Raw genomic sequence first — 260171 nt, forward strand, 5'->3', positions numbered from 1 at the left:
CCAGGTTTGGCTTGGTAACCAGCAGAAGACCAGGAGATGGGGACATGGGGGCTGGGCAGCCATCAGCAATGGCTGGTGTCACTTCTGGCAAAAAAAGAGAAATGACATCAAATATCTCTAGGGATTTGGGTGCTGTGTGGTTTCCAGGCTGTATGGCCGTGTTCTAGCAGCATTAGATTGGGATTGCATCTCTAGGGATTGCTGCAAATTCTATGGTAAAACCATAGCTTTTTTCTAGTTCCCAGAAGGGACTCAAAGTAGCAGTGGACAATGCAAGACAGGCGCAGGAGATTCCACGCAGCTGCTTGGAGGACTGGCAACTATAGAAATTAATAGGTAAGTAATGAGAGAAATTCTACAAACTTAGAAAAAAGCACTTTATAAAAATGTCAGTTTCATTGACTCTTCTCTGCTGCATAACTTGTTTATCTTTTTGAATTACATAACTGGATTTCCTCTTTTTCTATTTACTTCTGAAGTAACATATCAACATTTTTATTTATTATAGTATGCTTGTTGAAAAACCTTTAAATTTTAGGAAATGGGATCAACTTATATTGTATTCAGATAGCCATGTTTTCCAGTGGTTTTTGAAGTGAAGCATCATTGTGAAGTCACCTTGTGCATATATTTTGGACTTTTGGCATATAATCACAAATTTTTTTGAAAGATTAAGACACCAACTTACCTCATAAGAAACTTGTTGACTTCATAAATGTTTGCCAAATGCAACTATAATGATAACTATGAACAATTTTGTAATACTTCATGAATGTTGTTGATGTAGCTCTTCCCTATCTCCTTCTTCCCACAGTGTCTTCTGACCTTAGAAACACAGAAATACATGTGTTTAGTGTATGTGTGAGACCTGTGGTGTTGGTGGGAACAGGGTATTAGTGAAAAGAGACCCTACTCTAACCAAGAAAGGAAATTTACTTCCTGGGAGAGAAGAATCCTCAGCCCAGGTTCTAAGAGAAGAGCTAGTTCCTCTTCTGGACACAGTGGATAGAACTGAAAGAACAGACAGTGAAAGATTTTGTGTCAGAGAAGGACTAGTCTCTAGTCACTAGGGGAATTTACACTGCATGTGGGAGAAGAATTCCTATCCCTAGTTCTTTGGAAGGATTTACTCCAAATGCTGTGAAATGATCCTAAAGTTTAGGAAGTCTGAAGGGAAAGTGAGTTGGGAGAATACTCCTTTCTGTATAATTTAAAGGCAACAGAGTTAATGGAAGAACCTTTGAGTGCTAGTTTAGGATACATCTGTAAAACATCTTGAAAGTGTATTATATATTAAGGTGTTGAGAACTCTATGGCCAAATGAAATCTTAACACTCAGTCAAACACTATCTCTGCTGAACTCGGAAAACAACTTCATACTTGTATATAGAACTGCTTCTTTCCTTATTACCAATATTCCCTTTTATTCCATTCCCCTGAAGTGTTTAATAAAATACTGCTCTTTATTTGTTGAACTTTAAAAAGCTTCTTTCATGGTTACCTGAAGGGGAAATCACCCCAGTTCCCCAAGCTGGATATAAGGGAGGTGGGGGGTTTATTTGTCTATTTCTATTCGCGTTTATTACTTGCCCTTTACCACAGTCTCAGGGCAGGTTATAATAAAACATGCAATATTAAAATCAGGGCAGTAAAAACACAATAAAACCCCATTATAAAAAACCCATTCTAAAAGCACAATAATACCCCATTCTAAATATAGAGATAGATAGATAGATAGATAGATAGATAGATAGATAGATAGATAGATAGATAGATAGATAGATAGATAGATAGATAGATAGATAGATAGATAGATAGATAGATAGATAGATAGATAGATAGATATCTAAAAACATAATAAAACCTCATTCTAAAAACCTGGACACAAGCTAAAATCTCCCAAATCCAGCCCACCCACCCACAACAAGCAGGTGAATGGACATCTTGGAGGAGGGGCTTCCAGTGAGTAGGATCAGTCAAATGCCTAGGCTGCTACCTCTCATGATCCTCTGCCTTTGCAGCAGTCATATCAAATGTTAATTGAGGCCATGTTTTAAGTTTTCCCATGAGTAGCCAGCTATTTAGGACCTCCAGTTTAGGAACTCAACCATGACAGGTATGTATAAGTGAGCTTTTCTGTTGTATGTTATATGTGTGTTTTAATTTGGCTTCTATACACCCATCTATAGGAATAAGCTCATAATGACCATTAGTAACTCAACTAGAAAACACTACAGAAACTCACAGTTCAGAAATAAAAAAAGAATGATGAAAGGGTTTTGTGAAGAAAAAAGTGTCTGTGTCAAATTAGTCATTCATAATTCCAGGCTTTATAGCTCCTCATATTAATAAACCTAATAACCAGAATGTTTTTTTAAATCTAATACTAGTACTTATGCTCTTACTTAATTTGTCAATTGATTTAATGGAACACATTTTCTGCAATAATTACGAATGCTGGTCAATATGTATCTTCCATTTAGGACAATAGGCAGAATGAATATATCAAAGGTCTTAAATCACTTATCATCATGGAAAACTTTAAACAGACTCACAACCCAATCCGGGGGATGGGGGGGTGTATGGTTTGAATCAGCTCCCGGATGTGGTGTGGGTTGCAGATTTGCCTGCCCTGGAGCACTTACCCTAGCAGAGGGCCACACCCTCTGGTATGCCTTAATTTGGTGCTAAGTGCCATGTCAGGACTCCTGCACTGCAGCCAGCTCCATTGGTGCGGTCGGGGCATGCCAAAGGCATTCCCAGGGGTGCAGCCACCTGTAGTTGGTTTCCACTCACCCTTTAGAACCAGAGCCAGAGCCTCGGAGTTATGCCACCTATGGAGGGCTTCAGGTGTCCTGGGTATTTTTTTTCTTTTTGGCTGCACTCCAGCACTACCTGAAAAACCTCTGAACTGAGGCATATGGGGGGGGGTGAGTGGTAACCAGGGACAAAACATCCTCTCGGCACCCCTCCCCCACAGATTGCATAGCCCCATCCCCACGTATTGCATAACCCTGCCCCTTGCCATTGCTGCTGCTGGCTCCTGCTCTCCCCAGGGCCTGGGGAGGGCAGAAGCCTGCCTGCCTGCACAGACCCTGGGAGGGTGGAGCAGAGGCATATCTAGGGAAATTGGAGCCCCAGGGAGTTTTTTGCCCCCCTGCTCCATTTTCCCGAGATACAGTGGAGGGGGCAGAGAAATAAAGCCATCTGCCGATCTCACGGAGAAGCGCCCAGGTCTACCGCTGGGCAGGCAGGAAGGGGCCCAGGTCTACCACTTGGGCAGGCAGTAAGGGGCCCAGGTCTACTGCTTGGCAGGCCAGAAGGGGTTGGCATGCTGGCAGGGGCTCGATGTTGTTTAAACTGGGGACCCCAAATTCTCCCTTTAAGGTGGATTTAAAAGGAGAATCTGGGGTCCCTAGTTTAAACAACATTGAAAGTGATGCTAGAATTCACTCCCAAACAGCATCACTTTCAATGGTGTTTAAATTAGGGAGCCCAGATTCTCCTTTTAAATCCATCTTAAAGGGAGAATCTGGGGTCCCCAGTTTAAACAACATTGAAAGTAATGCTGTTTTAGGGTGGCTTTTCCCCTACCCTGAAACAGTATCACTTTCAATGTTTAAACTGGGGTGGATTTAAAAAAAGAATCTGGGAAAATTGGGGGGATGCCTGCTGTCGGGGTGCAATTGTTAAGCTAGCACCACCAAAATTTCAGAGTATCTTTAGGACACTATCCTGATGATAACACCCCAGGTTTGGTGAAGTTTGGTTCAGTGGGTCCAAAGTTATGGGCCCTCAAATGGGTAGCCCCATCACCTATTAGCTCCCATTGGAAACAATGGAAACAATGGGGGATGGGGCACCCCCTTTGAGAGTCCATAATGTTGGACCCCCTGAACCAAACCTCACCAAACCTGGGTGGTGTCATTAGGAAAGTCTTCCAAGAAATCCCTGAAATTTTGGTGTTGCTTGCCTAAAAGCTGTGCCTCCTGCAGGCCAAAAACTGAAAAAACACAAAAATACAAAAAAACACAAACGAGCCTGAATTTTTTGCAACCCCCCATGTGACCAAATGGGAGGTGCCCAGGGACATTTGACTCCCTATGACCCCATGGCAGATACATCCCTGCCTCTGGAGGTGGCACAGTGGCAGAACCTGTCTGCACCCTCTGGATTGTGCTTCCTGTTGATTGATATAATGCTCAGAAGTGTGCCTCTGGATAGTGCCAAATCGCAGAGTCCTTGTTTAACAGCCTTTTGCTAGTCAATATGTAATGAAGCCATGTGAGAGTTATGCCCATTTGTGGTCTCACATGCTGCTGACATACAGTGGCCTCCAAGAGTGAGAAGAAAAAGAAACAAGTGGGTGTTAAACTACATTTTACTGTGGTGTAGTAGGCAATTTACTGTACCTGAGTTCCCTGGGGAGCTTCATCAGCAGAAACATTTTCTTCTTTTGAAAGGCACTTATTGCTACTTTTTTGGATCCATTTCTCTGTATTTTAGCTTCTTCCTGAAATAACTCCTCTCTTCCAGCAGTCTTATTCATTTATAAATTTCATCCATCTTATTCTTATTATCTCTTCAAACCTAATAGATAAGGTTATTTCCCAAATGTTAGCATGTGGAAGGAACTACCTTTGACATGATGTCAGCAAACCTGTAGAACACTATTTATTTGCAGTTGGTGCAGATGAGAAAATGTCTCAACTTGTGTGATTTTGCATTACAAAGAGTTCTAAACCACTGACAACTTGTGCTATTATGATATACTTCTATTACCCTGCCAAAGCAGACATGGAGAGCAGAGTTCTCTATAAAATGTAAGAAAAGATTTATAGACATGGCAGAGGAACATTTTCACTGCTCCCTTCTTTAAATAATTATGACTTCCCATGAATCTCTTTCTAAATCAAGCACAGAATGTCATTGATCTGTATTAGAAAAGGCCTCCAAAATAGCTTTCACTGTACTTTGCCATGTATTCCTTATTTTTTAGCAGATGGCTCTTCCCAGAAAATTCAGGGTGTATGATCGCTATTACCTAATCTGGTCTATCTGCTTTAAATAATTATTTTAACTGCCACTGTGCTTGTAACACTTAGTTGTTAACTTGCTCTACATGCACTGAAGCACACTGCTGGCATCTGCAATCATGCAAAATCATTCAGAAGTTTAAACTGAAGAGTTACATTCCAAAAATCAGCATTCCTTCCTCATTGCCCAGAATCAGATCTCCTCAACCAGCACATTATGGTCCCAATAGCCATACTTTTTTTTTAATGGAGCAGAAGTGATCTACCACTCACAGGAGCCTTGGCTGTGTTACCAGACAAGTAAAGAAGTGATAAACAAGTGCCACAAAATGTGATACAATTTCCAAACTGCCAAATTTGAATGAAAATCCAACCAAACATCTGTCAATGCTGCAGAGTACAAGTTTTAACATTTAGAAACTTCTAGAAGGGATGTGTTTTACAATTATTTGTTTCAAAATTAATTTTAGGACAGAAATATTTTATTCAGCTTGTAAATTTATTCATTTTATATACTAACAATGGCAATAATTGGAATATAGTTGCTACTGAGGAACCAAGAGGAGATACACATGTGAGGAAAGCAAGAGGGGATGTTTACTAGCCCATAAATTGCCTGATATAAAGCATGACCTTAGTCAAGAGTTCTAGAGGTGGATTGTTCTGGGCTGAGATGGCTGATGATACTGATGATATCAGCAGACCTGATAACCAGAACTTCATTCTCGTCTGAAAACAATTCTTCTGAAATGATGAAAACTGTAAGATACCAATTTAATATAATTTGTCAAGAGATTTAAAAGGCAAGATGTATTTGATTCCTTGTCACATTGGCTCTGTGGTATAGAGTTTTTTCATTGTAGCCAATAATAAAAATTCTTAAATATTAGGATACAACAATTATAGATCAGATATGTTTATCAGTCTGTAGAACAAATATTTTTATTAATTATATTTTATTGTTTTCTATTTGGTACAGAAGAAAGAAAATTAAAACAGATGCAAACATGACCAGTCTTAAATACTACAGTATATAAGCTTTCAGCAGAAAAACTTAATGAAAATAAAGGCACTTTTACTTCCTAATAAAAGGAAATATTTATTCACACAACACATGATTGGTGTTTGAAATATGCTGCCACAGGAGGTGGTGATGGCCACTAGCCTGGATAGCTTTAAAGGGGGCTTGGGCAGATTTATGGAGGAGAAGTTGATCTATGGCTACCAATCTTGATCCTCCTTGATTTGAGATTGCAAATGCCTTAGCAGACCAAGTGCTCAGGAGCAGCAGCAGGCCATTGCTTTCACATCCTGCATGTGAGCTCCCAAAGGCATCTTGTGGGCCACTGCGAGTAGCAGAGTGCTGGACTAGGTGGACTCTGGTCTGATCCAGCAGGCTTTTTCTTATGTTCCAATAATTCCAATCTCCCAAAATTAAGTTGTTCTCAGGAAGTAATCCATATATCTCACCAATATCTATTAAGTTTCCCCGAAGTTTCATATCATCTTATTTCAACATCTGTGCTTCTTATCATCAATAAACAGGCCATGAATTTAAGCAGAAGGGAACAGTGTAGAGGTGAAGAGAGAGAAAAGAAAGAATAAGACTGCAATCAAAGAATCTAGAATGTTGTTAAAAAAGAGAAAAAATCGATATTCCTAATCTGAATATCGTCTATAATGTTACAAAATTCTCTATCAACATTGACTTCTTCCTGGTATCCCACACTGTATTATACAGTTGGGTTGTCCAAAGATCTATTAGGAGTAATATCAGAATCAGTGTTTTCCAGATACTCAGGAATTACACTCCCTATCAGTTTTCAGGCATGGCCAATTGGCCATGCTGGTAGGGGCTGATGGGAATTGTAGTTCCTGAACATCTGGAGAGCCGCAGGTTCCCTACCCCTGTTATATAAGGAAAGTAAAACAAAGAACTAACTGTGTAGAACAGAGATTCATTTCATCATATGTTTCTTCATATTCACAAATAGCTAGACATTCTAAACATTCTTTCTTTGTATTGCTTTCTTTTTTATTTAACCACATAATCATTATCTCTCTTATCCCTTTTCCCCTTTCTTCCTTTGTAAACAAGAAGGAAGGAAGAAGTAGAACACTCTGAACGTTGCTGTGGAAGACAGATTGCAATGTTAAAGCAGTGGTGAAAACCTCAAGCATCAGAGACATCCGAAATCTCAAATCACTACTGAAGTCATATTCACCTAAGTTCTGTTTGCATTTAGCAGCTTGTATTATTCATACACTGCAGTGAAAGAGGCTAAAACAAAGATAAATAAGAAGGGCTTTTTGTCATCCTTGTTTCTAGACTTTGTCATGGCTGCAGTGAAGAATTCCCATGAAGAATATGGCCCCTTCCTATGAAGTATCTCTTTTCAAGCCACCTGTGTTTGTATGGCAAACAAGATTAAAAAGCTCTAGAAAATGTGGTTATAAATATAAGTCTTCATCTTCTATACCATGATGCAAGTATAACCCATGCCATTTTAGAATTTTTTGTTTTGTTTGGATTTTAGGGCCCAGGGGATAACAGCTCACTGAGCATGTGCAGTTGGTAAGCTTGCTTACTTATTACCAACTCCAAGAGCCCCACCCTCTTCAGTTGATCTGGCCTGCAGTAGGAGAAGGAAGGCCTACAGCTCAATTGAGGGAATTACTTTTTTTACCGGCCCAAATTGAGGAAAGATCTGCAGCAGCTACATCCAATGCAGAAGATCAAATGAGAGAAAGAAGCCCTGCTGTGTTAATATTGGACTTTCTGTTCTTTATTTGTTGGGTACTGTTAGTAGTGATAGCTGTTCTGAGTGCTTTTCTTAAAAAAGCACTGAAGATTTTGTACAATTGAGTTATGCTGTATAAATATACGCTCTATATGTTCACTATTATTAATCCTTAAATGATAGAAAGTTGTGTTTAGATTAAAGGTTTGTTAATTTGTTCAAATAATTTCATATTTGTTTGTCAAGCCACAGGGTGCTGTCATATATTGTTTCCTTGATCTCCAATGGAGATTGATGTGGCCAAGGATAAGTAGGTTACACAAGGTCTGGGGTTTGGGGGTAGAGCCAGCCCTGCTGCTTGGCATTCAACTGTGCCACTGCCCCAAACTCCATGGGAAGTTCATGTCTGGGGTGCAGTTGTGGGGAGAGTGGGCACAGCCCTGCAATGCATCCCCCACCTGACAATAGGGAGTGGTGTCCAGGGCTCTAGTCCTCCATTACCCCTAGCTATGCTACTGTGAGGGTCACACCAAGGTACAAATAAATGTTAATAGTTTATTGCCAAACAAACAGAGCTTCCCTGAATGCTAAGTCCTACTGCCTGCAGTTCCTTTCTCCTGTGAAACAGTGTGCCACAGTGTTGTCAATATCATGGTTAATCTGTAGCCTATAAATGACCTCCTGTGCTCTCTTTTTATATTTTTCAATCCCTAAATTGTCTTCATGCACCTTTTGGAGTGTGCTTTGCTGGAGTGTCCTTGGGATCCCTCGTCTTGCTGCCTTTGAATATCAGTCCATCTATCACTGACAGTACATTCCTACAGTTCCAGTATTCCTAAATACTTAGATTACAGCTGCAAAGAAGGTGTGGCCATGGACCAGCATCTGTTGTAAACATGAATTACCAGGTGTGTAGGACACAATTTAATCATATTTTTGTAGCCATTTAACCTTTCTCAAATAAGGCTATCAGAGGTTTAGGATCAGTTTTCCACTTACTTTATCTGACCATAAATAAACTGATGAAATGTAAAACAAGCAAACAAGATGCCCAACAGATTTTTTTTTCCAATTTGGTCATCCCTAATTTCTGCCCCTGCCAATACCTTAAATACCTATGCCTTCAGTTGCTAGTGCTTTTGTTTGTTTGGTTCTGCAGAATTACTGCAGCAAGCCCAGGCTCTGACACATCTGATGAAATCTTGAATCACAGAACATTAACACTGGGGCTGTAATCAATTCTTGCTGTAGGACAAGATAGTCTTGAATAGTTTGATCTCTTCAGATCTCAGAAGCTAAGCAGAGTTGATCCTGTTTAGTATTTGGATGGGAGATCACCAAGGAATTCCAGGGACATTATGTGGAGGCAGGCCATGGCAAACCATTTCTAAATGTTTCTTGCTTCAAAAATGCTACAGAAAAGAAAAAGCCTTCCATTTTTTCTTTTCTACAATGTACCTCAGAGAGCTGCCTGTTCCCAGTTTATTCAGTCAGCATTGCTGAAATTTTAGTCCCACATTTTATATTCCATCTGCAATGCTTGCAATGTTAAAAGCTTTTTTTGAAAAAGTAATATGGGGAAATGAGCATAGGCCTGACAAGAAAATGCATTGTCTTTAAAATATAGCAGTTTGATTGTGTGCTATTGTTGCTTGCCAGCAATGGACTAAATAGGTTAATGGAGCACAGATCTGGCAAACAGCCATGCTTCCTCCCATTCAATAGCAGGTGGGTTGATTTTTATAGCTGATTTTGCTATTGGTAAATACAAGTTGTAATATTTTACATAACACTTTAAAAGAAACCACTCAACTCTCATATGTCATTCAGTGTGGATTTCATCAGATGGTGATGAATAAGGAATAACTAATTGGGTCCTAAATCTAATTTCTCATGAATCCTATCTTGTTTTTTACACTTGTACACAGTAGCTATAAAGTGTTGCCATTTATACTTTAGTAGTATCATACTATTCTACCCATATTGTGATAGTTGGTGTCTCCAGGAGGTGGGAATTATACATGTTCACACAACAACACTGAGTCAGCCATGGAGCCTTGCTGGCCAGGCCAAACAGGTCAAGCTGAGCCTAACAGATTAAGACATGGAGCTGGTGGATCAAAGATCAGCCAATTAGGAGTCAGAGCTTGATGAAGTTGAACAGGAAGCAGAAACATCTTGCCACCATCAACACCATCCATTCATATTAGAACCAAATCAATTTCATACAGTTATCCTTCTTCAAGGTTATTACATACAAATCTATTCACTGGAATGAAGTGTGGACTCTGTTTTATAAAATGGTTGCAATACACCTGCTACCACAACCTTGCTAAAGCTAAGCAGGTCTGTGCCTGAAAAATACCTGGATGAGTCACCTCCTACTGATCCAGTGTAAGCCCTATTGAGCTCTCTCTTGGAAAATAGGTGGCACATAAATAAAAACTTCATAAAAATTGGCTGCTGCTCACATGCACATATTTTGAGGGGTTTCACCCATTTAAAATGGCAGGTGTTGACACAATGTGCAATTTGAATGACAAATTTTATTTATTTATTTATTATGTGATTTATAAGCCGCCTCACCCCCAAAGGGGATGACAACAGATTCAGAATCAGAGAAAGTATTGAAAAAGCCTGTTACTGTTTTTCTCTTGAGAAAAGCATTTTCAAATTAATTTTTTTTCATACAGCAGTCCACAAAAAGTAGGGATTTTTTTGTGTCAGCACTACATCCAGATCTTTTTTTTAAATTTGGCCATTTGATTCTCATCATTCTTTTTTCATGATTCATTAGAGAATTCTCATGTATCTATCCAACTTGGTTATCATACCTTTTTCCCCCTACCAGACTGACAATTGACTTCAAGCTACTTCTACTGTCATTCTCCTTTCATTTTGTTTCTTTCCTGCATCAGCAGTAGCCAGAGCTCATCACTTTCTGTTCAGTTGAAACCTGAACTTTGTCCACTCCAATTTAACATTGTTTTTATTGCCCCCATTTTCCTTTTGATATGCTTTCCTATCTCCTCATTGTGAGTTGTGTTAAGAATCAAATGTGAAATCATTGCTGTTCTACCTGTTCTGCCAGACTTGCAGAACATTCCATACTGGTGTCTCAGCTGCACTGATGATGTAAAAAGCAATAGTGCCAGACAGAAAGCTCCACCAATCAACCTTACTCAGACAGAACCTGTGAGGCTTTAAGTCTTTCCAGCCAACTATTGTACAGCTATCCCTTTAATTGTAATAGCATAGGCAGCCCAATCTTTTCAAATTTTCTGTTCCTGATTTGTCCTGCCTGCTGTAGTTCAGTGATAGCAATCCAGCTGAGAGGAGGAAGGTACCTCTGCAATGAAGATACCAACAGTAACCACGGAGCATTATCTTACCATCTCAATATCTCAGCAGTATCTGTTGTATTCTGTCTTGTAACACTGATTGCTAACTTGGATAAGTACTAGATTACACACTTCCCACACTTCTTTCAAGTGTCCTATACCTCTGACGATATTAGACAGAGGATTATAATAGACTTGGCAGATTTTTTGGATGTTTCAGAGGAAGACATAGAGGTGGAAGTTGATAAGATCTGTAGAATAATTCTAGATTTGTTGAAGCAAGAAAGGTAGATTTTTTGTTTAAATTTAAAAAATGAACTGATGATATGTGGATCAGAGGACCAGGAGAATAAGAATTTTGATATAATAAAGCGTGAATCCCATTAAATAACTAACTTAATTATCATTTCAGAAGTGTAACTAGGAAGCAAGTGGTAAATCTTTAACCATGTTTAAGTTCAGTACAGAGGAAATTGGGAGCCCTCTGTTTCCCTGTTATAACCTTACCTTTCCCTGTTTCTGTCTCTTGGGCAGTCCAATCTGAAGCCTGAGGTGGCTAGAGATGGAGCTGCTGCCATAACTGCAGAACTGCAGAAAAAAACAATTGCTGCTAACCTGCCTTCCATTGAGGACCTGTATACTGCACGGGTCAAAAAAAGGGCTGTGAAAATATTTACTGACCCCTCGCATCCTGGACATAAACTGTTTCAACTCTTACCCTCTAAACGTCGCTACAGAGCACTGCACACCAAGACAACTAGACATAAGAACAGTTTTTTCCCGAATGCCATCACTCTGTTAAACAAATAATTCCCTCGCTAATGTTAAACTATTTATTATATACTTATTATATAATTACTGCACTACTTTTTTCATCATTCCTATTACCCATCTCCTCCCACTTATGACTGTATGACTATAGCCTGTGCTGACATTTTATTTTATTTTATTTTATTTTATGATTTTACATTTTATGTTTTCATTACTACTGATTGTTTCCTGATTGCTTACTAGACCTATATGACAATCATTAAGTGCTGTACCTTAAGATTAAGTGCTGTACCTTATGATTCTTGACAAATGTATTTTTCTTTTATGTACACTGAGAGCATATGCACCGGAGACAAATTCCTTGTGTGTCCAATCACACTTGGCCAATAAAGATTCTATTCTATTCTATTCTATTCTATTCTATTCTATTCTATTCTATTCTATTCTATTCTATTCTAACACCTTGTCCCCTCCAGAGGGCTTTCAGGCAGCATGGGGAAGCAGATTTTTTTAAAAAACACCCTAAAACATGCCCCTGTATTGGCTGTAAAAGTCTTAATAAAACGAACAGAAAAAGGTTTAATGGTCTCCATGACAATCATGGGCTTGTTTCAGTTAATAACAGGCCCCACACACTGTGTCAGTCACATCCTTGATCCATGTTCTGCTCTGGACAGGAAGAAAATTGTCTGGGAGTGACAATATTAAGGAGGGTCTCCATGTCATGGACACATCACTACCTACTGGAGTTTAGACTTATAGGGATGCTAAAACTCTGCATAGATGGGGGATCCATTAAGATGAAATATCCCCAAAGCCTGATATATCTAGAGAGTTTTTAGATGGTATTTGGGGAATTTTCTTCTGGATATTGTCAGTACTCTTGTGGATATGGTCAGTACTCTTGCCCTAGCTGACCTTTGAAATTGAAAAAATGACCTGGGCAACTGACATAATTAATCCTAGCTGCCCTCTCTCAGGCCTGACATTCTGGGCAATTCCTTGGTACCCGAGAGGCTACAGATAATAAAAAATAAGCAACAGTGAACAAGAATTCAAGATGAATTGGCAAAGCATGAGTTAGAACTCATTTTAAAGCTTATGTCATGGCTGTGATAGTGGCAATGAAACAATATTTTTTTACTTTCACTGCATCTCCACAATATAGACTGGTGGAAGTCTTCCAGGTGGGCAGGGCCCTATTGGGCTCTGACCTACAGGCAGAGTTAAACTGCTCTGCAACCCTCTGTGATCATTTTCCTCAACACTGGGTAAATAAAATCTCTTGCATTCATTTTGACTTGGATTCTACATTAGCAATAACAGGATTGGCTGGTCCCAGCAGCTGACCTGTCTAGTTGTGTGAGATACTGTGGCGGAACAGGCTTGCTTTGCCTGGCAGGCCCTATTCCACTCTCTGCACTCTCCCAGGGGGTGCCAACTTTCTCTCTGGGTATACCACTTCCACCACCTGACCATTTGAGGACTGTTCGCTGGAGAAGATCAGGGTTCCCCAGCTTCCTTTCCAACCGAGAGGCCTCTGCCTCAGTTTCTCCCTTGGTTCCCCTCTCCTGGGTTCCACAGGATAGATTGGAGGTCCTGAAGGAAAAAGCTGCTCAGCCTTCCTCTCTATCCTGTTTAGCCAGCACATTCAAGATAGTGGGACGTTCGAGATAGTGGGGCATTCGTGGCACAGAGAACTGTCCTCCATATCTAAGGTTTAAAAGTATTTATTAAAAATAAAAGTCACAAGTATCTTTTAGCACAGAACCAGATTGAGCAAGGGTTTCCAAAGCAAAGGAGATATAAACACCAGTCCACTGCTCTCTCTTTAGACATACCCTAATAGTTGTTGAAAATGGGGTAGGTATGTAAAGCTTAGAAGGATGCAATTCTCAAAGAGTTCGAATTACCTGGCAGGCTGGGTATGCTCCCTGAATGAGCACATGGTTAAAAAATGGCTGCTCTCTTCCCAGCCCTGACCAGAGGTCTTCTCCCTTCTGTGTCCCAACAGAAAAGCCTGAGAAAAGAGACCTCGCCCCGCTCTAGCCAGCAATTTATCAGATCCCAGACTCCACCCGCCTTTGACGTGGTCAGGCTGGGTCAAGATATCTTTTCCCCCTAGGTCAGGTAGCACTTCCTGATGTTTCTCTGGAATTTCTAAGTCCTCCAAGTCTATGATACCTGATGGGAGAAAAGGAGAAGGGGGAGGAAGGAGCCCATTTCTCCACAGATACATTTCAGTTTGTACTGTAGAAGGATGTGAACAGTATAAAGATGTGAAAGTTTGAAAACTACCACCTGGTTATACTATCCTCCCAACTACTAAAATTGCAGGGGGGTGGGGTGGGGTGGGGCAGGGCGGGGGTGGAGCTGACAAACAGTAAATGCTTTCCTGGGAGATAGGGTGGTCATGCATGCCTTAAAGAAGACATTGATTCATTTGCACCTAAATAAACCTATTGTGGACCCAGGAGAGTTGAATAATTACCTTCCAGTCTCAGGTGTACTATTCCTCAGCTGCTGAATAAACAGGTGAGAGCTGTGTCTAGGGGTGTCTTTCATCCCAGTGAGCCAGCTGTGGCCCTCTCTAGATAGCAAAAATCTTGCCACTATGGATATATTACTAGCATGTGCCTTACCCAGGACTACCCTTAAGGAGTGTCTGTTAAATGCAGCTGATCCAGAATGCTGCTGGCAGAATATTGACAGGAATGGATATGTAGGGACCATATCATTCCAGGTTTGTTCCATCTACTTTGGGTCCCAATTTACTCCTGGATTCAACTGAAAGTGCTGATATTGACCATTATGAGTTGAGACCAGTATATCTGAAGGAACACCTACTCCTATGAAATCTAGCTGACCACTCTGGTCATCTTCAGAGGCCCTGCTTTGGCTGACTCTGCCAGCAGTAACTAGAAATGTAGCATCCAAGTAATGGCTTTTTAGGTCATGGTGGTAAAACTTTGAAACTCTCTCCCCAGCAAGATTCATCTGTCTCCCACTGTCATCATTGGCTTTTCTCAGTGGATTAAGACGTCTTGTTTTGTTTGGCATTCTCTCACAAGCTCTTATTAGTCCTCTTTTCTGTGTGTGTTTTTGTGTTTTATTTAATTGTTTACACACACATGCTTTTTAATGTTTGAAATATTTTAGTGTTTTAATGTTCACTACCCTGGACACCCTGAACTAGGCAAAAAATGGCATAGATGTGTTTTAAAATGAATAAATAAATAAACAACCAACCCAGAAACAAACTATTCCAGGGTTAGAAAAACCTGCTGAAGGAAGGGAAACACACAACAGATTGATTTGGTAAAACCTTTTCTAAGACAAATGAATATTTTATGTAAGACAAATATTCCAAGTGCTTAGAAGAGATCGGGTCACATTGGGACACTTTGGGACACAGCTATTTCCCATGAACTATCAGCTTACACTAAAGCCTGAACTTTGTGCTACAAACTTCAGAATACTTTCCTGGATCCTGCTTAATATTGACCGACCTAGAGTTCACAGTAGAATCCACTCTCATCCTCTTAGTGTAAATATAGGAATTAGACTCATTTTATTTAGCATCTAAACCACCAACCACATCAATAATTAGAATATGGAGGGACTGAAACATTGCTAAATAAGGAAGAGCCAAAGCAAAAGGCTCAAATTGAAGTAGATCTTAACATTTAGCTATTATGCTTGTGAGTTGGTCTTTTTTAAAGACCTATCTGTCATTGAAGCTTGTTGATCATGTCTAACATTCAGAATTGTTGCATTTGGTGCTATTACTGCTTTAACAATAATTCAGTATTGTATGCAGAAAACAAAAACGAGATAACTTTCAAATTTATCTCTTTGTCCTCTGAAATAATTAAATAGATCCCAAACCAGAGACATATATTTACTATGAACTCTCATACCATATTCCTCATTTAATGAAAATGTATCATTCTTCTCTGGTTTTGTTCTATCAAAAGCCTAAAACCATGAGAATATGTGACCAAGGTGGCCAAGAAATTCCAGATAATTGAATATTTTATTGTTGTAGCCTTTTATGTCTGTTATCCACTTCTATTGTGATGTATTACTATGGCAGATTACTTGTCAAACTGACAAGTTTACAGTTTTGTTATTTCCAAGATCAATAAAGTTTTAAAATGATTTATTAGGTTACTGCCTTGCTTTGATCAAGGGGAAAATACAGCATTGACCATATTACCTACTTTACTTTTATGAAACATTTCTTATTCTTTACTAAACTTATGTATTCACATAGCTATTTACTCAGCCCGCATTTCTGTTCTATATATTTACCCAAAATCAAGTAATCAGATATGTATTATTTAACTCCTGAGGCCACCTGAACAGCAGGCACCAAGTTAGCACTTTTTTGCAGCAGCAGAATATAAGTGCCTTTGATTGTAAACCGTCGCCATTATTGTATAAGTGCCTTTGATTGTAAACCATCGCCATTATTTAACAGCCACCATCAACCAGTTCTCATGAACAGTCTAACCAAAGCTGGGCTAGAGGACCTATTTTATGGTAATGCTGGTCTTTCTTCTTGGGTGCATATCAGAGGGTGATGCTGAAGGACTGCTGCTCTGCCCTTTGGCTTTTGATTTTCATTGTATTGTGTTTTCTGTCCTGTGCTATCTCTACTGCTATGTGAGCTTATCAAGTGTTTTGGAGTTTAATATCATCAAAATGTTGATGGCACTTAGTTTTGCCTGTGTTTTCCATCAGATTCCAGGATAATTGTGTGTACTGGATGGAGAAGTACTATCCCTGAAAAATACCAGGGTTGTAGCTGTGATGTACCATAGAGCCTGTTTTATTTTTGGAGAAACAGATCGCTGAGGTGACCAGAAGTGTCTTGTGTCATCTTAGGCTAATTTGCCAGAAGTTCTGGAGAAAATGGATCAGATGGTGTGCATGCATTAACAGCATCTATGTTGAACTACTGTAATGAGCTGGGATGTGTGTGTCTGTCCAGAACTGCTTTAAAATGATGTGGAAAGAGTACTGATATGGATCCACCATCAGAATCATATAAAATCAATGTCTTGTTAGCATCTCTGATTGCCAGTTTCTGGACCTTTAAGCTACTGAAGGACCATTTCAGCCTTACTTTAGATTCTCTGCTGGAGCTTTGTTTTATGTACCCATAGTTACAAAACCAAGGAAAATGAACAGGGCTTTTGAGTGGCTGTGCCCTGACTACAAAACACTTTTCCTCAGGGTATTTCCTCAGGGATTCTTATCTTCAGATGACAGGTTAAAACAATATTATTCCACAAGATATTTGGAGGTGACTAAGCACATACACCTTGGAGGTTGCTGTATTTGCTACTGGAAAGAATATATTCTTCGTTTTTCTTTACTGTTCTACTGACGTTTGTTTTCCTGCGCACTTTCTGTTTAGTGAAAAGGAGGGACAGATACATCTGGAATAAATAAAATAGTTGATTATGACAGAGACACCCACACGTGAAAAGAGCTGCTTCTATTGTCTTCGTAGTGATATGTGCTCAGCCTAGAACAGGACAACTCAGGCCAACCCTAAAACAGGGCAAAGTGAAGCAGCTGCTTCAGTGTCTGCTTCCAACCACCATTGACATATGTTTTTTTTTAAAGTACCGTGAGAGGGGAGAGCTTTGTTTCATGGTGAAAGATGCTGGTTTCCATTTCAGTTATAAAGATGTCCAGGGCTGTTTCTGGTGCCTCTAGCACTGATTCCATGGATTTGCTATGTGGGCTGACAAGGAGCACAGATAGCATTCGGCTTGCAGGGATCAGATGTGCTGAGTCAGGACATCCCAGCCCTGCAATAGCTATAGGAGAACCTGTGCACTCCCCCCTTCCAGAATCTGCCAACCAGTCTGTGGCAGGGTTGGCATCTGTTACAATTCGCTTCACTTCCTACTCCCCAGGAGCAAGAGAGGAAGCGCGGCGAACAGCCCGAGGTAGCAAAGCAGACAGGGAAGAGAATATTTACTAAGGGCGAGGAGTTTTCCGAATCCAGCGCATGCTGGTGCGAAAGGCCGGGAGGCAGGCAGGCTGCAGCGCCCCGCCGAAAGCTGCCCCATCCAGCCAGAACCTCCAGCCATCTCGCTCCTCTACGTGCACGTCCTCGGCAAGCACCTGCGGTGCACGGAGCGGCTTCCAGTTTGGCCGCTGACGGTCTTGCGGGCGTGGGTGGCAGCCTCGGTTGGCGGGAGCGGCGAAAAGGCTGGCTCCCGGCCGCCTTGGAGAGCGAAGGAGGAGGCGCCCGGGCTGCTGGGCGCAGGCCGCCGGTGCCTCGGGCGTCGGGAGACGGCGTCCAAACAGCGCCGCGGGGCGAATCGGAGAGGAGACTGCGCGTGAGGGACGACTGGCCATGGTCGTGGCCGCGGGGCGAAGGGAGGGCGACTCCCCCGCCCGGAACTCGGGAGAGTTTGGACGCTGCGTGTGGAGCTGAGGAGAAGAATGTGCTCCGGCCCCACCTCCTCCTCCGCCTGGCGCTGCTGCTGTTGCTGCTCCTCACAAGCAAAGAAGGCTGAAAGGGAAGAGACGAGACTCGGGCTGCTGCTGCCGCCGCCGCCGCCGCCGCCGCTGCTGCTGCCGGGCGCGCTGTGCCTGCGCCGCGGGAGCGAGCTCTGACGGTGCTGTTGCTGCACCTGCCTTCAGCCGCTCTGGGATGTGCAGCAAACGCCTCCTTTTGAACTCCGCTACTTCTCCCGCGCGCTCCACGGATCTGCTTGGGCGCTCAGCGGCTTCCCGCCGCCGCTTCTGCGGAGGAATCTACTAGCCCTTCCTCCTGGCAAAGGATGCCCGGTAGCCGCTCCGCGGAGCCATAATCCCTGAGGTAGGGGGAGAACGTACAAAGCAGGGGAAGGGAAAAGCGCTCGAGGGTGGCTGGAACTGGACGGGCATCTCTCTCTCTCTCTCTCTTCCCCCCACCCCCCACCCGTCCACCCGCCCTCCCTGCGCAGGACTTTTGGTTGTCTGGCTGGAGCTGCCTTGGCAGGGCAAGCCCGCCGTTCTGTATGAGCATCCAGAGCGCAGCGGCGCTTGCGGGGGGCGGGTGTTAAGGCCGGCCGCTGGCACGGCGAGTGCAATCGGGGCACTCCCTCGCCCGCTTGGGGGCGGCGGGGCGCGCGGGCAACCTTGGTGTCGGGAGGCTTACACAGCACTGGCGCTTCAGGGACAGCCGCCGGGGCCGGACGCCGCTGGGAAGACTTGCTCGAGGCTGAGGTCCTCCTGCGCACCTGAGCAGCCGCCCCTTTGTACTCCGTGGGACTTCCTCCCGAAGGAACGTGAAGAGGGCTCGAGCACTGGGAGTGCATCGTGTGTTTTCTGTTGCACCATGTCTGGGCATTGCCGAGGGCACCGTTCGGGCGTCAGCTGGCTAGCTCTTGCTAGTGGCGAGGGGTGAGCTGTGGCAGAGATGCCTGTCATCCGGCGGTTTGACAGTCCTGATCCCATGGTTTGGCTTCTACTATTCCGGGCTGTGGTAGTGTGAGGATCAGCCTTTGCTACCTGTACCTGCCAGCGGGTGATGTTTTCTAGGTAGGGGCTACCAGGGGGGAAGGCAGCAGCACCCTCCGAGTATTTCTCCTTGGCTCACATCTCTCCTGTATGCATTTCTGCACTCGGACCAAGGAAACATCGGGTATGAAAACTCATCAACTCCTTTCCCCTCCTCCTCCTCCCAGCCCCTCTCTTTTCATCACGTCTTTAATAGCGGGCAGTAACTGTGAAATATTTATCCCTTAAGGGTAGCCTTAATATTTGCAAAATGGTTTATATCAAATTAGTGCCCCGTTTCTTTTAACCAGGATTCCCGCCCGCCCCCCTCCCTCCCCTTGCATTCTTTCAGATTTATGGCATCCCTGGCTGACAATTGTCAGAGAGATGCAGGTTTGGGGAGGGGGTCAGGAGGGATTTCTCTCTCTCTTTCTTTCACATTGCTTTGGCATGATTTGTGAGAAACATATAAAGCCGGTAATTGCTGGAGATTTTTTAATGGATTTTGCTAAGCGATTTCAATATTTCTCCTTGATTTTAGAGGCGAGTGCTTTGACAATAATGTCCTTTCAGGTTTCACTTCAGAAGCCTGCTCATTCCAAGCTTGCTGTTGTGGAACTGAAAAAGTGCATAAGCATATGGATCTTAGTGTGTAGAGGCATCATGCCCACCCCCTCCCCAAAACATTTTCTAGGGAGAAAAGCATAAGATTGAAAAGCAATAAAATGCAATGAATTATTGTAAGTTTTAAAAATAAGGTTATATTTTACAGGAAAAGAAAGACTTTGAACTATAATGGTTACAATCTAGAAACCACTTACTGAAGTCAGAAGTCATACCACTGGCCTTTGTAAGGCTATTTGACTAAGCAGTCAGTAGATGACAGATATACCTTTTAATCTTCTGGCAAATTTTGTCTTATTTATCAAAGAACTAAAAAGGGCAATTACTTTCCTTCTGAATGAGAAGGAAAGGAGCTGTTATAACCACAGAATTGTTGGGGTGGGGGTGCACATGCTTGCACAGATATGACTAAATTGCCAGTGTGGTTAAACTCTCAGGGTACACTACAGTGTTCACAACTGGGGCCTGACCCAGTGCAGAAAGTAAAGAAGGTCTATTGCCTACTTAAATTAGCATGTCAGTTGTTAAGATCTTTGCTTTAGAAAAGGTAGAATGTTACATGTACTTTATGTTTAAATGTTTTGGGTACTGACAAAAATATTTTAGTTATCCAAAATGTTTTGAGACCTGAAATTATAAATCCATCATATAGTTTTCATGGTTCTGTTTTTAGTAGCCAGTCATGATAGTAAGTACTTGTACATACAGTTTCAAAGTACTTAATTCAGCAGCAAAGTTTTTCCCGCATTTCTTTCCTCTTGAGATTTAGTTATTTGAGACAATAAATAATAATAATATAGACACAATATTATACTATAATATTGTATGCCTGATTTTGTTGCAAAGTCTTATGCATAACTTGGATTTATGATATTGTCTAAGGTCCTATGCCTAATAAAGATAATGAAATGAAATGAAAAAAATTGTCTAAGGGTGTTGTGTATGCATATCAAAAATATCGTAGTGTGTATATTTTGTCAAATCATTTGCTAAATAGAAATTCAGGAGTTTTCATTTGGGGCTTAGTCAACAGTTTAGTTTGTATTTGTCAAGGTTGTACCTGCTGGAGTGAAAAAGAAACTGTTTAACTGAGAAAGAAACTTAATGCCATTTCTTCACAAGTAGTACTTTCCAAGTTGTACCAGTGTAATGGTTTAGAGCAGACTTCAATTAACCCTTGATGGACATTCATTTGAACCATGCCTTCCTTAGATCATAGAATCATAGAGTCTACAAGGGCCATCAAATGCAACCCTCTGCCATGCAGGAAGACACAGTCAAAGCACTCCTGACAGATGGTCATCCAGCCTCTGTTTAAAAACCTTAAAAAAAAGACTCCACCCCTACCCCGAGGCAGCAGATTCCACTGTCAAACAGCCCTTACCATCAGGAAGTTCTTCCTAAATATTTAGGTGAAATCACTTTTCTAGTACCTTGAACTTATTACTCCTTGTCCTAGTCTCTGGAGCAGTCTCTGGAACAACAAGCTTGCTCCCTCACCAACATGACATCCCTTTAAATATTTCAACATGGCTATCATGTCACCCCTTAACCTTCTTTTTTCCAGATTAAACATACCTACTAAACATACCTGTTTCAAAAATAATTAATATATTGGCACTTAAAGTTCTAGATTACTCTTGAGTCATTTGAAGCACACATTCTTAGGCGTGAGGCGTTGATTTTACCAGAGGGTATCTATTAGAATCCATGGAAGGCATATTTTCAAGTAAGCATGATTAAGATCATGGTGGTAAGATTATTATAATTGGATTCTTAGCAAAACAGACATTCTTTTTATTAAACAAACACTCTAAAAGGCCACTTCTTTATGGATATTATTGTGAAGTCTCATAGTATGGTTCTGAAAAATAAAATACCTTGCCCGAATCAGTAGAGTTGCATGGAAAGCTTCACAAATGCAGTAGGAAACCCTTTCCTGATTTCTGCTTTCTGAACCAAATGAAAAACAGTGGTAAAACTTGTAGGACATTTAAGAGCAGCTTCCGATGCAAGGGGAGATGCAGTTTGGATAATTAAACAATGGAAGTACACTATGCTGCCTATGTGGAAATGTCTATGTGTTTCTCCTCCTGGTCCTTGAAATTATGTTACAACAAGAGCATTGAATGTCACTGAAATAAACTATGGTACTGTAATCCCAGTTTAACGTTTTGCATAGTAATATAGCAGTCAAAAGTGGTGCTGCAAAGTTATACATGATATAATTGAAGATTATTTAAGTAGAAAAACATTTAAGAAAAATGACAAAATGTGATATTAAACAAACGTTGACTACCTAATATTTCTTCAGCAGAATACTACTTTGGTTTTGTATATATGTTTACATTCATCTTTGTGTGCACTCATACAGCAAGTACTTTGCTGATTATTTTAATCAAAACAGCTAAGTTATTTTGGGGAAACAAAGTTCATAAAGTCTGAACATCAGTACTTGCTTGGTATTACAACATTTAACAGTCTTCTTTTGTACTTTTAGATGTTAGGAAGCCAAAAATTTATGCTTCTGCATGAAAAGGTCTTTTAGAGAAGGGGACTTGACAATTTTAAAATATATGTGATGAAAAAAATATGAGTTCAGAAGGAACAAATTCAATAAGGTTGTTGAGATAAAGGGCTCTATGTTTCCTGTCTGTTCATCTGCAAGTTTATTTTGTTTTTAGGATATATCAGATTGCTAAATCTTTATGAGCAGGATTATGGTATCTAACTGAAGGAACTTCCAGGAAAATCCATGGGGGAAATTCTGTTCTGGTGTAGTGCTTGGGTTGCATCCATGGAATTCATATCAAAGCACTCCTGTAGAAGGGGAAAAAACACAGAATAGGTTTACCCTAAAGCTTTATATCCCTAGGGGAGCTCTCTGGTCTGAAAAATACTGATATAATATTATGCAGATTTTAATGGGCCAAATGATTTTATAGAGTTCAATGATTTAAAAATAGTTAATTGAAGAAAAGTTGTCACAGCCAGGGTTTTTTGTAATATAGGATACCAATCATATTTTTATTGACATATGTTTCAAATGAAAAAAAAGTATAATTTATATAGCATACAATCGCTATTTCTGTGGATTTGATATGCAATGGGATGCTTTGAGAGGAAAAAAAATCTAGCCCTCCATCTGGTGGGAATTAGATAAAACATTTTCTTTTTTATTGTATAAAAAGAGCAATGTTCAATCCATTTTTTCCCTGGTAGAGCGGATATATATCCATTCAAATTGCAGCAATAAAATCTTGTAACTTAATGGCTGGAATAATCTTGAATAATTGTATGCATTTGTTGTAGTCTCAAAGGACAGTCATAAATACAGTGGTTATGCTGCCTTATAATAGAGTCTTTGGGAAGACAGATAGCTTGAAATTACAGTTTGGCAAATCTATGAAGAATACAATAAAATGTTTAATCCAAGCTAGACTTAAATGTAATTTCTATCAATAGGAAAATTTTCTGTGTGCTTCTCCAAGGTAGAACTTGTATAGATATAATTTAAAAAAAATAGCAGGAAGAAACCTATTTCCTCAAACAGTTTTTGCTACAGATTTATTGTGAGTCGTACACACTCTTCTAATCTCCCACCCAAATAGGTTCTATCATGAATAATATTTTAAATCACCATTTGCTTAGAGTATATTAGATAAGAATATATTGGATATACTTGAGGTATAAACTAATAGTAATTGTTAGGGCATATTCAGGTAGTTTCAGAGCTCTTTGTTTAATGCTTGTCTTGAATTGGAAAAAGTCAAAGTTCAAGTGAATTAAGGAAATGCAGTTTTTGCATCTTGCTACTTAGAATCCACAGAACATGGTGGTCACACAATTACTACCTTTTGTGTTGGGCACAGGAGAGGAACCAGTGAAGAATGAAGTTACAGAGGTGTGAAGGCAGCAGTGCTTGGATTTGAGTGATAAATAATTTTTTATTTTTTATCACATTTAGTTCATTTATGGTCCAGTTAGAAGCTCTAATTCTTTCCTCCTATAATGTGAGTTTGGTTGTTCAACTGAATTTTAGTTGATTTTTTAGGCCTGTAGAGTGTTCAGTATTTTTCCAACTGATTGAAATGACTCCTCATGTGTAAAATGTGTCATGTGTTATTACATAAATAATTAAACAAGCTGACTGCAAGGTACTTCCTTTGTTTTTCTGAAGTTTTTAACCCCTAATTTTAAATGGGGAAAATCTGTGTATCATTCTGAGTCATCAGCTTTTATTATTTAATTACAATTTTTCTGCTATCTTTCTGCTTTTACCAGAGCAGCTAACAATTTAAACATACATAATAAAACCACATTTTAAAAGCATTAAAATCAACTCCCCAAATGTCACATAAGTAAAACAAATATTAAACAGAGTTAAGATACATACAAAACAAAGAAATAGTAATTAAAACCCTGTTCAAGGAAGAAGAATCACTAAGAGAATGCCAACCTCCCCCAAGAAAAGTCTTCACCTGCTGGCAGAAGATGTCATCAGATGGGGACAGACCAATTTCCCTGAGAGTTCCAGAGTTTTAGTGCAGTGATGAAGAAGGCCCTCTCTGGAGTTGCCACCTGTCTACTCTCAGAAGCTGAGGGCTCCCAATGTGGGCCTCCAGAGCTCTGCTGTGTTGCTCCCAAACCATGTGGGGCTTTGAGGGTCAAGATCAGTGTCTTGATGTGTGCCCAGAAGCAAATTGGAAGGTGGTATAGATGGGTCAAGACTGGAGTGACCTGGTCCAGTAAACATCCTGGGTACAGCTTTCTGTACCAACTGAAGTTTCCAGAAACTTCTTAAGGACAGCACCATGTACTGCACATTGCAGTAATCCAGTCTAGCTGTAATTAGGGCATGTATCTCAATGGCCATATCTTTTCTGCCCAGGAAAGGCCATAATTGACTAACCAGGCAAAACTGTAAAAGGCATTCTTGGCCACAGCTGCCACCTGCTTATTCAGAGGTAGGCCTGGATTAAGAGGACCCCAGACTGTGGACCTGTTTCTTCAAGTGGAGTGCAACCAGATCCAAGTCAGGTAACATCTTAAATCCTAGGTCAGACCTTCGCCTACTAATACCGGTAATATCTCCATTTTGTCAGAATTAAGCTTCAGTTTATTAGCCCATTTCCCCCCAAAAACTGCCTTCAATCACGTGTTCAAGGTTTCTACAGACTCTGTGGGATCAGTTGGAAACATGAGATAGAACTGAGTATCATCCTCATATTGGTGACAGTCTAGCCCAAATATCTGATTTATTACCCAGTGGTTTCATGTAGATGCTAAATAATATAGAGGACAATATGAAATTTTGCAGAACCCCAAAGGCCGAGGGGTAAAATAGCAGCTCCTGCATCACTTTCTGAAACCTATCATTAAGGTAGCACCAGAACCACCACTGAATAGTGCTTTCCAATTCCGGTCCAGATAGGTGGTCCAAAACGATACCATGATCAATGTTATCAAAAGCTACTGAGAAGTTCAGGCAAATCAGTCCCTCTGTACATCTCCTGGTGTAAGTCATCCACCATGGCGCCTAAAGCTGATTCAGCCATATAATTAGGTCTAAACTAATAGTGGAAGGGATCTGAACAATTTGCCTCATTCAGGAAAGCTTGGAGTTATCCAGCAACCACCCATTAAATCAAAAATGAACATTTGAGACTGGTCAATAATTAGTAAGATTGAAGAAACAGTTTGAAGAATGGGTAAAGAAAATTAAATTGTGGGTTTTTAATCAAAAGAAACCAAAGGTGATGAACAGAATAGTTTATATGTCTAAAAAACTTATGGGTTGGGGACTTCAAAAACTGCAGGAATATTATGAGGCATTTTAAATAAAAAGTTTGATGAGAATCCAAATAGATAAAAAAGATAGATGGATTAAATTTGAAAATGAGATAAACCTGAATATTGGTAGCTTTGGAATATACTCAAGTTGTTCAAAAACAGAAAGACAAAAACTAATAGGCCCTCGAAAAGTGATATCGGAGATTTGGGAGAAATGGAAATGGAAATGAATGCCAGGGATTCTGGACACGGCACCATTAGGGTGCATGGTCGGCAAGGAGGGAGGCCAAGTAATAAGATCTCTACATAGGCAAGGACTACAAAAAGTAGCATAATGTAGCAAAGTAGTATAATGAAAGAGGAGATTTTATAACGTTTCCACATCTTATGAAGAAAGGAGGTACAGAGAACTAGTTAGTGCTAAGAGGAATTTGGGAAAAGATAAAAGCCTCTAGGATAGAAGGAGATTGTATAAAGAAAAATTGTGTAAAAATATATGATGAAAGGAAAGGAAAAATGTTATGAGTTTTATATCAATACATGACAGAAGATCAAGAATTTATGGTAAGAGCTGTAATGAAAAAATGGCAACAAGATGGAGTAAAAGACACAGATTCTATAAAATAAATAATAGATAATATAAATAAGATAAAAATCGAGAAATATGCAGAATTGGAGAAGAAATTAATATTAAAATGGTATAGAACACCGAAACAGTTGGCATATATGATAAAGGGACTCAGCCCAAAATGTTGGCACTGTGGGAATAAAAATGCAATTTACACCCATATGTGGTTAGAATGTCCAGAGGTAAAACACCTGTGGGAAAATGTTATAATGTATATGGAAAAATATGTGAATGTAAAAATAAAGATAAATATAGATCAATTATTTATAGACATACTAGATTATACAATAATAGAACAAAGAAAGAGAAATCTATTTAAACTTATGATCAGAGCGGCCCATGCAGTAATAGCATTAGGGTGGAAGGACAAAAGAATCTGGACAATACAGAAATGGTTGGAATATATATGGGAACAAACACAATTGGAAATTTTTGACATAATGTCAAGAAGCCAAATATGACAAGAAAAACAAAAAGATATGAAGTGGATCTGGACTGAATTCAAAGACTGGTTAAACGAAATTGGAATCACAGAAGAAAACTGGAAAAGAAGATTAGAAAGAATGGACCTGCTGCTACACATTTAAAGAAGAAAAGAAGAAGAGGGGAGGGGGGAAGGGGGTAAAAGGATATGGAGGATGAAATATAAAGATGTATAATATAAATCTGTAACAATCCAAAATATTAATAATTTTTTTAAAAAAATAATTAGTAAGATTAGTAAGGGTAGGCTGCTTTAGAAGCAGATGTTCCACAACCTGTTTCAAATCTGGGATGGACACCTCTTATCTTAAGGATGCATTATCTACTCTTCAAGCCCAATGAGCCCTTCCTGGATGATGTAAGTAATCAGGATGGGTCATGCAAGCAGGTGATGGACCTCAAATTTCCAAGGATCCTGTTTGAATCCTCAGACTGAATAAACTGAAAATTATCCCAGACAATTTGACAACTTGGCACCCTGTCACCATTTGATCCTGTCACCAGTAAGAATAGATGCAAGACATTTGATCTGCGAAGTGCTGAACAAAATGGCCACAATGAGCCATTGAAGAGTCCATTTTCTCCTGCAGGCCACATCCCTAAAGGCCTCCGACTACCTTGAATAGTTCAACTGGCCTCCACTGTGCAGCTGCAGTGGTAGTGGATGAATTGTTTCCTTGCCACCATAACTGCCATGAGGTAAACTTTAAAATTAACTTTTGCCAGTATCTCATTGGATTTATCTCAAGTCTTTCTTCACTGTTACTCGAGTCATCTCACTTGTCTTTTCATTGCTTGCAGCCCATCAGTTAATCAACTGATTATCTACCTGAGATGTAACACTTAAGAGAGGACACCTGGAGTGATCATGTCAACTATCCAGGTCATTTGGTTATATCAGAGGTCAACTAATCATATCCAAAGGGAAATTCCTTACAGCCATCGGAAAGTCATTTGAATTGGTTCCAGGGACAGAACCTCTTATTAAATCCCTGTAATTGTAATTAGTATCCCTGTAATTGTAAGCCCAAGCAGGGAGTGATCTGTACATGACAAAGGAACTGTAATCAGTACCTCAGGTTGAATTCCTTCTGCCCAGAACAAAATACCAGACCAATATTACCTAAGACCAGCCCATGGTTGCCAAAATTATTTATTATGATCTGTTGTGATAGCCAACAGAATTACTGGATAGTAAATGATTTTTTTTAAAAAAAATCTACTTACTTGATGAATGTTCAAAGAATTCTAAAAGAATGATAGATAGTGAAAATAAAATTTCCCTCATCAATTCACCCAAGAAAATTTAGTAAATGTACAATAACATTCAAGTGAAATAGCACCTAATTTGCACTTCATTATCCTGAGTCATTAGCATAACAAAAGAAAGATCCATTTGCAGAGGTGTGCATTAAAAAAAATGCTTAAATCTCCACATCTGAATAACAGGCATCGCTATTAAGACAGAGCTGTTCTGCTAGGCTTTTCCATCTGGCCAACTGGAAAATTTCTCTCTGTCAACATTTTCTACCCCATGCATAATTTTATAGACTTCAATCATATCCCCCCTCAGACGTCTCCTCTCCAAACTAAAGAGTCCTAAACACTGCAGCCTCTCTTCATAAGGAAGGTGCTCCAATCCCTCAATCATCCTCATTGCCCTTCTCTGCACTTTTTCTATCTCTTCAATATCCTTTTTGAGATGTGGCGACCAGAACTGAACACAGTACTCTAAGTGCGGTCGCACCACTGCTTTATATAAGGGCATGACAATCTTTGCAGTTTTATTCTCAATTCCTTTCCTAATTATCCCCAGCATAGAGTTTGCCTTTTTCACCACTGTCATGAGTTGACATTCCCATGGAACTATCAACTAGGGCACCCAAATCCCTTTCCTGGTCTGTGACTGATAGCACTGACCCCTGTAGAATGTATGTGAAGTTTGGATTTTTTGCCCCTATGTGCATCACTTTACATTTTGCTACATTTTGTAGATTATGATTACTTGTTTTTAATTGTACCTATTTATTGTTTTATTGATTGTATGCCACACTGAGCCCTTTCTGGGAATGGGCAGCCTAGAAGTCCAAAATAAATAAAAAAAACAAGAACAAAAGCCATCATGGCATAGAGATTAGAATGCTGGACTATGTTAAACTATGATCTAGGAGATCAAGGCTTGAATCCCATTCTTACATGGAAACTTGCTAGGTGATCTTGGGCTAGTCCTACACTGAAGGAGAGAATAGTGGTACAAGCTGAAAGAGTACAAATGAAGTAAAGAAATAATACCTTAATGTCTGTTTTGTCTTGTTCAAAAGTTTTAATTGAACATATTTGGGGGCCAAACTTTCACCTCTCAGTTTAAATACTAGCTGGAATTCTGTCTCACCCCACAAAATCATAAGTTACTAAGTTAATATCAGCAAATGATCAAAATTATTTTGTTGGATTTTCCCTGATGTGTGTCATACTTCATAACTCAGCAAAAGAAGTATGGCCTGGGAGAGTGGTTTGCTCCCCCCCCCCTCCGCAATTCTGTGTATATTTTAATTAGTTTTGTTATTAATTTGGCAACTATTGGAAACACATTTTGGGTTCAGGAGTTTGAAATTTCTAGAGCAGTCATTTGTACATGCAATTTAGAAAGTGTATTTATTTATTATTTAATTCATTTGTATCCCAGAATTTACCTCACTTGGGATCCAAAGCAGATTATGTTCTCCTCTATTCCATTTTATCCTCATCTCACAACAACCCTGTGAACAAGGTTAGGCTAAGAGAATGCAACTGGCCCCAGATCACCCAGAAAGCTTCAATAGCACAAATGGGGATTTGAACCCAGGTCTCCCAGATTCTAGTTTGTTGTGGGTTTTCTGTGCTGTGTTGCCATGGTCTGGCAATTTTTGCTCCTAATGTTTCAACTGCATCTATAACTGGCTTCCTCAGGGACATGTCACTGTAAGATGTGTATGGAGTATTTGGTGTAGCTGGATATTTATTGAATTGAAACTGAAATTTTTAAATGAATTTTTTCTTAAGGTAAATATATTCAAATTAATTTGTAAATTGATAAAATTAGTCCTGGGAAAATTATCTCCAAAGGGAAGCTTTATAATGACAACATGTTTGTGACTTTTTTGTATTTATGGATTGCATATTTGCACATGGACTGCAATATGGAAAAATGACATTAGGCAGCTGTTAGCCAATACTTTCATTTTCACAGAGAAGTAAATTGTTTTGTCATGCAGATATATTGAGACCTTGGCAGGCCTAATTCTATGCACAAAGGTCGCACATAATTAATTTTTGTAGAGTTAAAGTTCCTATTGTAAAGAGAATTTAACTATACAAGAAGGAGTCTATTGTTATACTCATATTATGCATACTTTGCATGGAAATCTCAACTTTTTTTTGGGGGGGGAGTGTGAAACAGAGACAGTCAGACACAATAAAAGCATCTAGTTCCCTTTCAGATCACACAAAGTAGCACCATGTTTTGCAGAGTTTCTTCCTATGCACACCCAATATAGTTTTGTACCCTTTTGCATCTGTATTGATTATATGATTCCATGTGAACAGTATTAATATCTTACAGAATATAGTAGAATTGTCATTCATAATAAAGTCTCCGCTGTATGCGCAAGCAAGAATATATCAGTTACCCACTATCTTATTGCTGCTTGTTGACATCTTCTATTGTACAAATGACTGCCTATGTGGTAGTTATTGGTTGTTATGGTACACACGTGGTACACATACAGAATGGACACCAATATATCCCTTTCAATTAAAAATAATTTAGAGGAAGCTCTAAGAGTTAGTCAGTGTTTTTGTTTGATTTTGTGGAAGACTGAAATGGTATTAATACTGTGTTTATCCAACAGAGGCCAAACAAGAACTTGATGAAAGCCTAAACCTCTTCAAAATGTGGAGATGGCAGCAGGCTCTTGCTCAGTGAGATAAACAGCATAATGAGATTCAGTGTGAGAGAATAAAGGAAGGAGCATTTTTAACACTCACTTGTACACTCTATACTCTTTTTTTACTTTTGAGAGTAGCTAAATATTGGAACATCTTCTCTAGGGAAATAGTTGAATACTCAATTGCTTGAAGTCTTTTCAGTCAAAAGTACATGTCTTTTTTAATGAGGATACTATGACTCAGCTCTAGAGCCAGAGTTTGTTAACAGGAGTTTGGTATGCAGTACTATTATATGAGGTGTTTGGCTAAATTATTGTAACTGGCACTTTTGAAATCTGTTCTTTGAACCATACATTTAGAAATTCAGTTGATGGCTGAGACCTTTTCCATGGCTGGAATCTGGAACAACAGAAACAAAACTGTTGTCTAAAGATAAAGTTTAAGCAATGTTTTCTGTGCAGCACAGTAGCTTGCCTCATAATCAAAAAACTCTGGTGGGCTCATGCACTCATGGACAGTATTAATAAGAACTCATGTTCTTCAACAGCAGTCAACAATCAAGCAAAAAAGGCTACAGTTGTTATTTTATGTTCTGTCTTTGTTTCTCTGTATATACAGTCTAAACAAGCAAGCCAACTGACATAATCTACTGTTCTTATAAGCCTGTCAAGCTCTGAGCAGGGGCAAAAGGAGACTTTAAAAAGAAAGAATGCCTTGTGTACTTAGTGGAGATTCTTACCAGAAGTGACAAAGGGTAGCTCTAGGAATCCTAAATTAAATGTGTGTGTTTTTAAATCTCCTGTGATGGTGCTTTTAACCTCCAATTCTCCCATCAGTTGCCAGGAACTACATGCACTCTTGAGTATGGAGCCTCCCTGGACAGCATTGTAGCCATTTCATCAGTATAGCACAGTTTACCATATCTTGTGTGCTGAACAGCATCACAGCAGTTCACTTTGCTTGGTATGGTGGTTTCCTTGCTCCTGATTGAAAGCAGGTGTGTAAGGGAGTTGAGATAAGACAGAATGCAGCTTCAGGACTTAAAAAAACTGGAACTGTAATGTCATCAACCAGAGCTCCTTCAGCTCTGCCTTCCGAATCAGTCCAGTGACCTTCTGCTAGTTTTAGTGCTGTACTAGGGAACAAGTAACATTTTTGACTGAGCTCAGACTATTAGGTTTATGTGGAAGATTACCACCTTCCTGTATAGTACCACCATCTGAGGAGATCACCCCTCATGATGGAACTGTCTCTTGGCCAGCAAGAATCAGTGGCAAGGCGCTCTGGGAAATATATGCAAATATGTAATCTGGTAGTGGTCATCTAGTTCCTGTCCTTTCTCTTAGGGTGGGCAGGCCTCAATTAGATGATGGCCTCCTCCCCCCATGGTGGGTAGGCCACAATCATATGCTGGGCCCCCTTCACCCCAGGGCAGTATAAATACAACTAAGCTGTACAAGTATAGCTAAGTACAACTGTGATCTTCCCCTCATCTGCAACAGATTTTAACAAGTAGATATTGATTTTTTTCTACTTCTGCCAAAATGAATTGTCTATACATTTTATCTAACACTTTCTGGTAAAAGAGAATGTGAGGTTCAAAACATTAATTTACTTTGTGCTTTGTTGCATATGATTTTTAAACAAAGATTGAGAGGACTTGAGTAAAATAAAGTGTTTTTTCAGATCTTTGCAGTCATCATAGTTAATTGGAGTTACATAACACACACATACCATTTGTGTGTAGAATAAATTAAATAGGTGAATAGTAGGAATGTGGAACCTTCGACCATGAGGATATGAAGAACATAAAAAGAAAGAAAATATAGCAAATATGAATGCTCCATAACTTTGATCAGTTTGATTACTGAGTTGTCCTTTATTATACAGTTAGTTGCTGTATTCACACTTTGTGTTTTATTTATCTGCTGTTCAGTTCACAATTTATTTAAACTTTTATTTATATCCCGCCCTTCCCAAATGTTCCTAAAGAAGAAAGGCAACCCCTTCAAACCCTAAAAGCACAATTTTAAAAATCAACAGTAACAAAGCCATATAACATCAACTGAATCAGCGCTTTTCGTCACCAGAGGGGACATTAAAAACTGTTCAAACATTGGAAACAGTTCAGATATTAAAGATTGAATGCTTGTTTGCACAATTTTTTTAACTCTCTGCCTAAAAAAGCCAGGCTTTTGGATCTGGCTCAACTAAGATAGTATCAATTTCCAGTGACATATGATGTCTAGTGTGACAAATGCTCATATTTGGGAAGTGGTTTCCAGGGAGAGACTGCCCTGAAATAGTTAAGTCCTGCTCAGTCCTGATTGGCTGAAGGAAATTGCCAGGGGGAAAAAAAGGAGGCAGCTGGAGTGCTGAGGGTTCTTTTGTCTGGATTCATTCTTGGACTAGGTTCCAGAAAGCTGAGTGCAGATCAGGGAGAGAGATCTGTCACTGCTTGTGTGTTCTGACAGTAGTCAGACTGCTCTATTCAGGCTGAGGAGGCTTGAAAGAGTGAGGAAAAGCCCTGGGCTTGGTGGAAGGTGAATCCACCGCTCAGGAGCTTGGCTGTCCAGACTAGTGTCTGTCCAACCTCAGTTCAAAACCCAGTCAGGAGAAGACCAGTCCATAAAGGGGGCAGTTAGGCCTTAATAGGGGACTGAAAGGGAAGGTGGCGAGTGTTGAGCCAGAGTCCTTCCAGTCTTAAGACTTGGGTGGTTATGTGACCTGGAGAGGGTGTGGAATAGAGAAAATCTAGGCCGTTTCCGCACGGACAAAAGGAGTGATGCGATGACGTCGTAAATAGCAACGCATCCGCGAAAAAACGTTCGCGCAGACAGGCGGAGCTGCGTGCATCAGGAGCCCCGCAGAAATGTGACGGTTCGCACGGAAGCGCTGCGGAAGCAGCATCTCGCCACGCTCTGTTGCGGTTGGCTGATGTGACTGCCCTGATGTCCTGCCCGTCCCCCATCTGTCATTGCCTCCCCTCCCAGCTACTGTCAGTCCCAGTTCATGTTACCTGTGAGACCAGAGTGTGTATGGGCAGCCACCATCCGCACAGGCGACATGGATCTGGGAAAGGTGCTTGACCATGCAGGGAAATCACCAGGGACAAACGTGTGTGTGTGTGTGGGGGGACGGGACGGTGACCAAGCTTGGCCTTTTGGCAGTCGCCATTGTTGAGAATAGCTCCGTGGCGGCGGTTCGCACGACTGCGGCGTCGGTGCGTCACATGTGGAAAAAGAGCGCTTCAAAGCGGTTTTTGAATACGGCATCTTCGCGCCGATTAAGCGTTTTCGCGACGGCGCAACTGCGCACCTCCGCCGCTATGCATGCGAACGCTCTCGCTCTGACGTTTCTTTTCCCATACAAAACTTGTAACCTGTATGCTATCTTATAATAGTGGTCAGAACTGTTATATCTTATAATAGTGGTCAGAACTGTTAGCAAGCTACATATGTAGTATAGAATATAACACTAGCAATTTATTAGACTTTGCATGGTAAATAAATAACAACTTGTTGGGCAGAGCAGAGATATATCAGGGGGAAATGGCACCTGAGGACAACACCTGCTCCCGGGGAAGGGCTTGGGGTGGGGCTTGGGGGTGAGGGTGGCTTGGATGGGCACCACAGTGGCAGGCCAACTCCTGGACCAGCCTGCTGCCGCAGTACCCATCCGAGCCGCCCCCACCTCCCTGCAAGCCGCCTTTTACCTTCCCTAGACCCTGGGGAGGGCAAAAGCCAGCCTGCAGGGAGGAGGGGGGAGGCACCGCACCAGGCATCCCAGGAGGCAGCCTCCAACTGCAGTGCCCGTCCAAGTTGCCTCCAAGCCCCACCCCTGAGAGCTTGGGGAGGAATGAAGGCAGCTTGGACAGGTACCATGTACTGCCCACGGGAGCAGGGGGTCAGATATCCCCCAAGTTGGTGCAGGAAAGGAGGGGGTGGTAGGTGATTTTGTCCCCCCCTGACGGTGCGCCTGGGGGCATTTGACACCCCTGTCCCTGTGGGCATATGCCTCTGGGGCAGAGCAATCCTGAGGTGCATCTGCACCAGGGCGGTATGCCCTGTAGGTTTTGTGACATGGTGGCCAGAAAAAAAGTATTTTCTTTTGACTGTCAATAGTTACAACTATTCCCAGCAACTGCATCACAGCATTCATTGGAGGAGTTGTGAGGTGCTAATGAGGTTGTGATGGATAGGGCTGCCAGGAGTCACAATCAGCTTTCACATCCTAGGGCAGAAAGGGCCAGGGATATTTAGTTGATGTTGGCCACATGCCCCCGTACTGAATGGGACCAAGTTCCATCACAAGTCCCTGGCCTAAATCTTTGAGAAATGCTGGTGTAAGGATTGGTGTGCTGCCTATGCTGTAGGATTGTACTTATAACCTTTTCAACAAAAAGAACTAAGTAATTTCATCCGCCACATGCTGGACTGTTTTTTATTTTAGAATGCTCCACTTGGGTTCTGGTGCCTACCACAGAACTAGATAGGCACCAGAACCCAAGAGGAGCATTCTAAAACAAAGACAGTCTAGCAGCTTGTGGTGGATGAAGTTACAATTCTACGTAGTTATTTTTGTTGAAAAGGGTATAGTTACAAGACCTACATTTTTATGTTGCTTAATTTAAAAAGGTCTAAAGATTAAATTTCCACAATTAACATTTCATTAGTGTTCAGACACTTCACAGTATATTTTAATTTTAAGACCATTTTAAGTTATCATCATCCATACTCAGATATTAAATTGACATTAGGATAAATATTTTGGGATAATACCCATGTAGTTAGGACAATGTAAGATAATTATTTTGTAGGAGCAAAGAGTTGAAAAAGATGATTGTTCCAAGGGAAACAACAATCTACTAAAATGTTTTCACAGTTTATAATTGTGGAACATCTGGAATCTTTATTATCTCAGTGATGATGAATACAACTATGAAGAAAGGAATAGAAGAAAGGAAAGCAAACTAATTCTGAAAATATACTGTTACACATTGTTATCCTTCAGAATTATCTCTGCAAATCATTTGATACACTAGTTTGATCTTAACAATACTGCTTACTGGGAAGTAACTGACTGAAATCAGTAGACTACAAGAGATATAGAGTGCAAACAAAGAACTGAACAAAACTGATCTATTTAAAATCAAGACAGTTTAGCGAAGAGTCTCCTATAAACACTGATCTTAAATTAACTGAGCTAATATATTTTCAGGAGTTGTGCAAAGAGTTTGTGGTTCATCCTTCTCCGCAGGAAAAAAACTTTCATCCAAATAACACTTTGATTCTTACTGAAGCAAGGATGCATTTCTGGATGAATTTACTATTAAGAAGGCAGGCAGCATTGTTCTGACAGGAGGTATCTTTTTTTTAAATAAAGGGACCTACTTATAAAGCTGAAGATAAGATAACTTGTGGGTACTGTGCCTAGTGGTCACTGGAATCAGGTACCTTGGAGTACTGTGAACAATATAATTATTTACTTTGATATGTCTGTTGTGACTGGATTTCACAATTGATTTGTTTTAGTAAATTCAAGTAATGTGTTTTCGGACAATTAATAATTAAATGTGTATTGTTTAAATAGCTCAGATAAAACAGGTGATTGAAATTCTGTCTTGAAATTAAAATGACAATATATCCTTCAGAAGTTTAAGCATCAAAAACATTTTCACAAAATTTAAATACATATGTTAACAGTAAAATGACAGAATAATTTACAAAATTTTAGGATAAAGTAACAGTGAACTTATTCTGATGTGGAATTTTCATGCTCCTCACCATTGAACAATTACATTTCTGTTCAGCTGGTTTTAGTGATGAAACACATACTTATAGGTGTTCAACTGTTTGTCTTCTTAAAAGCAGCTTTCTAATGTTTCTAGAACTCTCAAAAAAAGAGGGTTGTTCTATTCTTGAATCAGAACACATTTTAAAAGGAGGTTTTTTAAACAAAATGCCATGGGCGCATGTCTATAGTGTGGTCTTCCTATCTTCTTGTCATTCAAAATTGTTAAATACAATAACTTTAGTGAGTTAAATCTCGTTTCTCTTTAGGGTTTTTTTTGTTTTGTTTTTGAGTGAAAGAAGATGGCTTTTCATTACTTTGATGTGTCCTTGGAAGGTTCATGCTTGTCTCATTTGGGTGATCACTGAAAAAGATGTAGTTTCTTAGTGCCTGGAAGGGAAGCCACTGTTAAATTTGACAGCAGCTGGAACGGAAAAAAGAGCCAGTGCATAACAAAGCATGAAGAGAGGATTAATTTTTAAAGTATTCAGATACCTCATTTTAAACTGGACAATGATATTCAGAGTGACACTATCCCTACTTACAACAGAGGCTATGTGGGAAGATAAAAAGCTGGAGATGTCAAAGTTCTTGTTATAGATCAGCCAGGGTGCAGTCTGTCATAATGATTGTAGAGAACAGATGGCTAATGGGTTTCAATCTGTGCCCGAAAACAGTAGGGTATATTCTGTGCATAGTCCTTATTCCATGGCCAGATGTCCAACACAATATGTGGTTTAGAGAAAAGATGTGCAGGTGAAGACAAAGGTCAGGTTACAAAATGAAACAGAGGGCTGAAGTGAGAAGATAGACAAATCAGAAAAGTCAGCATCACACTGAATTTGGAGAACTGGAATGCGAGAAAGCACATAAAGAAGCAAGTAAAGTACAAGAAGCTGTGGCAGCACAAAGAAAAGCTGTGTCAGTTACAGGATAAAGCAGCAGGAGAAGCAGTAGCAACAACAACAAAATCTGTAAGTGAAACAGCTGTGCCAGCAGGCCTTATGCTAAGGGTGAAGTGGGGATGCACAAAGCTTTGGAATGTATGCAGGTGCAAGAATAAATTCTGCATTATTTTTCTAACACTGAGAGTGAGAAAATCTTGTCTGGCAGCAGATATGCAGATGCATAACTTGGATCACTAAATATGAACTTGTTCCCATATAGATCAATGTCTGAGTGGAATACCTTTTTTTTCTGCCTGCAATAATTTGTGTATGCATTATAGAAGGGATGTATAGCCCTATGTACTGTAAGATGTATAGGTTTAAGACTCATAATTTTAGACTGACATCCTGAAGGTAAGCATCCCTATATGTTGGAAGTCAGCTAGGGGTTGTTTGTTTTCTTCAGAACCGCAAAAGCGACAATCCATAAAATATGCTTATGTGGAAGTTCTAAGTCCTGAATGCAAAATAAGAAGCAAACAAAATTGGGCTATGTGCTGTATTCTGTGTACACTTATTTCAGTGTAACGACTCAGTTGAGTTGCAAGTTTGTTTTGAACAGCACAATGATGCTGTTGTTACAGTTGGCATTGAAAAAAACGCAGAAAATTGTTATTTTATGGAACAAAGCATGCTTTTCTGAGTGACATTTTTACTCAGATATGCCTGGTGATTTGTCACAATTTGTCACAATTGCTAATGGCTTGATCTTAATACAAAATTTCTGTTCCTGCTCTAATTAACATGCAGGAAAAGTATACCTGTATTAACCTTCTGTCTCCTCATTGCATAGTTTTTGTTCTTATTTTTGGAGTTTAGATTAATAATTGAGAAGAAATAGTATTTCTGTTGGATTAATCTGTGATGATCCATTAAATACATTTTCTTAAACCATGGCCAAATCATAAAATGTAATTAGATCAATTATTGTTATTGGTACTCTGGATAAAGAAATAATATAAATGGCTACCAAATAGGCAACAAACACAGAATTTATTGAACTAAATTAAGGATAGCTACCTTCAGCACTTTTTTATCTGCTCCTACATAGTGGCGGAGCTCCCATGCGGACATCTGGGGACAAATGACCTGGACGCCCTCCATGGGAGCCATGTGGAGGGTGCAAAATCATGCAAACACGCCCCAGCCCCTCTTCTGCCCAATTGTCGTCGTCATCCTCCCTTCCCTTCTCCCTGCCTGGCATGCTCTCACTCTTGGTCTCTTTGGAGCTCTCTGTTTCTTTCTCCATATAAAAAACTCACTCAGCTAGGTATTTATGTCTCCACAATCAGCAAACCTTTCAAGTTACGGTGAGTCTCAATTTCATTGTACACAGTTTCCCAGCATCCTCAGGGCATCTGCAAATCACTATTTTGTAATTTTCCCTCATCCTTTTCTGCCTCTCCAAAAAGATATTTACCCAAACTGTCCCCCAGTTTAGAGAGGCTTCTGCAAAAGGGGGCTAATTATAGCAAAAGACATTTTATCTTCCAGCATAAGCACAGTATGATATCTGTGAATTGAACCTGCAAAGTTTTAATTTGTAGTATTTTTATATTATGGTATTAAATGGAATTGCATAAGCCATTTAGTTTTAAAAATATGCTGATATATACATATGTGATGTAAGTGTTGCATACTTGATTCCACTTGGAAAACATCTAGCTTTAAGCCTTCTAGTCTTCCTCCTTGCTATTTTAGTTGCCTGTGGCTATTTTGTTTTTGGTGTAGCTTTTGGCATATAATTTTACAATACTGTGTCTCTCAAAGTAAGTGCATAATGTGGTTTTTCACTATAGTTAGTGGAATGAATTTCAGATACATAATAGTTAGCTAAGGAGTGCAAGTCATATATTGTTCCAACCTCCAGGTGGTGGCTGGAGTTCTCCTGGAATTACAAATGATTTCCAAGTACAGAGATCAGTTCACCAGGAGAAAATGGCAACTTTGTATGGTAGATTCTGCATTGCACTCCACTGAAGTCTGTCCTCTCTCTGAACCCCGCCTTCCTTGGGTATCTCCAGGTATCTCTCAGTCTGGAGCAGGCAACCCTAGTCCTGCACAATGTCGGATGTTTTAATAATAGCTATATTTTCAATGTTTTAATGTCACTACTGCTTGTTTGTGATTAATAAATTGTAAACAAAGGAGTCTAGAAGAAAGAGCAAAGGACATGAGCACATAGCTGTTCATAATTTCTCTACATCTGGGAATGTAGAGAGTGATGTGTTGGAATGCTTAGAGTAAACTCCTCACAGTAAACTCCCTGAGGTTCAATTTGTAATTTGATCATCAGTTATGATGAGCAGCCTCTGAGAACGTTTTAAAATAATTGCATTTTATCATGAATTCTAAACTGGCTTTTTTCTAAGAATGCACACGCATTCTTGAATTGCCAGTTAGGAACAGTAGTATAGGTGTGGGGGAAGATATGCTCTGGAGAAATGCAAAGGAATGAGTGGAGGGTAAAAAAATGGACTTAACTAAGTGATTGAGCCCTCTTTTTCAAATTGCAATGCATTTATAAAAAGGCTGCAAATAATGTCATTATATAAAGTGAGAATGAGCAAGAGGGACAGTTATGAGCTTTCTGCACAAATGCTTTGACAAAGCAATGTACCTGCTTCTATTTCCCTTAATTGTTAGGTTAATGGGAGATCCTTGAAGGTTGAACAATAGATCCTTCTGTCTCCCAAAATTAGGCAGAAAAGAATTGCCAGAATTGGGCTGCTGGATATAACACCATAAAACATTTTCACAGCAGTAATAAAACATTTTGAAAACATTTTAGGTCATATGACACTTAAGAAATGATCCTGGCTGTTGAAAATAGTGGATGAGGTGAAAAAGGCAAACTCTATGCTGGGGATAATTAGGAAAGGAATTGAGAATAAAACTGCAAAGATTGTCATGCCCTTATAAAAAGCAGTGGTGCGACCGCACTTGGAGTACTGTGTTCAGTTCTGGTCGCCACATCTCAAAAAGGATATTGAAGAGTTAGAAAAAGTACAAAGAAGGGCAACGAGAATGATTGAGGGACTGGAGCACCTTCCTTATGAGGAGAGGCTGCAGCGTTTGGGACTCTTTAGTTTGGAGAGGAGACGTCTGAGGGGGGATATGATTGAGGCCTTTAAAATTATGCATGGGGTAGAAAATGTTGACAGAGAGAAATTTTTCTCTCTTTCTCACAGTACTAGAACCAGGGGGCATTCATTGAAAATGCTGGGGGGAAGAATTAGAACTAATAAAAGGAAACACTTCTTCACGCAACGTGTGATTGGTGTTTGGAATATGCTGCCACAGGAGGTGGTGATGGCCACTAACCTGGATAGCTTTAAAAGGGGCTTGGACAGATTTATGGAGGAGAAGTCGATTTATGGCTACCAATCTTGATCCTCTTTGATCTGAGATTGCAAATGCCTTAACAGTCCAAGTGCTCGGGAGCAACAGCCGCAGAAGGCCATTGCTTTCACATCCTGCATGTGAGCTCCCAATGGCACCTGGTGGGCCACTGCGAGTAGCAGAGAGCTGGACTAGATGGACTCTGGTCTGATCCAGCTGGCTTGTTCTTATGTTCTTATGATACTGTCTCAAGTCTGCAGGTTTAGCAACAAGTACAGTCCTATATCATGGGAACTACCCATGCTACTTAAATCACAGATGCCAACGAATCATTATATGCAAAATGAGGCCTACTACTGAACACCATTTTATGCATTCTTGGTAGGATGCTGATTCTAAAGCTATTTTATTCTACCACTGTAGTGAACAGATGAATTAATAGCAGCTAGAATACAATAAGGGATTTTGCATGCAGTAGCAATACCATAACAATTTGTATTATGCTGAGCTTAAAGCTGAAAGAAATATTAATGCATTCTACCAATACATTATGAAAGCACTTAATGTGAACTAAGCATAACTGCAGATGATCTCATAATGTATTTGAGTTCTGGATGATAGATTATCCCATAGAACAGTGATGGCGAACCTTTTTGAGACCAAACTGCCCAAACTGCAACCCAAAACCCACGTATTTATTGCAAAGTGCCAACTCGGCAATTTAACCTGAATACTGAGGCTTTAGTTTAGAAAAAAATGATTGGCTCTGAGGCGTGCGTTACTCAGGAGTAAGCTTGGTGGGAGTTGTTGGCTTTGCTTTGAAGCAACCATGCAACTTTTCAACCGGTTGAATCACGACCCTAGAAGGGTTTACTCAGAAGCAAGCCCCATTGCCAGCAACCGAGCTTACTCCCAGGTAAAGGATGGCACTTAGTTCTTTGCATGAAAATCAGTGGGGTTTAACAGTGCTTTACAGGGTTACCTATATTGCTTCCCCAAAACTAGGTCTTAGGTTTAATGCTAATAATCGAGCCTAGCGGCCCAGGCCAGCATAGATGTGTGGGGGGCGATTTCCCCCCCCCCCCACATGATGAAGTGCCACCTCTGGCACCTGTGCCACAGGTTCGCCAGCACTGCCATAGAATATCTCTACACAATTAAATAAATAGGAGAACATTTTTCCTATGAAACAAAGTTTTACATGCATGTGTTCATATTAAAGCGTAAAAATAAATGACAAATAAAATAAAGTTTTGGAATGTGAATATGAATATTAAATGAAGGTCAGCAAGCAATCTTAGTATGGAGAAAGGAGATACCTGAACCAGGAAAGAAGTACCACTTCCCTGGAATAGTCTTGATAGCAGTAATGAATACTGTACGCAGTGAATGCTTTAATATCTGTTTACTTTCAAAATGTCATGTTGTTGTCAGTCCACCTGATGGGAGATCTAGAAAATAGAACCATTTTCAAAATCACAGCATTATGTACAAAGTTAAAATGCTTTTATGCCACTTTCTACACAACATAGACTTTCCAGGGGTGAACAATGAAAAACTGTAAAGTAAACTTTTAGTACACCCACACCCACCTAAAAGCAAAGAAACAAAACACATAAATGGATGGGAGGATCAGTAAGGGTCACTAGGAGCTTTTCCACTGCCTTCTTTAATTTAATTATAAATTTTCACAGAATGCAGAAAAGTTTAACCATTACAAGAAAACATTACAGAAAATGTACTATAGAAATGAAAGCCCGCATGTTCTTTATTTATTTAAAATGTTTCTGTGTCACTTTCTACCCAGTACAGGATCTCCACTACAGTGAACATTAGTACATTAAAAATATTTCTGACATATAAAATGTTTCAAATATTAAAAATAGTAAAAAATATTTTAATTAAAAATATTAAAAATAAATGATGTAAAACGATGGGCTGCCCAATCCAGAGTACGCGGCAGCCAGGGGCAGTGATGCTGCTGTGCTGCTCCCAAAGGGCTCTCAGCTGGTGCAGAAAGGAGAGAAAAACAAGAAACTCCTGACCACATGAAAATTGCTTATTTCAAAAAAGGACTTGTGCCACACTTTCAGATGGCATCAGTCTGTGCCTGGGGAAGTGGGGGGGGGGGCATTTCCAGTTTGAAATTATTTATTTCATTTTGGTTGATTTACAATTTCTTCTCCAGATTCTTGCTCCCTTCTGTTAACTTCATGGGGGCAGACCTTCCACTTACTCAAATAAGTCTTTTTATGACTTCCTTGACTTGAATCCTGAACCGTGAAGGTATTCTTTTAGAACTGTCAATGCCTTTCCTAACTTGGGAAATGTATCTTACCAGGCTTCAACTAGTGTGTTTTAAATAGCTTCCAAGCTATTGACCCTTCTAGTTCCTTTTAACCGTTTCCCTCATTTTTGTAAAGTTCTTTTTTTTTAAATCTAATGTTACTGTTTTGTATTTTAAGGGTAACTTTTCATTGATAAGAGTGCTGAATTTAATAGCATTGTGATCACTATTTCCTTTGGTGCAACAGCATATACATCTTGCATACAGTCTTGAGTCCCACTCAGAACAAAGTCCAAGATCACTACCTTGCTGGTTGGCTCTGTGACCAGCTGTTCCAGGGCACATCATGACTTGACCAATTGTCTACCTGTCAATGTGAGGGTCTCGCAACATTATCTTATTTGGTCACCTCCCTAGTTTGCTTCTCTATCTCAAGATCAGTACACTCTCACTTTTAAGTACACCCCTTCGTGCCCAAAATTTTCATCCATATCACCTCTGTTGGGGAGTTTGTTCCCATAATGCTTGGTACATTGTATGATTCTATGCCCATTGATAAACAATTCAACTCCTTCTCCAACATGTCTCTGTCCTGCCTGTACAGCTTATATTCATAGAGGGCCATTTCCTTCATGGAATCATGACAAATAAGTCTAGAGTGCAATTCTATCAAAAGTTACTTAAGTCTAAGACCTGTTGAAATCAATGAATTTAGACAGCAGATTCCTAAGAAAAGCTATACCTTTTAAGGCACATTGACTTTAGCATACTTTAAAAGTCTGATTTGGCATTCTCTTCAAGAAAACATAACTACTTTGAACAGCCATATTTTGCTAACATACCTGGATATTGTTTCCAGTGCCCTTAACAGGAACAACTAAGTTTAGTTCTCCCTATCTCTTTTGTCTGTGCCAAGAAGTTTAATCTATGAGAGGCACAATTTTGTGCACACATAGCTAGGAGTAAGTTCCATTGAACATAGTGTGATTTATTTTTATGTAAACATGTAGAGAGGAATGTGCTTTAAGTTTCTGTTGTAATGCATAACAGCAAGGGTAGTAAAATATTGGCAGTATTTATAGATGTAGATTTAGAGTATTTAGACTTGATAGATACTGAAATGGATTGTTGGTGTCTTTTTTATGCTTTTTATTTTTACCTATTGATACAATCTAATTGAATTATTTAATTCCAGTATTGACTACTTCTGTTAAACACTCAAAGGTATGTCTGGTTTAATTAAACATTGAATAGTGGTTGCCTTGAAGCTATTTTTGTTTGTTTGTTTTGACAGGTTAATGGGGGGGGGGTGTTTCAGGAACCACATTATGCTATTTGAAAGTATGTTTGGTGATCCAGATTCCAGAACCAGTGGTTTTAATTGTTTCCTATAGACAGTGAAACAAGTTCAGTTAGCCTCTGATTGTAGTTATTCTACTCTTTAAATGTATATCAGTCTCTGAAAGGAGCGGAGAGGCTGAGGCGTATTTGCCTAGGGATATGGGGTACCCCATGTCCCCGGGCACAACCATTATGATCCCATGGGGGGTGCCAAAACGTCCCCCCACACAGATTGAACCAGCAAGCCCCAGCAAGCCCAGCACTGAGGCAGATGACTGCTGCCAGTGCCTGTCATACCCCGCCCACTCTGGACGGTGGCCCAGAAAGTCTGGGGTCAGGGGTGAAATCAGCACCCTCCCAGCATTCCCCTGACCTCTGCAGCTGTGCAGCACCTCCCACTGGGCTCCCAGCAAGTCACCAGGAGGACAGGGGAGCTCTGCCTCCCTCCGACTCAGCGTGCCTTCTCCCTGCCGCTACAAGCCTTCTCCCTGTCTGACAGGCCATCACAAGAGAAGGGAAGCTGAGGTGGGAGCCCAGCAGCAGCAACAAAACCTGGTAAGTGAGAGGGTGGGGGTTGAATCCTGCCTTCCCTTTGCCACGCTCACCGGGGAATCAGATGCAGGATCCGTCGGGGCAAAGCCGGGAGGAGGAGGTCCTTTTTGCCCTGTGCAGAGAGTCAGTCTAATAGTTAAAAGGAAGGAGTCTGGATTCCTAGACAGGCATCAACCAAGATGCCCACCTGACTTACCCCAGTAGCTTCCTGATCCACCACCAAGTTTGGGTGCCTGAAGATAATGCTGTTGGGTGAAAAAGAGGTGGAGCAGCCCTGGCAGATTTAAAAACTAGGTGAGGGATAAAAACATTCCCTTTGCAAAGTATGTCTGTTTGGAAAGAGGAAAAATCCCCGGAGGGGGGGCATTTTGGGTGTTGCAAAGAGTCCCGCTGGATTCACAAGCACAGGCAACTCACTCCACAAGTCAGCAAGATTTGCTGTCTGGCAGTTCCACTTCCCCAGAGGTAGAGCTGAGCTCTCCCTCTCTTCATGTTGCTGTTTTTTCTTTGCATTTCGCTGCAATCAACAAACTAGCAAAACCATCCCTTTTGGCATCTCACTGTCATCTTTCCCACCTTCCTGCCTTTGTTGGAAGATTGACATGGTCCCAAAAAACCTGCAGAGTTTTTCCCAGATGTTCTGGAAGAGCAGCAAATCTTCTTTGTTGAGTGACTTTAATGCATTTTTAATTCATTCATTTCCCTTGGCCTACAGTTGTTGTTTCTAGCAGTGTGCCTCTTCTCTTGAACTGTGGGCTGCTTGGGACAATCTGATCATAAGAATATAAGAACATAAGAAAGAGCCTGCTGGATCAGACCAGAGTCCATCTAGTCTAGCACTCTGCTACTCACACCAGATGCCCACCAAATGCCTTTGGGAGCTCACATGCAGGATGTGAATGCTGCTGCTGCTCCCGAGCACCTGGTCTGCTAAGGCATTTACAATCTCAGATCAAGGAGGATCAAGAGAGTTGGAATCAAAATGTGTTCAAGCTGTATTTTAAGTATTGCACCATCTTAATTTCTGAAGTGAAACCACTTGCATGAGTGTGGGTTTGGTTTAGTAAATTATAAATATGCCTTACAATGCAAATGCAAGCCATAACATGTGATCTACATTGCCTCTTCACTGCCCCATTCCAGTGGAAAGCATGCCTTTCCTTCTAAATATCAATGTTGATTAGAATGTATATGCTATAACACTATTTGTAACCACTGCATCCATTATTCCTCTTGCATTACTAGCCATGGCTACTGCTGTTCACAAACAACTTTCTCTAGATTTGGGAAAAGTTTTACCATTACCAATTAACAAACAGTTAAAAAACTGAACATAGATATCCTGGGAACTTTCTTGAACTGGAGAATGATTTTTTTAGAATGACTATCAGTCCATTTAATGATACCTAGTGCATAATGGCTACACTTTGTAAAATAGGATTTCTATTGCCAGCCTTTTAGTGATGTTCTCCCTGAGCAATTTGCTCATCAAAGTGACCACTCAAAAATCTGTATGTGGTTCCAGTACAATTTAAGTTGACCTTTTAGTTAAAAACAGATATTTCTATGCAACCACTGTTTAACCAGACTATGGGTGTTAACATAATAAAATGTAAATGCATCCAGTGACTATGTACTGTGTGTCTAAACCTGAGTCAAATGTTAAAAGGTTTCCTCACCACCTTGATGTATTGTCAAAAAAGTGATTAATTTCTGGCATGTTAGGTTTTGTCACATTTTATATTACCTGAATACATTTGAATATCAGTCTCTACCCACCTCCTGCCTTCCCATGCATGTATAAAAAGCTTCCGGCACATTTTTTGTGAAGGTTAGTTGTAAATTGATTATCTATCATATTTAGTTCCTGTGGGTATTTAATGTCAAAATAGTTTAAGACTTGCTTTTCTGTAGCATCTGTTCGGTTGGATCCAAGTATACTAGAAGTGAATATAATTGTGGAATGACAATAGGAGCAGATAGCCTCCCATAGTGAGGTTCACTCATTGTCCTTTTTGTCTTTCAGTGGAAGTTGATTGAGACAGGCAAATCTTTCCTTCAGTGGCAGTAGAAGGGGCAAATGACCCAGACACCACTTGCCTGAGTCACATGAGGATGCATTTGGCCACCTTCCCCCTCCCCCCTACAGGCCAGGGAGGCATCCAGTACACTTCTCTTTTTTGCAAACCAATCCTGCCTACATCCAGAGCTAGAAGCCAACAGGTGGCCATTTGTTACTCTTGAAGATCCCTGCTCGTGAAAGCAGCAAACCACCTGCCACTTTTTATTTATTTATTTTATTTATATATCGGGTTTATAGACCACCCTCCCCCAAAGGGCTCAGGGCAGTGAACAAGATACAGATAGAGCATGGTCAAATTAAAACAATAAATATAAGTTAATATGGCTCTAGTAAAAAATAAACCCTACCCCATTAAAATGTAGCTTATAAATTAATATTAAATTAATGTTAACTCAGGATGGCGCCTGCTATCAATTCCCACTAAAAAGCCCCAGGAGGGGAAGGGCGGTAGGAACCACATGATATTATAACAAAGAAGGAAGGAGGGGCCCCTATCAACGGCTAGTCTCCCCAAAGGCCCGGTGGAACAATTCTGTCTTGCAGGCCCTGCGGAACTCGACAAGATCCTTCAGGGCCTGGACAGCTGGTGGAAGAGCATTCCACCAGGCAGGGGCCAGAGCTGTAAAGGCTCTGGCCCGGGTGGAGGCCAGCCGTATCATTGAGGGGCCAGGGATCACCAGCAAGTTGGCCTCTGCCGAGCGCAGAGACCGATTTGGGACATATGGGGTAAGACGGTCCCGCAGGTTCGGAGGTTCCAGACCGCGCAAGGCCTTGAAGGTTAATACCAACACCTTGAAAATGATTCAGTATTCAATGGGTAGCCAGTGCAAGCAGCGCAGCACAGGTGTAATATGTTCTCTCACGGCACCCCCTGTCAGCATGCGAGCCACCGCGTTCTGGACCATTTTCAATCTCCGAATCAGGCGCAAGGGAAGGCCCGCGTAGAGCGAGTTGCAATAGTCTAACCTGGAGGTGACTGTTGCATGGACCACTGTGGCCAAGTCGGCTTGGGAGAGGAAGGGGGCCAGCCGCCGGGCCTGGCGGAGATGATAGAACGCAACCCGGGTAATATGGGCCACCTGGGTCTCCATTGAAAGAGACGAATCCAGGTGGACCCCCAGGTCACGGACAGAGAGGGCTGGTGCCAATATAGCCCCCTCCCACTCCGGCGGCTGGATATCCCCCACCTCCCCCTCGCGTCTCAGCCAGAGGATCTCCGTCTTCGATGGATTCAGCTTCAACCTGCTCTGTTTCAACCACCTAGCCATGGCCTCCAAACAATGCTGGAGAGCCGCAGGGGCGGTGGCCGTCCCCCCCTCCATCAACAGAATGAGCTGGGTGTCATTGGCATATTGATGGCACGTCAGCCCAAAGCTCCGCACCAACTGAGCAAGGGGTCGCATATAGATGTTAAATAATAGCGGGGACAACAGCGCTCCCTGAGGCACGCCACAATGAAGTGAGCACCTCCGGGATGCTTGGTCCCCACACCACACTTGCTGTGTCCGGTCCCGGAGAAACGAGACAATCCATTCAAGGACAGTGCCTCGCACCCCGGAAGCGGCCAGGCGGTGGGCCAAAAGGTCATGATCGACCACATCAAACGCTGCGGTTAGGTCTAACAAAACCAGCAGCGCCGATCCGCCTCGGTCTAGTTGTAAGCGGAGCAAATCTGTGACGGCGACAAGGACAGTCTCCATCCCATGCCCAGCACGGAAGCCGGTCTGGAAGGGATCGAAAGCCGATGTGTCCTCCAGGAAGCCCCGAAGCTGCTCCAACACCACTCTCTCAATTACCTTTCCCAGAAACGAAAGATTCGAGACGGGGCGGTAATTGGCCAGATCTCCAGGATCTAACGATGGTCTTTTCAAGAGTGGGCGGACCACTGCCTCCTTCAACCCACCAGGAAAAACTCCTTGCTCAAGGGAGCTATTGATGATACTCAACAGGTGGGGTCGTAACTCCGCCTGGCACGCTTTAATAAGCCAGGAGGGGCACGGATCCAGAGGACAGGTAGTAGGTCTAACAGCAGCCAGGGCCCTGTCAACAGCGGCTTCCGAGAGCAGGGAGAACTGGGCCAAACAAGGGCCAGAAGATGGCAAGGGAGCCTCCAGTTCACTTATTGTCTCTAAGGTGGCAGGAAGATCTTGGCGGAGCGACATGATTTTCCCAATGTCATGCCACCACTCAAGCCCAACCCTATCTTGGTGGGAAGGGGGTCTGGTATGTCCCTTCCCCTTCTGTAGTCACTGACTTCCAGGGGATGCCTGCCTGCCTGCCTGCCTACCTGAGTGCAACTGTGCAGCAGTGCCAACAAGGGGGATGCCAGGCTGGGAGGCAAGCATTGAACCACACTGCACTAGGGTGAGTGCTTGCACTCAGTGGCATCACTGTCTGACTATGGCAGGCATGCAGTGGAGGGGACAACATGCAGCCATGAATGTTCCAATTTTTGTGAATGTTCCAATTTTTGTGAATGTTCCAATTTTTGTGTCATCTAAATTTTTTAAAAATGAAACAGTATTAAAAGAAAAAGTTACATGCTGCCCAGGGCTGGAGCATGGCTGCAGCCTGGCCCATGAAGCAGCCCCAACCCCAGACGATCTCCTGGCCCAGAAGCCATCCAAGCCAGGCAACTCTAAGTAGCCACCCGCTGACTCCTCTGACTCACCAGCTGAGGTCACTGGCCCAGTCGAGGTGCAGGGATGGGGTCCAGAGGACATGGGTGGGAGGAGAAGCACCACCACCACACTGGCAAGTCTGGGCTATGCCACACCCTGGAAGTCTCCACTGTGACTATCCAGTTGCTGGAGATCCTGGCTGGGCCCAGACTGCCTGACAACATCCCAGCCTGAGCCAGCAGGGTGTGGCAAGGGCTAAGAAGGAGGGGTGTGGCCCAGAAGGATCTGGGAAGTGGCCTGCAGCAGCAGAACCAATTGGATCCAGGGGCTGGGGAGGGATAAAAGGGATGAAAAGGAGGGCAGGTGGGGGTGGTGAGAGTGAGAGGAGAGAGGAGGTGGAGGTGGAGGTGGAGGTGAAGGGGATGGAATGAGGTAAAGGAAATAAAGAGCAGAGGAGACAAATGATGGACCAGAGCAGTAGAGAAGGTTGGAGGGGCCCACCCCTTGGAGGAAGGGAGAGGGTAGGCCCATCACTCAGTGGAAGAGGGGCGAGGAGAGACCCAGCAGTAAGGAGTGTCAGGGACCTCACCTCCCTGTAGTTGCAACGCTTAACCAACTTAGGTCCACCCCGGTTACCAGGGGCAAGGACGGGCCTGATACTGCCCAGAAAGGGACAGGAGGGATGGATCCAAGACCTCTGCCAGTGACAGGGAAGGCAGGGTGCCACACATGCTTTGGAAGCAATAAGCTCTTTTACTTACCTATATATGACTTTGTTAGTCATGCTTTAAATCCGAAACGGCTGGATGAATGGCCCCCAAATTTTCACATGACGTTCCTCCCTGTTGCGGGAAGGTAATCGGACCTTCAAATCGCTGAAAGTCCATACCTGAGCCAAGTAAAATGTCTTTTTCCTGGCGCACCAGGCCATGAAGCTGGCTCTGTTTAACTGTCACCCTTAGAATGTTCGTGCAGCCTGTCTGTGGCCTGAGGGGTTGGGATGCCCTTAGAATGTTCGCATAGATGGGCAGAGATGAGCAGTGAAAACAGTAAATAGGTAATACTGTTAGGTAATACGAGTGGAAGTGAATCACATATACACTTTGCCGTGTGAGACGTCGGGTGGGGTTCCCCCCCCCACACACGCAGGTAACTTTCACTCTCTGTGCCTCACCCACTGCTATCACACAACACACATACTCTGATACACATCCAGCTCATCCTCACACACCTCACTCTGCCCTCCCTCACATCCAACCACCTCTTACCCACTTCCTCCCCCATATTCGCCACAGCTCTCTTTTACTAAAAGCAAGCTGGAGTTTGCCTTTTTCTTCCAAGAAAATTCATGGGGTGGGGGCGAACCAACACTACTGGCTCCGCTTCTTTTGCACATGGCCCTTTAAGAACCAGGGAGCTGGCCTCTATCTGAGCGCCTCACCACCCTGCCTCTGCTGCCTGACTGGAATAGCCTCCTAGCCCCAGTTCCACCTTACCCAAGCCAGGACTGTGCGTGTCAACCAGCCTCATGGACAGCGGGATTCGCACTCTGGACAGTTTCGTTGTGGAATGGAAAGGGTTACCTTATACTAAAAAAAAACCAGCACCATATAACAATGTGAATTGAAAAGGGAAAGAGGGATTCCATTTGACCACCCCAAAAGGCTACGCTGCGGATCATAGGACCTGCATGGACATCTGTGTGGGCTGCGGACCGTGATGAGAAGGATAATTGCCACAGCAACGTATGACCGGGCCCTGTTAGTAGATTAATAAATCAGATTCAATCATTGTTTTAGATTCGAATCTCTTACAAAAAAAACCCTCCTTATTTGGATGAATTGTTAAATATTATTTTGAGTAAATGAATTTTTAAAATCTAAATTAAGTTTGGTGGAAGAAAATACATGCTTTCCTATTGAAGAAGCTTACCCCATGTGTTAGAATAGGGGTCTACAAATTATGGCTACTTTTTCAGCACATTTTTTTGCTGAAAAAAGCCCCCCTCAACTTATACGCGAGTGAACGGGTAGCGAGCGGGTGGGGGAACAGGTGGTGAGCAAAAAAAGGTTGGGAGCAGAGGGTGTTTTTCTGCACCTGCTCCCTGCTATGTGGACACAAAGGCAGCTCCCAGGTAAGCCTTGGGCTGTTGCTTCACTTCACTACAGTGGCCAGTAGCTTCATTCACAGTGAATATTCAGTGAATAAGTGTAAATATTAAATTTATATGTTACAGAATTTTTGTTCGGGCCAAGAAGCTCCATGATGCTAGGGAGCCATACTCATTGGGAAATCCGCACCATTGGAGCCCATGGTGGCAGGAATCCCACACACACACACACACAGGGTGCCCTGGGGTGTAGCCACTGCCAGCATATTTCTCACCCCACCCGGTGTTTTTGGAAAGCAGGTGGGACTTCTGTCCAGCTGAGCTTGCAGACCTGCAAAAAATACTTGCTTTGGGGCAGTGGCTGCTATCACCACACAAGCATCTTCACTGTGTAATGATAAGCTATCTGTGATGAAGGAGAATCTGTATGGACTTTTTAAAAGGGGGATCTTGTTGAGCATCTTCCCTATGAAACATGTGAAGAGATACTGTCTGTGAGAGTTATATATTCCACTTCAGAACTTTTAAAGTTATTGTTGATACCATACTGTTTTTCTTTGAAATAACTATTTAAAAACATTTTTATTGGTATCTATTTTTATCAGGGGCGTAACAAGGCAGCCCTGGGCAAACTGTAGCCCTGGGCAAAACCTGAGTTGGATGCCCCTCCCATGGGCAGCCACTCCAAAATTTTAGGGCATCATCTGAAAACTGTCCTTATGATACCCCCAAAGTTTGGTGCAGTTTGGTTTAGGGGGTCCAAAGTTATGGATCCTCAAAGGGGGTGCCCCATCCCCCATTCTTTGCTAAGGAGATGGGGGCTACCCTTTGAGGGTCCATAACTTTGGACCCCCTGAACCAAACTGCACCAAACATGGGGGGTGCCATCATCTCCAGATGATACCCTGAAATTTTGGTGCCAATACATCCAAAAATGCACCCCCTGCAGGAACATCCTAGAAATTTGCCCAAGAATCTTTGTTCTGCATTGAGTTTTCTGCATTGTTGTCAATGGGGGTTGCAGGCTGTGGGGGGCACATTTCTGAAGGCACAGTCTCAAAACTTTCAGAATCTCATCAGGAGACTGCCCTAATGATACCCCCCGAGTTTGGTGCAGTTTGGTTCAGGGGGTCCAAAGTTATGGACCCTCAAAACTGTAGCCCCCATCTCCTATTAGCTCCCATTGGAAACAATGGGAGATAGGAGCACCCCTTTGGGAGTCCATAACTTTGGACTCCCTGAACCAAACCTCACCAAACGTGGGGGGTAGCATAAGGACAGTCTCCTGATGATACGCTGAAATTTTGGTGCCGCCAGCCTAAAAACTGCGCCCCCTGCAGTCCAAAGATGGAAAACCACTAAAAAACCCCAAAATGAACTCAGCATTTTGATGCCCCCCACAAGGTGATGCCCTGGGCAGCTGCCCACCTTGCCCAATGGGCATTACACCAGTGATTTTTATTTTTGAAATTTATCAGTAGCTGCTGCATTTCCCACCTTCGACTTATACACGAGTCAATAAGTTTTCCAAGTTTTTTGTGGTAAAATTAAATGCCTTGACTTATATGCGGGTCGACTTATACACGAATAATACATTACTAATTTGGGTTACCATCTCCTCCCCCTGAGATATGAACAGAAATATGGAGGAGGGTGCTTTATTTAGGTTTATGTTATGAAAGGAGCAAACTATTATTTTTTTAAGGCAGGAAACCACTATTTCTGTCTTTTTAAAAGTTATGGAGAAAGGGAGATAAAATATCATTTATCTCCCTTAAGATCTTCATCATCAACAAAGAACTCTAGGGGGTTTCTTTGTCATCTGAGTGAAGCATCGAAAGATGCCTCACTGTAAAATACTTGCAGAAGATACAGAAACTACTCCTGCATTTTCTCAAGTTCTGCATGTACTGCTGAGAGATCAGAGGAATGTTTTGTCTTTTATGGTACCCCCCTTCCCCCAGGATAGAACACTCATTTGCTTTTCTTGAGTTTTCTGCAGTTCATGAAGAACTGGGAAAGGAGACCTTTGTGTTAGGTCACCACAGGAATACTTGCCATTTGTGCTCGCCTTGCAAATAATTGTACACATTTCTACTACTATTCCATTTCTTTTACTTTACTACGACATCCAACACACCACATTCACTCTCTCTACATTTATTCACACCTTTCAGGCCCCATCTCCATAAGCCACTGTAACACAGTGCTGCATTTTTTTACTTTACATATTCTAATGCTAAGATACAGAATAAATACAGCTACCGGACCTGGTTTCCACTATGGGGCAATATAATTCTATTGCCAAATAGGGAGACAGTGGAGAGAGAAGTTCAATAGAGAAAACATAAAGAAAAGTATCTTACCTATTCAGTTGGAAGCAATTCTTAACCACCATAGTTAAGCAGACTTTTAATTGCCTGTTTAAATTAAAGGACAGCAGGTAGGATAGAATGCCACAATTACTTTGCAAATTTAAAAAAGAAACTACATACATTTAATTTACTACTGTTAAAATGTATGTTTTAGCACGGCTGACACCATTTGGTCAGACCAGTGAACTCTAGTAATTTCTAACTCATGATACCATAGTGTTTTTTCCAGCCTAATGCTACTCCATTCCCGGATTGGGAGATATCACCAGCCAGCCCCCCCCCCCCCACACACACACACACATACATTACAGTCTCAGCTGCAAAATCTCATCAAGATTTAAGCCCTATCTCCAGATCTGTAGTTGTTCAATGCAAATTATAGTAAAAATCCAAGCAGAAGTTAAAAGTGTTCCAAAACTTGTTCAAAATTCTATCAAGAGGCAACAAAATGGCATAAGTGATTCAATGAAAGTAACTGTAAAATGATTCATATAATAGTAACACTTTGTAATTTCATATGTAGGCAAACGTAGTCTGAATTGGCTGTAGTTGTCCAGGAAAGAGAATTTAGTATTGTTGCATCTGTAAACATGTAAACTCAATTTGTGATGGCAGTATAAAGTCCATGTTAAGAAATTGACTGAAAATAAAATGGCTAATATTGTACACGTGTGTGTGTGTGTGTGTGTGTGTGTGTTTGTGTATGTGTGTGTGTGTGTGTGTGTAAAGTGCTGTCAAGTTGCTGCAGATGTAATGGCCACACCATAGGGTTTTCAGGGCAAGTGATTAAGAAGAAGTTGTCTACCATTAAGCAAAGGAAGGTTTGCCTTCCTCTGCAAGGTGGTATCTCATCCAAGTACTGACTTTTCTCAGCTTCTGAGAGCTGGTGAAATTTGACTGTACTATAGCATTCCACATCCCCAGTATCATAATGCCTTAATATAAATCTATGGTATCATTCTGCTTGGCATACTGTATGCAATTGAAGTTACCCTGTCTCAAAAACAATATCATAAAGCTGAAGAAGTACAAGCAAATACCAGTACCACAAATACCATGTCTTCCCATTCCAATAGCACTAAATATCTGTAATATACACTGAAGTTGATGGGCAGTAGATTAAGTTCAGTCAAAATGAAGTATTTTTTCACACAACACATAATTAATTCATGTAATCCACTGATACAGATATTAAATTCTTGAAGTATAGGTCCATCAACGCTGTTGGCCATTATACAATTTCTAGCTAGTGAGTTTCCCAGGAGCATCTGACTGACTACATATGTTAAACTAGACTGATCTTTTATCTGATTCAATGGTGTTCTCTTATGAACTTATTAGCCATCAAAGAACAAACAACAGAAGGAGTCTTGTGGCACCTTCCTAGCAGATTTATTGATAGTCCATTTTTTCAAATGAATGAAATTGATTTTTAGTCTGATGAACTGAACTCTAGTCCACAAAAACATCAATAAATGTGTTAATCTTTAAGGCTCAGTGCGACTTCTTTTTGTTTTTTTGGTTGCAACAGACTAATAGGGCAACTAAACAGGTTCTTGAATATCATTCTTCTGTTGAAAGGTCAACAGATCCTTCAGGAGGATCCCAGAGGTGGATTATTTTAGCTACATCCTGCCAGAATGGTGCAGTGGGTAAGAGCAGGTGCACTCTAATCTGGAGAACCGAGTTTTATTCCCTGCTCTGCCACTTGAGCTGTGGAGGCTTACATGGTGAACCTAGCTTGTGTACTCCAACACACGCCAGCTGGGTGACCTTGGGCTAGTCACAGTTCTTCAGAGCTCTCTCAGCCCCACCCACCTCACAGGGTGTTTGTTGTGGTGGGGGGAGGGAAAGGAGATTGTAAGCCCCTTTGAGTCTCCTTACAAGAGAAAAAGGACAGATATAAATCCAAACTCTTCCTCTTCCGCCTCTTCTTCTTCCTTCCCAAACCTTAGAGCAACAGTAAAACTGCTTTTCCTTCTCATGCCCTTAAAAATTCCAGAGCAGGAAGGCTGGGTTTAAAAGATTCAGTCTTGCTTCCATAATGCTAGTCTGTGATGTAATGTTGCTAGCTAAGTTTCAGGAAGGGGTAGCAACGTTGCCACAGTATAAGGAACTTTTATTGTTAGTTTACAGCAAAGCAGAATTTACTTGAATTTTCTTATATTTATCTTTTTAATACTTCCATTGGACATTCCGTGTGTGTGTGAGAGACAGAGGCAAAATAGACAATATTGAATTGAATCCATCCCTCCTTACTGTTAATGGCATCCCTCAACAAATAGATGGCCATTGTGTTGTGCTTTTGATGGGAGTCTTCATCTATGTGTAGCTAACTGTATCTCCTGCTTATTTCAATTTCATAATGCTGTGATTGCCTAATGATATTATGCATCAATTTATACAAGTTCTTGTCAACACACAGCCTATATAGCAAAATATATTTTTTAACAAAAATCCTGCAATGCCAAGAAAAATACAAAAAATGTGCATGAGAGAATGTTTGCTATTTCCAGTTTCTCCTTCACTGCTGGCCTTATTTACTGTGTATTATAATAAATTATGTAACTGGAAAGGAAAAGTCACATACACAGATGCCCCTTCTATTCTAATGGTACTACAATGTTAAATCGTAGCATGAATGAAAACATTACAGTGCTTTCAAAGCCTTGGCAGTCTGCAGTGACCTTCAGGAAAAAATGAAATGCTCTACTGGCTAGGGAAACAATTGACTGAAACCAGTGAGGCGCAGTCAACTCAGAGATAGACTTCCCAAATTAAAAGCTGTTAGCAATAGCTCCAAACAAGATTGGAAAGTGAGACCCGAACATCTTTCTTCAAGGTGATTTATGCAATGAATAAGACACAATCAAGAGTACAAACTTCTAATAAAGAAAAATACCCATTAAAATGAAGGACTTTAACTTGAACATCAGTGTCTTCTAAAGTCTGAACAAAAACTGGTGTCAAAACCAATATGTTGAAAATATCAGAGACAAATTTAAACTGATGACCTTTTAACACATTAGGTCATGAAGTAGTTGCAAGCAATTAATTTGCTTCAATCACATATTGTTAGCTTTGTGTCCAAATGCCTCTTTTGAAAGAATTTCCACTCAAGAGCATTAGGTTTTTTTTAAAAAAAATCTCTCTCTCTTTACTGTTTTATACAGTGGAATCACTGTTGTGCTCGTATTAATGTCAGTTGATGCCATGTAGCTAAGAAGAGAAGATCAAGGTTTAAATCATTACCCATTTCCTGAGTGTTATCTTATTTAGATCTCTATGTGCTTACTGATCCCCCCCCCCCCCCAGTTTACAAACCGGTCTCAGAAAAATTATATCTATAACAGCTGTGAAAATTTGGAATTTTCTCTCCTATTTTCTGTTATGAGAGTTCATCTAGAGGTTTATTTACATACATATATAATTGCTGTCAAGTTACAATGGATTTATGACAGTCTCAACAGGGGCTTTTCAATGCAAGTTAAGAAGCACAGTTGGTTTGCTATTGCCTTCATCTTCAGAGTCTTCTTTGATGGTTGGTCTGCCCCATCCAAGTACCAACCTGCTTACCTCCCAAAATTTGACAAGATTGAACTCTACCATGATATTCCACATCCCAAAGTGGGATTACCATTACAATATGCGAAGGATATTGTTGGAAGATATAAATCACAATAATCAATAGGCAATCTCAGCTAGTGTATGTTGCTGGTCATGGTGAGAGATGGGGAGGAAGGCACACCAGCAATAAACACACAAACATGACTTTTTTGTTGGTAAAATTATCTGGCCGCAGCTTGTTTTAATAGTTACAGAACAAAACACCATAACTGAACACCATAGGAGCAAAGGTGCAGCTGAGGAATGAATCCATCCCGAGTGGAAAACCTTACCCCCAGTGTGCCTGCCTGGGCAGGGAATCTAGTGCGATGGCAATGTGACTGGGAGACCACGGGGGCAGCGGTCTCCATCTGGAGCTCCCCTTGCCACCAGGGGTTGTAAGCCATGTGACTTGGTGGCCTGCCACAACCCCAAGCCCCCTATAGAGGCCCTGGTTTATTTATTTATTTTATTTATTTATTTTTGGGTTTTTTATACCGCCCTACCCCCGAAGGGCTCTGGGCGGTGAACAACAGTTTAAAACATACAATCAAGTCGATTTAAAATAGATACAGCGTTTAAACATATAAAACATATAAAACAGCGTCAGCAACAAAATCCAATTTTAAAAACCTACGCAAGAAAGGAGGGGAGGGGTCCCATAGGATGGTGGGAGGGGAGGACTCCTAGAACAAGAACTAGAGTAGAGGGGGGAGGGAGGGGGGTGCACATCAGCGGCCGGACACTCCAAAAGCCCAGCGGAACAACTCCGTCTTACAGGCCCTGCGGAACTCACCAAGATCCCGCAGGGCCCGGACAGCTGGAGGGAGAGTGTTCCACCAAGGCAGGGGAGCCAGGGCCGTAAAAGCCCTGGCCCGTGTGGAAGAGCCAACTTACGCAGCATCATAAGAGGGGGCCGGGACTAGCAGCTTAGAATTGGCCTCTGCCCGAACGCAGAGGAGCGCCTGGAAGGAACATATAGGGGTAATGCTTGGTCCCAGAAGGTGCGAGGGTCCCAGACCGCGTAAGACCTTAAAGGTCAACACCCATACAGCTTGAAGATGATCCGGAGACTCAACTGGGAGCCAATGGCAGGCGGCGCGCCCAGCACAGGTTGGATATGATCATGAAAGGCAGCCCACTGTGAGTAGGCGGGCCGCCGCGATGTTGGACCAGCTGTAACTTCCGGATCAAAGCGCGAAGGGTAGGCCAGCGTGAAGCGAAGTTACAATAGTCCAACCTGGAGGTGACCGCTTGCATGGATCACTGTGGCCAGGCTCAGTCTCCGCTTGAGGAGAGGAAGGGAGCCAGGCACGTCGGGCCTGGGGCTGAGAAGATGGGAAGAATGCAGCCCGGGTTGTAGCATGGAGCCACCTGGGTCTCCATTGAAAGAGACGAATCCAGGTGGGACCCCCCCGAAGGCTGCGGTAACGGAGGAGGTCGGGCAGCCAATGAGACCCCCCCTCCCACACCGGGCGGCTGGAAATTCCCAACCCTACGCCCCCCACGGCCAAGCCTTTTCAAAGGATCTCCGTCTTCGATGGATTAAGTTTTAACCTGCTCTGCTGCAACCAACCAGCGACCGCCTCCAAACAATGCTGTGAGAAGCTGCAGGGGCAGCGAGCCGTTCCCCCCTCCATCCAACAGGAATGAGCTGAGTGTCATCCCAGCATATTGATGGCAGATCAGCCCAAAGCTCACGTGCACCAGCTGAGCAAGGGGTCACATGTAGATGTTAAACAATAAGCGGGGCCAGGAGCGCCCCCTGCGGCACACCGCTACAAAGTGGGTACCCCCGAGGGGCCTGGCCCCTGCACCACACTTGCTGACCTCCGGTCCCGGAGAAGCGAGGAGCAATCCATTGAAGGACAGTGCCCCACACCCCGGAAGGCAGGCCAGGCGGTGGAGTCACAAAGGTGAAGTGGTGCGCACCCACGTCAAACGCCTGCCGGTCAGATCTGCTAACAATACCAACAGCGCCGATCCGCCTCGGTCAAGCTGCATAATGGAGCGCGGTTCTGTGACGGGCTGACCAAGAACTGTCTCTGTCCCATGCCCATGCGGAAGCCCGGACTGGAAGGGATCCGAAGGCCGCATGTGTCATCCAGGAAACCCTGAAGCTGCTGCAACACCACTCTCTCCATTACCTTCCCCAGGAGCAGAAAGATTGAGACGGGGCGGTAATTGGCCAGAATCTCTATCCAGGATCTAATGATGGTCTTTTTTTCAAGAGTGGGGCGGACCACTGCCTCCTTCAACCCACCCGGAAAGACTCCTTGCTCAAGGGAGCCATTGATGATATTCAACAGGTGGGGTCGTAACTCCTCCCAGCAGGTTTTTATAAGCCAGGAGGGGCACGGATCCAGAGGACAGGTAGTAGGTCTAACAGCAGCCAAGGCCCTGTCAACAGCAGCTTCGGAGAGCAGGGAAAACTGGGCCAAACAAGGGCCTGAAGACGGCAAGGGAGCCTCCAGTTCACTAATTGTAGACAAAGTGGAGGGAAGGTCCTGGCGGAGCGACGTGACTTTGTCTGCAAAAAAGCTCATAAATGCCTCAGGACTAATCGCCAATTGGGAATTTGCTGAACCCTCTGATAAGGAGGTTAAAGATCGAATTACTCGGAACAATTGTGCTGGGCGAGAGCTAGCAGATGCGAGAGAGGAGGAGAAGATGGGGAGGCATGCACACAGGCACTGTTTCCCCCCAAAAGGATCCATCCCCACACCCTCCTGCTCCTGCCTGAGCTAGCCCACTCTAATGGTTACCCTGCAGGGCAAGATGTGGCTGGCTCAGTAGCAGCCCTGCCTTCCCTTCTCTCCCAAGCCACAACCTCCGACTGCAGGTGTATCTGTGCCACAATTTATAGGACTGAGCATTTGGCAACTTACTAATCAATTTCTAATCTGAACAATCTCTGTTTGTAAATAACAGAAATTCTTTGAACACAAAATATGTCCAACATCTTGGAGTATGCAGAGGTGTAGCAAGGGGGGGAAAGTGCCTGGTGCACTGGTGCATCTTCTGCCCCTGTCCTGCCCCAGAATGACCCCACCACACTCCCAGAATGCCCTCACCACACCCTCACGGAGGTGTGTGCCCGGTGTGTCATGCCCACCCTGCCCCCTTGGAGCTACGCCTCTGGGAATATGAAACCTTCTAACTTATTCTGATGTTTTGTTTTGCCAGGCAGTGGGAGACAGATGTTACAGCAAGAGGAAAGAATGACTCATTAGAATTTCACCTGTCAAGGGACACCATAGAATCAGAACAGGCCATTTTGTGCCAAAATGGATCAGGAGAATTAGCATTTCTAAACATAGACTTTCCACAGTCTGATAATCACTGGGCATTGGGATTACTTCTCATTTTAATATAAATTTTGATATTGTTTGTGTGACCTGTTCTGCTATCAATGTGTCAACCATCTACCATTCTAGGACAAAGACTTTGCTGCACACAATGTACATGTAAGAACAGAGAGAAAGAGACAGATAGATTGGCAAGTTACATTCTGTACCACAGTAGTAACAAGAAAAATAATGTTCTTTGGAGCAGCCATATTTGATCCTCTGCCAGTTCAAACTGTCATCTTCTTAAAGGTCAGAAGAAGGGTGCTGATCATTCCATGAGATATTTGGATGTGTCCAATTTGCATGATTGTATTGCTTTGTTAATCAATTAAGCTGCATGCCACCAATATCTCTTGCCAGTGATTTTCCTCCACATCCAATTTTAGTCACATAGTAAAATGAAAAAAAGTTAAAATAAAATTGAAAGTTTTGAGTTGAGTCTTAAATGTTTTTTATGTGTGTCCATGAACCCAACTAATCGTGTAGTCCTTTTAAGATAGACATCACTGACTATGCAGATGCAAAAAGCAGGCAGCCAGGCAATTTGTCCAAAGTCACATTTAAAGAATGTGCAAAGACGAAGAGATGAACAGCAAGCAATTTGATCCTTTATAATATGAGTCAGTCAGTTTAATGATCCAACCATGACCATGAGAGTTACTTCCTCTTTTTTGGTAAAAGAGATTATTCAGTTTTCAGACTGAGCAAACAGAATCACAAGTTGCAACAACCCGGAGGAGAAAGAAGAAGAAGAGTTTGGTTATATCCTGTTTTTCTCTCCTGTAAGGAGACTCAAAGGGGCTCACAAATGCCTTCCTTTCCCCTTCTTGTAAAAGGCACCAAGTGAGGTAGGTGGGGCAGAGAGAGTTCTGAGAAAACTGTGACTAGCCCAAGATTACCCAGCAGGCTTCAGTGTAAGAGCATGGAAACAAATCCAGTTCACCAGATAAGAGTCCTCCTCTCATGTGAAGGAATGGAAAATAAAACCCAGTTCACCAGATTAGAATCCTCAGCTTTTAACCACTATACTACACTGGCTATCCAGCATGCTCAAGCAGTTATTGCCAAGAGTCAATGTGGTGTAATCATTAAGATTTGGAGGTAGTTTAACATTGTCTTCCTCTGCATCACAACCTTGGTATTCCTTGGAAGTCTCCCATCCAAATATTTGCCAGGGTCCAGGCTAAGAGTGTATGATTGGCCTGAGGTCATCCAGCAAGCTTCCATGGCAGAGTGAGGATTCAAATGTGGGTTTACCGGGTCTTAGCCCAACACTAACCACTACATGTCATTTGTTCATTTTCTTCTTAAGCAGAAATGCATAATTTCTCAGGCTCCCAAGTGATGCACTAAGGGCATTTAAGGCTCTAGATGTGATTTTAACCAGATTTTTTAATCTGTTTATCCCATTCCTATATAAACAAGAAATGAGAAAAATCAGCACAGAATAAACCTCCTGTCTGGTTGGCAAAAGGACAGCCTAATTGTAGAACTGAAACTAAAATACCATCAGAAGAGTTGTTTAAGAAATATTTTGTGCCCCTGCTTAACAGCAGTGGGAAACTAGAACTCAGGGCCTGTGTGGGAAAAGCCAAAAGAACAGGTAACATTGCATAAAATATTGCAAGAAAGGGTTGCTTTTCAACATGATTAAGAGCTATCATCATCATCATTATCATCATCTTCATCATCAATATATCTAATAGCTACATGTAATCCCTATCTGCAAATCCCTAAATCTGTGAATTGGAACCAGACCAATGCTACACAAATTTTCTGCAAACTTTGGGTATTCAGTTGGGATTTTGCAAGTGTCTGTCACAACTCAGTCATAAAAGTGTTAACTGTATGTAAACAAGTTGATGAAGTCATTGGTTATGACCTGGTCTACTGATTAGTTATTGGTCAGTCAGATAGCCATGTTAGTGAGCAAGTACATCTGAAGTTACAAAGTTAACTCTGTTTCTTTGACCAGACACAACACCAGAACCAGCACCAGCACCACAACAAGCACGAGACAGCAGATAGGTACCAAGATGTAACCAAACGTACAATAATGCACAGTCAGTTTAACTTTTAATGGCATAAAAGAGTGCAGATTATTTACCTTTAGACATTTAAATATTGGTATTTAAAATGTTTTCCAAAAACTTAGCCACTGCCAAGGTAATTGATGGACTACAGTCACTCAGCAAAAAATGAGTGGTCTGGAATTTAGAATAATGAAGCCTTGGAAGCAGCAAAGGATAAATTAAAATCATACGCGGGCTGCTATGAAGATGACATTCCAGGAGAATATGAGATATGGTTTCAGGAGATCCACAACCACAACGGCATAGTCTCTGTTGTTTGGGGATCTGAAGGTATCTCCCAGAGGTTACCACTGATGGGAAGCTGTTAAGACATGCTAACATAAATAAACGACGTTGCTTAATGGATGACAGAGATGTGAGATATTTGGCTCTTACTCTGTAGCATGGCTGTTTTCCAAGGTAGCGGGAAGAGCATACAGCTGCCTTTGTCGAGTAAAGAAAGTGATGCTCGATATCCCTCAATCTTTTCCGGATTTGGTTAAAAATGTATAATTCACTGCCAATCCCAACACTATCCAAATCAATCCCTATAGTCTTGATTTTATCCTCAATGACTTTGAACCAGCAAAATTGAAACTTGTCTTTAAAGAGGTTTATGTTTATGTCACCAGCAGATGATCTAAAGGGTAGTCTAAGCCAGTACTTTATGGTGGCAATCCAAGCTTCTGTTTTGACAAGTGAGAGACCAAGCTCAAGACATAAGGTTAAAAAGGTGATGCTATTCGGAACTCCCAAGATCCTCCTCAGAAATTGTGCTTGAATTTGTTCAACGTCAGATTGAAAATCACTAACCCAAATTAAGATGCCATAGAGAATTTTAGGCAGTATCTTTGCCTGGAAGATTTTTAGAGCGGCTGTCACTGATTGGTTTCCCTTTCCATAATAGAATTGAATTATACCAGACACAATACGTCTGGTTGATGAAATTAAGCAGGATCTGTGGAGGAACCATTTCAGATTATATTGGAAAATGATCCCAAGATATTTAAAGGATTGTACCTGTTCAATCTCAAATGTTGTTGATTTTCCAGGAAAGAGGGCACCAGTTTTTGGAGAATACAACTATTTTTGACTTCTCGTGATTTAGTTTAAGTTTATTGAGTTCACAGTAATCAAGAAAAGCTCCCAAGTACCTTTTAAGTCCAATAGGTGTTTGGGATAAAATAACAGCATCATCGGCATAGAGCAGTCTCCAACTTTAGGAGGATGGCCATTAACTTTACTAAGGTGATTTTGCAGATCATTTATGTAAACGTTAAACAGATGAGCTGCCAGTACACAGCCCTGTCGAACCTTTCTGGTAATTAGAATTTTTTTGGATAGTGTATCAGTTTGGTCTAATTTTACTTGACAAATAGTATTGCTGTATAATTTACAGATGAGCATAAGTAATCGTGGCTCCATTTGAAGATGGGTTAGTTTTGACCATAGGATACTTCTGGAAATTGTATCAAATGCACTACTCAAGTCTAGGAAGGCAGCATACAATTTCCCTTCGCCCTTGGATTGGTATTTGTTTGCCAGGGTATAGAGAGTTAGGCAATGATCCGTGGTAGATTTTCTTCTTTAAACCCAGTTTGGGACCTATGATGTTGTTTTCAGACATCCATGTTTTTAGCATACTTTCAAGGTATTTAGTGTAAATCTTCCCAATTATGGACAGAAGGCTAATTGGCCGAAAGTTTCCAGGAGTGTTGGTGGATCCTTTTTTATGAATTGGTATTATTACTGATGATAACCATGTCTCCAGAACTGTGCCATATTGGTCTATGTAAGTAAACAATTTAACCAAAAATTGGGGTCCACCAGTCAATGTGTTCAGACAGGACTTCGCCAGGGATCCCATCCAATCCAGGTGCCTTGTTTTTCTTAAGACTTCTTATAATGGTCGATATTACGAACCAAACGTACAATAATGTAGATGCGTAACAGAAAAGAAAGGATTCCCCAATATTCTATCACTAGTATATTCATGAAAAGGAATTCAAGATAGGACTTTGAAAATTAAAAGGCAGAACTGCACAGGTTTGATTTTTAAAGGTTGGCACAACCATGAATGGAAAGAAAAACTTGCCGCACATTAATACTGTACCAAAATCCACCCATTACTTTGGGATTATGATTCACTTTTATGAAGAACACTAAAATGCAGCACTTACCATCTGCACATAATAATTTTCATTTTCTCTACACTTGATGCTGGTCTTCACAGGTGGGGGTCCTATTGGGAGGCGAGAAGTACAGCTTGCAAAATGCAAATACTGCACATACTGCTAGGTCTTATGCTGGTTGCTACTAATTTGCTAAGTAAATACTTTTTTCACCTGTTCTTTAAAGAGCTCAGGGTACCTTGCATGTTTCCCCCTTGCCCATTTTATGCTCGCAACAATCTTATGAGATACATTAAGCTGACAGTGGTAATTGGCCAAAGCTCACCAAATGAATTACATGGCAGGTAGAGATTTGACCCAGAATCTTTCTCATCTTTTCTAACCACTTTTCTTACATTTATATTGTTAATTTAAAACAAAAGAAAAACAATTGCCTTTCACTCTCAGTAATATAGTGACTATATTAGCTTTCCTCCTTTCCCCATTCTAAAGCTGTTCAATACATATAATAGGAACATGGAGCATGAAAAATATGAATCATGGTAAGCTTGATAAAAAAAACAAGAAATGGAACATTTAATGTAACAATCCTGGGAGTAAGTGAACTAAAGTGGACTGGCTTAAGACATTTTTCAGTCAGAAAATTACAAATTGCTAAATATAGATGAGATGTAAAAGTAAAAGGTGACAGAAATAGAATAGGAAGTATAAATGCAGCATTCCAGTGAATAGTACGTAGAGACAAAGAAAACCATGGTAATAACCAGTATAAAGAATTAGAAGGGAACAACAAAAAGGAAGAACAAAAGATCTGTTCCACAAAATCCAAGAAATTAAAGGGTAATTTAAAGCACAGGCATGCTGAAAAACCAACAAAAATCACATTAACTGAACTAGACAAAATAAAGAAAAGCTGGGAACAATACAGTAAATATGGGAACATTACACTAAAGAAATATAGAAAAAAAGGACAGATTCCTTTAAATAAGAAACTTTTGAAGTTTTAGAAAGTGAAGTGAAAGCTAAACTTAGAACAATAAGAAGAAACAAATCACCAGGGGTAGATGGTATATTAATAAAGCTATTCCCAGTCACAGAAACAGTCCATCAAAAACTTGACAAGAAAATGCTTACAAATACAGAAAAAAAAGTCCACAGACTGGGAGTGTTCAATTTATAGTTCAGTTCCAAAAAATGAGATGTCAAAGACTGCAGCAACTATCAGACCATTGCATTAATTTCTCATGCAAGCAAAGTGATGCTCAAAATCTCACAACGAGGACAGTTACCATATAGGAATGAGGAATGCCCGATAAGCTGGATTCAGAAAAGGAAGAGGCACTGGAGAGATCATATTGCAAATTTACATTGGTTGCTAGAATTCAAAAGATAAGTTCTGAAGAAAATCAGTCTGTGTTTCATAGATTGCAGTAAAGCATTTTTACCATGAGGATCAAGAAAAGCTATGGTTTATATTAAAAGAAATGGGTATGCCACAACATTTGATTGTTTTGATGAGAAATCTGTACTCTGGACAAGAGGCTACTGTTAGGGCAGAGTATGGAGAAATAAAACGAATTTCAATTGGCAAAGTTGTCAGACGTTGATGTATTTTATCTCTTTGTTTCTTCAACCTGTATCATAAGGAAAGCTGCATTAGGTTTAGAGGAAGGTGAAGTGAAAATTGGTAGAAGGAACATTAAGATAGGCCAGTAATATCACATTGCTGGCAGAAAATAGTGATGAAATGACTGCTCATGAAAGTTAAAGTAGAAAGAGCCAAAACAGGCCTACAGCTGATCATCAAAAAGATAAAAGTATTGACTACTGGGGAATTACCCAAGAAATCAAAAGGAGATTGAGACTAGAAAGGTCAACCATGAAGGAGCTAGAAAAGATTTTTAAGTGTAAGGATGTGTCCCTGGTGACCAAGATCAACATAATTCATACCATACTATTCCCAATAAGAAAAAAAAAATATTGGTATTGTGGGGACGGACCAGAATGTCTATAATTTGTATTTGATTAAGAAATATGGAAATTCATATGAACCAAAGATATGAAGAATCAAAATGGGATCTCTGTATAAGACATCAGCAGGCCTGCATGTTTAAAAGGTCAAAAGGCATTTTAGAAGCTTGTCAGTGAGTATGCAGGCAAGCAAAGATTAACATCTGTAAGATCTTGTCACTAAAGGCCAACGTGACAGAAGACATATGCATTTATAACTTGATCAGAGGTTAGAACTAGCTATAGAATGTGATTAAAGGAAAAAGTGTTTTTCTATATATTGTTAAATGAACACAGAAATGATGATGAGAGATTCACATGTATTAGTATTTCACTACAATTCTATAATTGTGTTAGAATCAATATTTGTATTAATCTTTTAAAGGTAACATCATTTTAGGAAGGGAAGTTTTATGATCCCAAAGAATGTAGATTCAAACCTGCATGCCTAAGGAAATATCTCTCTGAAGGAGCAAACTAAGAAAACAAGTTTTTCTTGGAGGCAGAAGCTAGTTTTATTGCTGCCCTTTGCATATGGGTAGAGGGCCAACTGAGCTAACAGCATGCCAAGGCGCTTTGAAGCCAACAGTAAAGGAAATGCTTAACACGTAGAATAGAGGCTGTCTTCGGATGGCGTGACGAGACAGATCTATCCAATGTGGATTTTTAGCAGGTTCATGCTTATAGCACGTGAAAGGGGTATGGATCATGTACGTGGAACTTAAGGGGATGAACTGTATGACGTCTGTATTTTTGTATCTATAAAGACTAGGGTCTTTCGTATGGTGGGCGTGCCTCTCTGTTGAGAGCACCCAGAAGGGGGCGTGTCTCTCAGTTGAGAGCACCAACGGCGTGCCTCTTCCTCGGGACAGTTCACCTTCTGTAATCTTCTATATTCTGCTAAGTGAAAACTGCTTGTTTGTCTGATGTCAGATGTCTTTTGCTTTTTATTTCTAACCTATCTTTTCTCAAAACAGCTGAGCAGGCCGGACTTGAGTTCTGGCCTCACAGTATGTAGAAGGCAGGTCAACCCTGTGACAGACCCACCTTCCAAGGGGCTAAGATTCTCTTAAGTGTATTTGCATAGCTACAAAGATAGCACCTCAATGTTTTTTAAAAAATTGTTAACAATATATTTCTGGAATTAGCAGGACCAGCTGAGTACAACTGTACCTTTTTGACTGAAAAGGCACCCAGAATCAGAACCTGCAGAGCAAATGTCTTGAAGCATTTCAGCAAATGGTGGCAGGGAGAATCCCTTCAGCTTCACACCAAAAGTTGGGTGCAAGTTGAGGGTGAAACTGACTAAAAAACAAAATGGTCATGTGGGAAACATAAGAAGCCTCCTGAGCTCTTCATTCCACGCAGCCAGGCAGAAGATGTCTTGCAGGCAGCTTAGGGGGGAAAGGTGTACTTTGAAGCATTTTTTTAAAAAAGACAACTTAAGCAGAAATAAGGCATCCTAAGGATGTTTGGGGTGGGGGGAAGGCAGTGTGGAGTGCCTTCCGAGAATGTCTTATTTCAGCTGTGCAGTTTATTTTGTTAAATTTATTTATAATTTGATTTATAGGCTCCTCTTTCTTTGAGCTCAGGGTGGCTTACAACAATATCAACAAAAAATCAATGTAGTTTCTTATACAATACATACAATGATGCATTAACCAGTTTCTAAATTAAGAGGAGGAAGAGGGAACAGAGAGGAGGCCAGATCTGTTGGACTGCCATTGCTTCCATCAATCATAGGCCTAGCGGGGGGGATCACTCTGCCTTGCACACCCTGTGGAACCGTGACAGGTCCCACAGGTCCCATTCTGGATCTTGTGGCAGACTGTGTGCTTGGGGTTGGAATCACTGGTTCTGCTGTCTGCAAGGGTGCCAGTTCAAAATGATGTCCCCAAACCCAATGCGTCACAGTGTGAAGTGACCCTGCTTTCTGGGGTGCTCTGCCACACTCTGTTCTTTGGCCTGTTCCCTTCCCAGGACTCTAGCATGCCCGCTAGCTTCCCTGATCCAGGCCCATGCCTGGGGGCCCTGGGAGCCAGGTGCCCAACCTTGAGCTCTTTTCCTCGCCACTTCCTGGTGCAGCAATTTCCTCCCCTGCTACAAACAGCTCCTTGGCCACCCCAGTGCAGCTCCAGCCTGGCTGTAAGCATGGGCCAGGTGGGGCTTGGCTGCTCCCTTCCCCTCCCCATCTGCCAGCAGCCCCGGGCCTTCTGAGCCTGGGGAGAGAAGAGGTCACAGGCTCCACTTGTTGGGCACCTTGCCCCCTGCATGCTCAGCCACTGGAGACCAGCAAGTTGGCTTTTCCCACATTCTTCTGTCTGGAAGGGTTGGGGTGGGAAGTACTTCCCACTCCACCCCACCAATCCGACCCTGGCCGCCCCTCCAGTCCAGCTGCAAAAAGCACCCAGCCCCTACTCAAGAGGAGCCCCACCCAGACTCTTTAAAAAGGACACTGTTGAGCAGTTGTGTCTGGGCTTGGCAGTTCAGAGCAGTGCTTGGCTAGGGGACCAGATTGGCCAAAGTCTGCAAGGTGTCCATACCAGAGAGGAGCTGGAAAAGCCAGGAGCTGCGGGCATGCAGTCCCCTCCTCTGAGCCAGTCCCAGCCTGGCTTTTGGACCAGCTATGGTCTTGGCAAGGGAGGATGTCGCTCCCTTGATCCCAGGGCCGCACAATTAAATGCCGATGAGAGCGATTAATACTGAAGCTGGCACAAGGCGTTGGGAATCACATGGCCCAGCATGCCGGCTGAATGGGCATGCCAGCACAAAAGAGCCGCGGGGCCATTGGTGGCACTTTCAAGGGCCACTCTTTTCTTTTGGCTCTTGGCCTCTTGTCCCACCAACAAAGTCCACTTGCCTGGGCACCTTTGTGGCAGCCGTAATGGCCCTGTGGGGCAGTGGCCACAGAAAAAAGCTGTTGTGCTGGCCCCCAGGGTGTTGGTGCTACACAGCCGCAATGGGGTGTGGCATCCAAGGAGAAGTGGACCAGTGGACCTGGCCAGTTGTAGGTTAGGCTCACAGCATGTCATTAGCTTAAGGTTCACCCAGTGAGCTCCTATGGCAGCGTGGGAAGTGGCCTGAAACCACTTTCACACATACAGAATAATGCACTTTTAATCCATTTTCAGTGCACTTTGAAGTTGTGCAAATTAGCAAAATCCACTTGCAAACAATTGTGAAAGTGGATTGAATATGCATTATTCTGCATGTGTGGAAGTTGCCTGAGTCTCTCAGATCCTAGTCCAACACTCTAACCACTATAAACTTATAAGTTAAAGTGATAAAATACCAGCACCTAATGCATCCCATATCTGACAAGCACTAGGACTGATCTGCTTATATGTTTGGGGAAAGCTTACTGTTTTCTTGTATGCTGCCTGTAGTTTTCTCCCCGCAAGGTAAATAGCAGTTGCAGGACTGACCAATGTAAGGAAGACAGATTTGGGGAAATGAGGGGTTAAGCCTTTTTCCTGTCTGTTGATCTTCTAGCACAGGGATCTGCAACCTGCGGCTCTCCAGATGTGTGTGGACAACAATTCCCATCAGCCCCTGCCAGTATGGCCAATTGGCCATGCTGGCAGGGACTGATGGGAATTGTAGTCCATGAACATCTTGGAGAGCCGCAGATTGCAGACCCCTGTTCTAGCATCAAAACTACTTTGACTCTTAGAAATCCTATCCTAATTGCTTTAACAATTATCATATAAATTCCCACAGGGTTACCATAAATCAGGTTTAAATTAATGGCAAAATATAGTGTGCCCACATACAAATTCAATACTAAGTCCAGATAAATTAGGAGAGGAGATGCTGATGTATTTTGGCTGGAAATTGCCATACTCAGTCAACTCATGGCTCATTACTAATACCAAATGGCCTGTCCTTAAGGTAACATTCTTAAAGGCTTAAATACATTACAGTGCATTAAGTATATCCAGCCATCTACTTTTAAAGCCCCTTTACAAACCTATTTTCAAATAGCATTAAATTATCAAATCTGTTTCACCTGCAAAATAAATATTCTTTTAAAAAACAGTAATTCAATCACATAAAGATTTGTTACCAAAAGAAGTGGCCAAGTTAGAAATAGATTAGCTATTTAAGACTAATTTGGCAATATGTCTAATGGATATGGTTCATAAACCTACACATAAAAGCTTTGAAATGGAAAGTGGATGATAAAATTACTCAAGGTTTTATATTCTTTACTTTGGCTATTTAAACTGGTGACTCTTTTGAAAATGAGCTACTGGTGTTTCAATGAAAGAACTGCAGTTTTGCTTCCTGAGATGTTTGATATGGAACTTCAGAGACTTCATAGAAATCCAGAAAGTTACATTTATCTGCTGTTCGTTTAAATGAGGAACTTATGGTTGGTATGTTCAAATCACTAGGTAAACACATTCAGGAGTTCCTTTCGTAGAGGACTGTGTTGGAATCCTTCAGTCCCAAATTTATTTTATGCAGAAAAGACTGTACTCACGTTCTATATTGGCCAAACATGTCAGTTTGAACATGAGAGAATCATTGAACATAGATCTGGCATAAGAAACATTTCAGTGTTTCTGTACATAGTGTTACAGATCTGAAAGTTTTGATTTTACTAAAAAACCCTCAAAGGACTATACAACACAAAGTTGCTGAATTAGAACTCATCAAAAACACTGTCTTTTATCTGGGCTTAAACAGAAACATCAGTTTATTATTAACATTTCTGAGTCAACTTTTATTTTAAGTAATTAATTATTTTTCAGCAAATGTATTATTAACATTTCTGTGTTAACTTTTATTTCAGGTAATTCATTCTTTCTCAACAAGCCACACACGTGTTAAAATTTTCTGAAACAAAATTTAAGCGAAATGGTATCATCTAGAGAACCTCAATTCATTCTGCAATCCATGCTACAACTTAAAATTTAGAGAATATAGTCAAAGTATGCACCATCAGTTTTAGAATAAAGACTAAGGCTTTTTTAACAGTCAAGAATTACAATGCAACCTGAGAAGCAAGGGAAAAAATACACCTGCCTTTGTAAAATATAATTTTTTCAAGTCTGAAATAGATACAGTAAATACAGCATTAAGAGGCAAACAAGTAAATTACAAAGCTCTATATCCTTCTGAAAAACTCAGATTTCAGCAACCTTGCTATTTTTGTCACACCTTGTGACAAGAACAAGATGTCCTTTCACAATTAGTAGCAAAAACCTTGCAGTGCTTAAAATAAAATAAGATAAATTTATAAATAATTTAGGACGGATATTAAGATTATGTGAATTCAATGCTTCGGAAAGCATCTGCTATCTGTCATAAAACTCTGTTAACTGATTAGAAAGAAAAAATAGTGTTTAGTCAAATACAAGACTAGGTTATTTTCCCAAGGTATGCCATTAAATCACAGTTATATCAAATATATATATAAAAGTTTTAATGTATATATCTGGGAGGTGGGGTCATCTTGCAATCAAGGTATCTTTCTTTTGAGTAAATATTGTATCTTCACATGTAACTTTTAATGGAGCTTTTTGTCTTTAAGTTTTGGGGGAAATTGAGACAATATTAGGCATATTCTGAATAAAATAATGTTTGTATATGCTCAGTTGAAATTCACTATTGCACAAAATATTGATAGATCCACTTTAATGTATATACAAGCAGTTGTGTTTTTAAAAAGCATTCAATACTACATGATTTGGCTTCCTAAAGTATTTTTCTTATCAAACACAATATTCAGCGCAAACAGCATTGTTAGTGCTAAAAGACAAATTGTTCAATCTATTGTTCTTTTGCAGTTTCAGAATAATTAGCAGCTCACTGTACTTGTAAAGGATTCAAAACCTTTTCCAGAGATAATTATAAAAATCATTGAGTGAATGCAAACTTAGTCAAATTGCCACCAATTAATTATACTTTTCACCTCATCAGCCCTGAACTTGATGAAGATGATTCTTTTAAACCCAGTATATCAGATCTGAGAAATCAGTGGTGAATATTGTGTGTGTGTGTGTGTGTGTTGGCAGAAATGTACCTCCTCAATTTTCAAAGTTTAACACCAACCATTTTTATAAAATCTACTGAAATACAAATTAACTTCCTAAAAGTATAAAGAGCAATATATGGCATATATTCATCAAAGACAAATACTCATGTATAAACTTTCTTTAGTTGCACAGTTCATTTTTACTAGCATTCCCTATTACAGTGATTGGTCATTGTTTAAAAAAAGTTCAGGGATTTTTTCCAACATTAATTTGCTGTATGACTACAGAGGATTACTCTGTAGAGGACTATGCAAGTGGGGATGTATTCCAGGACAAATGTTGAGATGTCTTATGTACTAGCTGTTATTGTTGGTCCTTTTATTATCCCCACATGAGCAAAGGATGCACCTTGGAATATATCCAACACATAAATTTATAAATAATTTAGCATGGATATTAAGGTTATGTGAATTAACCTGATATAGCATAAAATTAGTGACATAGTGAGGGGAAAATTTGACATAGTGAAGGGAAAAAAGTTGTTAGATGCTTAGCAAGCAGTGTGATCACCATTATTTACCAGTTACGTTTTTAAAATATAGAAACAGTATAGGGAAATATGGAAATAGTATGGGGAAATGTTTGGAATTTTTGTTCTCACACAAAACAGATTTTATAAGAATAGCTGTCCAAGACTGACAGTGCAATCCTGGAGGGAGGTAGTTGCACTGCAACCTTGGACAGCATAGTCCAGTGATGGTGAACCTTTTCGAGACCGAGTGCCCAAATTGCAACTTAAAACCCACTTATTTATCCCAAAGTGCCAACACGGCAATTTAATTTGAATACTGATGTTTTAGTTCAGAAAAAATGGTTGGCTCAGAGGCGTGTGTTACTCAGGGGTAAGTTTGGTGGTAGTTAGTGGCTTTGTTTTGAAGCAACCATGCAACTCTTCCAATGGGTGAATCACGACCCTAGGAGGGTTTACTCAGAAGCAAGCCCCAATGCCAGCAACTGAGCTTTCTCCCAGGTAAAGGATCACGCTTTAGTTCTTCGCATGAAAATCAGTGGGGTTTAACATGGTTATCTTCACTGCTTCTCCAAAACGAGGTCTTAGATTTAATGCTAATAATTGAGCCCAGTGGTTCCAGGCCAGCCTAGATGTGGGGGGGGGGCACTCTGTTTGCGCGTGCCCACAGAGAGGGCTCTCACTGCCACCTCTGGCACCCGTGCCATAGATTCGCCACCACTGGCATAGTCACAGCACAGCTATGTCACCTCCAAAGAGGCAAAAGGAATGTTGCCCTTTCTGCTATGAAGGTGGCCTATGCAGATCCAGGAATATCCCCAGTATAGGCTCTTGCACCAGTGGAGCACTGCCATGGAGGCTGGACTGGTGTCTGGATGTTGTGCTGTCACATGGCTCCTGAGTGCCAGTGTAAGTGCCATTGCACCTGTGTAAATGCCCCTTATGCTGGCAGAAGTGCCATTTATGCTGGCACTGGCATCACACCACCTCCCTAGAGCTTTTGCGCCCCATCTCCATGATTGTACTATGAGCTAGAAAAATTGATACATGACTGATCAGATGGCAGAAAATGTTAAGACCTATGAAAGGAAACTTCAAACAGAAGAAGGGGTGTTAGCCTAAAGATACCTTTTTTGGAAAGAAAAAGAAATTCTTAAAGTAACTGAGAATTAAATAATTATAGATGACCCTAGAAGCTATTAGAATGTTAAAGAGGACTAAAGGCCACAGCCCAGATGGATTTGCTAAGGAATTCTGTTATCTAGTGGTGGAGGAGCTGGTTCCTCATTTGATGAAGATATATGAGTACCTCACAAAAGTAGTAATTAACAAATGCACCTGAGCAGAGTTAAACACCACCTCGATCCCTAAAGAAGGAAAAGTTTTGAGTAACACTACATCTTTTAGTCCTATTTCACTTTTACACAGTGATTATAAAATCTTCACAGCAATTCTTGGAATATAATAGTATTCTGGGCCAAACAGGTTTCTTAAAATGGAAACAACTATCCTGGAATACAATAAGATTAATCAACCTATTAGATCTATTAGATGCTGGAAAAGCATCTGATAGAATAAGCTGTCTTTTTCTAGAACAGGTATTGATGACATTCAAGTCTGAATGGAACTTTCAGAAGGATAAAATGTGATACATGGCCACTAAAACCAGAATTGTGGTTAATAGATTTCAATCATCTCAATTTAACTTGGATCAAGGGCTCTTTTAAAACTGAGCAAGTGATTTGAACTTTCACCCCTCCTTTTTGACTTTTGTATTGAGGTTCTGAACAGGATGGTTCAGCAAGGCCTCTTCCACACAGCAGATGTATAACAGGTTGCAGTCGGGAAAAAGGAACCCATTTTCCTGTTTTCACATTCACATTCAACTGTCCAGGCAGTGATTGGAGCCCATGGAAACAATCTAGGTTGCTGTTGTGCCTTCGCATGGAGACACATCTATTTTTTAAATTACTTTCCACATGTTGTAAACCGCCTAGAGCCCTCCGGGAATGAGGCGGTCTACGAAATTTAAATAAATAATAATAATAATATGGATATACTCAGTCTTGCACAAATGAACCCCCACACTATTCTGATGTCCCATGATGCAACCATCTGCACCTGTGTAGCTACACAGATGCAAGCCACAAAATTTTAAAAAATGGAGGCAAATAAAGTGCATTTTGTCTGGCTCATGAGAAACTGCAACCTGGGATTTTTGAAAAGACTCACTTGTTTAGCAATTTTCAAAAAACCCAGGTTGGGTAAAATAACACTAGGTAGACTTGTTTTGGGGGCAGGATCTGTTCGAAGTCCCCCCAATGGTTTTTTTTAGCATCCTACACCCATATTTATTGGCTCATGCGAAAGGGCCCCAAGAGGCACAAACCACAGTAGTTATGCACCAGTAGGAACAAAGATTACAAAGAATTCTGTATAGCATTGGTTAGGACTCTACAAAGAATCGAACAATTATCTGCATATAAAGTGAATACAGATAAATGTATAACCTTTAGGAATTAATGTCTATGAGAAGATCATGGGTACAGAATGTAAGATTCAAGACACATTATCAGGGAATGAGACTTACACAAAAGCATTTTTTAAAAGCCAGAATCCGCAATAATGCAAACAACAATGTTGGATTGTTATCATTTTTGACATCAAGTCACAGTTGACTTACAGTAAGCTAATGGGGTTTCTAAGGCAAGAGATGTTCAGAGGTGGTTTGCCATAGTCTGTCTCCATGCCGCAACGCTTAGAGAACTCCCATCCAAATGCTAGCCAGGGCTGACTCTGCTTAGCTTCTGAGATCAAACAAAATCAGGCTAGCCTGGAGCTATCCATATCAGGATGGTACTGGTATACCAACCTAACCACCTAGTCACAGCAATCCATGTAATGCTATTTCCAGACTAGACTATTGTAATTTGCTCTATACAAGATTATTGAAACTGCTCTGGAAACTTCATCTGGTCCAGAATGTGGCTGCAAATATCCTCACTGGGACACCAAGGATATATATCCAGCTTCACTGGCTCCAGGTGGAATACCTGATCAGGTTCAAGTTTATGGTATTAATCTTTAAAGTTCTAAATAGACTGGGGCCTTCATATTTGTGGGACTATCTCTCCAATACACCCCACAAAAGCATTATGCTTAGTGGATAACAACTTACTGGTGGTTCCAGGTCCCCCAAAATGTCCTCATAACCTCAACAAAGAGCCAGAGCCTATTTAGTTCTGGCCTCAGCCTGGTGGGGTGCTCTTTCAAGTTAAACCCAGGACCTGTGGGGCTTCCATAGAGATGGTGAGATGGAGATCTTCCATAAGGCATATGACTGAGGGCAGTGATGGTGTCTATCTTAGCTGGCCTCCCTTTCCTCCCCATCACTTTTCCCCTTCCTTGTTTGTTTTTTTCTTTCACTCTTTCGCTCTCCTTATTTTCATTTATAAATTCCCTAGAATCATTTCTTTGATTTGTACTTCTGATTTGTTTTTTTAAATGGTTTAGGGTGTTGGAATAATCAAAAATTTTAGTTAGAAAAATTGTATGAATACATTTTTATTATTTTAAGAATCTGATTGTTCAAGCTGCTTTAATGGGAAAAGGCAGATTATAAATAAATAAATAAATAATAACTGACTGACTGACTGACTGATTTATAATAGATGCTAAGGCTTTATTGATATTTTTTAAAATGATTTGAGCATGGCCAAGCATCCATGGTACAAGTAGTAGTTTTCACAAATCCCAGAATCTGTGGAAATACCAGGGGGTGTATTAGCTCTTTATTCTGTTGTACCAGTGTTATAGCTGACATCCAAACCAGAGCATATCCTTGATATTTATCAGCAAAAACATTTGCAAAAGTATCACAGCTGATTGTTCATGGGACCATAAATGCTTAGATTTAGACATCAGTAGATGCAGCTGTCTTGAACAGTTGAGGATAGATGTGAACTAGCTAATTCTATAACATTACTTTGTAGCATTACTTTGCCACTATCACTGCTGCTTCATAGGTTTTACAATGAATTCTATATCATGATCTGTCCAATTCAATATGATTTCTCTGCCAGCACCTTTCTTGACATCTCCCGACCCTTTTTGGATTACATGACTCTGTGGTAAACCAGGGCAGGGGATTATCCCAAGGTTAGGAGAGGTCAACAAGGGACAACCTTGTAAATAGCTTCAATGATCTTCCCATTCCACACTTCAACTACAACCTCAACAGAATACATGTTTTCAATCCTAAACCCCCCCCAGAGTGTTTGAAATCCAGTAGCATTCATGAGCCTTTATAGGTAAACCATTTTAATCTGTGTTAAAGCTTTAAATAAGCGGTCATCAGATCATGGCTCAGGGCAAATCTCCAGCCCTGAAACCAGACCTTCTCTCAGAGGTTCACTGCAAAAGATTGTCCAAGGTCTGACCCCTTTCATGTGTTAAGACAGTCTCGATTTGGGACAGGCCAAAGGCTGTCAGTGAATCCTGGGCTGATCTTGGTGTGGTAATGGCATGAATGTTAAGCCTCCCAAAATGATCACCCTAAGATTTCCCATCATCACACCCAACAGTATCTCTGCCAACACAAAGAAGGTGACCAACTACTGGGGAATGAGGTGGCGAGAAGTAGGCCAGAAGAATTCCTAATCTATCCTTAGTCCCTAATGTAAATAGCATATAGTTATTGCCAGTGATATCAGCAATCTGTGGAAGTTGAAGGACTCACAGAGGATAATAGCTATGCCTCCTCCCCAGTCAGTTGTATGGACGTGATGAAGGACTACATAATCAGACAGCATTAAGTTGGAACAGAAACTCAACATCATTTGCTTCCATTCATATTTCTGTTAATCAAGTCAGGTCAATTTTTTCTTTCTGCAACAACTCGTAGTTTTGTGCTTTATTGATTCGGAATTGCACAATATTAGTGTGGACATGAAAAAAATAGAAGTCCTTCTATCATCAACTATCGGGATGCTTAAGAGATTAGTCAGGGAGCAAGTGCCCTGAATGAAGAGTGGCCATCCATGATAAATCCCCATACTCCCAACAAGTTGCTTCTGCCAGTCATGGCTTGGTGACAAGTGAATTTGTCACATTTACATTTTTTTTGTTTACACTTTTTACCCTTGAATTTTGTAATGTATGATGGCTCTTCAGTGTTTATCATGGTGTTAGATCACTATGGTAATTTACATTGGTAATGAAAATACATCCTTGTTGTGTTCTCTGGTGCTATCAGTATACATGTTGTTTCCTGTTTCTGTTCTACTGAAATGTATAAACGTTATAGCACATCACATCTCTTTTTCTGTATATCTCAGCAGTACACTATTTAACTATATATTGATTGAACACTTGATAGCAGAGATGAGTTTTAAAATCACTAGTAGGCTCTCACTTTTCAATCAAAACATTGATTAAAGTTGTTTTCATTGCAGTAGGTGCTAATTAAATTACTGATTTCATCATTATAATTCAGCACATTAGAATTGATAATGAATGTTGTCACACATGCTAAATTATTACTGTATAGGAGCTTGGATCTTCTGCTGATGTGCTAATCCATGAGTTTGCAAACATGCATCATTTAATTTAATTTAATTTTCCATGAGTTTAGAAACATACATCATTCATTCATGCAATGTTTCTTCATGAAAAAGATTTTTATATTTTACTCTGATAAGCATTCTATTTGATATATTAGTTGGTGGCTCAAAATTTGTGTAAAGTGATGGCCTCTACTAAAATTTCCTTACCCTTTTTGAGCCTACAGGCATATTTGAAATTCTGACAAACTGTAGTGGGCACAGCAACAAAATGACTGCTCGAAGGGGCTGCCAAGGAAGGTGGGGGCCCCACAAACTGATTGCCACAGCTTAACTCCAGTAACACAGTGTAGACCCTTGTGCTGTGGTCACAGTTGCTGCCAAAGCAACATTTTGAAAAATCTGTATAACCAATCAACTCTCCAATAGTTGATCAGAAGCCATGCTGGGCAAAATACTGACCTGGTCTCACCCACTTCCTAAAAACACTTGGTGTGTGCCAAAAAAGATATCAGGAGGTTCCAAGGCACTCAAGGGTACCATGTTGTGGACCCTAAGCAGTAGCCAGAGGTTTATTTGCTAGGGACATGGGGTACCCCATGTCCCCAGGCGCAACCATTCCAGTCACGTGGGGGCACAGAATCAGCTCTCCACATGACCAGAGAGTTGGGCAAGGGAGGCATAAGTCTGATGAGCATGGAGACCCCTTCAGACTTCGTTCTCCCTCAGCTCCACCCACATTGTCCCAGGGCCAAGGCAGGGAGGACGAAGTACCTCAGCCACACCCCTGTGCATCCCTGCTGCCAGGCTGAGGGAGAGGGGAAGGGGCAGGAGCAGCTTGCACCGGACTCGGAACCTGGCAGGCTCCAATCCCAGCACAGGATGCAACCAGGCTTGCCCTCCCCACCTTTATTGGAGGCCCTGCGGGGTCAGAGGTGGGGAGATTGGGGGGTTGCTGTAGCCTGTGCCCAGCTTGAATCCAGACGGAATCTGAGCTGGGCGCAGGCTGCTGGGCTGGGAAGAGGGGCTGCTTTCAGCTCCCTTTCTCGCCCAGCAGCCCAGCAGCTAGGACGCCAGAGAAACTGGCACCCTGGCTGCTGAGCTGGGAAAAGGGGGTGTAGCCTGACTTGAATGTAAGCAGTCCTTGCTCACGAGTAAGCAGTTCTCCAAGTGGGGAGGCGCCCAAAGGGGTTTTTGCCTCTGGGTGCCATTTGGCTCCTGTACACCTCTAGCAGAAAGAATCCTAATGTCTCAGAGTGCACGCCATCCATCCCTATCTATCATGAGCAACCTGCCGTATCCGTGCCTAAACTAATCATGGTCTAAACTGTCTATCACCAGCCCTTCTGTGAAGTGGGAATAGGGCAAATTAGTCCTGGCTTTACAGCCAAGAATGCCTCTTTTGAATGTATTTGTATCATGCAGTTGTCAGCATTCCTCATCACATGGGTACTGATTTTGCCTATAGACATCGTTGGCACACATTCACAATTTACTGATTATTTGGCTTGATGGGAGTTTCTGACAGTTTTGCAGCCTTTTCATTCAATACAGAAGGCTACAAATTCCTATTAACAGTAGCAGAGAAAACTGGGAAGCATAATTTACTGAAAAGATAGATAGTTTGGAACTCATCCTCTGGTTTCAAAGCCATTCCCATGGCAGATAATACATAAGATATAGTGCCTTTTCCCTTTTTTGAAGGATTAGAATTTTGGTACAAGGTAGGAGGGAAGCTGACCTGGTTTTGGCACTTGTGTGTGTGGAAGTGAGCATGTTTGTATTTTCTGAGTGTCCTACCTAATATTCACAAATGTGTGTCAAGCATTTTTTTTCAGAGTTCAGCAGGATTCCTTGCAAAAATGTAGATGGTTTTAGGTCAAAAATGAGAGTGTTTACCCACCACTAAACAACAAATTAAGCTGAAAAAAATGTATCCAAGAAACAAGCCAAAGTTCATGCCAGATGCCTTCAATTTTTAATTGTGCACTGTTGAGATTACCAGGCTTTAGCTATCCTAAATCAAGTCTAAATAAAGCTGTACATTTTACAGCTGGGTAACGGTTCCTAATACTTTCAATGTATGTTTCACATCAGTGAGTAATTCTAATTCCCTCAGAGTAGTAGAACCCAGGGCAGATGGACAAAGGTCTAGTGGTTTCCCTACCTCAGAATCACTAACAATTGATAGAGTTTTTCAGATCAAGGCAGGCACTGTCTGAAATGCTTTGAATATCTACTTAAATATAGTCTTATTTGTTTGTATAACTGAGTAAAAATATCCTCAGAAGAAAAGTGGGAGTTCTTGTTTTACATTCATTCTGCTTTCCAGTTATCAGCTTAACTTGCCTCTTAAATACAAATTGAGGATTTCACTTGGGGGAAAGACATTAAAGGAAACTTCTTTTCTAAAGCATAGATAATCTTTTAAACATAATGACAATTATTCAGAATAAAGGATAAATGCATGCAAAAGATATTGTGCATTTTCTTTTTCCATTTTAACTTGTACTACAGCAGCAACACTTTTTTCATAATTGCCAACCATTTTTTAATCTAAGTGGAAGACCAGATACAATACACATTTGCTTATAAGGAAACCCCAACAGTTTTAAGTGGAAGACCTATTAAAGAAGGGATTGGGGAAGGGGGGGATGTTGGCAATCTAGCTGCTCCACTCACAGTTTTCCACACACGTGTGTATTGGCTAAATATCAGCTTTAGAAAGTTCCAAATCAAAAGGCTTGCAGAATTCTTTCTGCATTTTCAGTGACTTGGTATAAACTAGTAAAATTGTTCAGGGGGATTTCACATATCTCTGTCTCCACATCAATTTATTGTTTAAGTAATTTGCTTAGAAAGGGGGAATGAATTCAAGAGTCTAGCACATAATAGTGGTTCAAGTGGTGAGCTCAGATATGGGAAACCCACCTTCAAATCCCCCAGTCTACCATGAAGCACACTAGATGAACTTGGCCCAATTACTCTGTCTAACTTCTTCACAAAGTTTCTATAAGGATAAAATGGAGGTGGGAGTGGGAGGTAGAGAGTATAATATAAGGCACTCTGAGCTCCTTAAAGGAAGGAAGGAAGGAAGGAAGGAAGGAAGGAAGGAAGGAAGGAAGGAAGGAAGGAAGGAATTGTGCTAAATTCCCTTTTTGCAGTTATGTCTGTAATAGCTGTTCATAGATTCTACATTCTGCTAATAGAAACTTTAAGGCAGGGTATAGTAGAGTCCACCATCTAGGATTTCAGTTACCTATACTTTAGTAAAATTAAGCCATTCCTGCTGCAGTTCAGATTTGGTGAAATTCAAAATAAATGCTGCTGGCTATAAAGATAACTTTTCCCTCCAAAAAACTTTTTTTATGTTATCTCAACAAAGTATATTATTGACACTTATTTCTTTGTATGAGAAACAATTTCTGCATGCATAAAAATACACACTGGAGTTTTATATGAAGCATGAACGAATTTTTCAATTGTTATACCCACAGTCAGGAAAACTGTCATAGCAGCCTTCCTCACATCCACATCTAGAATATGTTCTTATTTACTCAGTTTTATAACAATTAAAATAAAATAGCATATACTTCAAATCAAGGTATTGGAAAAATCAGCTATCCCTGTCCTTACAGGGCCAGCATAATAACTACAACTGTGCAATTCAAGATGAAGTGGTAGATGTGAACTGAGATCATTTATAACAAATGTAATACAGTATGCCTGACATGCATGGTAATATGAAAATAAGACAAATGAACTGAGTTTAAACAGTGCAAGGCATGCAAAGGAATTGTATCATTTGAAAAAAGTCTTTATGTATTAAATATGGCACAAGTAATAAATGGATGATAAAATTTTGCAAATATAAAGCTACTGGGCTGGTTACAGAGTAGGAATATTCGTGATACTAGATATCCTCTCCCCTAAATATCCATATATCTTGTTCTGTTTAGGCTAAATCTACATTTCATGCAGAAAACATAATAACTTCATGTTTTTGTGTAAGGTATAAGTTAGATGCTGGCTTTCACCCAGTGCCTGTATTGGGTGTGGAATCTCTTCAGGAGTATCTGAAACTGAAAAGTTTTATTTATTTCTTAGCCCAAGCACTTCAATACAGCCCATGCAAAAGAAGCCCATTGTCATTTTACTGAAAGTTTTGTTCTAGATAATTATACAAATAAACAATAACAAACCCCCCCATCAGGAACCATGTTGCCCAACCTCCAGGTAGGGCCCAGAGATCTCCCAGAAAAAAATGGCTGGTTTGAATGGGTGATGCTATGGCACCCCAAATCACCCCTCTTCCCCACATTATCACCTTTCCAAGTCTTCATCTCTAAATTTCCAGGAATTTCTCAATCTATGTTGGCAACCTTAAACATTGACCTTAGCTGAACTGACAAAGACCACAAGGAAGCTATAGCCATGCTGTTACTTCCTCAGATGAAATTAAATCTGTTCATTCTGGAAAATTTTTAAAGTCATTCAGAAAGTACACTAAATATAATTAAGGTTGGCAAGATTTAGGCTGAAATGAGATTATGACGTAATGTAAATTGGGGATAGAGAAAATTGTGCTGACTTGCAGATGACTGTTGCAAGAGAGGGCAGATTATAAAGGAAAATGATAGAATGGCAAGATAATTTCATTAGTATGGTTGTAGTGTCAAGTGCTAAGAAACATTGTTAGTTCACTTTGTATGCTACAGTTTAGGAACAATTTTTGAAGATATTGATAGAGAACATTATTACACTGGAAATGTTTTTAAGTGGTCCATATATCTATAGTTGTCTTCATTTCATGTTATTCCCACGGTCTCCAGGAGCGAGGGACAGGCCACTGCTGTGACACCACACCACCTCCAGAGGGCTTCCAGGCAATAAGGAAAATAGCAAGCTGCAGAAACTTTCTGACTGCCTAAAAGCCCCCATAGGGTTAAGCGGACTTGCACCATCCTTTTGGGAGATATAAGTCCAAAACCTGCATCAGTGACATTCTCAGCTCAAAAGCTCAGTAGTAGCCAACTAAAATTAGCTCCACACCCAGGAACACCTCTAGTCCACCCCCAACTACACTGGTGTACAACTTTAGGCAGGAGCAGTTCTGCAGGGCATGGGGCCTTCTGGGTCAGGCTTTGCCTGCATCCTTGTTTCCCTTCTCCTCCAAGAGAAAATTCTCATCTCCCTCTAGTTAGACTGTTATTTTATTTGACCTGGGTGAGAATACAAAGAGACTGCTTATGAGTTCATTGAATTCTTTTTAATAAAATTTTAAAAATCATTGATTGAATTTTGGCATAAATGTGTTTTTTTTCTTTTTTTTAAAAAAAAAGATCATAAAAACCATGCCTCAAATGAAACAAATTCATTGTGATACTTGAGTTTGTGTTAATATAATCATTATAAACATGACCATATTTCCTTTAGATTGTGTGTCAAAGTGCTTAATATAAAACCATATGCAATACATAGTATATTTTCTGGAAGTAGTAATCTTTCAAAACCAGCTATATAGTACATTTGCATAAATAAACTAAATGAAGAATTTTAAAGAAAAGTTCAAAGTTTGATACATATTCATCCATAGTTTTCTGACTCTGACATCTATTTTCATACATCACGTTGTAAGATTTCTGCGTTAAATGTAGAACATGTAGCATTATGGCTGGTAGATTATACAAGTTCCTCTGGTAGGAGCACTTATTAGATGCTTTTAATGAGATTCTGGTACTGTGATGATTATAGGAAGCTGGGAAGACATATTAGTGTTTCCATGAAGACAAGTTAATCATATGCATACATTAAGATTACTTTAAAAGATGGGCAGTGCAGTCCTGGAGGGGCAGTTGTGCCACAGCTGAGGACAGCACAGCTTCAGGACAACTGTGCTGCCTCCTAAGAGGCTTACTGCACTGTGGCTAGCAAACAGAGAACAATTATGCCTCTTCTCTGGTGAAAGTGGCCCATGCAGAACCATGGACAGTGCCACTGATTTTTCTGGCATAATTCTACACTGGCACATGGGAGCGTTCCTGGGGCAAAAGGGCTCACAAAGCCAACTGAAAATGGCCCCTTAGGGAATGCCTCCTGCAGGGGCATTTAAATCAACACTGGAGTCACACCACCTCCTATGTGGTTCCTCCCCCCCCCCCCAGCCAAGGATTGCCGTGTAACTTTGAACTTGGAAAATTAGTAATAGTGTAGAACTCTGACTTACTTTAAAAAAGAACACAGTCATTTAAAAAGAACACTTTCCCTTACATTTAATACTGAAACTTTTGGCTGCAGCCTTCTTTGGTTCTTAAGCATCTGAACCTTCTCAGTCACATCTCACTAGCTGAGTCAATGATTGTCAGAGGTGTTGCTATGACAAGCATTATACAATATAGAAGACCTACCGTAATGATTTTTCTGCTAACATTGAGCTGTGTGAAATTGTTCTCAGACATGAGGCCTTTCCCCATGAACAGAGGATGAACACTTGTTGGGGGAAAGTTATGTTATTGTTAGGAATCTCTGGCTGAATGCTATAGAGATCCAGAACTTGCACAGAGTACCTTTTATATCCCAGGAATACATGCTTTCTGCTGTAGCTGGATGAGGGCATAGGGATATGATCTTTCTTCTGTTCAGTAGGATTTGGGTAAATTTCTGAACATTAGACTGAAACTTTCCAGCCTCTCATTTTGCGTGGCCCATTGTTTTGTACAAAATGCTGCTCCTTTGAGACAGGAGACCATGATAAATGACAAGCGGGAAGTCTTCAGAAGAAAAAGTGTATTGGTAGAAATTACCAATTTAGTATGGTTATAATCCATTGTTGCTTTTGGGTTTTTTTAAAATGTGTAATAAGATTATGCATGGATTACTTAGAAGTTAATTACACATTTAAAAACACAGAAAGTCACACAGATATAGCCATGCTACATTATTGTTTCAGATGTATATAATAAATGTTATTTTCAGAATAATAACTATTTTCTTTTTTGTCCACAGCCTTAAGAAGTGGAATCACATTTGAGAACTCATGGCTACTCATCTGTTTTGGATCTGGAGCCTTTTTATCATGTTCCTGATCTCTTCCATAAACCCTGAAAGTACCTGATCATTGAAGACTGAAATACATATTTTTTTTCATTGAAAGCACCTGTTTTAAAGTAGATGTACCAGATCTTCTGGATGACCATAAGGATAAAAAGGTTGGTGGAGTTTTGAAAGCCTAAGGTTTTGGCAGCATTTGTTTCTGTTGTTAAATTACTATTGGGGGAAGGTGTTTGTCCCCATTTATGTTTAGACATTAGTACTACATAACATTATTTGAGCTTTAGGAAAGAAAAATCAGCAACCTCTATTTCTGGTGCAAATGGCATGGATAACTTTGCTGCTGGAAAAAAGTTCTCTGTGATTTCAACAAATTAGTTTTTCTGTATCCAGAAATAAATGTGACTTGAATGCAAGATATGATATGCTGTATCACCAAATACAAATTAGCTGTACTGTACTAAATTCAGAACTTGGTAACAAAATATAATCAAACAGTAAAACATGAGGTTAAAAAAACTGTGTTCATTGGAAGATTGATTATTGATTTCTATTTATGCTAATACTGAAGAATAAGTATATCAAAAATTAGTTTAATGAGGCCACAAGGTAAATTCAGACAGAGTAAAGTACACAGAAGATCTAGCACATGATCTCCCTCTAGTCCACTTATCTCAATTAAGAATTTTGGACTTAGGGTTTTTTTCTGGTCTCTCTAATCAGAAGCAAGTATTGTGTTTAATCACTTTTATCCTTATTCTCAGGTCTTACCTCAAACTGCCCATACTTATCAACTAAAATAAGTATGTTGGTTTTATTTTATGTGTGGGAGAATTTCTTATAGTGGGTTATTGGGCACCCCCCCCCCCATTTGTACACACAATATAGTATCGATATGTACCATTATATTGTATTCTTTAGTTTTAGATTGAATGTATGATTCATTTATGTTTGTTACATCACTGTATTTTACTGGAATTTTACTATTAGAAAACATGTAGTCCTTCATCAGAAGAGGCATGTATCCCAATGGCGCCAATTAGCTATTTGAAACTCAAGAATAAAAATTGCATAATAAATATAACAGAGCAGCATCAAGAACAGTCTGTTGAAGCTAGTAAGAATATTTCAGTGATTTCTTTGAGTTGGAACCAGTAGTAAATATTGAAACTTTATAAATAAAATATATATACAGTTGTTAGTTATTTTATTTATTTATTTATTTATTTATTTATTTATTTATTTATTTATTTATTTATTTATTTATTTATGGGTTTTTTATACCGCTCTACCCCCGAAGGGCTCTGAGCGGTGTACAACATAGTTTGAAGTTACCAAAAAGTGGTACAACATAGATTGTACAACATAGGTGTACAACATAGATTGAAGTTACCAAAAAGTGAACAGTACAACGCATGGTTTCAACAAGATTGAAGCACCTTTTTGAATTAAGCTTCTTTTTAACAAATGTGCTATCAATAGTGTAATTTAACACTATCAATACACCACACATATACTTAAACATAGGCAGGGCAAAATGCTTGTTACCCAGTAAATCTTTGATTGGTCTCCTGCACTTTATTTTAAGTGTAATGCAATCTCAGGAGGTCGCAAATCTGATTGCAGTAGCAGCATTAGGAGAACAGGTGATTCACACTTTTCCCCTAGGCCATTTTGTTCTTAAAATAACACCCCACAGCTGCTTTTCCATGTCTGTGGGGAGAGGGGGGAAAGTGAAGACCTGTAGCTGTTCCCTGCCCCCCTCCTTGCAGTTCTGCAAGCAACCAGAGTATGACTTCAGGGAAACAATTAATCACTTGCTGCTGCTCCCCAGCCCTGCTAAGATCTCTTTTCTCTGGACATTTCTTGTTTTAAAAAAAGTACTTAGATCAAATCATCCTTGTAATATGTTGTTTGAAAGAACGATAACGATACAAATAAACTGTTGAAGAGAACTCATAGAAATGGAAAACAGCAAGCTTCTCATTGAATGCCAACTTCCCTAACCTATAACTGTTTCATCTTATCACAACAGTAAAAACACTGTCTTCATTTTTTCAGTCCCACGGTACAAAACACCTTTGTTTCATTTGATACCCATTACTTCTACATGTGTACATTGTTTTCTTTGGATTTCTGTGTTACCATTTAGCAATTTCTTGGCTTATTTGCCACTTGCAAACTAGTATATTTTTAACAGAATAGTGCTGAAGCTCTTGGGTCTGTTTGACTAGGGCCCCTTCTGCCTGGTCCAATAAACACGGGTCTAAGACAGTAGAAAAACTATTTTTTTGGGGGGGGGGACTTCACACAGAGTCCACCCTTAAAACGAGTCTGCCCCCATGTTATTTTCCTCAAACTGGGTTTTTTTAGAATCGCGCTATTAGCGAGTCTTTTCAAAATTCCCAGGTTGCAGCTGCTCATGAGCGAAAAGCCAGGCAGGAGGTGCTTTATTCGCCTCCATTTCCTTTTAAAAAAATTTGCGGCTTACAACTGCATAGTTATACAGGTGCAGATGGTTGTTTCGTGAGACATCAGCATGTCTGTGAGGGTTCATTTGTGAAGCCTGCGTAGTTACACTTTGGTGGGAAGTAAATTTGAAAAAGAGATGTGACTCCATTCAAAGGTGCGACAGTAACCTGGATTGTTTCTGTGGGCTCCAATCACTGCCTGCATGGATGCATGTGAATGCAAAAACAGTAAAATGGGTTACTTTATCCTGACTGCAACCCGTTATACATTTGCTGTGCAGAAGGGGCCTAAAGTTTTTGAGCTTGAAGACCAAAGCAGTTTGCAACTTGACCTTCAGAATTAAATATAGAAAGACTAAGATCAGGGGAAAGTCTAGAGAGACAGGGAAACTAAGAGGTAGTTACAGCTGTGTGGTCTATACATTTTAATGTGGATCATGCTAGTTTCCCATATAATGGGGGGGGGGGGTGAGGACTGAACAATTTTTCTCTTTTTTTACAGTGGGATTTTCTGAAAAACAGATGTAGTTTTGATGGGGAGATAATTTACACATTTTCCATCTATGCATTCTATGTTTTAAATTAGTTTCACTCTATATTTCTATTTTATAGCAAATAGACTTGATTCTGGCACGTTTGCCACCATTCATTGTCTCCTCAGGGACAAGGAACTCAAGAGCAGGGAAGTTGAAGTAAGAATGGAGGCAACTGACTTAGCTATAATAATCTGAAAGAAGATCAGACAATGGGTGGAAAAATGACTTATGAAAATGAGAATTTCAGATAAACTTTATAGGTCATCAGAAAATCCTCTTTGCAAGAAGGAAGAGGCATGCTAGGATAACTGAGCAACAGACAGGCCTGTCTAAAGTAAGTGGCAGAAAAGAAGCCATGGGTTGAAAAAACAACATGGACCTGGGAAGCAAGGGGTGGTAAATATACAAGGGGGGGGGGGTCAAAGAAAAAATAGAATTGGCACTGGGAACTTTGACCAGCCAGCAGGCAAGGATGCAGTGGCATATCTGCCCGGGGACATGGGGTAGCCCATGTCAACAGGCACACACTATCTGGTCACGTGGGGCGCGCAAAATCACCCCCCCCACCAGACCAGAGAGTCAGCCTCCCTGAGGGAGGCAACTCTGACAAAGCATGCAGCCGAAACAGCCTAGTGGAGAAGGCTGCTTTTCAACCGGCTGCCAGAAGAATTAAAGTAAGTGGGGTGGGTTATGGTGATCATTCAAGTTATGGGTTCATTTCAAGGCACTGACTTTGGAGACCAGGAACATGGCCCCATCCCACAGCTTTTAGCAGGCCCAGTCCTGCCTTGGACTATCTTTTCAAATTGTAGAAATGCTCACCCTAACTTGAAAAGATAGTTCAAGGCAGGACTGGGCCTGCTAAAAATGGGGACAGTGCTACATCCCTGATCTCCAAACAGACCACGGGGCAGGGCTGAGGGAGGTCCAACTCCGCACTAAAAAACTCTAAAAAATTGTAGGTGGGCAGGTGCAGGGCGTTCTGCTTTCCTGGGCTACCTGCAGCAGGGACGTGTGGGGGCAGGGCTCCTGGGGGTCACCCAGAGAAGACTGTCTCTGGCCACCATTTGGACACTGAACACCTCTGCAAGGATGCTTTAGGACTTGGTAGTGTGGTCTGTGGTAATGTAGGTCTACAGCTGCCCTGACGGTACAGTACTGCAACGTGATGCTTCTGCTGTCACTGCCATTACGACCTGACAACTAAGGGCCAAAAATGACAGGAAACAATGATAGAGATGCATAATGTGTGGTCAAACAGCACCATTAACCTTCAGGCTCTGTTTTGTCTTCTTAGGCCTCTGATCACCAGCACTCATTGAAGTCTCTGTATGGCAAAAAGCCTGTTTACTGACTGACCCAATTCTCAGAGGGTTTTTCTCTTTTGGTACACTCACTGCCATCACTTGGCATTACCCACTGAGAGTCTTTGCTTTCCAGCATTGCTGTTCAAAAGCCCTGTCTCATGGCTGTATCTCCTGCTACCCAGCATCTGGTTGGCATGAGGTCAGTTTACTGCAGTTGTGCACCCCTGGGAGATTAGCCATTTGTCAATTGTCTGCCCCCCTTCTCTTAATTCTCATTTTAAGTAGTGTCTTTGAATGGTGGAGATCTGTGTGGTACAGAGAACAATTACTAGCATCGAAAACATTTATTAAAAAGAATATGTTCACACACACAGTCTCAGTACAGCAACAGATTGAGCAAGGTGTCTCAAAAGAAAGGTATAAAAGTGAAGTTGCTATGTCCCTCATGCTCCAGTTGATCTTATCTTAAGGCAGGCTCATAAATATAGAAAGTGTAGTGTTCCTTGTTACTTCAGAGTCTTTGTTCAGGCTTGCAGCCCTTCATGGGAATGGTGGGAATGGTGACCACTAGAAGTCCAGGTGTAAGAGTTCCTTCCTTCTAGATGGAATCAACCAAAGAGATACCTTCCCTGTGTGCCAAGGGATTTTATTATCTCTGTATGCCAAACCCCAACAGCTTTTCCTGAAGCCACCAGGAAGTCTAGCACTGTAATTCTTCCAGATACCTGTTCTGTACTAGGTATCATCCTCAAGCCTGAGGTGTGAGCTGACCAGAAGGCATAAGCATTTCTAAAGTAGTGGGTAAAGTTTGGCTAACAGAGAGAAAAACTTTTTAAAACTTCAGGGGAAAGTATCATGCATTAATTTGAACCAATTATTTAGCTCTCATTTCTGTCTTTTGCCATAAACTTATCTTTTAATAGCAGTCACAAAGTTCTTCATTTTGTGCAGATACATGCACACACAAACAACTTTCTACAATAATCACTGCTATCAGAATTTCCCCAAACCCTAATAAATGTTTTTCATAGAGGAGTATAAATAGTTGCATCAACCTACAGTCAATGCTGTTTAGCCATTTAACACAGAACCATTTGAATGTGATATATGAAAACAGATATTAGATGCAAGGAATATGAAATAATGTACACCATAATCTATACAACAAAGAATAGTAATATTTTGTTCAGGCACACCACTTAAACATGGATCTATAATAGTTTTAGATCTGACTGCCATAATGTATCCTACTTGATGCAAAACTTGCTCCTTCCTGAAGCAAAATTAATTATGTATTACATAAGTGGTTTTAGATTGAATGCTTTTGAAATACAATCAAAAGGACACAATGTCACGATCATATTATTAATACAAAGTCATGGACCAAAGTGAACCGGTAGCCTTTGAAGAGCACTTTTTAAAATCTCCAAGTTTTTCATTTTGTAACTTATAAATACACATCTAACTAAATTTTTATAAAAAATTACTTTTAGTGGGTGGGTGGAGAGATACTAAAATATCTCCTTGTAGAGCTCTCTGAAATTCGGGTAGGCATTTGGATTGACAGCCTTCCATACTGTTTTTTAAATTATCCTTGCACTATATCCCACTGTAAAGGGATAAGGAGACTGTCATAGCCTTTATGTTCCTTTGGCTACAGATATAAAGGTTTGTATTGTGAGTAGTACAAATCACAGCATTCTCCTGCTGTGTTCCATGACCACAGCTCTGCTCATTAGAGCAGAAGCTTCTGAAGAAGGCATCTTGCTAACAAGTAAAACAAGCCACTGTTGTTTCACTCACATTATCTATGATGGCAACAGCATTGTGGAAGAATCTTCCAGAGGATATTAGGAAGGCCCCACAGTTATATCTTTTTTGCAAATTAGAATTGTTCAGGAGGGCATTCTAGTAGAGGAAACAAAGCTGTAGTGTAATGGATCAGCTCAGGAGATGACTTTTATTAGAATTATTTCTACACTGGCAGAACAGTTGAAGGTGGGGGGGGGGACACACAGGGAGCCAACAAGCATCAGCATATCTCCCAGATCTGCCTTGGGAGAGCCAGCATTTTGTAGTGGTGTAATGGTTAAGAGCAGTGGACTCTAATCTGGAGAACTGGGTTTTGATTCCCCGCTCATCCACATGAACAGTGGATTCTAATCTGGTGAATCAGTTTTTTCCCACACACATGAAGCCTGCTGGGTAACCTTGGGCTAGTCACAGTTCTCTCATAACTCTCTCACCCCCACCTATCTGACAGGATGTATGTTGTATGGAGAGAAAGTGCCACCGCCGCTTTCCCAGGGGCTTGCTCAGACTGTTTAGGTCAGCGCTGTTGCTCTACCCTTTCCACCCCGCTTTATGGAATAATGGATTTAATAATGGCTGATACATTTTTGTTTTGTTTTGTTCATGATTCAGAACACCCCCTCCCCATTGTTCATTCATTGGTATTCAGTGTTACCCCTGGATTAAACCCACCTCCTAAGATCATAGCAGCATACAACCAACTTTTTAAAGGGGTTGAATAAATATTCAAATATGAAACAATTTATAGATCGAGAGAATTGCTATCAATTGAAAGCTTTAAATGCTAAAAATGAGTATGCCTAAAATTCAGAAGAACAACTGGATGAAGGCAGGACATCATGGAAGAGACTTTGGTGGTGATTGTGGTGTGGCTATTCTAGCTATTCTGGAATTGATTTCTAATGGATTTTCATAACAGTCTATTCTATTTTTGTTCTTCTCCACAATGTCCCTTCTTATCTGGACAATTTTGAGAGCTTCCTTGTTAGAGAGTGGCTCATCACAACATAAAATAGTGATTGCTTCCAAAATTATATGTCCATTCCAAGCACAGGTTCCAATTTTTGAGAGGTTTGTAGGTTTCCAAAGTTCTTTTATTTAAAGAAAGGAATGTTGACATTTTAGCCCAGTTAAAAAAGTGTGCACACACACATACACAAGTAACTTAAAACAGCATGATATAATTTCATACTATTTTCAGTCAAGAGATTTCTGCTGAGCAAAATGCTCATTCAATTTAGAAATGCAGATTATAATAATTTCCCTATCTTACTCACAGCAGGATCCTGCTAACATCATGCAGATTTATATGTTATGTGATATATATAGCAAATCTCATTCTGGTAACACATGCCTTCAACATACAACTCCTTAACTCATCCACAATGCAATGTTTCTTAGCTGCACAAGATAAAATATGATACATTTAAATCATACCATATAATTATTTCAATATACACAAAGTAGTTGGTGATGACACTATTTGCAAAGTGTTTTACTTTACCAAAATGATTAGTTTTTCTGTCAAAATAGCCACATGGGGTCAATAGTTTAAAGACATGTGCAAAGTGGAAAACTTAATAAAATAAAGACTTCCAAAGTGGAATAATTTGGCATTTTAGGGGAAAGCTAAACAGGATGTTGGGTTTCTGTTAATAGAATTCCAGATGTATTATTTGGCCCTTAAAGTAGCCACATGAGGGACCAATGAAAGTTGAGTCTGTGGGTTAACTCTTCCCCTTCCCTGCACAATTTTCCCAATTGAAATTGTATTCCCCCCCCCCCCCCGGTTGTATAAAGACTAGGTATGGAGAAAAGGAAGACAGTGTGGTTATCTGCTTTTTTTTAATACTGAGGCTCATGTAATCCAGGAAGCCATTTTTATAGGGGGCCATAGGGGAAAAGATAAGTCTCATTTGCTCCAGCAATATAGTCCCACTCCATAATGCCTTCTTGTGACTGCTTTTTAGGGAGTGTCAGACAATAATAATATATCAGGAGTTCAAATGATGGAAATTCCAGTGTGAGTTTGGCTCTTAGACTTGGAAGGAAGGAGGACCATGTTTCTATTTGCATCTCTCCCCCGCCCCCCCCCCTTGCAAAGGAGCAAGCAATAGGCCAACTGGCACACATACACCTCATTCCATGAATAGCTTCAGTTTTGAGAAAAGGCAAGTAATTAAGTTTTGGCTGTTTACTACGGCCCCTTCCGCAAACCAAAATAATGCGTTTTCAAACCACTTTCACAACTGTTTGCAAGTGGATTTTGCTACTCCGCACAGCTTCAAAGAGCACTGAAAGCAGTTTGAAAGTGCATTTTTCTGCACGTGCGGAATGAGCCTAAGTTTAAAAAAAGAAATCCTTGAACAGGGACAACTTTTTATCTATGTACATAATAACAGCTCTCTTTTTTGCAAATTATAATTTGTAAATGGGTCCAGAGCCAAAAGACATTATCTCATGTGCTCCAAATATATTTTTAACACTTCAGATCCATTCCATTTATCTCACTTTTTCTTAAAGGAACTTAATTTCAAATGTCTTTTAAATTAGTAATATCTTTGAATAAAATATTAAAATAGTTCACTCATTTTTTAAGAAAAACTTTTATGTTTGTGTTAGTTCTTGATAGTCTAATTCCAGTTAAAATATTTTATTATTATTATTCACAAAATGAATATGAATAAGAAAACAATGATGTCTTTGGTATATAATACTTTTTCTATGCTGAGCTGACTGCATAATTCAGTCACATTTAATTATTAATAGTTTAATTCATTTAGTTGATTTATATGCTTCTTACCAAGAAATAATAACTATTCAAGGCAGCTAACAAATAAAACATCATAAACTATTATGAAACCATCATGAAAATCATAAATATAAAAATAATGAACAATTAAAACCAGTAAAAGATTAAAAGCTAACAATGTATAAAACCAGCACAGGTAAAACTCAGGCACAGCATTTCCATTTCCCCACCCAAATGACTTCCAGAAGAAATGAGGTACAAGTGCTAGCACAGGGTCATTACTGACTCATTAGTGATGTCACATCACAGCATTTACTACGCAGGCTATCTGTATGGGGTGGTTTGCCATTGCCTTTCCTAGTCGTCTATAATTTACCTCCAGCAAGCAAAATGGATCTCATTTATTGACTTCAGAAGGAGGGAAGGCTGAGTCAACCCTGAGCTGAAACCAACCTCCTTTGGAAACAAATTCAGGTCATGAGGAAAACTTTGACTGCAGTACTGCTGCTTGGGGTTTTTTAATTCTTATTTAAGATGCATTTTAATTTCACAGAATTCTTCTAAATACTGAAAGGCTATACTTGAATTTGAAGATGCATGAATTTCTAATGTGGGAATTAAAAAAAAGAAATCCTTGAACAGGGACCACTGTGTTGAATTACACTAAACACTTCAGCAAAAGAGTCATTGCATTTTTTTAACAACTCACTTTGCTGCATGTTTGATGCAGTTTACTCTTGGGTCCAACAAATGCATTCAGCCTTACTTGATAACCTCCAGTACATCATTTATTAATGAGTTCTTCATGCTTTATTAAACCTAATGTCAAAACACCTCTTTGGGACTGTAGGCATGTTCCTGTCTTTCTGTTAAAAGCCTTGTGAAGAAAATGAAAAATTATGTAGCAGAGCTGCAGGTAAAACCCAATAGATATCACTTCAATTACTCTTGATCCTGGCAGATGATATTTCTGAATAATTTTGAAAGAGCTGGATCAGATAATATAAGCTGTCTCAAATGAAAGAATTCTGCACTCTCAAATGTACATAATTAGGAAAGCTTAGAATTTTAACAAAGCCACTCTGTTACCAAAAGCAGAGTGGTATGTTCAGCAGGTGAAAGCTGACAAGTTCAGTAGTGAAGCACAATGCTTGTCTGACTTGTCTGGTTTCAGTTATTCATTTTCTCCCTGAGCCTTTATGCAGTGGAAAAAAGCCACTGTTTGTGAACACCAAAGATATGGGGAATTACAATACAAAGAATTAAATGCAGTTTTTGTAATTCATTAGAATTAATATTGTGAAGGAAGCCAAATACTGAAGTTCAATAATGTTTGACCTCTAGGCTTGGTAAATACCCTAAAAATTTGGTAAAATTCAGATTCAGATTTATTTGGACATAAAATTATCTGTATGCCCAAATAAGACAAATAACAAATTTGGATATACCCCAAAATTCTGGTATATCTGAAAAATTCAGGTCCATTTGAATTTTTGGAGTGTTTTTTCACATTCTGGCCTACAGGGGGCGTGTTTTTAAAGCTAGTGACACCAAAATTTCAGAGTATCACCCAGAGACTGTTCTGATGATAACACCAAGTTTGGTGAAGTTTGATTCAGTGGGGGCAAAGTTATGGACACCTCAAAAGGGGTGTCCCCATCCCCCATTGTTTCCAGTGGGATCTAACAGGAGATGGGGGCTACTCCCCTGAACCTAACTTCACCAAACTTGGGGTGAATCCACCCCCAAACATCATCACTTTCAATGTTGTTTTAACTGGGAACCCCAGATTCTCTCTTTAAGGTGTATTTAAAAGGAGAATCTGGGCTCCCTGGTTTAAACATTGAAAATGATGCTGTTTGGGGGTGGATTCTAGCATCACAGTGGCCGCCCAAAACCCACAAAACTCAGATTTTGCACTGGGCTCCATTTTCCCTAGCCTTACCTCTGCCCAGAGGGGAGATCAGAAAGAACTGCCGGCTGCTGGGAGTCCAGCTGGTGAGGGGGGGGGCAGGACAGGGAATTCTGCTGTCCATGGCCTTGGAGAGCTGCTTTTATAAGCACTGAGGATGGGGACAGGGCTTGGGGATGCGTGGCCGTACCTCCAGGAGTGGGTGGGGGCATGGCCCCTCCCCTAAACCCACTCCATAACAAATCTATACCTACATCCCTGCCAAGAACATCTTTAATAAGAGGACTAGTATTCTAATAAGAGGACTAGTATTCCAGTATTGTGTGTGTATGGGCACCTGTGAAGACTCATAGAGGCAGAAAATTATTCCCTCCCCTTGCCGACTCCAGTTTGAAGTCCTCTTCCACTTCACCAAATCTGGCTGCAGCTTCCCTTTCCTTCTCTGTCTCTCTCCCCCACTTCCCCAGCTTTGCTTTCCACCTTCTATTTTTATGACCTTCTCTTACTGGATTGCAGATTGGTTGTTACACTAAACTATTGTAATCTGAGTATTGTCGAAGGCTTTCACGGCCGGAATCACTTGGGTGCTGTGTGGTTTCCGGGCTGTATGGCCATGTTCTAGCAGCATTCTCTCCTGACATTTCGCATCTGTGGCTGGCATCTTCAGAAGATCTGATGTTGGGAAAGCAAATGGAGTATATATCTGTTGGAGTGTCCAGGGTGGGTGGAGAAACCTTGTCTGTGAGTAACAAAAAAGGCAACCAGGTCAATAGTTGAGGGCATCTGAATAGAAGTATGAGTAACAATGAAGACTATAGCATGGGCGTAACACTGGAGATAGCAAAGTCACTGGTGGGAGCATCTGAATAGAAGTATCCTGGCCTTTGTTTCTTTTGTCTATGGTCATCCTGTGTTTATTATTGGAGCTGGTTAGACACTTATCTTGACTCTAGTATTTTTCTCAACACTGGCAGCCAAGTTCTGTTCCTATTTTCATAGTTTCTTCCTTCCTGTTAAAATTGTCCATGTGCTTATGGATTTCCTAATTGCTTCTCTGTGTAGTCCCCTGACGTTAAGTGGCTTTCAGAGTGGTCCAGAATTTCTGTTTTTTCAAATAATATTCCTATGTCCAGGGTTGGTTTTATCATGTGTGTTCTGCTATTGCTGATTTTTCTGGCTGGGAAATAGTCTGCAGTGCCTTTTCTATGTTCTTTTGATATCGCATGTCTGTTAAGCGCTTGGCGTTTGGTGGTTCCCTTTTATGTAGACTTGTCCCACAGCTGCATGGTATATGACGAGTAGACTCCTGCAGTAGCTAAAGTGATCCCTCTCTCTTATTCTTTGCTGAGCAGCGTAGCATCTGTTTGAATTTTCTTAGTGGGTCTGTGGATTGTTTGTAGGTTGTGCTTCTTCATCAGCTTTCTCCTATCACGCATCAGTGGTTCCCTTGATGTATGGTAAGAACACTTTCCCTCTAGATGGCTCTTTATCTTTGTTCATGTGGCTTGTTCGTGGTCTTGCAGCCCTTCTGATTTCTGTATTAGAGTAACCATTAGCCTGTAGAGCCCTGTTTAGGTGATTCAATTCATCTTGTAGGAGGTGAGGTTCACAGATTCTGTTTGCGCAATGTACCAAAGTTTTTATGGTGCTCCTTTTTTGCCCTGGATGGTGATTGGAGTTTTTGTGTAGAAAACCTACGCACACAGACAGATATCTATCTGAGAAGAAGAAGAGTTTGAATTCATATCCCCCTTCAAACCCAGCTCCCCAGATTAGAGTTCACCTGCTCTTAACCACTACAGCATGTTGGCTCTTGCTGGCCTGCAATGCATGAAAGTTACTCCTGCTAATAGCAAGTTTTATTTTTTATTCTTGATTTGTAATTAGTGTCAGTAATGTATATTTTATATCTTTTTATCCTCTCATTTTCTTTTATCTCAGTCCTTTTATATCACACATTTCAGTACTCATGAGCAAAGACACAGCTTTAGATCTAGATTGTAAGTCATTATGTCACAGCGAGCATAAGTATGAGGACTGTATTGTCTGCGACCCAAATCAGTGTCAAATCATTAACTAAATAAATGTGGAAACAGCTGCAGTACTAGTTAATTATTAGTATGACACCTGTGTAGTTGGAATAGACATCTTCAAATTAATCTACTTTTAACAACTAGACAGAGTGTGGTTAGTTGGAAACCCTTGGCTTTCTAGAAAATATTCTAGAAAAAGTGTCATTAAAAATGACCAAATTGAGATTTCTGCGGAACCTTAATATGAGATGTGGGTCAGGATTCTAGATATCAGATAAATGCAAGCTTTCACTTTTCTTAATTATTATTTAATTTTTATCTATTCTTTTAACATTTTTAGTATTCCAGAAGTTTATCAAACATTTGTACTATCATTTTTCTTAAAGTTTAAAATGTGTGTCTGACTACACCTGGTTTCATCTTTCTGTTGTATAACAAACTCCAGGAGAACATGGTCACTCCCACCTAATGATCCCTCCCCTTCTACCCATTCACCAGGTCATCACTATTGGTTAGGATCAGATCTAAATTCGCTTATCCCCTTGTTGCCTCTTCTAGCTTCTGGACAATGAAATTGTCTATACAGGAAGTGAGAAATTTGTTGGACCTTATAGTCTTGCCACAGTTTGACTTCCAACAAGTATCAGGATAACTGAAATTTTCCATTATTACTACATCTCTCCTTTCTGAAAGTTTGGTCCAGGTAGGCATCCTTCAAGTCTTCAGTCTGGCTTGTGATCTGTAACAGACCCTCTTAATTATATCACTGTTGTTTCACCCAGATGCTTGCTTGCTTGCTTTCTATTAAATGTGTTAATTGCCCCTCCCATGTTTGGCTTGGGATGATGTACAATCAACAGTGTAATACATAAAAGCTGTTTCAACTAGAACTCATGATTTAAAAACGAGCTACTGGGTGTGATCCCATGGTTAAGAATACTGAAAGAAGGGAGACAAAGGTCTGGTTTGAAAATGCACAAAAATATTTTTACAATGATTATCTTTTTATAGCAATATATTACTATTATGATATAATTTTAAAAATTAAACAATAAATCTGAAAAGATTTCTTGCCCACTGCCTGCCCACAGTTTCTATTCTTTGGCAGGAATGAAATGAAGTAGTAATGGTGGGGTGCAGATCACCTGGAACAACATGAGCCACCTTTTGGACTGCTTTCCCAATTGCCAATAATCACTTTCCCATGCTCTGTTATACACAAGTTGTTTTGTGCCCCGTTTGTCCCAGAACATAGAAATAAGTGGTGGGGGGGGGGGGTGTCAGGGGCAGTAAACAGGAAGCCAAAATGGACTGGCAGAATGAAGAGGAAGTAGGGAAAAGTCAGTCACAACAGGGAGGGAGAAGGAGGGAAGCATGTGCGGCAGCGTGAGGGAATGGGCGGGGTGAAACTAGGTAGGGTGGTGGTGGATAGAAGGAAAATGTCCAGGGCAAAGCTGTGCTCACTGGCAAATTTCCCCTGCTCTGGCAGTGAAGCAAAGTAAAGTCATACTTAAAGTACTGTTGTTTGGCACGAGGCTACTAGAAATTGAAAGCAGGGCTCACCGAAATACATCTGTACAAGAAATCTTGCCCTAATGGACATTTGCTCCTGCTGTGCAGCAGACACCCGGCACATAATGGGTCATTGAGGCAGAGGCATGCACCCTGAACTCTGGGAGGAAGCAGAAAAGAAGCAGGCAGAAAGAAAAATGTGTGCTATGATTCTTGGGGGGTATTTTTGAGGTCAAAGTTTTAACTGTGTAAATTTTTTGAGGGCTTGTGTGTTTGCTTTTCGAAAGCTTGGGCAGGATTTTGTGTGTAAGTGAGGGTTTTTCTTTGTCCTGGCTGTGTGCTTGCCTCAGACTTCTCAGAAGTGGGGCTTCTGGTAAGTCACCACTTCTATTTAACTGCCATTCAGCTGTCTTCAGCACTCTCATTGAGGTAGTGGCATGCACCACACATTTTCCTCCATCGTTCCTCAAAGAGAACAGACTTTCACATGTGATTTTCCCTTTTACATTTTCCTCACAACAATCCTGTGAAATGTAAGTTAAACAGTGAATGCCCTAGGTCACTATCAGTGCTATCATAAGTAGAACTACTTAGACTCCTTTTCAGGTCTATTCAATGGTGCTTAGTCCTGTATGCTAGTACTGTATGCTAGTTTCATGATTTAATAGAGCTGGTCTTTGCATTCCCATGGTTTTCGCACAACACTATTGATATAGCAGAGACAGCCTTTTGAGAAAATATATTAAGTGCCTGATTCTAACTTTGTTATAAGAGGCCATGGCCTTGGTTCTTCCCTAGCAGAAGATCCCTGGAACTCCTGCTGGGGCAAAATAAGCCAATTAGCTATTTCTGCTGTCTTTGATATAAAGTTTGTCAGGAAAAGTCTGTTTGAAACCATCTGTTAGGTAAAGTCTATTTGTTCTATTTTATTTCTTTTTCTCTAAGAAAAATTGTAATATTGAAATCTGATTGTTTTTATCTATTTCTTTTAAAGAATGCCCTAAATATATATTTATACTTGTAAGTCTCTGGAGTCATTGATTAAGTTTATGGGTCACAGGCATTTACAATGCTGGATCATTAGGATGTGACAGCATTTGGATTTGAATGTGAAAAGCAGATGTGTTAACACTATAACCACTTCATCATACTGGTTTTCAGTGTGCCTGAATCCTTATTTATGAATTTAAAATCTTTAGCCATATTTATTAACTTCACACAGTTTTTCCATTGGAGGCTTTACAAATGTAGAGCAAAGCAGCACTTCTATCTTCTTCGTCTTTCTGCATTTCTCAGGCAAGATTCCAAAGAGTTCAGATTTTTTTTCTCAAAAAATTGCTTTGCCACCCAAGGGTGTCATTTTTCAGGGCCTGCTGAACAGCATTAGTTTAATGTGGCCAAATGTTCTCTCATGAGCTCTTTTTTTCCCCTGACCTTTACCGAAAAATTACTGTGAAAGTGCCTGGAGACCTAAAAGTAGGATTCAGGATTTATTGCAGTTGGGGTTTGAAATCCACCAAAAGTTCAAGTTCCCCTTCCAGCTTTTTACCAAAATGAGATTTAGAACACTTTATAGCTAGCTGTGGCATTAAGGGCATATTTTGTAACACATAAGGCTAAGGGGTTTCATTGCCAGGACTACAGTTCACAGTTTGTTTGCTTGTTGGTTGGTTTATGTTTCATCTTTCCTTCAACTAATGGCAGCATTAAAAGGGAGGGGGCAGGCAAGGGACTGAATTCTGCAGCCTAGCAATTCCAATGGTTAGTTTTTAAGGCCTTATGGGACTCTTTAAGCAAAACCAGGCACAATACCAAGAACAGAGCTCCTACCCTACAGTTGCCAGCTCTGAATTAGGAAATACTTGGAGATTTGGGAGGTGGACCCTGGGGAGGGCCAAATTTGGGGAGGGGAGAGACCTCATCAAGGTACAATGCCATGGAGTTCACCCTCCAAAGAAGTCATTTTCTTTAGGGGAACTGACCTCTGTAGTCTGAAGAAAGTTGTACTACTGGGCCCATCTGGAGATTGGCAACTGTAACATCTAAGTATTCTCTGCCTAACAATAAAAATGTGTCAAAAATTTTCTTATTGTTAGGCAGAGAATACTTAGATGTTACATTCTCAGCAATCCATCACAGCAACCCTATCCCACCCAGAATTGTCTATAAATGGGGGGTGGGGGAGCATTTGAATCGGGACCAAACTGTGAGGATAAAGTAGACTGAAGTTTCCTTGGTTCTCTTTTCTCATCCTGAAATTGCTGGTTATTGGCTCCAGGTACCTGAATTTTGCCAATAGTAACTCTGTGAGGAAACCCTCATATTTCAGCTTCACTTCCTCCACTATGCATTCCCAAATCAATTCAGATTTTTGGCACATACATGCCATTTAAGGAAAATAAAATACTGGGATCTTCACTCACAGCACTTACCACATCACATCTATTTTGTGCCTTCATTGTTTTATTTTTGTAGATGTATATCAATAACCCAGTCACATACTGTGCAGTTCTTTTGGTAGGCTACAGAAAAACCACAAGACTGGAGTAAGCACAACTTTTTCTAGGAAACAGAATCTGCAGTTTAGTCTGTCATCTTTTTTCAAATAGTTAAAAATTATTATTCCCTTATGCAACTACACTTGGCTTTAAGATTTGTCTTATGAATTATGCATTTGTTGTTATAACTTTTCCAGAATTTTGTTATTCTCTGTGGCCTTCATGCTTGCAGAATCTGATTATGAATCCTGTGGTGTATTTGCTGTCAACTGAATGGCATATTGAATATTTTGGCATGCCCTGTGATATGTTTCTCAGTGTGCTGTGATACATTATCTTGTTACTGCTTTGTCAGTAAGGTTTGAGAGGACAAAGGAAATCATGAAATGGTTCCAAAGGAAAAGTGCGGATTGCATTTGTAGTCAATATGAAGGTACGCATTATGCAACCTGCAGATATGCAGTCATAACAGTGCACACTGTGGAGCAATCCTACCCTCCATTAAATGACCTGGTTTAATTGTTAGCTTTATACCCATTCAACTTGTAGCTAAATTGTGTTATCAGACTATGTTTTCCAGACTATTCATTCCTGGTGCATTCTGTTATAAACAGCATTCATTTTTACCTGTTTTCACTACCCATACACCACTGTATTTTCAGGGATCCTGTTGCTAAATCCTTTTCTGGTTTTCTAAGAAAATAAACATTCCACAGGAAGACTGTACAGGAAAGATGATTATGGATTAACTGATGTAAAAATACACCTGCTGAAAATGTACCTATATTTAGCCCTATTATACTTAATAATTATTAAGTGCCATCAAGATATGACCAATTAATGTTGATTCCATGAAGTTCCACTTCATGAGGTTTTCAAAACAAGAGGTTAACAGAAGTGGTTGGACAATGCCAAGAAAGTGCTAGATATTGCACAATATATGGTACAGGAAGAAACGTTTCAGGTCTGCTTGCATTTCTCCTTATGCTTCTCTGGATTCCAGTCATGACATTTTATTATATAAGCCGTGTTGAATAGGTTCTGTAAAGGATCAGTCATCAAATCTGTATTACAGTCTTTGAACAGCAAAAGATAAATGAAATAAAGGATAATACACAAAGGATGCAACATATTAAAACAGTAAGAACAAGTACTGAAAGGGGTACAAACTTAAAAGAAGGTTGGGTATAAAAAGACATTAAAATTGTTAAGTTTAAGTTTTGGGTTGGTAGGTCACTAAACTACTATGTAGCACAGACCATCCTAAAATGTATTTCAAGTGCTGTTACACAGAATTTGGCCACACTATAAGTTATATGAGGATTGGTGTCTGTAGACAAGATGGACAGATAAAATTGTTCTGTATAACATGGAAATCTATACAACAGTAGTGAAATATAACTAATATGTGATCCAGGGAATTGCTTTGCCTCTTTCATCTGGGGGTGGAGGGGAGGATTACTTTGGAATAGTAATATCAACATAAGTACATCTTTAAGAGCTAAGTCAGCAGTCTTGACTACCTGCGATAATGAGATCTGTGCCTTTAAGAATTACTTGATGTAAAGAGTTAAGATGACCAAACCTTGAGAGCTCACTGCAGAAAAACTCTGGGAAAAGGAGAGACTGCCTCCTCTTGTGTAAACAGAGAAATGCAAGGAGAGCCCTCTGCAAGCCCACTGTGCAGAGAAGAGTCCCAAGGTAAACATTCTATGTGTAATGGGCCACACACAGAAAGAGCACGCTGTAGCAGTTTTCAGTACTGGGTGTGAGGAGCAGAGGACTCCCTTTCTATCATTTGGAGCTTTGTAAAGGTTTATAAAATCAACAAAATGTTTAACAGTGATAAAAATCCATTTTTATAGGTAATCAGACATAGTGTTTGTGTTATTTATGCTTTAGATTTGACCCAAGTATTTTCAGTGAATGAAGCTTAAAAGTGCAAGTTATTAGAGTAATTGTTTGCTTGAAAATATTAAAAATCCTTTGCCGGGTGTGAAAGAGAGATTAATGGGATTTATTTTCTTTTGTTCTGTACTAGCAGTAAAGCCCACTATAGGGTAAGAAAAACAGTGGGCCTAGATAGGGTGGAGGGGAAGGGCAGATAGGGTCCAGGAGGGGGTGAGGGAAGAGGGTGAGGGGGATTTTGGTGCCCTCGAGCAGTGGCGGCAAGATGTCACTGGCCTGAGGTGGGGGCAGGAGGGCTATCTGGTGGAGGGTTCATTGTTGGACCTTCCATCCCTTAGTGCTTTATTATTGGTAAGATGTGTGTGTGTGTGTGTGTGTGTGTGTGTGTGTGTGTGTGTGTGTGTGTGTGTCTGTATAACCAAAAATGCCATATAGAAGTTTAATTGTGCAGTTCATATCTACAAGTAGCATGTGTACAGGTAGCATCAGTGCTAGTTAGCTTTCTAAAGAAGGAACCTTTATGCTCTTTCCTCTAAAACTGCCACATCCGATATCCCTAATTCCTTGACTGAGGAAAGTGCTAGTAAATACAAGCAGTTTCTAGAAGCCCATTATTGCATGCTTAAATCACTGGATCAGGACCATGCTGTACATGCAGTCTTTGATTTCATCTGGACAGAATATTAGAAAGATTTCAATTTCCACAGAAAAAGTCACTTTTTTTGCCAACAGTTGCAATACATTAGATCTTCCACACATTAATGTCCTGCATGCTAATTTGCAGCATCAGCATTAACATATGGTACAGCAACAAAGGGCAGGAGTAAATTAGTCCAGCAGGAAGCAATAGTTTGGCTAGACATGTGGCTACAGTCAATAGAATGGATTTGCACCGCACAGAATTATTATTATTATTATTATTATTATTATTTATTGGGTTTATAGACCGCCCTCCCCCGAAGGGCTCAGGGCAGTGAACAACATATAACAGAGCACAATAATAAATTAAAATCCAATAAATATAAGTTAATATGGCTCTAATAATAAACCCTATCTTATTAAAAATACAACATTATTAAACTTAGGAAGATGAAATAAGAAGCAAAATGAAAAACAAAAACCCTCTCACAGAACATGGCACTAGTCACTGTGACTTCAAGAAAAATTACTTTCTGACAACTCTACAGAGTTAGACTTTGAGTGCAGATCAATGGTTGGTACTGCACAGAGCAAATATAATGAATGTAGGGTGCAATACAAATAGTTTGGGGGGGAGGAACTTCGCATAGGTCCCCTCCCCAAAACAAGTTTGCCCTGTTTTATTACCCTCAACCTGGGTTTTTCAAAAATTGCGAAACTGTCGATCCTCTTGCAAAATGTTGAGTTATTTTTCCAGTTCCCCTTTTGAGTCCTTTTTAAATAATGGTGTAATGTTTGCTACTCTCTAGAACTTTGGTACTAGTGACTGATTTTAGTGACCTTACATATATTGATTAATAGATCAAGGATTTCACACCTGAATTTCAAAAAAAAAATTGGGTATAGCAATCAGGATCATCTCTCATCACCATAATCTGACTCAGTTCTTCAGATTCCATTACTAAAATAGGGGCTGTGACATAGTTATATGCCCCAGACTGAACACAGATGCAAAGAATTCATTGAGCTTCTCTGCCATCTCACAATACTTTAGTCATGTAGTTATTCTTTAGACAGCAATAGGCCCAACTGCCTCTCAGGACAGTTTCTTTCTCAAAATATATTTAAAGAAATACTTATTGTTTGTCTTGATGTTTTTAGCAATTTGCTGCTCAAATTCTTTTTGCTTGCTTAATTATTCACTTACACTTCTTTTGCCAGACACTGGTCCATTCTACACAACACCAAAAAGATGTCTGTGACATCATAAAAAGAGGCAACTGCCTGTTTTCACTCTGTATATCCAAAACAAGACGTTGGAGGACATCTTAAAAAGAGGTGGCTTCTGGTGTGCTCTCCAGACAGGGTCACAGGGAAAAGAAAACAGCCAGTCCCTCCTGACTGTTTTGCTCTTTGGTCAGTTTCACTATCAGCTTGCACCCAACATTTTGCATGCAACTGAAGGGATTCTCCCTTCCACTATTTGCTGAAGGTTGTCCCAGGACGTTTGCTCCTCAGGCTCTGATCCTGGGTGCCTTTTCAAAAGTACCAAGTTGTATTACCATGGAGAACAGGTCTACCACCCATTGACAAGCATTGCAGTAAACCTGTCTTCTGTGGTCCCAGTGCTTTTCAATGGGAGTCCTCTGAGCAGCAGAGGCCCTTTCCGCACGGGCCAATAATGACGCCCTGGGGACAGCAAAAACACCGTCCCCAGGGAGCCGTTCGCACAGGCGGCGCTGCCAAATCGCAGCAGCGCCAACCTGGCTCCTTTCCCCCACCCCCCCCAGGGCGGCCTCAGGCCGCCTCCCAAATCCTCCCTCCTGGTGGGAGGTTTTTGGAATACAGCGCATTCCCGGTGGCGCGGTGCAAACGGCACCGCCGGGAATGCACTGTTGTTCCCGTCCTTCCCCACTCACCTCGTCGCCGTTGTCGCCCTGCTGGCCTCCGAAGGCCCTCCCTCGCTGTCCTCCGACCCCTGGAGGTCGGAGGGCAGCATGGGCGGGTCTACGGAGGCCAGTAGGGCGACGACGGCAACGAGGTGAGTGGGGAAGAACGGGGAAGAGGTGGGTCGGCCAGGTCGGCGTTCATTACGCCGAACATGCGGACAGTCCCAGCGTTGTCGGGTCGGCGTTCATTACACTGACCCAAGCCCTTCCGCCTCCTTGTGGAAAGGGCCTAACATTCTCTTTTGCTTGTCAGCATATCTTCAAAGATAACTCCTCCAAAATATTTTTTTCAAAAATAGAAAAATTGTATATTGCTAGAATCAGCAGGACCAGCTGAGTACAACTCAGTGTATTCAACAAATGAATTACAGCAGCATCCATTGTAGAATTAGAAGGCATTGTCAGCATCTAGGTTTATGGTTCCATTTTCCCTTCAGATTTCCTTCTTTTTATTTGCCTTTTCCTCTTCTCTTTCTCCCTTCCTCCCCCTGGGCTTTCTTTTGTTTATTGTTTGTTTTTCCCTTCTGAGATTCTTTTTGCAAAGTGAGAAGACCCTAGGACTAAAAATAGTCTTAGGTCATACCATCCCCTTTTAAAATCCGAAAGGTACCCACAGGCTCAAAAACATTGGAGATCCTTACTTTAAACTTTAGCTGACAATGTTACACCACAGATTGCAACTATTTGAAAACCAGTGTTTCAGATCCCAGTTTGTTGGTTCAGATCATAATAGAATGTTACTTTTTATGCCTATGTATCACTATTAGATTGTAGCTGAGTGGCAATGGCTATAGGTGCTTATAGTTGATCAACACAGGACACCTTAAGGAATGGAAGGAGTAAATAACTTTTTGACTAAATTGACTTTTTACGTAAACACAGATAATATGGTTATAAGGGTGACATGATAGCCATATTTAAATATTTGAAGGGATGTCATGTTGAAGATGGAGAAAGCTTGTTTTCTGCTGTTCCAAAGACCAGGTATCATGGACCAGGTCAGCCAGCCAGGAGTCCTCTAGTGAGGAACACTGGCAGGATGACCCCACTGTGCTGAAACCCCAGTCAACTGGGTCTCAAGCACAGTCAGAAGCTGCACAGAATGCAGACAGAGCTGCAAGAGTCAAGTTAAGAGTTGGAAGCCAGAGTGTTTGCAGAAGCACCTCCAGCCACTGAGGCCCAACCTAGTAGTCCACTTAGCTCACCTGAGTCATGAGGCAGCTGATAATTCATAGCTGGCAGGTACTGCACTCCTAATGATGCTTGAAAGTCCTAAGGCAACATGGAGAGTGTTGTGAGTCAGCTCAGGATCAAGACTGAGTCATAGCCAGACATATAAGAGGCAGCTCTGGGAAGTGGAAAGTTGCTGGAGCAACCTTGTTGAAAGCCTAACAGCTTTCTGCTACACCTGCTTTCAGACTGATTCCTTGGAACTCTGACCTGAACCAGATTTCCTGACCTGACCTCTCTTGGACCCTTGACTGCCTCTTACCAAACCTGCTTAGACACTGTTTCTCTGGACTCAGAGCAAGACTGTTCACTCCTTCTCTTGCATCTGTGCTTGCTATTAGCTGGGTTCAGACTCTCTGGGAGCCTGGCAGGCCAGGTCACTTGGGCAAGGAATAATGTGTTCAGGGAACAGGAAAAGATTTCAAGTAAAAATTAGGAAGAGCTTCTGAATGGTAAGGGCTGTTTGATAGTGGAATGTGCTGTCTCATTGGGTGGTGAAGTCTACTTCTTTGGAAGTTTGTAAACAGAGGATGGACGGCCATCAGTTAAAAGTGCTTTAATTGTGTCTTCCTACATGGTAAGGGGTTGAACTTCATGAAGGAAGAGGAGAAGTTTGAATTTATACCCCCTGAGTAAGGAGACTCAAAGAGGCTTACAATCTCCTTTCCCTTCCCTTCCCTTCCCACAACAAACATCCTATGAGGTGGTGGGGCTGAGAGAGCTCCAAAGAGCTGTGACTAGCCCAAAGTCACTCAGCTGTGTGTTGGAGCGCACAGGCTAATCTCGTTCCCCAGAAACGCCTCCACAGCTCAAGTGGCAGAGCGGGGAATCAAACCCAGTTCTCCAGATCAGAGTACTCCTGTTCTTAATCACTATGCCACTACTGCTCACTTACCTTGATGGCCTTTGTGGTCTCTTCCAACTTTATGATTCTACACATACATAGCTATTTTTTTTTGTAAAATTCTATAAAATATAATGGATAAAAACCATTTGGTTATTACTTTATTTTAAAATAAAGACTGGTAGAGATCTAGTCAAGAAACAGACTCTTAATAACTCCCTTTAAGTACAGTACTGCTACTGTGATATTATCTCTCTCTATCCTTTTGCAGTATATTTGCCAGTTAACTTTGCTAACTTTGTAGGAGGCTTTTTGCAAGAATATATTCTTGGTTCATTCCTCAAAATAAAAAGAGTTTGGGAGCCTGAATAGTACACTGTTCAAATTGCTTTATATTATATATTTCTCATATGCTGTTAAAATGACAGTGAATTCCCACAGCAACTTTCACAATTACATATATATGAAAATGTTATTGATTCACAGCAATATATAGCTGGTTTTTGTGCATCTGTACCACATATAAATGACTTTCCAAGGAGAAGCCCATTTCAAATTTTAATCAACTGTCAGAATCCTAGTGATTAGAAATAACCAAATAAAATTCAAAGCACAAAATTGGCTGAAGACTGGAACTATATGAAAAGACAGTTCGCCATATGCTCTTTGTCTTTATTCTGTGTTTGTTGAAAAATCGAACATTTCAATTTTTATAATCTTCTATGATATAATTTGAATATATATCTTTGCAGCTCTTCTAATATCAATTAGTAAGGAGTGCTTAATTATCTACTGGATCGTAACGTATGTAAGTGGACAGTATGAGCAATCATACTGTCTACTACCTTGAAGGTAGAGCACATTTACTCTCAATAAAGTTCTATTTATTTCAATGTGGATTATTTCCATTTAAGACTGCAGGTCAAAATTCAAATCCTGATATCAACTATTATAGAATTTGAAGTATATCTCACAATACAATTATTAATGAGAAAGCCTCTAATATTAAAAAATAAAACAATGAATTTAGAACAATAAAATAACACAGAGACTTCATAATATAACAGCAATAGCCCATTCCACCAAAAAACACTTCTCCCAGAAACTACCATAAACTAATAAAGAAAGACTGTGAGGGGGAGATCAAAAACATTACAATTTTCTTTAATTAACAGAAAGCTGGAGCAACAATGTTTTCAGAGAGGGTGTTTCACAATCAGTGCACAACAGCTTTTTATAAAGTCCAGTTTTGTGGTAATCATCCATTTAATCTTAGAATGGTCCTTTCCATTTATCAGAAATAAAACTTCCTATGGACATTTTAAAAAGATCCATTTTGGCTTTTTGTGTTTTCTCTGTGCAGAGAACACAAGTGTTGCCCGCTAAAACAGTTCTTTTTTTTCCACCGGCTGACCAATGAATCTCTTGTCAGTTTCATAGTTGTGCCCACCATATTGTATGCTGCTGCAGAGATTTACTGCCTCTGCCATTTGATAAAGGTTTTCCATGGTGGTTTCCTCTGCTTACAGCTCATCTACATGTAATTTCACTGTGAAAAGTACATGAATAAAGTTTGTTTTGCCAGCCGATTTTGCACACGTGTCATTTTTCCTTTTTTTTTGTTTTGAAGGGGTGCCAATGAAGCTGCGACACAAATATGTGCATATTGAAGATTCTCATGTGTCATCATACTTTTGCAGACATCCCCTTCAAAATAAAAAAGAAAAAGAAAAATGACGTGTATGGGATCACCAGGCAAAACAAATTTTATTCATGTACTTTCTACAGTGAAAATGAACTGTAAGCAGAGGAAACTTCCATAGGAAACCTTTACCAAATGGTGGAGGCAGGAGCATCTCTGTAGCAAGTAAGAGCTGGGGAGAAAGAAAACTAAAGCTTCTCCTACCTGTTCACAAAGGCAAGCAGGAGACATCTTCAACCTGTATTCAGTAAAAAAAAGATCACTAGTTTACTGATTTTTTAAAAAACCCAGGTAAGGAGAAATGAAACATTTTGAAGATATTTTGGGGAAGAGCGCTGTGTGAACCTCCCCCCCACCCAATGCTTTTTATAATGTCCTGAAGACATTATATTTCTGCTGTGTGGAAAAGAGCAACATGGAACACACAGATTTCAGAATAATTGTATTGCGTTAATGATCTCTTGATGGTTAACTCATGTTCACTAGAAGATCTATGCATAGATGGATGATTAATGGGAATACTACTAAGCAGATGACATGTTTCTTCAAAATCTCGGGCCGCTCTTTACATTGCCTTTGTAGATTTTAAAACTGCTTTTGATTCAATTTCAAGAGAAATTCTGTGGAAAAAGTTGCATAGTACCAACATAGACAAACGGTTACTAATGTTAATTAAAGCTCTTTACAAGAACACCAGAATTAAAGTTAAATATAATCCACAAGGATACTTAACAAATGAAATAAAAAGTAGTAGAGGTGTCAAGCAGGGCTGTATTTTGGCCCCCTCTTTATTCAATTTCTACATTAATGATATGGTACCCTTATTTAATAACCCGGACTTCCATCCGCCTAAAATTGCTGACAAAAGTATTTCCTTACTCCTTTATGCGGATGATTTGGCTCTTATTTCTATAACGCCTGTTGGCCTGAGAAGAGCCTTAAGGACTCTTGCTGATTTCTCCCAGAAAAATCATCTAGAAATTAACCATGATAAAACCAAAGTATTGGTATGCGCAATAAGACCTAAAAGCCATATCTGGAAATTAAATGGAAAAAAACTGGAGCAGGTTTCACTTTACAAATATCTGGGTGTAGTTTTTCAGTTATCAGGATCCAGAACAGCCCACACAAAATATGTTATTGCTAATGCTCTGAAAAGTTCTGGAGCCATCAGAAACTATTATTGGAATAGAGGTGGCCATCACATCACGGCTGCCATTAAATTATTTAAGGCCAAATCATTGGCACAACTATCCTATGGCACACCACTCACCATAACCGGCTCGCTCTGCAACCTTGAACGTCCTCAATCAAAATTTCTGAGATCTATTCTCCAGCTCCCAAATAACATCTCGAATCGGCCCCTCATTATAGAGACTGGACTAATCTCAGTACAGGCAAAAGTTTGGACACTCTCTATACTATATTGGCTCAAATTATGCTATTGCCAGAGAGGCCTTGTAAGACTACTCTTGTTTGATACATTTATTCCCCCATGGCTTAGAACAGTTCTTCAGAAATTATCATACTATGGACTTTCTCCACAACTACTCACAAGTATGAACTATGACAGAGCCAGGGACTTAGTCAAACTCAGAATCACAGACGTGGAGAGGCAACATGATCTCAATAAGCTTAAAAACCCAATTTTTAATAAAACAAGGTTAAATAGACTTTCAATAATGCCTTATTTTAATTTGCTGCCCAATGTTAACCTTCGTAGAGCTTTTAGCCTACTTCGTTATAATGCCCTTTCGCCTTGTTATACCAGTGGGATTTACAACAAAGTTCCAATTGAGGGCAGAATTTGCAGCTGTCAAATGGGAGGCATTGAAAATACAGAACCTATTTTATTTGATTGTCCTTATTATGATAAAATACGTTGGATGCTCATTCCCTACGACCAGGCTAATTCTTCTTTGACTAAGAAAGAAAAGTGTCAAATATTGCTATCAGGCACAAATAAACATCTAACACACACTGTTGCAAAGTTTGCCTGGATTTCTAGTAAAATTAGGAAGGACCGACAGAGTTCCACTGGAGCAATCAGCTAATTTTTGTTTGTTAACAGCTAGGATACTCGATATAGGATCTGTATGCACGTTATGAATATTTCTGCTCCCTATTAACTGTATGCTGCTATTTCTTTTAATCTGTATTAATAACTGTGCTTTTTATATAATTTTTAATTTTTTGTACTTTGCTGGTCAATGACTGTAAATAAACTGACTAGACTAGATGACATGTTTCAAATACATTTGTCTGGGTCTTGATACATTCCCATTCAGAATACAGTTGGAAGTGCTCAGAGAAGTGTGTCTGCTTTGGGAAAATGTTTCTATACCAGAGGAGGCCAATATGTCCCTTTTGCTATCTGTGACTTTGTGGCCAAGGTTATTATGGCTCCCAGTTACATAAATTGAGGTGAAATGGGTGGGGTAGTAACATCCTCATATCAGGTGAATGCAACTTCACCTTGCAATGGACCTATTCCCTACTCCATGCTTGATGTCTTTAATGTAGACAGCTGCCACCATCAGGATGCTTTTTTTCCTTCAGAAGGGGACCTGACTGCTTCTGGACAAGCAAGAGGGAATGGCTGCTTTATGGCTGAGAATACACTTCCACACAAGTAAATAAAAAACCCTCCAGTCTCTTTTTTACTTTTGCATGACCAAGATTGTGGATGGCTTGAGAAAGGCCTGCTCTCCATACCAATGTTGACATTTTAAAAAACAAAACCAAAGTAGGAAGGTTGTATTCAGACACTCAGTTTGGAAACTTTGTAACATATTCATTCCTCAGGTAGAACCTGTATAAATGTAACCAAAACACAACAGAAACAACTGACACAGCATGTTCTTCATTAACTCTGCTATACTAAAACCCTGATCTTTTCCCCACTTGCCAGAGTTTTCTCTCAACCACAACAACTGCCAGCAACTGCCAGTGGTCTTCACTAACTTCCTGATTGGTGAAGAGCTGCCAATGGAAGAATTTGGAGTTTCACCTTCCTCCAGTACCAGAGTGGTTGCTGTCTATACATATCCATATCAGCAGCTGGGTCATCAAAGACAACAGAGGAAAGGGATTTAGGTGTTGTAAATCTATTGCATCTATTTGCCAACTTTAATCCCTCTGAAATAATTCAGACTGAATTCTTGAGAGCCATACTTGCAGACCCCCACTATGTGCCTGATGCAGTTTTGCATCTAGAAGCAGGTATAATTTCTCTGAAAGCTTGTGCATGGATATACACAACCTATTGCTATCTAAGCTCGATTCCTCTCTTGTGAGTCATGCTCCTTTAACACTAACAGACACATTTTAGTCAAAATGGAAAAGGTCTCTTTCAGATAAATTATCCATTGGATATCTGTTGAATATTCTTCTAGTCTAAAGCGGATTTCGCATGGTGTAAAATGGTTTAAAATGTTGTAAGGGGGTTTACACCATTTTCACACTGCTGTTTTTGGCCCATGCGGAATCCGCCTAAGTTTAGTAGCTTGGGTGATTCCAAAGCTAAATCTGAAATTAAGCGAAGGATTTGGGACATTGACTTTCAACACCATTTAAGTTCTGCTGCAAAATACCATAATTTAAAGAACAAGAAATTGGTATTGTCAAACGTTCTAGCTAATCTATTGATTTCCAAACACCCGGTAGCTTTCACTCTTTACCATCTCAGTTTTCTTTCATCCACTTTATTAGAAGGGAGATACTGTGGTGTGCCCCTGCGCAACTGAGGAATTGAAATGGTTGGACATGTAGGACTGCACTGTCTTCTGTATACATATTTAGATACATATTTATTACTGCTTACATATTACCTTAGATACATATTTATTACTCCTTACCTCCAAAAATTCCTGGGAAGATTGGAGGAATGGTATATCTCCTTTCTTCTGTCCAACACTGAATCTGAAATCTTGGATAAAGTTGCCGGATTCTATGCAGCTTCTAGTGTTATAGAGGTTCAGTGTAGATTCAATAATACATCCTGGCATTTCATGTATATTTTAAGGGAACTGTATATATGTTCCTGTTGCTACTCAGTTCATATATGTTTTACTCTTCTGTTCAATACCATGAATGAATGATTGATCTCTGAAGTAGTTTTTAATTGACAGGCTGGCTTGTATGGGATCAGGTAATCCTTTAAATTCTTCAGATCTAAGTCATTTAGATCTTTAATAAACTAATACTTTTTTTCTCAGAAGACAATTGATAGCCAATACAAAGCTGTCAAGATTGACAAGATGTGTTCTTGCCAGCTTCTTTGTAACCTACATCAGCAAGCAGTCTTGTAGCATTATAACACTCTTGAGTGGCACACTTGCTTTTTAGGAGTACAACTCTACTAAGAACAGATTGAATCTGTAACTATATTGTTGAGCATCATTAACTCTGAATTTAGCTTCAATTTTATTGACCTTTACCCAGCCCATTGCAACCTCCAGATACTCATTCCAGACTTCCACTACCTTATGTGAAAAGGAGAAATGGAGTGGTGGTGGCTTCTGTCCAAATCTCCCAATTGTATTTCAGAAGCATTCGGGGGGGGGGGGGGGAACTAGGTAAAACATCTGAATATCTGAAGCATCTGAATAGGTAAAACTCCAAAGCAGTAAAACTGAACACTGGGGAAATCTGTCTCCCATTTCTCATCACAAATGTTGCAGTCATGTTTGCTTGCTTCTTTCTGATCTTTTTATCTGTTTAATGTATTGTCGAAGGCTTTCACGGCCAGAATCACTTGGGTGCTGTGTGGTTTCCGGGCTGTATGGCCGTGTTCTAGTTTGTATCTGTTTGCTTATTTTTGATCTGCATCTGCTGAGCATTGTTATGAACAGAAAAGTTTATTTATTTTTATTTATGTATTTATTCGATTTGGTAAACTGCCCTACCCCCAAAGGGCTCAGGGCGGTGCACAACAAACAACAATACAATAAAACAAATCGAATAACCCCAGTTAAAATACAAAGCCTTAAAACTATAAAACTACAGCAGCAGTAGTAGCCTTCAATAAATAATTTGATTAATAATAGAAGACGTCTGGCACCCAATCCCAGTGATCAAACCCTGGGAAGGGAGGGGATCATGTTCATGAAGTTCATATAGTATTTGAAATACATATATATTTTATTCTTGAAAAAAACTTAAGCCACAAACATAGCATTTCTGTAATAGTGTGAAAATTGCTTCTTATTACAGAGTAGCCTCTCTAATAATGTAACAATATGGCAAGTTCAGTTGCCAAATTCTACTATGGAAAGACCAGCATAATTATATGAGCAGCAACAACTCCCTTATCTATCATTAACATGTGCTGCTGTTAACTACATTTTGGCAGACTGAAGATGAAGCACGAAATTAAAATTTAAACTTAGTTCCTCCAGATGTAGCTTCCACACATTTACTCATCTGGCATAATAGCCTGGCAACAGATGATGCATATAGACCTTTTACCTGTTATCACAAAAGTCATGTCATATGCTCTTGTATTAAATGTTATTCATTATAATATAATGAATGGTTATCTTGTTCCTACTTTTTTCTTCTATTTCTTTTTGGATTTTATTCTGAGCTCATCACCATTGAGCAAAACTTTAAAAATGATTATGTTATAAAGTAATTTTCTTAGCTCCGTGTGCTTCCGTTATATTCATCATCATTATTACCAGACAGATTTTGAAACATTAAATAAAATTTTGTCTCTACTGAATACAAAGATTGGTGGTCTCCCGAGCTGGCAGGAGTCTGCCTAGTCTGCTTAGTAAATAAGGACATTAGGACTCAATAGAAGTTTTCAAGTTCATTAGCAGATTAATCAATTCAAAAGTGACCTACTAAAGAAAATTGAATTTAAAATGTTGCTATTAACATATCTTGGGAAGTGCATACTGAGGGCCACACAATTCTATTTCAGATTAATTAACGTGAAATAACTATTGTTTGCCCCCAGATATATCTACAGGAAAGTGAATCACAACTACACTGGAAATATTAGGAGAATCATTTCTACAGAAGTGGATCTAATAGTATCAAATCAGATAGTAGACAGCAGTAACAGTAGTAAGAAATAGAAACCTGAAAATGAAAACAAGAAGTGTGCATAAAGTGTAGCTAACTCCTGATTAAAACAAAATAATATTTAATCTGATGGAATGGATGAAACAGAATTGGCTGAAGCTGAAAATAGTGAAGCAGAAGTCACATGACTGGATCAGAACAGGTTGATTGGGGAGTGCTGGCTGCTAACCCTACACAGTGTGCAGCTAACAGCTGCATTGACTGTCAAGAGTTTGAGTGTGTTCCTGGATGCCTCTTTGGCTCATTCCGCACATGCAGAATATTGCACTTTCAAACTGCTTTCAATGCTCTTTGAAGCTGTGCGGAATAGCAAAATCCACTTGCAAACAGTTGTGAAAGTGGTTTGAAAACGCATTATTTTGCGTGTGCGGAAGGGGCCCTTGACTACAGAGGCCCAGGTAGCACACACCACTGGGTGGTGTTTTTCCATCTGCAGCAGGCAAGGCAACTAGTGTCTTATCTCTCCAGTCTGATCTAGCCAGTGTAATCCATGCAACAATCACCTCTTGGCTAGACTATTGCAATTCATTTTATGCAGGGCTACCCCATGGCCTGCTCTGGAGGCTCCAACCCATTCAGAATGTGACAACAAGTATCCTTGCTGGAGTGTGGTGAATGCATATTCAGCCTGTGCCCTGCCAGCTGCACTGGCTTCGGGTGAAGCACCGAATCAAGTTCAAGGTTCTTGTACTAATGTAAAAGCCCTAAACAGTCTGGAACCAGAGTACCTGTCAGATCATCTCTCCTGATATGTTCCCAAAAGATCATTGCTTGCCTCAACCAGGCCCAGGACTTTTTTGGCTCTGGCCCCAGTCTTGTGGAATGCTGTGACCAGGGCCCTATGTAAACTGCAAGACAGAGCTATTCCGCCAAGTTTAAGGTTGAGACAACTATAGTTAACCATCTTGGCCTCCCCGCCTCCAGTCTCTGATTTCTAACATTGTTATCTCATTACCAGGGCTCCTCAGAGTTATGGTTGTTGTTGTTTGTTAAATTTTATGGATTGGATGTTAACTGTTTGAATCTAGGAATATGTTTTATTGATGTTTAATGGTTTTTAATGTGTTAGACTTATATGTTATTAGCTGCCCCAAATCCAGGAGGGGTGGCATATTTAATCAAATTATTGGTATTATTATATAATTATGTTTAATATCATAGCTGCCAGTTCTTTAGCTGGTTGTTGGCCTTTCATTACAATTCGAGCCTCACCCAGAGGCCTAGGATGTTGTAATGTATCAGCATAGTATTCCTGCAGATCCAAGAAGGGCTACCTTCTGAAACTGACAGATACTGATTTTGTTCATTTGAAGATGTTTCAAGTGCTGCCCAAGTGTTTTCGGGATGACATCCATGGTGCCGATTAGCACTGCAACGACCTCAGCTGATTTGTGCCATATTTTGATTTTCAAATCATGGTATTTAGTGACCTTGTCATGTTCTTTTTCAATGATCCTGCTGTCACCAGGTACTGCTTTGTCAATGATAGTCACTTTCTTGTTTTCGATCACTGTGATGTCCAGTGTATTATGTACCAACACTTTGTCCATCTGGATTCAAAAGTCCCACAAGATCTTTACCTTCTCATTTTCTATGACTTTCTCTGGATAATGTTCCCACCATTTTTTAGCTGACTTAATGTTGTAATTCTTGCATAAATTCCAGTGAATCATCTTGGCATTATTATTATTTTGTTTTTTAACGAACAAAAGCTTTGTGGCATAGATTGATCATACAATAGATCAATTGATCATGCAATAGACCTGTAACAAAAACTGAGCAATATTCTCCAGAGTGAAAGAATCATCACTGTTCAGAAGTCACATGATAGTATGGCTTAAAAGACCATTAGTCTTGGGTAAGAGAGAACAGCCATCTCTAAGCAGAGAATATTTTTTGCAAATGAACAGAATGTGTTCAATAGTTTCAACAGAAGTCGAGCAGTTAGTACAGACTCTGTTTGACTGGGGTATATTACAAAAATGTCCCTGTTGTAAAGCTGATGGGAAAACATTACATCTGGCCCTCGTCAGAACACACCTTTGTATGGGCTCAGTAAAATGGTACAAATATTTGGTAATCTGTCCCGCTTTAGGCATAATACCAAAATTAAGTGGGGAGCATGATGATGTGCCACAGCTTAGGAGATATTGTTGCTCCTGGTCAAGAAGTAGTGTTTTAATTTCCCTCATAATTTCTTTGTGGGTAAGCCTCCAAAGAAAAGCCAAGCTGGACTAACTTTGCAGTTATCCGTCCCCACCACTCTGTTACCAGAACTAAGATATTATTAATAACAACAACAACAACAACAACAACAACAACAACTCTGGCCTTCTCATGTTCTTTTTCAATGACCCTGCTGTCACCAGCTATGCTAAGTCAACAATGGTCACTTTCTTGTTTTCAATTACTGTGATGGCTGGTGTATTATGTGCCAATACTTTGTCCATTTGGATTCGAAAGTCCCACAAGATCTTGAACTTCTCATTTTCCATGACTTTATCTGGACAAGGTTTCCACCAGTTTTTAGTTGTTCTCATGTTGAAATTTTTGCATAAATTCCAGTGAATCATCTTGGCCACTGAATTGTGCCTCTGTTTGTACTCAGTCTGGGCTATCTTTTTCAGCAGCTGAGGACATGATCTACAGTTTCATCAGCTTCTTTGCACAATCTACACTTTGCATCATTGGAAGATTCAGTTTCCTTTTTCAGAGTTCCAGTAGATAACCACATCCAGGTCTTTTCATTGTCTACCTTGTCTTTGATCTTCTCCAAAAATCAGCCGTGCAGTGCTCTGTTGTGCCAGCTTTCTGTCCTCATTTTAATCACATTTTTATGTACTCCTGCTTGGTTCTCTGGGCTTTCACTTCAACCAATGCCTGTTTTTGACTTTCATTCACATAATTAGCCAGCACATGTTTCTCTTCCTCCACTGTTTGTTTTACTTGCAGTAAGCCTCTGCCACCAGATCTCCAGGGAAAGTATAATCTATCAGTGTCACTGCAAGGGTGTAACTCATGGTGCATTGTCATCAGCTCCCAAGTTTTTCTATACAATGCATCCAAATCAGTCTATGTCCACTTGATTATTCCAGCAGTGTACCTAATGACGAGTAAGGCCTTGATAGTATTTGCACCATTTAATTTGGATTTCAATATTTTTCTGATCCTCTGGGTGTATTCTCTGCTGACCACAGTCTTCACTGCCCCCTGCTTGATGTTATCCAGCTGCAAAATGCCCAGGTATTTATAGGCTTCCTGTTGGTCTCACTTGATTAGTTGGTCATCAGGCATTTCTATGTCATCACTCTTAGTGATCTTGCTCCTCTTTATTGCCACAGTAGCACATTTTTCCAGGCCAAACTCCATGGAAATGTCTGTGCTAAATTAGTGTAATTATTATTTAATATATCAGCTGCCAGTTATCTGGTTGTTGGCCTTTCGTTACAATTCAAGCCTCATCCAGAGACCTAGGAAGTTGTAATGTATCTGTGTGGTATTCATGCAGATCCCAGCAGGACTGCCTTCTGAATCTGGTTATTATGATGAAAAACAAGACAAAGATGAAAAAGATAGTATAACAAATACATACCCATCAAGTATGTACACCACATTTGTATCTATAATGTTCCATACAATACTGATGGGTCCCACTGTTAAACACTGAATGCATTCATTCATAATTTTTTAAAAAAGTATTCATCAATTTGTTCTTGAAGTACATCTGCATCTTTATGATGGTCTGGAGACATGAACCTCTGTGGCCATAATCAACAAACATATTTTAAGTTGCTATGGAGGTATTTAGTTACATATGCTTATGCTTCTATTTCAGTTTTCCGAAGGATCTTTTTCTGAATCCTTTTAACTCCTTAGATCTTTGCTTATGCATTCTCTTATCCTTTCTATTTATTCTACTCAGGTAAGACTATTTGTGTTTATTTGTACTAAGTTGCTGCAAGTGTTACTCTGAAAATCCCTCTGCTCCTCACCTTCCTTCAAAGCACTCTTTAATTGGTGACAATTCCCCCCCCCCACCCACACACACACAGACACTTTTGGGATTCCTAATACTTTCCCCTCCACAAATCCAAGAGGCAGACTATGAATAAAATAATAAAAAGTTATTTCACTTAGCACATTTAGAGTAAAACCGACAAATCAATAGTATAGATCCAATGTATTCCTTTCACTAAGTGAGAAGACTTGCTCCAGTGAAAAGAGTGTTGGTCAATTAGGAGAAGGCTTCCTCACAAGAAAGCATTCTCTGGTAGATCAATGTTACTTATTGGAAGACTTATGAGACCCAACTCATTGTGTACCAGAGCACAGATATTCTAATGTTAAAAGTAGTAGAATAATGTGAGACAGACATTCTATAACAGATTAGCTGAAGTGACAAAGAAGCCAGATTTATTTCCAAGGCTTTTGAAGATCAAAGGTTTAATATAATTTTGATGCTCTTTCAAAAATAATGTTCAAATGTTGTGACAGTAATCATAAACCATATGTGGTGATTATATTAAAATTTAATACAAGCAAGCACTTTAAAGTAATTGTTTTCAACAAGTATATGATCTAACTTGCAATCAACCACAAAAGTGGAAACAACTTGAATTATATTAATCATGCATAGGTCACCTATGTATCAGATTTGTAATGAGTCTTTTTAAAGGATGAAATAAAAAGCTAGAACTGTCATACTTTTAAATACAGCCATTTTCTAAGATGATTTCCATTTCTCTTTAATAGTAAACCTACACACTCAAGGTTTTTAAATTATTTTTTGTGTTAAAGGTAGTAGATTTAGTCCACAATTTTGTTTGCACCCATGCTGGTAAACTTGATGAAAATAAAGTTTATCCCTGTACTTCTAGGCCACTTCTGAAAAATCATGAGCAACTTACTTGAAACGGAGTGCCTCACCTAGAATGATCAAACATCCCATTGTTCCAAATTGCTTCTTGTAGTTGTGCAAACTCTAGAGTGAGCTATGGAAGGGATTCTGCTTGATCTTAACTGCTCAGTTATGAGAGAATATCTGACTTAGGCCATATAGAGGTAACAAGACTGTGGGTTTTTCTGCTGGAGGAAATTATTGCTTCCAGTATTTAGGTCACCAGTGATCTCTGGTACATCTTTAAATTGAATGCTGGTTGCCTGTTCTTTGGCTTTCATAAGATGGTGGACCTGCTGGCCAGACCAATAGTCTATCTAGTCCAGCACCCAATTTTATACAGCAGCCAACCAGTTATTCTGAGGGGCAACAACATGGCATAGAGACTGAGACCTCACCTGATGTTGCCTCATGGTGCAAGTATTCAGATGCTTACTGCCTTTGAACATGGAAGTTACCTTTAGTTATCATAACTAATAATTGTGGCTAGACCTGTGCTCCATGGATCTGTCTATTCCCTTTTGTAAGCTCTCTATGCCTGTGGCCATCACTACATCATCTGGCAGCAAATTTCATATTTTAATAACTAATTGAGTAAATAAGTATTTCATTTTGTTTTTTCTACTGACAGTCAATTTCATCGGATGTCCTTGGGTTCTCATATTTTGGGAGAGGAAGAAAAAGTTCTCTGCTGACTCTCTCCATCCCATGCATAATTTTATAAACCCATCAGATCCCTTTTGCTTGTCTCTTTTCTAAACTTAAAAATCCCAGACTTTTCAGCCTTTCATATCCTGAAGTTGGGACTTTTTTTGTTCCAATGTGCATCACTTTACACTTACCAACATTGAACTTCATGTGCCATGTTGTCACCCAATTGACCAATTTGTGGTCATTCTTCTATAGCTCTTAATTGTTGGCTTTGATTTTTACCATCCTTAATAAGTTTGTGTCATATTCAAAACAGGTGACTGTGCTGCTCACCACCAATTCTAAATCATTTGGGAACAAATTAAATAGCACTAGCCCCATTACCAGGAGGAGTGGGGAGCGACCAAAATGCACATGGGTAAAATAATCCCCTGCTCCCTCCATAGATATGCCACTGTACTTAGTATAGTCAGTCAGTCATCACCTCAACATTGAAATGGTTTCTTGGAGTTACAAATGCAAAGTACAGCAAACTCAGAGTTTGATCCTCCTCATGCAAAGCAGTTTTACTCAGAGGTGGGATTCAGCTCGTTCGCACCAGGTCTGCAGAACCGCTAGCTAGTGTTTCATTTAGATTGCTGAACCGGTGGTCCCATAGCTGAGCTAGGAGAGCCCTGCCTATTAAGGTGGCTTCACTGACGGACTCAGCATTGCCAAAACTTTGTTAACATAAATAGAACTGAACTTGGTATTTATGTCTCCACAATCAGCAAACCTTTTAAGTTGCGGTGAGTCTCAATTTTATTCTACACAGTTTCCCAGCAGTTTCCTCAGGTCATCTGTGCAAATCACTATTTTGTAATTTGCCCCTTTCTGCATCCTTTTCTACTCCTCCCAAAAGACATCCCCTCCAAACTATCCTCCAGCATCCTCAGAGCCTGTATGCAAATGAACCTTCTTCTCATTTGTCCATCATCTGCTCCCAGGGAAGCATAATTAACAGGCAAGGAAGGGCTAAGAAAGCAAGGAATGAGCACCACCGACAGGGGCATAACGAGGCAGACCTGGGCAAACTGTAGCCCTGGGCAAAACCTGAGTTGGATGCCCCCCCCATGGGCAGCCACTCCACCACGACCAATTTTTTTTGGCACGAGGACATTGGTGCCTGCAGGGGATGCATTTTTAGACATATCAGCACCAAACTTTCAGTATATCATCAGGAGACTGTCCTTATGCTACTCCCCAAGTTTGGTGAGGTTTGGTTCAAGGAGTCCAAAGTTATGGACTCCCAAAGAGGGTGCCCCATCCCCCATTGTTTCCAATGGGAGCTAATAGGAGATGGGGGCTACAGTTTTGAGGGTCCATAACTTTGGCCCCGCTGCACCAAACTGCACCAAACCTAGGAGGTATCATCAGGGCAGTCTCCTGATGAGACCCTGAAAGTTTTGAGACTGTGCCTTCAGAAATGCCCCCCCCCAGCCTGCAACCCCCATCGACAGGAATACAGAAAACTCAATGCAGAACAAAGATTCTTGGGCAAATTTCTGGGATGTTCCTGCAGGGGGCGTATTTTTGGATGTATCTGCACCAAAGTTTCAGGGTATCATCTGGAAACTGTCCTTATGGTACCCCCAAAGTTTGGTGCAGTTTGGTTTAGGGGGTCCAAAGTTATGGACCCTCAAAGGGGTGCCCCATCCCCCATTCTTTGCTAAGGAGATGGGGGTTACCCTTTTGAGGGTCAATAACTTTGGACCCCCTGAACCAAACTGCACAAAACCTTGGGGGTGCCATCATGACAGTCTCCAGATGATACCCTGAAATTTTGGTGCTGATACGTCCAAGAATGCCCTCCCTGCAAGAACATCCCGTAATTTGCCCAAGAATCTTTGTTCTGCATTGAGTTTTCTGCATTGCTGTCAATGGGGGTTGCAGGCTGGGGGGGTACATGTCTGAAGGCACAGTCTCACATAACTTTCAGGATCTCATAAAGGAGACTGGCCCTAATGATACCCTCCCAGGTTTTGAATACCCAGTTTGCTTCAGGGGGCCAAAGTTATGGGACCCTCGAACTGTAGCCCCCATCTCCTATTAGCTCCCATTGGAAACAATTGGGGATAGCACCCCCTTTGGGAGTCCATAACTTTGGACTCCCTGAACCAAACCTCACCAAACTTGGGGGGTATCATAAGGACAGTCTCCTGATGATACGCTGAAATTTTGGTGCCACTAGCCTAAAAACTGCGCCCCTCAGGCCAAAAATGGAAAACCACTAAAAATACCCAAAAACGAACCCAGCATTTTGATGCCCCCCACAAGGTGATGCCCTGGGCAGCTGCCCACCTTGCCCAATGGGCATTATGCCAGTGACCACCGAGCATGTGCAGAGCATTTCCACAGGGCTGGTGTTTGTTTCTGCATTGTTGGGGGCTGGGAAGTAGCAAAGTCTCTGGCACACTGGAGCAACAGTGAGTTCTGTTTTTTTATTTTCATTTCTTCAGTCAGTGCTGAGCAGAGTTCCCATTAAAATAAGCATCCCCATGAGTCTTTGTGTTTTGGGGAAAGCATGCTCAAGCTGAAACATGTGGGAGTTGCTGTGATTATTTGACCAGTCTGATATATTTTGATTTAGTTCATATTTGTCTGGTCTTCTGGGTGGGTGGCATGGTGGGCGAGGGGCAAAATTTGAGAGCTTGTCCCAGTCACGATTTCCTATAGATGTGGGCGGGGGGGGGGGGGGGGTTCTTTCTGACTTTGCTAATTCACTGCCTTTTGCCTTGGAGTGTGGCGTGCATGATTGTTGTGTTCAGACATGTGGCCAGGGGCATGAGCTGTGATGTGCTGGTGATTTTGGGGTGACCAAGTGGAAAAATCACGAGGATCCATGTTTTTCAAGCAGGTTTTCAAGTGGTTTTTGCGCCAATGTGGCACCACAAAACATGGAATATGTCATTGTTGTGTTCAGACATGTAGCTTATGGCTGGAGTTGTGATGTGCTGGTGATTTTGGGATGAGGATCCGTGTTTTTCAAGGTTTTTTCATTAATATTTTAAAACTCTTTCTTACATCATAATCTAGTTTTATGTACCTCTTTTACTGTTCTTATTTAAGTATTAAGTATTATTTAAGTAATAAACTGCCTTTTGGTATATCTTTTTTATACTTAAAATGGTCATTAGAGCTGCAAACCGTTCGTTAATTTAATTGAATCCCACCACTGGAAGTTCGGAACTGGCTGTTAAGCAGTGGCGTAGGAGGTTAAGAGCTCGTGTATCTAATCTGGAAGAACAGGGTTTGATTCCCAGCTCTGCCGCCTGAGCTGTGGAAGCTTATCTGGGGAATTCAGATTAGCCTGTACACTCCCACACACGCCAGCTGGGTGACCTTGGGCTAGTCACAGCTTCTCAGAGCTCTCTCAGCCCCACCTACCTCACAGGGTGTTTATTGTGAGGGGGGAAGGGCAAAGAGATTGTCAGCCCCTTTGAGTCTCCTGCAGGAGAGAAAGGGGGGATATAAATCAAAACTCTTCTTCTTCTTCTTCTTCTTCTTAAATTATTTGAATCCCTCCACTGGTTTTACTTGCAGAAAAGAGTGATTTTCTCCAGCTTGCATGAGATCGTAACCTAAACCACTCTATCACTATTCTACTGTCTTGGTTAGGATAGCTTTCCAGCTAATAATCCAGTTCTTATGTAGACTGTATAACAATTGCTAATTATCTAATGGGATTGCACATAGATTTTCACTGAGGATTTCCTATTGCAACAGATACAAGGAATGAGCTCTACTGTGCTTTCAGTATGCAACCATTCCGTTATCCTTTTAGCAACCACTTTAATCAAACATTTTAAAAGATACATGCCATGAACTTTCTTCTTTTCCTAATGTATCTATCAAGCCTTATGGCTCACTGTTTTACCTCCCCTCAGAGGGACAGATAGCAGCATAGGGGTTTTTTTCCTCCCTGCATTTCAAACAACCTTGTAAAATGATCTCTGCATGCCCAATTCCCCAATTTCATGCTTTCCCAGATCATCATGAACAACAAAGGATCAGAAATGTATTGTCGAAGGCTTTCACGGCCGGAATCACTTGGGTGCTGTGTGGTTTCCGGGCTGTATGGCCGTGTTCTAGCAGCATTCTCTCCTGACGTTTCGCCTGCATCTGTGGCTGGCATCTTCAGAGGATGCCAGCCACAGATGCAGGCGAAACGTCAGGAGAGAATGCTGCTAGAACACGGCCATACAGCCCGGAAACCACACAGCACCCAAAGGATCAGAAAATTATATAATCTTATGCCATTGTTCTTGCAGCTATCGAATTCCATCAGCCCAAAAGATGATGGAGGAACTATAAAAGCTGTCATTAATACAATAGTGAGGGGGTCAGGAAAATGATGTTAGGTATGGAGCAGCCTTATATTGTGTTTTTGTTCATGTATAAGTAACTTACATCCAGTTCTGATAATCCACATTTCCTCTGCCTCTTCCATCTGTTGAATACCTGAAACACTATATGTGATAATACACCATCATATTAGCGTTTTCCTTTTCCATCCCACTCTTACACTGGTTGCATGTGGAAGATGAGGGGGGGGGGGACTATGATAATGTCGTATCAGTTGTTTTTAAATTGCATTTTACTGATATAATGTAGGGAAGATATGATTTGATGATGCATGTGTTCCCCGATTACTCATTGTTTGGAAAGTGTGACTTAAAATGGGAAGTCTTTTTCTTTCTACATACAGTTTGCTAATAGAGATAACATTTGAAGTATCTTTTTTTCCTTCTCCTTGAGTTTCATGTTCTCTCTATAGCAAAGCATGATAGATTTTGAAATGGATCATAATTTCTTGCCAGTGGAGTGAAACTTCAGGACTTCCCTGACTCCCCCTCCTGCTGTAGTCTACATAGATATTCATGCTTCTGCACTTTAGTCAAAAGGCCTTCATGAGTAGTGTGGGTCAAAGTGGAGATCTGCTGCGGAAGGGGGATAATGGGCAGAAAAAACCTTCTCCTCTCCACCAATGGAAGTGCCTTCAGCAAGCATAACTACTGTAATGTCACTGGAATGGCAATTTAGACTGTGGTCCACTGTCTTTTGTATTTTTTTTCTTTCTGATCCATCCCTTTCCATGTATTAGCAGCTAAATTGTTTGGATTTTACTAGTGAGGTTAATATTGGCCTTCTGAGCTAGTGTCACACTGTTGGATTCAGTTATTACTATGGTTTGGAACTTGAAAGTTACAACTTTGCAGGGTTCTTTTCTTCATTTTTAAAGAAAGGGGTCTAAGTTCAAGCAGTCATTACACATATGCTCCAGTGATTGCCAGAATGACAACCCTGTTATACAAGAAAGTGAGTGACAATAGTTGCTATGGGTTTTCTAGCTCACCTAATCGGATTTCTTCAGAGCCTGTATAATTATTGTCATTAGGCTGAGCTTCAAATGACATGACAGATTTATTTAAAAGCAGATCATTCTCCCATTATTTCTTCTCCTTTTTTTCACAATATCTGTGCAGAGACACTTGGAGAACATGACTAGAAAATTGTTCTGAAATCAGTGTGATATTTTGGCAACAGAGTGGTTGACCTACTTCTGAATTATAGCACATATAAGAGCTCTCACTAAGGGAAGATGTGAGAACTCACAACCTTTTTCAGTTGTGATTTCTGCATCCCTTCAGAAAAGGATGAATAAGTGTGGGGAAAAGCAATCACATAAAAGTGGAGACCTGCAGCCAATGATTTGGTTGGCAGATTACAATCAACTTGTGAAACCAAGTGCCATCCAACTGCATACTGTTGCTTTGAAACTCACTGGCCCTGAAATCCCCTGGAATCAAATATTTCCTTCACGCTTCCAAATGTTTCCAAGTGATACTATTAAAATTTTAAAAAATTATTTATTGGTTTAAGGAAAAAAACCCACTATGGTGAAGTAAGAGACTCTCTGGGGAAAAGAAGGCAGCAACTGAAGATCTCCAGGTAATAAAAGTAATTAAGACTAGAATTCTGTGCATGCTTACATGAAAGCAACACTCGTTGCACTCAGAGGCACTTAATTAGTAAAACCATAAAGCATCAGTCTGCAGGTGGAGGAATTTCTGACTCATTTTTTCACTTCTTCTCCCATACACACAGAGACATTTCATTGCCTTCTCTTCCTTGATGGCTACACCTTCATAAATCCAAAGAAACCACAGTGAGAAGAGGCAACCATTGCAACCATTGCAGTCTAAGTGTGGAAGCACGGTGATGATATCACAGCCAACTTATGAGTGCTCTTTGCATCCAGGCATATACCCTCCTGTGTCAGTTTTCCTCCTCGTCTATGTACTTAACTACCTATTGCCCTTCTTTCTCTTTCATCTGGCAGTTAAATCAAAGAAAGCACTCCAGAACTGACTCCCTTTTCCTTTGTTATCTGTTGCAAAAGAACAGGATGAAGGAGGAATTTTTCCACACATGCACAGGTGTCTGGTAAGAAAGTTAGCCTGTGCAAAACTATGAGATTATCTTCTCACCTTCTTCTTCTGCTGTGACATAAAAGGTCAGGAATGACTTCAATTATAATTTTTTCAGTTCCTGTGGAGCAGTCCTTGAAAAGGTGGAACTGAACATCTCCTCGGTCATCGGACATCTGTGTAAAATCAAAGGACATATTTCAGGGCATTTGCTTCATCATAGCAGAGGTTTACAACTCCCCCCTCCCCCCCACACACACACTCTAAATGGTTCTCAAACATACCACCCTCACTGCCAAGTACGTTCATATCCAGACCTATTTTTCTTCCCTCATCCATGGATTTTGTGAGGTTTCATTGCTACAAGAACAACTCAAGACAGGATAGCTGTTCATGAATACAGATTGTTATGCATTCAAATAACAATCCGTATTCAAGGATTATTATTATGTAGGAAAGGTTATGTCATGATAGTGGGAGAGTAAAGAAGAAAGTGGGCACCTGGAGACTAAAGAAAGGTGCATAAACAGCATGAAACTGTACAATCTGTTTTCTCATGACTGAAGCCACAGGCTTTTGGAGTAGCTCTTTGATCTCTCCTCTTATTGTTTTCTGGTAAAAGTAAAGCCCCTTTATTCTGCTTTAGAAATTTTCAAGTATTATGGAACTGAAAAGAAGTTGCCTTTGGGGGAAAAAAGTTCTCTTAACATTGTTGCAGTCAGAACAGCAGTTAGTTCTGACACTATATTTAACATGACCTGAGCTAACAGAAGGGCAAAATTTAAAAAACACGTGCAGGAAAGTTTTATAGTAAGGAATGAGTGTTCAATTTTTAAACGCATACTGTTCATTTGCATTATTTACTGTGATGTTGGACAATCAAAATTTGGAGTATTTGTCCCATGAAAGGATGTCATATATGCCATTTTAAAAGTTTTTTTAACTCACTCCTGCTGATAATGAGTATCCTGCAAGACAAAACTGCTGTTTTTAATGCAGTTTTTAATGTATCACAGTTTAAAATGCATTGGACCCCTTCCAGTCCAGTTTCCATGCTGGCCATGGAACCAAGACGGTTCTGGCTTCTGTCATGGACAAACTCCTGCTTCACTTGGATAGAGGTGGTTTGGTGCTGCTGGTGTTGTTAGATCTCACCACAGGGTTTGACATAGTAGGTCATGACCTTCTGGTCCACCGCCTTGCTGATATTGGGGTACAGGGGTCGGCCTTATGTTGGCTGGCCTTATTTCTCTGAGACCAGGGACAGCAGGTAGCACTGGGGGAAGAGAACTACCAACGTCACCTCATAGTATGTCTACATACACCCCCAGCAAGTTTGGTTTGGAGTTTTGGGCTGTGGTACCACCAATATGCGGATGACACTCAGCTCGTGTTCACAATGGAGAGCAGCCCATCTTCAGCCCCTGGAGCTCTCCAGCATTGTTTGGAGGCCATTGATGGATGGTTGAAAGCGAGCCAGCTGAAGTTAAATCCTATGAAGATGGAGGTGCTGTGGCTGGGTTGCAGGGAGTGACTGGTGGACTTTTGCCTGCCTATGCTAGATGGCGAGTCATCCTGGACCCAGCATTATTGCTTGAGGCCCAGGTTGTATTCCATCATCTGCGGCAGGCATGGCAACTGGCCCCGTACCTTTACCGTATGGACTTAGCCACAGTTATCCATGCAACGGTCACCTCCAGGCTTGACTATTATAACTCGCTGTATGCTGGCCTGCCTTTGACTGTGACCTGGTCTTAAACTCATTCAACAAGCAGCAGCCAGATTCCTTACAGGCATGTCTAGTCGGGACCGGATCACTCTGGTCCTGTACCATCTCCATTGGCTGTTCATTGAGTTCGGGTCATGTTCAAAGTGCTGGTTTTAACCTTTAAGGCTATAAGCGGTCTTGGGCCTGTATACTTGAGGGACTGCATCTCCCCCATATTGCCCCGCTAGGACCCTCTGATCCTTGGAGGGGTACCTATTTAGAGGTCCCTGGCCCAAAACACGTCCAGCTGGCCTTTACTAGGGCCAGGCCTTTACGGTCCTGGCCCCCCTCTGGTGGAACAGTCTCCAGTGGGCCGCGGGGGGGGGAGTGAGGAAAAGGAGGGCTTTTATTGCCATCTGCGTTTTATTTCTGATTTTATTAGAATGATGTATTATTATTGGTTTTAATATTATATTATTAACTGTTATATTGTGTTGTACACTGCCCTGAGCCCTGATTGATGTCCACACACACAAAAAAACAGATTGATGTCCACACAAAAAGGTTGATTCACTATTGTATTTTGTGGCCCATGGAGGATCTGAATCTTAGATCTGAATCGAGTCCTACTGTGGCATGGTTGAAATATTAGAAAATTGTGCTGCCATGTTTTCACCTCACTTGCAATGGATACTGCAAAGTCAAGCAAAGAAAAAGGTGTAGATCTGACACACACACACACACATCCTATGAATGGCCAAAGGACTGATATTTATACCCTTAAATGAGTCTTGATGTGATATGAGGTGAATCGGCAGGTTAGCCAAAGTATTGATTGTCCAAATAAAAGAAGAGAAGAAATATGGTGGCCCTTTGGGGTGTCAAAGAATGCTTTGAATTGTTTCCTGCACCACAGATTACTATTTGTGATGGTCCGGTATGCTGTTCAAACCGGTAATGTATTTCCTTTATTTCAGCCTTTTGCTAACCTGGGTCTTTTTCAGGGGGGTGTCCAGTTTCTGAAACTGATGCATGAAATGTTGTGGTTGCCTAGCAACAGTCACTTTAGGAATCCATTACTTAAAACTACAGGAGCTCCTTTCACACACACACACACACACACACACACACACACACACACACACAGACACACACACACACACACAATTGTTTTTTAAGATTTCAAACTTTTATGCAAACTGGGTCCTTTTCAGGTTTGTGGAAAATCTGTCTTGCCTATTCACAGCTCATTGCTGGATTTAAGTATCCTCAGATTTTGCCAACTTCACTATTAGTATATAAACAAGTGGGAGGTCTGTGAGACTTTCATGTGGGGGTTCTATCTATCCCTCTCCTATTGCTGCTCCAGGCCCACTAGTAAACTCTGCTCCTGGCTGCTGCAGTGCAAGCGCTGGGAGCTGTACTGGACTCAGAGCTGCTCCCAAGCTCCGTTGCTGTTGCTGTTAGGCCCAGAGCTGCTCTTGGCATTTGTCACTGCACAGATGGGTCCAGAACTGGTCCTGGCATCTGCTACAGCGGCCAAACCCAGAATGAACCCATAGCAACCAGTGTAAAAAGTAAGAGTGTTGTCTGTGCATGTGCAGTTAATACTATATGTAAATGGGAAGAATTTAAATTCTGAATGTATTTTTCAAAGTTTTCAGACTTTTCTGCAAACCTGGGGAGTACCCCAAGTTTTTAGAAGTGTCTGTGTAGCATTGGTGCGGTCTCAGTGTGTGCATTTAGATATCCACATATGGGAGGGTGGAAGGCACACGTTGCTATTAGATGTATAGAAATGATAAAAGCAAATGAGGAACTCTTTCTCATCCATGCCTGTACTCATTCATAGGAAACTTACTTCTTTGCAGTCTGTTTCCTTTTTCGTCCTGTCCTACTCTAGTCTTTAAGCACTTTCAAGGTTTATATTTGTTAAAGAGGTCACTTGTGCACACCCCTGGAGCAAATTGTGCTCTTTTGTATTTTGAAAAGGAAAGTTGACAAGGCAATTGAGGGATGAAATTAACAAGAATGCTTGTCTTCTACATCAGGCAATTCCCTTGAAGAACTGGAGGTATAGGAGCAGGCGAATAAGGTGGAAAGGCACAGTTACATAATGTTACATCTTAGTCTAGTTGGAGGCCAGTATGGGACAATATCTAAAACAGGCAAGTGAGGGCATGCCTTCTCTTTGCATTAGCTGACAAGGGTGTATGGTGGCATTTAAAATGGGAAACTGTAATGTGTGAATGGTGGTAATTAACTGAAATGATTCCCAAGTAATAATTAAATCATTCTTAAACGCAAATGTAATTTCAGCTGTAATTGTCACTTTTTGGTGTTAAACTGACATAGCAAAAAAGATATTGACTCCAGTGGTTGCTGTTTTCATTCTGTTCTTATTATATTTATATATATTCAGATTGTACATAGAGATGCAACAGAATTATTCCTTTTTTGGTCCCAATGAGTGCCACCTTTTTCTCTGTACTCATGTGTGCCCAAAGAACAGCTGAGTTTAACCTTGTGTTGACGTAGGTGCATCTGCCAAAGAGGCTCTAGTTCTTAAAAAGATTATGGTGTATTTAAGGAGATAAGGTGAAACATAAATATTTTTAAACAGATGTAACAAAAATATTCATCTTGAAAATGTCACATGATTCTTGGTTCTTTTAAAAATGTGAATAGCTGAACTATTTTCAATATTCTGCTGTATGCCTACCAACCAGAGGGCTCCAGCAGCCAGGAACGGCATTGCTGCCACACAATCTCTAGAGAGTTTCCAATCTGGGGAGGCAGAAAAAAAAACCTTCTAGCTGCCTGATTACCCTCCATAGCCCAAAACATACTTATTCCACCCTTTCCTGTGACATAACTTTGAGGGCTACACCAGGAACATTCACAGGCAGAAAACCAACTGTGCTCATCTTCACCCCTAGAAACACCCCTCGCCCTCCCCTAGTTAGTCTGATGGCCAAGTTTAGGGTGGCACAACTCTGAGAGCCACTTCTGAGATGGATGCCACTGAGTTGTGTGGTGCCCACCCGCCACCATCTTTGCCCCCTCTGCCAGTGTATTTGCCACTTGCACCAGCAAGTTGAGCACCTAGGTTAACACAAGTCCTGCTGATTTCCCAAGTCCCTTCAATCTCCCTTCAGATTGTGCTATAAATGTTTAAGAACAGCTAAACTGCTTTCATAACTGAGCAGATGTACAGTTCATCCATTTGAAGTGAGTTCTGGCTTACGAAAGCTACTGCTGAAACAAAATTTTGTACAGTGCCACCGAATTCCTTTTCTATTTTACAGCACTATTGGAGCCCAACTTGAATAAAAAGTGCAATGTTCAGATAACCAAATTTGAAGAGGACAGCGTAGAGTGGATTTGCAATTTTAAACAGAGTCAGGCCACAATAAGGCTTTTCCAGAAATAGTGTTTTGCAGTTGACTGGGTATCTGTTGCTTCTACTAGTGTTCATATACAGATTCTTAGATTAACCAGTGCTGCTTTAAGCAGATTAGAAAAATAGGAACAACCTTAGATGAATATAACCTCAAGAAATCACATTTGTTCAGGTACAACTAAATAAGCAAAATGTCATGTATCTGAAGGGAAATGGAATATGCTGACAATAATATTGTTGTATATTAGTACATTAGTAAAGTAGTAAAATATAGTACATGATGTTAAATCTGTGTAAGAGAAGACTTATCTAGAACTAGCGGGGCCCGGCCACGCGTTGCCGTGGCTTATTGTGGTGAAATGGGAAAGGAACAGTAGCAGCAAATCAATTGCAGAGGCCAGCAGTACGTGCTCTTGCAAACACGCAGCCTGATACTGTGCAATGTCATTGATGTGTGTGCCCGCATTCCTTGGGGGGGCGGAATGGAAAGGCACCCCTTCCACACATCTAGGCTGGCTGGTCATGATCCTTTACCTGGGAGTAAGTTTGGTTGGTGGCAATGGGTGTCGCTTCTAAGGAAACCCTCTGAGGGGCGTGACGCAGCCATTCAAAGTATGTCACGGTTGCTGTACCGAGCTTACTCCTGAGTAATGTGTGCCTGGTTTTCTTAACTGTAACCGCAGTATTCAGGGAATCTAGGGTGCCTGGCCTCTCCCTCCCGTCCCTTGCATGTCGCCCCTCACTCTCTTCCCTCCCTCACTTCTCTTCCCTTGCATGTCACCCCTCCCCTTCCCTCCCTTCCCTTTTCCTCCACTAGGGTGGGTGGGTCATATCAAGATGCTGGGCCCCCTGCCTCCCTTCCCTTGCATGCCACCCCTCACTCTCTCCCCTCTCTCACTTCTCTTCCCTCGCATGCCTCCCCCTCCATCCCTTTCCTCTCCCTCCCTCTCTTCCCTTGCATGCCACCCCTCCCTCTCCCTCCCTTCCCTCTCCCTCGTGTGTATGTGTGTGTATGTGTTTCACTTCCACTCGAGTTACTGCCTATGTACTGTTTCCACTGCTCATATCTGGCCATCTGAGTGAACATTCTAAGCAGCACGAACATTCTAAGGGTGACAGTTACACAGAGGCAGCTGGATGTCCTTCACCATGGAGCGCCAGAAAAATGGCATTTTACCTGGGCCAGGTGTGAAATTTCAGGTATGTGAGCATCTAAAAACACTCTCACCTGGCTGACTTTAGTGGCTGGGAATTTTCAGAGGAATTGGCCCGGCAGTTACTGAGTTATACTATCATCAACAAAAACAATGTTAGCTTTTTATATATACAGATATACAACCTGACTTACAGTGATCATGGTTAGTTCACTATGTATGTTTCCATTGTGATCAATATTTGTGTGATAGGTCAAGGGATAATATCACCGATCTAGCCATGGAAAGGACAAGAACAACTACTACTTTTAAAAAGAAACTTTTCTGATCTATCTTGAAAAATTTGAATTTCTTAGAACCGTTAGAAAATTCCTTTTGCTGTTTATAGTCTTTGTGCTTTAAAAAGTTCATATGTACAGCCCAATTTTTCCCTCTTGTTCTTGGCATCTTCATGATCCTCCTCTTCTCGATGGTTTCACATTAACACATATTTACTCAGTGTGATAGGTAGACATAAAAGCAAGGAGATAAAGCAACATTGCCTTAAACAAGTATGCTGTTGATATTTCTGCAGGTATAAAATTAAGAGAAGTTAGAAGTAAAAAGTGGAAATTAACAATCTTTTCATTTAGTATAATCATTATGATCTGCCTTTCATGCTATCTCCTGAGTTTCACCAAAGCGTGTGTGCTTTCAGTGTGAAATGCATTGCTCGGTTCAAGATTGTCAGCCCTTTATAATTTAGTGAAATTGTTTACTGTAAGCGAATGCAGAAACCACAGCTCCTTCTGTTTTAAAAATGATGCTTACTGCATTCTGTAGTTCTGTAAGGGAATATAATTAAAAGTTTGATGATCATTTATGTTGTCAGCCCATTAAGTTGATTTTATGGCAGGAACACAACTGGTGTCCATTTGCGTGAAGCCTGAGGACTACTTCAGATTTCTCTATAAAGGACATTTGATACCTGCCCTCTTTTACAGCTGACCTTGAAGGGAGTTCAGTTTGGTAATTTATGGCAATACCATCTAGGAAGACCCATTTGCAAGATTCACTGTCATTTAACCTAAAACGATTGTTCCTGACTCCAAAGACAATCTGAGTTCCTGACAGGGCAATCCCCATGAAAAATATTGCCTGACCGCCCAGGTGTCCTTTCCAATTATCTAGAGTAGAAATTAATACTTTTAAAAGCTGCTAGTTTTTGAAAGGTTATTACAATTTATTCCAGTGCTTTCTTTTGCCTATTATGATGAATTGGTTTATTACATTGCTATTTTCTGTGTCAGCTTTTTAGAAGATTGAGCGGTAATGCTGAAACATTAGAGTGAATGGCAAAAATATTATTTTACAGTTGGGTAATATATTTCTTCTCCAAAAGTGTGTTCTGTTATTAATAACAGGTGATTTTATGTTTATGTTTTCATAACTTTGTTGTCAAACATTATTTATTTCCATATACTAAGTATCAGAGAAGTATCTTTCAAGTGACTTGGACAAATTTTACTGCTATACACTACAAATAGCTTAGTTAGAAGTAGTATAATTTAAATTGATCCTTGGGAAACTCTGAATTGCTTTTTCAACATTAATTTAGTAGTTCCATAGTGAGTATAATAGTACCCTCTTATTTTTAAATTTAAGTTCAAGAGAGAAAAATTTGTTCTAGTAAGACGTATATTTTTCTATGCCTTTGTTTTTTCAAACTTTTTACAAAGAACCTTTTTGAGTCATATATGCAATAATCATCATTTTAGTGTAAAAGTTATTCATTGATAGCTAAATGGAACACAAAATAGAGGGGGATTTTTAAGCGTGAGTTTAGAAGAGGACCTTACTAGGAAATGAACAGAAATACAGTTCACATAAAGCTTCCTTATACTGAATCAGAACATTGTTCCATCAAAGTCAGTACTGTCTACTCAGACTAGCAGTAGCTTTCCAACATCTTTAGAACAGTTCCTTCATACCTGATCCTTTTAACTGAAGATGTTTGGGATTATCCTGGGCCTTTCTGCATGTCCTGTAGATGCTCTACCACTGAGCCTCCAAACCTCCAAAAGCTGCATTATCCAAACAGCTCTATTGGTGAGCATCTGTCACAGATGACAATACAAATTCTTCTTCCATTTGTTAGAAAATTCATACAGTATTGGTGATTATGCCATTCTGTGGAATATTGTTGCAGCAAACTAAACATTATTCAGATATGTAATTTGCCTGTTACAGATACATAGCTGGAGTTTCAGCTGCCCAGCAGTGTCCTGTATTAGTTTTTAATGGGAGCAATTACTGCAAAATTTAGTGTCTAGTACTATTTCAAGAAGGCAGTTTCCTTTGGGTAAATGGTATCTTTTACAAAAAGTTACTGGTTAATACTAATGAGAGCTTGCTGTTATTTTTAAACAAGCATAAAGAGAAGTAAGATGTTGGAATGAAGCCCAGATAATGTAAAGTTAGCTTTACATATATCTTTTGACTATTTTTTTTTAAATTTAAAGTCAAGATCATATATTTGTTTCTGGCCGTTTCCGCACGGCGGCGGAAGGGGTCGGGTCAGCGTAGATGACACCTCCTGGGATGACCTAGCTGTCCTGCGGCCCTCCGGCATGTCGCCGAGGCCAGGGGACACACCCCCCTGCCCTGCACGACGCTCCGGAGTCGCAGGGCAGAGGGGGCATGTCCCCAGGCCTCAGCGACGCACCGGAGGGCCGTAGGACAGGTAGGTTGCCCGAACATGGGCGGAGGGAAGGAGCCTTGGAGCCGCTGCCGTTCACACGGCAGCGGCTCCAAGCTGCCGTTTTCCAAAAACCTCGCTGGGGAAGCGTTTTTGCCATCCCCAGGGCGCCTTATTCCGTCAGTGCGGAAAGGTCCTCTGACACAAGTCTGAGCCATAGGCCAGTTCACAAAGCCAAATGTGGGCATTCTCACTCAAGCACTTTGACATAGTTAGGGCCTGTCAGCATAAGCCTTTAGTGTACCTTTTCCATTCCATGAAGCTGAGCTTCATAGTACACTACTACAAACTCTCAAAGAGCTCTTTTTTCTGGAGCTACCACATTTCAAATAGTCATATAAGAATAGAAGGCAACTTCATTCAGAGGTTACAAATAAGTTTTTCAAGTGTTACAATAGTGTTTATGGGTCACATAAGGTATGGCAACTAAACTCAATATATGGCAACCCCCTGCAGAATCCCTGTGACAGCATATGCAAATGAAATAACTAACTCAAAATTCTTGAATACAAGAATTCTAAATTCCTACCAAGTCCCTGGTTTTCAACTACTAAGGTTGTTTTCACAGAAATAATTTAACAGGCTGGTATCTGGCATTGCAGTCTGACTGACAAGAGACTTAGTTCACAAGGGAGGTATTTGCTATGTCTTGTTTAATTATTTCTGTTCACTATTTATGGACCTTTCATTAAAAGGAGTCATACTTGTCTATACAAAGAGTCACTGTCTCAATAGCTGTCAACTAGATACTGAAGCATCTACTAATCACCTTCTGTTGAAAGCAACTGGAAAAGTCTCAGTAGCAGTCAGGAGTAGTGGGCAGGCCTAAGACTGTTTTCCCATTGACTAGTAGGTATGTATGTGCTTTCAACTAACAACCAATTTTTGTGACCTCCAGCAATAGACTATCAGAGATGGTTTGTCACTGTCTCAGTTCTACAGGGTCTTCCTTAGTGGTCCCCCATCCAAGGACCTGCTTAGCTTTCGAAATCTTATGAGATCATGCTATACCAGACTTTCCCATATTCTCCATTGAATACTACTTGAAGGATAAGCAACTGTATCATTGAACAAATAGTTTACAAGTGGAAAACGTGGCATATGTTGCAGAATCCTTCTGTAAACTATCATATAGACCATCTTTCAGATTAATGTTCATGCATTGCTGAACAATGCACAAAATAAATTATTGCACTGCAAAGAAAATCACTGTAAGGTTTATTAACTACTTATTTAAAGACTTAGCAACAGAGTATAACAATAAATAATTCAAGTAGCACCTCTAATCTTGTTTTCTTTCTTCTTAATTGGTTTTACAACATTGTTTTGACCCTTGAATTAAAAAAAAAACACTTGCCAAGAAAGAAAATGCATGCTTTGCATTACTCTACTTGCCAAGCAAGTACTTGTATATAGATGCTTCAAAGCACAGGAATTACAGTCCACCTTCACAGCTGTCATTGGTGAAGAATGAAATATTATTATGTGTCTTTATGGCTTTGCGTAATTTGTTTCTGGGTTAAGGAAGTCTGCAGGAATATATTAAACAGCTTCTTTAACAACTATGTAAATATTTAACCATCTTGTTAATAATAATAATAATAATAATCAGCAGCAGCAGCTGCACTTGAAACATCTTCGAATTGACAAAATTAACATTGGTCAAATTCAGAAGGCAGCCCTGCTGAGATCCGCACAATTACTACGCCGATACATTACAACTTTCTAGGCCTCTGAGTGAGGCTTGAATTGTAATGAAGGCAAACAACCAGCTAAAGATCTGGCAGCTGTGAAAGCTACCATAATAATAATAATAATAATAATAATAATAATAATAATAATAATAATAATAATAATAATAATAATAATAATAATAATAATAATAATAATAATAATAATAATAATAGACAAACAGGAAAAGATGTGGAAAAGATCACAAAATACAAGGACCTACAAATTGAAGTCGAATGATTGTGGTGAAAAAACAACAACAGTATTCCCAATAGTAGTCAGTTCTCTAGGAGGAATCCCAAGAAACCTTGAAAAGCATCTGAAAAGCCTAAACTTGGACATAAGTCCACATGCTGCAGAAAGCATCACTTCTAGCAACTGCACATATTCCATGCAAATACCTCTAACATCCTAGGTCCTTGGGAAGGACTCGATATTCAGGGATGAATTCTAGACACTTGTGTTATGTGCATATAATAATAATAATAATAATAATAATAATAATAATAATAATAATAATAATAATAATAATAATAATAATAATAATAATAATAATAATAATATAGATCATCCCAGTGGTAATCGGCACACTGGGCGCCATTCCGAAAACACCAGAGCAGCACTTGAAACATCTTTGAATTGACAAAATTAACATCTGTCAAATTCAGAAGGCAGCCTTGCTGGGATCCGCACGGATATTACACCGATACATTACAACTTCCTAGGCCTCTGGATGAAGCTCGAATTGTAATGAAAGGCCAACAATCAGCTAAATATCTGGCAGCTGTGAAATCTACACCACCACCACCACCACCACCACCAACAACAACAACAACAACAACAACAACAACAACAACAACAACAACACACCCAGAGGGTCAGAAAAATTTTGAAATCTAAATTAAATGGCAGGAATACCATCAAGTCCATCAACATCTGTGCCATACCCGTCATCAGGTACACTGTGGGAATCATCAACTGGACACAGGCTGAATTGGAAGCATTGGATAGAAAAACTTGGAAGCTTATGACAATGCACCATGTCTTGCACCCACGCAGTGATACTGATAGATTATACCTTCCCCGGAGATCTGGAGGCAGAAACTTACTGCAAGTACAGCAAACAGTGGAAGAGGAGAAGCATGCACTGGCTGATTATGTGAAGGAAAGTCAAGAACAGGCATTGATTGACGTGAAGAACAGACATTTGCTGCAAACCCAGAAAACCAAACAAGAATACAGAAAAAAATGTGATTAAAAAAAGCTGGCACAACAAAGCTCTGCACAGCCACTTTCTGGAGAAAATCAAAGACAAGGTGGATAATGAAAAGACCTGGCTGTGGTTAACACCTGGAACTCTGAAAAGGAAACTGAATCCCTGATTTTAGCCACCCAAGAGCAAGCCATTAGAACAAATTTGATCAAGGCCAAAATCGAAAAATCCTCAGATGATGCAAAATGAAGATTGTGCAAAGAAGCTGATGAAACTGTAGATCATGTCCTCAGCTGCTGCAAAAAGATTGCTCAGACTGAGTACAGAGACAGGACATGTCTTGGTTATTCACCAGATGGAACTTCTGCACATCTGTGCACAACTAATACCATGGACTACAAAAGATACCAATAAATATTGTAAGTAAATCTTAAGAATCTTGCATGTAGCAATCATGGCATGTTTTGAGTTATCTTTTCTTCATGGATTTGTAAGATCATTTCTTCTGAAGATCTAATTTGTCCTTTTTCTGATCTTACAGTGCAATCTGCCTGTGTAAGAAACTGTTCTGTTTATCCTGTCTTCTATTAAACCTAAATCCAGAGTCACAAAATTTATTTTGTTTATATGCTAAATGATTCTTCCCATTTAATTTCACTGATAAAAACAGAAGCTCTTGCAAGTGGGAAATGTCCATGAATACATGAGCTTGCTCTCCTGAGTGGGTTGCTAAAACAGATCAGGAATGTGTATGAGAACACATCAGTGTTAAATGAATTCTGTAAAGTTTGGATGATTTTATTTCATATGTCTTTGGCTTATGCATGTGAGAAACAGGCCTTTCCATTCAGTGTAGCAAAGAGGTAAGTATTCCAAAAGTATTTAAGTGGTAGCAGATTTACATGCTTTGGTCAAGAAACTGAAACAGATGCTCCTTCCAACATATCTCAAACTATGGTTTGTGCAAACCTGTAGGGATGAGCCGCTGACCCAGCAGAACCGTAGGCAGAGCGCTTGGCATGCCGGCCCAACTACGGCCTTCTGGTCGCACCCGCTCCCCCGTCCCCCACCCCCCCGGTGAGTCACAGGTCATGAACTACCTGGCTCACAGCCACCAGGTGTCCCAGACAAAGGGATAATGGGCCCTTGCCCCCAGGCGTGGATTAGGCCCAGACATGGACGCTTCCTCCTGCACATACCAGCCCGATGAGATCATGCATCACCTGACGATCTCCCAGTCTCCCGTTCTCCCGCTCTCCCGGCCTCCCGCCGATCCACCCCTTCGCCCGCCCCCAGAGAAACCCTAATAAAAGGTGTCAGGAACTAGCACGCGGCAGAGTTGCCAGGATCACGGACCCCCGCGCTCCCGCTGCTGGCTCTCTCCACCAGATGATATCTCCGCGTCTCGTCTCGTTCTTACGGTGACTCCGCGTGCACGACTACATCTGGTGCCGAAACCCGGGAATCCTCGAACCTCCACCCTGCTTACCGTCGCCTGGGAAAGGGCCGCGGTACCGACGTCCGCTGGATCGGCGCATCCAGGGACCCATTTCTCGGTACCGCCCGTCCGCTGGATCGGCACATCCAGGGACCCAAGTTCTCTACAGGACCACTCGTCCGTCCCGGACGAAACAGCTGGTAAGTATGGGGAGCTTGCAAAAGCAGTGGCTTATGGACAAGCACGTTAAGCGAATTGAAAGCGCTTAGCGAGCGGCAGGGTGCTCCGTAAAGGGCTGCAAGGGAGCTGGCGCAAATTGGTTGAGGAGATTGGAAGCTCAATGTCCATGGGTACCCCAGAAAGGGGGGACATTGAATCTTAAGGATTGGGAAAACATCGGGCAGCACTCTGCATGTAGGAAGAGCCTCACGTGACGCCCGATGTCACTGCTACTGGGCGTGGAGGCAATGTTATGTCGCCATCAGCCTGCAGGTCTATGGCCCACTCTTGCCGTGGAATCGCCCTCCTTTTTTTGACCCTCTTCAGCTTCAGTTTCACCCGGAACTTTCTCTATCCACCTTCAAATTGGACGCCTGTCCTCCTTCTACCCTCCCTTTGCTCCCTTGCTCTCTTTTCAAAATCCTCCCGTGAAAACTCGGCGTGCCTCACTCCCTTAAGCCTCCGCCTTTCATTTCTGAAGCCACCGCGCCTCCGTCAGCGCCCACGTAATGGGCGCTGAAGTTTCAAAACCCTAGCCAGAAACGTATTAGCCACGATCTGCAAAAAAGGAAACCCTGGATTGGGAAGACGATGCCAAACATTCTTACCGCCATGTGCCCCGTCCATTACGCACTGACCAGGAAGGGGAGGATAGGTCGTCATTCAACGACTTCCTGTTGAGTACCGGTCCCTTAAGCTACAACATCCTCACTGAGCTCCGCAAGGCAATGCGGGACGTAGGAATCACCAGCCCCTATGTAAGAGGCATGCTGGAGGCAGTCGCCAGGAACCACTCTAATGGTTCCGGAGGATTGGAAAAACCACCTTTTCAAGCATGCTTTTAAACCCGCTGCGACAGTACGTGGTTTGGGAAAGCGAGTACCGCCAGCAGTGCATAAGCAGAGGAGCAGCCTCTGGCGGCGCATACACCGCCACACAGCTTTACGGCGGTGAGGCTTTTGCCAACCCCAATGCTCAGATTGTCCTACCGGAGGCCACCCTTACGATCTCCTCTGAGTGCGCATATAAGGCGTACATGAAAGTCCCCAACGCCGGACAACCGACCCAAAGTTTCTCTAGCATCCGGCAAAAGCCTCAAGAGCCCTATGCTGAATTTGTGAGCAGGCTCCAGGAGGCCCTCAGGAGGCAGGTAGACAATGAGGAGGCTCAGGGCGAACTCCTTAAGCGCCTTGCCAAGGAAAACGCCTCCGCCGAATGCCGAAAGGCAATCACCGGCCTAGGTAAGAACCCCGAACTGGCCGACATGCTCAAAGCTTGTCAGGATATCGGCTCCTTCGCCCACCAAATCAGTCTCTTAGCCTCGTCCCTCTCCGCTGCCCTGAGACGACCCCAAGACAAGTGTTTCAACTGCGGCAAATCAGGTTACACCCTACGCCCAGGGGCTGTAAGGCTGCCGCCGGCAGAAGGGCCACACTTCCCCAGCCCAAAAGCGGACCTAGGGGGAGTCTCCCGAAGCGGAGGACCCCCAGGGAAACCTGGGGTTGGGGGCCCCCAGTGCCCGCTGGGGAGGCCCACATCCGGACACCTCCCCTGCCCAGAGCCAGGATCCGCCCCCCAAACCCTTTCCACGGGGCTCCCCCACGAGGTTTTCACCGCCCCAGTCCAGTGTCACGGCCCCACTTCCTCAGGGGCCGTCGTGTCCGCTTTCCCCGAGCCCTCCGCAACTAAGCCAGAACTGTTCATCGTTGCAGGGATCGTTGGCCCCGCGTGCCCGGGAACCATCCATGCCCAGGCGGGAGCGAAAGCCCTAGGGGAGTCCGGGATGAAAAAGTCCACCCCCACCGCTCTCCCCCTCACATGGACCACCGAGACCCCGGTTTGGGTAGAGCAATGGCCGATGCCTAAGGAAAAGCTGACTGCCATGCACCAGCTCGTGGAAGAACAGCTAGCCGCAAACCACATTGAGGTCTCCACCTCGCCTTGGAACACACCCGTCTTTGTGATCAAAAAGAAGAGCGGTCGGTGGCGACTGCTCCAGGATCTCAGAGCAGTAAATGCCTGCATTCAGCCTATGGGCCCTCTTCAGTGCAGTCTGCCCAATCCCAATCTTACCCCCTCTGACTATCAGGTCCTGGTTTTTCATTTGAAAGATTGTTTCTTCTGTATCCCTCTCTCTCCCGGTGACAGGACGCGCTTCGCCTTCACTGTGCCAGTCCTTAACCATCAGCAACCCACGGCCAGGTACCAATGGAAGGTCCTGCCTCAGGGAATGCTCAACAGCCCCACCTTGTGCCAATATTTTGTTCATCACGCCCTGGCTCCATTTCGCACCAGGGCGCCCGAGGCCCTAGTCATCCATTACATGGATGATATCTTAATTGCCGCGCCAACTATCCCCCCCAATGGGTGGCGCTGCTGGCCGACATATTGAAACAGTCAGGCCTGCACATTGCTCCCGAAAAGGTGCAAAAGAGCGAGCCATTTCTGTATCTGGGGCATAGGCTCCTTCATTCTTACTCTGCCCCCATTATACCAGAGATGCAAATCCCGGACGCACCCACGCTCCTTCAGCTACAGCAGCTTCTTGGGACCCTCAACTGGGTCCGCCCCTTTTTTGCCCTCACTACCCCACTGCTCAGCCCCCTATTTTCGCTACTCCCCCTCGCAAAAAATCCGGGGGACAGAATCCAACTCACTCAGAAGCACAAGGACGCCTTTCAAGCAATAAAGGAAGTCCTGGCTCGTCGATGGGTGGATCGAGTCCCCCTCCGGGATCAGCCTCTCTCTGTGTTCCTTTTGAATACGCCCCCCCTCCCAACCAGAGTCTTGGGGTATACCAAACCCCCACAAACCTTCTTAGTTGAGTGGCTCTACCCACCGCATGTACCTGCAAAAAACCTTTCCACCCCAGGCCAGCTTTACGCTGACCTTATCAACCAGGGGCGTCAACGCACCCTGGTAATGGTTGGGTGGGACCCCCAAAAGATCGTCATACCCCTGAACAGGTCAGAGTTCCAACATCTTTGGAATGCCTCCTCGCCCCTCCAACTGGCTCTGGAGGGCTTCGTAGGGGAGATTCTTTTTCACCTTCCCCCAGATCCTCGCTTCACCCTCCTTCATTCCACCTCTTGTCCCATCCGACCCTTAGCAGCCTCTACGCCGCTTCGAAACGCCCCCACCATCTTCGCTGATGGCGGTAAACGCATCGGCGCCATCACCTTCCAACAGAATGGGCAATGGCAAACCGCCTACACGCCGCCCCAAGCCTCGGCTCAGCGGAGCGAGCTCGCTGCAGCCATCCTCGCCTTTCGAACCTTCCCCCAACCCTTCAATCTCTTGGTCGATTCGCAGTATGTAGCGCACGTGATTACTCATCTGCCCGGAGCTTACGTCGCCCCCCGAATCGACTCAAACCTCATGAGTCTCTTCCTAACACTACAGAATCTACTAGCATCCAGGATCTCCCGATACTTTGTCGGCCATATGCGCAGCCACACGCCCCTCCCAGGCCCCCTCAGCGAGGGAAACCAACGCGCGGACAACGCCACCCACGTCTCTACCCTCTTTTCTGACCCCTTCCAATCCCATGACTTCTTCCACCAGGGGGCAAAAGCCCTCCCCCGATCCTGCCACATCCCCCTCAATCAAGCTCAATCCATCGTGAAATCTTGCGCCCAATGTTCACGCCTCGGCTCCTCCACAGATCCCGGAGTAAATCCGAGAGGAGCCCTGGCGAATGACTTATGGCAAATGGACGTAACCTTGGTCCCTGCCTTAGCCCCCTGGAAACACCTACATGTAACTGTGGATACATACTCAGGATACGTTTGGGCCACACCACTCCGTGGCGAAACTACCAATCATGTCATCCAACACCTTTTCGCATGTATCACCGTCATGGGCCGCCCCCTCCACCTCAAGACGGATAACGCACCCGCATATTCTTCCGCAGCCATGCTCCAGTTCTGCAACAACTGGGGAATTGTGCTCACACACGGGATCCCTTACAATAGCACAGGTCAAGCGATCGTTGAAAGAACCAATCGCAACTTTAAGGAAATCCTAGCCAAGCAAATTAAAGAAAGGGGGGCAGGTGCCCCCCCCATTTAGGTCACATCCAGCAGGCTGTATCAAAAGTGCTCTTCACTATCAATCATTTAAACCTGCTCGCCCTACCCTCTGGACAGCAAGTCACCCCCCTAGAAAGACACTTCAGGCAGTCAGAACCTCTCCCCCACGCCAAAGTCTACTACCGCCAGCTCCCAGACCGAGCCTGGCGGGGCCCGGCCCCCCTCATAACCTGGGGAAGGGGGTATGCTTCAGTCCTTCTCCCTACAGGTCCCCTATGGATCCCAGCCCGCCATGTCCGGCCAGCCCAAGGAGCAATACCAGATGAAAGCAGACCCCACCCCGGGGACGGGACGGATCTACCCGGAGAACCCCATCACGCAGCCTCCGCAGAGCCAGCACCAGAACAGCCCGAGGACCCGAATGACCTGGGGAGGCGTCAGAGCAACAACCAGCCTGACTCGGAAACTACCGCAACCGCAAAGCTGTCCCGAGCCACTCGAGAATCTCCAAGTTGCCACATTTGCGGTTATTGCTGCGAATTTCGCAGCCACCAACATCTACTTGCACGAATTCCCCCCACCGGTGACGATTGGTCGCCCCCTGCAGGATCTAACCCCTAGGACCCGCTAACATCCTACCCCCTCAAGGTTAGTTTTGGACTTGCGGGGAGAGAACTCTCAATTACATCCCTGCCCGACTCTCTACCGGAACTCTTTGTTGTCTCAGCCGTATTACTATCGTTCTACCTCAGGCTCCACTTCGGGAGCTCAAGCGCCACCGTCGCTCTGCCCCTCCTCTCGACCCCTCCTGCTGGAGCGACACGGTTGCCCTCTCCAAGGCAGAACTCGTCTCTCTCACGGTTTCCCTAGTGAGAGTCCCCGGACTCGCCTCCTACAACGCTAAGACTATTGGCCGGCTGGCCTGCGCCCTTGCGAAGTCCATCAATTCTACCTCCATTGCTCTGGACGCTTTAGCTTCCAAGAAACAAGAACTTCGTCAAGCGACCCTAGATAATCGTGCCGCTATTGACTATTTGTTGTTACTACACCATCAAGGTTGTGAAAATGTAAAGAATATGTGTTGTTTTAATCTCTCTGATAATTCCCATTTAATTCATATGAACGTGCATGAGTTGCAAGACATTGTGTCTAATCTGAAATATGATGTATTGCCCCACAGGTGGTCAGCCCTCTGGAGTTGGCTGCCAGGGGATGGTTAAGTATTATCGTACAGTTCTGCATTGGTTTGATTGTGTGCCTTATCGTCGGATCTTGCCTTATTCAGTGTATTTCTAGTATTGCCTGTAATGTGTGTGAGAAACCCTTTGATTTCCCCTTACGTCGCAACCAAGTTCTCATGTTGCGTAAGCAGCTCGACCAGCTTGGGCAGAATGCTGGGGAGGTGAGCGTCCCCTTGTCTCATCCCAACCAATTCGGCTTCCTTCCAAAAACGTAAAAAAGGAGGAGATGTAGGGATGAGCCGCTGACTCAAGCAGAAACCCGTGGGCAGAACGCTTGGCATGCCGGTAGCTTCGACCTTCTGGTGGCACCGGCTCCCCCGTCCCCTACCACCCCGGTGAGTCACAGATTAGCGACTACCTGGCTCTCACAGCCACCCGTGTCCCAGACAAAGGGATAATGGGCCCTTGCCCCCTGGCGTGGATTAGGCCCAGACGCGGACGCTTCCTCCTGCACATACCAGCCCGATGAGATCATGCATCACCTGACGATCTCCCGGTCTCCCGTTCTCCCGCTCTCCCGGCCTCCCGCCGATCCACCCCTTCACCCGCCCCCAGAGAAACCCTAATAAAAGATGTCAGGAACTAGCACGCGGCAGAGTTGCCAGGATCACGGACCCCCGCGCTCCCGCTGCTGGCTCTCTCCACCAGATGATATCTCCGCGTCTCGTCTCGTTCTTACGGTGACTCCGCGTGCACGACTACAAAACCTAAGTTTGCTTGCAAACAAAAATTTGAAACCATGGAAAAGGTATTATTTTGAATTATTTGAATTATTACTTGGAAAATTGTATGCTAAAATACTTATGTCTACCTTTAAAATGCTGCATAGTTCTTTGTGTTTTACCAAAAATATCAGTATCAAGCATTAGAAAATCCATATGGGAAAAGTTAAAAAGCTTAAGAGGAGCTTTTAATCATCCTGATGTAACATATATTTCCACTAACTGAACAAATAACATATTATATGATTTCATAAAACACCTGGGGTTTCCTTTCTCCATTATTGTGCGCAGAGTTATATTACAAAATCTTTTAAGATGTACCTAAGCAGCAGTCCCCCAACTGTGAAACCTGCAACCTTCATTATAGTGGATATTAGTGGTTGCCTTGACAGCTTTTAGTATCAGTTCCACTGAAACACAACAGTCACAACTGGCAAGATAATCTCATTAAATTAATTACCTTACTGGCATGTTTGTTTTTGCTGCTTAGACAGGCTGTTTTGAACACTCGGATGTATTTGTATCCTAAAGGGAGAAAACAATCAAATAGTATTGATCTCCTTTTGCACTTGCTGGCCAGCTGCCTTCTCTAAGTAACCAAATAATGCAAGAGGAAAAAGTACATGTCATATCGTATACCAGAAGCATATCACTGTTGATTTCTTTATTATATAAAATACAGATTGACCTCCAGTAGACTTTGAAACTTGCAAACTTATGTAATGAGAGCAACTATGCTTCCCTGTGCAGATTTCAGTCTTTCATACATTCTGATATCAACAAATCCTAAATGCTGCATAATTCAGTTCAGTTTGGAAATCATTTTAAATACCAGATTTGCATCATAAATTAATAATGTAATTTAAAAATAAAAGCATTATCTCTAACGTGTTTATAATAAACTTTGCTTAAAACGTACTGTGTGTTTGCTACGGCATTCTTAGAATAAAAATAAGGATTTATTTGGCTCACAGATTCTTTGTAGTTAGCAACAGTATCATAACATTTGCTTAAAGCAAAGTATAAGGCTTTGAGAAATTCCAAATTAAACCATAATAATTAATGTTGTTAAGAACTGTGTGGGAGAAGAAACACTAATTTCCGCTCTTCCTTCCATTCAGTGCTGCCAGCTTCAACCTCTCCTTTCTTTCCTAGTCTTCTTCCTTCCTTCTCCTGGCTACATGCTCTCTACACTCAAAATACAGTTTGGGCCACCTCAAATCATATACTCCTGCATTCAAGGGACTCTGCTAGACCCTAGTGTCTATATATTTGTCCTGGGAACACTCCACTTTGCAGCAGCTGGCACAAGAAATGGACTTTGAATCAGGAACCAGCAAACATCTCCTTGGAAGGCAGAGTCCCCTGAATGTGGGGGTGTATGATGTGTGGTGTTCCAAATCTTATCTTGGAGTGCAGAGGGTATGTAGCTGTTCTAGTTCTTTATTCAAAATTTCCTTGCAATACAGGCTTCTTGAGGGTGACTCAAATAGAGGCTCGTGGTGCCAGAACCCTTTTCTGCACCAGGCACCACTGCATGTCTTCTTGCAAGGGACAATCTCTAAAGTGTGGGAATGTGTTTTGTGAGGAGGTCCAAAGATTATTTTTGGGTGGAGCTAGGCAGCAGGGTCTGTATGTGCATTTGTCCTAGTGGCACCCTCCCCCTTTTGTCACAAAAAAATGAGCTTTGGATCAGGAACCAGCATATGTCTCCTTGAAGAGTTGAGTCCCTTGAATGTGGTGACCTAAACCTTATTTTGGTTTACAGAGCTTTTAAATTATCTAAATTAGTTCTTTGAAACTTTTGTTCCCAAATAGTGGCTTGAAGAGATGTAGGGTAGAAGAAACAAGAATGCTTCAGTCACTGTTCTGTTGGCTCAAACAGGATCGAGCTCTTGCAGCATTTGAAATTCCTTTAAAATGGCATCCTTGGCTTAGGCATAAGGTCTAGTTTGACTCATAAGTCCATTACTAATAGAACACTTACTTCTGGCTTTTTAGCTTCTTACCTGGAGCTGAAGTGTGGTGCCTCACATTTCTCTGTTTATATGCAAAGAGGAAACCCAGTCCTCCCTCACAGCTAGTCTCAATAGGCCTCTTTCCTGGTTCTCTTTCCACTGTCCCTGTTAAAGGCCACATCTGATAACACTCAGTAGTCCCAATACTATAAAACAAATATCCCCTCCACTCTATCCCCCCCCCGCCCCGCAGCCACTCTCTTGCTGTTTCCATGGGAGAGAGGCTTGTTTTTAAAAAGAGATGGATCTGAAACATTTTTAAAGCCCTCTCAGTCATCCAGGAGGGCAGAAGCAAAATGGGTAAGTGGGCTGGAGCCAGAAACAAACCATGCTTGCAGTGTTCCTTGTTATATTGATACATTGATATATCAACATAAGTATTCAAAAAAGAAGGAAGGAGCCAACAACATGGAAGGGGGGCAAGGGGGAAGGCATGGAGGGCAATGGGAAGGGTGGAGCTAGGCAGGCTGGCTGTGGGTGGAGGGAAGAGGTTTAAGGTAAAGCTGTGTTCAGTGGAAAATCTCCCTACTCTGGCAGTGAAAAAAAAATATTACATTCATGCTAGAAGTGGTCTCACTTGCTGCAGGGAGTCTAGAAAATGAACCTGAGGCTGGAGGAAAAATGTCCATACAAGAAATCTTGCTGCGACAGACATTTGCCCAACATTATGCAGAAGAGGCCTTCTGTGTAATCAGCCTTAATCGTAATAGGTCTCTTTGCATTCCATCAATTTTACTTTTGTTCTTAGTTAATAAAAAATCACTTTTTCACACTGTGGTTAAGACTGGTAACACTCATCACTTGTTTGGACTTTCAATTCTTTCTTTTTTGCTTTTGCTTTCTCTATTTTATGGACAATCAAATGACCAGTGTGATTCCAGTATTTTCTGTTACTTTTTTTTCAGTATCTGATTTGTGGCAATTTTTGTTTACTTCAGTGCAGTTACAGTGTCAGACTGTCACAGTCAAAAGCTCTTGTCAGCTTGTAAGTGTACAAACCCTTTAAAATGTCATCACTCTTCACCTTCTAAGATAATTAGGCACTTCCTATTGTCTGCTGCCTGGCTGTTTCTGTCCAAAAATTGATGAACAAATGGTTGTCAGCTATAGTTTGAAGTTTAAGAACTTTTAAAAAAGCTTTGTAGCAAGCCAAATTATTGATCTGAGTAGTCATACAATAGGAACTTGCCCTTGAGAGAGAGAATTGCTAAATTTTTTATGGAAAATATAATTGTGTATAGACTAGTCTTCATGTCAATTTCATTTATCCTTTACTTTTTAAAAAGATTATTTAGCATTGCAAAAAGTTTATTGTGTAAAATAAATGCTAAAACTTGCATACATTTATTAATTTTAAGGGTGTGGTTGAACTTCACTGATAATGAGTAAAATCAATATTTCCATAATGGATAAAAATATGAAAATTAATAAATGTCTTATTTAAATACATTCTGATTAGTTGATAACTATGAACACTTTATCTGTATTTGTTTTCATTTGTGACAGGAAGGTTGTATGAATATTATCAATAACCGTAAATGGTTTCAGAAATGTTTTCCCTTCATTTTTCTTCCATTATTTCCCTAAGTACTTTTACCACTATGTTTTTTATCCATTTCCGAGTCAGTTTCCTTGAGGATGAGATCATGTTGAAATGGTCTTTATTTCTTCATCCCTCCAAAAACTTCACTCTTATCCACACTCATGGTTAATTGCTCAATTTTCCTTTAAGTCATTTTCTCTTCTCCCTCATCTTCCAATTTAGAGAAGGAATTGTAATTTTTTCTCTCTATTGCATTAGAGATGTAATGTAAGGGCACAAATACAATCCAGGTCAATTGTATCAGCTTGTCAATTTCATCCTGAATGAGTGATGTCACGTTAAAGTGAAGAGACAATATGTCCACAGTTAGGAGCCAGTGAAATTGACAATAAAATTTGCTTTCACAGGAGGAAATTGACAAGGGACTGCTGAAGTAATCCCTTGTCAATTTCCTCCTGATACAATGGTTGAAAGGGGGGGGGGATAGTCTTCTGTGTCACAGATGACATCCCACTATCATCAGAAATAGTACATTTTCAGCAGTAGAAATAAATGTGGAATAAATGCAATTGAAGGGACAAGGGGGAAAACAGCAGTAGGAATAGAAGTGTGTAATGATTTCACCAAAAATGTTTCCAATACATTGGAAAAATCTGTAATAAGCAGCACATGTGGAAAGTGCCATACACATCACTGCTTTAAACTAAGGTAAGTTTGGGAGGGAAGAGGGCGGTGTGAGAGCAAGAAGGAGGGGGGCCTGGGGTGGGGTGGGCGCCATTTTGCCCCAGGCTCCATTTCCCCCCCTATGCCTATGGTTATATGCAATTAGTGCATTACTAAACAAAGATACACTTTTCTAAGCCTGTTGGCTTCAATAAGAAAGGTTCTAATTCAGGTTAGAATAGCACTTCGTGAATTAAAAGACACATGCAATTTTAAAAAAAATCAATTCTGATTCTTTACCTCTTTTTCCACCTTAAACATTCAAACCATATAAATCAGAAACAGTTTGTTGACTGATCCTGTTTACTTCAGACACTAATTGAAAATTTCCTATTTATGCAATAAACAGGAATCCCTTCTGAGATACAAATGTGGTATTGTACTGTTAATGGTAACTGCAGAATTCACTTTCTAGATAGCACATAAGAACATAAGAAAGAGCTTGCTGGATCAGACCAGAGTCCATCTAGTCCAGCACTCTGCTACTCGCAGTGGCCCACAAGATGCCTTGGGGAACTCACATGCAGGATGTGAAAGCAATGGCCTTCTGCTGCTGCTGCTCCCGAGCACCTGGTCTGCTAAGGCATTTGCAATCTCAGATCAAGGAGGATCAAGATTGGTAGCCATAGATCGACTTCTCCTCCATAAATCTATCCAAGCCCCTTTTAAAGCTATCCAGGTTTGTGGCCATCACCACTTCCTGTGGCAGCATATTCCAAACACCAATTACACATTGCATGAAGAAATATTTCCTTTTATTAGTCCTAAGTCCCCCCCCCCCGCCCAGCATTTTCAATGTATGTCCCCTGGCTCCAGTATTGTGAGAGAGAAAAATTTCCCTCTGTCGACATTTTCTACCCCATGTATAACTTGATAAACTTCAACCATATCCCTCCTCAGACATCTCCTCTTCAAACTAAAGAGTTCCAAATGATGCAGCCTCTCCTCATAAGGAAGGTGCTCCAATCCCTCAATCATCCTTGTTGCCCTTCTCTGCACTTTTTCTATCTGTTCGATATTCTTTTTGAGATGTGGCGACCAGAACTGAACACAGTACTCCAAGTGCGGTCGCACCACTCCTTAATATAAGGGCCTGACAATATTTGCAGTTTTATTATCAATTCCTTTCCTAATTATCCCCAGCATAGAGTTTGCCTCTTTCACAGCTGTCATGCATTGAATTGACATTCCCATGGAACTATCAACTAAGATGCCCAGATCCCTTTCCTGGTCTGTGACAGATAGCACTGACCCTGTAGCATGTATGTGAGGTTTTGTTTTTTTGCCCCCATGTACATAATCCATTCTTTCAAAAATTCACAAACTTTAGTTTCAATTGCCTATAAAAATGGGACCCTTTCTCCCAGCTCTGTAAAACATGGTAGGGATCATTCCATAGGGGAAAAAAAGTTAAATTCTATAATTTTTTCCACATTGAATGGAAAACAAATAAATTAAAGCAAAAATATGTTACCATTTTAAAGCAATAAAAACAAAAACAAATAGTTTTAATTATGATTGTTATTCTACTTTGTTCAACAGTTGTGAAACTGATAGAACTTTTTTGTTTCATTTTTTAACTAATTGAGCTCCCCCCTTGTATGATGTTTACACATTACATAGAAGAAATGGCTTGGGAACACAGCAAGAGTTTTAGATGATGGAACATGTGAAGGTGCTTCCTAGAAATGTGTGTGTGTGGGGGGGTTGTGTCATTTTATACTGATATCTTCAGAGATACATATCACATTCCACGTTGCAATCTATCAATATTTATTGTTCAGGTCATTAAAGACATACAAACCGGCCCACATCTGATCTATACAGAAGCCTGTGTACCTTCATCACAACCTTTGTCTCTCCCTTCTACAACATTGGGGACATTGTATTTCTTTGTTTAAACATTCTTTGTGTGTGCTACTGAAAGCACTCTCCATAGATTCCCCTGACTTCTTAGGAAAGACTGACTCAGCAGCATTACAATTCTGGAATCTGGTTAGTTTATAATGCCATTTGAAGTTTCCCACCTCTCTAGAGGACAGCATAACAGCATCTAATGACTTTGCACCGTGGGGGTAATTGCACATATTCAGCATTATTCTAGTGAGATGAGTTCCCAGTTATAACTAGAATGTTTTCCTAGAAAATGCAATAAGATTCCAAGACAATGAAGGACAAAGCTGAAAATGGAAAATACTTAGGTTTTTCAGCTTTCAAACATGATAATTCTTTTTACTTTTAAATACAAGACTTCCATTTTTCATCAGAACAAAGACAGGTAGTAGCACATAGTGAAAGGGAAATACCCAGGTCATCGGAGCTTACTTTTCTATCTACAAATGCTTAACAAACAAAGCAGTGGTTTGACTTTCCCTGGATAATGGGTGGTGGATCTGTGCACCTGTACAATCTTGTGCCAGAAGGTGGAGAGTGGACACAACAGTCAATTACTGTGCACACAATAGTCAGTTACTCACAGTCAGCCACTTATTGCTGGATAAGATTATCTATAGGTATGTGTGTGATTTAAAAGAAAATCTCATGGAGGTAGATTGTTGCATTGTGAATGGTCTGACATCTCCGAAATACAATTTGACACTGGAACTTACATACATTACTTAATGTCTGGTCTATCCGTTTGTGATGAGATGAAAAGCAAGGGGGCAAGAGATGCTATGACAATTATGGTAATGAAAATAAAGTGGTATTTCTGTGGCTTTCCACCAGATCAAAACCATCTTTTCCCAACTGAGAGGGAAAACACACTAGGCCTTTGATGTGTTATCAACTGTTGATCAGAAGGTCCCAAGACTTGACTTCCAGATTGGCTGAAGTCCAGGGAGCAGACATGAAGAAGAATCTGTAAAGGAGAACCGTTCCTTTATCTGAGAAGCCATTGTTGGGTGCATTTGTACATTTGTGGGTGTTTGCTGTGTTTTGTCATTAAAGATGACAGAGAAAGGTACTAAAGAGAGTGCAGATGCACCAAGAATGGAGGCATCTTGCAACTAACAAAAGATCAGTTATGCCAGGAACTCTAAATGTCTTAGTCAATGTCCCTTGGTATATTTTGCTTAGTTCACCTAAATCTGTCCTTGTAGTACTCTAAGAGCCTTGTAGAAATAAAGTTGTTGAATTAGAAAGAGTCTGCACATATCCTTATTTATCTGCTCTGACCCTTTGGCAGTCTGTGGAGTAGGCCTCACATAACCCACAAGAGAGAGAGTGACTGGATTTTACCTGATGTGGTAGCAGTGACAAAGAAAGTAGAGGGGGTAATAGGGCTATTCTAGCCATGATGGAAATCACAACATTGTTATTTCCCAAGACTATTTAAATACAAAATAATCCATGTTAGATTGGCTGCAGGGATTTTGGGTTAGAAGGACTGAAGTTTAAAATATTAAATATATTGAATTAGCTTTAAAAACAAAAGGGATTTGTATGAAAATTCAAAGACAAATATACTTTGTTACTTTTTAAAAAAGAAGTTGTCAGAATACAGTTTCTACATGTTTTAGAAATAGCCCTTGATTTCTTCTATTGTTCTTTTTGGAATTCTAAAGGGAATCTAGCAGACACAATTTTTAGCTAATCTTCTAATATCCTGTAATAAATTTGGCTTCTAATATATGCTTTGAGGGCAATGGATTCATATTTCTAAATATGAATGAGGCACCAGCAGCATGAGTATTTAAGTTTTAATGCTGTGCAATTTTCTCTTAGCCATATATTTAATTTTGAAATACTAATAGAAACCATTTTATAATACTTACATCCCACACTGGTTATGTACTTAAATGTTGTCAAATCACAGTGAACTTATAACAACTCCAGCAAGGGACTTTCAAGAGAAGTGAGAACCAGAAGTAGTTTACCATTGCCTTCCTCTGCACAACGTTCCTTGGTGACCTCCCATCCACATACCAACCTTGCTATTCTTCTGAGATCTGCTGAGAATGAACTTCATCATATTGCCTTCCCTCAGTCCAACTCTAGTTACATGACTTTTTTTAAGCTGTTGATTAATTTCCTGTAAGTTCTACTAAGGCCAAGGCCTCAAAATACTAAAAGGTAAGAAAATATAACAAGTGTGCTGGCAGAAGACCCACTGTCCTTAACTCTGTCTGGAGCACTCACTTTCACTCCACTAGCATAGAATGCTCTGTATGCACACAATTCCATTGCACCAACAATAGATCAGCACCTTACAGAATATGTAAGAATATCCATTTGGCAATGAGTTCACTGGAAATATGTTGTAGGCCTTGGTTTTAAATAGACAAAAGATATATAAGGGAAAAATGGAAGACAGTTTAATTTCAATTATATCCTCTCTATCTTTTACGGAACTCAACATCAGGGTTTCCAAGAGGTCTTTCACTGAGCACTGTGGAACTAAACCACATAGTAAGCAGGTAGCTTATGGTCACAGTGATTTCAAACCCATATTAAACCAAATGCAAGAGCAACGAGTTCACAGATTTCTCACTCTTGTCCCTCCTGTTCCTGGTACATACGACCTCTCAGGAGCAAAATCAGATAGGGTTCAATGCAAGGATTACAGCCAGAAAGGGAAAATCAACAGAAATTTCCCCATAGTCACACTCTTATCCAAATCTTTGCTTAATTTGCAGAACAGCTCAGTTTTTTTTCTAATTTCCTCCCCAGTTGCTTCTTCCTTGAGAGTATCCCTTGACTATGAAGCTGGACGTAATGGAAACAAATAAAAATCAGAGCATTTTAGATGAATACATGTGACTAGGAACAATACTATTGGCAGGATGTTTCGATAATTTGCCTGTTTATTTTTATAATGCTGAGATATGAGCTGAATTAAGATATTCAGTTTCTTCTCATGTTTATATAGCTGTATAATGAGGCTCAGAGCCATTCTGTTTATACATTCTTTACTTTTAGATAGCTGAAAGTTTCTGTCTCACATGTAAGACTGCCTGACAATAAAGTTTAGTTTTTGCGTGCAGATGGTGAGACCCTTCCCCGGCAAATAAACACACCAAACCAGAGTTTGGAAATGGATTGGGCTGCAGCCCAATTTATTTAACTGGTAAACAAGATTGAATCTAACTATATGTAGAAGTTAGGCCATTTCCCCACTGAGAAATTAAAGCTGGATACAACCACATTTCAAAACCAGGAAAAAGACCAGGTGATCAGGAGCAACAGCCACAGAAGGCCATTGCTTTCACCTCCTGCATGTGAGCTCCCAAAGGCACCTGGTGGGCCACTGCGAGTAGCAGAGAGCTGGACTAGATGGACTTTGGTCTGATCCAGCTGGCTTGTTCTTATGTTCTTATGTTCTTAAAAGTGAAGACCTCAATGTCTATCACGGTTTCAAGCAATGCAGCACTTACCACGAACGTGTGATCTGCTCAGTGGTTCTGTTCTTCCTCGTCCTGATCGGTTGTTGTTTTGTGTTGGGGCAGGAATTTTTTTAACAACTTTTTTTTTGCACAACTACGTCACCACGTAGATGCGTAGATGGAATTTCTCCGCCTATGCAGGGAACAGCTTTCTTCTGATTGGCTATTGTGTTGGAGCAGGAATGATAGCTGTTTTTCGCGCACAGCTATGTTTATACGCGGCTTCAACATTTTCTAAGCTCTTTACCCATGCAGTTTCATTGGCACAAAAGTCTAATTTCTGTTTACAATTTACAGTTGGCACTCAAGTCAAAAACACATTTCCGCATAGCCACGTTTCAACATAGCCACCACGGCGTGAAACAAAAAAATGGCTGTGCACGCTTCATGCACAGCACACTGCACTCTTGATTGGCTGGCAGGCTCCACATCACTCCCTACAGCGGGAAAATAAATCTAGATTCTGTCCCCAACCATCCAGCTTCGGTGTGTGTTTTTTAAAAAGGTGCACTTCTATGCAGGTTTCTAAAAAACACATGATAAGGGGTGGGGAGTGCACACCAGAATCAGGATGAATCTGTGTTTGGCAGTTAAGCAGTGGGGAGTTCTTGCTGAAACCTTGATATTTCGCATGAATATCATACAATTAATTTACCATGGGGAATCGACCTTAGTCATGACATTCTGTGGAGCTGTGGAGTAAAGTAGTTGGAGACTCCAGAAAGATTACTCACAGCAGTGATCAGCTTCTTGGTTTCTTTTTGTTTGCCACAGCCTATGAAATATGCTTAAAGCCAGACAGATGAAGCCAAAATGAGATTGGAATGCACTACCTGTTAACTTGCAGTCTGACAGTTTTGCAGTTTTCAAAAGGACAGCCATCCTGCTGGAACACAAAGTTGGCAATTCTAATACCCTGTTTCCTAATATCAGAACTTCCTATATTGCTGAACAAAGTTGGGTGATGCAAGTCCCTGCAATTAGAATCCTTTAATTCCTTTCTTTGTCTTTGTGTTTTTCCAGTAACAAACTGGCTAGGCACTGCTTGAGGGATTCAAGCCCCTGCTTGTGAGCCTTGACTGCTCACTCTGTTCCCGGATATGCCACTCACCTTGGGGTGTACATGAGGGACCACATAGTGAAATTGTTCTCGGAGAGATTTCTGTTGGATGACTGAAATAGCATTACTGTTATCCCTTTATTTCTCTGGTATCTGAAGATGTGGCCATCATCACTGTTATTATATGAGTCATCTTTCCAACTGCTATATGTTTTCATTTGATGTCACTTCTGTGAGCGTACAGGATTCCAAGAAATTGTATTACTGAAAGAACATACCTAACAGAGATCATTTTACACCATGTTAAGAATATGGATTCACATGGCTGCATCTGCAAGAACAATGTCATGGCTCTAATAATTTTAATAAATGAACAAACACCAAATGCAACAATCCTGTTTTAGTGGGATTAATCCAAAATCAGTAGTTTGGTAAGTTCAGTACATCTGTTTTGTGAACTATAAGAGAGGGCTGCTTACTGTTAATAAAAATCACAGGATAAACTCGACCTCAGTTTGGAACATCATGTATCATTGTAACCTACACAACCTTTCCTGTACTAGATGACAAACTGCTGCAAAGAGCCTTCAGGTCAGGTCGCACACTCATTCAAATACTTGTCCTTCATAATAGAACACTGTTGAACCTATACATAATTCAGCATCTTAAATCAAGGAGACAAATGCACTAATTAAGATGCAAAATTGAGAAAAGATAAAGTCCAGGAAACTGGGTATTTCAAAGAAGAATTAGCTTTAACATTCTGTTTTAAAATGACTTTAGACCAACAGCAATGCAATTATACAATATCATGCAGTGACACAAAACTGTATTTTAGTACTATGACTACAGATATATGGAACCTACAAAAATACAGAGATAACTCTCTTTTTTTTCTCCCAAGCTGTGATCATTTCACTTTCTGTTGGAAATATTATTGGGTGGTGTTTTGAGCTCCATAAGTTCTATGGCCTTTTGTGCGGGCCTCCATTTTTATTGGCTGAGACGAGAAGTTGGTTTTGGCAGGCTGGAGGCATTGTTTTGAGACATCGGCACATGCTGACGTCAGTATTAAATCGCTGGTCGCGCTTGCTTCACGCTTGCTTCAGTCGGAGCTCGAGTAAAAAAAGAGCAATGTTGGCACATCTCGTTGTGCACACGTCACAATTTCCCCGAACGTGCCACGAAACGAGGATGTCGACTCGTGTCTACGTCATCACTTCGTGCACTTTCTGACGGGGACACCCTCCCTTAACAAAATGGCAGTTCCTGTTTCCTGATTGGCCGGAAAGCTGTGCGTCACAGCGAATCAGCCGCACAAACCAGCTGAGGTTTCCCACCATCCCTCGGCACCCGCGGGGGTTTTGAAAATGTTGCTGTTTGTAGAGGACCTAATTTGACGCGCACCAAGGAGGTGGGAGAGCGGCAAATTCTTGGCAACTGCGCAGTGGCTGCTGGCGATGTGGAGAGCGTCCAGGATTTGGGAAAGACTGTTTTTTTCTTTCCATACAATCCAGTGTCTACTGGGTAAAGAATTTGTTTTATTTTACAAGCCATTTAGGATTACAGTTTTTAAAGTTGGCCAGGTGTGTAGTGAGTCGAGGCATGGAGGACTCTTGTTCCCCAGGTGTCTGGGGGCTTTCTGACTGGTACTCCACACTGCAGCCCCTGCTGTCCCACAAAAGAACCCTGAGGTTTCTTTAATATTCAGTTTCCTTTTGTTCTAGTTGAGCAGCACCAAAGTCAGCAAAAGACTAAGGGCAGGGACAAAGCCAAGGAGGGAGTACTTCTTCCCTGTCCCCTAGCTTGCCAGCTAGAAGGACAGTAAACTACATTTTAAAGAATCTGTCTCTTTAAAAATCAGTTTCCTTTCCTTCTAGCTAACAAGAGACTGGGGCAGGGACAAAGCCAGGGAGGTCATGTTCCTTCCTGCCTCCAGTCTTTTAACAGCTAGAAGTAAACTGAATTTTAAAGGGACTGTCTTTAACTTGAACTCTGTTTTACCCATATGTGAAGAAATACCAGCTCTGAGAGCTAAAGTAATGTTGGACCTTTATTTGCTGCAACTTTCAGAAATACTCTGTCTGTGTGTGGGTGTGGGTGTGTTAATTAAACATTGTTTAAGTTAGTCATTTCAAAATTGAGATCTTTTTCTGAAATTTATAGTCTCATGATCCAATTAACTGCAGTTCCACAACAAGTATAATCATAAACATGTCAGTGAATTTCTAATGGAACAGAATGCATGAGGAAAAGGAAGCTTCTGCCATTGCAGTGAATGCTGAAACTTGCTTTTGAAAGCCTTGTAAAATTTAGTTAAAAGCATGTGGCTTAACAGGGCTGTCTAAAATGTATTGCCCTGGGGTAGTTCCCTGGATTTCCCACCCTTTGACTGTATTGAGAATGGGGTTGTTTGTAAGCAACGTGATGTTTAAAGGTGCCTAAAATAGTACCAGTCACGTTAACAATAAGGTACTTCCAAGACCAATGGGACTTTAATTTTTCCGCTAATCAGAGAAATATTTTATATACATTTCTTTTTAATGTACAGCCATTATACACAGTTACAGTATTCAGCATTATTGTGTAGGTAAAATAAAGGGGACAACACTGTATACTATCCTCAGTACCTTTGATGAAAGGGTGGATTTAAAAGATTATAAAGAATGATAGAAACTTATTTTACAGAGAAAAAATAGCGTTTTAAATTAGGGTCATTAATTTCCCTTTTATAACAAACATAAGAATTTTCTTCTGTTTTCATTCATTGTCACTGAAACTCTTGGCTTTTGGAAAGTTTTTTAAAAAAGAATAGGTAAATAGCAGCAATTCTGATCTCAGTTTCAGGTCTTCTGCATAGATTTAGCAAAAGCAGTGATAAGCTGTCTGTGCTAGTTGAAAATTATTGTTCTCATGAGGAGCTGTCTGGGATCCTCTTACATCTATCTGTCTCTATCTTGCACTAGATAGAGGACACCCACTAGTTACAACAGTATGTTTGCTAAGTATAAATAAGATGGTTGTCCAGGAAAACTTGCAACTATTGTGCTTGCAGAGAATTTGCAGTGTACTGATGTGCATAGTTTTGTTTTGTTGCTGTCAAATCACAAATGACTCACAGTGATCCAATAGTGGTTTCAAGGCAAGAAATGTTCAGGGGTGGTTTATGCGTGGCACAACTACATCAGCTGCCTGAGTATTGCAGTGGTATCCCATTAAATACTTGCCAAGGTCAATGCTGAGAGTGTGTGATTGGCCTAAGGTCACTCAAATTTCCATAGCAGAGTGGGAGTCCAATTTGAGTTTTTAAGGTCCTAGTCTGACAACTTAGCCACTAAACCACACTGGCTCTTTCCCATGTCTTTGGGTTAACCTTAATGTTCTGTTAAGTGGTATAACATTTAGAATGAAGCTTTCTGCCATGTAGCTTATTATGATCTCACAATTGTTTCCATGTAACCTGTACAATGTCTTGTAAATATCTATGTCTGGCATAATATGACTCAGTTGCTGGTATTACCCCCTCTCCAAATTGTGGTGTCAAGATGAAGTTCTAGACCAACTGGGGAAATAGAACCAGCAATTCTGTATGTTCTGATGGTGTACACCAGCAACTTTTTAGGGGACTCAAATGTGAGATAACTGATCTACTAACCCATATATGTAATTTGTCATTAAAATCAGGCACTGGACCAGAAGACTAGGGAGAAGCAATTATGATGCTGATTTTTTTTAAAAAAAAGGATCCAAAAGGGAACTTTTAATAGGTCTTTTGGGGGGGGGGTTAATTATTGCTTTTCTATGCTTTACATTATTGTAATTTCAGAGCTGTACAATTGTGTCACATGTTTGGAGGTGCTCGAATTGACTTCTTGCCCCAGGCACTGTTTTCTGTAGTTATGTCCCTGAAGTTGGCTTCTATAAGGTCATGTAGTTCAGTTCACTGACCACTGTGGTCTTCATCATTGTCATCCGTCTGCATTCATCCTGTACCCTAAAAGTACAAAACTAAAGCAGCAGCAATGTTCACTGTAAGGGTGAAATGAATCTTTGATGTTTTCCCATTGTCCACTACAGTACTGTGCTGCTGAACTCTCCCCCTAGTCACTCATACATAGGAGTGCCACTGTTTTCGTACGAGAAATATTGTAACTGCTGCTAAAGAACCTCAAACTGTCAGGAAGATAATGGACTGAGCAGAAAGAACAGCAAGAAATCATTTTTTTTACCCAATCCTCACAGCTCACAGCTCAAGGAGCAAGATGACAGAAGTGTGTATATGGGTGAAGTGGGTGGCTTTAGAAAAAGGAGACTGTGTGGTTCCTTGAGGATTAGTTCACAGAGCTTGTTGCATAGGAGGCCACATGGAAAAAATGCCGAGATGGTAAGACAATGATAAATGGGCTTCTTCCCTAGGAATGGATTCGCACCGTGATTTACAATACTGAATAATAGAAGGCAGAGGAGAGTATATGATATAAATTATGGAAAGAGAAGAAAAAATATTCTAGTAAAAAAAAGTAAATAAAACATGTACCCTGTAAGGAGGAAAGATAAATAATTTAAGCAGAACAGGGAAGAGAGAAAACACTTATTTCTGAAATCGTGTTTGCATTGGGGCAAAAGAATTCTGTGAAGACTCACACCAGATACAGATAAGGACTCTGAAAAGAGGAATAATTAAAAGTGGAGGAGAGGATGAATGTAAAATACATCAGACTGAAGCAAGTCAAAGGAGTGTTAGATAAATTATTTTGAACTGTTTTGAGGCATGTAAATGAAAAATTCAGGAGAATGTTTTAAAATAACAATAAAAATGTATTTTCCCTTCTCCCCAGTTACTAAAGCTCAAATATGCAATGAAGATAGAATCCAATTAGGAATTCTTAGGAAATTCCAACTAGGAAAGCAGAGAAAGATCTCTCCTTTGAGTTTAAGGTAACTGTGCCCTGTTTCCCATCATTTCCTTCTCTTTACTGTTTGCAACTAGAGCACAGAGAATTCTGTTAACCACCTGCTGCCCCTTGGGAAGCTATTCCCAGTGGGTGATATCTTAACAGCCTCAAATGACTCTGTAGTTTGCCAGACATCCTCCTGTGAAGAAATCTCAAGAAATTTATTGAACTCTGGCTGAAATGTACTCTGAAAAGCTAGTAGAACAGAGAATCTGGGCTAAGTAATCAGCTAGATAACTTATTTCTTGGTTAATTACTGAAATATATTTGTGATTTTTACATAGCAGCAATGCAAAAAAATTGCTCAGTGTTTAGCAAAATACTATGTGCACCCCACCCCCAATAGTCATTTGAGCTAGAGAGAATAGCTTTCTTGTGTCAGCAAAATCATCTAATTATGTGTAGTATTTTTTTCCAAAAAACCTCTACTGTTTAATTGGTTCTTCCACATTCCCTGAAGCAACAAACAGCAGCTTAAAACACTGTATGTCCATCAAGGACTCTCAATAACAGAATCTGGAATCAGCTAATCAGCTTTATCCTGATGGGCAGATAACTTTCAGATGGGCATTTACAGTGGTTGCTTCCAACTCCTTGTGATTTCTTGACACCCTGTCTTACAGATTTAAAAATGGGCACCTCTTCCCACTTCAAGAGGCAGTCAAGTTACATCACAGCCAGTCATGGAGGACAAACATCATTAGCAGCATCTCCAGAGCATTCGTGCAGTGTGTTTAGAGATATGCATCGCTTCATCATACTTTTCAAGGATGCTGAGAACATAACAAAAACTGACATGGACAGTCAAACTTGCATGTTCAAATGCTCATTTTGTTATTGAATCAAGCCTTTCTTTTCATTGTTTTGAAAATTTTGCTTGCAGCTAGCATTACAAGTAGATTGGCGTTGACACTATGACAATATGCAGCATAGTGAACAGGTATCTTGTGATCATTCATGCTTGGTTTCTATGCCACATGTCATCATGGGATCTTTCTTTTAAAAGCAGCTAAGTGAGATTGTATACATTGCTTTCACACCTGCACCCTTGGCATTATTCTTTCCTCTTGCTTTTCACAGGACCCATTTCTTCTTTTCTTAATTGTATGTATCCTGAAGTATGCACCTCTGTGGCCAAGAAAGCCATGATTCATTTCATTTCAAGTTTTCGATCTTAGAGTTGTGTTCCTCCAAACAATACATCATGACTCCTCAACGAGGGCATGGAATGGCAAAAAAGCTGCAGTTAATTTCAACACATTGAGACGTTCACCTCTGCAGCTAGAAGCGGGGGACTTGAAACTGACTAGCGCTTTCAGCCCCTAAAAGCCTTGATGAGTTGCATCTTGGATTTCTTGGAGGGGTACAGCTCAAACCAAAGAATGAGATATTCAATGGATCAAAGTTTTCTTACCATGGAGCTGTGCTCTTTCAGTAGATACAACAAAAGAAGAATGTGTCCTGGTTGTGGAAAGCTTATCCTAGTAGAAAACTTGTTTATTTTCATAGTTCATTGTTTTGTCTTTAGGCAGGAAATTGTTTTGCATAGCCAACTATGGCAAAGCATTGCACTTGCCCAAATTATTCTTAGTCTGATTATACACTGCTGCTCTGCCATGCAGCGAGGGGACATTTCCTTTCCTGGGAGATTTCTGTACAGATGCACTTATGCTTATGGTGCCGCTGATCCCAGAAGCCCTGCGGTTAACAAGAGCAGGGAAACCACAATATTTTCTCTCACTTAGGGGTTTTGCTCCTTCCATGTCACTCCCCCATCAAAGTCAACAATGAAGATTGCCATTGGGGAGTGGGGAGTTGCCCTTTCAATGTGACATCAGGCTGCTATTACATTTTAGGGAAATGCCTAAAAGGGGGAACACTCTCCACCCCACCCCACCCCACCCCACCCCCCCACTCCTTATAGGGATTAATGGCCATCATTTCCCTTAAAAAAACAAAAAGAATGGTAACTGACTACACAAAATAAGAATGCTAAGGCTGGGGAAGACAGAACAATAAGACATGATTTTTTATATTTCTCCCAGGGCTTATCCTCAAACAACTATGAAGTTGTGAGAGTGATTTTTTTTTATTTGAATGAGGGGAACAGAACTAGGTAGGCACTAGGATCACTGTGGAGCATTCCACAACAAAGAAGGTCAAGGAAGAAGAAGCGGATGAATTTACAGTTTTACTTAGATCTTTGGATGGAAAACTAAATAGCAATCAGTAACAGAAACAGTGGTAAAGCAAGTATCTTCTTAACTGCTATTACCTCTAGATGAAGCAAGATGAGCTATTCTCCAATGGCTGAGGAATTGTAGGAGGACCAGTTTACAGAATAAAGGTAAAGGTGCAGTGGAACAGAGGGCCACTCCCCACTCACCATAAGCCGCGGGGTCACCTCTTTAAAAGACACGAGGAGGATGGACGTTCCCCACGTCACCAGCGCCCACTGCGCAGCTGCCCTTAATGGTACATCTCCCACCTCCTTGTTCTGCGTGGAAATGAGTTACTCTGAAGAAAAGAGCAACATTTTCAAAAACCCCGCAGGTGCACTTGAGAGGTGGGAACCCTCGGCTGTTTACGCGCTGCTGACTGCGTTCGGCTGCGCAGCTTCCAAACAGTGAGGAAACAGGAACCGCCATTTTGTTTAGGGAGGGTATTTCCAAGTGCTTTGGAAATTGAGACGGCGGTGCCAATAAACTAAGACGTGCCAACATTGCTCTTTTTTTTGCTCGAGCTCCACTCGTTTTGCAGCTTGGTGAAGTGCTGCTGAGCACAGGGTTGGTCGGCGGTGTAAACTGGAAACCCGATATTTACTTTCATTTTTTCTGCCCAAGCAATTTTGGCAACAGGTAAGTGACGTCAGCATGTGCAGACGTCTTAAAACAATGCGTTCAAGCTTATCCCGAAAAGCCGAACTTCCTTTCGGGTCCAGCTACAATCAGGCCGGAGCCCCGCCTTCGGCTGGCTGCAACTCCCATGTGTAAATGATGCACACGCGTGCCAGCCAATCAGAACGCTCGATTGCCTCTTTGACTCTTGATGTGGAACCCCGCGCTATTTCCTGAATGGAAAATGAGTGGGGAACAAATGTCTCCGTTGTCAAAAGCCACGGAGGCTTTTCTACGAGGGGTCGCTGCGGGGTTGCACTCAGACGAGGTAAGTGGGGAGTGGCCCAGAGTCAGTCAGTGAAATGAAACTTACTACACCACTGCTACTGGCCAGTAGCAGTGGTGTAGTAGGTTTTGTTTTGCTGACTGAGACCAGCTATATACTGCGCTCTTGTAAGAAGGGTGCTACTGGTAGAAGCAGTTGCTGTTCAGCTCTGGGAGAGATGGCAGCTGAAAGGTTGGAGGCTAGGGGCATATTCTCCACACACTGAGGGAAACATTCTCAACCCTCACAATGCTAAGTGAAAGCCTCTTGTTTTAAATTCATTTGTACACATGTGCACAAAGTAATTAATGTACAATAAAACAGCCATTCTGATCTTTGTCTGAAGAAGCTGCTGAAGCTGCAAGAAGTCAAACACAGAGATACACACTCACCTGGATGGTTTGGAATAGCTAAGGCTCATTCCACACACGCAAAATAATGCACTTTCAAGCTGCTTTCACAACTATTTTTGCCATTCCGCACAGCTTCAAAGAGCCCTGAAAGCAGCTTGAAAGTGCATTATTCTGTGTGTGCGGAATGAGCCTAAGAGAAGGAGAGGGGAAATGAAGAGGAGCAGACTGTTCAGCAGTCTAGTCCAGATGGTGGCTTGAACAAAGATGACTGATTTCCCTACTCAGACTGCACAGTTTCCTTTTTTCCCTATATATTTCCCAGCCTCTCCTAATAGCAATGGTGAGCTTGAGTCAGATTCTTATGATAAGATTCAATCTATAGCCTGATCTAAAAGAGGAGAAGACTGATCAGGAGTTGTGAATCAATCCAAGGGCTGACAGTGTACTGTGTACAGATAATAAATGAATGTCCTTCAGCTTGCTGCAGAAGGTACTTAGAACACAAAGAAAAATACCGCCATGGGATTTTCATACTCATGCATTGTTACCCTTAAGGCATTCTGGTAAGGATGGTCGCTTCCACAATAAGCTTCAGGGTGCTGCACTATGTCAAGAGAAGATGCCACTCACTGATTGAAAGAGCTTTGTAGGTCCAGTTCTCTCTCTCAAGAGCAAGAATGCTGCAAATCCAGATTTTTGTTTTATGCGCTGTGCAACACAAGTGAATGCCCTACAAGGTTCCAATGTTTTATTTCTTTTAAGTATAACCATGTCTCCTCTTGCTTGTGTAGACAGCCTCACTTCAGCACAATTACTGGCACATGACATCTTTGAAAGCTTGAGATGGGAAATGGAAATGGAGTGCAGCAGTGGTGTAGTGGTTAAGAGCAGGTGCACTCTAATCTGGAGAACCGGGTTTGATTCCCTGCTCTGCCACTTGAGCTGTGGAGGCTTATCTGAGGAACTAGAGTGAATACCAGTACTCTAGCCGCTATAATTTACTATTTTTTTCTAAAACAGAAATTTGGCAACAGGTAGGGCTAACAAGTGATCCAACTATCCACCCTATGGTGCTGGTAAAAAATGTGTACATATGAAAGTTTACAAATAATCTCTGAGATATTATCTGGAACATATGAGTCCCTTGCCAAAATTGCCCCATTATGTGATTGCGGAAACTATGTAGCCAGAGATGGATCTACCTTTTTTTATGCCTTGATATATACATTTTTTCTTCATATACACATTTATAATCACACACATATATATACAATCAACAACTCTTTTAAACAATAGAATACATTGTGTTGGCTTCAATGAATTGTTAATGAATACACTTTTACACTACAGTACCTTATATGCCTATCTATTACCTGAATAATTACAGTTTTTGACCCTTTTCAGCTGATGGATCTCCTAGAGATCCTTTGGAGGCAGAGAAAATTTCAAGTCTATGTGGGCAACTGCAGATTAAATTTAAGAGGGAATTAATTTTGAGACGGCTGGGTCAAGATCAGCCCTATTTTGCTCCTTCCCTTCCACAGATCTGAGACTATTAACCAAGATGGAGACACAGTCTCCCAAAAATGTGGGGAAAATTAGCTCAGAGCAGACTGACTGATTTTTAATATTGTAAAAGGCTGGGTAGGGAATCTTTAATACCAATCTATACAAAGGTCAGCTCTTGGAAAAAATCCACAGAGAGGAATATAATGCAAATTTGACAATCTTTATTACAGGGATAAGAAGTTCACAAGCACTTGATTACATGCAATAAACATACACACACAGAATTCCAAATATATAAATAGGTTGCCAAACAGCCAGTGTCTGGTTCTAGGGGACAACGCATTGGGCACAGTGACAAAGATGGAAAGGTGTCAATAGCACAGGGCAAGTGGCCCTTTGGAGGATAGAATATTTATAGGGTGAAGAACAGTGGTGGGATTCAGCCGGTTCGCACCACTTCGGCAGAACCGGTTGTTAAAATGGTGCTGGTAAACAAACAGTTGTTAAATGATTTAAATCTCACCACCGGAACCAGTTGTTAAATTATTTGAATCCCACCACTGGTGAAGAACCACCTTTTGGGAGGATGTCAGGAAGACCTTTGGGAGGTGCTAGGATAACCTCTGGGAGGTGTCCGAATGGACTGTTTGAGAAACAATAGAATGTCTTGTAAGGTGGTCAGGAGAAGTTAGTTACAGAAGGGAGTATCTGGGTTAAGATATCAGGGGAGGCAATGTCATCAGGGGTCCTCTTGTGGCTGGAAATGAGTATCTATTCAGTATTGAGGATGAGGACACATTTTTCTATGGGTGTGGAGCTGAAAATGGGCTGCTATGGCAAGCAAGCTGAGAGCATGAAAACAGAAAGAAAAAAATCATGGAGGTTCCTTCTGATAGACCTGGCTATTGCCAGAGAATGGGCTCGTGATCTTTTCAATGCCAGCATCACCCTTTAGGCTGGCACATAGGCAGGGATACCTGGGAATAGTATTGAAAGTTTAGGACTCTGACTCCACCCATGAAGTCTAACTAATAAAGAATACTTGTGATGCTGGAAACAATTGGACATCATTTGAGGAGCTTGCAGGCACCAGTTCTTCCTTAACTACTTCTAAGACAGTCTAATCTGCTTGCGCTTCTTATGAGTTCTCCTGGTGTCCTCTATCTGGACTCTGTTTCTCCTGCAATTCTGTTGAAACTTGATTACTCAAAATACTATGGATCTCTAACACCTTATATGTCTGGGATATTGCTACCTTCAGCCTTCCACAGACACCTGAGACTAAACAAACTGTAAAACAGACAGACTACAAGCTAATAAAGATACTGTAGTGCTCTTGCCTCTAAGGGCTGTTTAAAGGGACAGGGTCTAACTAAAATTCCCTCCCACAGAATACTGTACAAAAACAATTAAGCCCATTCTATCAAAGTGTATAACTGAGACCTAAACAAAGAAAATAGCAAGAACGTCTCTTGGGGCATGACACTTCCTATGTAATTTTTAAGCCTTGTTAATGCAGAGACATTTTTTTAGTTATCCCGTGTTTAAACATTTAATAATGCAGATATTAAAGCAGTATTTCAACAAAATGACAGAAAAATAAAGTGAACAAATAGTTTTGAAAACCTTGCTTAGTTTAGCATCACAATGGCATGTGTCCTGCCACCCTACTCAAAGCTTGTGTATTGGCTTTTCCTTCACAATCTCTGAGCAGAGGAATGAGACACTGCCAAATATCCCTGTGTGGCAACTTGTTAATATACTCTCTTTTATTTGCATGGAAATTTAAGTCAAGGGAGTATGTCTCATTAAGAGCAGCTAAGTTGAGAGAATCCACTTCCCCTTGTTCCAGATTCGCTACTTTACACTGGATCTCACTGATTGCACACACCTTTATGAGAATCTAGAAATGACAAACAGTACAAACATGTCCTTGGTCAAGATTCAGGTTAATAACTACAGCTTCTTTTTCTAGTATTAGCCACTGTCTATTCAGTCTGAGTGGTGTAGACAACATGAAGAAAAATTGCTACTACTTCTGGCAACATTAACAACTGTATGGATTTCCAATTGAAACCAATCCTTAGGGAAGCATGTATCATTTGGCAGTTTCCTTGGCATTAATTCACACTCTTTGCCAGAGCCTGTTTGCAAGAGAGTTTTTACACACTCTTAGGAATGTTTTTAATAAGACTGTTGTCTGATAACTCCACTAAACATTTTAAATCCTCCATCTGTATAGATTATTACATATATAGCACATCTCATCCCAAATCTCATCCCAAATTCAGATACTTTTGAATGTGATGGCAAAAGAAAGCAATGCACAGGTTACAGGAGAGAAAGGGGGATATAAATCCAAACTCTTCTTCTCTTCAATCCCAGGGAAACTCATTAACGGGAATGACTTACACCACCCTTTTTGCGCGTGTTAAGTCTGTGCTCCAAAAAGGGGGCATTCCTGAGCTAAAACTGCACTCGGAATACCCCTGGATTACCCTGTACCGCACAGAAGGAGGGGGAGGGGTACCATGCAGGGGAAGAAGAGGAAGGGATGGCATGTAAGGGAGTGGGAGGGGGCCTGGCATCTGGACTTGGCCCACTCACCCGAGTGGAGGGGGAGGGAAGGGAAGGGTGCCATGTAAAGGAAGGGGAGGGAGGGGTGGCATGCAAAGGAGGGAGGGGGAAGGGGCCTGGCATCTGGACATGGCCCACCCACCCTAGTGGAGGGGAAGGAATGGAGGATGGGTGCCATGCAAGGGAGGGGGAGGGGTCAATCCCACTACTCCTCCCCGGCAGGCCCATGGATTGCCGCCAGCAGCTTCCACCCACAGCTCAAATTCCATCAACGGTGGCCCTGCTGCTAGAGGTCGATGGATTTTGAGCCAAGGGCTGCAGCCGGCAGCAGCAATCTGTGGGCCTGCCGGCTGCTGCATTCCTGCCTCCCCCATCAGGGCCACCACCAATGGAGATTGATGGGTGAGGGTGGTGGCTGGGCAGCAGCAGCTTGTGGCAAGCCACAGTACCACCGGCTGCTGCTGCCTAATCACCTCCAAATGGTGGTGGCCCTGGCCACTGCTCATGGAGATTGTCAGGGAAGTCGTGCCGCTGGCCCAGAGGTGCAAAGCCTGCCAGGGTGATCTGCCCTGCTGGTGCTCAAGCAGGCTGGCCCTTCGAAGCTAGATGAGTTGGCAGTGAGGGGCGCAGCAGGGAAACCGGTGGTTGATTCAGTTGGATCCCACCACTGATTATATGTCAATAAAAGTCTTGAAGTTGAATGAAGTTATATAATATTAAAAGCGCTTCACTCTGTGGGGTTGGTTCAGAGGCTAAGAACATGGAGAACTACCATATAAGTAAAACAAAAAAGATGTGAGGAGACCTAGCATGGACACAGCAGTCTGTCAACTCAATTTTTCAAAATATTCTTTCAGTTCAAAATAACTACTTAGGACCCGCTCGATGGAGTGTTCTGTTGTAGTGGTATTTCTCAAATTACATGTTTTGGAGTGGGCTTGGCCATTTTTTGCCATCTCCAACACTGTTACTGTGTGCATGTTATAATAACTGGATGAAAATTTCAGAAAATCATTTTCAGATAGGGTCCTAACCTCAAGGTGGTGGTCCCATGTCACCAGCTCCCTCCTCCTTCACGGACTCTTGAACCTCTTCCTGGATACCTGGCTTTCATAGGGTAGCTGCTGTTGAACAGTAGCAAATAGCAAGCCTTAGTTGAATCATAAGAGTTAGGTGGCATCAAGTCAAGATACACCACAAGATACAACATTTCTGTAAGATGCAAGCAAAAAAAGTAGCTTTATTTATTTATTACTATTAAACCCTCAGTAATTTGGAGAATGACCTAGTACCAGTTGTCTCACTTGTTTAAATATGTTTTATTAATTTTCTTATATGTATACATACACACACACATACACAGAATAGAAAAGCGAAAGACCAAAGGAGTAACTAACCATAAAACTATGGACACAGCAGTAGAATGGATCTTAATATTCCATAACTGTGCTCTACTTATGTATCCGTGCTCTACTTAACTGTGCTCTACTTATATACTTGTATTGTGCACTGCCCTGAGCCCTCCGGGGAAGGGCGGTATAGAAGCTTAATAATAATAATAATAATAATAATAATAATAATAATAATAACAACAACAACAACAACAACAACAACAACAATAATAATAATAATAATAATAACAATAACAACAACAACAACAACAACAACAAAACATATAGACAATTTTATGAGATAACCTTCTATACCTTTTTCCCCATCCAACGTTCTTCTCTTCGATGATTTAATTAGCAGCTCCTGGTATATTTCAATTTAACAATTACTTATTAACTATTAACATGTTTAAGTAATTGATTCAGCCACATACTTGAAATATTCTATCAAAGCCCATTGCTATTTTTACTCATTTTCATGTCTTTAAGAGCCATATACAATCTGTAAAACATTTTATACCAGTTCTTTTTAAACTTTTGATATGTGGTAAATTTAATATTTTTGTTCCTTAATGCCTCCCATTGTTGGAAAGTTATTTCTCCTTGGAAGTTTTGTATCCATTTCACCATGCAGACTTTCACTTGCTCCATTTCTGCTTCATATTTAAGCAGAATTTTATATATACTGTCCAAAAGATATTTTTTCTGTGATGTAATCTTTTCCCATTTTGTCATGTATCTTAATCCTCCTCCTTCTGGTTTTAATTTTCTTCTAAATCTTGACATTAATTGGAAGTAAATCAGCCATTGTATTGTCTTTCCTTCATCCTTCATCGCTTGCCATGACTTAATATTCCCTTCCTTATTGATCAGTTCTTTATAGAGTATGCTATCATTCTTCTTTCTTGTTGCTCAGTCATAGTATGCTCCCATAAAAGATTTTAAAGGTGAAATTGAAGTACTAAATCTTGTACTTTTTTTTCCAGATTATTACAAAAAGTCTATTCTTTATTACATGGGAGTCTTTTCCAGTCAGGTTTTTCTTCTGGTCAGATTTTTCCCTCCATAAATAACTGTATTCCTGCTTTCAAATCTGCTATTTCTAGTTTTATAATTCTTTGATCTGGGTTTTGGATCCAGTCATAAATCCATATAAGTCCTGTAGCCTGGTAGTATAATTTAATATTAGGCACAGCTAGACTTATTCTTTTTCTCTTGTAACATTTTAAATCTTGTCCTTGGCCTCTTGTTACGGGTTTGCTATTCTTTCAAAGTTTTTTCTTGTATATATATTGGGAGCATGTGAAACAGAAAATTCAGCTTTGGCAAAATATTCATTTTAATAACAGAATTTTTCCTAGCCAGGATAGTCTCAATTTTGACCATCTTTGCAAGATATCTCTCTGAAAAATCACTTCTGAAGGCAGGAGCTGTTGGGAAAAATGTGAGACATGCAAGAGCACTAGAATCAGAACAGAGAATAATCAGAAATAGTGTCCTTACTTCTTGTGTAAGCTCTTTGCCGTTTTTGCTGAATCTCCATTCTAGAATCATCTTTGTATGCCACATTCTTCTTGAAAATCTTCTGGTCTTCAAAAGCAACATTTCCAAGAATTTGAGGAACTGAAGTGAGACAGAAAAGCAACAATAATATGCAGTGGTTAGAGTGTTAGACTCGGAACAGAGATATCAGGTTTAAATCTTCATTGTGGCTTGGAAACTTACTGGGTGACTTTGGTCAGTCATTCCCTGTCAACATAACCTACTCCACAGGCTGTTGTTGTGAGGGTGAAATTGAGGAGAAGAGAATGACATAAACCATTTTGGGTTATTGTTGGGGAGAAAGTCAGGGTATAGATGAAGTAAATAAATTATTGATTGATTAGTTTTTCATTTATTGGTTTAAGATATACATATCTTATATATACATATATACGTATACATATACATATATATATATACATATACATATGTACATATATATCTTCTGTGAACACTCTCTTTTCACTGTTGAGTGAAAAGCAGTTAAGGGGACAATGCGATTTTGAACAGGGAAGTAAAAAGACTTAAGTGCAAAGGGTTCCTGCTATTCCTCCTTGCTGCCTCCAGAGACAGCTTTCAGTGAAAAGTACCGGTATGTGTAGGTTCAGTTTTCAGCATTTAGTAAATGCATAATACTCTAAATAAAATAAGGCATTTATATATTTAAGTTTCATAAGCATACCAAACAGTACCATTTGTGAGCTAAGTTTTGCATAATCCATGATTTTAAAGCAGCAGAACCAGCTCATCTTTGATAAGAATGAAATTTGTTTTCCTGATTCTTTTCAAAAATGGGTGTAATATCTTACACACCTATAACTTTAAAGTTTTCATATGTTTTACTGAAAAGGCTAACCTGCACATGTTCTATGCACACATAAAAAGCACAGAAACTCTTTTTAAAAAAATTCCCCATGTCCAAAAGGTGATTTGAAGATCTTGTATGCAAGCAGTTGAAATGTTATCGCATGCCGGTTGGCAGCTTTTCTTTGAAACTGTTCTCACACCAAATCTCTAAACCAATCTAAACTGATAGAAGCTTGGGGAAGTTGTACGTACCCAACCTCTTGAACTGTCACCTGAATTTTCACTTCCCCATTGTTGTTTTCTTGATCTCTAGACAGTGCACAGACAGAATCCAGCAGCTTTCACTGAAGGCTGATTCACACAACCATCAGGTAATTCCTTGGAAATCTTGCCAGAATTACCAGTCGGCTGAATACACCTGCCATAACACACAGCTTTTTGTGACTCTGCATTTGTAATGCTTTGGGGAAAAAAGCATTATCCTTGATAGGGTAACTCCTAAACGTCTGGGTGTAGGCACTGATCCAGCACTGTCTTGATTTCCAAGTTGTTTTACAGTGCTGGCCATGTGCTTAGTAATAGTGTGAATTGGCTCAGTCTAAGTACAAAGTCAATTGATCGTAAGAGGGAGCCAAGTGAATGCCATGTGATTAATGCAATAGTTCATGTCCTTCTGAACATTCACAGAATGCAGTAAACTTCCTTCCGAGGCCTCAGTGTGTGTTAATGGTAGACAGCCTGCCTGTATCTTGGTGGAAAAAACAAGCCACTCAAGCCAAATCAGTCTTATTTTACATAGAACAAACTAGTTGAGCAGCGTTAAAAGCTGGGTATTGATCTGTGCCCAGACTGAAAGTCATGCGCTGATATAAATGAAAATGTGTCAAGAGTCAATATTGATTTTTTTTTAAGCAAGGCCGTCCCTTGGGAAATACTGCCAGAGGTACTGCTATGCTTGTCAGTGAGTGAAATAAGACCCTTTCCCACAAGGCTACACATATCCAGGCATGAAATTTCCTTCTTTTGCTGAAGTAAAATGGACATGATACCAGGTACAGCTGATGTTGCTAGCCTCTTTGAGGAAACGGTTTGATGAAAAGGAAAAGAAACCAGATTCTGTAGGAAAGGAAGTGAACAGTGTTCATTTCAAAGTTCAATCCCCTCCCCCTCCAAAAGCAGGTTGCTACATTTCAAGAAATGCCAGGATCTTACATTTGGATTCAAGTTTTAACACAATGAAAGTGTAGACTCTAATTCAAAAGGCATTTAACAGAGTGAGGCTAGAAGGTCTAGAGTCTTTTCTAATACCATAGAGATATTTCTAATCTATCTATATATAAAGCTAACAGTGTTTTTGTTAGTGGTAGTATAACTCAGTAACTGCTGGGCCAATTCCCCTGAAAATTCCTAGCCACTATAGTCAGCCAGGTGAGAGTGTTTTTAGATGTTCACATACATGAAATTTCACACCTAGCCCAGGTAAAACAACTTTTTCCTGGTGCTCCATGGTGAAGGACATGCAGCTGCCTGTGTGTAACTGTCACCCTTAGAATGTTCGTGCAGCTTAGAATGTACACTCAGATGGCCAGATATGAGCAGTGAAAACAGTACATAGGCAGTAACTCAAGTGGAAGTGAAACACATACATATACATGAAGGAGAGGGAAGGGAGGGAGAGGGAGGGAGGGGTGGCATGCAAGGGAAGAGAAGTGAGAGAGGGGAGAGAGTGATGGGGTGGCATGCAAGGGAGGGGAGGCAGGGGGCCCAGCATCTTGATATGACCCACCCACCCTAGTGGAGGGAAACGGAAGGGAGGGAGGGGGTGGCATGCAAGGGAAGGCCGTTTCCGCACGGCCCATTTATGACGGCCTGGGGGCGCCAAAAAAGGCGCCCCCAGGCCGCCGTTCGCACAGGGTTGTTGTTGGGAAGGGTTGTTGTTGGGAAGGGAGCGTCTTCCCTGCGGCGCGGTGCGAACCGCGCCGCCGGGAAGACGCTGTCTCCCGTCTCCACCCCACTCACGGTGTCCTCCCTGCGTCGATCTGCGGAGCGTCGCCAGCCCGCACTGTCCTCCGACCTCCAGGGTCGGAGGGCAGCATGGCTGTAACGCCAGCAAACAGGACACCGATGAATATGAAGCGAGGAAGACGCAGAGATAGATAGATATTTATTATTACGGCCTTTTGGCCAGCCAAACCTGCCGTCTGGCGGCCTCCGCTTCGCCCGTTCGCATGCTTGGCGGCGTGGGGGCGGAAGGAGGCCGTGCGGAAACAGCCGAAGAGAAGTGAGGGAGGGAAGAGAGTGAGGGGCCAGGCACCCTAGATTCCCTGAATATTGCGGTTACAGTTAAGAACATAAGAACATAAGAACAAGCCAGCTGGATCAGACCAAAGTCCATCTAGTCCAGCTCTCTGCTACTCGCAGTGGCCCACCAGGTGCCTTTGGGAGCTCACATGTAGGATGTGAACGCAATGGCCTTCTGCGGCTGTTGCTCCCGATCACCTGGTCTGTTAAGGCATTTGCAATCTCAGATCAAAGGGATCAAGATTGGTAGCCATAAATCGACTTCTCCTCCATAAATCTGTCCAAGCCCCTTTTAAAGCTATCCAGGTTAGTGGCCATCACCACCTCCTGTGGCAGCATATTCCAAACACCAATCACACGTTGCATGAAAAAGTGTTTCCTTTTATTAGTCCTAATTCTTCCCCCCAGCATTTTCAATGAATGCCCCCTGGTTCTAGTATTGTGAGAAAGAGAGAAAAATTTCTCTCTGTCAACATTTTCTACCCCATGCATAATTTTGTAAACTTCAATCATATCCCCCCTCAGCCTCCTCTCCAAGCTAAAGAGTCCTAAACGCTGCAGCCTCTCCTCATAGGAAGGTGCTCCAGTCCCTCAATCATCCTTGTTGCCCTTCTCTGCACTTTTCTATCTCCTCAATATCCTTTTTGAGATGCGGCGACCAGAACTGGACACAGTACTCCAAGTGCGGTCGCACCACTGCTTTATATAAGGGCATGACAATCTTTGCAGTTTATTATCAATTCCTTTTCTAATGATCCCCAGCATAGAGTTTGCCTTTTTCACAGCTGCCATGCATTGAGTTGACATTCCCATGGAACTATCAACTAAGACGCCTAAATCCCTTTCCTGGTCTGTGACTGATAGCACTGACCCCTGTAGCGTGTATGTGAAGTTTGGATTTTTTGCCCCTATGTGCATCACTTTACATTTTGCTACATTGAACTGCATTTGCCATTTCTGAGCCCACTCACCTAATTTATCAAGGTCCGCTTGGAGCTCTTCGCAATCCTTTGTGGTTCTCACCACCCTACATAATTTGGTATCATCTGCAAACTTGGCCACCACGCTACCCACCCCTACTTCCAGGTCATTTATGAAAACCAGGCATGCATTACTCAGGAGTAAGCTTGGTACAGCAACCGTGACATACTTTGAATGGCTGCGTCGCGCCCCTCAGAGGGTTTCCTCAGAAGCGACACCCATTGCCACCAACCAAACTTACTCCCAGGTAAAGGATCATGACCAGCCAGCCTAGATGTGTGGGAGATGTGCCTTTCCATTCCCCCCCCCCCAAGGAATGCGGGCACACACATCAATGACATTGCACAGTATCAGGCTGGCGTGCCAAAAAAACAGTGGCATCCACCTGGTGCCATTTGTGGGGAGAAAGAGTGGCACTTCCTTGATTTGGAAGCAGCAGCTATGGGTAGTTTCCCCCACAAACTGGGTTTTTACCGGGTCAACACTGGTGAATTCAGCCCATGCAGAATCTGCCAAAGTTTCAACATCTCTTCCACACAGTAGTTTTGCTTCAGTTTTATGTCGAGTCAAGACAATCTTTATTGACATATCAGCATAAAGACAGATAAGGGGAGGAAAGTCATACATAATATAACAGTTTGAGAATTGGCTACAGTGCTATAGGACTCCTACTCCAAGTGTGAAATGCATCACGATGGCAAGATGTAGAAATTTGGCTGTTGTCTCATTCAACAGAAATAGGATTTTTTGTTGGTCTGACAAACTATTTTCCTTTGCCAGAAACTGTTGCAAAAGATTTAATCTGACTGTCCCTTAGGCCCTTTCCACACAGGACAATTATCCTGAGGTGTGGGTGGAATCAAACTCAGTTTGGGCAGGAACTTTGCAAGTTCCCAAGCCTAAACAGGGTCAATCAAGCTTTAACCCCCCCCCCGCCCCCCCCAGGTCAGGATATTGGAGAATCGCACTATGCAATTATTTTCAAATATTCTACCTTGGCACTGGAGCTGAGAGAAGGGCCCTGGGTGGCAGCTGCTGCTTTTGCCCACTGTTTTTTAAAAACTTACCTTCTCTCCTGCGCAGCTCTGCAGGAGAGAGTGACCAACCCTCCAGCCCCCACGGCATCAGCCATGGCTACAGGGGTCTGCCCCCCATCCCTGCAGGGCTGCACAGGGAAGAAGGTATGTTTTAAGCAAGCCATGGCAGCAGTGGGGTTGCTCACATGGGAGCATGTGAATGGCCCCAGGGCTGCAATGGGATCAATTATCTCAGCTGCACCCCACGTCCCCCAGTCAGTGCAGAAAAGGCCATAGAGGGAGCAATACAAAAGCACCTGTTCGAGCTACTCTACATAATTCATGGTGCATATGCAAACTCTCTCGTGATGGGGAATTTTCAACTGTCTGCCTTGCAACAAAGATGATGGGAGTATGTTACATCTTGCATGAACTTAGCGCTGATTGGGCTCTGTTGTATTACCGTATATACTAGAGTATAAGCTGACTTTTTCAGCACATTTTTAATGCTGAATAAGCCCCCCTCGGTTTATACTCGAGTATATACGGTTATTCCAAGATGGCGGCCGGAGCTGGGGCTGCTGTGGGGATCCAGTAAGCATGTTGCTGCTTTTTTTCTAACTCCTCAGAGAGCTGTAAAAACAAACTGTAAGGACAGCCTGCATAGCATCACAACTAGGTTTTGTGTGTGTGTGTGTGTGTTAAAAGAAACCGAGGCATTTATCTCCTAAGGGTTATTGGTGCGTTGCATTCTAGATGAATACCATTCTTCATACAGTAGTTTACTGCCAAATACTGATGTTGCTGAAGACAAAGACTTTCTTTGGAACAAAGTTTAGGCTGACATGGCTGTGAATCCCAGAATTATTCTACATTTGGAGGAAAACAGTCATTCATTTGTGTTCCTAGAGTGCTGGAAAGCTGCTCATCCCTAATGCTCATCTGATAAGCAACTCTATCTCATCTTGCTCCCAAATCTTTTGTTTTTAGCTGCCACTGAGTCAAGTTTGAAGGTATATACTCGAGTCAATAAGTTTCCCAGTTTTTTGTGGTAAAATTAGATGCCTCGGCTTATATTCAGGGCCACTTATACTCGAGTATAAGTCGAGTATATACTGGGATACTGGGTATATACTGGGATTCATAAGATGGACTTCGGTCTGATCCAGCTGGCTTGTTCTTATGTTCTTATGAGTATATACGGTAAATACTTTGCCATACAAGCTACCTTTGGGGTACATTTCAAAGTACAGTGGGGAACAGAACTTACTGGCTTTGGAGGATTTCATTGGCTGGTAACATTGCCAAAGCCTTGAGTGACCAACCTGGAGTAAATATGTTGGCCTCTATTCAAGGCCACCACTCAGATCTTTGGAGGATGGGCAAAGTTTCATATATTAATCTCGGGACCTCCAGGTTGAAGCATAAATGTACTCAGAACTTGAATGTCAATAACCATGCCCTGGTTTCACAGTTTTATATCTAAACTTGAGTGAAGTTTTTTTAAAAAATAGATCTGTGCAGCATCATCTCCTGACCTATCTTCTGTTTGCTATGATCTTTCCCACCCTAGTTTGGTATGATATTTTGGGACAGATGGCAGTCAAAGAACCTTTGATGATGTATGGGCAGGAAGGGTTCCTTTTTACAGGTCCCATTCACATCAATGCTACTTTTCTTGTCTTTATCACATTTCCCCCAGCCACACCCTGTAACAGTGCTCCAAGGGCTTTGGGGAGATTTAAAAATAAGTTAATTGACCTATTGTTATGTAGTATTAAACTGTACAGATAAGTCAATTGCTGGCTTTAAGCTGTAGCAATATGTCAGTTGTCAATATTTAATGCTCTCCCTTCCCATACCTGCCTTTGATGACATGGAGGGTGGCTGCAGTGGATTAGGGCTAGAAAATTAAACCTATGAATCTTTCTGCTTTGAATACTTGGCCATTCATATCAGCAATGAAAAGAGTACAGAACACTATATGTGAGGATGTAGATTTAGGATCTTGCCAACTCAACCCAGAGGGCACAGTGACGAGGGATGCTCTTTCATGCTGCTGTGCCACCTTTAACGGGGTCGTTTCCCCACTCACAAGGATCCCCCCTATGCCGCACGCGCCCGGGCGTCCCCACAACCCCGCGCTCTGTGCAGGGTCATCAAAGGTGTTGTTTTCTCCAGCACCAGGGATTCTGTGCGCTGAGGGGGCATGGCAGCGGCAGCGTTGGGGCGGCTGTGCTGTCGCCACCCCTTTCGTGGGGAGTGCAGGGGGCCCCCGTACTACTTGAGGAGAGTAGCGCGGGGCTTATGGTAAGTGGGGAAAGGCCCAGGGTTTAAGGCTGAAGGTGCAAAAAATACCCAGCCAGGGAATAGGATGTTCCTGGGTCAAAAGTGCAGCTCTGAGGGAAGCAGACTTTTCCAGGTTGGGCACCATGGAGTTGTGTGGTACCCACACACCATCCTGTTTGCCCTCCCTACTGGTATAGGTGCTACATATGCTAGTGGAGTGAGCAAACACATCGATGTGGGCCCACCCTGCTTCCACCCCCTGCCCTCGGATTAAGCTTCCTGAGGTATTTTGGTACCACAATGGCATGTATACTTTCAAAGTAAAGGAAAGTAAATGTAATAGTACTTTTGATTTTTTTTCTCAAAAAAAGCTATTTAAAATGCTTTGAATATTTAGGATTATTTCAATGAAAGTTTAATAACACAGGGTAGCTCTGCTTTCCTTAAACAATATTTGGTATTGGGATATGCACCTTTTTTATCAGTATTCTTCAGGTTCAGGTTTAACAGTCTGGGAAATTTGTGAAAAACCTGGGAAAAAACGAATCCTTGCATTGGCTTTTTTGGGTTCAAAATTTTGGGGTCTATTAGACTTGAAATTGAAAAATTCCGGCAGCGGGTCTAAAGCAGCCTGAATCATGCCAGGTTTTTTTCCAGCATGTTTTGGTATCTGCTTTTTGGATCCCTTTGAACAGCTACTTTTTTTAAGTTGGGAAAATCCCCCAAAATACTGATAAAGTATTTTTCAGGAGAAGGGCAGTTGTGTTCAGCTTTTTGTTATAAATTGTTCCAGTCTAAAAACTGTTGCATCAGAGACAATGTGGCTACATTAAATTAATATTAAAAATTAACTTAAAATTCTCATTACTGCATAACCTATCTTCAACATGTGCAAGTTTCCAATAATGATAATGTACCAGTCTCTTTTTTCCTCTGTTTAAAATTAGTAAGACAAAAGAGAATATAAGCATGTATGAAATAGGGAAAGCTCAGTCTCTTAACCTGGTTTTTGCTCCTGTTAGGAGACTTAAGTAGCTGTAAGTATTGATACAATGCCATAAACAACAGCAACACGGATTTTTGCTCCTTCTGCTGATGTATGCAACACAGTTTAGGGAACATAGCAGTCTATTTTTGAACATGAGGCTGAAGTCTTTCTCACTCTAATGGAGCAATTAACTCTACCACTCTGCAATTCTTGATCCACAGAATTTTGTTTTGAGATTAGAATGATGAGGTGAAGATTAACACTTCTGGGTATTATGGGACTGATGAAACATGATTTATTAATCCTCCCAGAAAAGCTTAATTGGACACTGGAGTAACCTGACTTCATTGTGACATAACACCAAATCCCTGAGAGATCGAAGTAGTTGGAGTATCTGATAGCAAATTTTACTATAATTAGGCCCGTGAAAACTATTGATTCCCTTTTTTAGGTAAAGCATGTGTCATGGTCCCTGGTGTTACCAAAAAATTTTTAACTAAAAAACAACCACTTTGAGTAGCTGTCAGACACAGAATGTCATATAAAACAGAAGGACACTTCACCAGAAATACCCCTTAGTTTAGGAAAATTATTTCACATTATCACTTACATGAGAAATTTAGACTTCTAGAAAACTAATTAACAGTCTTGCTTGTTTATTATTTAAAGAGTGTTGCTGCTTCTTTCATAAGACTCTCTTGGGCCTGGGAAGCTTGCATTTAAAATCAAAAGACTTTGCTGCACAGCTTGAAATATTTCAAAATTCTTATAAAGGGAATAATTTTGCCACAATTCAGAGTTCCTTTTGCGAGGAATGACTGGTATGGGGAACTTGGCTTTTGACATGAAAAATCTGGGCCATACACTTGCAACTATAAAAGCTTACCAAGTATTTTTTTCCCATTCTCATTCTAGAAAATATGCAAATATTTTAAAAGAATATTTATTTATCTTTGAGTAGCACTATGGACTATGTTGGGCTGAAAGACAAGAAAACAGTCAGCATTGAGGCTAAGAAGAATTTCAGCTCAAGATAATCTATCCCCTACATTTTAATCCAGTTGAATCTAAACCATAGTCAGATCCAAAGTGGTCATTTACTAATGGAAGGACATTTTAGTAATGGCAAAATATATTTGGATCAAACCCCAATGATTTGAAATCAATCTTGCACCTACTGTTGTTAACAGTGAATAATATTTGTAATAAGAAAATAACTATAGCACTGGGAAAAGTTTTGAATTTATCAGTGTTTACTACAGTGGAAGGGAGAAATTATAATAATGGGAGAGAATAGTGAAGAGCTTCTGAAATGACTTTAGCATGCTCATTAGGGACTTGGAGCAATCATTTGGAAAGAAAAAAATCTTCCTACTACATTTATTTACTCTGCCATGCAAAAGATGTTTTCAGTCAGTTGGGATAATAATTGTTAGCATTTTATGTGATTACAAAGCAAACTAATAAGCCATGTTTGTCAAATTACGTCAATCATATCTAAATATCAATGAGCAAGCTACTTCCCTATGCAGCTGGAAAGTCTCAGTGTACTTTTAACAGCATGCATTAAGATTTATTGTTTTTAGTACTGCTAGTACCTGATAGCCCCCATTATGATGAAGTGAATTTAAATCCCATTGAAACCAAGGTGATAAATTGCTCACAAATCCAGCTATCTGCCATAATTAGTACTATTTATTGTGCCTGGATGGAGGTAGCAGAAGGTCTTTGGGTGATTACACTTCATGGTGGCTGTTGCCTGAGGCTCCCAACCTTCTGTCTATCATCTTGCTTTCCTTCTGTTGGCTGTGGGACATGGGGGCAGGCTGGGACTGGAACCAGCAGGCATCTTTTCACTCTGTGCTGGACCTTTAAAAAGAAATTTTTAAACTCAACTCAGCCTTTTGGCTTCAATCCCATTGAAATCAAGGGGACAAATTACAACAAATTTATTTTCCATTTATTTCTGTGATATTTAAATATAACTAACTTGTTTTGAATGGGGGCCAAAGTGACTTGTAATCTCCTCTAGGCCTGTAGAAACCTTGGGTATATATAGAATTAAAGAAAAGTAAAAAGATACATTGGCACACTTAAACATGTTCTGTTTTGTGATTTACAAGTAAATGTTGACTTATGTCACCATACCAAAAAGTTAGGAAATATTGGTCAAGAATATGATCACTGTATTGAGCCCCAATAACAACAGACAGTTCTAAGTCCCAAGATATTTTTAATTATTTTTGTGTAATTTTTCAGCATCATAGAAGTCTTGGGGACAAGGTCAACAAAAGGAAGAGAAGTGTCTATGAACCTATATAAAAAACAAACATAGGCCTTTTCCACACAAGTTGTTTACAACAAGTCTTGCTGCCAGGCATGTTTTTTTTTCCTTTTCCATTTGGTTCTGGAAATGTTTTACCTTCAATTTTCTTCTACTGTTTTCACAAACACTTTTAGCGCAATTGTTTTCTAGCTGTTTCTGAGCCAGCTTTCCTTGAGTGTGCAATCATGTTGAAGCGGTCATATTTCACCCAACACTTGGCCCTTATTTGTTGCCCAAGCTGTTCTTCAATCATTTTCTCCTCTCCCCGATCCTCCATTTTCAAACAGATTTTAAAAACTCTTTGTTATACCAAACTGATGAAGCAATACTGAGACAGAGATAAGAAGCAAGGGTGATCAGATCAGCATTGTCAATTGCACATAAAGCTTGTAATATTAACATTCAAGGACAGGAAAAAAACAAGGGCAATTAGATCAGCTTTGACAATCTTAAATAGAGTTTACAATGTTAACATTCAGGCACAGAAAAAAGAAGCAAGGGTGATTGGATCAGCTCTGTCAATTTCATATCAAACTAATTTCATATCACACTAAGGCAAAGGTAGGAGTGAGTGAAATTGACAAAGGACTGCCACAGTAATGAGTGTGTGTTACTGCAGCTCTAATTTGGCTGAAAAATGGGGGGTTGGGGGAGGAGGCTACATGTTTCTGTTCCTTTAGGTAATGGTGCTTACTCCAGGAGGTTTTTGGGGCTTCCATTTTGTGTGGGTATTTCTCAATAGTAGAAATGAAGGCAGGGAATTTTTTCTGAATTGCCACTTCAATGTATTTGTGCAGTAACACTAGAGTGCCTGTGCAAAACAAAAAATGGGAGAGGGTTGTTCTTCTGCATCACAGATGACATCCCACCACCATTAGGAATAGTGGGTTTTCAGCAGTAGCATGTAAAATAGATGCAACTGAAGAGACAAAGGGAAAAACAATGGGGGAAATGGAGATGTGCAGAATGATTTCCCGGAAAATGATTCTGAGAAACAAGATTTGACCACTGGAAAAATCTGTGGTAAGCTGTACATGCATAAAAGGTCAGCATTATATCAGAGAATTAAACTGGTAGTTTTAATATTTTTTAAAAATTCAGTACTTGATAAATATAATTGTATTATAGATTCTGTCAAGTTCTCTGTTCAATCAATTCAGAGCAATCCATGATTTGTACAGCCACTGTGCTTACAAATGGTGCTCTCCAAACATTCAAGAATCCAGTAGCAGTTTCAGAGCTCAGGTTGGAAGAATCAATATGGCAAATCAAAATATAGGCCATACTATATAGAACATGCACTAAATAACAATATAAATGATGAATGTTAACAGAATACTATGGAAAAATAGACCCAAAAAAACCTTCTTAAAATTTGTAATACAAAAGTCTTAGTCAATCAAGAACCAGAAGTTCAGGAAGGAAACCATCATGTAAAGTATGGCTAAAAATGACCTTTTAAAAGTGCTAGATAAAAATAAAGAAATCAATGTCTCCATCTCAGTTACAAGCCTCGTTTCTTCTACTGCAGTTTGTAGAGGTTATTCTAGTCTCAAAGCCTGTGAGATTACACAAGATACAGGAGAAGAGGCTATGATTTGAAAGAAGTATTCCACCATCTTCAGTAGTGGTCTGTTTTCAGTGGAAAGTGTCTTCCCCACCTAACTTATGAACAAGCATGTTTTTCACGAACTAGTCCTGCCTTTTAGTCGTAATCGCTTGCACCTTCCTCATCTCCCAGTGGCTGAAAAACTAAGAAGCAAAGCATATCAGGGGGAAAGTTGCTGTTGATTTGGATTTGTTGTTTCACAAGGCAGTTGAATGAAAATTGATGATTACATTCTCCTTGTAAATTTCAATAAGCTTTCACATCATATGCTGAAAACATCTATCCAGGTTGGGCTCAGATGAGTACATTTTAATTCTGAGCTGAGGATTCACCTGAACCCATTGTACTCAGTGGTAGGGAGATACTGTAATTATCAATTCATCTTAGCAGGACACCTTATCTCTGAAAAAGTCAGGAACTTGTAAGGAGAAACTTATAGATCTCAGTCTGTTCAACTGATTTGCAGTTTAAACGGGGAGTTGTGGGTAGGTGAGTCATGTAGGTTCTTAATCTTGCTAACATCAACAGTGAGAAAGCTGAAAATAACTAGGAAACTACATGAAGTTTTAAAGAAGCAGATTGTGTGTACACTGGAATTCAAATATTGGACAAGTACACTGATCCATATTTTAATCTAAAGTGTTAGACATCACTGTGGAGTGACCTCTCTCTTCTAAGAGCAGACTCAATTGCATTATCTTCTGTTTGTTCAAAAGATAAGCTTTACAGCTTTTCTCATTGTATAACTTTTATATCCAGCCCCTTGCCAAAAAAACAACAAAAAATACCCAGAAGAATAGCAATCACGCTGTGGTAGCATCTGCCTTCTAGCTTTGTAGTAATGGTATTCTAACAGATGTACAGTTAAAGATGAACTGTTTCAACAAGCATGTTATGCAGAAATTTAGTGGGGAAAATGAATTTGGGTTGAAAGCATGAATGAGTAATTGGTCCCATTATTAAATTACAATGCAACAAACTGATTGCTTTTTAATCAGATGTTAGTTGGCACTGTGCTTGGAAGGACTGGTAAATCAATAATGCAGTAGTTCTGATAATATTACTGTAGAACATCCTATGTCTTGGCACATACAAGGAAGTGAAGTTGTTTGTTTCGGGCAAATTGTGTAACTGAGTTAAAGGTAACAATGAAATATCATCTGTTTTTAACACTTATATTTATTTTAATTAGTTAGAAGCAAGACAGTGAACTTCTTCAAACTGTAAACAGTTGACATTTTTATTTCTTATATCCTTATCACAAGACTATAAATTTAGATGGTAATTGAAAGGGATTGCACACGTAGCATCTGTGCATTTTACCTTGAATTTTACTGGGCGTTTTTCTCAGGATGTGCTGCTGGAGATTCCCAGATGCTACCTGAGTTCCCCTGAATGTAAAAAAAAATGACTTAGAGACTGGATATGAAAGAGAAGTGTGCACAAGCAGTATTCTCTCCACCCCACACACACACACACAAATGACAAATGTCCTTTTAAAAAATGTTCACACCAAAATTGTATCCATATTCAGCCCCAACTTTAAAAAAATTCCTAGGGATTTAGGTAGCTGTTGTGGGGGGGGGGGAGAGCTCTGGGGCAGCTGCTAAGAGTATTATTTGATTTTTGATCTATAGTGATTACTATATCAGGGTACACAAGTAGTTTCAAAATGGAGTCTATATCTTCTCTCCCTTAATCATCATTGGAGTCATTGTATTATCAGCTATATAGAGTGTAAGCTATTCAGGAATGCATAAAACTATACCACCATTATGTGATAGCATGTTTTTATGGTCTCCAGTATAACAGACCATGTATCTACTCATCATACACTGCTGCTGAGCCATGTCCTTTTCAAATGATTTTTCCCCTAAGGTAGAAATGCTAGATGGATTTTCCCATTAACACCCAATCTAATATTCATCCCTTCTGATCATATTAAATTTGAAGCCACTATTTCTATCCATTTATAAGCAAGACAGTGACAATGACCCACTTTAATAACAGTTCTGTCTCTTTCCTGAAGAGACAGTGAGCCACCTGACTAAAATCCAGGATTTGGTCCTCTTCTCTGGTGTTTGGTTTGTGAAGGAGGAGTTACTCATAAGTTACTCAAAGATACTGGAAAGGTGCTTTCCAGAAGTCCAGATGGACTATTCCTTCTTTATTACTTCTTCACAGGTTTAAGGGTAGACCCTGATACTGAAAAAAAAATGTGGTTCAAATTAAGGACTCCTCATCAATTATTATTTTAGGTGGCTGAGGTACACTGGGAAACATTTTTTCTGTGATGCAGCAGATCAGTGTGCTGTGCCTATGTTTAATAATCCTGGTGTTGTATGTAATAAGCATAGCAGTTCCTAACAATTTCAGTATTGATCTAAGTTTGCTTTTTGCTCATCAAGAATTCCAAATGTATTCCATTTAAGACAAAAACAGAAAGGTCCATCTGAAATAGTACCGGGGAAAGGGTGTCCATCAATTCATTCTTTGACTTGAATATTAATGGACAGTGTTTAAACTAGTCACCTGAAGCTGAAAAGCTTTGCACATCATTAGCAACTCTCCAGGGGTCAGGTTTCACAATGTGAATATAATTCAGTCACCACATAGTCCCATCCAACTTAGTGCCATTACTCATATGGGTAAATGCTATTCATCATGTCTACAAGTTGGAAGACATGGCCAAAAGGGGGGGGGTCATTTCCAGGGAGAAAATAACAGTGTCGAAGGAGCAGCAATGCATGGCAACAGATATAAAGTAAGGAAATGTATTCCAAACTAAAATAACGGCAAGGAATCAATGTACAAAGGCAGCACTTCTCCGAAGCCATTACATAAATAATTTGCTCAGGATTCTCACATTTATGGAATATTCTGCAGAAGATTTAAGTAGCGTCACCTTGTGTGTGTGTGCGTATGCACGCACGCATGCATGCTTGTGTGTATATAAAGTCTCCTTAAGTAGCAGCCAACTTAGGGTGACGCCATAGGGTTTTCAAAACAAGAGACATTCAATGGTGGATTGCCATTGTCTGCCTCTACATAGTAACGCTGGATTTATTTATTTATTCATTAAATTATTTACAATATTTATAGTCTGCCTTTCTCACTTGGACTCTTGATAGATTACACAGAATGAGTCAAAACAGGTCCATTCTGCACAGTACAAAAAAGGGCATCTTTGAGACATCTTAATAACATCTTCACTCCGGTCACCCAAAATAAAATGTCCAGTGGATGTCTTTGAAAGGGGTGACTTTGGGGTACTTTCTAGACAGCAAAGGTGTCAGAGGGGAAAGAGGCCATTTCCCACCTGACCATTTTGCTCTCTGGTCAGTTTCACCCTCAGCTGGCGACCGTCCATTGAAAAGCATTGGGTTGACCCAGTGACATAGGTATAGATTTTTATAGGGTGGGTTCGGGGGGCAGGTCACACACCCCCACACCCCAGGAGGCACGGCCACACCTCCCCAAGCCCCACCCCCAGCCTTACTGCTTATAAAATCAGCTCTCTGAGGCCAGGAATAGAAGACTCCCCTGCCCCCCCCCACTGGCTGGGCTCCCAGCCAGCAGTCCCTTCTGCCCTTTCCTCTGGGCAGAGGCGTGGCTAGGGAAAATGGAGCCTGGTTTTGCCCCCCTCCCCATGGGCAGCCGCTGTGGTGCTGGAATCCACCTCCAAACAGCATCACTTTCAATGGTGTTTAAACTAGGGAGCCCAGATTCTCCTTTTAAATCCTTTTAAAATCATCTTAAAGGGAGAATCTGGGGGCCCCAGTTAAAACAATATTGAAAGTGATGCTGTTTTGGGGTGGATTCTCCCCCACCCTGAAACAGCATCACTTTCAATGTTTAAACTGGGGACCTCAGATTCTCCCTTTAAATCCATGCGGAAGGGAGTGGATTTAAAAGGGGAATCTGGGGAAATTTGGGGGGTGTCTGCTGTCAGGGGTGCAATTGTTAAGCTAGCAGCACCAAACTTTCAGGGTATCTTTAGGAGACTCTCCTGATGATACCACTCAGGTTTGGTGAAGTTTGGTTCAGGAGGTTCAAAGTAGCCCCCATCTTCTATTAGCTCCCATTGGAAACAATGGGGGCACCCCCTGTTGGAGTCCATAACTTTGGACCCCCTGAACTAAATCTAACAATGCCTGGGTGGTATCATCACAAGAGTCTCCCAAAAACTCGCTGAAATTTTGATGCTGCTAGCCTAAAAACATTACATACATACATAAGCCTTTATTGGCATAATCAGAAAGCAAAATGAATACAATGATAATAAAAACAAAAGGCCCCAAAAGGACCATAACAGATACATACTATTGGGTACTTTCAGCTATCTCCATAATAAAATTGGCAACCTCTTTACAAAGACTAGGGTCCGAATTATTCAGCAATAAGGATAACCTAATCAGATCTGGCAGCCCAGATTGGAAAAGAGAATATAAATTGATATATTTAGATCTGATTTTAACAAATCTGGTGCAGTGCAAAAGTTGGTGGGCCAGGGTTTCAACCACATGGATTTGCAGCTGCATAACCTTGCAGATTTTTCTAGTTTAGTAAACCTACCCTTTAATAGGGCAGAGGGCCTAAAAACTGCACCCCCTGCAGGCCAAAAACTGAAAAAAAACTAAAAAATACAAAACAACCACAAACGGGGGGTGGAGCTTCAGACATGTAATGTGGGGGTTGAGCCCGGGAAACCCCCCCCCCCTTTACCTACATCCTTGGGTTGACCTGCCTTCCACAGACCAACTTGGTTTAGTTATTCTGTGCAGTAAGAAAAAGCTATTAGTCCACAAAGGCAGGTCAACCCAATGCTTTTCAGTAGGTGGCAGACCCATCTTCTGAGCACCTAGAATTCTCTTATGTGTATCTGCAGATCTACAAAGATAGCTCATTGAATTAAAAAAAAGCAGGGAAACTATATATCGCTGAACTATATACAAAATTGCCTTCAAAAAGATTGCATTGACACATATGACGACAGTAGAGACTATTCTGGATTCAAGTGAACATTTGGAAAGACTCTAACGACAGTCTAATAATGTAGGCAGAAAAAAATCCATTTATCCCTTCTTTGAAATGCAGAAAGCAATATTTCTTATATAAACTGATGCTTGCATATTTCAGTAAAATGGAAGGATTAAAAGAATAATTAGGACTCTAGGTCGCAGTGGTATTCAGTTCACATCTCAGCCCTTAACAATCTGTTAAATGAGAGAGCTTAACATAGACAGAATTAACTGACTTTCTTTTAAGTTTGGTAATTGCAAATGCAAAATGAACATCATTCTGCTGACATGGTGCCAGAGGACATCTTGAGCTAACGAAAGAGTTGTGAGCTATAATAAATAATGTATGCACGATATCAAAAGCTGAATGAGGTACAGAAATGGAGAATCCATTTCAAAAGTTGGAATTTGCTCAGAGCATTTCCCACAGTGAATCTCAAGAGAAGGAGCACCGATCAGTAATAAGCTCTAAAACTGTGTATAATTCATAAACTTCCACTCTTTTTATTCCTAGGTATTCTTATTTTATGGTTAAAGAAGGAAACAAAGAGACAACAGTACAATTAGGAGCCACTGGATAAACTGAATTAGTTCTATGGACTATTTTCTCTCTATAGCATGACTATTTTCTGTTTGGATTCAATACCTTTTTTCCAGTGAAACCAAACTACTGGGTAGGCCTATACACTACTATGTTTGTTTGGGAACAATTTTTCTTTCTTAAATTATTTTTGTTAGAGCTACTGTACTGTACATTTACTACAATACTTAGGTGATGTTTGTATTCAAAAACACCAGTCTGCTACTGAAGTCAATTGTGTGTATATCATTGGATAGCTAATCAATGTAACAAATGGCAAAAAGGCAACATAAGTAGACAGTCAGTAATGTAGTTCAAGATTATGTTTCACTGAAACTAATTTAAAAGTGAACCTCCATTCATAGATTTTTGCTTATAATCTTCAGTGTATTTATTCCCTGCCATGCTACCCCATCTGTTTGCTCATAGTAATCATTGTCCCATTTTAAGTAGCTGGTTGTTAGGCAGTGTTGAAACAAAGCTGTGATGTTGTTGGAAAAAATCCGGTTGGTGTGTGTCCTTCACCGGAACCTTGGTGAACAGTGAGACAACATCGAAGCTGATAAGTCTGTCACCAGGACTGAGATGGAGATCTCAACCCTAGTGACAGACTTATCAGCTTCGATGTTGTCTCATTGTTCACCAAAGTTCCAGTGAAAGACACAGTCACACTCATGGGCTGGATTTTTCCAGACGACATCACAGCTTTGTTTCAACACTGCCTAACAACCAGCTACTTTCAATGGGACAATGATTACTATGAGCAGACAGATGGAGTAGCCATGGGAAGCCCCCTCAGCCTGGTGATAGCCCCCACCTAGTGGAACAGGTTTCCAAGGGAAATCAGGGCCCTGCGAGACCTGCAGATTTTCCGCAGGGCCTGTAAGATGGACCTGTTCCGCCAGGCATTTGGCCAGCCTGGTTAAATACATCACTGCCATTTCATATGGCCTCCCATGGGCATAAAGGTGGTGAGGGGGGAAGGATGAAATGCCATCTGACGATGTATGGTTCTTGGTTTTATTATTGATAATTAATAATTTTATGTTATGTTTTTAAGCTGTTTTTATTACTGTTGATCTCCGTCCTGAGCCCCTAGGGGGAAGGCGGTCTACAAATGTAATAAATAAATAAATAAATAAATAAATAAATAAATAAATTTATTTTTACATGGAACATTTTGAGAAACAAGCCCTCAAAACAGCACCCAAGAAACCCGCAACTTGGTTTTGATTTGTGGATGACACTTTTACAATCTGGAGCCACGACGAGGAAGAACTACTGTATTTTCTGGACCACCTTAACAGCATCCACCCAAACATCCAATTTACCATGGAAACTGAAAAAGAAAGAAAACTGCCTTTTTTAGATGTCTTGGTCTTTTGCAGAACCAACCATCAATTGGGCCACACGATATACAGAAAACCAACACACACAAAAAAGTTTCTATATAAAAACTCCAACCACCACCCACAACAAAAAGGGGTATAATCAAAACTCTGACATCTCGTGCAAAATGAATTTGTGAACCTCACCTCCTCTCTGATGAAATCAATCATCTAGACTGGGCTCTGCAGGCTAATAGCTACTCCACAACAGAAATCAGAAGAGTTTTAAGACCAAGAGAAACCCAGAGGACTGAGGAGAAACATCCCACCACAGGAAAAATATTTCTACCATACAACAAGGGAATCACAGATCAAATAGGGAAACTGATGAAAAAAACATAACCTACAAACCATCTTCAAACCTACCAGAAAAATCAGCAGATGCTATGCTCAGCAAAGGACAAGGGAGATCCCCTCACTTCTGCAGGAGTCTATCGCATACCCTGCAGCTGTGGAAAGGTCTACATAGGAACCACAAAATGCAGCATTCAGACTCATATTAAAAGACTGTCGACTTAACCATCCCGAAAAATCTGCAGTAGCAGAACATGCTCTAAACAAAACTGGACATAACATTTTATTTGAAAAAACTGAAATTCTGGACAACTCAGATGGTTACTATGTCAGACTACACAGGGAGGCTATTGAAATCCACAAACACCAAAACAACTTCAACAAGGAAGAGACTCTGAGAATTAACAAAACTTGGCTACCAGTACTTAAAAACACCAATACCAAAGGCCAAGGGCATGCTAGGTTCATGGACAATAAACTCCACCCAGACACGGGATCTGCATTCACTAATACAGCTGCTACTGCAGGGAATGCAAATGCAACTACAAATGTAAATGGACTGATAACCCCACCTGCAATACAATGCACTCAGCCACACCTTTGCATAGCAAGTTCCACTCAAACACTGACTGATTGGTTCCCCACCCTGGGATATAGACAATATATACCCCATTAAACATCCCCTTCTCATTAGACATAATGTGTAACAGACTTCTCTCTGTGATACACCTCTGAAGATGCCAGTCACAGATGCAGGCGAAATGTTACTAAAAAGATCTACCAGACCACGACCACACAGCCCGGAAAACCCACAACAACCAAACTTGGGTGAGTCCCAAAACCTTACTTTTGTTGTATCAAGATTTGTTCATCATCAGTGTGCACATGTGTTTGCATCTTGCCAGCCACAGATGCAGGCGAAACGTCAGGAGAGAATGCTGCTAGAACACGGCCATACAGCCCGGAAACCACACAGCACCCAAGTGATTCCGGCCGTGAAAGCCTTCGACAATACTTCTCCTGTACTGTTTATTTTCTCTGCATACCTACATTATTGCAAGATGGTTCTTCTTTTGTTATGCACCTGCACATTGTGATACACCTGCATTACTCTCCAACACAATCTTGATTCTGTAAAAAGGCAGTTTGTTTATATTACTGATGTAGTGTTGACAATCCCAACTTGTTTTTCTGGTAAACATTATCGACATGTTTGTGCACGTGGCAAATTTGTGTATTTTTGTTTTATCCCCTCTCATAGATTGTGCAATTTCTAGACTGACAAAGATAGTCTTAAGAATTAGTGCAATTGTAACCATAATGTAGATATAAAATACATTTCTGGCATGAGAGATTTTGCTGTCAGTTTCCTCCTCAGTGCTTTCATAATACATTAACATTTTCAAGTTTTATTGAACTTTGCTGTTTTCAGGGAATATATAATTTCAGCACAACTATTTATTTATCTATTTTATAATAGGAGGCCAGTGGGATTGAAACAGATTCTGTGACATGCCTGATTTTATGACATGCCCATATGTTCTATTATTCTTTCTATAGTCAATTCTACTTATTTGACAGTGTCTGTCAAAGTTCAGTACCAGATAAGTAAGTAAAACTGAATCATACAGGTGTGTGCAATGGGTATTACCGCTCTTCTGAGTTAGTTATACTCACCTGTGAGTTTAAGATATCAACTGTTCACTATAGCCCAGCAAAGTCATCACTTGAAGTGTAGACAATTATCTTTATTTGTATCTATGCACCTATGTGCATAGATTTGTGTCAATGCACATTTTCAGAAGGAAAATGTTATGTTGTACAACTGCTTTCAGGGTAATGAGCTGTGTATTCAAAGAAAAAGTGCTAGACCGGCAAAGCAAATTTAGCATTAGGTTTATAATCCCCTGCTGGTGGAGAGGGGGGCCAAAGTGGTCTAACCCAGAGCCTAAACCGGTGTCATTGTATCCAGGTTGTTGGTTAAGATCCTCCTCAAAGCCTTGCTCTCTGTGCTCCTGCCTATAGAGGTGAGGCTGGTGGCCATAACAGACAGGGCTTCTTCAGTTGGTGGCACCTCACCAGTAGAATGCCATTTTCTTTTCTTTTAACACAGGATTCTGACTAAAGCATTCGGTATTTTAACATTGTTTTCATGAACAGTTTCTAGCTTGAGGACTGTTTTAGGAGGATTATTTTAAACTGCTAAATTATTTGTGCTTTTCTTTGGTGCTCTGGCAGGGTTTTGAAGGGCTTGTAAATATTAATTATTTATACTGTTTACAGTTGTATCTTTTTTTAACTTTGGGAGCTGCCTCCAGCAAATATATGAAAAGCCAGCACATGCATTTTGTAAATAAATAAATATTATATACTGAACTCTTCCAAATCTTTTAGCTTTTATTTCATTCGAATCAGAATACTGCTCTTCTCAGCTGATTTTCCAAAGAAACACTTGCAAGGTCCTAAGGCGGGAAACCTTTTCAGAAAATTTGTTCTGTGTTTAGTAACATAAACTGAACATAGTGCACAAACCAAGTTGTGCAAATTTATTCATGTATGATTTTGAATTGAAATATATTTGTAATTCCAATATTAACCCATTTTTCATCATTTATTATATTACAAGAGATATATTGATGATTTATTTTTTATTTTTAAAGCTGGATTTGTGCTACAGGAATTTTTGTTATGGATTAATTCTCTGCATCCCACCATACAATTTACAGGAGAAGAACATAAGGATCATATCAATTTTCTGGACATGACAATTATTATAAATGAACAACAGAGATTGGAATTTAAAAGATTCCATAAGCCCACTGAAAAAAACCGGGCTCTTCATTTCACATCATTTCATCCACAGCGGTTAAGAGAAAATCTTCTGTTAAGCCAGCTGATCAGAGCAAAAAGAAATTCGACCAGAGAGAAGGACTTCTTACAAGAAGCACAGCAGATTATGTGTAATTATTCGGCCAGAGGTTACCCCAAAAAAGTTTTGGAAGTCGCATGGGAGAAAGTTGGAAATTTAAAGCGACAGGAATTGTTACAACCAAAAACAAAAATACGGAAAAATGAACTGGTGTGGGCACTGGATTTTACCACGGAATCCTCATTTATTAAAACAACTATCCATAAATTTTGGCCGCTCATTTCTCATATTCCTGGATGTGCAACCCCTCCCAAAATTGGATATAGATGGACTAAATCATTAAAACAGATACTTGTCAAAGCTGACATAAAGAAAAAACAAGAACTTAAACCAATATTAACTGGGCATCAAAAGTGTGGAAATTGCAAACAATGTGCACTTGCACTTAATACTAAAGTGATTGATTTACCTTCAATTAGACAGAAATGGACTTTGAGACAATTTTCAAACTGTAATACCACGCATTGCATATATATTATTATATGCCCATGCAATAAGATTTATGTGGAGAAAACTTTGCACTGTCTCGAAATTAGAATTGCTGAACATCGCAGCAACATCCGCAATAGAAATATGGAAGCTCCGTTGGTGTCCCATTTTATTCAGATGGGACACAGAGACTCTGAATTAAAATTTGCAGTGTTACAACACTTTCAGCAATTAAAAACAAGACGTGACATTAATATTGATAAATTTATTTTAAGAATTGAAAACAGATTAATTCACAAATTTAGGAGCAATATCACTGGTTTGAATCGTGAAATTGACTTTTCTTGCCACTTGTAATGGAAATCACAGCTGCAGCATGCTTGTGTATTCACAGCTGATTGCAGTTACAGTTCATATGTATATATCCCCATTATCCTCCTTTGTGTATTTGGAACAATAGCTGCATTTGGGTTTAGATCAGCTCTGAGGAGAGACAAGTAAGATATATGGTTATCAATAGAACATGTTAATTCACAAATGCTTAAAAAGTTAAAAATGTTTAAAAAGTTTAAAATGTTTAAAAATGTTAAAAATATTTGAAAAATGTTTAAAAACATTTAAAAACATTTCAATAATTTGTTGTATATAACTTTATATAGTATAACATAGTACATAATTTAGTACATTCTATTCATTTAATTTTGTTTTATAGAAAACCTGTATGGCACTTAAGAAATGTGTGAAAGAGACTGTGTGAAATTGTTCTTCTCCTGAGGAAGACATCTACGAAAACGCTTTGAAACGCGTGAGGCGTTTGAGAGAGACTCAAGCATTACTTATGAATTTATGGTTTCCAGAGAGAAACATATTGGGCGTTAATAAGACCCTTTTCTTTGGTTGAAGAAAAATTGATACCTTATTTTCCTGGACGTTACTTGGATTTAATATCTGTTGATTTAATTATACTACTAGTTTGTTTTTGTACTGTTATATACTGAATGAATTATATTACACAAAATGTATATATTTCTCTCCGTCTGAGTGTGTGACGCGATTTTTGGTTCCCTGCTACTAACGTTACACACATTGTCTTTATATTACGATAGTAACATAAACTGAACATAGTGCACAAACCAGGTAGGACTTGAGCTTGCCTGCATGGGACTACCAAGCTTGATCAGTGAGGATTGCTAAAAGCCTGGTCAGCCACCATACTTTGCTGATAGGATGTGTTTGAGTTGCAAATTATTGAATTTGCTAGACAGATATGAGAAGCTCTCTGCAGTTTCAGTTTCTTATAATTCTAAGTCAAAACCCAGATCCATCCAGTTTACACAAGCCCTGTTATGCAAAGGAACTTAACTCATTTTGTACTTCATAGTATTACAAATGTACTGAAGTCGCTTTCTGTAGTATAGATGTATTGCCAATATATATTGGTCATCATATGACCCCTACTGGTTGCAAGAGTTCTGCACTAATAATGCTTTGTAAAGATATGTTTTCTGCAATATTAATCATGATTTCATTTCTAAAAATCATTACACTTTCAATTTCATATTGTAAAATCTTTATAATGATATTTTATCCACATCATAGTCCTGTCATGAAATCAGTGACTGTTCAGACTTACTTCAGTGTGATGTTTGTACTTTGTACTTTTCAGCCTATGCCAATATGAATCTTAATGTGATAGTTGGTCAGCTATGTGTAGGAACATGGTAATGTAAGATTTGAGTATTGGAACTGTAGAAAATGCACTTTGAGCATCCCTATATTTTAAACAAGCATCTTCAACATGTTAAATATGTAAGTCCAAATTTAGCCAAAACCTGCTGAGATAGTTAGCAAACTGTGCTGTGTAACTCTTTCCAGAGGCTTAATTTAAGCACACAGTGCAGCATTAGACTATTACAATTTTCTGATGTGCTATATTATTATTATTTTGATAATAATAATTAATAATTATGCTACAGAGTATTCAACAATTTTCAGATTGCTGGATATTCATAAATAGCCATCTAGCTTTCCACAGTTTTATCTTGTGCTAATCGCATGAGTTAATTGTCTTAAAAAGTTTGGGTGCTCCATGGTTATCCTGCAGCAGTCTCCCAATATAAGATATTAAAACCTAGAGGCTGTGAAGCAATCCATTGTTAAGATGTCCATTCTCTATATGTAGTGTTACCACAGAAGGCAACAGGCAGGCTTACCCAACTTCCAACGGGAAGGGCCAGGAATATCAGGAGGCAAGAGGCTGGAATTACTTAATTATTTTTATTGAAACCAACAGCATTTATAGCGGCAATAGCCTGTATATGTAGGCTAATCTAAATCAAAACTGTCCCCGCAATTACAGTAGGACTATAGATTTGTTGTTTAATATTGTCATTTGTGTTGCTACAACCATTTTGAATTTTACAATGATACCACTTGCATAAAAAAATCTATATCATTTGCAGATATAATAAGTCTCAGATATCCAAGTTATGTTACCTATAAATATATTAAAAGAGTCTCCTCATAGAATCATAGAGTTGGAAGAAACCCCAAGGGCCATCAAGTCCAACCCCCTGCAATGCAGGAACACATATTCAAAGCACTCCTGATGGATGGCCATCCAGCCTCTCTTTAAAAACCTCCAAAGAAGGAGACTCCACCACACTGAGGTAGTGCATTCCACTGTCTAACAGCTCTTACTGTCAGGAAGTTTTTCCTGATATTTAGGTGGAATCTCTTTTCCTTCACTTTGAACCCATTACCAGAAGCATAGCAAGGGGGGGAAGCGCCCAATATACCAGTCTGTCCTCTGCCTCCACCCTCGAACACCCCCGCCTGCCCCGGAATGCCCCTGGAATGCCCCCGGAACACCCTCAGCCTGGTGCGTTGTACTCCCGCTCCGGTCCCCTTGGAGCTATGCCTCTGCCCATTATCCTGGCCCTAGTCTCTGGAGCAGCAGAAAACAAGCTTGCTCCCTCACCAACATGAATTCCTTCAAACATCTAAACATGGCTATCATATAATCTTTTAACCTTCTCTTCACCAAACTAAACATACCCAACCTCCTGAGTCTCTGCTTGTTGGGCTTGGATTCCACATCTTTTACCATTTTGGTTGCCCTCCTCTGGACCTGTTCCAGCTTGTCAATATCTTTCTTGAATTGTGGTGTTCAGAACTATACACAATATTTCAGGTGAGGTCTAACCAATGCAGAATAGAGAAGTACAATTACATCCCTTGATCTAGACACTATACTCCTATTGATACAGCCCAGAATTACATTGGCTTTTTTGGCCACCATATCACACTGCTGACTCATGTTCAATTTGTGGTCTACTAAGACTCCCAGATCCCTTTCGCATGTAGTGTTGTCAAACCAAGTGTCACCCATCCTATATCTGTGCATTTCATTTTTTCTGCCTAAGTGTAGTATCTTGCATTTATCTCTGTTGAAATTCATTTTGTTCGTTTTGGCCCAGCTCTCTAATCTGTCCAGGTCATTTTGAATTCTGAATTCAACTGATACTCAAATGATGGATGTGTGTTTGCCTGGAGAAAATGGCTGCTTGGAGGGTGGACTCTATGAACCCCAATGGGGGAGGAAGTTTCTTGTTTGTTTTGGCCCAACTCTCTAATCTGACCAGGTCATTTTGAATTCTGACTTTGTCCTCTGGGGTATGAGCTACCCCTCCTAATTTAGTGTCATCTGCACATTTAATTAGTATGCCCTCTATTCCATCATCCAAGTCGTTGAGAAAAATATTGAATACACTGGGCCCAGGACAGAACCCTGTGGCACCCCACTAGTCAGTTCTCTCCAGGATGAAGATGAGCCATTAATGAGCACCCTTTGAGTTTGGCCAGTCAACTAATTACAAATCCATCTAATAGTAGCATTGTCTAGTCCACATTTCACTAGCTTACTTGTGAAAATGTTATGAGGAACCTTGTCAAAAGCTTTACTAAAATCAAGGTGTGCTATGTCCACAGCATTCCTTTCATCTACCAAGCTTGTCACTCTATCAAAAAAGAGATAAGATTAGTCTGGCATGACTCATTTTTCAGAAACCTATGGTGACTTTTTGTGCTCACAGTATTCCCTTTTAAGAGCTGTTAGACTGTTTAATTATCTGCTCCAGAATCTTCCCTGGTATTGAAGTCAAGGTGACTGGATGATAATTATTAGGGTCCTCCTTTTCCCCCTTTTTGAAGATGGGGATAATAGCCCTCCTCCAGTCCACTGGGACTTCTCCTGTTCTCCCAGAGCTCTCAAAGATTACAGCAAGTGGTTCTGAGATTACTTCTGCCAGTTCTTTTAATACTTTGGGATGTAGCTCATGAGGGCATGGAGATTTGAATTTGTTCAAAGTAGCCAGATGTTTCTTTATTTATTCTGAATTTCTCCTATTGTATCTTCTGTTTCATTTTCCCCTGGATGAGCACTGTTTCCTTTGGGGGAAAAGACTGAAGCAAAGAAGGTGTTAAGTAGTTCTTCCTTTTCTTCCTGTTAGCATTTTGCCATCTTCTCCATGCAGTGACTCTATCTTATCTTTTTTCCCCTTTTGCTATGGACATAACAAAAAAGCCTCTTTTTTGTTGTTTTTAATCTCTCTGGCAGGGCTCAGGGCAGGGCTTGATCTTGTCCCACCTCTCTACAGGCCAGCTCTTGCTGTCCCCAGGGCCTGGGATGGGCAAAAGCCAGCTGCATGGAGGCCAGGGGGATGGGTCTCAGCTGTGGCTGGTGGCTCAGGTGGGTGTCATGGCCACCCACTGCTGAGCCCCACGCCTGCCTCCTTGAAGGGGAGCAGGACTCAGTGGTGTGAAGCTCAGGCTCACACTGTTTTGTCATGTGGGGGAACCCGACACCCCCCATGTGACCGAAAGGTGTGCATCTGGGGACATGGGTGACCCCATGTTCCTATACGCCATACGCCTTTGGATCCTACCCCTTCCACTCCTCAATTTGCTTCTATGTTCTCATTATCAAAATATCCAATGTATTGTTACCATTAGTTATTCTTTCTTCAAGAGACCAGAAGGGGTGATGTAGTAGTGGTTAGAGAATTGAGCGAGGTTATGGAAGATCCAGGCCAGTATCCCTGCTTTGTCTTGAAATATCACTGACTGGTCTGGGGCAAGACTCTCTCCTGCTCTTAACCTATCTCACTTGGTGATGGCTGTGAAAATAAAACAGAAAAGGGAAGATCAATAAGTAAACATCTTCAGATCCCCACCAGGGAGAAAAGTGGGGTATAAGTATCTTGTAAAGAAACTTGTGACTTTGACTGTTCACACCTGCCATTTTGTGTGCTGCAACAGATTTTCCGTGAAGATTCCCCACAGAGGTTTCCTCTGCTGGCAGCTCATCCATTTGCTATTTCACTGTAAAAAGTAGGTGAATAAAGTTTGTTTTGCCTAGTGATCTCGTGTATGTTTTTTTTTCCTTTTTTATTTTCATGTCTGTGGGATGTCTGTGAAGCTGCAGTGACAATTAGAGAAGCTGAAATATGTGCACATTTTGTCACTGCAGCTTTGCGGACATCCCCCTCAAAACAAAAAAAAAGGAAAAACGACATGTGCACAGGATTGCTAGGCTTAAACTTTATTCATCTACTTTTTACAGTGAAATTGCAAACAGATGAGCTGCAAGCAGAGGAAGCCTCCGTGGGGAATCTTCACAGAGAATCTGCTGCAGCTCACAAAATGGGGGTTGCCGCTGTGAAAGTGACAAGAGCTCTGTGCAGCAGGCGGGACAAGATCTGCTTTGGCTGACAATACTTGTGTTCTCCTGCACTGTGATAACACAAAATGCCAAAATGGATCTTTTCATAACGTCCTAAAGATGTTATATTTATGTTGTGCAGAATCCACCAACTTATTTTATCAGAGCCAACATAATGACTTTAGTGGTTAAAGTGCTGGATTAAGAACTGGGAAGCTCAGGTTCAAATTCCATTTTGCCATAGAATACTGGTTGAGTGACTTCGGGTATTCACATATTCTCTGTGTAACCTACCTCACAATGTTGTTGTGAAGATAAAAAGGAGGAGTGCAAAACTATGTAAAGTGCTTTGGGTTCACTCGGGGGGGGGGGGAAGGCAGCATATAAATAAAGTAAATAAATAAAACACTCACAGTTTCCATGTGGGGATTCTTGCTTTAACACATCACATCTTTCCATAATCTTTCCAATTTGTTTTGATATTAACTAGTGTGCAGGGCTTTTTTACCCATATGAAATCTCTGAGTGTGAAGAAAAATTCCTTTGGTGTTGTGGGTATTTGCTAATCTTCTGATCTAATTTGAAATCTTGAATAAGTATGCCAGTAGTTCTGTAATTTCATATTAGACAGATTTTAGGAGAATACCATCTGGGACTGATAAATTATTATTTCATACTTCATCGTGCCTTTCCTCAGTGCCTTCTTCTTACACAGCAGTTTATGACAGTTCTTCAGATTTATTGCCTTAATAATAAAAGAGGAGCTCAGGTGTGGGAATTTTCCCAACTTCTGTGCTGCCAAGATAGTTACAGATTATTCATGAAGTGTCTCAGGAATGTGCCCTGGGTACTCCTTTTCTTTTTTTTATGCATGTATAGTTTCTTGCTTCTGATGTATAATGAACTTCTCTTATATTAGATCTTACCAGAAAGTCTGGTGTAAAAGGGGGGGAGGAATCTTTGAGTAAGGACACTGATAATACCCACCACACACTAGTCAATAACAAGGATGTGTCTATAGTATTAATCAGGGGTTTGTGCATTATTGTTCTTTTTCTTGAATACCATTTCCTGTTTTTAGAAGATTTTAAATCACTTACTGTCCTCTCTAGAATACTAACACAAAAAAAGAATTGTAGTATACAATTTTAGTCAAAGTTTGTACAGGTGATTAGCTATTGCAAAACTACACAGGAGATCATGCCCCATGAATCTTCCTTTTGTCTTTTTGTTAATATCGGTATTTGCAATAATTGTTCTTGTTCACTTACAACCCAATCCAGATGCAGGGGACGAACTGACACATGGAGTGGTACAGGGCTACATTGGCACATTTCCTACCCCTGTCACTTAAGGGGCATCTCTGTTGGCGCACAGAGAAAATGTGCTGGCAGCCAGCTGTTCCTCAGCTCTTCAGCAGGTAGACCCAGAAGTCTGGGATGTCACAGAGTTGTGCTGGCATTCGGAATGGTTGCCAGTGGCACTAGCGAATCTAGGGGAGTAGAGGGATCGGATGACACAGTGTCAGGGGGATGCTATCTAGGTGATTGAGATACATTCCAGAACCGTTCAACTGCTTAAAATAACAAATTACTGTTGCTAGAAAGATATATATAACCGGCCTGCTGTATGTATCCACTGCCATCTATGCATTCTTCCCTTGATCTTTACTTTATGACTTCACATGCTTTCTGGACAACTTGGCTTCCTCTGGTACCTCAGTCCAGTAAGAACTGTATTACATCCGTTATCTCATAGGGCAGAAAGCTAGGTGGCTTTTTCTTGCTATCTGCCACCGACCTTGTGGTGCCAAAGCTCCAAAGACTGTTTTTCACAACCTCTTGGGAAAATGAGAGAAGGGTTCTCTTTGGGGATTAAAGGGGACTGTGAACGCCAGCTTCGTCAGAACTGGCTTTGCCAAGCATGGTTCTTTGATGCCTATTCAATAAACGCTACTGATCAATACTTCATAGTCCATTTAATGGCTTAAGGTTGTGAGACCGAAATTACTATAGTAGATTAGTGAACGCCATCTATTTTACAGTAGTTTATCATATTATTAGGAATGTTTTATGGTTGTCGCTGCTTTTAAATGTTTTAATTTAATTATTTACATTGTTTTCCCTCTGCTGTACACCGCCCAGAGCCCTCCGGGGATGGGGCGGTATAAAAGCTTAAAAAATAAATAAATAAATAAAAAATAACACCCAGGCACCACTCTAATGTGTCACATGGGGAGTGCAATGGGCTGTCCGACTCTCCTCTCCACCCAGAAGCAAGTGTAGCAGCTCACCTGCCTGCTGCACATCTGCTTATGCCCTCCCTGTTGCATGCTGCTCACCCCCTCCCCCAGAAGCAAGCAGGGCCCAGTGGCAGGGACAGGGCAGCAGTAAGCCACCCTCCTGGTCGCCTGCTGGGCCCTGCTTCCTCCTGGGGGCAGGGGAGGGCTGGCTCAGTTGCTGCTGGGCATGTGGGAGGGAGTCTTGCTGCTTCTGTAGCAGCCATTTTGTGGTTGCCCTCAACTTCTTGCAAAAATCATTTTGTGGTTGCTCCCATTGCCTTGTGTCAGAATTTCAAAGGTCCCTGTTTTAAAACCATGCTTGTTATTGTTGTATAAATAATTATGTTGTGATTGTATGGGGATTATTTGTTACAAAACTGAAAACATTTCAGACTGGTTTGATGAAACTATAAAAGAATGGAGTAATGAGAATATTGCTCTTTTTAAGTGAGTTTATTTGCAAATACTTGAAGCAAATTATTAAGTTTGTGTTTTATTTTTAAACTTGAAAGTGGCTATTGGTATGGTACTGTTTGATTTTATATTCTTACATTTGTTTGTACATTCACTTTAAAAACGAACATTTCTCAAAGATTCTACAATCCACATTTTTAAGCTGTGAAGTGTCGCAGACAGTAAATAAAGAATCCTCGTGGAATCTAAATTGCCTCAGCCTATGTTTATTTCAAATTCTGCAGACATGACTGAACATTTACTCTCTCTCACACATACACACACACACACATAAATGGGGAAGACAATTTGTTTGAACTTACTAGCAGATCAAATTCAGCAGTGACACCTCCAATAGTGGAATGTTTTTTTTAACTTGATGCTCAACATGTAGTGATATTTACTTCAGACTGTAACCCTTACAAACACCACTGTAATTTCCCCAATCTTTTCTTAAATTAAAGAGTTTGATTGGAATAAGAATTAGCATTACAATATCTACACATATTTTATATCAGTATTTTTTAGTGTCAATGCAGTGAAAATTCTGATTCTCAGTTTCAGAAATGTGGGCAGAATTACGTGTTACATGTAGCTGTATGATCCCCTTAGAGACTGACAAGATTTTCAGGGTATAAGCTGTCAAGAGTCAAAATTTCCTCCATCAGATTTATTCTACACAGAGAGTTCTTATTCCTGTAAGCTTATTCCCCAATATTGTGTTGGTCTCTACAGTGTTCCTGGACACGAATCTGCCTCTTCTATGCCAGACCAGCATGGCTACCTAATCACCACAACAATCCCTGAACTGCAGCCTAATCAGGAACCCTATGCAAGAACCTTCGTGGATCTGGTTGTACCAGTATTTGGCACTACTCAGAATTTTACACCATGTGGAAATGCTTCTTTGCTGGTCTTATGAGCAAGGGTGCAAGAAAATATTGGGGGAGGCTTTGCTTCATTAGACACCAGTTTGGGTTAGTCACATATAGAAATTGAGTGATGCTTGTATATTGCCATTTGCTCATGAGTGGTTTTTATATTCTGGTCTCTGCAGACTGAAGAAGTCCTGAAGATTGATGGAGGGCCATGCTATTCAAACAGCAGGTGTTGCTGAGACAGAAGCTCCTTGTGCTAGGCAGCCTTGCTATTGGAAGTCTCCTATATCTAGTTGCCAGAGTTGGGAGCTTGGATAGGTAAGTCATTAAAGTAGCACATACGAGTGAAAATTACAAGCTGCTTTAGATAGGGCTCCCCCTTCCCATGGCTTCCTCCTGACTGCTGGAAATAATTGAAAAGGTTCCAGCACTTTATCTTACTATTGAAGTTCAAAAAGACGAACTGCTGTAGTATTGATCTTCATTGTTATTTCCATTCTGTTAAAGAGTGGGGGAGAACATGGATAAACTGAAAGAACTGCAGCTTGCCCAAGTGAATGCATTCCTGCCTGTCTATTTGTATTCCGGGTGCATTGCCAGCTGTTTTTCAGATGGAACCTAAAGCAGAATACAGTAGCAATGTCATTATGGTAGCTCATTTTTGCCTGTGTGCATCTGCTAACTGACCTCTAGTCTCAACAGTTATGATGTATTTGTGTTTCTTCCTTTCCAAAATTTATGGGTGGACAATTAATGTTCTACGGTGGTCGTTAAAATTATGCATGAGCATGCAGAGTTAGCTTGTCAAGTCTGGAATCCTATTGCACATGAAAGATTGCTGCAGGGCTGGAGAATTTTAACTACATTAATTAGTCATGGGGAGTGAAAGTGGTATGGCATGGCCCAATTTCATCAGATCTCAGAAGCTAAGCAGAGTCAGTACTTGGAAGGGAGACTGCCAAGGAAGACACTGCAGAGAAAGGCACTGGCAAACCATGGGCACTTACACACACATGCTGAATAATACACTTTCAATGCCCTTTGCAACTGGATTTTACTGTGTGAAATGCAAACTATCATTAAAGTGACATTAAAGTCAAAGGCTTTCATAGCCAGTTTCAACTGGTTGTGGTGGGTTTTCCAGGCTGTGTGGCCGTGGTCTGGTAGATCTTGTTCCTAACATTTCACCTGCATCTGTGATAGGCATCTTCAGAGGTGTATCGCAGAGGGAAGTCTGTTATTGTTGTATAAATAATTATGATGTGATTGTACGGGGATTATTTTTACACACACACTGTTATACACGGGACACAGTGTGTAACAGACTTCCCTCTGTGATACACCTCAGAAGATGCCAGCCACAGATGCAGGTGAAACGTTAGGAACAAAACCCACCAGACCATGGCCACACAGCCCGGAAAACCAACCACAACCAGTATCATTAAAGTGGATTGAATGTGGATTGAAAGTGCATTATTGAGCACGTGTGAAAGCTCCACAGCTCTGCATCTCACTTGCCTTGAAAACCCCTTTGTGTGTGTAAAGTACCTTCAAGTCTCAATCAGTTCCTGGTGACCCTGTAGAGTTTTCACAGCAAGAAACTGATAGAAGTGGTTTGCCAGTCCCTTCCTCTGCATAGCGACCCTGAAATTTCCTGACGGCACTTTAGATATACACAATTAATCATGAATTTCTAGAATTGGATATTCTGGACAGAGAGGATCTCTCTGGGAATGGGAGCTTTAAGCAACAGGGCAGCTGTGAATGCACTTTTGACCAACAGTGCAAACATACACAATGTAATGTTTGTCACATATATGTGCACACACAGAGGCAAACAAATATTGGGAACATAGCAGTTACTGTCATGGGGAGGGATTAAGACACAATTGCACAATATCCCGAAATGTATTTTTTTTCTCAAGACAATTCCTTGTGCTGCAAAAAAAGGACAACAACTAAAAATGTGGAAGGAGGTAGGGAGGAGTTAAGAGGACTATATTTATGCATCTTTCTAACATTTATGATAGAGCAATAAATGAACTCCACTATGTATAATTCAAAAGATAATTGATTGCTCTTCCAGATTTTTTTTAAGTAGAGGGACCACATTTGTCTGGGCCTGTACATAGAATGCCTGGCTTATGCCAGATGACCCAATTGCTAAAGGGTGATAGGGATGGTAGGGAGATTGCAGAGAAGCTGAATGAATTCTTTGCATCTGTCTTCACTCAAGAGGAGGTGAGGAAAATTCCTGCACCTGAACCAAGCTTCTTAGGAGGCGAATCCGAGGAATTAGCAAAGATAGTGGTAGACAAGGAAGAAGTTCTGGCAGCCATTGATAAACTAAATGCTACCAAATCCGCTGGCCCAGATTGCATTCACCCAAGAGTCTTAAAGAGCTCAAGAATGAAATTGCTGATCTTCTCACTTTAATATGCAACTTATCCCTGAAATCAGCCTCCATCCCTGAAGACTGGAAGATGGCCAATGTCACACCAATCTTCAAGAAAGGATCTAGGGGGGGACCCAGGAAATTACAGGCCAGTCAGTTTGACATCTGTTTCTGGTAAATTAGTAGAATCTATCATTAAAGATAAAATTATAAAACATGTAGAAAAGCAAGACCTGCAGAGGAAGAGTCAGCATGGCTTTTGAAGAGGCAGGTCTTGTCTTACAAACTTACTAGGGTTCTTTGAGGGTGTTAATAGGCATGTGGATAAGGGGGAACCAGTGGACATTGTCTACTTGGATTTCCAAAAGGCTTTTGACAAAGTTCCTCACCAGAGACTGTTGAGAAAACTCAGCAATGAAGGAATAAGAGGGGAAGTTCTCCTAGGGATTAAAAACTGGTTGAGAAACAGGAAGCAAAGGGTGGGTGTAAATGGGAAGTTCTCACAATGGAGAGATGTAGGGAGTGGTGTCTCCCAAGGATCCATTTTGGGACCAGTGCTCTTTAACCAGTGCTCTTTGGGACCAGTGCTCTTTAAATGACCTGGAAGTAGGGGTGGGTAGCGTGGTGGCCAAGTTTGCGGACGATACCAAATTATGTAGGGTGGTGAGAACCACAAAGGATTGCGAAAAGCTCCAAGGGGACCTTTATAAACTAGGTGAGTGGGCTAAGAAATGGCAAATGCAGTTCAATGTAGCAAAATGTAAAGTGATGCACATGGGGCAAAAAATCCAAACTTTACATACATTCTACAAGGGTCAGTTCTATCAGTCACAGACAAGGAAAGGGATTTTGGAGTCTTAGTTGATAGTTCCATAGGAATGTCAAGTCAATGCATGGCAGCTGTGAAAAAGGCAAACTCTATGCTGGGGATTATTAGGAAAGGAATTGATAATAAAACTGCAAAGATTGCCATGCCCTTATATGAAGCAGTGGGGCGACCGGACTTGGAGTACTGTGTTGGTCGCCACATCTCAAAAAGAATATTGAAGAGATAGAAAAAGTGCAGAGAAGGGCAACGAGGATGATTGAGGGATTGGAGCACCTTCCTTATGAGGAGAGGCTGCAGCATTTGGGACTCTTTAATTTGCAGAGGAGACGTCTGAGGGGGGATATGATTGAAGTCCATAAAATTATGCATGGCGTAGAAAATTATGCATGGGCTAGAAAATTTTTTCTCTTTCTCACAATACTAAAACCAGGGGGCATACATTGAAAATGCTGGGGGGAAGAATTAGGAGTAATAAAAGGAAAACATGGTGTTTGGAATATGCTGTCACAGGAGGTGGTGATGGCCACTAACCTGGATAGCTTTAAAAGGGGCTTGGACAGATTTATGGAGAAGTCGATCTATGGCTACCAATCTTGAGCCTCCTTCATTTGTAATTGCAGATGCCTTAGCAGACCAGGTGCTCAGGAGCAGCAGCAGCAGAAGGCCATTGCTTTCACCTCCTGCATGTGAGCTCCCAAAGGCACCTGGTGGGCCACTGCGAGTAGCAGAGTGCTGGACTAGAAGGACTCTGGTATGATCCAGCAGGCTCTTTCTTACGTTCTTATGCTCCTTTACTAGGGAAATGATGTCAGTGGCTCATTTACTATGGAAATGATGTCAGTGGCAGTGAATGTATATGAATTTTTTTATGTAAATGGGGCAATTAAACTGATGTTGACTTATCTTTTGATCATGAATGTTGACTTGTCGAAGGCTTTCACGGCCGGAATCACTTGGGTGCTGGTTGGTTTCCGGGCTGTATGGCCGTGTTCTAGCAGCATTCTCTCCTGACGTTTCGCCTGCATCTGTGGCTGGCATCTTCAGAGGATCTCTGAAGATGCCAGCCACAGATGCAGGTGAAACGTCAGGAGAGAATGCTGCTAGAACACGGCCATACAGCCCGGAAACCACACAGCACCCAAATGAATGTTGACTGATTGTATAAAAACCAATCATACTCCATTCTGCCTCAAAAATATTAAATGGGAGTCTTAAGGCATTATGTTTAAAAGGGAGTTAGGTGTGATGATGGAACCTACTCCTAATCCAACCCAGTATGAGTAGCTGAGCCCAAGAAAATATGTGAGATCAGTGGGATTTAGCAGACTTCCCAACCCAGCTGCTGCACCACAGGCTGATTACACACAGTGAGGTTCCTACGACTTCAAAGAGAATTGGCTAGGGAATCTTTGTTTCAGGGCATGTTCAGTATTATTACCCACTAGCCTGTTTGCAGCGGGACAGACATTACCCATCAGCTGGATTTTTGCTTGCATCCGGGAAGGGTGATGTTTTGAGGGTTCTCTATCACCCATGTGTGCTTTAATTTTTAACATTTTACTGGTCAATGATCAGCTGCAGCGATTCAGGAAGGGGGGGGCTCTCCCATGAAAGGTCTAAGGTGGGACATTTGTTGTTTTATTTGACTTGTACACCCCTCTGAGCCCTTTGGGGGAGAGCGGTCTAGTAAATCGAATGAATGAATGAGTAAAAAAATCTGAATCTAATTTTTAACATAATCTTTAATTTTTATCTTTAATGTTACAATAGATTGATATATCAGTCTCTTGATAAATTGATATATCGACATACAAAAGTTGAACTATTAAAGCCCTGAAAAATCTTGAATATGGCATCTGTACACTGATTGTCTTTTATGGTTGGAAGTGGGGAGACCTGCAAAACCACAAAACGACAATGCAAACTGCCACTTGCTAGGCTCCCCAAGTCCACAATTGTCCATTTCTAATGAACTGCAAACCCAGGTGTCAAGACCAACAGGCTTTTCCCGGTGTGGTCTGGAATCACTGATTGCTTGTGTATAAAAGTACGAGGCTAGAGATGTTCCAGTTTGCTGATCAAATGCAGGAGCAAATTGGGTGTTTGGACTGATTGACTAGTACTTTTAGTAACTCTTAGTAACACTTTTAGTACTCATTACTTTTAGTAACATTATTTTTGTTAGTATTATTATTGTTAGCATCAATTTATTGATCTATCAATATGAATATTTAATTTTTTGAAATCTAAAAATCTAAAGTTATGCAGGAGTAGGGAGGCCATGGGCAATAGAAGTGATACAGCAAGACAAGAAGTGGGAAATAGTTGGAAACAGGGAGGAGGGTGAGGGGGAAGCATTCAAAGCAGTGGAAGGGAGTGGGAGGGGGTAAGACTAGGAGGGCTGATTGCAGGCAGAGGGAAGAGGTTGGGGGCAAAGTTGCACCCACTGGCAAATCTATCCTGCTCTTGCTGTAAGTGGATTTGCCTGCTGCAGAGAAAGTGGAAAGTGAAAGCAGGGCTAGAGGAAATACATCAATACAAGAAATCTTGCTGCGATGGATATTCACCTTCACAACGCAGCAAATACCTTGTGCACAGATCCTGTTCTGTTTTTTTTTTGGGGGGGGGGGTTTGCCTCTTTACCAGGGACTGCTTTTTCTTCCCTTCAGGCACAACACCCTTTGTGATTACTGCATGTCATCTGACCTAGAAAAGACTATCACAGCATTCCATTGTTCTGCATGGAGTGGTTAAGTTGCAGCTTGGGCTCTTAAAAATCTTGAATAGCATTCCTCTTTTGGTTTCAGAGAAGTAGAAACAACTGCATACAACAATTCCTTTTATTACACATTTAGTTTGTAAAATGCAAAGGGAGGCAAGTTTTTGAATTATACAGATCTGTTCTTCATACACAGATACACAGATTTAAGACCAAAATACATCAAAAGATCCTATACAAAAAAGACTTCAGTTTAAAATATATCAATCCAAAACATATTTAAAATTAAACATTTTCAGATATTTATAATTTAAAAGAAGTAAAATAATTGTTGAACCCATTTCTTCAGTTCAGGTCTAAACCTTTCCCAATATTATATAACTATAAACTTCTGCACAGAACTTAGCAACTTTACTCTCAGAACACAATAAATAAAGTGATGCTTCAAACCTAGTATAATGTTTGTTTGTTTGTTTATTTATTTATTATATTTGTATACCGCCCTCCCCAAAGGCTCAGGGCGGTGTCCATCAATAGTAAAAACAGCTCAAAACATCGTATATAATTTATATAAATACATAAAATAACAAGACTTCCGATTGCTTCAGCCCCTCCCTCCCCCCTTTATATACCCACGGGTAGCCAGCTGTTCTTATGGCGGAGTTGACATCATCCCGGCTGGCCAAATGCCTGGCGGAACAGGTCCGTTTTACAGGCCCTGCGGAAACTTTGTAAGTCCCGCAGGGCCCTGATCTCACTTGGAAGCCTGTTCCACCAGGTAGGGGCCAGAGCCATAAAGGCCCTAGCCCTTGTAGAGGCCAGCCGGATCGCCTTGGGGTCAGGGATCACCAGTAGGTTCGCCTCCAATGAGCGGAGGGGCCTAGAAGGGAGATATAGGGAGAGACAGTCCCTCAAGTAAGCAGGGCCAAGGCCGCGAATGGCTTTGAAGGTCAATACCAAAACTTTAAACATGACCCGGTACTCGATAGGCAGCCAGTGCAGTTGGTATAGGACCGGCGTAATCCGGTCCCTAGCTGTTGCCCCAGAGAGGAACCTGGCTGCCGCATTCTGCACGAGTTTCAATTTCCGGATCATGGCTAAAGGTAAGCCCGCGTAGAGCGAATTATAGTAGTCCAATCTAGAGGTGACCGTGGCACAGATCACTTAATGTTGACCACATTAAGCATATTCTATTACCAAACAAAAAATAGAGGCAGCAAACACTGTTAAATTTATTAGAGATGCATAAACCAAATTAAAAGACTCATACTGAAAACACTTTACAAAAATAACTATCAGAAGTAAGGCATTTATGTCTCTTCAGTACCCTTTGAATCTTACAGCCTTCCCTGGGTACATGAAAGTTGTAACAAATGAAGGAGTTAGTCACAGATACAGCCAACAGAAATTGTACTGAATGTCAATTGTCCCACTGCAATCATGGGATGTGCTGCAAAATATATCAGTTAACTCAAATAACATCTTATATTTGTGAATGTGAGCAAGTATCTGGAGATAGGCAGATCTGTATGCAGGACAAAAATATATTTTGTAAATCTGTCATTATCTACTATGTTATCCAGATTAACTGCCAGCTACAGGGAGTCATAGGACATAGAAGCAGTTTAAAAGTTCCACCCTGCCCCTTGGAAACCCTTTCAGGATTTTTCTCTTGATTTGTTTCAGATTTCTCCTGATTTCTTTCTGTACCCAACATTCAGCTGCTCTCAATACTTGGTCCTTTCTGAACAGAGGTGTAGCTTACTAAAATAGCTCTTGGGGTTCACTGTTGGCACTGCACTCCCCCAGCTGTGTCCAGTGGGGGTCAGCTGGTCTTGCCCCCAAAATCCAAGTGGAGTCTGAGTGCGGTGCCACCAACCCCGCCCCAATCTCCATGTGGAATTCGGAGTGGCACAGCCCATTTGATGCTGACCTCAGCTGGCCGGGTCGGGCTTTAAACTGTAGGCTGAGAGATGAGGCCAGCAGCAAACTGAGCATTGGGGGCTGACCAGCTTTAGTTTTATGCTGTAGGCACCAACCCCGAAGTTCCACTTCTGGTCATGTGGTTAAAAACTGGACCTGGGTGAGCTGAGGCCAGCAGCAAATGGGCTGTGCCACTACCAAACTCAACAACAACAACAACCTTTATTAAGCATTAAAAATAGGCTCTAGAACGTTACCAGACATTTATGAAGTACAAGTCAAGAGTACATTCAAAACACAGACAGAAAGATTGTATATAGCAGTATACATTACTTAGAAAATTTTGTCACTTGCAAAAGAAATTTTGCTACTTTGTTTAACAGAAGCTCCACAACAGAACTGTCAGAATCTCTTTCAGATTTGTCTAGGGCCAGCCTTGGGGAGAAATTCCTAATGCCCACATATCTTGGACAGTCAAGAATAATGTGAGCAAGAGTCTCCACTTGGTTTTTACAGTGTGGACAAGCCCGATCCTGGAGAGAGATGGATAAGTAACAGACCTTTGTAATGGCCGATGGGAAAGTATTGGATCTGGCCCTTGTGATAATCCATCTCTGTTGGGGTTCAGTTAATAATTCAAGATATTTGGCTATGTGCCCCTGTTCCGGTATTATTCCGACAGAGAGGGGTGAGCATGATTGATTTGCCTGCCCCAACAGGATATAGTATTCCTGTTCTAAAAGTCGGCTTTTTAAGGTTTGGAAAATCTCTCTGGGTGACAGCATACAGAGATCTTCAAGTAATAAATCTATTGAGTAAATTTTTGATTTGAGAAGTTGATACCATTTGGAGGCAAATAGGTCTCCCAAACTCCATGTGGAAAGCAAAATGGGACAAACCAGCTAGCTACTTGAACTCTATGTGGAGTTTGGGGGCAGAGACAGCCAGGCTGGCATCCCACCTGAGCTCCACATGGAGATTGGGAATGGGGCCAGCTGGCCAAAGCTTAACTGGGCCCCTGCCACAAATTCCTTGGGGATTGGGCATAGTTTTGAAGAGGGGGTTGAAATACACCCCCAGGAGGTGGCTCATGGGGCTCTAGCCCCCTCATTCCCCCTCACTATGCCAGTGTTTCTGAGACAATTTCCATTCTCATAAAGTTGTTTTTTCAGGGGGGTTTTCCCCACTCCCTTTTCCTTTCAGTTGATTTGATAAGCAGTGTTTCTGGGGAATCTCCCAAGTACATACAAGTATGGGTGAACTTGCAGTGCCTTATGTGGCTTTCATTATGCGCATCAGGGCAACCAGTTTAGCTATAGTGAAGCTCTTCTATATCTGCCCTTTAATCTTACAAAGGAAAGATCAACCTGCTGATTAATCTTACACCAGATTCTAAAAACTTGGTAGATATTGCCTTCTTTTTTTCATTCATAGACATTTCTTTATAGATTGCAATAAATAAATCCCTACGTGTGCTGAGATCATACCTTTAGACTAACACTGTACTGTCAACTATTTGCAAAGCTTCAAACATTAAACATGTGCAGAATAGTCATTGCCAATTATACAGTATGCAGTGCAAATTCCTTCTTAACTCCTGCAGGAATTTTTTCTTGTCCAGAGGCATGAAGTTTAATTAACCTTATCACCAATTTACATTTACCAGCTACAATGTTATTAATGGTCATAAAATTATCCAGATACAGTACTTAACTCCTTGAACTTCCAAAGTAGTGAATTCCCATAGGATCTATTATTTAATATTGCTAATGGTGAAAAGGATTCATTTTTGTTGTTATTGACAACAAGCTGTAACAGTTTTATTTACTAGTGAATTTCATTTTGATAGTACAAAAAGTAATTCAAAAAGTAATATCTAATAAGCATCAGTGATGACTTCCTCCAACCTTCCTCAGGTTATTATCCCAAAGATGCTCCAAAGATCCATCAAGTTTGTTTTTCAGAAACAAAAGAAGGTATTGATTACTATCCCTTATCTACATCTTCTTAAATCTGAAAAACCACTCAAGAGGCTCCTCCAACACCTACTACCAATTTTAGCAGCATTTAGGGTATAGCACTGCCCTCCCTGTACACACACAGAAGTACTTGTCACCAGTGGCATAATGCCAGCGGGACACAGTGTGTGTGACACCCTGGGCGGAGCAGCGGCAGGGGCATGGCCGGGGCTTTCCAGGAGCATTCCAGGGTGGGGCAAGCAGTGCCGCAGCAGGGGTGCAGGCGGGCGCATGCCCTGGGTGCAGTTTCTTCTTGCTTCTCCCTTGCTTGCCATGCATGTAGCAGGATCTTTACATCTTAGCTGCCATATTGTTAAGTTGTGTCCATTAAAGTTTTATATGTGCCCTTCAAAATGTAACGTGTATGTAACAGGTATATTTCCAGTTATATCATATACATGCACATTATAGAGATCAGGATTGGCTGTGGCTCCTTTTTGCTGATACAAAGAATGCCAAATCTATTCTTGCTTTAGGTAATAACATATTGTGTTAAAAGGCGTATGCCATTAGTAAAGTATTAGTGGAGACAGAGCTTGGAATTGTCCTTAATGATAAAGAGTAGCTTCTATTTCTGTTCTCTTTCATTCATATTTTAATTTAATGTACTCGTCAAATGTGTATCATATGCACATGAAATATAAGCCTTTGAATTGGCAATGGTTTCCTGTTGAATGTACTGGTGCAGTGAGGCACCTGTTTGCTAATTGTGCTTAATATGAAGAAATCCTAATAGTATTGTGCATATCACACCTTTGGTACAACAAAGTCAGTGATTTCATTGTGTATTTGATTTCAAATTCTTAGCTTACAAGAGGCAACAGATTTATTTTTGTCTGTTCTGGGATATAAGCTTGTGCAGCCTTTTCTAAATTATTTTTATCTTTTTTTAATGATTAGGCAACACAGGGCTTCCTTTAAGTTCAACTGCATCTTAAGTAGCAAAAAGAAAAATAGCAACAGCAGCAAATTCAAATAAATTGCCATATAAGATTCCAGCAGTAGATATATGAAAATTATCAAATGTTCAGAAACAGCTTGGATTTACAGACTTTGCCAGAAAGTTTATTTTGTTAAGCTGTTAAGCATTCCTTGTCATCATTATTGATCTTGTACACCACCTGATTATGAAACAGATCTATAAGAATAAACAGAAACAACAAAGAAGCCATTTACATTTTCTGCATCAAGAATGTTTATAGCAGTTTACCCTATAAATTATGAAGTGAAGATGCAGATTTGTCAATATTAAATAGGCTTGGGAAAATGTACACCTGGAAACCCTGACTGGTCAGTTATTTTGAGCATGTTACCTGTTTGATTATAAACAGACTTCATATTAATGTTTTCACACTGCATGTTAATGATTTACACATTATACTGTGTTCTAATTAATGCCTGAAATATAGTAACATCCATGAATGAATGCAGAAATCCCAGCTGAATTTTGTGAGAGCCTGACATTAGATGTAAATGCCCCCATTTTTCAGGCATACCCATAAATGTTAATAATCGTTAACATTTGCTGACTGTTAACATTCACTGATGAATCTCTAACTTTTTGGACACTGACAACATCTATCAACAGCCACATGATGTTGAGATTCACTATATTTCACTTATGTAAGCAGCAGATAGGAGTTGTTGGGAAAAATGTGACTTGATTCCAAATGGCCCAGATCTCTGAGCAGAGAAGAATTTAACTTAATAGGCAGATAGGATCATAGAGTTGGAAGAGACCACAAGGGCTATCAAGTCCAACTCCCTGCCATGCAGAAATACATAGTCATAGCATTCCTGACAGATGGCCATCCAGCCTCTGTTTAAAAACCTTCGAAGTGTTGAATCCATATTAGAACAGGCATTTCCCCACATTCTCATTTTCCTTATGTTCTTGTTTCCTGGGTGAATGGGGGATGCAAGTTCTGCATGTGTTTTCCTCCCTTTAGTGGTTCATTCATCAACACACAGGTTTGTGTGCAGCATATCTCCTTGACGATTTAAGCTGCAGGTTTATATGGTGAACATAAATATGTGTGATATTGAATCAACCACTTAAGAGAGCCAAACATGCAAAACAGGAACCCCGCCAATGGGAATTTACTAGGGAGGAAAATGGGAATGCAGAAAAGCCCTGGTTGTCTGATTGTTTTATTGGAAGTACAAATGTGGATTAGTATAAGATTTGGGGGAGTTGATAATGGAGTGTTTTCAGTACTCACATATGGGCACACAACCATTTTACTGTTGATTCACTTCTTACCAGAAAAAGCCCATATCCTACTAGGGTTGTATGAATTATCTCTTATGCATCTGTACTAGTATTATTCCTCATTTTTTCAATATCTGTTTTTATCATTACAGACTGCAGCCCATTTGCCCTATTGATGGTCGGTTTGGACTCCATGGCCAAGACGAAATTCCACTTCGAGCTCTACAGTTTAAACGTGGCTTGCTACATGAGTTTCGGAAGGGCAATGCCAGCAAGGAACAAATTCGACTTCACAGTTTGGTTCAACAGATCCCAAAGGCCATAATAATTGGGGTGAGGAAAGGAGGCACACGAGCTCTATTGGAAATGCTGAATCTCCACCCAGCAGTGGTCAAAGCTTCTCAAGAAATCCACTTCTTTGATAATGATGAGAATTATGCCAAGGGCATTGAATGGTACAGGAAAAAAATGCCATTTTCTTACCCTCATCAAATAACAATTGAGAAAAGTCCTGCATACTTTATCACGGAGGAGGTACCTGAAAGGATATATAAAATGAACTCATCCATCAAATTACTGATCATTGTCAGGGAACCCACAACAAGAGCTATTTCTGATTACACTCAGGTGCTGGAGGGGAAGGAACGAAAGAATAAAACCTATTACAAATTTGAGAAGCTGGCAATTGATTCTAATACCTGTGAAGTCAACACTAAATACAAGGCTGTAAGAACCAGCATCTACACAAAACATCTGGAGAGATGGTTAAAATATTTTCCCATTGAGCAGTTTCATATTGTTGATGGTGATCGTCTCATTACAGAACCATTGCCAGAACTCCAGCTGGTAGAGAAGTTCTTAAATCTTCCTCCAAGGATAAGTCAATATAATTTATATTTCAATGCCACCAGAGGATTTTACTGCTTGCGATTTAACATTGTCTTTAACAAGTGCCTGGCAGGAAGCAAGGGACGCATCCATCCAGAGGTGGATTCCTCTGTAATTACCAAATTGCGCAAGTTCTTTCACCCTTTTAATCAGAAATTTTACCAGATCACAGGGAGGACCTTTAACTGGCCCTAAAGTAAATTTCATACAACACTGTGTGTTGCACCCAGATATGCAACCGTGTCTCTACTAGAGTAAAAATATGCACTTTTCATACACACAGCTTTCAAAGTACCCCTTTTCATGCAATCTTGTACATATGCAGTATGTGACCAAATATATGATGGGATCAATTTTTCTGCAGAGCAGTAAATAACATGACATTTACTCTGTGCATAATTGCATCATTTTTGCTATACAATTAAATAAAATATGTCATTTAAAAAAACCAACTCAGCTATCCAGTTCAAAGGGTCAGTACTCTGCTCTGTAAAATGTTGCTACCAAACATATTTAGAGAGAAGTCAGACTATCAGTTTATAATTAACTGCAAAAATTGTATTAGGCTATTATGGATGCACATTGCTAGAAGAATATTGACCCTTTACTCTATTAAATCTACACTTCAGACTTGTATTGGTTGTTCCTTCTTTCCAGGAAATGTTTGGAACTGGATTCGGAATTTTGAGCACTGTCATCATCCTAGGATTCTTTGGGGGAACATGATGACCACTAAAATGTGATAAAGCCAGTGTAAGTTGGCAATGTAGATTCATCCTAAGTGTGATGCTGAGTTGTTCTACTGGAATTCTTTTCCTATTTTTTGAAAAGAAATTCTCTCATGCAATCGACGTTGTTTCAAATTTCCTGTGGTGAGTTTGCACTATTGTTTTTATTGTATGGATCATCTTGGCACTTGTAGCATGTCAATCATATGTCAAAAATAAAGCTTTTTTTTCTTTCTATGCTTGTATGTTGACAAAGAGAAACCTACTGTATATAATGTACATTGTTTGTAAATACTGGTTTCACACTAAGTAATTCTATTTTGTAAGCTGAATATGACTATTTAATTTATTGTGAAAATTAAATTTATTGTGGTATTTAAAAATGGAATGGATTAAAATTGCTATATGCACTGTTGGTTTGTTCTTTTTCTTTGCTAAATGTTCTTGTAGTCATCAACAGGGTGGAATTTGGGTTTTCCTAGAAATTGACTTTTTTCAGACCCATATGTAATACCAGCAAATTCAGACAGAAGATCAGCAGCCCAATCCAGATGGGGGAGGGGGGGAACCTACTGACCTCAGGAAGCAATGAAGAGCCACACTAATACATTTGCCCCCTCTGCCAACATAAGGTGCATCCCTACTGGCAAAGATAACAAACTGATTGGCATCCGGCCACCTCCCAGCTCTGTGGCAGGCAAATTTGGAAATTGGAGCCACTGGGGAGCTTTGCTGCTATCTGAATTAATGCCAACATGGCATTAGTTGGTTTTCACCAGTATTCCAGCCCAGGAACACCATCCTCCAGGTCCACAGATTTACAAAAGTACAGCGTAATCCTGTTTCACATATAGGACAATTCAGGTGGCAGGAATGTTTTCAAAAACCCTCCTTTCCACACCACCCGAAGCCTCTGTGGAGGCGGCATGGTGCCGCCTTTGTGGTGCCATCCCGGGCCACCTTTGTGCCCCTCTCCAGTTTGGATTGCAGTATTAGTGAATGGTTATTGTAGTAAGAGTTGTACACATGATGTACTGCACGGTACGTAAGTACATTGCAACGACCATATAGTTATCCCAGTCTGGGAGAGAAGGCACTCTTGAAAATACAGAAGATTATTGCCAGCCACTTAAAGAAGGAACAAATCAGACCCATTTAGATAACTGATTTCAGTGGGAAATGGTCTGCATCTTGAACCACATTTTTCTGGATATAAGCTTTACTGAAATTATTGGAGCTTGCTTCTGCATAATGTCTGTCATCCTGCAGAAGCCAATAATGTGCACATCTAAGTGTAATATTTTTTCTGTGGGACAGGTAAGGTCTTATGCACTTCTAGAGTAATCCTTTCCATAGCCAGAAGAAGTTTTGGGGGGTTTTTTGGCACAATGTATGCAAACAATCCACTTATGACTAAGGTTCTTTTCTGACTTCTGTGACTTCAATCAGCTGCTTTCTGACATTTAGAGAAGTAAAAAAACTGTCTTGCTGTGTAAGACATACAGTAAGGAAAACACTCAGAAGTGTTTGAAGCTTCTCTGGATTGTGGTCAATAAGATTCTGATGTTAAAAGGCTTAAATATAAGTTACAGGCAATGTAATTGGCTTGTGAATCACATCTTATTATGTATGTTTGTATAAGACAGATATATACATATATACACACACACATATACATACATACATACATACATACATACATACATACATACATACATACATATACATATACATATACATATACATATACATATACATATATATATATATATATATATATACATATATACATATATACATATATATACACACACACACACACACACACACACACACACACACACACACGTGTGTGTGTGTGTGAGTGTGTGTGTGTGTGTGTATACACACACACACACACACATGTATAGATATAGATATAGAATACTTGTATGATGGACAGAGAGATGAGTGATAAAAATGGTAATACAAGACCCTATCTCTAAACAATCTGCAACAGATAAAAAGGTAAAGGTAGATGAGTTAATTAAAAGAAGCTCAACATCTAGAAAGCTGGTATAAAACACATCTCAAAGAACATTGTTGGTTTTCAAGTTATGGTTCTAGACAGTAATTCTGTTACTGCTGCCCATGAGGGGAAGAAATCAGCCTGAAAGATGACTACAAGCATGAACTATGCAGAAATGTCCTATGCAGAAATGCCCACCAAAATGCACATCATCAGATAGCTAGTCAGAATTTTACAATTGAAGATGACAGTGTTTGAAAAACAAAACAATACAATTCAGTCCTTTTTTGAATTTCACTCATTACTGCTTTCAAACCTGTTAATCACAAAGTAGTTACTACAACTATATAAAAGGGTTCATCCCAGACTTGTGTTTCACTCATATGTAAAAAACAATTACAGTGTATTCAAGATATTACAAATGGGAGTAATAAATAGAAATGTGTATAAACTGATGGCATTTTGAAAGACACCCTAATCACTGATACTAGTTTCTTTAATATTGGAATCCAAGCTGGAAAAATCAATATGATCTTGGTTTCATTGGGAAATAACTCTAGATATAATTCCTCTCCCACACTAAGAAAAGATGCAGGCCTGGGCCTGGGAGGGAGTTGTTTTTCTTTTTCTTTCTTATAAAAGTGGAGCTCATAGACAATGTGTTCCCTTTGTTTTCTTGAACTTTACTTTGCTGCACTACATTTCTTTCATCATTTTTCTCCTACCACAGGTGAATTCTCATTATTGGAGCTAGGCCAAGAAACAATATGATTCAAACAGAGGAACATGGGTAGAGGGGTGATACTGCACAATTTTGGCTGGCAGAACAGTGATATAGGGGCTAACTCCAGAGGCAAGGGCTGGAAATGGTGCCTGGGGCAAAATGGTGGGTGGACCCTGCCCCCCTGCAGCACCCCACTCCCCACCCACTTACCTCAGTTCAGCCAGCTGCAAAGAGCAGCTGGCTGAAAAAGAGCAGCCGGCTTTTCTTTGCAGCCAGCTGAAAAACTTCTGCCAGGCCTGGCTAGGGAGGGGTGTGGGGATGTGGGCATGTCCCACCCCCCACAGCACCCTGTTTTTCCCCACCCCCTGCCCACATACCTTAGTTCTATCAGTCTCCAACCAAGGTTTTGGCTACTCATCAGCAAAGCCCAAGAAAAACTTTGACCTCAACTATTTTGAAGTAAGGCATTGCTAGCTCTAGTCTAAAGCAAATTTGACCAAGATGGAGTTGGGGCAGATAGATACGTCGAGGAAGGGGGTGCCTATTAACATGTATAGCTGAATTTCTTTGACATATAATAGAACCTAAGTCAGATCCTAATTCGATACAGAGTTGATCTTTCATGACTGCTCTCTCATGCATTTCTGCAATATTTGTGTTTGTTTCAGTACTATAAAGGGAGTCTTATAGCTCAGCCTTTATGTACCCAATCAGGTTGCAGGATATAAGCAGTGGTTATCATCAAAAAAAGTACAAAACCTTAGCCTCTGATTCTATTTCCCCAGTTTCTGAAGTTCTGCTTGCCAGCCAGCATATACAAGCATAGCCATTGACTCTTACAGCTGCGGAGAAATAGGGCTTGTTTATAGAGCATCAGGGGGAAAAAATAGGAATTGTTTATAGAGAATCAGGGGGGGAAATCTAAAAATAACTGAGAATGTGAAATAGCTGGCAGAATGATGTAACAAAGTGCATAAATATTTGTAATGGATTGGGTTTTTTATATATACTGTAAGTTTTAACTGTAAGCTGCCTCAAGCAGCACACTTGGTGACACAGAAGTATCCTACATAAATAAGCTGACTGGGGTCAGTGATCTTGTTTGTCAGGAAGGTTGTCTAACTATTCTATTTGGTTAACTTCCCAATCAGACAACTGTCCGCTGAGTCATTCTTCCCTCTTGCTTCACGTCTTGTCTCTCATACTGGAAGTGCCAACTTGGCATAAGACACCACTTGGGGGACAGGCTGGGCTTATGCTTATTTTACCTCTCGGGTTGGGTGCAAGGAGGACTACAGAGTCCATCTGCAGCCTACCTTGGAGCAGCATAGGAAGAGCCATGGGCTCCCTTCTCACTAGTTCACCTGCCACCTAGGTCCAACAGGTTCCAGAGACTATACGCATCATCTTGTAGCTGGGACAATACAGAGAGGGAACATGCAGTTCCTCCTCACTTGTCATTACTGCCCAGCTCTAATGGGCTGCAGAAAGGCAGTCAATTACCCACCTTGGAGCAGGTGAAGGTGTAAGGGAAGAGGCATTCTCTTCAATTTCTTCATTGCCACCTGACATGAGTGGTGGAGACTCCACCCCCTGCTGTGTTACCTTCCCACCACTTGGGATGGAAAAAGGTATGAGTCATCCATGTCAAGGTGGTTCTAAAACATGAACAGACTCTGTGCCTCTGCCTGCAGTGGTGAAGTGGTTGGCAACCAGGCTTCTTTTTCAAACCAGAGATCTCACCTTAGATCTGACTACCCCCTTGAGGCTTTCCTAATTTATTGTCCTTTAGCAGTCAGAACGTAACTTTTTAACACAGGTTTTTAACTGTACAGTACCATGTTTTGTAGCATATCTGTGTATTTCTTGATGACTGTTTTATTGATATCATGTTAGGCTTCTTAATGCTGTTTCAAGCAGTCTTAGCTTCTTTAAATATTGACAATTCTTATGCTGAATATTGATCATTCTTATTGTATTGTTTTAACTTTCTGAGCCACCTCATACAGGCCATTTTCTAAACTAATAAAAACAAAATACCAGATTAAGTACTGGATTTAAAATTATGACCATTCACCAATATCTGAAATAATTCTATTTATATTTGGAACATTCACTAGAGTTATGAATTGGGTATTATTCCAGCTGGATTTTGATGAGTAAAGTTCTGGCTGCACATTCGTAGAAATACCTTGACACCTTGCCAGAGTAAAACAACTCTGGGATTGGCACTCAATTATAGCTGAACAGATACTGAAATGGCTACTGGTTGTGATGATGTATTCTGGACTGCCCTTTCACACACATCTTCAGAGACTGAAGGAAAGATTTTGACTCCCCCTCACTTCAATCCTGCATGTGCCATTTCTGTTACATGTGACAGGAGAAATACAGGCATGAAGACTAAAGCTGTTTCTCAGTGTAAAGACCCCACCTTTCTATTGTTCAAACTGAGTTTACACTTCTAGCTGATGCCACACAAACATTGTGGTAAGTGGAACAGAGGAATTCCTACAAGAATAGGAATGACAAGTATGTCCCCCAAAAAGCCCTAAATTCAGCTGGAAAAGTAGCCTGGTGGGAACTACACTTCCCAGGAGACCTTGTGAGTAAGTTGGGGCTTGCAGGTTGTCCTGGAAAGTGTAGTTCCCACCAGGCTGCTTTTCCCACCAGGTTGCAAAAAGCAGCCAGCTGAACTCAGGAAAGTGGGGGGGGCACAGGGTAGGGGGATGGGGGTGGAAGCACAGGGTGCCATGTGGGTGTGGGTGTGCCATTTTGCCTTGGGCACCATTTTGCTCCCCTACACCACTGCCTAGGGACACTCTATCGAGTGAGATCGGGCCCTGTGGGACCCCACTATGGCTGAGGACAGCAATAGATTCTGTCCTCCTCTTCCCTCCATCTTCCCTCCAACAATCTGGCCTCCTCTTCCCTCCACCTTGTCCTCCCCCTTTCCCATTTTCCTTCCCCCTTCCCTGTTGTTCCTCCTTTTCCTTCCCCTTTCTGAATGCATGAATAATAGTTCTGGGGGATGGCAATGGTATTTTATTAGATATGCTTTCACCTAGAGGGAATATGTGGTGCCAAGAGATTATATTATACTATATTGTATTACTGTTTTAACATGAGCTCATTGGGGAAGGACACCCTAAAAATCAAATCAAATCAATCAAATCAATAAGATCAGGTGGGGAAGGGAATGCCATCTCCTTTTCACAAAACTTGTTGGAGGGAAATGCCCTCTCCCCTTCAGCAAAAACGCTACCCCCACAGTCCAATTGGGTGAGCCCAAAGTAGCTGCACCCCACAGCCCTGACTGGACAAGTCTAGAGTTGCTTCAGGCTCGCTAACCAAGGCTGCCACTCCCACAGACCCAACTGAGCAAATCCAGAGTTATTCTGGAGTCATCCACCAAGGTTGCCATCTGTTCTGGTCTCTTCGGATAGTATGAAAGCTGTTCTGATCACCTGTCTTGCTGTATCTGAGATTGCACAGATCTGCTGCTGTGGTGGTTGCTGGTTCTTCAAAAGGGAGCTTCCCCTTATTTGGTTACCTTCTTCTCTGACTTAAAGAAGCCAGCAGTTACCCAGACACTCACTCCCTAAATACTGAAATGTTACAGTCCAGCAACAGATATATATTCCATGATCATTTGCATCACATACTTTATTATTATATGGTGATTGCGGGAAGAAAAACATCCATACATGTTGCCTCTTCCTGATATTCTTACCAATATTATTCCTTATACATATGTCTCCTTGCGCTCAGATTTTGTATTTACCCATGACATGAGCAATTATTTAAAAACTAACTTCATTCAGATTACTGAAGACACATTTAGACAGAACGATTAAGAATGCTGTGGCACTTTAAAGACCAAAGAAATGAGGGCAGGGGCATACACTCCATTTCATCACATGGAATTCAATAAATAGGAGATCTGATCACAAACTTCTGCCTCCCGCTGAATGGTAATTGAAGTCGGTTCAAGCACTCCTTGGGGTCGCGAAGGAAAGAGGCGAGGAACTTGGCGGTGATATCATCCGGTGGAGAGAGCCAGTGGTAGGAAGCGTGCGATCCGTGGATCTGGCAACTCTGCCGTGTACTAGTCCCTGGCACCTTTTATTAGGGTTTATGATAGGGGCGTATATGGGAGGTGGGAGAGTGGGAGAGCGGGAGAATATCATATGATACATGACATCATGGGGTTGCCTACGTGCGGGAGAAAACGTTCGCGTCTGGGTCTAATCCATACCTGGGGGCAAGAGCCCCTTTGTCCCTTTGTCTGGGACACCTGGTGACCGTGAGTCAGGTAGTTCATGACCTGTGACTCAAGGGGGGTCTGGGGGATGGGTGAACGTGTGCGCCCAGAAGGACACAGATGGCACAGGCATTCCATGCGCTCTTTCTGAGGTTCTGCTGGGTTCGCGGGGCTCATCCCTACATCAATCACTAAACAGGCTGGCTTTGAAAGTGACTAGCTTTATTCCTTTACCCCTCTTCTCAGGTTCTGTAAGGTTGCTTCTTTTAGCTTGTCCTCCTCCTTTCTTTCTTTCTTTCTTTCTTTCTTTCTTAATTCATTTATTCATTCATTCATTCATTTTATAAACTGCCCACCCCTGGAGGGTTCTTTCCCTGTCTGCCAAGGATGGTTTCGTTTCTGCTTAAATGTTGTGAAAGCATGTTGTATTATAACAATAGCCCTGTTGAGACATCAGACACCAGTGACATGTAACAGGAGTGTGAGCACCTCTGATCCTCCCAATATATAAAATCACAAGGATTAACTAGGACAGCGTGCATATTTTTCCACGAATGTACAACTCTGGTACATGTGAACAGGCCCCAGATTTTTGAAGGCATGCATTGATGTACCCTTAAGAACATAAGAACATAAGAACATAAGAACAAGCCAGCTGGATCAGACCAGAGTCCATCTAGTCCAGCTCTCTGCTACTCGCAGTGGCCCACCAGGTGCCTTTGGGAGCTCACATGCAGGAGGTGAAAGCAATGGCCTTCTGCGGCTGTTGCTCCCGAGCACCTGGTCTGTTATGTTATTTGCAATCTCAGATCAAAGAGGATCAAGATTGGTAGCCATAAATCGACTTCTCCTCCATAAATCTGTCCAAGCCCCTTTTAAAGCTATCCAGGTTAGTGGCCATCACCACCTCCTGTGGCAGCATAATTCCAAACACCAACTCCACACGCTATGTAGAAGAAGTGTTTCCTATTTAGGGGTCCTAATTCTTCCCCCAGCATTTTCAATGAATGCCCCCTGGTTCTAGTATTGTGAGAAAGAGGAGAAAAATTTCTCTCTGTCAACATTTTCTACCCCATGCATAATTTTGTAGACTTCAATCATATCCCCCCTCAGCCGCCTCCTCTCCAAACTAAAGAGTCCCAAACGCTGCAGCCTCTCCTCATAGGGAAGGTGCTCCAGTCCCTCAATCATCCTTGTTGCCCTTCTCTGCACTTTTTCCTCGTTCCTCGGATTCGCCTCCCAAGAAGCATGGTTCAGGTGCAGGAATTTTCCTCACCTCCTCTTGGGTGAAGACAGATGCAAAGAATTCATTCAGCTTCTCTGCAATCTCCCTGTCATCTTTTAGCACACCCTTTGTTCCTTTGTCATCTAATGGGCCTACCGCTTCCCTAGCTGGCTTTCTACTTTTGATGTACTTGAAGAACTGTTTGTTGCTGGTCATGATGTTCGCAGCCATGCGTTCCTCATAATCCTTTTTTGCCTCCTTTACACCTAACTTGCTTCTCTTTTGCCACCATTTGTGTTCCCTCTCATATTCTTCATCAGAATGTACAACCCTTGTTGTACATTCATGGAAAACATACACATTTATTTATTTGTTTACTTTGGAAATGTTTAGGCTGCCTCTCCAGATGTCCTCAAGGCAACTCACAACAATGAAGCAAAACCAAACAATGCAATTAAACAACTCAATAAAACAAACCACTCAAATTAGTGAATAAACCTGCCAACCCAGGAGAATAAATCAGATCAACGGAAACTATGCCAAACTCTCTCTCTCTCTCTCTCTCTCTCTCTCTCTCTCTCTCTCTCTCTCTCTCTCTCTCTCTCTCTCTCTCTCTCTCCCCCCAAGTCAGTTAAAAGAGCCACGGCATAAGAGCAGATAAAACAAATAAAGCAGTCTAAAATTATATTGACAAATCATTATATTGACAGCCAAATAAGTTGACCACAAAACACCCCAAGTGAACCTCTTAGTTAAAAGCCTGGGTAAAAAGAAATTAAGAGGGATGGCATTCCAAAAGTGAGGCACTACCAGCCAAAAACCCTGATTACTATATGCCAACTTTGCAGGTGGGATCACAGAGAGCAACACTCGAGACATGGACTTGACAATATGGGGGAAGGGGAAGCAGCCTTTCAGGGAACCCAGTGCCAAGCTGGTTAAGGTGTTATAGTGAAGTACTAGCACATTTAACGGTGTCTAGAAACAGTTTGACTGAGCAGCCAATGTAGAGTTCTTAGCACAAAGGTAATATAATTCTTGAATCCCTCCCTTGATAATAACTTGACTGCTGCTGTCAACAGAAAATCCATTTTGGTTGCTAGAAAACCTATCATAAAAATCCTTCTCTCTCTCTTTGTCAAGAATTTTCTGATCAAGGTGTAACTTCAATGGTCATTGGTGATAATTGGATATAGCCAGCTTAGATAATAAATTAGTTATTTTTGTGTTAGCAATTATCTTTCCTTTTCCTCTTAGTCTAGTTAGACTTTGTGTTTTCCAGATAAATAGAATCACTCTTATCAGTCTTCCTACTCAGCATGGCCACCATGCTGACAGCCAGGCTGGGAGTCTCGTGGCTCTCCAGATGTTCAGGAACTACAATTCCCATCAGCCCCTACCAGCATGGGAATTGTAGTTCCTGAACATCTGGAGAGCCGCAGGTTCCCTACCCCTGGTCTAAGCCTTGCTTCTATCCTGCCTAAAGACTGTATTGAAACTTTGCATATGTACTGAAGATATCTAGTACCTTTTTGTCTGCAAGTGTTTCTTTCTAGTTTGTAGGCTTTAGTTTTGTTGTTGTGTTATGTAGCTGAATTGCAGCTTCAATTTTGTATACTCTGTCCAAGAGTCATTGATGTTTTTTCTGACTTGAAGAAATCAGTCATTAAGGGATCTATTGCAGTTCTGCTGGTGATAGGGAGAAAACGCCTGGCTGTATTTCTGGCCTCACTCCATATTAGCTCTCCCTTTTTCCTGTTTGTACCCTTGTGTTTGTCTTGTGTTAATAAACAAATATCTGCTAACAGTCGAGAATGCTTTATGCATCTGCTAATGTGGATGCTAGCTCTCAAAAATGTATGCCATGATAAATGAGTTAGTCTTTAATACACCACAAGAGTCTTTCTTCTTTTGATTGCAACAAACTAAAACAGCTACCTTTCTGGAATTCATGAGAAAGCTTATAATGGTTGGTACAAAGTGTCTCTTATGAAAATCAGTTAGAAGATTCTATGTTCAGATGTTTTATGGAGTCCAGAGTCATAATCACAGTCCTCAAGCTGCTTACACTGGAATCATGCCATTGAAATCAATAGAAGCAATTCATGGTTTCTGATTTGAAAACTACTGTCAGGATTAAAATGCTGGAAGAAAACACAGTAACAGCTGGAGTGCTAATTCTGTCAGTCCCCTTAAAAATCCCAACTGATAATAGTAACAGAATGCACTGCTGATATTTCCTGTCTAACATTCAAAATGTGGTATTAATGGCAAAAACAATCATAATGTAATACAGAATTGTGTTGCAGTACCAAATGTGGCACGAGCAACTTTTGACCTCACAGTATTTATTACCTTGAATTAATTTGTCAGTAATAAATTTCATCTACTTCAATCATCTTCCAAAGTTTGGCAAGAACCATGTCTTTTGTCCGCTATGAACAGAATGGAAATATTATTCATGGTTTCAGTTTCCAGTCACATTTGTGATGGGTGTATAACACTGCATCCATTACATTTTAACTTTTGTGTTTTGCCTAGAGATACCTGTCATGGAGATTGTATATTCAAGCACTGGCATCTCTAGGTAAAGGACCTCAAGAAGAGATCTGGTAATACCACTTCTAGTAAAGGTAAGACATTAATGAATAGATAGACCAATGGATTGTGTTAGCAGATACATTTGTGAAACCACTGATTAAAAGTCAGTGTGGTATGGTGAGTAAATGGAACCATAGAAACATTACTACAAACTGTAACTGTAGATAATTTGGGACAGTTGTCATCTTTCAGCCTAAGCTTTCTCCTAGGGCTAATGTAAAGACAATCTGGAGTTACCTCTGCACACAACTCTGAATTCCTTGGGTTAATATTGGGTCCAAATGTAATTTTTAGTAGTATTATTTTGTGCATATGGATTCTGGCTAAACATATGGATTCAAATGCTGAGGTCCATATAAATTTCATATGCTGAAGTCCATGTAAAAAGTGAGCAAAAAATTAGCCTCCACCCAATATTTTTAAGCAAGGAATTTCTACAAACTGCTTCAATATTTTACAAAACAAGAAAATCTAGTAACCTATGCTGAAATAAACCATTTATTCATAGAAACAGAATCCTGCAATTCTGTGGTTGCCTAGCAACAGCCACTGAGGGAATCTGTTAGTTCAAATAACAGGCAGTTCTTTTATCATTTTCGGCTTTAAAAAACCCCTCAATGTATTTTTTTTAATACGTGAGATTGATTGTTTCACAATCTGCACCATCAAACTCCTTTGGAAAGGGTAGTTTATGTAGCCTCGCTTGTAAAGGCAACCTTGATCCCATTCAAACATATGGCTCTTGGACTGAACAGATAGCTTGGTATGGCCGTATGGGATGCCAGCAGCTTTGCCAAAATACTGATAAACTTGAGGGTCTTTCTGGATCCAGAAAGCAACACAGCTTCTTGGCTCTTTGGAGCAGGCAAGGCTAATTGATCAAAAGTCATGATCTGTCCATAGCTTTCAGGATATGTGTTTGAGCTCCCTGGGATACTCTGAGAGCATAAATCTTCAGACTGGGGTTCTCCTGGATGCAAATGTCATCTGTCACCGTGCACATCTCCACAGTAGTTTTGTTGTCCTGGCCTGGGACAAGTGAGATCTTATGGATCAAGTGAGATATGGACAGTGGAAACCAGTTTGCATTGCTCATGAAGAGATGCTTGAGTATCACATTGTTGAACTTTCCATTGGTCTGTCAAGCAAGAAGTTTATAGAGCTTGACCAGCAGGTGAAAATAAATATCTTGACTCTTGGGCTCCTTGCACTGAACCTTTTGGTCCTTGTTGTTTTGAATGTCATCTCCCACGGCAGTGTCAACGATGCCTGGAAGGAAGAGAAAGGAAAAGACTGCAAATGCATGGAGTTCCAGTGAATATTTTAAAATATTTTTTCTGCAAACCTGGGGCCCTTTCTTGCCCACTGACAGCTCCAGTCACTAAATTTAAGTATCCTAAGATTTGGTGAACTTCACTACTACAATCTAAAATGATGATAATTTCAGTGAAGGGTGCCAAGGAGAGGGGGTTTGTTCCCCTATTCCTGTTATATTATTATTGTATTATGGAAAAAATAACCATGATCACCAGCAATAATAGAGAACTAGAAAACAGAGTTTTATGAAAAGGTTAGAAAGATCACATTAGCCACCTTTACACCATTAATTCTAGGATGGCTTTGAATATTCTCTTATTTCAATTTTTACATTGAAAGAGATGTTTTTATGGAGACAGAAATATTTTCTGAATCCTACACTTTTTAAAAAATCTTGTTTCCTGCCATTGACACAAGCGCCACAATCCACATATTTCACAGAGTGGACCTTCCCCCTTCTGCTGCAGCCTTCTGATCCTACCCCTGCCCCCCAGCTGTTTGAAAGGGCAGGAGTAATCATGTTTTAGGAGTAACGTAATAGGTCCAAGTGAAGTTCTCCAGTGGGAGAGAAGATTAGTGGAAAAAGCTCCTCCCTCTTCTGCCAGTGGAAATGCCATTCTGTTAGGGAAAACTGTGGTTGGAGGCTACTGAGTCCTGAATATGTTGTTGCTTTGGGGTCTGTTTTCTTTGGGGAAATCTTTTCATGAGAGAACAAGATGAAGAGACAGGAGCATGTCGTGAGGGCAATTCATAGTAAGACAATACTTCTGGAACTGGCAAGTATTTTCAACCACTTTTGCAGCTGTCGTTGAACATTCATTAAAAACACTGCCAAAACATGCTTGTGAAAAGCAGACTTGTTTGGCTTAGCTCTACTTAATTCTGTCTGAATTTCCAATTCAGTAGTGGTCTCATTAAGTAGAATGCTTCCAAATGAAATATTTAAAAGTTGCTTTAAAGAAAAAATCTTTGGAGCAAAAATAAATTATATCTTGGAATTAGATGTCAGATAAACTTGAATTAATCACTCCTCTTATTCTTTCTGAACTACCACTCCATGGGAAGCTAGCTTTACCCGAGTAATACCATTTAAATATACTTAATCTAAAGACTGATAAGATTATACAAATGGAAAGATCTATTTTCTGAACATGGCAAAAATTGGAACCCTTTCAATTGTGAAGGAGAATTGTAGGAAAGTAGCCTTGTCAAAATGTATTATGTTTTAAACACGTTATTCTACACAAGATAAGATTGGGCATGCCAATTTATTGCCTATTTGAGAAACAAACAAACAAACATTAGCTGAATAGACTTCTGGGGTATTAGGAACCACTGTAGTGGTTCCTAATGCATCCTATTACTGGCCTTTTCAGGGGAAATTTATAGAATCAAATTTGTATAAAGGGAAGACTTGCACAGAAATACAGTATGAGCTTCTACTAGTTACATTTCCCATGAATGTAGCTCAGGTTCACCCCACTTGGGAATCAAGGGATATTTGTAGGGTTGGAGATTCGGACAGTCTAAATCCGAATTTTTACCAAATCTACACTGATTCGGACGGATTCGGACGAGGAGGGGCCGAATCTGAGCTGTCCGATCCGCACAGATCCTGGATCCATGGGATTCGGATCCTGCCAAATAATCATGCGTTTTTTATATTTTTAGGGGTTTTTTCACATTTTGGCCTGCAGGGGAGCATTTTTAAACATATCCAGCACCAAGATTTCAGAGGGTATCATCAGGAGACTGTCTGATGATACCCTCAGAAGACTAGTGCAGTTTAAAGTTTTAGAGGGGGCCAAAGTTATGGACCCCCCCTGCAGTCCCTATCTCCCATTCTTTCCAATGGGAACTAAGGAGATGAGGGAATCTTTGAGGGTCCCATAACTTTGGCCCTGAACCAAACTGCACCAACTTGAGGGGTATCATCAGGACACCCCTGATGATAAGTTACACTGAAGCTGAGCCACAGAGTACTGGATATACATCTATTAATGTATTTAGCCTGCAGGCACCCAGAGAATTGCACAAGATTCTTAGTTTTGCAGGGGTGACTTATTGCATTGTTGTCACACAATAGAATTTCTGATAGGGGCTGTGGAGTGCACATTTTTTCATAGAGTAAACTCCATTAAAATTTCAGGGTATCTTCAGGAGAGTCTGGATGACACTATCCAGGTTTGGGGAACTTTACTTCCAGGGGGGCAGTGGGAGATGGACCCCACCCTTTTGGGTCCCATAGAATTAAACCCCTGAAGCAAAAAAAAAATCTCCCAAACCTGAATGGTGTCATCTAGAGACTTTCTCCTGAAGATACCCTGAAAGTTTTGTGACCACTACCTTTCAGAAATAAAAACCCTACAGCCCTCTACCAGAAATTCCCCATTGACAGCAATACAGCTAAGGTCACCTGCAGAACAAAGAATCTCTAAGCAAATTTCTTGGGGAATGCCTGCAGGGACGAGATTTTGAGATGTATCGCACCAAATTATCAGGGGTATCATCAGGTGGGGACTGTCCTGATGTTGCTCCACCAAGTTTGGTGCAGTTTGATTCAGGTATGGACCCTCAAAAGGTGCAACTATCCCCCCATTGTTTCCCAGTGGTAGCTTAAATGAGGGATGGGGGGCTACACATTTGAGAGAGTCCATAACTCTTTGGCTCCTGAACCAAACTGCACTAACCTTTGGGGTATCATCAGGACAGTCTCCTGGGATGATACCCTGAGGTGAAGTCACTAGCTTTAAAAAATGCCTGGCTTCCATGGTTTCACCGGCTCACTCACTCCAGCAGGGCTTCATGTGCAGGAAGCGTGGAAATAAGGAAACCACCCTTTTAAAGTTAGTGGCACTACTTCTCAGGGTATCATCAGGGAGACTGTCCCGATGACACCCCCCCCCAAAGTCAGTGAGGTTTGGTCTAGGGGGGGCAAAGTTATGGACCCTCGGGGGGCCTCTATCCCCCCATTGTTTTCCAATGAGAGCTAAGGAGATGGTGGCTACCATTTTGAGGGTCCATAACTTTGCCCCCCAAAACCAAACTGCACCAAGATTTGGGGGTGCCATCAGGACAGTCTCCTGATGATACCCTGATATTTGGTGCTGATATGTCCTAAAAATCGCTACCTGCATACCCCTTGAGAAATTGCCTAAGATTCTTTTTTTTTTTCTGCAGTGATTCTGCATTGTCAATGTGGAATTTCTGGCGGAGGGCTGTGGGTGCACATTTGCATTTCATAAGTACAGTCATTAATTGTCTGTATCTTCTAGGAGAGTTCTTTTGATGACACCCAACTGTGCTCTGAGGAACTTTGCTTATGGGGCAGGGATGGACCTACCCATAACATTGAACCCCTCAGCAATGGTCACCAAATGGATGAACACAAGAGACTCTCCTGAAGACAATCACTCCTGAAAGTTTTGTGGGTTTATCATGAGAAATGTGCACTCCACAGTCTCCCACAGAATTTCCCATTACAAGTAAAATGGTTTCAGCCAGCCACAGAGCACAGAATCTTGGGGAAATTCTTTTGGGTGACTATGAGGGGTGCAGTTTTAGAGCTCATTGTCACTAGAATTTCAGGGTATCATACAAGTACTGTCCTATACCTTAAAGTTTATGCTTGTCTGGGGGTCCAAAGTTATGGACCTTCAAAAAAGTGTAGCCCCCATTTCCCAAGTTAGAATTCCATTGAAACAATGGGGGATGGCACCCCTTTGAGGGTTGGTCAATATAGTCTCTGAACTACTAAACTGCACCAAACTTGGGGAGAATAACTGTGACAGTCCTGATGATATCCCGAAAGTTTAGTGCTGCTTAGCTTAAAACTGCACCCCATGCAGGCCAAAACGTAAAACACCAAAAAATTCCAAAAAAATAATAACCGGATCTGAATTTTCGGATTTTACCTGAATTTCTACATCCGACTGGCTACAGATCTGGATCTGCAAGTATATACAACCATCTAAGCCCCAAAATACCCAAATCCGAATTTTACCGAATTTTTTTAGTATTGACCAACCCTAGATATTTGTAAGATTAAATAGCCATGGGAGGAGCTAGAGGGAAATACCAGATCAGACCAGTATCCGTGTGATTTAATACTGCCACACCCAGAAGAATCTGGTCTGATCAGATGTACTAGAACAGTAGTGGCGAACCTATGGCACGGGTGCCAGAGCCCTCAGAGCCCTTTCTGTGGGCATGCATGCACAGAGTCTGTCATGTGAAGGGATGGAAAATCACACACACACCCCACACACACACATATATCTAGGCTGGCCTGGGTGCAATCGCTTACCTGGGAGAAAGCTCGGTTGCTGGCAATGGGGCTTGCTTCTGAGTAAACCCTCCTAGGGTCGTGATTCACCCATTTGAAGTGTTGCATAGTTGCTTCACCAAGCTTACTCCCAAATAATGCATTTCTAGACTGAAACCTCAGTATTCAGATTAAATTGCTGTGTTGGCACTTTGCGATAAATAAGTGGGTTTTGGGTTGCGATTTGGGCAATCGGTCTGGAAAAGGTTCGCCATCACTGTACTAGAACATGTGGACTTTTCTCTGTGATACACCTCTGACAATGCCAGCCACAGATGCAGGCGAAACATTAGGAACAAGATCTACCAGACCATAGCCACACAGCACGGAAAACCCACCACAACCATGTGGATAATTGTTTGTAACTAACAACTTATCTATAAAGACGAAGCTCCACATTAATTTGAAAGATGAAGAGTAATATCACAAATGTTTTCCAGACGATAAACAAGCACCTAAAATGTATTAAAGCCCTTCTCCTTGATGTGCTAGTTCACTACATGCAAGCAGCTTTTAACATGGGGAGTATTTTAAAATATGACTGTCTGCCTGTAGTCTGAAGTTGTACAGTTAGGGATTTTAGCACTTCCATCTGTATAATGTGTGGATCTCAATCCATAAGTGTCCCAGGTGTAAATTTCTCTTTTCATTTGAAAATCGCTTGTCATTATTTACTCTATTTTTCAGTGAATTTCAGGTAGTTGAAAATGGATTCCTGGCACAAAGGCCAAATTGTTAAGCATTGTTGTTCATATATGGTCACTTCCCTGCTGCATATCTATTTCACAGCATATGTATGATCTACGACATCATTACTGGACACAGTTCCACAACAAAACAATAAATCATCATTTATAGACACACAGATATAGATATAGTCATGCATACATATCCTTTTACATGCATTTTCTTAGAGTACCATGTGAGTAACAAACTCATTACATATGAAGCAGTCGTTTTTTAAAAAAAACTATTCAATTGACATTTGCCTTAATACCTGAAAGCATAAGGTGATAACTCGTAGGCCTCGGAAGCAGCCTTCCATTCAGGCATCAGCCAGACCCAACTCCACTTTGCTTCAGTAAGTCTGTAATATCAGATTCATTTGCTTAAACTGGTAAGCACAAGATCTCCAACAGATACCCATAAAATGGTTCTCAAGCATGGAGATTTCAGGGAGAGTCACATGATCACAAAGGGAAGTGAAGTCTCTGAAATAGCATGTTGCACAATGGAAGTGAACTGTACACAGAAATGTGAGTGTAGATATGTCTAATTTACTAATGGCAATGTTGTGAAAATATGTGGCTTATTGTGAGGGTCTGGTACTCCAGTCAACAAGCAAAGACTCATAAACGTTTCAAGAGCTTTATTGGAACTATGTCAGCCCGAGGTTCAGATAGCTGAAACTGAAGTTTGGCTCTCTGATCCCTGGTATATACCTGTGAGTTACAACATAGCTCACCCATAGTCCCCTCACCCTCGTGTTCCCATAATATCAGCATAATAAAGACTGGTGTGAACAGGAGCATTGTTTTGGGACAGGCGGTTCCCTCCTTTGGAGGAAGGCAGATAAGAGAGAACAGATAAGCTCTATTGACTAGTTGCATTGCAAGCGAGGGAGATCTCCTTGGCCTCGAGTGATGATAACGGCCTGGCTAGTTGTGGCCTTGACGCAGACGTGTGATGTGGACTGGCATCTCATCTGGTGTGAGATGCCAGGCCAAGAATGGTGGGGCCTGACATGAATTAACAAGGTATCCAGGAGAATTTTGCAATCATGCCACATGTGCAGGTGATCCACTCCTGACTTAAAAAAGAAGATGCTAGAAATTAAGCTTGATCCAAACCATATTAGAAAAACAATGACTTTCTGCAGCCAGATATTTGGGGAAAAAATGTGAAGTCTGGTGAAGACGAGCTTGGAATCTTTTTTTTCTTTCTATGTAATCTGTAATCCCTTTCTCCAGGCACAAGAATGGCAGAACTGTGAATCTCTCTCTCTCTCTCCTTCTGTCCGTGTAAAGTGCCAAGAACTCAGCTGACTTATGGTGATCCCACAGGGTTTTCAAGGCAAGAGATGTATAGAGATATTTTGCCATTGCCTGTATCTGTGTTAGTAACCTTGGTGGTCACTCATTTAAATATTAACCAGGGCTGAACCTTCTTAGCTTTCAAGATCTGATGAGGTAAGTCTTGCCTGGGCCATTCATGTCCAGAGTTGCAGAACTAGATCCAGTGAATTACTAGTTACTTTTCTTACACCAAAGAGAAATTCTGATTAGGCTTATGTTAAACCCAAACACATACATAGAGGCTATATATATCCAAGTATCATATCTTTAAATTTCCTAATTGTGGAACAACAATGTGAATGACATTTTCTGAATGAATTCTCATGCAGACAGGAGACAAAGTGAGGACTTGGGTACTGTAAAATAACATCCCTACTGTAGGGATCCTCTGCCATTACAAAAAAAAAAGTAATGGAGCAGGAGAAAACAACCCAGGAGTTTCATTCATTCTGGATATTGAAGGAGATCTTCCCTATCCCTTCCTTACAGATGGCCTAAGACAGAGCAGCATAGATTGCTACTTCTTCAAATCTGTTCATTATTATACTTAAATGTGCAGTGGATCTAAATGGTGAATTCCAGCTACTTTCTGTGGATCATAACTGTCACTCTAAAAAACACCAACTGACCAAGCTCCCATCATTTTTGGAGTATGCTAGTTGGTAAATTCTGAAAAGCAGAGATTCTGTTCAATCTACTTAAGATGTTGGTCTGTTGATATAGCAAGAAATAGGCCCAAAGGAAGTAATGTGCCAATGAAGGTCCAGGCCTGTGCAGATGGATGGATCAGCTTAGTTCTCACCAGGTATGACTAAGTTTTGTGAAACAAAGTACAACTGTGATCTGCAACTCACTTGAGATAAGCTAACCCTCATGGCAGACATTAGCTTGGCAACATTAGTCCCTCACATGGTGGTAGAGGTGCAGTCTTTTACTTTCTCCTCCATGAAGGGCTCCTATTCACTAATTTGGGAATAAAGCAGAAGTAAGTATGAGCTCTGTCATCAACTGACAAAGAATTGCCTTGTCTTCCCTGGCAGGCACTCATAGGGAAGTGGGGTCTCCCTAAATACAGCATAACACAAAATGATGGGTGTTTCACATGTACAGAATAAAGAATAATACAGACTAAGAACTCAGTAGACAACATTTAGCCGATCTTTCTCCTTTTTAAGGGGCCTGGAATGCAGAATTGCAGCTCTGTGACGATAGGGGCAGGGTGATGTTTTGACCTCTGAGGCTCTTGCTTTCTTTCTACTATTAATGTGCCTCCCTTTCCACAGGGAGAACAGAATTCTCTACGGTTTAAAACAAGAAAGACATAACACGTAAATAACATAACACTGTAATGATAAACAAGTTCAGGTACATTGAGAGTGAAGGATAGCAGCAAGGAGTTAAAGGCAATTTAGAGAATGTCTTTTAACACTTAGTTAATGGAATTTTGAGAGGGAACCCAGAAGGCTGGAAATTGGTCAGTTTAATGCCATAATTAAAGGATGTCCAGAAGGGGTCTCTAGAAGATTATGGACTAGTTAGTTTAACTTCAATTTCAGAAAAAGGCTTGGGCACTATTTTTAGATATCAGCTGGGAACAGTAAAGCAAGAAGCATTGCTTGATTAAGAATGGGCAGCCCAGTTGTGAGGAGGGTATGGCCATGTTTCACTAACAGACCTAATAAAAGATGTCATTTAGAGATATTAAAGCAGAGGGGTACAAAGGGATGCAGCCAGCATTCTAATTAAATTTTCAGGAAGCCTATGAGGAAGTTTCATTATAGTGTGAAGGTCTAAAGGGGCTTTCGGAGAAATGGAAGAAATGTGTCTTCTGCTGTATGCTATATATTAACATTCTGCTACAGTGATAAAATGCCTCAGCATTGGAAGATTTGTTTTAAGCCTGGGAAATCAGAGTCAAGTTAAAGACATACAGTCATTTCTAAGATAGCAGAGGAATTGTTCTCTGTAGTGTACAAACTCATTTCTTTAGTCCAACCATTATTACCAGTCAACCAGGTTTTGCTGGTCTTAAAACATGAAAAAAAAATGCCAGACTTGTGAACAGACTTGACAGTAGGATAAATGTGCATGCCATAGGCAACAAACTTCTATTTTGTACCACCTTCAGCTCTCTGAAAAACTACAATCTCTCTCCAGTTGATTTGAATGTAAGGTATGTAGACTCCAGTAAAAGTCATCATAGAGGACAAAAGATGTGCTATAAATCAAAATAAATTCTTTCTGTTTGTGTTTTCTCATTTGTGACTCTTTAGAATAATCTCTGCCAAGGATTGTGAGAAGCTGATATTTTCAGGAGCTTAAAACTTGTCCAGGCAAGGTATGTTTTTGAAGGGAAGATTTTTTTAATTTTGGCAAATGATTCCAAGAGAATGCGTGGCATTGTGACTGGGTCATTAATAAAAATAACTGGAATATTTGTGTTGTCAGATCTATCACACATACATTTGTGGGCAAATGTCTGACATCTCTGAGGTGCCTCAGAGATGGAATTAAAATTTGTGGGGCAGTATCAGTTATACACTCTTCACAGATCAGATTAGATTTGGGTGTACATTGTATCGTCTTCTTTGTTGAGGATAGTCATCATGCAACCTATGAAGATTCCAGAAACTATTGTGGGCTAAACTACAGTTTTATTAACCATGGCTTGGGTGTCTCACTCCCTACCATCCTTGCAAGGTAGGCTGGCACCCTGGTGAACTACTCACAGAGCAAAGAAGCACATTGAAGTTAGTGGTTTCCTGCAGGCAGTCTTTAATGGCAAGCCATTTACAGCACTCTTGCACACTTTTCATTCCTTTCTTTTCTTCCCCCATTCCCTGGCTTACTCCCCTGTGTCCCTTGTATTCCTCCTAAAATGGTTCCTCCCACCTTGGGGCTCCCTGTTCCAAACTGTTAGTGGCTGGTGGGCTGTCAGTCAAGTCCTGGTGGCTTGGGATTGGCCCACCAATGTTGATGGATCACAGGACAACCCAAGTGGGTTTAAAACAAGTTTACTAACAGCTAACAATAACTAAAGAACAGTTAACCGATAACCGGAAGCTCTCAGTCTGAACTCTGTCAGGTGTCAGCTACAACTACTTTTCCCAGGTCTCTTAACTCCACCCATCAATTTAAACACTTAAAGGCAAATTTCACATCTTCCCCCTTTTTGAATATATAATAAAGTACAAAGTTATTTGAACAACGATATAAAAATTATTATTAATATACAGATCAGCATCCTAATTTGAGGTGATGAGTAAACTATCACACACCCCAATGGGGATTATTCTGCCCCATATTAGGTTGCTATTACTACCTACACATCAGTCTCTATTTTGTGCAGGTTTTGTGATCACTCTGCCTCTTGAAGTTACTCTCTCTGTGGTTGGCAAAGGAAAGGAAGTGGTCATTACTGCAGGTTGAGCTTGAACTAAATCTGGTGTATGAGGATTCAATGCTGATTGAAGAATCTGATTCTACAGTCTGGTTCTGGAACTAACTGGAGGTGTTTTCTATTTCTCTGAATAGTTCCAATGTTGGTCTTAATGAGTTACAATCATTTTGAATTGTTCCACAACTACCACAGAGCTGGACCATTCTTTATCATCATCCAACTTTACTCTTACTTGGCAGTGATGGTAATACGTGAACTCCATGATGCTGGTCATAACGTCTTTTGTATCTTGCTTTGGCTTTCTGGTCATTTATTTGAACATTCTTCAGATTTGGCTTTGATGGAACAAGGCTGTTCCTAAGGTAGGAAGCAGTGTCCAAATTTGGTGATCCATTATTGGTTGTGCAGGACTGTATTCTGTAGCAGTCATTGGAGTGGCTTGGTAGGTCAGTAAAGCTAGGAATGGATTTTCTTGCTTTAGGAATTTCTTTGCAGTTTGCACAGCCCATTTGACTGTGGGAAGTACAGTCTGGCTGTTCAAACTGGTATGTCTCTGCAAACTCTCTTCCTGAAAACTGAGTTTGCATTGTTGGTCATCAGCACACCTGGACACCCCCGTCTGGCAAATATGTTTTTCAAACAGGTGATCATTGTGGGAGCTGACATGTCTGTCATGGAAGCAATTTCTATAAACCTAGAAAAATTATCAATAACAACCAAATAATTTTGACTTTGCAGTGTGCACACATCTGCATCAATCCTTTCCCAGTGTCTGGAAGGTGAAGGAGTAGGCAACAAAGGTTCTTTCCTTTGGGAAGGTTTTTGTGTTTGGCAAAATTCACAGTTCTGATTGAAAGACACAAGATCTTGGCTAATTTGTGGTCACCACACAGAAAGTAGTGCACATATTTGGCATTTGGTAATGCCTGGATGTCCACTGTGAAGCTGGTGTAATATGTACTGTCCTTTCTCCATGGGAATAACAATACCATGGAAAATGAGTCCATGTGACACAGTAAGATGTCTCCACTCTGTGAAATAAGGACTAACTTCACTTGGTAGACAGTGTGCATGTTTTGGCCATACTATGGACACATAGTTAATAACTTTCTGCAACTCTATATCAGAAGAAGTGAGGGTTTGTATCTGATGAAGAAGAGACTTTGAAATATGCTTTAAGTCACACAAAGTGGCTTTGTAGCATTCAATGTCTTCGATAAGTACAATAGAGTAAGCATCAATAGTCTTCAATGGATGTCGTGACAGTGTATCAGCAATGACTAGAGTTTTACCTGGACAGTACTCTGCCTGAGGATTGTATCTCATCAAATGTAGAAGGAATCTTTGGCATCTCATTGGAACTTTATCTACATCTTTGCAGTTTATCAGTGGTACTGGAGGTTTGTAGTCAGTGAAGAGTTGAAGGGAAGACAAACCAAAGAGATATTTTGAAAAATGTTCACAAGTCCAAAATGCTGTTAAACATTCTTTCTCTCTCTGAGTATATCGAGTTTCTGTGTCAGTGAGGATTCTAGAACAAAATGGCACGTATCATTTCAACTTCATGCTCTTGGAGAAGTTCTCCACCAAGGTCATAGCTACTTGCATCAGCACAGACAACAGTAGGAAGATTAACATCATAGTATGCTAGTGCAGAAGCATTGGTTAACAGTTGTTTTAGCTTTGCAAATAAATCTACTTGATGCAAGCCCCAATTCAGGCTACATCAGACTTTAACAGGTCATTCAAAGGATGTAGGACTTTGATCAAGTTTGGCAAGAGCTTGCCTAGGTAGTTCATCATGCCTAAAAAGTGTTTAAGTTATGCAGCATTAATGAAAGGTTCCATTTCTAGGGTCACTCCTATTTTTATAAGTTGGATTTAACACCATGTTCATCAAAGTGATGTCCAAATATGTGAAATACTTTTGAAATAGAAAATATTTAGCTTTATTCAGTTGTAGACTTGCCTTTTGCAAGGTATGAAGGACTTTGCTTAGTCGAGCATCATGCTCATCTTCTGTATGGTCATAGTCCAAAATGTCATCCATGTAAACGGATATACCTTCTAGCTGCTGTAACAGGTGAATCATCTCTCTCTGGAATAACTCTGGAGGGCTGGACATTCCAAAAGGCAATCTGTGGAAGAAATATCAGACAAAAAGAGTAATGAAAGTGGTTAGTTTTGCACTTTCAGGCTCCAAGCGAATTTGTCAAAATCCACTTCCAGCATCCAGCAGTGAAAATACACAGGCAGCTTAGAAGTATGTCATCTGTGGTTGGAAAAATGTTTTCACACGTGATAGCTTTGTTCAATTGCTTTAAGTCTACACAAATATACACTGAACCATTTTCCTTGGGTACTGGCACCATCAGAGCACACCAATCTGCAGGTTCTATAATTGGTTCAATTACTCTGCAGCAAACCATTTCGTCTAATTCAGCTTTCACTTTTGGAAGTACAGAAACTGATATGAATCTAGCAGTGCTGAAAGCCTAGGGTATAGCATGGTCTTTTAGCCTTATTTTGATAGGAGAAGGTATTTGTAAAGTTCCCAACACCTGTTGACATTCTTGTGGTAAGTCATCTATAGCTGTATCTCTGCTCAGGAGTTTTCAGTAGAAAAACCTTAAAGCTATAGACTTTCCCTTGAAAATGGGTTTGAGCTTAGAAATATCCCATGCTATTTAAATTGTCTCTCCCTGAACTGGAGAATATGCAAGATGTTTCGCAAAGGCGAGGACAATTCTTGAAGCACCTGTAAACAGATTCTGAAATAACATTCACATCAGTTAAGAACATAAGAACATAAGAACTAGCCTGCTGGATCAGACGAGAGTCCATCTAGTCCAGCACTCTGCTACTCGCAGTGGCCCGCCAGGTGCCTTTGGGATCTCACATGCAGGATGTGAAAGCAATGGCCTTCTGCTGCTGCTGCTCCTGATCACCTGGTCTGCTAAAGCATTTGCAATCTGAGATCAAGGAGGATCAAGATTGGTAGCCATAGATCGACTTCTCCTCCATAAATCTGCCCAATTCCTTTTTAAAGCTATTCAGGTTAGTGGCCATCACTACCTCCTGTGGCAGCATATTCCAAACACCAATCACACGTTGTGTGAAGAAGTGTTTCCTTTTATTAGTCCTGATTCTTCCCCCCAGCATTTTCAATGAATGCCCGCTGGTTCTAGTATTGTGAGAAAGAGAGAAAAATTTCTCTCTGTCAACATTTCCTACCCCATGCATAATTTTATAGACTTCAATCAAATCCCCCCTCAGACGTCTCCTCTCCAAACTAAAGAGTCCCAAATGCTGCAGCCTCTCCTCATAAGAAAGTTGCTCCAATCCTTCAATCATTCTCTGCACTTTTTCTATCTCTTCGATATCCTTTTTGAGATGTGGCGACCAGATCTGAACACAGTACTCCAAGTGCGGTCACGCCACGGCTTTATATAAGGGCATGACAATCCTTGCAGTTTTATTATCAACTCCTTGACAGAGTAGGCGGTTTAACAGTGGAAAGGTGCGTTACCGGAGTAAGATAAGCGCAGTTGAAGACGGCTTGGCACGGCAGAAGAATAACTCCACACCACACAGTAGCTTCACTTCAAAGAAGGATTTTACTTTTAGGTGCAAGCTATATACAGTGAAACCAAAGAAGAAACCGGCAGCATGCCTCGCAGTAAACAAGAAACCCTAACAGACACTGTACACTGATAGTGCTCTGATTATATACAATCACTGACCAATCACTGTGAAGGTCACAGCACTGGATCAGACTGGTTTGGTTCAGTTGCATCAGGCTTTGCCAACTGACCCTGGATGACAGGTACTGTCAATCAGATCACCATGATCTGCACACAAGATGCACACCATATTTATCTGTGTCTGAGATACCCACAATTAATTAGTCTCTGATATTTTCACTTTTGTTAGTTCCAAACCCACAAACATCTACTTGTTCTTGCAAAAACCTTATATAAGCTTCTGTAGATTCACCAGGCTGCTGCTTCCTCTAGTATCAACAACGTGATACTCAAGCACTCTCATGAACAAGGTTGTGTTTGGGCACAAAATATTTTTTTCTCAGGACTAGGTTAAAGTTATTCTTATTCCATTCTGTTATAAAAAAAATGAAGGCATTGAAAATCTGCTATTGTTTGGCAGCCCATAGCTTAAATCAAGGAGCATCCCTGGATCTCTCCTGCCTTCTCATTGAGTGGCAATTCTGTACCTAGAAAAACGTCAAGCAGGCTCATTAAAGTCAAAGGCTTCTGGTGGGAAAAACTCTGCCATTTTCTGCTGCTTCAGCTCTCTCTCTTTCAAGCCTCAAAGAGAAAACTGCAGACCATTGTAAACAGCTCTGGAGATGACTTGCAGTTCAAACTTCTGACACTATGTTGATGGATTGCAGGGTGACTGTAGTGGGTTTAAAACAAGTATATTAACAGGTAACAATATGAACTAAAGAACAGTTAACAGCTAACCAGAAGCTCTCCATCTGAACTCTACCAAGTTTCAGATACAACTACTTTTCCCTGGTCTCTTAACTCTGCTCATCAATTCAAACACATAAAAGCACACATCACCACAGCCAGGGCTCTGGGCCCTCTTCCCTGATTGCAGCCTTGTCTAGGCTGTGCCAGCCCTACCCTACTCTGTGGAAATGCTGAGGCCTGCTCCTGCTTTCCAGGTAATCCAGTCAGTTTCTTGTAGCTTATCTTGGCTTCTGGTTTCCAGGAGGTTCCTATGTTTGCTGGTAAATCCGAGGGTGGGGTTGCCAATTGCAGGGCATCCTGCAGTTGCTGGGCAACCGTCTGGGCAAAAGAGAGGGATGGGGTAGACTGTGAAGAGGTAACCTCATACCTGGATACATTGAAAGCTGAATTATAAATTATTCAACCTAACTTGAAATTGAATTTTATCACTGCAGGCATTCTAAATTACCATTGTTTCACCAGCTGTTGGGTAGGACTGCCCTGATTCAAATGCTGGATCAGTGCTATCATCACACCTTGCATTATCTTGCCTGCACACCAACAGTGTGCCAAAAGATATGATACAATTCCATTCTTGTATGCTGGTCGGCATGCAGGATCAGAGGATGACATTCAACACTAGCCCTTTTCACAGTTAGACACGCATAAAATCCATTTATACTTTACGTTTGATTTTTCTTTGTATCTGCACTGAGTAATTCTCATGTTACATTTGTGCATGTACAGCTGAACACATGGTTGAAAACACACATTTATTCGACTCCTGATGCCTGATTTAATTTATAACATGAACACACACTGGCTTTTTCTTATAAACAGATGTATGCATGTACATGTAGGATGTACTTCTGCTCACAGCAAGTTGTGAACAGGGCTACAGAGTGAATTCACTCCACAGGCACTTGGACAGATAAACTGTGTCTGATTTAGGCAGCTCATCCATCCACAGATACCTTTAATCTAATTAGACTTCAAGATACCTAGCCTACCCTTAGTCAAAGTCTAAAGAATAAACCAGGCCTGTTTAACTACATAGAATCATAGAGCTGGAAGGTGCCATACAGGCCTTCTAGTCCAACCCCATGATCAATGCAGGATCAGCCTAAAGCATCTCAGACAACTGTATATCCATAATCCCACCCTCAACACAATGTTAAGATTGTGGAAAAGGCAACATCTCTAGGCTAATTTGAGAGGGACCAACGAAAAACATATGTTGAAGCCCAAACTGACCAGTTAATCCCTCACCCTTCATTGGCCAGCAATAGTGATAGCTAGAAAGGATTAAAAGCTCCTGACACAAGAAGTTGGCCAGTATCAACCCAGCAAAAGGGCTGGCCAGTCCCTCTTGCTCCTCCTTTTTAAAAGAGCTGTGCCTGCAATAGCAGATGCCTTTCAGACAAAATCCACCAATGTTCTGTGTTCTTCAAGACAAAATTGGGGCTTACTCTGCATTTGGAATAATTCTAGCTCATTTTGGATTTAGAGAAGGGGTAAGGAGAGAAAGAAAAGAAGCCTTTGGCTTTGTTTTACATCTAACTCATTCAACAAGGTTTGCTAACATTTCAAGTGAATTATGTTGAATTTCAATAAGCAAATAAGGAATAAGTGCAGTATTTAACAATTTTTTGTAATTCAGCAATGCTAGTCAAAGAAGGTAAATTAGACGAGGCTGAGTCATATGCTGATGCCAACTTTCAGGTCACTGAAAGCTACAGATGACTTTTGGGCATTCTCATAGTGAAACTGGAAGTTTTTCATGAGATTGAAAACGCTACGCAAGACATTTAATTTTTCCCATTAGAATTATAGCACTTTTAGCAAAGTGTGACCCATTCACAAAGTTCATAATCTTCAGTTTACCCATTAGTATGAAGATCTATGCTAGATTTTTGCTGCATTAGGCAATTATAGTGTAATTCATATATAAAATATTCTAAAAATCAGACAACTGGTCTTGACCTGTGGTACTAGTTTTTTTTAAATGGATTTCATTCACCTCCTAAAACACTACTAAATTAAATAGATATTCTCACCAATCTCAGTGAAAACTGAAAATGTAGTCTGGTTTTCAAATCTAATTAGTTTGAGAATTTTGAAAACAAGGGAGGTAAATACATGACAGATTGTCCATGTTATTTAGAAAAAGTCTCACTTTAATAAGGGAAAGGGGTGGGACTTGGACTTCTTCCACACTTTTTCCAATGATACCCTGTTTCCCCTAATATAAGACATCCCCAAAAAATAAGACATAGTAGAGGTTTTGCTGAAGTGCGAAATATAAGGCATCCCCCAAAAGTAAGACATAGCAAAGTTTTTGTTTGGAAGCATGCCCAACGAACAGAACACAGGAAAAATAAGACATCCCCTGTAAATAAGACATAGCACATCTTTGGGAGTAAAAATTAATATAAGATACTGTCTTATATTCGGGGAAACACGGTAGCACGTTTTAGAGATTGTATATCATAGAATCACTTTACTTGAGAGAAAAGCATTCAGGAGATCAGTTATGCTTTTGTTGTGTCTTTATTTACAGTGACATATTTTACATTCTATGAATAAGAATCAGGAATGCCCTCATAGAAACTGTACCTTATTTATGTATTTATTATGCTGCCCCTCCCCTATAAAAGGCAGTAACCTTCCCATTCGTGACTAACTAATAACAGCCCTGAGGGTCCCTGATGACTAGTGTAACCCTACCCTTCATACCCCGCCTTATGGAATATGGATTTTATATGATTTTTTATACAATATGTACTGGCAAATGCCAGCAGCCATGTGTGTGTAGCAGAATGTCCAGATATTAACAGCAGGCCAACTGCAAAAAGGCCTGCTAGCAAAATTAAACCACTGAATGTGTTATTCCAGCTAACAGAGACTGGAAGCCTCATGGACATGTATCTTAATTACCACACCCTGCTAAGGTTACTGTAACACAAAGAAACTGGGATACACCTTGCCACAGGATTTCTATCTAAATGCCTTTAGCAACCATCAATGTTTACAATCGTTCCCTCCCTGATCCACTCAAAGCCTCAGCCAAATTTAAATAACATATCTGGACAGAGACTCCTAAAAGAAACTCTGACCAAGTCATTCAAGGCTACTCCCTTATCCAATCACAAGACAATTGGTCCTACTGTCCCAACATTTAGAAGACAATAGATGAACTATTAATTAGCTCAACCCAGCAATCCCAGCATGGAAATCCAGGAAGTTTCAGGAAGAGAGTTCCTAGCTCCCGCCCCTACCTATGATATGGGGCATAAAAGTAAAGCACACCCCAAGTTCCATGCTCGCTGGCTGGCAGGCTTGCAAGCTCGCAGGCTCGCTGGAGCTTGCTCGCACTCTGAATCCTTACCTTCTCCAAGAACTTCTCAGCTGAACCTAGGTAATGTATAAGTCCCCGCTGCTCCCCCTCCTAATATTTCATCCAAACCTTTTTTTCCTCCCTGCTTATATCTCTTAGGAACTGTGTGTATGCTTCTCTATATCTCACTGTATGAATGTTTGCACCAAAAACTTATAAAAATATTTAAATTCAATTTGGTCTCTTTTGTTTCCTCTGTGGAACGTTTCAAGCCATTTTCCAGTATAGTTGTTCTAAAGATCCCTCTGCTACCCTACCTCTTGCTGCCAAGCCGAGTTATTCCCCATTACAATTTTTAAAATGTTTTAACTGTTAAGCTAGCGTAACACTAGATGAAAGAATTAGAGATAATTGTGATTGCAAAATGTGTTCTACCTGACCTTGCCTGTACACCACTGCTATCTCCAGGCCCTGATTGATGACAGCCTGGCTTCTGACCTTGATTCGTGGATCCTCCTGGTTGCTGTAAACATTCCTGGTATTTGACTCCTGGCCTGGCTGACATCTCTCTGGGCTCAGCCACGGACTTGGTATCTTTGGACTTTATTCCTTGCTAATTGTCAGCAGCCCAGCCCTGGCTTTTAGCCTCCTCAGTACTGCATGTTGCTGTGGCAGCACACCAACCCCACCCAGCCTGCACAGAATCTGCTGGTACATTAGGTGGATGGTACACCAATCAGATTGCCAAACTTTCCTCCCCACCCCTAATCACCACTTGCCACCCTCACCCCTGGGATGTGTGATTGTTGTGTATAGACATGTGGCATATATAATTTGATGTTGATTTGGGGTGGGGACTTAGTGCAAAAATCATAAGGTGGGGGCGGGCAGTCACCCATACTGGGGGAGGGAACTCAGATTTTTTTCCCCCAGGCTCCATTTTCCTTAGCTATGCCTCTGCTTTAAGGAATCATATTTCCATGCAGCCATTATCACTGTTCAACATTATTATCTGCGTGTACCATACCTTCTCTCTTTTTTTAAAAAAATCTAAATTGTTCTTGAGTCGATTTCTGTAAAATGCAGGCTATTGTTTTCTTCAGCAAGGCCTAGGTCTTCATATGTTTTCTGTCTTGGACATCACAGGGCCAGTTCAGACAATACGCCTGCCAGACAATACACCTGCTTGCTGGATACTGCTCTTTGTTTCCCTAGTCACTTGTTGTGCTTGTCTTGTCTCCCTGGCCCAAAGGACATTAGGTTGCCTTCAACCAGAGCCAAGGCTTTTTCAGCCAGGTTCCAGCCTGGTGGAACTCTTTTGTCAGCTGACACCAGAGCGCTGCAGAATTTTAATCAGTTGCATGGGGCCTGGAAGACAAAGATGTTCCACCGGGCCTTTGGTTGAAGCCACCTGCTACTTGTGCCATTCTGCCGGCCTCCCAACCACAAACTTACAATTAATTCTGGACCATCAGTTATGAATACCAGCTAGTGTTATATATTTACTAGCAGCACTCTCCTCCCTCTTGTTTGTTTTTAGAGTATTATATTTTACACTATCTATAGATGTATGTCTTGATTTTAGTATTTTTTGTCTTTCTTGGCATTATATTTTAATGTGTATAATTTTATATGTTTGTAAGCCACCCTGAGCCCAACTATGGTCAGGGATGGGCGGGGTATAAATGCAATAAATAAAGAAAGAAATACCAATCAGCTTCAGTGCATTGCCATATCATCTGTACAGATAAAATCTTAGATTTAAGTGTATTAGTATGTATCTGAGGACTGGTTCAGATGATATCCTATGGCAAGTCACCTCAAAAAACAGAGTTTATAGAAAACAAATTGCTGGTGCAATATTTAGGAATATCCTCTTTTTCAAAAATCTAAATAAAGGCAATAGATCAATGAAACCTCAGTCTATGTTGTTGATTGGTTCAAATATTGGGAAATTTGAAAAAGTTTAAGGAAATGTGAAAAAGGGAAGGGAATATTTTCTGGTCTCTGGGGTAGGTTTTAATGGATACTCCAAAGTAGGATTTGGTTACTTTGGTTTTTTCAGAAAATGGTTTCTCAGTAGGTACTAATGACTAAAATATGTTTTAGCAGGTAATTAATATCTACCAAATGGACCTATTACACAAACTGCTATTCTACCTGTGTTTTTGTGACTTAAGAAAAACAATTTGGAACTGGAATGTTTCCTGAAACGAACTGTGAATTTTGTAATTGGTTTGGGATCTGAGTGTATGCTGTTTTGCATTTGAATTAATATTGCTTTCAAGATATGCCATTAAAAGTCAAATGACTATTTGAGAGCAGCACATGAGTCAACAGCACAACTAGAGTTGTAATGTGTCAGTGACTCCTCCTCCTGGCTACAGAATTAGTTGGGAAAACAGAAGGTTAACCAGAACAAAATCAGGACTGAAGAAGCCTTTAAAGCCTTAATTCTTAATTTTACCAAAAGTGGGCAAAGAAGAAAAAGGAAAATAAAAAAACCCCAGACTTTTGTTGCCTGGATAACCCAACATGTGATACTGCAGAGTGTGACAACAGAGTGAACAACAGCTATCACGAACAGCAGAAGCTAAGCCAAAAAAAAAAAATCAGAAAGAAGTGTTTAAAGCATAATCCAAGATGGCATCAGAACTGGATGCTCTGGGAAGAAGTCCCTAGAGAATTTTCTATTAAAATCAAATGTAATGGAATTTGGGTTCAGAAATTGTGTGCAATTGACTATGCATTACAACTTAGAAATACCATTATTCTGGCAACAAGTCTGGGGAGTGCTTTATGAGAGTTTTAAGACTTACCTTGATGAGGAGAAAAAAACATCTTGTTGGCTGGGAGGAACAGAAGCTGGAACAATACCTGGACCATGGAGTCAAGCTGGTTGTTGGAGGAGGGGGTGGATAATAGATCTGACCAACCTTATAGGATGTTGAGTTTTGTGACCCCAGAATATCATGTCCATTTGACCAATCCTCCAAAGAGTCCTTCAGCTGAAGAAACAGCTAGTTGAAGTTGCTGTGGTTGTGGACATTGCAATCTTTGGAAAGGTGAGGGCATCACAGGAGGTGCTGGAAGGGGATCTGGTGGTTTTGAGAGTTGGTGGATCGTTTTGGGTGCTGCCATGTTCCATGAGAGACCCCGAAGGACTTTGAATATGAAACAACATTAAGAGCAACCCCTTAATGACTTGGGACTCCTGGTTTTTAACCGAAACTTTGGGAGGTCTCTTTGGAAGGAGTACAGAGGCCTCAGAAGAGAATGAGAGACCTTGAAAGGCCTCAAGAAATACCGAAGGCCACTGAGTTGCTTCAGGAATTATATATAAGAAAAGTCATTTGGGTAGCAAGCAAAATTTAGAATTTAGATCCATTGGTTTAGCTCCCCTGCCACTTTCAAGAAGATGACAACATAATTTAAAACTAGCATGCTCTTATTTGTGATGACATAAATGTTGTTCATTAGCCTTCACTATATATAAATGGATCAGAAAGGAAAATGTGATTTATAGTCTAAGGTCATTTTGGAAGGATGCATGCCTGCCACCAAAATACAGAAGCTTCATTGAACCCTCTTACCACAGAAATCCCTGATCATCCTATGTGCGGTCACAGGATGTGGTCATGCTTAAAAATCCCTTGCTCTGCTCCACCCTGCAAGCAACAGCCAATGAAATGTATTGTGTCAAAAGCAGGCTGCAATGTCTCATGGGGAACCATTGCTGAAAGAAGACTTTTGTAGTGCACAAAAGAGTTAAGATACAACTGGCTGTTGTGGGCTTTCTGGGCTGTGTGGCCATGGTCTGGTAGTCAAGGTACAGTTAAAGGGTTTCTGTAGCCAATGCCTATAAGCAGTACCTCCTCTTAAAAGCTGTGCTAAATAAAGTCAAGTGTTAGTTCAACTCATGTTGTGAATGAAAAGCAATCTAATATTTCCCCACAAATACTATGGGTGTTATGGTATTCAAATGAATGAGTGATCTTTGTTCCTCTTTCTTTCGATGAACAAGAGCTCCCCCTCAAGGGTGAAAATGAAAAGTGCCTGAAAGTTGCATTCCCAGTTTAAGACTGCAAATTTGCTAGTCTGTCAAAACATAATGCCAAATTGGATTCTAAATGTACTGAGTCTTCGCACACGTACACATACACCAGGAGAAAAACTTCTTAAGCACAGTAAGCCATTTTGTTGAACATAATTCTTTCTTGGGTTACTAGAAGCTCAATGTTGTGTTCTATTGTGAACAAAGGACTCCAGTGTGGATAGGTGAATTTCCCATTAGCTTCAGCAGAATACAGGCTGCTTCACTTCATTTAACTCCTATTCACTTCAAATAAAGCAGCTTTGTGTGTAGGTATTTAAAATAAGTCTTTGCAGAAAGTGGAGCACCACGTATGGCAGCAGAATGTCTGCTCTTGTAATACCACCAACACTATTTATCTATTTATTTCATGTATATCCCAACTTTCCCCCCAATAGGGTCTCAAGGTGGCTTACACAATTTCCCTTACCTCTGTATTATCCTCACAACAACCCTGTGAGGTAGATTAGGGTGAGAGAGTGTGACTGGCCAAGGTCAACCAGCAAGCTTGCATGGCAGAATAAGGATTTGAACCTGCATTTCACAGATCCGCTACATCACACTGGATCTCCCTAATGGTATTGCTCCCTCAAGTTTAGCACTATGGTGCCTAATGAGAAATGCAGAAAGTGTCCCTACGGATATACGAACACACACACACACACACACACACACACACACACACACACAAGCAAGGTAGGCCCTTGCCAGTACTTGAATGGCAGAGCACTGAGGAAGTCCAGAGTTGCTATGCAGAAGCAGGCAATGGCAAACCATCTCTGAACATCTCTTGCCTTGAAAACCCTAAACGGGGATCATAAGTTGGCTGCAACTTATTGGCACTTTCTTTTTTCGATTTTTTACCGGTAATTAAAAATGTTGGTCAACACATTTTGTCACTCCCACAGCTGCCCTCCCACAACCAACTTTCAGCATTAAAAAAGAAGAAATAAAAAAGGCAGACTACTCTTACAGGTTTCCACATTAGGTATTCTTTTTTTCTACACTCAATTGATGTAATGCAGAAACATTAGCCCAGGTGACTTGTACAGCTTACTTCCATGCATCTGAAGCCTCATAAAAATGTGGCGCTCTCACATCTCTGTAAGATTCCACCTTCACAAGGCATTTGCCTCGACTGTTTCTTGTTGTATGTAAATTGGGTCTTTGTCAGAAACAAACAAATATTTGCTAAAGAAAATATTAGAGTAGAGTCACAGTTGCAGTCACTGACAACCAAACTGTTCTTTGGTTGTTGTGAGCTTTCTGGGCTATGTAGCCATGGTCTGGTAGATCTTGTTGCAGATGTTTTGCCTACATCTGTGGCTGGCATCTTCAGAGATGTATTACAGAGAGAAGAGTGTTACACACTGTGTCCAGTGAGAAGGGAATGTTTAGTGGGGTATATATTGTCCATGTCCCAGGATGGGGGACCGATCAGTCAGTGTTTGGGTGGAACTTGCTATGCAAAGGTGTGGTTGACTGCATTGTATTGCGGGTGGGGTTTTCAGTCTATTTACATTTGTATTCACATTTGCATTCCCTGCAGTAGCAGCTGTATTAGTGAATGCAAATCCTGTATCTGGGTGGAGTTCATTGTCCATAAACCTAACATGCCACTGGCCTTTGATTTTGGTGTTTTTAAGTACTGGTAGCCAAGTTTTGTTAATTCTCAGAGTCTCTTCCTTCTTGTTGAAGTTGTCTTGGTGTTTGTGGATTTCAATAGCCTTCCTCTGTAGTCTGACATGGTAACCATCTGAGTTGTCCAGAATTTCAGTGTTTTCAAATAAAATGTTATGTCCAGTTTTGTTCAGAGCATGTTCTCCTAGTGCAGATTTTTTGGGATGGCTAAGCTGACAGTGTCTTTTGTGCTCTTTAATATGAGTCTGAATGCTGTGTTTTGTAGTTGCTATGTAGACCTTTCTACAGATACAGGGTATGCAATAGACTCCTGCAGAAGTGAGGGGGTCCCTCTTGTCCTTTGCTGAGTGTAGATCACCATGGACTGTGATCTTACAGGCCTGGAACATATGTTCTCTCTTGCTATGAACTAGTTGCTTGTGGCCCTTCAATGTGTGCCATCCCAATGTGTACTATCTGCCTATGGACCTTAAATGTGCATCCCAGTGACCGAACTCCAAGTGCATGCTGATATATTCTTGCTTTGTACTACCTACTCCTTGACCAATTTTTTGCATTCACCCACATTTCCGGGAACTGTCTGTATTTGCTCCATATACATTTCTTTATACATGTATTTTAAACATTCTCTGAATTAAAGTCAATCTGCTGTATTTTTCTGGTAGGTTTGAAGATTGTTTGTAGGTTATGTTTTTTTCATCAGTTTCCCTATTTGATCTGTTATTCCCTTGATGTATAGTAGAAATATTTTTTTCGGGGGGGGGGGGTTAGTCCTCTGGGTTTCTCTTGGTCTTAAAGCTCTTCTGATTTCTGTTGTGAAGTAGCCTTTTGCCTGCAGAGCCCAATCTAGATGATTGATTTCATCAGGGAGGAATTCGTTTTGCATGATCTGTCAAAGTTTTGATTATACCCCTTTTTTTGTTGTGGGTGATGGTTGGAGTTTTTATGTAGATACCAATCTCTGTTTGTCAATTTTCTGTATACTGTTTGGCCCAATTGATCGTTGGGTTTACGAAAGACAAAGAGTTCTAAAAAAGGCAGTTTTCATTCTTTTTCAGTTTCCATGGTAAATTGGATGTTTGGGTGGATGCCATTAAGGTGATCCAGAAAGTTCAGCAGTTCTTCCTCACCATGGCTCCAGATTGTAAAAGTATCATCCACAAATCAGAACCAAGTTGTGGATTTTCTGGGTGCTGTTTCAAGGGCTTGTTTCTCGAAATGTCCCATGTAAAAATTGGCTATCACCAAGATGAGGGGTCTTCCCAAGGCTACCCCATCTGTTTGCTCATAGTAATCATTGTTCCATTGGAAGTAGCTGGTTGTTAGGCAGTGTTGAAACAAAGCTGTGATGTTGTTCGTAAAAATCCAGTTGATGAGTGTGTCCTTCACTGGAACCTTGGTGAATAGTGAGACAACATCGAAGCTGATAAATCTGTCATTAGGATTGAGATGGAGATTGCTAATTTTTTTGAGTCTTTTACATAATGCGTTTTTTTTAATCTTTAACATAATGCGTTGTGTGTCCAATGTGGCTTTGTAATTGTGAAGTCAAGAATTTAGCCAGTTCATATGTGGGGGAACCAATCACACTAACAATAGGTCTGAGTGGGATAGAGTCCTTTTGAATTTTTTGGGGTCCATATAACCAGGGTGGAAGAGCTTCTGACTTGCAGACTTGTTTGGCATTTGTCTAGTTGGATAAAGGAATTCTTAATCAATGTGTTGGTTTGGCAAGTGATTTTCTTGGTTTGCTCTTGTCCTAGTTTTTTGTATGTTAGTTATATGTTAAAAACTGTTCTTTAATCCTCTGAATAAAAGCTAGTATGTGACAGGGCAGAATGGTATCACAAAGGAAGAGACAAAAGAGTCTATAATGATAAGGTTAACTTCATTTGGAGTCCATGAAAAGGCACAACATTGTTGATTCCATGTAGCATTCTATTTTGTATCATGGGGTGGAGAACAGATAGAATTTGGATTGTCTAACTTCACTGCCAAGGTCTTCTGCACTTCTAATTGTCAGCACACAATTTCAGCATTTCTTCCAACAAAATGAAATAGGTTCGATTCAGCAGGGTTGGAAGATTTCAACTATCTTTTGGAACAAGTAATCTAACTCTTAAAATAGCCATCACAGGACTTAAAAAGAAAATTCCATTTTGCCAATAATGATTTTCTTTTCACATCTATATTGGATAACTCATACCTGAAAGTAGAAGTGAGTTGAGGAACACAAGTGAAAGAACACAGGCACAATAAGAACAACCCCCTGAAAACTGACTATGACTGAGAATGGAGCAAACAAAAGCAAAGAAATCCTTTTTGCTGGGTCAAACAGATTGCAGCTGTTGCATCTCCACACACTCACTTGGAGTCACAGTGATGCTTCTATGTAGTTCTGGCTTACCAACAGCCCCATGTGCTCTGAACCATTATGTCAGAATTGCCATTTTATTAACTGACCTTGAGAAAATGGAGTCTCAATGTGCTTACAAACTCCTTCCCTTCTTTTCCCTACAGACATGTTGTGAGGTAGGTGGGGCTGAGAGAGTTCAGAGAGAACTGTGACAAGCCCAAGATGGGGAAACAAACCTGGTTCACCAGATTAGAGTCCATTGCTCATGTGGAGGACTGGGGAATTAGATTGGTTCTCCAGATTGCAGTCCACCACACTTAACCACTAAACTACACTGAGTCCAGTTTCATAGGGAGATACCAGCGTGAAGCTCCCTAAGTGGAAATTTATATGCAGACAAAACATTATCAGAAGAGATCAATAGGATCTGGAAATGGCTAGCTTATAACAAAGTAGCTATGGCTCTGTATAAGTTTAGAAACATAGAAACATAGAATTAGAAGGTGCCTCAAAGGTCATGCAGTCCAGCTCCCTGTACAATGCAGGACATTCACAGCCAGTTCCCCCCTCCACATTTTTACTAACCCCTGCTGCATGCTCAGAGGAAGTAGAAAAAAACCCAGGATTCTGTGCCAATCTGGCATGGGTAAAATTCCTTCCTGGTCCCAAAATGGAGATTGGTTTACCTTGGGCATACAA

At 40.9% G+C, this 260171-nt stretch overlaps 1 protein-coding gene across 2 annotated transcripts; it reads left to right on the top strand.

Annotated features, from left to right (window-relative positions):
* Positions 1–17782: 17782 nt before the first annotated feature.
* On the top strand, positions 17783–222045 carry HS3ST5 (heparan sulfate-glucosamine 3-sulfotransferase 5). Of its 2 annotated transcripts, none has more exons than XM_048492490.1 (4): positions 17783–18736; positions 86554–86756; positions 208100–208238; positions 220169–222045. In XM_048492490.1, exons 3-4 carry the CDS (start codon positions 208132–208134, stop codon positions 221097–221099), a joined length of 1038 nt encoding a protein of 345 aa, XP_048348447.1. In that variant the 5' UTR covers positions 17783–18736; positions 86554–86756; positions 208100–208131; the 3' UTR covers positions 221100–222045. The 2 variants fall into 2 exon arrangements, with proteins under 2 accessions (XP_048348447.1, XP_048348454.1); XM_048492497.1 differs by lacking the exon at positions 17783–18736 and adding an exon at positions 18943–19543.
* Positions 222046–260171: the final 38126 nt, after the last annotated feature.

Source organism: Sphaerodactylus townsendi, linkage group LG01 (assembly GCF_021028975.2).
Source record: "Sphaerodactylus townsendi isolate TG3544 linkage group LG01, MPM_Stown_v2.3, whole genome shotgun sequence".
NCBI classification, from domain to species: Eukaryota; Metazoa; Chordata; class Lepidosauria; order Squamata; family Sphaerodactylidae; genus Sphaerodactylus; species Sphaerodactylus townsendi.

Excerpts from the sequence above, each read along its gene's own strand:
- HS3ST5 (XM_048492490.1), top strand. The coding sequence starts at position 208,132 with ATGCTATTCAAACAGCAGGTGTTGCTGAGACAGAAGCTCCTTGTGCTA. Across the intron at positions 208,239-220,168 it reads AGAGTTGGGAGCTTGGATAG|ACTGCAGCCCATTTGCCCTA; the intron begins GTAAGTCATTAA and ends TTATCATTACAG.